Raw genomic sequence first — 288,358 nt, 5'->3', positions numbered from 1 at the left:
TGATGAACATAGATGCAAAATTCCTCAACAAAACTTTAGCAAACAAAATTCAGTGAGACACCAAAAAGCTCATACACCATGATCAATTTGGGTTTATCCCAGAGATGCAAGGATTCTTCAATAAATACAAATCAATCAATGTGATACAGCATATTAACATATTGAAAGATAAAAACCATATCATCATCTCAATAGATGCAGAAAAAACCTTTGACAAAATTCAGCACTCATTTATGATTCAGTTCAGTTCAGTTCAGTCACTCAGTCGTGTCCGACTCTGCAACCCCATGAATCACAGCATGCCAGGCCTCCCTGTCCATCACCAACTCCCGAAGTTCACTCAGACTCATGTCCATCGAATCAGTGATGCTATCCAGCCATCTCATCCTCCGTTGTCCCCTTCTCCTCCTGCCCTCAATCCGTCCCAGCATCAGAGTCTTTTCCAATGAGTCAGCTCTTCACATGAGGTGGCCAAAGTACTGGAGTTTCAGCTTCAGCATCATTCCCTCCAAAGAAATCCCAGGGCTGATCTCCTTCAGAATGGACTGGTTGGATCTCCTTGCAGTTATGATTAAAACTCTTCAAAAAATTGGCATAGAAGGCACCTACCTCAACATAGTAAAGGCCATATATGATAAGCCTAGAGCAAACATTATTCTCAAAGGTGAAAAACTGAAAGCATTCCCCCTAAGATCAGAAACAAGACATAGATGTGCACTTTTGACACCATTATTCAATATTCAATATTCTGGAAATTCCAGCTTCTGCAATCAGAGAAGAAAAAGAAATAAAAGAAATCCGGATCAGAAAAGAAGTAAAGCTCTCACTGTTTGAAGATGACATGATACTGTAAGTAGAAAACCCTAAAGATAGTATCAGAATATTACTAGAGCCAATCAGTGAATTTAGCAAATCACAGGATACAAAATTAATACACAGGAATCACTTGCATTTCTATATACTAAGAATGAAAAATCAGAAAGAAATTATGGAATCAATACCATTCACCATTGCAACCAAAATAATTAAATATCTAGGAATAAACTTACTTAAGGAGACAAAAGAACTGAAAATTGTACTGAAAAGTACATAGAAAATTTTAAGGCACTGATGAAAGAAATCAAAGACGACATAAACAGATGGAGAGATATTCCATGTTCCTGAGTTGGAAGAATCAATATTGTGAAAATGACTATACTAGCAAAAGCAATCTACAGATTCAATGCTATCCCTATCAAATTACTAATGACATTTTTCACAGAACTAGAACAAAAATTGCAGAATTCTTCAGGAAACACAAAAGACCCCCAATAGCCAAAGCAGTCTTAAGAAACAAGAATGGAGCTGGACGAATCAATCTTCCTGACTTCAGATTATACTAAAAAGCTACAGTCATCAAGACAGTGTGGTACTTGCATAAAAACAGAAATATAGACCAATGGAAAAAGATAGAAGTCCCAGAAATAACCCCATGCACCTATGGGTATCTTATTTTTGACAAAGGAGACAAGAATATACAATGGGGCAAAAATAGCCTCTTCAATAAAATGATGCTGGGAAAATTGGACAGCTACATGTAAAAGAATGAAATTAGAACACTTTCTAACACCATACACAAAGAGACCTAAACAAAGACCAAAAAGTATGAAACTCTTAGAGGAAAACATAACCAGAACACCTGTTGACATAAATCAAAGCAAGATCCTCTATGACCCATCTCCTAGTGTAGTGGAAATAAAAACAAAAGTAAACAAGTGGGACTTGATTAAACTTAAAAGCTTTTGCACAGTGCAGGAAACTATAAGCAAGGTGAAAAGACAACCCTCAGAATGGGAGACGATAAGAGCAAATGAAACAACTGACAAAGGATAAATTTCCAAAATATACAAGCAGCTCATAAATCTCAATATTAGAAAAAAAAAAAAACAACCTGATCAAAAAGTGGGGAAAAGACCTAAACAGTCATTTATTCAAAGACATACAGATGGCTAACAAGCACATGAAAAGATGCTCCAACATTGCTCATTATTAGAGAAATGCAAATCAAAGCTACAATTATATATCACCTCACACCAGTCAGAATGGCCATCATCAAAAAGTCTACAAACTATAAATGCTGAAAATGCTGTGGAGAAAAAGGAACACTTGTGCACTGTTGGTGGGAATATAAATTGATACAGCCAGTATGGAAGATGGTGTGGAGATTATTTAAAAAAAAAAAAAAACTAGGAATGAAACCACCATATGTGCCAGCAATCCCACACCTAGGCATATACCCTGAGGAAACCAAAATCGAAAAAGACACATGTATCCAATTGTTCATTGCAGCACTATTTACAATAGCTAGAACATGGAAGCAACCTAGATGCCCATCGACAGAGGAATGGATAAAGAAGTTGTGGTACTATACTCAACAGAATATTACTTACCCATAGAAAGGAACACATTTGAGTCAGTTATGATGAGGTGGATGAACCTCAGTTCAGTTCAGTCACTCAGTCGTGTCTGACTCTTTGTGACCCCCATGAACTGCAGCATACCAGGCCTCCCTGCCCACCACCAACTCCCGGGGTCTACTCAAACTCATGTCCATTGAGTCAGGATGAACCTATAAACTGTTATACTGAATGAAGTAAGTCAGGAAGAGAAAGATAAATATTGTATTCTAACAATGCATATATACATAATTTAGAAAAATGGTACTGAAGAAATTATGTACAAGGCAACAATAGAGAAACAGACATAGAGAATAGACTTATGGACATGGAGAAAGGGGAGGAGATGGTGAGATGTATGGAAAGAGTAACATGGAAACTTACATTACCATATGTGAAATAGATAGCCAACAGGAATTTGCTGTATGGCTCAGAAACTCAAACAGGGGCTCTGTATCAACCTAAAGGTGTGGAATGGGGAGGAAGATGGGAGGGAGGTTCAAAAGGGAAGGGTTATATGTATACTTATGGATGATTCATGTTGAGGTTTGACAGGAAATAACAAAATTCTGTAAAGCAATTATCCTTCATTAAAAAATAAATTAATTTTTTAAAAAGATTAAAAAATGCAAAAAAAAGTCACTGATTATCAGCTGACAACTGAAATAGAATGATAGTTTGATCTTGAGTATCTGCATTGAATTTGGAGAGTTAAAAGTGATTAAGATAATTAAGATGCTAGAAATATGATAAATGAATATATAATAGACGAATAGTTGGTTCATTTTCTACCCACTTTTTCAAATACTAGGCTCTCATTATCTAATTTTAACCTAATTTAGAATTTGAAGATAGGGCTAAGGAAAAGGAATGGGAGTAAAATGGAAAGCAGAAAGAAAAGATGTTTCTCATTTATAGAGAAAGCAAGTATAATGGAGTGAAAATGCACCAGAGTTAAACCACCTACCAATTTAGCTCTTTCCAGTTCCTGCTCATCAGAGTCTTTAAAATCAATATCCTGAGAAATATAGAAATGGTATAGTCATGTATAGAATATTTAACACAGAGAATAAATATTTATTAGGTGATATTGTGTTTGACTATAGAAAAAACACAAGTAAAATTCAGGAAGTCTAATATGAACATTTAGAAGACCTACCATTCCTAATTAACACCGTCTTAATTGAAGTAATAGTAGAAAATTGTATTTGTATAACTGAATATGAAGTAGTTTTATGTTTGTATTTTCTATAAACACTGCATCAGTGTGTCACGTTACTAATGCTCATAGGTCAATTTTCAGTTATAATTACAATGTACATGTATAGAATTTGCAGCATTGTGTTTATATTAGTTATTGCAGATCCAGGTGGTATGCTTGGTCCCAGACGGGATTAGGCTCATTACTAAACTGTGCTCATACTCAGAAAATGTCTTCTATCCCTCTTCCATTCTAAATCCAATGCTCCTTACTTCCATTTGTTCGCATTTGTATTTCTTAATAAAATTTTAATATTGTAGTTAATCATTAGATGCTATTCAATGTTGCTGCTGTTGTTGATTTTAGGATGTTACTAAACTCTTCCTCTCTTTATTGAAGGATCACTTTAAGACATTTGTCTTTGCCCACTTTGCAGGACAGGTTGGAATTCAGCTGCTTTTAGACTAATTTTTCTAAAGATTACCAAGCCTTACTATAATTTTGGTATTTCTTATAGATCTTTTTGGGCTTCCCTGATGGTCCAAACAGTAAAGAATCAGCTTTCAAAGTAGGAGATGGGGGAGATGCAAGTTTGATCCCTTTCTGACCCTCTGGAGGAGGAAATGGCAACCCACTCTGGTATTCTTGCCTGGAAAATCCCATGGACAGAGGAGCCTGGTGAACTACAGACCATAGGGTCAAAAACAGTTGGACCTGAGAGCATGTGATGAATAGATGGACAGGTCCTTTTATTGCACAAACAGAAAATATTCTAAGTATTTGTTGATAATCAATAATTTTATAAATTTTTATGTTCTAAAAAATTCACATTTTACCCTCAGATGCAACTACTGCTGATGCAAAAATCTGATGTCATTCTTAATATTTTTTTTGTATTGTACATAACCTTGCTTTTGTTTCTGAATATTTTTAGAATTTTTCAATCTCCTCAGTGTTCTGAAACTCAACTCATTTAAGGATGAGTCTTGAAAATTTGTCTTATGTTATTCAGTGGAGTCTTTCAGTATAACGACCCATATATATTTTTCCACACAGAAAATTTTTAGTATTGTTTTCCTCATTAAATCAATAATGAACCTAGTTGGTTTCTTCTCTCTCTCTCTCTCTCTCTCTCTATATATATATATATATATATATATATATATAGTATTTTTAATTCAACATTTTTCTTTCTTTTGTATTTTTAAAACTTTACAACTTGGCTTTAAGCATTCAGTTAGTCTCTTAACTTTGTCTGTAAGATTACTCAAGCCCAGTTGGAAGGCATATGGTTTTGTCACAGAACCTATTCAAAATGTGTGTACTAGCAAGATGTTCTTACTAGATGAATGGTCTTAAGCTAGTCAGCTTCTTTCTGCCTCAATTTCCTAATTTGTAAACTGGAGATACTGAGAGTATGATATAGATTTGTTGTGAGAATGAGATGAGTTAAAACTATATCAAGTTTACAGAAGAGTACCTAGTCTATTATAACCACTAAATAAACTTGGCTACATATTTTAACAAGAAGTTGATTTTTAGCCTTCAGATCAGATCAGATCAATATCTCAGTTGTGTCCGACTCTTTGTGACCCCATGAATCACAGCATGCCAGGCCTCCCTGTCCATCATCAACTCCCAGACTTCACTCAAACTCACGTCCATCGAGTCAGTGATGCCATCCAGCCATCTCATCCTCTGTCGTCCCCTTCTCCTCTTGCCCCCAATCCCTCCCAGCATCAGAGTCTTTTCGAATGAGTCAACTTTTCGCATGAGGTGGCCAAAGTATTGGAGTTTCAGCTTTAGCATCAGTCCTTCCAAAGAAATCCCAGGGCTGATCTCCTTCAGAATGGACTGGTTGGATCTCCTTGCAGTCCAAGGGACTCTCAAGAGTCTTCTCCAACACCACAGTTCAAAAGCATCAATTCTTTGGCACTCAGCCTTCTTCACAGTCCAACTCTCACATCCATACATGACCACAGGAAAAATCATAGCCTTGACTAGACGAACCTTTGTTGGCAAAGTAATGTCTCTGCTTTTGAATATGCTATCTAGGTTGGTCATAACTTTCCTTCCAAGGAGTAAGCGTCTTTTAATTTCATGGCTGCAGTCACCATCTGCAGTGATTTTGGAGCCCAGAAAAATAAAGTCTGACACTGTTTCCACTGTTTCCCCATCTATTTCCCATGAAGTGATGGGACCAGATGCCATGATCTTTGTTTTCTGAATGTTGAGCTTTAAGCCAACGTTTTCACTCTCCACTTTCACCAAGAGGCTTTTGAGTTCCTCTTCACTTTCTGCCATAAGGGTGGTGTCATCTGCATATATGAGGTTATTGATATTTCTCCAGGCAATCTTGATTCCAGCTTGTGTTTCTTCCAGTCCAGCATTTCTCATGATGTACTCATGTGTTATTCATACTGTTCATGGGGTTCTCAAGGCAAGAATACTGAAGTGGTTTGCCATTCCTTCTCCAGTGGACCACATTCTGTCAGATCTCTCCACCATGACCCGCCCATCTTGGGTTGCCCCACAGGCATGGCTTAATTTCATTGAGTTAGACAAAGCTGTGGTCCTAGTGTGATTAGATTGACTAGTTTTCTGTGAGTATGGTTTCAGTGTGTCTGCCCTCTGATGCCCTCTTGCAACTCCTACCATCTTACTTGGGTTTCTATTACCTTGGGCGTGGGGTATCTCTTCACAGCTACTCCAGCAAACCGCAGCCAGTGCTCCTTACCTTGGATGAGGGTATCTCCTCACGACAGCCCTTCCTAACCTTCAACGTGGGATAGCTCCTCTATGCCCTCCTCCACACGCACAGCCACTGCTCCTTGGATGTGGGGTTGGTCCTCCTGGCTGCCGCCCTTGGCCTCGGGCATTGGGGTAGCTCCTCCTAGCTGACGCCCCTGACCTCAGACGCGGGGTAACTCCTCTCGGCCGCTGCCTCAACCTCGGACGTGGGGTAGCTCCTCCCGGCCACCCCACCAACCTTGGACTTGGGTAGCTCTTCTCGGCCGTTCCTTATGCCGTCGCAGCCTGGCATTCTCAGCCGCTGCCCCTGACCTCGGACGTAGGGTAACTTCTCTTGGTCGCCGCCCTTTGGGCATGGGGTCCTCCCGGCTTCTGTCCCTGACTTCGGATGTGGGGTAGCTCCTCTTGGCCGCGCTTAGTGTACCGGTCACAGCCGCCACCGCACTTAGTGTGCCGGTCGCAGCCGTATGAAAAGGCAAAAGGATAGGATACTGAAAGAGAAACTCCCCAGGACAGTAGGGACCCAAGATGGTACTGGAGATCAGTGGAGAAATAACTCCAGAAAGAATGAAGGAATGGAGCCAAAGAAAAAACAATACCCAGCTGTGGATGTGACTGGTGATAGAAGCAAGGTATGATGCTGTAAAGAGCAATATTGCATAGAAACCTGGAATGTCAGGTCCATGAATCAAGGCAAATTGAAACTGGTCAAACAAGAGATGGCAAGAGTGAATGTAGACATTCTAGGAATCAGCGAACTAAAATGGACTGGAATGGGTGAATTTAAATCAGATGACCATTTTATCTACTACTGTGGGCAGGAATCCCTCAGAAGAAATGGAGTAGCCATCATGGGCAACAAAAGAGTCCAATATGCAGTACTTGGATGCAATCTCAAAACGACAGAATGATCTCTGTTCGTTTCCAAGGCAAATCATTCAATATCACAGTAATCCAAGTCTATGCCCCAACCAGTAATGCTGAAGAAGCTGAAGTTGAATGGTTCTATGAAGACCTACAAGATCTTTTAGAACTAACACCCAAAAAAAGATGTCTTTTCATTATAGGGGACTGGAATGCAAAAGTAGGAAGTCAAGAAACACTGGGGTAACAGGCAAATCTGGCCTTGGAATACGGAATGAAGCAGGGCAGACTAATAGAGTTTTGCCAAGAAAATGCACTGGTCATAGCAAACACACTCTTCCAATAACACAAGAGAAGACTCTACACATGGACATCATCAGATGGTCAACACCAAAATCAGATTGATTCTATTCTTTGCAGCCAAAGATGGAGAAGCTCTGTACAATCAACAAAAACAAGACCAGTAGCTGACTGTGGCTCAGATCATGAACTCCTTATTGCCAAATTCAGACTGAAATTGAAGAAAGTAGGGAAAAACCACTAGACCATTCAGATATGACCTAAATCAAATCCCTTATGATTATACAGTGGAAGTGAGAAATAGGTTTAAGGGACTAGATCTGATAGATAGAGTGCCTGATGAACTATGGAATGAAGTTCATGACATTGTACAGGAGACAGGGATCAAGACCATCCCTATGGAAAAGAAATGCAAAAAAAGCAAAATGGCTGTCTGAGAAGGCCTTACAAATAGCTGTGAAAAGAAGAGAAGCAAAAAGCAAAGGAGAAAAGGAAAGATATAAGCATCTGAATGCAGAGTTCCAAAGAATAGCAAGAAGAGATAAGAAAGCCTTCCTCAGCGATCAATGCAAAGAAATAGAGGAAAACAACAGAATGGGAAAGACTAGAGATCTCTTCAAGAAAATTAGAGATACCAAGGGAACATTTCATGCAAAGATGGACTCGATAAAAGACAGAAATAGTATGGACCTAACAGAAGCAGAAGATATTAAGAAGAGGTGGCAAGAATACACAGAAGAACTGTACAAAAAAAGATCTTCACGACCCAGATAATCACGATGGTGTGATCACTGACTAGAGCCAGACATCCTGGAATGTGAAGTCAAGTGGGCCTTAGAAAGCATCACTACGAACAAAGCTAATGGAAGTGATGGAATTCCAGTTGAGGTATTTCAAATCCTGAAAGATGATGCTGTGAAAGTGCTACACTCAATATGCCAGTACATTTGGAAAACTCAGCAGTGGCCACAGGACTGGAAAAGGTCAGTTTTCATTCCAATCCCAAAGAAAGGCAATGCCAAAGAATGCTCAAAATACCACACAATTGCACTCATCTCACATGCTAGTAAAGTAACGCTTAAAATTCTCCAAGCCAGGCTTCAGCAGTACGTGAACCGTAAATTCTTGATGTTCAAGCTGGTTTTAGAAAAGGCAGAGGAACCAGAGATCAAATTGCCAACATCCGCTGGATCATGGAAAAAGCAAGAGAGTTCCAGAAAAATATCTATTTCTGCTTTTGACTATGCCAAAGCCTTTGACTGTGTGGATCACAATAAACTGTGGAAACTTCTGAAAGAGGTGGGAATACCAGACCACTTGACCTGCCTCTTGAGAAATTTGTATGCAGGTCAGGAAGCAACAGTTAAAACTGGACATGGAACAATAGACTGGTTCCAAATAGGAAAAGGAGTACATCAAGGTTGTATATTATCACTCTGCTTATTTAACTTATATGCAGAGTACATCATGAGACATGCTGAGCTGGAAGAAGCACAAGCTGGAATTAAGATTGCCAGGAGAAATATCAATAACCTCAGATATGCAGATGACACCACCCTTATGGCAGAAAGTGAAGAGATACTAAAAATACTCTTGGTGAAAGTGAAAGTGGAGAGTGAAACAGTTGGCTTAAAACTCAACATTCAGAAAACGAAGATCATGGCATCCGGTCCCAGCACTTCAAGGGAAATAGATGGGAAAACAGTGGAAACAGTGTCAGACTTTATTTTTCTGGGCTCCAAAATCACTGCAGATGGTGACTGCAGCCATGAAATTAAAAGATGCTTACTCCTTGGAAGGAAAGTTATGACCAACCTAGATAGCCTATACAAAAGCAGAGACATTACTTTGCCAAAAAAGTTTCGTCTATTCAAGGCTATGGTTTTTCCTGTGGTCGTGTATGGATGTGAGAGTTGGACTATGAAGAAGGCTGAGCGCCAAAGAACTGATGCTTTTGAACTGTGGTGTTGGAGAAGACTCTTGAGAGTCCCTCGAGCTGCAAGGAGATCCAACTAGTCCATTCTGAAGATCAGCCCCGGGATTTCTTTGGAGGGAATGATGCTGAAGCTGAAACTCCAGTACTTTGGCCACCTCATGAGAAGTATTGACTCATTGGAAAAGACTCTGATGCTGGGAGGGATTGGGGGCAGGAGGAGAAGGGGGCGACAGAGGATGAGATGGCTGGATGGCATCACTGACTCGATGGATGTGAGTCTGAGTGAACTCCAAGAGTTGGTGATGGACAGGGAGGCCTGGCGTGCTGCGATTCATGGGGTCGCAAAGAGTTGGACACGACTGAGCGACTGAACTGAACTAATGTGTTATTCAGTTTACTCAATATTTTCTTTTTCAAAAATCAAGAAAGTTTTACTTGCTCCCTTTGTTCTTTACTTTGTTACAGACAGTTCTGTTTTTAAATGTGTATTTTAGACCAACCTAATCTTTAAACAGAAGAGCCTGGAGGGCTACAGTCCATAGAGTTCCAAAAGTCAGACATGACTGCACCACTAACAGCAATATTCTTTCCATAGACATGTATTAGAGAGTAGTGTATGATTGTGTTATGGTTGTTACTTTTAATGTTTTTGTCCTGAATTACCTAGTCTTTTTTCACATCCTTGTTGTTTTATATACGTAAAATTTTTTGTATGGATGTTTCAATTTTATGAAAAAGACCATGTCATTTAATATCAGGTATTGACACAGGTTTGGCTCTTTAAGTCTGTTTCCTCAAGAAGTGATTTCCTTGTAGAGAAGACTAAGACTGATGAGCTTCTTCACCTAAGAGGTTGGTTGTGGGCAGGACACTACCCTGCAGAGTGCCTGAACATAGCATGACTGCCAGAGTTCAGAAACTCTGCTCTTTGATTGGGAGAAGGCAATGGCACCCCACTCCAGTACTGTTGCCTGGAAAATCCCATGGATGGAGGAGCCTGGTGGGCTACAGTCCATGGTGTCGCTAAGAGTCAGACACGACTGAGTGACTTCACTTTCACTTTCCACTTTCATGCATTGGAGAAGGAAATGGCAACCCACTCCAGTGTTCTTGCCTGGAGAATCCCAGGGACGGGGGAGCCTGATGGGCTCCCGTCTATGGGGGTCGCACAGAGTCGGACACGACTGAAGCGACTTGGCAGCAGCACCAGCAGCAGCTCTTTGATCACAAATGAAGTCAAGGTGGTCTTACATGTTTCTAAACTTTTCCTCTCAGAAGCTATGATTTCTTTGTCTTGGGCTCCAGCACCCACACTTGAAGCTACCCATGACCTATCTGTCAAGTAATTTAAGGAGTGGGTCTTAGTTATAAATCTGGGCATGAGAGTGCTCCCTGTGCTTTGTATGTAGGGTAAGAGGATGAAAGAAAGGAAGCTCAGGCCAACTGAGATGTTTTCATTAAAGTGGGGCAAAAAATTACCTAGACAGTACTTTATTCTCATCTTCCACTCTTTGAATTTACTGATCCTGAACTTAAGGCTTGTTTGAGGTTGCTTGGGAAGAACACTTTATGTCTGTTGTTTGCAGGTGCTGGTTGCTTTCCTCTTTTATCTTCCTAAATCCAGCACAAGCTAGTTTTCTATATTCAAGGAATTTTCTGATCGAATGTTATATAATTTTTTGGCATATAATGATTGCACTATTTTATTATTTTAATATAAGAACTCATTATCTGAGGATAATCAGTTCCAGGAAAAAAAGTCACTCAAAGTAAATCCAACTAAAGCAAAGATTAAAATCTTATGTGAAGGGAAAACCTTCACATAAGGCTTAGAAGATTAACTTAAAAATAAATAAATAAATAAATCTTGTCAAGATCCCTTGTAATTTTTTAATGGTGGTTATCATTTTCTTATTACCTGTTTTGTATTATTTTGCACTTGATTCTAGTAGTTGCAGTTCTCTGACATCACTCCCATTTCTTTCATGAATTCTTGCATCTTTCTTCAGATTTCAGTTTTGATTGTTAAAAACATGCATTTTTATTATATTGTGGGATGTTTGAAATAAAGGATTTTGAAGGAGAAAATAGCTGGAGCAATTTTGATGTGATAGAGAACACATCAAAATTGTGTAAAGATAAAGAACAGCTGCTACTAAATAGGAAGAAATATCCATGGTCATACTATAAGTGGTCCTTTTGTAATGATAATTTTAGTTTCCATATGCAGCCTCATGGGGTCTCCACCACCTGAATACTCTGAGAAAGAGAACACTGCCATATATACTCTATCAATTCAACAGAATGAATAAAAAGGCTTTTGCAATTTTTGTTGTCCATTTTATTTTTTGTTTTGAATTTTTGAACTTTTACTCTTTTCTACAGAACAAACTCTGCTTTCTGGATTCTGTAAAAATCAGTATCTCAAATATTTACTAGCTAAATTGCTAATTGTATTTAAATCTTAATAAGTATTCTTTGCTTATTATCCTTTTTTATACTATTTCAAATTAAATAAATAATAAGTATTCAATATAAGAATTCGGAGGTAAATTCTTAAGATAGTAGTTTGTAAATTTAATGAGGTAATCAAACATTAATGTTCACTCTATTAATATGTAATTTCTATCTATTACTGATAAATATACATACACATTTTTTATGCTCACTGTCTTCACTGGCAGAAGGAAAAACACTAAGATGCTGTTTTTTGAAAAAGAATCCTGGGTATTTCCTCAACATGAGCTCTTTTTAATAGAGTAAGGCTTGAATGGGGACATAGTAGAAACAGTGATAGATTTCATTTTCTTGGGCTTCAAAACCACTGCAGATGGTACTGCAGCCATGAAATTAAAAGACGCTTACTCCTTGGAAGAAAAGTCATGATCAACCTAGACAGCATATTAAAAAGCAGAGCCATTACTTTGCCAACAAATGTCTAGTCAATACTATGGTTTTTCCAGTAGTCATGTATGGATGTGAGAGTTGGACTATAAAGAAAGCTGAGCGCTGAAGAATTGATACTTTTCAACTGTGGTGTTGGAGAAGACTTTTGAGAGTCCCTTGGACTCCAAGGAGACCCAACCAGTCCGTCCTAAAGGAAATCAGTACTGAATATTCATTGGAAGGACTGATGCTGAAGCTGAAACTTCAATATTTTGGCCACTTGATGTGAAGAACCGACTCATTGGAAAAGACCCTGATGCTGGGAAAGATTGAAGGCAGGAGGAGAAGGGGATGACAGAGAATGAGATGGTTGAATGGCATCACCATTCAATGGATGTGAGTGTGAGTAAACTCCGGGCGTTGGTGATGGACAGGGAGGCCTGACATGCTGCTGTCCATGGGGTCGCAAAGAGTCAGATATGCCTGAGTGACTGAACTGAACTGAAGGCTTGAATGATTGTTCCTTTCTACACAAAACACATTATAAAACTTTCTAATTTTTGTGCTGGTTGTTAGGTATTTTCAGGAGATGTGGGACAAAACTGCACTATCTCTTTTTGTTAAACTCTTTTTAGTTATTTCTTGAATAACTAAATAACTAAATAAGTTATGATTGAAATATATCTTGTTCCTATCTACAGGTGTTCTCTGCTTACATATTTGTAAGAGTGCAGTAAAGATCTTAGTTTAGCTACTATATTTTTTAAAGCTATAATACTTTTACATAGATGAAATTTTTTCATATATAATCCAGGGTCTTTCCTGGTATAAACCCATAGTCAACTGATACCAAATATTATTCTTTCATGGTGCAATACACAGTAAAATTTCTCTGATACCTACAGTATATTTAAAACTTGATAAATTACCTCTGTTATTCCTGAAACAAACTTATCCTATTAATAAAATATCTGCAAATGATTTAAACTAAAATATTTTATCATATTAACAGTTTCAGTGATTATTACCAAAGACTGACTAGAAGTAAAATATAATTTGAGTTTGAATCTTCATTAATCTACTTAATATTATTCATAAGTAATTCTCACCTATGAGCACTGTATACAGATATGGAGTATAAATGTTCAGTTCAGTTCAGTCGCTCAGTCGTCTCCAACTCTTTGCGACCCCATGAACCGCAGCATGCCAGGCCTCCCTGTCCATCACCAAGTCCCAGAGTCCACTCAAACCCATGTCCATTAAGTCAGTGATTCCATCCAACCATCTCATTCTCTGTATAAATGTTAGGTCTCCTCATTTCCTATAAAATTCCAGTTTGATTGTGTTCATCCTTGCAGTAGAGAAGAAACTGAAGTAATAGTCTTATTCATTAACTTAGATGAGAAAGTGATTGATTGATTGCTTAATATTTAAGCTGTTCTTCCATGTGCATTGAATTAACTCCTCTACTGATAGGGTAACTGTCACGCATAATGCTTAGACAGCTTAAATAACAAATTATTTCATTAAAAGAACTGCAGTATCATCATTGTTATTTGTTATTCATACAAATTATGCTAATGATTACCATGTCATATTTTAAGATGTTTAAATGGAATCCTTTAAAATTACGCAATAATTTTAGGACTATAAAGTAATGTACTAAGATATCCCACTTGCAAAATAGGGATTATGTGAGCTATGATTTTAGAAAATGACCTTTAATGATAACTGTATGTCTCACTTGTTTATGTGTCCTAGATATTTTATTATGTACATACATCAAATATTTATATAAATAAATATATGCTTGGATACTAAATATATCCACATCTATTTGATGTCATTTATTTATGATGATTCATAAATGATAAGGCTTTCATCCTTTTTTCTTTCTTAATTTATGGGCTCAATTCTTAACTGTACTAAGTGTTGTTCAGATCCGGACTAGCAGAAGTCAGTGGAGAGGCAGAAATTTATAGTTCTTGTATTTATTGTGTACTAAGATAAGTGAAAACTCATATTCTTGAATTTCCAGGTGTTCAGTTAATTTTCTGTCAAAAGGAATATAACAAATTTACAGGCACTATTAGACAAGAGCAGACTAATTCATTTCAACTTTTGTTCAAGGGATGCTTTTTGCAAAACACTGTATGAGACACTGTGGGGTACACAGGAAATGGAAACCTATCATTCTTCTCTAGGTCTTTATTATTTCCGATGGAGAGAATGATACAGTAATTAAGCAGAGAATAATTCAGAACAAAATAAAATATGTATCATAAAAGTTATATATAAATCATCATAACAGCTTTAAAAGGAGGAATCATAGTCTATTGTAAGGAATCAAGAGAATATTCACAAAGATGTGTGTTTTTAAGAGGAACTTAAAGGATATTAAATGATGACCTTATAGAATATCAATGTAAAGGACTGATTTTGACAGAAACAGTATCTCCAGAGTCCATACTCATATCACTAAGCCAAGGGGAAAAAATGGCAAAGGAAACTAGAAAGGATAGGGAATAGTAATTTATAATGTTTAAAACATACATCACCAAACTGTATTTATGAACAGAGCAAGAAACACCAACTAGTCTGTTATTATCATAGTACATTTGTGGAAATCAGTTTTGAAGTAAAAATTAATATATGTAGCAAAGTTCTGTATCAGCAAAAACACACATTAGAAAGTATCCAATAATACAACAGAAGGATCATGGAGCAAAGATTTAGAAGATGATGTTTCTCTGCTATTCCTCAGTGGCAACCTCTGTAGGTTGGAAGAAACTAGAAAAAGTCATGTAGACTAGCTACAGCTACCACAGTTTTACATACACCTTTTTAAATAACTATTCTGAGACAACCATTTAAGTAGTGGTTTTTTCTATATCATGAGTCAACATCTTCCGAACAATGTGTTTCAATGTCTGTCATCATAATGATATTCAAGAAGTTGTTCTTAAATTATGGCTTATTGTGTACACTTTCAGGTAATTAATATTCAGAACATTATGATTTAGTTCATTATTTCTGAAAACAGCACATATTAATGTATAACATAAGCTTGTATGTTCTTGAAGTCAAAGAACACTACAAAATAATGTTACTGACTTTTTAGAGTAGTTTTAACAACAATCAGATTGAAAAGAAAAAAAATCTGGGACCTCAGAGTAAAATAATGTTTTATACATTATAATGTTTATAATGTATATAAATGTTTATAATGTATATAAATGTATATAAATGTTTATAATGTATATATATACATTATATATATATAATGTTTGCTCTACTAGTATTCCTTGGTCCTACTGTTCTTAGATGTCATGACCCTTTTATTTCCTATTCACCGCATGCATTATATTTAATATGCTACATTGTGACTTTATTTGAATTCATTAAACCATACAATTAACTGCATATATTAATACTTTTGCCTGCCTTTTTTCCCAAAATGATTCTCAAGAGATTTATATGTTAAAAGCAAATGAAGTGTCCTTGAGAAAGTTTCAGTACCTGGGCCTTAGTAAATATTATAAAAACAATAATTTCTTCATAAGTATGGGGAACCTGTTCCAAAAAGCCTGAAGAATATGAATTAAATGTTCTCTGGGAAAAATGGAGAAGGTTAAAATTCATCATTTTAACTGATATCCTTTCTACAGGAAAATAAGCAATGCAAAGAATACCAAACAGTTTTAATTTTGTATATCTTTTAGGAGGAAAATCATTTAATTCTTTCAATTGCAAATAAATTTAATATAATAATTATTGACTTTATATTTAATTGCCCTTAATGAGATATATTTGAGTTTAAAAAACATTAAATGAAAATAATTTATCATCTTTCTTTTAAACGCAGTGCAACCCATGAATTGCAATTTTAACTATATCATGTCAGATGTGCTAAAACTCATATTTTGATTAGGCTTGAGCCTGTCTTTCAGGAGTACAAGGAATAGAATTTACTTCAATCACAAACTCAAAATATCAATGTTCTCTCGGGAGTATGAAGTCAGGTTTTTGTTTTTTTGTTTTGTTTTGTTTTTTTAAACTTCAATTATTCTTATCTTTTAGCTACCAGGTGGGTTACAGTCCATGGCATTGCAAAAAATCAGACAAGACTGAGCCACTGACCACACACAAAGTCAAAGAAAGATTAAGGTCATCATCATTCTGCTAGTTGCTTAGGAGAAAAAAAAAGAGAGAGAGAGAGAGAGAGAAAAATAGTAATAGTAAAGTATGACACCAAGATAAAATATTTTTCTTAGGTTCCAACCTTTGTCTGACTAATGGCATGCCAAAGATTGTTCCTGTAAGAGAGTAGCTCTGGCTTTATTCCTTTTACTTAGAAGAGAAATAGAATTGTCCTCACCCAGAGACTAAATATTGCACTGCAGACCAAGAGAAGTCCAAGAATCGGTATACTGAATGGGCATTTTTGTTGTGTTTGCTCGTCTTCTTGCTTACTTTCTCAATGTAGTCACCAAAGGGCTCTTGGGGAGGCCCATGAACTGTGACTCTAGAACAAAAGAACATACATTTTCTGAAAATAGCTATTAAAAGGGATGTGACCTTAAGGGGTATTAATGTAAAATCTTTTATTTTGTTTAAATATGGGGGGCTTGCTTTGGGAGCTTGTAAGACCTGGAAGAGGAATCTAGACAGCAGGGCTGACGTAAGGGCCCAAGGATACAGAATCCCCTTCGCATCAGTTAACCAAACTGAGTTGTAGGATTATTTAAGGGTGAAAGAAAAACTGGAGGCTTGGTTTTTCCTGAAGTATCTTTGTGTATGTGAGTGAGAGAAAGAGAGAATTGAGAGAACATCCTTATTTTGATACTTGGCCAAAATCCGAATTGGGTCCCAAGGGCTAAGGTTGGCTAGGAAGTACTGAAGCAAAGGTTGGGCTGCACGGATGCTCAGGAGAAGAATCTTCAGTTTTACTTGTGGACTTTCACTGTAAAAACATTCCCAATGCCTATTTTATCCCCATATTTCTTCATCTTTCCCAGTATTTTTCTATCTAGCCTTTCATATCTTCTGTGATACCTCAACATTTATGAGAAATGGAATCCACATATTAAAATGCCAAATGGAGCATGTAAACCTAATCTTTTTCTAATCTTAGTTTTAAACCTTAGACTTGTTTTCCAGATATGACTATGATTTAAATACTAATTAGTCCATTATGAACCGTGTCATACTGTAAAGTTTTTTAGCCTCTCTGATTTTCTCATTTGTAAAATGAGCATAATCATCTATCAAAATGTTATTGGAATGATTAAATAACACATAATAAACTACCTAAAGTCAGAAATTAGGCTTCCCAAGTGGTGCTAGTGGTAAAGAACCCACCTACTAATGCAGGAGACATGAAAGATTCAGGTTGGATCCTTGCATCCTCTGGAGGAGGACATGGCAACCCACTCCAGTGTTCCTGCCTGGAGAATCCCCATGGATAGAGGAGCCAGGTGGGTTACAATCCATATGGTTGCAAAGAGTCGGACATGACTGAAGCAACTTGGAAGCACACATGCAAGGTCAGAAATAAATAAATAATTATTATCAACAAATGTAAAGCTTCAGCCATATTCTCTTAATCTTGCACTTCTTTAATTCTGCAGCTTGCTAGGAAACCCCACTGTATATTTTCAGTTTTAGTGATATTTGGAGTGTATAACCATGGCACAGTCCATTTTTATGTTTATCTTAGAAAATTTGGCACTGTAGCTGCTGCCCTTTGCTGTGGGGGCAGATTATTTTATTCCAGTGCTGTGAAACAGAGAAGTGGGGTCAATAAAATCTTCTTACCTCTCTCAAACTACTTACCATTATGAGCAATTAATTATTACTCCTGGAAGTTTTCATATTAAGTTCCCACTGGACATGAAAATGGCATAAAATATGATGTTTTAACTAATAAGAAGTCTAAATAAATATACATCAGATCAGATCAGATCAGATCAGTCGCTCAGTCGTGTCCGACTTTTTGTGACCCCATGAATCACAGCATGCCAGGCCTCCCTGTCCATCACCAACTCCCAGAGTTCACTGAGACTCACATCCATTGAGTCAGTGATGCCATCCAGCCACCTCATCCTCTGTCGTCCCCTTCTCTTGCCCCCAATCCCTCCCAGCATCAGAGTCTTTTCCAATGAGTCAACACTTCTCATGAGGTGGCCAAGTTACTGGAGTTTCAGCTTTAGCATCATTCCTTCCAAAGAAATCCCAGGGCTGATCTCCTTCAGAATAACTGGTTGGTTCTCCTTGCTGTCCAAGGGACTCTCAAGAGTCTTCTCCAACACCACAGTTCAAAAGCATCAATTCTTTGGCTCTCAGCCTTCTTCACAGTCCAACTCTCACATCCATACATGACCACAGGAAAAACCATAGCCTTGACTAGATGAACCTTTGTTGGCAAAGTAATGTCTCTGCTTTTCAATATGCTATCTAGGTTGGTCATAACTTTCTTGCAAGGAGTAAGCGTCTTTTAATTTCATGGCTGCAGTCACCATCAGGCAACATATATTAGCTCCTCCTATAAACATATTTATAATTTTTATTTTATTAGAAATTGAAGTGGTCTCAGTTACTGATATTATTTAAGTAATTTTTGCTATTGTGAGAGATTATTATCTTAAAGATACTGAAGTACAGTTATATTATATATATTTTAGCAAATTAGCTTTTACATTTAATCTAATAAAGGGAAAATTAATCATTATATGTTTGGTACTCAGTAGTGCATATCCTAGGCCTTTCCCTGGTGGCTCAGAGGGTAAAGCGTCAGCCTGCAATGCAGGATACCTGCGTTCAATCCCTGGGTCAGGAAGATCCCCTGGAGAAGGAAATGGCAACTCACTCCAGTACTCTTGCCTGGAAAATCTCATGGACAGAGAAGCCTGGTAGACTACAGTCCATGGGATCACAAAGAGTCAGACACGACTGAGCAGACACTAGGACTGATATCCCAGTGCATATCCTTTGGTCATTATTTTTTGTTCAGTTGCTAAATCCTGTCCAATTCTTTGCAACTCCATGGAGTACAGCATGCCAGGCTTCCCTGTCCTTCACTATCTCCCAGAGTTTTCTCAAACTCATGTCCATTGAGTCAGTGATGCCATCCAACCATCTCATCCTCTGTCGTCCCCTTCTCCTCCTGCCCTCAAACTTTCCCAGCATCAGGGTCTTTTCAAATGAGTCAGCTGTTCACATCAGGTGGCCAAAGTATTGGAGCTTCAGTTTCAGCATCAGTCCTTCCAATGAATATTCAGGGTGATTTCCTGGTTTGATCTCCCTGCTGTCAAAGGGACTCTCCTTTGTTCATACAACCATTATTTTTAAAGTTCTTTTTTTGTTGTTGTTATCACTGTATCTATTTAACTCAGTTGATTAGCACATGCTGCTAATGAAGTTGAGGGCATGAGTGACATGTGCGTTCAGGCCAGTTAGTTTTACTCTATCCACAGACCATAATCCTAACCTAAGGCAAACTGTACTAAAATTGAATGTCCTTCAATACAAGGCAGTCAGCCCAGGAATATATGTGATTTTCTTATCCAAACTGGAAAAATAATTTAGTTTCCATGTCTGAACAAGTTAAATCACTGTAGTTATACATAAACATACCACATTGTTATTTTCTTAAATTATATATTCATGTATACGTTCTTTCTTCTCAGATTCTTTTGAAACAAATAGTTCACTGATATTTGCATGCTTTTTTTTAAAACTTATCCCTTGCATATGTTATACTCTGAATCACAGAGAGATGAATAGTAGTTCCCACTCTGAGTATCCTAGTTGCCATTACAATTATCATTTTACAAAAATAATTTCAACTTTCATGTTATTTTCCATGAGTCCACAAATATTATTTGACCATTCTGTTTTAGCATTAATTTTGATTGATGACTTTATCATTGCAGTTATTTTTTTTTAGCCATATTTATGAACCTGGCTAAAGGGTCTTGAGCCCTTAGAACTGCACATGTACATAGTGCCATTCAGTCAGTTCAGTTCAGTCGCTCAGTCGTGTCCGACTCCTTTTGACCCCATGAATCGCAGCATGCCAGGCCTCCCTGTCCACCACCAACTCCCGGAGTTCACTCAAACTCAAGTCCATCGAATCAGTGATGCCATCCAGCCATCTCATCCTCTGTCGTCCCCTTCTCCTCCTGCCCTCAATCCCTCCCAGCATCAGGGTCTTTTCCAGTGAGTAAACTCTTCACATGAGGTGACCAAAGTATTGGAGTTTCAGCTTCAGCATAAGTCCTTCCAAAGAAATCCCAGGGCTGATCTCCTTTAAGATGGACTGGTTGGATCTCCTTGCAGTCCAAGGGACTCTTAAGAGTCTTCTCCAATACCACAGTTTAAAAGCATCAATTCTTCGGCACTCAGCTGTCTTCACAGTCCAACTCTCACACCCATACATGACCACTGGAAAAACCATAGCCTTGACTAGACAGACCTTTGTTGGCAAAGTAATATCTCTGCTTTTCAATATACTATCTAGGTTGGTCATAACTTTCTTTCCAAGGAGTAAGCATCTTTTAATTTCATGACTGCAATCACCATCTGCAGTGAGTTTGGAGCCCCCCAAAATAAATTCTAACACTGTTTCCACTGTTTCCCAATCTATTTCCCATGAAGTGATGGGACCAGATGCCGAGGTCTTAGTTTTCTGAATGGTGAGCTTTAAGACAATTTTTACAATCTCTTCTGCCACTTTCATCAACAGGTTTTTTAGTTCCTCTCACTTTCTGCCATAAGGGTGGTGTCATCTGCATATCTGAGGTTATTGATATCTCTCCTGGCAATCTTAATTCCAGCTTGTGCTTCTTCCAGCCCAGCGTTTTTCATGATGTAGTTTGCATATAAGTTAAATAAGCAGGGTAACAATATACAGCCTTGACGTACTCCTTTTCCTATTTGGAACCAGTCTGTTCTTCCATGTCCAGTTCTAACTGTTACTTCCTGACCTGCATACAGGTTTCTCAAGAGGCAGGTCAAGCGGTGTGCTATTTCCATCTCTTGAAGGATTTTCCACAGTTTATTGTGATCCACACAGTCAAAGGCTTTGGCATAGTCAATAAAGCAGAAATAGATGTTTTTCTGGAACTCTTTTGTTTTTTCGATGATCCAGTGGATGTTGGCAATTTGGTCTCTGGTTCCTCTGCCTTTTCTAAAACCAGCTTGAACATCTGGAAGTTCACAGTTCACATATTGCTGAAGCCTGGCTTGGAGAATTTTGAGCATTACTTTACTAGCGTGTGAGATGAGTGCAATTGTGTGGTAGTTTGAGCATTCTTTGGCATTGCCTTTCTTTGGGGTTGGAATGAAAACTGACCTTTTCCAGTCCTGTGGCCATTGCTGAGTTTTCCAAATCTGCTGGCTTATTGAGTGTGGCACTTTCACAGCATCATCTTTCAGGATTTGAAATAGCTCAACTGGAATTCCATCACCTCCACTAGCTTTGTTCGTAGTGATGCTTTCTAAGGCCCACTTGATTTCACATTCCAGGATGTCTGGCTCTAGGTGAGTGATTATCTGGGTCATGAAGATCTTTTTTGTACAGTTCTCCTATGTATTCTTGCCACCTCTTCTTAATATCTTCTGCTTCTGTTAGGTCCATACCATTTCTGTCCTTTATCGAGCCATATTTGCATGAAATGTTCCCTTGGTATCTTTAATTTTCTTGAAGAGATCTCTAGTCCTTCCCATTCTGTTGTTTTCCTCTATTTCTTTGCATTGATCACTGAGGAAGGTTTTCTTATCTCTCCTTTCTATTCTTTGGACCTCTGCATTCAGATGCTTATATCTGTCCTTTTCTCCTTTGCTTTTTGCTTCTCTTCTTTTCACAGCTATTAGTAAGGCCTCCTCAGACAACCATTTTGCTCTTTTGCAGTTTTTTTTCCCCATGGGGATGGTCTTGATCCCTGACTCCTGTACAATGTCACAAACCTCTGTTCATAGTTCATCAGGCACCCTGTCTATCAGATCTAGTCCCTTAAATCTATTTCTCACTTCCACTGTATAATCATAAGGGATTTTATTTAGGTCATACCTGAATGGTCTAGTAGTTTTCCCCACTTTCTTCAATTTAAGTCTGAATTTGGCAATAAGGAGTTCATGATCTGAGCCACAGTCAGCTCCTGGTCTTGTTTTTGCTGACTGTATACAGCTTCTCCATCTTTGGCCTCAAAGAATAGAATCAATCTGATTTCAGTGTTGACCATCTGATGATGTCCATGTGTAGAGTCTTCTCTTGTGTTGTTGGAAGAGGGTGTTTGCTATAACCAGTGCATTCATAGGCTTGGATTACTGTGATATTGAATGGTTTGCCTTGGAAATGAACAGAGATCATTCTATCATTTTTGAGATTTCATCCAGTACTGCATTTTGGACTCTTTTGTTGACCATGATGGCCACTCCATTTCTTCTAAGGGATTTCTGCCCACAGTGGTAGATATAATGGTCATCTGATTTAAATTCATCCATTCCAGTCCATTTTAGTTCGCTGATTCCTAGAATGTCGACGTTCACTCTTGCCATCTCCTGTTTGACCACTTCCAATTTGCCTTGATTCATGGACCTAACATTCCAGGTTCCTATGCAATATTGTTCCTTACAGCATTGAAGCTTGCTTCTATCACCAGTCACATCCACAACTGGGTATTGTTTTTGCTTTGGCTCCATCCCTTCATTCTTTCTGGAGTTATATCTCCACTGGTCTCCACTAGCATATTGGGCACCTACCATCCCAGGGAGTTCCCCTTTCAGTATCTTATCATTCTGCCTTTTCATACTGTTCATGGGGTTCTCAAGGCAAGAATACTGAAGTGGTTTGCCATTCCCTTCTCCAGTGGACCACATTCTGTCAGACCTCTCCACCATGACCCTCCCGTCTTGGGTTGCCCCACATAGTTTGGCTTAGTTTGATTGAGTTAGACAAGGCTGTGGTCCATGTGATCAGATTGGCTAGTTTTCTGTGAGTATGGTTTCAGTGTGTCTGCCCCTTGATGTTCTCTCACAACACCTACCATCTTACTTGGTTAAATAAGTAATCCTACCATTAGTTAGTCCCTAAAAATGTAGCTGAACATTTTAAAACAGCTTATAAATCATTACAATTAACAACTTTCAAACTGCCCATCCAAAGCAACTCGCTTGATATGCCATCTGTTATTTTTCCTTTAAAACCCTCTAGTCTGTTTATCTAAGGCAGCCATTTAACATTTAAAATGATGTTCTTTTTTAAGGTATGTGATGGGCTGCTGAAGACAAGCTTTTGTTTTAATTATCAACAATTTCTGTGATACGATATAATTTTTGCAGTGCTCAGGGCCTTTTACAAATCAAAAGGAATTCAACTAAAACAGTAATTAATGTCAAATGACTAGTCACAAAAGGCCCTACTTAATTAAAAAGTTCTAATCTTTGATTAAACCTCATCACACATTCTCTTGATTGCAAACTGTTGTCTGAAAAAGGAATGTAATTGGGTACATAGTCTCTTGTCTTTCTAAAATGACACCTGCAAATTATGTGCATGGCTTGTTTAAATTTGAAAATGATTCTTGTTATATTTTTATATTGACTGTTTTTCTCCTTTTGCCACTATAACGAAGCCTCCTCTTTTGTTAAATACATTAGCTAAAAAAAAATCAAGTAAATTTATGTACGATTTTTTATAAAACAGTTAATAAGAATGTTTTGGACATTTTTCTTTTGAAGTTCAAATTAAAATAAACTTTATTATTATAAAATCAATAGAAAAGTGAGAAAATGTAATTTTGGGTCAAATAGTTATGATATATTTTGTGCTTACATTTAGAAATATTTAAAAATCTAAGTGATTTTTTTAAAAAGTTCCCGTTTTTTTTAATACTTCTCACATTCTATTTTCTGTTTTATTACATATTGAAATCACTGATTACTAATTCAGATTTATATATTGCTTTTCATTACATTTATTTATTTTGTGATCATATTGTTAGATTTAATCCAGTTCAGTTCAGTCACTTAGTCTTGTCCCACTCTTTGCGACCCCATGGACTGCAGCACACCAGGCCTCCCTGTCCATCACCAACTCCCAGAGTTTATTCAAACTCATGTCCATTGAGTCAGTGATGCCATCTAACCATCTCATCCTCTGTTGTTCCTTTATAGATTTAATTATAGTTATATAGATTTAATTATGGTTATAGAACTATAGATTTAATTATCATTCTCCTATTCTGGGTTTGATCCCTTGATTGGGAAGATTCCCTGGAGAAGAGAATGGCTCCCCACTCAAGTATTCTGGCCTGGAGAATTCCATGGACAGAGGAACCTAGCAGGCTACAGTCCATGGGGTTGCAAAAAGTCAGACAAGACTGAGCAACTTTCACTTGTTCACTTATTTGGAATAGAAAATGTACTATGTTAATTAGATCATTAAAAAATAAGGATGGGTGATTCCCTGGTGGTCCAGCAGTTAGAACTTGCTGCTTTCACTGTTGGGCCCAGGTTTTATTCCTGAGTTCAATCCCTGGCCAGGGAACTAAGAATCACAAGACATGTGGTGTGGCAAAAAAAAAAAAATCAATGATTTTGGTAAAGTTTCAGGACACAAAATTAATGCACAAAATTATCTTATATTTCTATATACTAACAGCAAAAGGTCAGAAAGAGAAATCGAGGAAACAACCCCATTACTATTTCATCAAAAGAATAAAATTCCTAGGAATAAACCTACCTAACAAGGCAAAAGACCTGTACTCAGAAAACTAAAAGATACTGATGAAAGAAATCAAAGGTGACACAGTTAGAGATATACACCATGTGGTTGCATTGGAAGAATCAATACTGTGAAAATGACTATACTACCCAAAACAATCTACAGAATCAGTGCAGTATCTATCAAATTACCAATGGCATTTATCATAGAATTATAAAATAATGGTTTAATCACAATTAATATTATTCCCTGTGATATAAAGTCAGACCTTGTTGTTTATCTATCCTATATATAATATTTTGCATATGCTAATCCTAAATCCCAGTTTGTTTCTCCCCAACCCTCCTCACCCTTGACAATCACAAATCTGTTCTCTGAATCTGTGAGTTTATTTCTGTTTCATAGATATGTTCATTTGTGTCATAGTTTCAATTCCACATACAAGTGGCATGATATGATATTTGCCTTTCTGACTTACTTCATTTAGTATGATAATATCAAGGCCTACTCATGTTTCATTACTTTATTCTTTTTAATGATGGAGTAATATTTTATTATATATATATATATATATACACACATATATGTGTGTATATACATATATATATGCACAAAAATTTCACTATATACAAATCTTCAAGTTGCAAACTCAAAGATGCAAATGTGCATTTGCATGCCCAATCCCGTAAATTAGTTCATGTGTCTGGTGTACATTGTAATGCGCATGTATCCTCTACAAGTGACCATGCTTTTGTCTGTAGTGTTGTATGGAGCAGCAATCCCCAAACTTTTTAGCTCCAGGGATCAGTTTCATGGAAGACAATTTTTCCACAGGATGGTGAGGGGATGGTTCATGTGGGAAACTTCACTGGACCATCTAACTCCTGCTGTGCACCCTGGTTCCTAACCAGCTGTGGGGTTTGGGAACAATGGTAGGGAGTGCAGTAGTACAGTATTTTTTTTTTTCCAAGTCCAGGATGTCTGGAAGCAAATATAAAAGCAACAGTGATGTAGCTAGTACTGCTAAGAAGTGCCAAGGGATAACAATGGAAACAAAGGTGAAAATGAGTGGAACAAGGTGAAAAAGTAGTAGATGTCACTTGGCCTTATAACATGAATCATTCAACCAATGTCAGGATTCCAAAGAACAAGAACAAAATCATTGTGTCAGTGATGTTGACGATAATATTGAAGAAGCATTGGAAAGTGACGTAGGAGATGGAAAAACTTCTCAATGTGTCAATGCAGGATCAGCATCGAGTCACACTTAGTTTAATGCTAAACTAAAAATCTATATGAAGACTTGAAAAAGAAACACAGGACAGAATCAGAAGGTTTATCTTTTAATGCTAGCCATGATTGATTTCACTGGTTCAAGACTACAGCCAATCTTCATAATATCAGAGTATTGATAGGTAGTGAGGAAGCAATTTAAGATATGGTAACTGCCTGGGAATTTACTGAAACACTTTGACCAATTATTGATGAAGGTGCATCTTTACCCAGGGAGGTTTTTAATGTGGATAAGACAAGACTGTACTAGAAGAGGATACCAGACCAAAGTTACATCAGTGCAGTTCAGTTCAGTTCAGTTGCTCAGTCGTGTCCGACTTTTTGGATCCCATGAATTGCAGCACGCCAGGCCTCCTTGTCCATCATCAACTCCAGGAGTTCACTCAAATTCATGTCCATCGAATTGGTGATGCCATCCAGCCATCTCATCCTCTGTCGTCCCCTTCTCCTCCTGCCCCCAATCCCTCCAAGCATAGGGTCTTTTCCAATGAGTCAACTCTTCACATGAGGTGGCCAAAATACTGGAGTTTCAGCTTTAGCATCATTCCTTCCAAAGGAATCCCAGGGCTGATCTCCTTCAGAATGGACTGATTGGATCTCCTTGTAGTCCAAGGGACTCTTAAGAGTCTTCTCCAACACCACAGTTCAAAACCATCAATTCTTTGGCGCTCAGCTGTCTTCACAGTCCAACTCTCACATCCATACATGACCACTGGAAAAACCATAGCCGTAACTAGACGGACCTTTGTTGGCAAAGTAATGTCTCTGCTTTTGAATATGCTATCTAGGTTGGTCATAACTTTCCTTCCAAGGAGTAAGCGTCTTTTAATTTCATGGCTGCAGTCACCATCTGCAGTGATTTTGGAGCCCCCCAAAATAAAGTCTGACACTGTTTCCACTGTTTGTCCATCTATTTCCCATGAAGTGATGGGAACAGATGCCATGATCTTAGTTTTCTGAATGTTGAGCTTTAAGCCAACTTTTTCACTCTCCACTTTCACTTTCATCAAGAGGCTATTTAGTTCCTCTTCACTTTCTGCCAAAAGGGTGGTTCATCTGCATATCTGAGGTTATTGATATTTCACCTGGCAATCTTGATTCCAGCTTGTGCTTCTTCCAGCCCAGCGTTTCTCATGATTTATTCTGCATATAAGTTAAATAAGCAGGGTGACAATATACAACCTTGACGTACTCCTTTTCCTATCTGGAACCAGTCTGTTGTTCCATGTCCAGTTCTAACTGTTGCTTCCTGACCTGCATATAGGTTTCTCAAGAGGCAGATCAGGTGGTCTAGTATTCCCATCTCTTGAAGGATTTTCCACAGTTTATTGTGATCCACACAATCAAAGGCATTGGCATAGTCAATAAAGCAGAAATAGATGTTTTTCTGGAACTCTCTTGCTTTTTTGATGATCCAGTGGATGTTGGCAATTTGATCTCTGGTTCCTCTGCCTTTTCTAAAACCAGCTTGAACATCTGGAAGTTCATGGTTTCTATGTTGCTGAAGCCTGGCTTGGAGAATTTTGAGCATTAATTTCAGTAAGAAGGAAAAGTTGATGCCAGGTTATAAAGTAGCAAAGGATAGACTAACTCTGTTGCTTGATGGCAATACTTCCAACAATATGAAGCAGAATCCTGTCTTAGTTTATCATTCAGAGAACCCAAGAACCCTTAAAAACATAGCTAATGGCTCTCTTCTTCTTATGTGGAAGAGCAACTCCAAAACCTGGGTTATGCAAGCTATTTTCCAGGACTGATTTTTTTACCACTTTATCCTGGAGGTAGATAAATATTGCTTGGAGAAAGAAGACCCATTCAAAATTATTTTGCTGCTCCATAATGCTTTGAATCACCCCCTATTCCTGGATGACTTTCATCTCAAGTTAAAGTAGTACATCTGCCAATGAATACCACATTGTTCATCTAACCTATGGACCAGGGAGTTATAGCGACTGTCAAGAAATATTATTAAAATCACAATTTTCATCAGATGGTAAAGGTGAGTGATGAATCAAGAACAACCTTATGACAATTTTGGAAGAACTATAGCATCTACAAGGCCATAAAGACATTGACTTTGCTTGGCATGAGGTTGTAGCTGTCTCCATGAGTGGGGTTTGGAAGAACATTTGCCCCCCATTTGTTCATGACATTTGTGGCTTTAAGACAGTGGAAGAGGAGTCCAAAGAGGTCTTCAGCAACTTGGTAACCTTCAGGACAAGCTGGAGTAAGATCTGCAACAGGTCAACTTCATTGAACTTCTTGTTGTACAACACTAGGAGCTTACTAATGAAGACCTGATGGAACTGAGGGCCCAGAGAAAGGACAAAGAGAGGCAAGAGGAAGAAGTAAACTGAAGAACCTAAGAGATTCATATCACAGGAAATGGAGAAGGAGACACTTATTTGAGATGGTGCTATTAGTTTTTGAAGCACAGGAACCTAATATAGAATTGTACACAGAGGTTGCAGCAGCCATGCAGAATGCAATCCAGTACTACAGTGCCATCTATGATGAGAAAAAAATAAAAAGAAATTTTAAAGCTTATACCCAGACATCACTGGATCATTTTTTCAAGAGGGTAGATAGAACTGAATCCAGCAAGGAATCAGAACCTGTGCCATCAACATCAGACATGAGTGAAATCGCAGCTTGCCCTCCATCTCCTTTTGCTAATGATCCTTCAGCTCTACCATCTTCCACTTCCTTTCCCTCCTCCAGTCCATAACTCTTTTTGCCAGCCCCTGTATGCCAGCTGTTCTACTGTACTATCATACTTTTCAAGGCACTGTACTGTGAGATTTAAAGTGTTTGCTTTATTTTTTGCTTGCTTTGTTATGTATTATTTATGTGAAAAATATTATAAACCTACTATACTGCAGTATTATAGAGCCAATCTGGGCTTCCCAGGTGGCACTAGTGGTAAAGAATCCACTTGCTAATGCAGGAGATTCAAGAAACAGGGGTTTGATCCTTGGGTGGGGAAGATCCCCTGGAGTAGGGAATGTCAACCCACTCCAGTATTCTTGTCCGGAAAATCCCATCCATAGAGGAGCCTAGGGGGCTACAGTCCATGGGGCTGCAAATGTCGAACATGCCTGAGTGATTGAGCATAGCACAAATAGCTGATTGTGTTAGTTGGGTACCTAGGCTAACTTTGTTGGTCATAGGAAAAATTTGGACTTATGAACACGCTCTAGGAAGGGAACTCATTCATATGTAGGAGACTTACTGTCCCACATCTTTATCTATTCATCTGTCACTGGACACTTAAGTTGTTTTTGTGTGTTGGTTATTGCAAATAGTGCTGCTATGAGCATAGAGGAAGCATGTAACTTTTAAAATTATAGTTTCATCTGGATATATGGCCGGGAATGGGGTTGTTGGATCATACGGCAACTTTATTTTCAGTTTTTTGAGGGACCTCCACACTGTTCTCCGTACCAGATGCACCAATTTACATTCCCACTAACAATATAGGTGGGTTCCCTTTTCTCCACACCCTCTCCAGCATTTGTTATTTGTAGGTTTTCTAAAGTATGGCCATTCTGTAAGGTGTGAGTGATATTTCATTGTAGTTTTGATTTGCATTTCTCTAATAACTTATGACATCTACATTTTAAATTAAAAAAACTTATTTTGTATACTTATCACATGAAATATGTATAAAAGTAGAATATATAAACATTTTTATTATATTGATTAACACTATATATTAATAAATTGTAACTGAAACTTTAACAGCAAGCTGTTGTACGTATGACAATTTGTTATCTCATAAATTATTTTTAATTCTAAGATCAAACTAATGACTAAAGAAATAGAAATGCTTTCTTGAGTCTTCATCTTAAAGTAAAATTAAGCTCTTTTGATTAATTACCATAACAGGTTTTAAACTATAGCATCAAGTCAATTATATGCATGACACATATGAGTGAAGCAGTTTGCTAAAATTTGTGGATCTGACACATCAGTAAAAAATGAAATTAACTTCATAAGGATAATTGAAACAATAAAGCAAGTTAAAAGACATATTATAAAATGATTCAAAAATTAATCCTGTCAAGTATTTAACATGGTGTTAAAATTGATAACTATCTATGGAAAATGAAAATATAAATATAAATTCTTATGAATTTTTATGACTTTCTTCTCTGAAAACTTAACAGACTACTATAATTCTTTATACATAATAATGTAATAAATTCTCTAACTCTGGAGACAGTTCCTGTGATAACAAAAAAATTCTACCAGTTAAACAGTCAATGAGGCTTCATCAAAGACCATTGCAATAAGGGAGAAAGACTGAACTCAACTTCACTGATAAAAAAAAAAAAAAAAAAAAATGCAAGAGAGTTTTTAAATGCTAGGATGTGTTGGTACAAAAGGACTAGAGAACATTAATGGGGAGGTTTGGTCACTGAGGTTATCTGTATTTGCTAATTATCACTATAGAAGTTAGCCAGAAGATTGGGGGATAATTACATTTCAAAGATATGACTCTCAGGTATTCCAGAAATACATTCCTTTGTTGTTAAAGATTTACATCTCAAAGAGGCAGAGAAGAATTTGCAATTGCAAGTTTGCTAAGTAAATACCTTATGAAAAGTCAGAAGCCTGGAGTCAGGCCAAAGCCTGTCTGTAGTTGAGTTAGGCAAAAAGTGAAGGCCTTCTTGGTAAGATGAAATTTCTTGTCACGTTTTACTTAAAGTGAGCATTTTGTGAAGAGTGGAGATGACACTAATAATAGTTTGTCAATGTTTCTATTGCTTACTTTGGACTCCAATGAGTCCTTGTTAATTAATATATCTTAAATATGAGGATTTAAAAAAAAATTAGGATTCTTCCAAATGTGATATCAATGACACCAGCACTGAAATGATGTGTTATTTCATTTGCCATTGAAATTTAATCTCATCATATCACCCTAAAGCAGACACTTCTATTATTCCCATGTTATCATTGAGGAAATGGAAGTATAGAAACGTTAAAGTAACTTACCCAAGGTCAGAAAGCTAACATTTGCTTGGGCTGAGATACAAACACAGGTAGTGTTATCTGAAAAACTGGTTCACCTCTTGATGGGAGTTAAAGTCACAAGCAAGGCAAAGAGTAGGATACTTGAAGCAAATAAGAACACCTGGGATCCTTCTGTTGCTGCCGCTGCTGCTAAGTTGCGTCAGTCGTGTCCAATTTTGTGCAACCTCATAGACGGAAGCCCACCAGGCTCCTCTGTCCCTGGGATTCTCCAGGCAAGAACACTGGAGTGGATTGCCATTTCCTTCTCCAATGCATGAAAGTGAAAAGTGAAAGTGAAATCGCTCAGTCATGTCTGACTCTTAGCAACCCCATGGACTGTAGCCTATGAGGCTCCTCTATCCATGGGATTTTCCAGGCAAGAGTACTGGAATGGGGTGCCATTGCCTTCTCCAGGGATCCTTCTGTTAGGTAGGTAGAATAGGGAAAAGGAGTCCAAAATGGCGGTGGTTAAAAGACAAGGAAGGGAAAAGCCCGCGAAAATAGAATGAAAGAAGGTCCGAGGACAGGAGTGAGGACCTCAGGTAAAACAAACAACACTCCTGGCTGGCCCAATTTACATAGGACAGGCCCAGGGAGAAATAAACATATAAATAGAGGAGCCAAATCTAGCTCTCTCTCTCTCTCCCACGCGCTGGGACATTCTTCTCCTCGTGTCTTTGGATCGACGTGTCCTCACACCTTGAAGATGGATTTTCCTGCTATCTTCTAAATAAAATAGAGCTGTAACACTGAGCTGTAACACTGATTTGTCTAAGAGCTATAACATGGTCCATTTGAGACCTGAGAGGTATAACATGGTCTATCCAAGACCTGAGAGCTGTGACACGTCAAGGGGGCTTTAATGTCCATCACTCTAAATCTTTGTTGTGACAAGACAAAGAACCGAGGAACATACACTCACATAACACTTTCCAAAGCAGTGTCTCCCTGAACAGCAAAATTAGGGAAGTTTTAAGCCAAAGGTACATACATATTTGTCAGGGGAGTGTGTAATTTCCTTGGTTCTGTCTCATCACAACAAAAATTTGAAGTGGCAGAACAGTGTTACAACCCTCAGATGGACCAGTGTTATAGCCCTTGAATAGACCGCTTTTACAGCTTCATGGTTGGCTGTAGTTTTATATATTCTTGTTGAACTGGCACTACATTTTGTAGTTTGTTGACCTGGGCAGAGACAAAATGGATTAGACAATCAATAAAACATGGAACAATCATAAGCAGCATCAATATTGTGATAACAAGGACTAGTACGGGCATTAGACAACTCCAAATTCCCATCACCAGGAATATTCCCCAAATAGAGATTTTCACCACCCCAAGAACTCTCCAGCTCATTCTTTGAGATCCTGTAGGGTCTGAATGTTTTTCTTGAGGACTGTGAGACTTTCTTTAACTTAGCTGGAGGTATTTACCCAGAAACAACATGTCTCATTCAAGATGACTCAAGTCTCTCCTTGTTCAGGGATCAGGAGATCTATCTCCTGTCTGTTTTGGAGTACAACCCCTGCCAAGCTGCGTTGGCTCTTGAGAGCTGTCCTGAGAAATCTTATCCCCAGAAACTAGATTTTGGGTGTGTTCATTAGAATGGCACTCATTTGCAGTTCTGAATACGTATCTGAGATCTCCCAGGGGCTCACAGGTGTATTGAGTGTCCTCTTCTGTTTTCTTCCATGGCTTGACTCATGGTAGTGAATCCGGGAGTCATGTCCTGGTACCTTAACTGCTCTGGGGGTAGAAAGTATTACAGGGTAGGGGCCCTTCCATGTGGGCTGGAGTTGAGACTTTGGGGACCCACCTTTCCAGACTTTAATTAGGACTTGAGTCCTTGGAGCATATAGTGAAGAGACTTTAGAATCTTTTGGGTCCTGGTTGACACACAACAAGCATATATCCTGTTGGAATTGACCGGTGGCCATGGTATAAGACCAGAGAGTCTGAGCCTCTGGATCAAGGAAGAGGTCATTGACATACACAAAAGGTCTCCCATATAGCATCTCATAAGGACTAAGACCAACCTGTGCCTTAGGGGCAATATGGGTGCAGAGCAGAGCTATTGGTAAACCCTCCTTCCATCCCAGGGAAGTCTCCTAAGTTATCTTTTTTATCACTGACTTTAAGAATTGATTGACTCTTTCTCCATTTCCTGAAGACTGAGGCCTCCAGGTGCAATGGAGATAATAAATAATGACCAATGCATTTGTAGCAAGCCATTTTAGAAGACCTGTCATGGTTTGGACACTCTTTGGCCCAATGCCCTGCCTGTCTACAGATTAGGCATTTGCTTCATGCCTTGTCTTTCAAGGACTCAGGGTTTGCCATAGGGTTTCCTTGGAGGGTGGCCAGCAACTGGGCATGCCTTGTCTCTTCCTTTTCTCTCTTTCCTGGGCCTTGGTTTCCTTCTCTTGTTCTCTGTTATAAAAGATATTGGTGGTTGCCTGGACCATCTCATCCAAAGAGGCTGCAGGGTCCTGCTGTTGTAGCTGTTGTAACTATCCTGATGTCTGATGCACACTGGGGAAGGATTTTTTCCTTTAAAACCACCTGTCCCTCGTAAGAGTCTTAGTCTAGATTGGTAAACTTTTGGAGGGCCTTTTTAAGCCTTTCCCGAAAGGCAGTGGTATTCTTGTTGGGCTTCTGAGTTATTACTGAGACCCGGGCATAGCTGATTACATTTTGCTGGGCTGCTTTCAGTCCTGCCCTTAAACAGATTAGAAAATGATCCCTTTCTCAGATGTGCTCAGGGTCATTATAATTCCAATTAGGATCTGAAGAGGGGACTGCAGTTTCCCCTACGGGGTATTTATTGTTTGACATGTGAAGCCTTATAGCATACCTTCAGGCTTGATTTAAGACCCTAGTATGCTCAGGGTCAGATAAAGTTTGACTAAATATGACCATGATATCCTTCCACGTCAAGTCAAATGGCAAGGTAATGTGTTGGAATGTATCTATATATTTGCCTAGGTCATTTGTATAGCTTCCCAGGTCTTGTTTGATCTGTCTTGGTTCTAAGAGGGAGAAGGGCTTATGGACCTGGGTTGGTCCGGATTCTTCTCTAGTTTCAACTAAGGGACATACTCGAGCTGGCTTTTGTGGAGGGGATGCTCCCAGATATGGGGGCACATTTCAATACAAGGAAGGAGCACCAGGCAACTCGGGAGCTGTGGAAGTTGAACCTTCATAGCGGGGTTCCTTCTCTTGGTTGTCTGGGCCAAACACCATTTGCCTAATAGGCTCACTTTTAGGGCATACAACAATTCCCATACTTAAGACAGAGTTCCTTCATATCTTTTAGTTGGAAGAAAATTTGGATATAGGGGATCTCTATCCATTTCCCTTGTCTTTTGCAGAAAAAAATCTAGCTGCAGGATGGTATTGTAATTTAAAATCCTATCCTTGGGCCAGTACTCCTTATCCTCCAGAGGATAGCATGGCCATGCAGTGACACAAAAGAATTTTAAGTGACTTCTTAGAGTTAGAGGATCAAACAGCTTCCAGTTATCAAGGATGCATCTAAAGGGTGTCTGTTGGGAAGTGGATTAGTTATTTCCCATCTGAAAGACAGTGATGACAGGGAGGAAAAGAGAAAAGAAAAAAAGTAATAAGCCTCCTTCAATTTCCTTGGGTGGACTTCCTTAGGGGTGAGTCTTTTTGAGACTTATCCTACCCAGCACTGTTGAAACCTGAGACCCAGGCATCCCCGGGTCAGGGTGCAGATCCCCAGGCAGGCTGAGGCATGACAGCCTCCTGGAGATGGAAAGGTCAAGGCATGTTGGCCTCCAGAGAATTGGGTCCCTGGGTGGGCCGAGGCGTGTCGACCTCCTGGGACCTCTGGACTGGTGGATCCCTGAGCAGGTTGAGGAGTGACAACCTTTTGACGGCCAGATCCCTAGGCAAGTCGAGGCAGGTCAACCTCCTGGGATCCCTGGACTAGAGTTGGGCGTCCCCAAGGTCTCCAGTGTGGCCAGTGTTGGGTAGGATTAAGGGGTTGCAATTTTAACTCATTGCCAGTTTGTTCACCACAAATGGGAATAGACAACATGATGTAAAGCAGTCCAAGCCTGTGCCCTGAGACTGGGAACCTGGTGAAAGAGATATAAGCCTTATCCTCTTACTGCTCTAAGGGAAGGTAGTCACTGATTTCCTCCCCTAGTCCTCCATAAGAGCAGCTTAGGGTATTTCCAATGGTAAACACTTCATTAGCACAATCCCTGAGTCAGGAAGATCCCCTGGAGAAGGAAATGGCAACCCACTCCAGTATTGTTGCCTGGAGAATCCCATGAATAGAGAAGCCTGGTGGGTTACAGTCCACGGGGTTGCAAAGAGTCAGACATGACTGAGTGACTTAACTTTCACTTTCTTTCACTTTAGGTAATAACAGAAGTAATGACAAAGGAGTGGGTTATTTGGCCCTGTTAGGGGCATTAAGAATATTTTAATAATAAGCAGGGTGGAGCAATGTTGCCTACAAGGGGGCAGGGTCCTGGTTGTAGGAGTTAGTAAGTGGCTTAAGAACAAATTGATAAGAGGCAAAAGACCAGATATTCCATAAAAGTGGAGTGGAGATTTGATCCTGGGGTATGTTTGTAACTTTAGGAGAAGGGTGGTAAGGCTTTGGCCCAAATGGCCTGCAGGTCTAACTCCCAAAGTGGCAAACATTATCCCTGGAAGCCCAATTGCCTTTGAAGGGATGCCAACAGATGGACTTCTAGCAGGCACTGTGTGCCTGTCTCCTGCCCTAGCAAGTTCACTGAGAGATGCTGATGTTGCACATGTTGCAGAAAACATGGAGGATGAAGGCCTGAATATCTAGAGGGATTGGATATCATACAGTATTTCCCTCCCAAGGGCCAACTATTTTCTGGTTGTCCCTCCAGAAGATTGTAGAGGCAACATTGTGGGCCCGGATGGGGCTCAGGAAAAGAACATGAAACAGGAGGGAAGGGGGCAGGGCACAACTTTTGAAAGAATGACATAGAGCAAGGGCATAACTTAAACTGATTAAAATCAAATGGGTCCAAGATAACAAGTCAAATTCAACTAAACCTTGGTCCCCAAACTGCAAGCTAATGACACATCCAGGTGGCAGGACAGTTCCAAGGCTCAAAGATGGAGTAGTGGGTGGTTCCCCAATGGTTGGAATGATCCTCCCACTCATTAGCATATGAATTCACCTAGCTGGAAAAAATTAGCCACACCATATTCTTTGGCCAAAGCACTTGCCCTCTGCAATGGAATACGCCCTGCAGAGTGTGCTTCTCTCTATATCAGAACAAATCCACCTCTTACTTATCACTGTGTCTCTAACTGAATTTCTGCAATGAGACATCAGAGCCTGAGCTTCATTAGGCCCTGAAGCCAGGCACCTTGGGTTTGGCCAGTCTCAAGTCCTGGGAGAGAGGACAGAAGGAAAAAGTAGTGGGGAACACGTGCCAAGGAATCCCCTTCATAAACTGCTGGAAAATCTGCTAAATACCTGACATGTGCTCACAGTTTTCATTGACCTGATCCCTGGCAGAAAGAAGATTAAGGACAGAAGAACCCCCACTGGCTTAGGTAATAGCTACTAGGGCCCAGCAGATAGTGGAGCCTTTGGGACAAACTGAGGAGTAGGCCCTGCCAGAGTCCTGCAATTGCACCTACGGCTGCTCGCCTGTTCGCGGGAGGTTCAAGGAAACAAGAAAAGAGAGATTGTAAAGGAATTAAGATTTTGTTAGGCATGTGTCCTTCCATCTATAGGAGCGAGGACATCCTACCTTAACTGGAGGTCTTCTAGAATCTGAGACTGAGCCGCATGAGCTTTCTGCTGAGTTTGTGTTTTGCTGTCCCGGTTTCCAGCACACGGGGCTTCTTGTCACTTCCCCTGTGCTGGGTTTTCTTCGTGTTCAGCTTCCACCGCGGAAGGTTTGCCTAGTTGGGCTCCTACTGTGCTTGGCCTTCTCCTTGCAGAGGCCACGCCGAGGTTGTTTCAGCCAGGTTAAATATGAGCGTATAATTTCCTCAGTTCTGTCTCGTTACAACAAAAATTTGAAGAGACAGATGGACCAGTGTTACAGCTCCATGTTACAGCTCAGTTTTATTTAGAAAGTAAAGGAAAATACATCCTTCAGGTCTGAGGACCTGTTGACCCAAAAGATGTGAAGAGAAGAGAGTCACCCACCCAATTCTTGCTCCTCTTTTTATATGATTTTTCTCCTCCCCCTGGTCCTGCCCTATGTAAATTGGGCTAGCCAGGAGTGCTGTTTGTTTTACCTGAGATCCTCACTCCAGTCCTTGGACCTTTATTTGTTCTATTTTTCGGGCTTTTCCCTTCCTTGTCTTTTAGCCACTGCCATTTCTGAACACCTTTTTCCTATTTTAACTACCTAACATACTCATAAAGGAACTTCAACAGAGGAGAATTCAGCATAGAATTGGGGCAAATGTCAAGAGTCCAAGCTTTAGCTAATTGAAATCATATCCATGGATTCACATCCATGGATACAACCAACTGAGAATGGAAAACATTACCCAAAAAAATGCCAAAAAAATTGCAAACTGAAAAACTTGAATTTACTGCATGCCAGGAACTATTTACATGACATTTATATTGTGTTTACAACTATCTACATAGCATTTACATTGTACTAAGTATTATAATTTTTCACTTCCACTGTATAATGATAAGGGATTTGATTTAGGTCATACCCGAATGGTCTAGTTGTTTTCTCTACTTTCCTCAATTTAAGTCTGAATTTGGCAATAAAGAGTTCATGATGTGACCCACAGTCAGCTCCCAGTCTTGTTTTTTCTGACTGTATAGAGCTTCTCCATCTTTGGCTGCAAAGAATATAATCAATCTGATTTCAGTGTTGACCATCTGGTGATGTCCATGTGTAGAGTCTTCTCTTGTGTTGTTGGAAGAGGGTATTTGCTATGACCAGTGCATTCTCCTGGTAAAACTCTATTAGCCTTTGCCCTGCTTCATTCCATATTCCAAGGCCAGATTTGCCTGTTACTCCAGGCATTTCTTGATTTCCTACTTTTGCAATCAAGTCCCCTTAATGAAAAGGACATTTTTGGGGGGTGTTAGTTCTAAAAGGTCTTGTAGGTCTTCATAGAACCATTCAAATTCAGCTTCTTCAGCATTACTGGTTGGGGCATAGGCTTGAATTATTGTGATATTGAATGGTTTGCCCTGGAAAAGAACAGAGATCATTCTGTTGTTTTTGAGATTGCATCCAGTACTGCATTTTGGACTCTTTTATTGACCATGATGGCTACTTCATTTCTTTTAAGGGATTCCTGCCCACAGTAGTAGATATAATGGTCATCTGAGTTAAATTCACCCATTCCAGTCCATTTGAGTTCGCTGATTCCTAGAATGTCGACATTCACTCTTGCCATCTCCTGTTGACCACATCCAATTTGCCTTGATTCATGGACCTAACATTTCAGGTTCCTATGCAATATTGCTCTTTACAGCATCAGACCTTGCTTCTATCACCAGTCACATCCACAACTGGGTATTGTTTCTGCTTTGGCTCCATCATTCTTTCTGGAGTTATTTCTCCACTGATCTCCAGTACCATATTGGGCACCTACTGAGATGGGGAGTTCCTCTTTCAGTATCCTATCATTTTGCTTTTTCATACTGTTCATGGGGTTCTTGAGGCAAGAATACTGAAACAGTTTGCCATTCCCTTCTCCAGTGGACCACATTCTGTCAGACCTCTCCACCATGACCCTCCCATATTGGGTGGCCCCACATAGTGTGGCTTAGTTTCATTGAGTTAGACAAGACTGTGGTCCGTGTGATTAGATTGACTAGTTTTCTGTGATTATGATTTGTGTGTCTGCCCTCTGATGCCTCTCATAACACCTGCCTTCTTACTTGAGTTTCTCTTACCTTGGACGAGGGGTATCTCCTCACGGCCGCCCCTCATGACCTTGAATGTGGAGTAGCTCCTCTTGGCCCTCCTGGGCCTGTGCAGCTGCCGCTCTTTGGACGTGGGGTAGCTCCTCTCAGCCACGCTTCTGCATGGTACATCACAGCCGGAGTGTTTCTGGAAGTGAGGAATAGATTTAAGGGACTAGATTTGATAGATAGAGTGCCTGATGAACTATGGACAGAGATTCGTGACATTGTACAAGAGAAAGGGATCAAGAAAATCCCCATGGAAAAGAAATGCAAAAAAGCAAAATGGCTGTCTAAGGAGACCTTACAAATAGCTGTGAAAAGAAGAGAAGTGAAAAGCAAAGGAGAAAAGGAAAGATAGAAGCATCTGACTGCAGAGTTCCAAAGAATAGCAAGAAGAGATAAGAAAGCCTTCCTCAGTGATCAATGCAAAGAAATAGAGGAAAACAACAGAATGGAAAAGACTAGAGATCTCTTCAAGAAAATTAGAGATATCAAGGGAAAATTTCATGCAAAGATGGGCTCAATAAAGGACAGAAATGGTATGGACCTAATAGAACAGAAGGTATTAAGAAGAGGTGGCAAGAATACATAGGAGAACTGTACAAAAAAGAGCTTCATGACCCAGAAAATCCTGATGGTGTGATCACTTACCTAGAGCCAGACATGCTGGAATGTGAAGTCAAGTGGGCCTTAGAAAGCATCACTACAAACAAAGCTAGTGGAGGTGATGAAATTCCAGTTGAGCTATTTCAAATCCTGAAAGATGATGCTGTGAAAGTGCTACACTCAATATGCCAGCAAATTTGGAAAACTCAGCAGTGGCCGCAGGACTGGAAAAGGTCAGTTTTCATTCCAATCCCAAAGAAAAACAATGCCAAAGAATGCTCAAACTACTGCACAATGGAACTCACCTCACACGCTAGTAAAGTCATGCTCAAAATTCTTCAAGCCAGGCTTCTGCAGTACATGAACCGTGAACTTCCAGATGTTTAAGCTGGTTTTAGAAAAGGCAGAGGAACCAGAGAGCAAATTGCCAACATCTGCTGGATCATCAAAAAAGCAAGAGAGTTCCAGAAAAACATCTATTTCTGCTTTATTGACTATGCCAATGCCTTTGACTGTGTGGATCACAATAAACTGTGGAAAATTCTGAACGAGATGGGAATACCAGACCACCTGACCTGCCTCTTGAGAAACCTATGTGCAGGTCAGGAAGCAACAGTTAGAACAGGACATGGAACAACAGACTGGTTCCAAATAGGAAAAGGAATATGTCAAGGCTGTATATTGTCACCCTGCTTATTTAACTTACATGCAGACTACATCATGAGAAACGCTGGGCTGGAAGAAGCAGAAGCTGGAATTAAGATTGCCAGGTGAAATGTCAATAACCGCAGATATGCAGATGATACCACCCTTATGGCAAAAAGTGAGGAGGAACTAAAAAGCCTGTTGATGAAAGTGAAAGAGAGAGTGAAAAAGTTGACTGAAATTTCAACATTCAGAAAACTAACATCATGGCATCTGGTCCCACCACTTCATGGGAAATAGATGGGGAAACAGTGGAAACAGTGTCAGACTTTATTTTCTGGGGCTCCAAAATCACTGTAGATGGTGATTGCAGCCATGAAATTAAAAGACACTTACTCCTTGGAAGGAAAGCTATGACCAACTAGATAGCATGTTAAAAAGCAGAGACATTACTTTGCCAACAAAGGTCCATCTAGTCAAGGCTATGGTTTTTCCAGTGGTCATGTATGGATGTGAGACTTGGACTGTGAAGCAAGCTGAGCACTGAAGAATTGATGGTTTTGAACTGTGGTGTTGGAGAAGACTCTTGAGAGTCCCTTGGACTGCAAGGAGATCCAACCATTCCATCCTAAAGATCAGTCCTGGGTGGTCATTGGAAGGACTGATGCTAAAGCTGAAACTCCAATACTTTGGCCACCTCACGCAAAGAGTTGACTCATTGGAAACAACCCTGATGCTGGGAGGGACTGGGGGCAGGAGGAGAAGGGGACAGCAGAGGATGAGATGGCTGGTAGGCATCACTGATTCAACGGACATGAGTTTGAGTAAACTCTGATAGTTGGTGATGGACAGGGAGGCCTGGCGTGCTGCGATTCATGGGGTCGCAGAGTTCGATACGACTGAGTAACTGAACTGAACTGAAGTATTATAATTAATCTAGAAATGATTTAAGGAATAATAAAGTATGTAAATTGGTCATATGCAAACAGTACTCCACTTTATATAAGGGACTTGATAATCCACTGATTTTGGTATTTATGGAGGTCCTGGCATCTATCCCCATTCCATACCAAGGGACAATTTTACAAGAAAATCAATACTTTTCCCAGTCTTAATTTTAAAAACATCATTCAAAAGATGAAATGAACTACTATGAAAGGAATTGGGAACTAATTCAATTTAGGTTTTGCACTGCAAAGAAAACAGTGACATAATGAAAAGACAACCTACTGACTAGGAGAAAATATTCTGAAATGATATGACTGACAAGGGCTTAACAACCAAAATATATGAACAGCTTATATAATTCAATATCATAGAAACAAAGAAGTCAATTAAAATATGGGCACAAAATCTGAATAGATGTCATCATAAAGATGATATGCAGATGGCCAACATGCACATGAATATTGCTGATCAGCAGAGAGATGCAAATCCAAACCACAATGAGCTACTTCTATGCACCTGTCAAATGGCTATCATCAAAAAGTCTACAAATAATAAATGTTGGGAGGATGTGGAGAAAAGGGAATACAAGTACCTGTTGGTGGGACTATAAATTGGAGCAGCCACTATTGAAAGCAGTATGGAGGTTCCTCAAAATACTGAAAATATAACTACTATATGATCCAACAATTCCACTGCTGGGTATATACCTGAAGAAAATGAAAAAAATCTCATCCAAAAAGATAAATGCACCCCAATGTACATAGTAGCATTGTTTACAAAAGACAAGATATGGAAGCAACGCTAGTGTCCATCAATGGGCGATGAATAAAGATGTGGTATATATACACAAAGGAATATTACCGAGCCATAAAAAGAATGAAATTCTACAATTTTCAACAACATGAATGGACTAGAGAATGCTATGCTCTGTGAAATAATGCAGATGGAGAAAGACAATTACTTTATGTTATCGTTCATATAAGGAATCTAAAAACATAACGAATGTACATAACAAAACAGTAACAGACTCATCTTTAACTCCTTTTCCAATTTTGAACACTTTGGTACAAATTGGTAAAGGAGTATGTCGAGGCTGTGTATTGTCACCCTACTTATTTAACTTACACACAGAGTACATCATGCAAAACGCCGGGCTGGATGAATCACAAACTGAAGTCAAGATTAAATCACAAGATGAAATCAAAACTCAACTTTCAAAAAACAAAGATCATGGCATTTGGTCCTATCACTTCATGGAAAATAGATAGGGAAAATGTAGAAACACAGTAAGATTTCATTTTGGGGGGCTCCAAAATCACTGCAGACAGTGACTGCAGTCACGAAATTAAAGGACATTTGCTCCTTGAATGGCTATGGCAAACCTGCTGCTGCTGCTAAGTCGCTTCAGTCGTGTCCGACTCTGTGCGACCCCATGGACTGCAGCCCACCAGGCTTCTCCGTCCATGGGATTTTCCGGGCAACAATACTGGAGTGGGGTGCCATTGCCTTCTCCAATGTATGAAAGTGGAAAGTGAAAGTGAAGTCACTCAGTCGTGTCTGACTCTTAGCAACCCCTGGACTGCAGCCTACCAGGCTCCTCCATCCATGGGATTTTCCGGGCAACAATACTGGAGTGGGGTGCCATTGCCTTCTCCCATGACAAACCTAGACAGTGTATCAAAAAGCTTTACTGACAAAGGTCTGAGTAGTCAAAGTTATGGTTTTTCCAGTAGTCCTATACAGATATGAGAGTTGGACCATAAACAAGGCTGAGTAGTGAAGAATTGAAGCTTTAGAACTGTAGTGTTGGAGAAGATTCTTGAGGGTCCCTTGGACAGCAAGGAGATCCAACCAGTCAATCCAAAGGAAATCAGTCCTGAATATTCACTGGAAGGACTGGCGCTGAAACTGAAGCTCCAATACTTTGGTCGCCTGATGCGAGGAGCGACTCATTGGAAAAGACTCTGATGCTGGGAAATATTGAGGGCAAGAGAAGGGGGAGACAGAGAATGAGGTGATTGGATGGCATCACTGACTCAGTGGACAAAGTTTGAGTTTGCACAAACTTTGGGAGACAGTGAAGGACAGGGAAGCCTGGCGTGTTGCAGTTCATGGGGTCCAAAAGAGTCAGACACGACTTAGTGACTAAACAACTGACTCATAGATATAGAGAAAAATTGGAGGTTACTAACAGGTAGTAGGTAATGGGAAGGGATGAGACAGGAGTTTGGGACTGAGACATAAACTACAATGTACAAAGAAAACAAGTGTCTATTTTACAACACAAGAAACAATAGTCATTATTTTATAACTTTAAATGAAATATAATCTATAAAATATTATATCACTATGTAGTACACCTGAAACTAATATAATACTCTAAAGCAACTATATATCAATTTAAAAAAGTCGGGCTTTTGTTTACGTGCATTTAAAAAGAGAAAATAGAAAAATCTATATAGCACTTTTTGAGTTTAAATTTTTCCTTTGTATTGATTTGACATATTACATTAGGCCACATCATGTACCTTTTCCTTATAGGATGATTATGATAATGATGATGATGATGATGATAAATACTGAACTTTATTATTACAGCTTCTGAGCTAGGCAATTTGCATTCAGTAGCTGATTTAACACTGATATATCATGAGCTGTTTTTTTTAATAGTGTTGATTTATTAGATCAATACCACTTACTTTTATTTCATATTCTAATAATAATAATAAAAACATTTATTTCTCACGTTACTTGTCAAGACTTGCATCAAGGTTTTCATATCTGATAGACCATTAGCTACTTAAGGAACACACAGGCACAGACAGCACAAAAAAGTGGCCCGCAGTAACAGAGCAAGTGAATGGTGAGTAGAGGGTTCACACAGGGGAAAACTGGCCTCATAACCTTCAGCCTGAAGCATAAGATCAGCTGCCTCATCCAGCATACCCCCTGTTACATTATTAACATAAAGTAAGGAAATATAAAGGGCTTCCTAGGTGGCTCAGCGGGAAAGAATCTGCAGCCAATGCAGAAGAGGTGAGTTCGATCCCTGGGTCAGGAAGATCCCCTGGAAAAGGAAATGGCAACTCACTCCAGTATTCTTGCCTGGGAAATTCCATGGATGGTGGGCTACAATCCATGGAGTCTCAAAGAGTCAGACATAATTTAGCGACTAAACAACAACAAAACAGCAACCACAAAAAAGGAAAAATTATAAAATAGATTCAAAAGTCATGAATCCTTTGGTTATACATCTGATAGCTCTGTGACACTGGGAAAGTTATTTGATCTCTCTGATCCTCAGTTTCCTCTTTGAAAAATGAGAATAATAATTTCTGATATATCTATTTCAGACAAGTATTGCATAATTAACATAAGTATAAAGTGTTTTATAAACTGATAGAATACAAGTTCTAGTTAATATCATATTTACCATTACCGCCCCCTCCAAATGTACACACATAAATAAAAGTAAAAATTAGTCCAATAGGCCCAGAAAGTTACAACTTAATCCCTCAATTTTCAGTGGGGGAAGAAATGCTTCATTTTGGCCTTAAAAAGTGAATAAGTGCATTTAAATATATATTTAAGGTAAAAAAAAAAAAAAAAACTATTTTTGAATTATTTAAAATTTTCCTACATTTATTTCAGGTTTTTAAGCTCAATAAATGTATTTAATTCAATACATTTATTATTGTATAAGCAGAGCATGTGATCTAAGCAGTGTTTTGCTTCTTTGGGCTTCCCTGATGACTTAGACAGTAAAGCATCTGCCTGCAATGTGGGAGATCTGAGTTTGATCTCTGGATCGGGAAGATTTAAATCCTCTTGATTAAGATTTGTGGCTTTATCAAGGTACCAGACAAAAGTTTTTACTAAAAACAGACAAGTCAAGCATATAATTTATATTTAGAAATGCATGTATTTATCATTCGTTGTTGTTCAGTTGCTCAGATGTGTCGGACTCTGTGATCCCATCTATCACAGTGCCCAGGGCTTCCCTGTTCCTCACTGTCTCCTGGAGCTTTCAAGTCCATTGAGTCAGTGATGCCATTGAACCATCTCATCTTCTGTCTTCTTCTCCTGCCTTCAGTATCTCCCAGCATTAGGGTTTTATCTAATGAATTGGCTTTTCACATCAGGTGACAAAGAATTGCAGTTTCAGCTTCAGCATCAGCCCTTCCAATAAATATTCAGGACTGATTTCCTTTAGCATTGACTGGTTTGATCTCTTTGTAGTCCAAGGGACTCTCAAAAAAGCATCAATTCTTTGGCACTCAGCCTTCTATATGGACTCTCACATCCATACACAACTACTAGAAAATTAATTCCCTTTTATGCCTTTGAAGAAAATTATTTAGGTCTTGAAGATTTACACCAGGTATGCAGTTAGACCAATACTTAACATGGATCAAAAGATTACAAGATGGAGGGTAAGTCGTGAGAGTAACTAGAAACTCAGATTTTCACAACAGAAAGGGAGATGATGGCTCAAAAAGTAGAGGGTGTTAACTCCTACTGTAGCATCAGCAAAATATTAAGGGGATTTTTAATTTACAGGGGTCATGGTCTGCCATAGTGTAGGGTCCATGTTACAGTATGTCCTATTCCTTTATAGTTCTGTGCCACATTCCACATCATTAGGACTGTTTTCTTAACCATCCCCTTCCCTCTCCAGGATAAAAGCCTACTGATATCTCAGCCTCTCATTTTGCCTTTCTGTAAATCCATCCTCATAGCTGCTAGGGGTGGTCTTTTTTAAAATGTGGACTTACAAAGCACATCCCTACACAATATGCTTCAGCATTCAACACCTTGGAATGATACAGCAAATTTTTCACAAGATTCTCCTTACTTTATTGGTCTCATCTTTTACTGTTTCCTTTCTCTCATGCATGATCTAACCATTCCAACTACCTCTGCATGAATCAGAACATTTTATCAACACAGGTCCTTCTCTTCTAGACCTAGAAAATTGCCCTCTTCTGGGTAGCTTCCCAAAATGAATATGTCTTCTCATAGATCTTGTGCCTTATTACCCTGAATGTCTCCAGGTGGGGATGGCTTCTCAGCAAAAAGTCTGAGCCCTCCTTCACTGGGCTGACAAGCAACCTTAAAGGGATAAATTGGAAAAGTCACAACTCATGGGACTGCAAAATCCCGGCTTCCCTTGTGGCTCAGCTGGTAAAGAATCACCTGCAATGCGGGATAATTGGGTTTGAGCCCTGGGTTTGGAAGATCCCTTGGAGAAGGAAAAGGCTACCCACTCCAGTGTTCTGGCCTGGAGAATTCCATGGACTGTATAGTCCATGGGGTTGCAAAGAGTCAGACACGAACTGAGCGACCTTCACTTTCACTTTCAAACCAACAAATGTATCAGCAAATTCACTGGCAGTCTTTTCTGTTGTCGAGTTTCTCCTTGATCCCATTCTGTTCTTAGTCATTCTATACTGAATTCAAATTAATAATTTATATCTTTGCAATGAACCACATTTAAAGAAACTTCTTTTTTGAAAACTGATTAATTTTCATCTTTAAAAGATATTGCATTTGCATTTAGTTAAAGTGATGAGTGCTTCATAGGTGGCTCAGTGGTAAAGAACTTGCCTGGCTTGTGATCCTGTTCCTGTTTGAAGTCAGCAACATTGGGCTAAGTCTTCTTACACATTGATGCCTCTATGATTCTTTCTCTGTTGACTCCTTTTTTTCACTTACAAGAACCTTTATGATTACCTTGTAACCACTGAAATAATCCAGGATAATCTATTTTAAGGTCATCTGATTAGCAACCTTTGTTCCATTTGTAAACTTAATTTTCCTTTGCCATATAGCCAAAAATATTGACATTCTAGGGATATGGACAGTATTCCTTTTACCACAGCCTCTCTTTTTAGGTTTTTCCAGTATTTTCTTGAGTATTTTCAGTAGGGATATCATGTATGCTGCTTCATTTTATTGTACATCAATGCACAGCACACAATATCTATTTGTTCCTTTATTGGTAGTGTTAATATTAATCATTTGCTGATAATAGATTAGCCACTGTAATGTTAATAGATTTTGCTAATGTTAGTGATTTTGTTAATAGATAAGTTAATGCTGATAATAGATTTTGCCACTGTAATGTCACTTATTAACAGTAATAACTACCCTTGTGAGATTATGTTATATCCCTTCTCCAGGGGATTTTCCTGATCCAGGGATTGAACCCAGGTCTCCTGAATTGCAGGAGGATTCTTTACTGCCTGAGCCACCAGGCAAGGCCAGTCTTTATAATCTACTACTAACATTATTTTGATACTCTAACCTATAAGTTTTTATTTCTTTTTTACTATATCACTATCATTCCTTGGTCATTTCTTTACTTTCTTACAAAACAAAATTTTTCAGACTTTTGTCTCTACCCCAGACCTAGAATCAGCCCTTTCTTCAATGATTTCTTAATTGGAGAGTAATACCTGAAGAACAAGTAGGAACTAGAAGAGTTCATTGATACTGGAGTGTCATATGCCCCAGGCTCTTTTGATGGAAAATCAGAAAATGAATATGTATCTATGCATATATGCTGATAACCATGAAATCAGTACTTACAATTTCACTGGAAAACTACAGAGATCACACTGCCTTTACACACTTCCAAATTTATGGTTTCCTTGCTGGACTGAGAAATAGAACTCCCATTATTTCAATCCTCTTGAGTGCAGCCAATCTTTCACTGATGCGGGGCTCCCACACTTCGCAAGGGTGGCTCCTATGCTGACTTAAGCCTGCCTTGCCCAGGGCTGCCTACCTCACCCAGGGCTGCCTACCTCATTTGAGTTTGCATCAGGGAACGTTGACAATGGAAGAAAGGAGGGAAGCAAGGAGAGAGGAAGATAGAATGATGTAAGTGGTAAATGCTGTTTAAAGAGAGGGAGGGGGAATAAAAGAGGAACAAGAACAATCAGTCTTGCTTTTGGGAGAGCTGTTTGTAAATGTCTATTGATTTTTATAAATGTTTACTTAGAAATAATTTCAAACTTACAGAAATATTGCAACAATAACAGTAGTACAAAGAATACTTATATATCATTTACTAGATTTACCTTTTATAAATATTTTACAATATTTGTTTTTTTATCTTCTCTATATGGCACATGAGTGCAAACAAATTCATCTATATAAGCATATATGTATTTTATATACACATTTGTATACAATCTGTGTATATACACACACTTTTTCTAAATCATTTTAAAGTTTTATATACCATAGACATTTATTTTCTGAATATTTGAATGTATATTTTCTCAAAATAAGAATATTGCCTTACATAACCCTAGTACAGTTATTGGTATGAAAAAATGTAACATTGATACTTTTTTGTCTAATTGACTATGTGTACTCCAGATTTGTCACTTTGTCCAATAATACCTTTTATAACATTTTTAAAATTCAGTACAGAATCAGAATTCTGTCTAGAATCAGAATCAGGTATTACAATTAATTGTCATGTCTCTTTAGTCTCCTTTAATCTGAACTATTTCCAAAGCCTTTCTTTGTCATTTGACATTTGTCATTTGACATTGACATTTGTGAAGAATATAGTTCTTCTAACTTTTTAGTGTGTGTGCTTAGTTGCAGTCTTATCTGACTCTTTGTGATCCCATGGACTGTAGCCTGCCAGGCTTCCCTGTTCAAGGAATTTTCCAGGCAAGAATACTGGAATGAATTGCTATTTCCTTATCTAGGGGATCTTTCTGACCAAGGATTGAACCTGTAGTTCCTGCATCTCCTGCATTTGTAGGCGAATTCTTTACCACCATGCCACCTGGAAAGCCACCTATCTTTCTAGTACATTATATTTTTTTATTAAAATATACATTCCTTTAGACATAGCTAATTGACTTCTCATAAATATATTTTGTGTGAAAATATTTCCACATGTATAGAAAAATATATTAATAATTGTGTAAATTTCAATACTTTAAAACATCAAAAGCAATCTTATATCTACTAAGAATTAGTTATACTCTAATAACACACGATGATGTGTCACACAATAAAACTCAATGTTTTGCTATGGAAAGATGTGCCTGATTTATCATTACTGAGAGAAAAATAAGTGATATAAAAGTGTGATTAGTACTATAATCACATACCTACCCTACCTATTATTTGAAAAGACCCTGATGTTCAACTTCCCTGGTGGCTCAGAGGGTAAAGCGTCTGTCTACAATGGGGGAGACCTGGGTTCGATCCCTGGGTCAGGAAGATCCCCTGGAGAATGAAGTGGCAATCCATTCCAGTACTATTGCCTGGAAAATCCCATGGACAGAGGAGCCTGGTAGGCTACAGTCCATGGGGTGGCAAAGAGTCGGACACGACTGAGCGATTTCACTTTCACTTTCATTTTCTGATGTTCATTAGAGAAAATGAAAAGACTCATTTGAAAAGACCCTGATACTGGGAAAGATTGAAGACAGAAGGAGAAGGGGATGACAGAGGACAAGATGGTTGGATGGCATCATTGACTCAATGGACATGAGTTTGAGGAAGCTCTGGGAGATGGTGAAGGACAGGGAAGCTTAGCGTGCTGCAGTCCAGGGTCGCAAACAGTCGGACATAACTGACTGACTGAACAACAACCCTATCTATGTGGTATATCTTACCAATGTGGTATGGTGTTGGCTGCTTTTATAAATACTATGACTGAACTACATTTCAAACAACTTTATATTAGTATTATTTTGTTCTAAATACTATTTCATATCAAACACACAAATGAAGAATATTTTTCAAATTACATTTTAATTCCAATCTAAATAATTAAAACTTCTCATTAAAAACTTTAGAAATGTTACTACTTAGCAGTTTTCTGACATTAGACACCTCTAAGAATTTTAGTGACATCTAAAAATATTAATATTATCGTAACCTCAAGTATTTCATTCAACATAGGATTTCTGATAGTAATTCTTCTTAAAAATTCAGAAAAAAAAATTGTATTCACAAGTGTTTTGGAATATGTAAGGTTATTATTAATTAATCTAACTGATAATTTGTGATAACATGTCCAGTATATAGTGCAAATTGCATGCTGAAGATAAATGTCTATGTGCTAAATGTTAAAACAATATATAAAAGCTATCTTTTGAATCAACTTACAGATATTCAGCAAAGAAAGCCCCATGTAGAAATGCCCTCTATGTAATCAAGAAACACGTCAATCCCCACCCCCCAGAAAGAGTCATGCAATAGGCAGCAGAATATTGTTGCTAATTGGTGTATGTTTTTCTTCTCAAAGTGAAAATTCTAACCTTTTACTTGACAGATGTTTGGGTAAAATGCCATGTAACATTTTGAGAGCTTATCTGTGCTCTTTACAGTTGTGTTTATGCTTCTACACATGCAGGAGCAAACAATGAAAAAGTAACCAAAAGTAAGACTGTGACCTACTTAGCTCTCTACAGATAATCATAAATCAAAAGCCAGTTACTTTCAAATATGTAAAATATTTAGTAGATAATCTAATAAAATATTGACCTAGAAAGCACATTTCTAAACATTTGGAGCACTTGAGAACAAATGACCAGTAAGATGATCAGAAAATTAGTAATTATAAACAAATACAATTCTAGATTATTACAAGCAACTGTATGCCAATAAAATGGAAAACTTGGAAGAAATGGACAAATTCTTAGAAAGAACTAGGAAGAAATAGGAAAAAAAAAAAAAAGCACAGATCAGTCACAAGTACTGAAACCGAGACCATGATTAGAAAATTGTCAAAACCAGAAGTCTAGGAGCAGATGGCTTCACAGGTGAATTCTATCAAATATTTAGAGAAGAACCAACACCTATCCACTTTAAACTGTTCCAAATGATTTCAGAGAAAGAAACACTCCCACAATCATTCTATGAGGCCAACATTACACTGATACTCAAACCAGACAAAGATACCATAAAAAGAAAATTACAGTCCAATAACACTGATGGACAGAGACACAAAATCCTCAATAAAATATTGGCAATCCTAATCCATCATATAACATAATTATACACCATGATAAAGTGGGATTTATCCCAGTGATGCAAGGATTTTTAATATCTGGAAATCAATCAATGTGATACATCACATAAACAAATTAAATAATAAAAATCATATGATGATCTCAACAGATGCAGAAAAAGATTTTGACAAAGTTCAATACCCATTTATGAGAAAAGCTCTCCAGATTGGGCATAGAGGGAACATGCTGCTACTGCTGCTAAGTCGCTTCAGTTGTGTCGACTCTGCGTGACTCCATAGACAGCAGCCCACCAGGCTCCCCCATCCCTGGGAGTCTCCAGGCATGAACACTGGAATGGGTTGCCATTTCCTTCTCCAATGCATGAAAGTGAAAAGTGAAAGTGAAGTTGCTCAGTCTCAACCTACTCTTAGCAACCCCATGGACTGCAGCCCACAAGGCTCCTCTGTCCATGGGATTTTCCAGGCAAGAGTACTGGAGTGGGGTGCCATTGCCTTCTCTGAGAGGGAACATATCTCAACATAATAAAGGCCATATACAACAAACACACAGCTAACATACTTAACAGTGAAAAGCCAAAAGCAATTCCTCTAAGATCAGGAACAAATCAAGGATGTCCACTATTATTACTTATTCAACATAGTTTTGAAATTCCTAGCTATGGCAATCAGAAATGAAAAATAAATAGTAGGAATCCAAATTGGAAAAGAAGAAGTTAAACTGTCACTGTTTTCAGATAACATACTATACATCAAAAATCCTAAAGGTGTTACCACAACACCACTAGGGCTCATCAATGAATTTGATAGTTTCAAGTTACAAAATTAATACACAGAAATCTATTGGATTTCTATACTCACAACAAAAGATCAAAAGATAAGTATAAGAAACAATCCCATTTACCATCACATCAAAAAAAAAAAAACAAACTAGAAATAAAGCTTTCAAAGGCATGGTGATGAAAGAAATCAAAGACAACATAAACAGATGGAAAGATATGTTCTTGGATTGGAAGAATCAATACTGTCAAAATAACTACTATAAAAGGCAATCTTAGGTACAGACTCAATGCCATCCCTATCAAATTTCCAATGGCATTTTTCACAAAACTAGAACAAAAAAAAATCTTAAAATGTGTATGAAAGCACAAAAGACTCTGAATAGTCAAAGCAATCTTGAGAAAGAAAATGGAGCTGGAGAAATCAGGCTCACAGATTTCAGACTATATTACAAAGCTATAGTAATCAAAACAGTATGGCGCTGGCACAAAAATAGAAATATAAAACAGTGAAACAGGACCAAAAGCCCAGAAATAAACCCACATACCTATGGTCAATTAATCTATGACAAAGTAATAAAGACTATAAAATGGGGGAAAGACAGTCTCTTCAACAAATAGTGCTGGGGAAACTGGACAGCTACACATAAAAATGAAGTTAGAACATTCTTTAACATCATACACACAAAAATGAGCTCAAAATGAATTAAAGACCTAACTAGGAGACCAGATACTATAAAACTTTTAGAGGAAAACAGAGGCAGAACTCTCTCTGACATAAATAACAATAATATCTTTTTCAATCAGGCTTTTAGAGTAATGGAAATAAATGGGAACTGATTCAACTCACAAGCTTTTGCACAATTAAACAAAACACCAACAAAACTAAAAAACAGCCCACCAAATGGGAGAAAGTCTTTGCAAATGTCGTGACTAACAAGGATTAGTCTCCAGAATTTACAAACAGCTCATGCAGATTTATATCACCAAAAGAAGCAATTAAAATTAAAAGATGGGCAGAAGACCTAAATAGACATTTCTTCAAAAACAATATAGATGGCTAAGAAGCACATGAAAAGATGTTCAGCATTGTTAATTATTAGAGAATTACAAACTGCAGTCAGATATTACCTTACACCAGTCAGAATGGCTATCATCAAAAAATCAACAAACAATAAATGCTAGAGAGGGTGTGGGGAGAAGAGAACCCTTTTATATGGTTGGTGGGAATGTAAATTGGTGACACCACTATGGAAAACAATATGGAGGTTCCTTAGAAACTAAAAGTAGAGCTATGTATGATCCTGCAATCTGACTTCCGGGCTTATGGTCAGAGAGAAAAGCATGGTCTAAAAGGATACATGCACTCCAGTGTTCATTGCAGCACTGCTTACAGTAGCCAAGAGGTGGAAGCAACCTAAATGTCCATTGACAGAAGAATTAATAAAGAAGATATAGTACATATTCAGGGCTTCCCAGGTGGCTCAGTGGTTAAAGAATCTGACTGCAATGCGGGAGATGCTGGAGATACAGGTGTGATTCCTGGGTTGGGAAGATCCCTTGGAGGAAGACATGGCAACCCAATCCAATACTCTTGCCTGGAGAATCCCATGGACAGAGGAGTCTGGTGGCTACAGTCTAGAGGTTGCAGAGTCTGACACGACTGAAGGCACTGAGCACAACACAAAACAGCATATATACACAATGGAATATTACACAGCCATTAAAAAGAATGAAATAACTCCATGTTCAGTGACATGGGTGGATTTAGAGATGGTTATATTGAGTTACCGCACAATTGCACTCATCTCACATGCTAGTAAAGTAATGCTCAAAATTCTCCAAGCCAGCCTTCAGTAATACGTGAACCATGAACTTCCAGATGTTCAAACTGGTTTTAGAAAAGGCAGAAGAACCAGAGATCAAATTGCCAACATCCACTGGATCATGGAAAAAGCAAAAGAGTTCCAAAAAACATCTATTTCTGCTTTATTGACTATGCCAAAGCCTTTGACTGTGTGGATCACAATAAACTGTGGAAAATTCTGAAAGAGATGGGAATACCAGACCACCTGACCTGCCTCTTGAGAAATCTGTATGCAGGTCAGGAAGCAACAGTTAGAACTTGACATGGAACAACAGACTGGTTCCAAATAGGAAAAGGAGTACATCAAGGCTGTATATTGTCACCCTGCTTATTTAACTTATATGCAGAGTACATCATGAGAAATGCTGGGCTGGAAGAAGGACAAGCTGGAATTAAGATTGCCAGGAGAAATATCAATAACCTCAGATATGCAGATGACACCACCCTTATGGCAGAAAGTGAAGAGGAACTAGAAAGCCTCTTGATGAAAGTGAAAGTGGAGAGTGAAAAATCTGGCTTAAAGCTCAGAGATAGTGAGTGAATTTGAGACTGACATTTACACATTGGTATGGCCAACAAGAGCCTACTGCATAATACATGGAGCTCTGCTCAATACTATGCAACAACTGGGAAAATAATTTGAAAAAGAATAGATACATGAAGACGTATAACTGAGGCACTTTACTGTACATCTGAAACTAATACAATATTGTTAAATCAACTCTGCTGCTGCTACTAAGTCGCTTCAGTCATGTCCGACTCTGTGCGACCCCAACTATACTGTTATACAAAATAATAATAAATTTTAAAAATACAATTCTGTATTTTTAACAGAATATCAAATATCGGGTCCCCAAAAATTTGGGAAGAAGGAACATCAGATACTTTATTAGTATTTCTGAGATGATAAAATTTAGTCTCTGAGAAGTTAACAGGTTTGCTTACTGGACCAGATGAAACTAGTCTCCCAGTAACATTTTCAATATCATTAGTGAAGCAGTCTATGCTGAACAGTCCACCCGACCCCACACCAATGCTGTTAGAAACTTTTAGGCACAGTTAAGACTGCCAATGACTCTGTGTAATTTATTATTAAATATGGTTATATTTATGAATGAGTGTTTTGCTGAATAAATTTATTGATTAAAGCTTTTGTTGAAAATGCTAAGACCACATCAAGTGATTATTGTTGTTTAATTCTTGTGTCATCAATACCTTCACCCCAACAAGATGAATAAGTGTATTCAACAGGAATGAAATGCAGATAACTGAATATTAATGATTTAATTCTCACTTTTTTAAGGAAAATAGTTTATTAATATGGCACTCATCTAATTGATTCATTAAAAGAAATCTATCAAGTCTTAGACCTTACACAAATAGCAATACTGAGTCACAGCAAGTAGGATGCCTTATTTGAAAACTTAAGCTACATAAATAACAGTGAAAAGTATTGATTTTTTTCACTTTGAAATCTTATGTTACAGTATACCAAATCAAGGGTTCTTATTTCATGTTCATATATATTAATTCTTCTCTTTAACATTGACTGGTTTCCCAACAATGCACTAAAATAAAACAGAATATTAGTCAAGGGCCTACCCCAAGGATGCTGCTTTTCTACTTAGAGAAAAAATTATTTATGATGAATGCAACAATAGAAAACAAGAGAAAGTAATTACTAGCAGTCAGTTGTTTCCTGTAGAATTCTAGTGTTTCAGGAAACTGAATAATTTATGCAAGGAAAAGACTTGCCAGGTGAGAAGAACAAAAGCAAACATGGGAATTAACATTGCTTATATGAACAAGGGTACATGCTCAGTCACTTCAGTTGTGTCTGACTCTTTGCCACCCTATGGACTATAGCCCACCAGACTTCTCCTTCCATGGGATTCTCCAGGTTAGCATGCCAGAGTGGGTTGCCATACTCTCCTCCAGGGGATCTTCCTAACCCAAGAACCAAACTCGTGTCTCCTGCATTGTAGGCAGATTCTTGACCCCTGAGTCGCTCATTGGTGATGGACAGGGAGGCCTGGCTTGCTGCAATTCATGGGGTCGCAGAGTTGGGCACGACTGAGCGACTGAACTGAACTGAACTGATGTATATACAAGTTTTGAGAAAGTGGTAATATTGTATATACTGCTTTATTAAATGCTGTTTAATGTAAATTTCTGAGCTGTTGCATTTCATTACTTTTTCTTATATTAACTTTGGAGTAGAATGCTAACATACAGCTGTTCTGTAACTTATTTATCCAACCTCTTTGTGTAAAGCCCTGTGGCAAAATGCCCCTCCCAAAGATGTCCACATTCTAATCCCTGGAATCTGCAAATATGTTGCAGCATATGGAAAGGGAGACTTCACTGGTGTAAATAAGGTTGTGCTTAGTTGCTCAGTTGTGTCTGGCTCTTTGCGACCCTTTGGACTGTAGCCCACCAGGCTCCTCTGTCCATGGAATTCTCCAGGCGAGAATACTGGAGTGAGTTGACATTCCCTTCTCCAGAGGATCTTCCAGACCCAATGATGGAACCCTGGTCTCCTGCATTGCAGACGGATTGTTTACCGTCTGAGCCATCAGGTAGGCCCATAAATAAGGTTACAGACGTCCATTTGGGGAGATTGCCTGAGTTATTTGAGTGGACTCAATCTAACAGCATGAGCCCTTAGAAGCAGAGGATTTTCTCCAGTTGGAGGCAAAGAGATGTACAGATAGGGAAGTCGGAGAGGTTCAAAGCCTGAGAAGAAATGGGCTCTGCTGCTTTGAAGATGGAGAGGACAATGTGACGAGCAATGCAGACAGTCTTAGGGGACTGAGGGAGACTCCTGGCCGAAAAGCGGAAATCTCATTCTTCTGGTCACATAGATGTGAATTTGGCCAATAATACTGAATCACAGACAGACGAATTTTCTTGTCTGCGTTGTTAACTATTATAATTCCAGGACCTAAAATGTACATCTCATTTACTAAATCGGTGAATGAATTATATTTCTGCATGTGTAGATTGTTCTTTAACGTCACTTGTACAGGTGTTTTTTTTTTTTTTTTTTTTTTCTTTTTTTTTGGTCTCATGTGATGATTCCATTTTTCTTGATTTGAAGGAGCCAGTTCTGTATTAAATGTGTAGCATTGTTAGGATGAGAAATTTAGAAGAAAAATCTATCTTGTAGGAGAAAAAAAATGCCCTAAAGTCAGTTACTAGAAATAATTTTTTTTTAAAAAATCATTTGGTAAAATCAGGAAACAAATTGTTCAGCTAACCTCAAATAAAGAGAAACAAAATAGGGAGAAGAAATGTGCATAACTGTGGACATTGCACTTTTAGTCTAATACAGGAGAAAAGAAAAGAGAAGGTAGGACTCTGAGTATATGGAGTCAAGGTTTATTTAAGACTGAAATGTCATTGGCTGGCTACAGGGAGGAATGTAGAATGAGTCTACGTAATAAAGGCAGTCATGAGAGGAGAAATGTGCATTATTTATAAAAATCTTAAATTGAGTCCAAATGCTAAGGAGCTTGTGGGATAATGTAGAGCTCTATTTTCTACTATGGTTTAGCTCTGATATTTGCCTACGGGTCAAGGAATTCAACTTCCATGTTGTCTTGCTCCTCTTCCCATCAGCTTGCTCTCTGAAAATGTCGCTTATCCTACATAGTAGAAACCCACCCCTGGGACCAGTGGGCTTGGGACTTGAACAAATGTAGCAACTGCTGCTCATTTGCTCCCTCTGCCCACAGGGTGGAGCCCACACAGAGCTGCATTGGGGGGCATCACTTGGAGATAACACAACAATAATTCTTACCATCCTTGAAATTCAAAAATTAAAGGACTATTTTTGACTTGACTTTTACAGTTCACCTGGTAGTCAATAAAGTATTTCAATTAATAAAACTGGTTATTTGTTTAGCCCCAAAACCTTTTCCCTCTTATTTTCAAGGTTATTGATCTTCCTCATTTTCCCATTCTATTCTTTGTCTCTTTTACAATTTCTGTTATTTATTATTGTGTTTTGTTAATGGATACCCTGCACCTGTCATTGTATTTGTTTTTTCTCAGTTAATTTCTCTACATTGGCTTCTTTCCTCTGAATTACAGAAAGAAAAAAAAAAAAAAAGCTGATTTTTTTCATATAGTTCTGTACTTTTTTTTTCCAGTATTCTTTCTGCTGTTGACCGAACCTACTGTAGTTTTACAAATTGCAGTCATGACTTTTCAAATGTTGTACTATTTCCTTTACATGGCTTCTTCTTCAAATATCTTGGATTCACTATAACCAAACATATTTTTGAGAATATGAACCAAAATTTTGGAAAGACTTTCTGCATTAATTCCACTTCCAAGAGAATATATGCTTCCTGAATGTGGTTCTGAAACTCCCCTCTGCACCTATCTTTAAGAATGATACATTTACCTGGTTGATCTTCACAGAGGGTAAAGACAGGTAGACAGCTCCCTATGAGACTGTGCAGATTTTGATCAGATCCAGACAAAAGCAAAGGCTCAGTCATCTGTTGCAATTCTCAGAACTACTGATAAAATATGCAACCACTCTCCCCACCACCTGCTCTTGCAGCTTTTTCTCTCCAGTGGGCATGATATTTATATTTTTCCAAATCTCTGCCTCTTACACCCAGGTAAGTGACTCTGGGAAGCTAAGATTTCAGAAGTTTCCTTCCATCTAGTTCCATCTCAACTGTATCCACAAAACATTCTTTGTTATTCAATTATGTCATTGTTGCCTTTTTCACAAGATGCACACTTTTATTTTTCCCTTATTTTTCTAATGATATTGTCAATCATAATTTACCAAGATTTGAGGCAAAGAAGGAATAGGTGACATCCACACATGTCATCAATTCACTTTGAAACTAATATTTCCAATTAAACAAAATTTTAGACTTGGATTAATCAGAAATATTTCCCCCTCTGAATGTATGCATGCATCTCAAAGTACTTTGATTTTCTTTTCTCAAATGCTTTCACTCTTGACTGAAACAACTTGGAGGGATACACTATACTATCCACAGTGCTTAAGAGTCTTCTAATCTGGAGTCCATGGAGCACAAGGAATTCTATGGGTTGCATCTTTATAAATGCTCCCTTACAAACTATGTACTATTTTCTATGTATGTTTTTATATGAAATGTGTTGGAAATTGGTTCTAAAGCATTCAGCAAATTCCTGAAAAGGTCCATAACTTAACAATCTAGTGACCACTTTTAGCATATTGCTAATTTATATTTGTTGAAATGGCTGAGTCATAAAATAAACATTTAAATCTTCACCATGAGTATGTCCTTCTCCAATTGCTTTTGTCTGTTCACAGTAACAGGGCCCTTTATCTCTAACTAGGCAGAATTATATGTCCATCTTTCAGCGGTCAGAGTGAGGAAGATTTCTATATCTCAACGGTCTTTTGGCTGCTAAACCTGAGTACTAAAATGAAGAGGCTGCTCCCTGCGTAATCTTTTACTTCCCTGCTGCTTGTGAGGATCCTTTGTAGCACAATAGTTACAATCAATTAAGCTTTCCACTGTATGTGAGGTTTCTGATCAAAGTACAGGAAGCTTTTTCTTTTAAAAAACTGATTTTTCAATTATTAAAATATATGTCATAAAGTGCAATGCATCACACAAATTCCTCTCATTCCTCTTAAAATTTTAATATTAGCAGAGCAAAGCTGCTTTTGTAACATCTTCTAAAAGAGTTATTTCAATATTTGTACACAGTTAGTATGCTAATGAAGTATATACAATTCCTTAAAGTATTTGTGAAAATATTTGTACAAACTGAATTTATAGATCACCATCAGATTTATTGGAAAGGGGTTCTGCAGCATTTAGCAGATTCTCAAAAGGATCCTTGTCACAAAAGAGTTTAATTAAAACTGTATGTTATTGATACACTTTCAGAATATTGTTCATTTATATTTGTATAAATGACTGAACAATGCAATAATTTTAAATTCTTTTTTATGCTTTCCTCTGGTTCATATGCCTCAATCAAATCATTTAGAATAAAAACAAAGATAATCCTAACTCATCTACTTAATATAGCCAATACATTTCAGGATTTAATTTGTCCATTTTCGAAGTTGAGCAGGCCAATATTTAAACAAGTATGCAAGCCTTAAAATTTCTTTTGTTTAATATTATATTTATGGTTGTCACATATCAAACTTACACTGCAGTAACTAATTTTTGTGAGAAATAAAGACACATTGCTCTTTTACCACCAAAGTTGGATTTAAGTTTTTCAGTACTTAATTAAAATACAATACTTCATTATATTTCTGTTTTAGTATTGGTAATTTATAAGTGACCATGGCCTTTTTTCTCTCATCTTTTCTAGAAACAGTTAACACTGACTTGGAAAGATGTGGACACTCTCTGAGATGCTGATGTTAGAAATTAGGTTTCAGCAGCTCTAAAAATCCATCCAGCCATAGTATTTTTAAAGATGATTCATTCCAGTGATTCCATTTATTTAACATTTAACATGATTTAAAAAACGTCATTTCATCACTTGAGAGCAGAAGTAATGTTATTAGATGTGTACTTGTTTGTGTATGTTTAGAAGGGAAAAGCTAAACAAAGTTTCTCTACCTAAAACAAAAGTCTGCTATTTCCAGTGTGACAGACAATAGCTATTTAACAGTGCTTGGTTTTGAATTGAACTGCTCCGAATTTTTAAAAGATAAGAGGAAATAATATGTTTAGCTCACTGAAAAGAGGAATTTACATAAGTAGGACATAATTATCCAAGTAAGACCTTGTCACTGAGACTTGGGAGGGTTAATGATTATGATGATAATTAAAATGCAGAGGATTTGTAGAGTACTTATTTGCTTTCTGAAGAGCTCAGTGTACTTCTTATATATTCTATTCTTTTCATTGATCTCTGTGCGATAGCTATACGAAAGGATGTTTAAATACTTCAGAATAATGGAAAAAAACATCTGACCTGTTATTAATAATAAGTGATTATAAGCTTTTGGGTTTTGCCTTACCTGAAAGGCAGGACCTCCAATGACATAGCTTTTTGAAACATCATTTCAGGTCATCATAGCAAAACTGACTCTGAGGAAAGAGTGCCACCTACTGAATCAGATTGCTCCGGTTCCCTCCAAGGGCTGGTCTCTCAGTTTTAGAATTCTCCTGACATGCTTAACTATAAGGTTTAAAATTGTCCTAACATGCTTAACTTAGCATGGGATTGTTGAACCATTTGTGAAATAATTATTTTTGTTTCCAGCTTCAGTCATTTTATTTTAACAAATCATCAGTTATATCTGTAAATTAACCATTTCATTTAAAACCTTTTTATTTGTTTTGAAAACTAGTATACAAAGAATGATTGAAGAAATCTATATTCTTTAACGCAGGGAATTTCCTAAACAAATGCCTGTCTTTTTATAGTTAACGTGGCCACAAGGGGGAGCTAGTATGCAATTTCTTATGGGGCAGGAGAGTAGCGGTTTCACAATTAACTGAACTCTTATTTCCGGCTAAGGCATAAGAAGATCTAAATAATGCCATTAGAAATTTATGAAGTTCAAGATAACTTTTCTCACACTTACATTTTACACAATGTAATCCAACTCCCCTTTTTAATGTATGTTAATTAATACATTAAACACACTGAACATATTAGGGTGATGATTCCTATTTTCTGTATGAGCTCTCTCTCAGGTATTCTACACACAAGTACATGCACACATTTTGTTAAAACCACTTCAAATAGTTTGCAACTGTAAAACTTATATATAAAAAGTTTAAATTACCTCTTAAATTTAAGTCTCAATATTTTAAAATAAACAGGCTAAAATGCATTCAAAAGTTGATCACTGGTGACTAATTTATGAATGTCCACTTCTGATTTATATGTATATAAAATAATGCATATATGTATATAAAATATGTAGCACCAGTTGGAAATTTACTTTATTATTGTGTGAATTTCAAATTACTAGAAATTCCAAGTTTTTGTAAGGTTAATCCTGTAATTTTAATTTGACTTCTCTTCGGGAACTTACTTCCTGTGTACAAGAGAAGGGTACTGTATGTGACTATATTATATTGTAACATAACATACATATCATATAGAACGGATTCAATATATATCATTTCCTGACAAATTTTTTATAGCAAGATTTAATCATTTTAATTAAAATGAGAAAAAAGTTAACATTCAATTTATCATACTGTTTATAGATATGCTTTACTGTTTTCTAATTTATTATACAGGAGAAATTTAGTAATCAAACTGTTTCAATTATAAAATTTCTCTTGAAACTTAAAAATTATACTTAATATGTATTATTTTATTAAAATCATATTTTACTTATCTTTATTAACATTCATAAAGGAGAAAGATGTTTTAGTCATTGTTATACTAGTAGGATAAATTTGTTATTTATTAAAAGGGGAAGCTTTGATTAAAAGTTAGCAATTGATCAATGGCTGTATGTAGAGGTGAACCTCAAGTATGTCTAACAGACAATGGAACTGGAGCTAGCTATAAATAAAAAATTCACTTGTAAATTTAATATGATATGGAAATTTTTGATACTTGTTAAACCTAAAACAGTTTAGCTGTTAAAGTCGTTTTTGAAAATTCTCTAATAAAAATATATGAAATCGGGTAATGAAATAATGGTAAAAATGACAGAAAAGGAAATAGTGGGAAGAGAATTTTTCAGTCATATAAACATTTGAAAATAGCAGCAGCAAAGATTTCTCTTAAGAACTGTATTTTATTGAATTCAAGAATGAAGCAAATAGGACAAGTTTTGGAAGAATTTTATAATTGCTGCCATTTTGACAACATGCATAAACTCTTGGAACTATAGCTATAACGAGTCAATATAAACATTAAAGAGTCTCTTGGAGGCAAAATTAAATATCTTTTGTAATTAAAAATCATGAATAATGATATTTAATTATTGATTTAACATAGCAGTATTAATCACCCTTTATCAGCCTATAAAAATAGACCTTAATATTTGTTTGAAGCTCTCCAACCTAATCAATTTATTTTAAAACTCACCTACAATACATTATCTTATTAATTAAATAATGCTATGTCTATGTGAGTATTTCTCAGTACTCTTTCTTAATGAGGCATCATGCATATATATTTTGTTTGAATCACACAAAAGCTTTGGATGTTCAATACATGTGATAATAAAAGAAGAGTACATGGGGCTTCCCCAGTGGCTCAGCAGTAAGGAATCGGCCTGCAATGAAGAAGATGCAGGTTCGATCCCTGGGTCAGGAAGATCCACTGGAGAAGGAAATGGCAACCCACTCCAGTAGTCTTGCCAGGAAAATTCCATGGATAGAGGAGCCTGGCGGGCTATACAGTCCACGGGGTCACAAAAGAGTCAGACATGACTTAAGGATTAAACAACAACAAAAGAATAATATGATTTTGATTTAATGTTAAGACTATCAATTGTAATTTCAAATCATGATTATCAACCAGTATTTTCTTGAGAAATATGAGATTCTAGATATCATGAGTTATGCTCAACTTTATGATCCTCTGGATTTCTTATTAAATCTCATATGTTCATAGCCTCCTATGGTATAAAAACCAATAGGATCTTTGAAATGTTAACAGTAATTACAAATCTCTTTTTGTTTAAATTGAAGTCAATATTTTAAGAATAGTTAAAAAGAAATTATTCAAAACGATATTCAAAACAGAAAAAAATAATGTTTAAGAAAAATAGAATTTGTGTTACAAATTAGGAGAGGAAATGGCAACCCAGTCCAGTATTCTTGCCTGGAGAATCCCATGGACGAAGGAGCCTGGTTGGGCTACAGTCCACCGGGTCGCAAAGAGTCGGACACGACTGAGCGACTTCACTCACTCATAGTTTTAAAAATTGTATCTGGTTAAAGGGAAGTCAAACAATGGGAAATATCATTTGATTCAATTTCCTATAAAAATGAAATAGCGATGAGACAAAGATTAGACTTAAGGGCTCCCCTAGTGGCTCAGCGGTAAAGAACTTAGCAAGTAAAACAAAAAGAAGATACCTGATACGCAGTAGTTTTGTTTTGCTCCCCTTGACTGAAACCCTGGGGTAGTCACCATAAGCATGGTAGTTCTCTTTCCGTACACTAGGGGGAGGTGTGACACAATTACTCTGGAGGGGTGATGGGCAAGTTGGTGTCTATGAGGATGTGCTGGTCTTTCTGAGACATTGTGGGTTTCCTCTCATTTGGATAATAAAACATCAAATTAAGAATAATCAATAAATCATATTACCATTTCCTAGGAAGTTTTTATTCTCTTGTGTTTGCTTTATTGTAAACCTCAAGTAAGAATATTTTATGAGTTTCCTTGAATGAGTAAGCAATGCAAAAAAAAACAAAACAGATTTTTCATATTTAAAAAAAGTAATGATTAATAAAGGAATGTGTAACCTCTACTCTTGACGTAAGTTAGTGGCTGCTTTTAAAGCCTCTACACCTCAGATTTCAAGACACACAAGTTAGGATAGAGGTACTAACCCCTGCTTGAGAAATGTTTCACAGGGCAGTGTGGTTAGGCACCCACTTCGCAAAATAACCTAGCTTTCAACAAAGCTCTAGCTCTCCTGTCTAGCAAATGAATGTGCATGACAAACTACCTATTCACAAAATGCAAAGACATTTTAGGATTTGAAGGACTGGCTGTAAAGAATTCCTTTTTATATTTTTAAACTCTTAAAGATAGTCTTTTAAAGAACTGGTGAACTTTGGATCCAATCATCTGCAAATTCATACTATAGGTTATCTCATTGAATCCTCTGAGAAATAATAGCTCCTTTACCTGAATCTTTACGCAATTATCCCAACAACAGTCATCAGAACTTTCTTGTAATTGGTCTGGATTTGATTTCTTTGAATCTTGAATGATTCATGTTACAGACTTGTGTGTTAGTCATTCACAATTTATAAATGGCAACTTTACTTTAGTATTTATGAATTGTGATCAATACTCTAGCAATCAAAACACTCACCTTTTCTATTTCAATACTTCAGTTTTCTTTTGCATTCTTAACTCTTTCCCAGAATGACTGGATCATGAACAAAGAAGTCCTCCCTTATGGATGTTTGTGATAATAGTTTGGGGAGAAAGAATCTCTGAGATTAGGACGTAAAGTTGTAGAAAAAGTAGATGAATCAGGAGTGTATTTGTGTGTGTGTGTGTTTATGTATGTGTGTGTGTGTGTGTAGTGGTGGTGGTGGTGGTGTTACTTAGAAAGTACAAATCTTACCAGATTTCCCACTGATCTGTCTTCATGTTTATGTTTCAGTTTCTACGCGTAGAGGCTTTGGCAAATACGGTCATCAACACCTACTTGGTCTTAAGGATACAGCATTCAAATTTCCACATGGAACTTCAATAGCAAGATCACGGTAAACAGAATACCTTGAAAACTATTATGCGTGAGTATATGGATGTCTGCTTTACTTTGAATCTGGGCTGAGATGCTGGCTACTGAAAAGGGTAAAGCTCTAAGTATTATTTAGCCAGATTTGGGTTTTAACAAGCTCCAAGCTTAAATTGCCCGTGAGCCTTTCTCCTTAAAGGAGAGGCGCTTTTTCCTCTGGGGAGACATGGCCTCTCTTTCATTCTGCTTTTCTTCTGAAGCACTTTCATAATCAAGTGACTTTCCTTGCCAGGGTACCGGGGGACCGCTGATATTTCTGAGGATGCAGAAAGTTACATATTGATTACTGTTGCTCGAGGTTTGTTTGCAGCGGCGCGGGCAGAAGCGGGCGCGCCAGCACCCTCGCATTTACACACACACTGAAATACACAACACACACACCCTGCCTGAGAAACAAGTACACACCCCTCTGCACCTCATTTAGATGGGTACACGCGCAGTCGAAAGATCTACGTCTCCCTTGGTATGGGTGAATGTACGGCGCGTGCGTTCGTGTGTGTGTGTGTGTGTGTGTGTGTGTGTGTGTGTGAGAGAGAGAGAGAGAGAGAGAGAGAGAGAGCAGAAGCCCAACAGGAAGACCGCAGCTATCTTATTCTGCAAGCACTCTGCGATTCCGGGTTCCGCGTACATCGGATAAAACAATAAATAAATTGCTGTCAAACTTTTTTTTTTTCAGATTCTCTTTTTTGCCAGAGGAAGACGGAGGAGGCGTTTCTCCCGGCAGTTTAAGACTCGGGGGACCCTGCGGCGAGGCCCGGGGCGCCCCCGCCGCGGCGAGCGCGGGGCTGGGCCAGCACGGCCGGGCCCCGTCTCGCGGCTCTGATCAATGGCTCTGAGGCGCCGGGGCCAGAGGCCCCGCCCCCGTCGTCTGTCCGGCGCTCCCATTGGACGCGGGCCGGGGAGGCCGGGCCTGGCGCCTCGCGCTTATTGGCTGGCGGAGAATCAGTATCAATGTTTAAGCGGCGGCGTGAGGTGAATAGAGTCAGTCAGCGAGAGGCGCTGGGGAGAGAGCGGGGACTGCGAGCCCGGCGGATGCGGCAGCGGAGGGCGGCCGGGGGGACGCCGCTCCAACTGTTGAATTTTTACCTTTCCTTTCCATCGGTGCTGTGCCTGCGGACATGGATTTATTTGCTTTGAAATCCGCACGTCTTTCCCAGGCTGTGAGCTGATCCTGTCAGGCACCAGATTGAAAGAGACCACCCGTGACAGAAAAGGAGGAAAAAAAAAAAAAAAAGCCTCCACAACGGACTGCACAATTAACTACGCACACCAGTCCTGGACTTTGTGAATAGAAAACACTGACAGGAAAATCGTGAACTGTGATGCGGAGCTAAGCTGTGAACAGTCTCTCTAATCCAGATTTTTTTTTTTCTCTTTTTTTCTCACCCAAGATTGAAAGATTTGGGGGTTCCTTTACGCCTTTATTTTTAAAATAAAAACACCTAGCAAAACAGACGCCTTGCTTTCCAGAGCCTCGGACTCCGGCAGAAAGAGGTAGAGTAAAAGTGCTGCTGGATTCAGCTTCACCTCCCTCCTCCCCTCCCTGCCTTTCTCTCGCTTTTTCTTTTTTTCCCCAAAACATGAATCTGGCTTTTCTTTCTGTAGAGTGAGTCAGAGAAAGCGTTAGGAAGAAGCCACAACTAATGTCTGTGAAGGGAGGACCATGAGGCGAGAGTGAATTCGATTCGTTCCGCTGTTTCTGACTCATCCGGCAGATCGGAACACCTGCATTTCTGGATGTGTCATTCCCGTTTGTCGAGGCGCCTCGAGAATCCGAGATAATGTGTAGACAGACCCGTGCCTAGCATCCCCTGGGCGGTAGCTCCCCGGGGCGGGTGCCCCGGCTGGACCGCCGCGGCGGCAGCTCTTAGTCCGCTGCCCTCGCGACTCGCCCAGAGAGACTGCGAGAGCGAGACTGCAGAATGCATCACGCCAAACCTTGATGTGTTCCTTTCATCCAACCCACTCCTACTATAGGAAAAAAAAAAAATTGAAGAAAAAAGAAAAAGCCCGCACTTTATTCGCTTCAAATATTCACCACTTTTATTCCTCGCCAAGGTTTTCCTTTCTAGATGAAGAGGACTGGGAGGCAGGGCCATTGGAAGGAGATGCTGAATAGAAAGAAAAGAGAGGCACTTGACAGCCCAACCCTCTGAATGCAGAGACTGTTTCCCTTCTAGCGAGAGACAGGGAGAGTGTGTGTGCGAGGACTGGGAGGGTGGCTCCCCCTTCCTTTTTATTCCGCCTCTCCCTCCCCCTTCAAATCTGCACATCCAACCATGAGTTGCCTGTTGATTTCCTTTCGCCTGGGAAGAAAAGCAAACTGGAATTAAACTGCAGGGAGAGAAGTCCTTGCTCGCGGGCAGAGAATGGGATGGTAGCGGCGGCTACTGGCTCAGCGTAAGAAATCAGAGTGCGTTCTACCAACAGAGGCGGAGATACATCTCTACATTTTCCTCCTCCCAACAGACTCCAACCGCAAACGCAGATCAGGCTGTGGCTTCCTCGACTTTGGGGAGAGCCTTTTCCGAGGAAGAGAGGGAGGAGCCTCGTGGAGGGAGGAAACTACAAATCCGGACACTAGTTCTTTGCGCTGCATTTCCTCCCCTCCCTTCGGCTGTTCGGAACGGAGAGAAGGAGGAAAAAAAATAATAATAATAAAGAAACACCCTTGGCTTGGAGATGCAGTCTGCCGCCACCGCTGCCTCAGCCGCCAATGCGAGATTAGATCTCTAAATGCAGCAAAACACTGCCTGAAAACCCCCGCGAAGCAAGCAGACATTTCACAAGGCTTCGGGGAAGCTTCAATATATCTGACTCTCTCTCTCTTCGTTGTTCCTCATTCCCATCAATTTCATCACTGAAGAAGAGAAACAAGTAAGGATTTCACTTTCTGATCTGCCTAGAGACACACCTCCCAGCTCCCTCCCCCACCCGATGTGAAGAGTATTCCGGAGGCAAAAAGCTGGAGTGGATTTGCAGCGCCCTAGCGGGAGTGAGGAAAACCTACGGATTCTTCAGCTCATTACCATCCTCCCCAGACGCGATTTCCTTCTTATCGCTGCTCTCATCGCTCAAGTTTGAGCCGCCCGAAGTCCAGGAGGGAGAGACAAAGCACCGGGCTCGCCCCCAGCCGCAGGGAGCCTCCGCCTTGCTCAGTGTCCCTGCAGCTCCGCTGCACCGCTGCTCCCAGCCCAGTGCGGGTGCTGTAGATCAACAGGTTCGGGGAACTTGAGCGGAATAAGGAGAGACCGCCGGGTGCCGCATCCCGGGAGCGGAAGGAAGAGAGGATCCAGAGACTTGTGGCTCGCGTCGGGCGCGGAAGCTGCGCCGGGAGCCCCAAGCTGGCGCGCACCCATCCGCTAGCCCCTCCAGTCCGGCTGCTTCTGCCAACACCCCGCCGGTCTGGGATGTATCTTTCCATCTGTTGCTGTTTCCTCCTATGGGCTCCTGCCCTGACGCTCAAAAACCTGAACTACTCAGTGCCGGAGGAGCAAGGGGCCGGCACGGTGATCGGCAACATCGGCAAGGATGCTCGACTGCAGCCCGGGCTTCCGCCCTCAGAGCGAGGCGGCGGTGGTGGCGGGCGAAGCAAGTCTAGCAGCTATCGGGTGCTGGAGAACTCGGCGCCGCACCTGCTGGACGTGGAAGCGGACAGCGGGCTCCTCTACACCAAGCAGCGCATTGACCGCGAGTCTTTGTGCCGCCACAACGCCAAGTGCCAGCTGTCCCTCGAGGTGTTCGCCAATGACAAGGAGATTTGTATGATCAAGGTAGAGATTCAGGACATCAACGACAACGCTCCCTCCTTCCCCTCGGACCAGATTGAGATGGACATCTCAGAGAACGCGGCCCCGGGCACCCGCTTCCCGCTCACCAGTGCACACGACCCCGACGCCGGCGAGAACGGGCTCCGCACTTACCTGCTGACGCGCGATGACCACGGCCTGTTCGCGCTGGACGTCAAGTCCCGCGGCGACGGCTCCAAGTTCCCAGAGCTGGTTATCCAGAAGGCGCTAGACCGCGAGCAGCAGAACCATCACACTCTGGTGCTGACCGCCCTGGACGGCGGCGAACCGCCGCGCTCCGCCACGGTGCAAATCAACGTGAAGGTGATTGACTCGAACGACAACAGCCCCGTCTTCGAGGCGCCCTCCTACCTGGTGGAGCTGCCCGAAAACGCCCCGCTGGGCACCGTGGTCATTGATCTGAACGCCACCGACGCCGACGAGGGTCCCAATGGCGAAGTGCTCTACTCTTTCAGCAGCTACGTGCCCGACCGCGTGCGGGAGCTCTTCTCCATCGACCCCAAGACCGGCCTGATCCGGGTCAAGGGCAACCTGGACTATGAGGAGAACGGGATGCTGGAGATCGACGTGCAGGCCCGAGACCTGGGTCCCAACCCTATCCCGGCCCACTGCAAGGTCACGGTCAAGCTCATCGACCGCAACGACAACGCGCCGTCCATCGGTTTCGTCTCCGTGCGCCAGGGGGCGCTGAGCGAGGCGGCCCCGCCCGGCACCGTCATCGCCCTGGTGCGGGTCACCGACCGAGACTCGGGCAAGAACGGGCAGCTGCAGTGCCGGGTCCTGGGAGGAGGCGGGCCGGGCGGCGGCGGCGGCCTTGGCGGCCCGGGAGGCTCCGTGCCCTTCAAGCTGGAGGAGAACTACGACAACTTCTTCACGGTGGTGACCGACCGCCCTCTGGACCGCGAGACCCAGGACGAGTACAACGTGACGATCGTGGCGCGGGACGGGGGCTCGCCCCCACTCAACTCCACCAAGTCGTTCGCCGTCAAGATTCTGGACGAGAATGACAACCCGCCTCGTTTCACGAAGGGGCTCTACGTGCTGCAGGTGCACGAAAACAACATCCCAGGAGAGTATCTGGGCTCGGTGCTGGCCCAGGACCCCGACCTGGGCCAAAACGGCACGGTGTCCTATTCCATCCTGCCCTCGCACATCGGCGACGTGTCCATCTACACCTACGTCTCCGTGAACCCCACCAACGGGGCCATCTACGCCCTGCGCTCCTTTAACTATGAGCAGACCAAGGCGTTTGAGTTCAAGGTGCTTGCTAAGGACTCCGGGGCGCCCGCGCACTTGGAGAGCAACGCCACGGTGAGGGTGACGGTGCTAGACGTGAATGACAACGCTCCGGTGATCGTGCTGCCCACGCTGCAGAACGACACGGCCGAGCTGCAGGTGCCGCGCAACGCCGGTCTGGGCTACCTGGTGAGCACCGTACGCGCCCTCGACAGCGATTTCGGCGAGAGCGGGCGCCTCACCTACGAGATCGTGGACGGGAACGACGACCACCTGTTTGAAATCGACCCATCCAGCGGCGAGATCCGCACGCTGCACCCCTTCTGGGAGGACGTGACGCCAGTGGTGGAGCTGGTCGTGAAGGTGACGGACCACGGCAAGCCCACCCTGTCCGCGGTGGCCAAGCTCATCATCCGCTCGGTGAGCGGCTCCTTGCCCGAGGGCGTTCCCCGGGTGAACGGTGAGCAGCGCCACTGGGACATGTCGCTGCCGCTCATCGTGACCCTGAGCACCATCTCCATCATCCTCCTAGCGGCCATGATCACCATCGCTGTTAAGTGCAAGCGCGAGAACAAGGAGATTCGCACTTACAACTGCCGCATCGCCGAGTACAGCCACCCGCAGCTGGGCGGGGGCAAGGGCAAGAAGAAGAAGATCAACAAAAACGATATCATGCTGGTGCAGAGCGAGGTGGAGGAGAGGAACGCCATGAACGTCATGAATGTGGTGAGCAGCCCCTCCCTGGCCACTTCCCCCATGTACTTCGACTACCAGACTCGCCTGCCGCTCAGCTCGCCCCGGTCCGAGGTGATGTATCTCAAACCGGCCTCCAACAACCTGACTGTTCCCCAGGGCCACGCGGGCTGCCACACCAGCTTTACCGGACAAGGGACTAACGCGAGCGAGACCCCAGCCACGCGGATGTCCATAATTCAGGTAGGAGACTTTTAGCATCACTGGGACTTCACTTTCTTGCTGGCTTGGGGAGCTGTCCTGAAACCTTTGAAACAGGAAGAGCCACACTGCCAGCAGCTGTGAGAGGGGCACTTACGGAAAAGGATTTCCACTTGGGCCACTGCCTGCACAGCATAGTCTACACATAACCCCTCCCATGTGAATAGTCGAAAATTTATAAGATGTAAAATGTCTTACTTTTGTTGCATTTTAAACGTTTATTTTTTTATAGGTTTTAAAATGTTACCCGGGTTCAGTGTTCACAGTTTATTTTACTTTGCTGGTCTGCATTTCTCTCCACAACAGAGGATTACTAGAGTAGAACATTTTTTTCAGTTAATTCACTTAAAATTTTTGTATTTCATTAAAAAAAATCTGATGGCAAAAGAAATGTATTCCCCAGTATTAAGTAGCTAATTACTTTTTAAAAGAAGCTAACTACTTAAGTACAGCATATCAACCAACAAGCCGTCAGAATTTTCAGAGCCTGAATCATACCAGTTTTTACCACCACCCCCAAATCAGTGTTTCTATTTAAAAAGTATTCTAAAGGGCACAAATCTTATTAATTCTTCAGCTGAAACTGCAGACAGTGCATTAGTGTAGCTTAAGCTTGGAAATGTGAATTATATTCTGAAGATCTTTGAGAAACTTGAAAAAGTATAGGCTCTAGATATGACTTATATATATCTATGAAAAGTTTATATTTATTTTGTCCTGTGGTTTTCCTGATCTGTTTCCTTAAAGTCATTGAGAGATGAACAGAGTACATTGGAGGGCTGGTCTCATTCTCTGCTGTGAAAACAGGAGGCAAAGTTGCACTAAAGGCACCTGTACCAAAAAGAATTCCAGGATGCATTTAGTTTGCATACTGCATATTTTCAGTATATCTAAGTGATATTTAATATAAATCAGATAGTAGATTCACATTATTGGTATATGAAAAAAACTAACTGACCCAGCATGGGCTCTAGACTAACAAAAGCAGTTGATTGTACTGTGTTTAGTTATTGCCTAGTTTCTTTATCTATTATTGGGTTGTGTCACAAAAACAAACTTAATTTTTGCTTATCAATGTGTGTTGCTAAAATTACTCTGGATGAGCAATACTTGCAATTTGAAATTGAGTTTACTGAAAGTGACATTTTGGGAGGAAAATTAGTTTGGGGCAAATGAAAATAATTTACTCAGAATTTTGTGCTTTGGAAAAACAAATACCTTTTAGTGACACTTGACTCAGTAATGTTTTTATTATTAAAAACATTTATTATTATAAAACAGAGTAGTAGAATTTCATAATCTTATCATTTTAAACAGAAGTGTAACAAATAGTAAAACTCAGCAAAACAGTGTCTTATAATATTTTAATGTCCTTGTAAATCAGACTCATACTGAACACTACTGAATACCAGAGTATCCATTGTAGTTTTAAATCCCATTTTTTACAATGTTTGCTATACACTAGTAATCATGATTTTTGGCGATCTCTATAAAACTGAACAAGAAATTTCTCCCATAAAAATTATAGTTTCTATGAAAGTCTGTGTGTAAAACTGGTATTTATGATAATTTCTATAAATACACTTGTTATATACTTTCTTATAGTTTTACCATTGACAGTTAAAATGATATCACAGAGGGTTAATGCTTAATCTTCCTCTTCAAGTACTATGAGTTGAATTCTTATTTAGTGTCCAATAAGAATGAAGTTTGTGCAGTGAAATCCTCAGCAAGCCTGATTCCTGATCAGTTTAGGGAGAAGCAATCTTGGGTGGAAGTACCTAGGAGGCTTTGACGGACAGGGGTCCTTGAGCAGTGTTTACACCATACCGTCTTGAATCTGGCCATTGCCCGAGGGACAGATGATGATGATTCCTCTCATTAGCAGTAACACTTGAGCCAGGGCAAATCTCACACACACACACACACACACACACACACACACACACACACGCTGGGGAGAGAGAGTTTAAACAGAAAACAAAGGAGGCAAACTTCCTTGTTTTCCTGCTATTCCCTTTCTTCCAGAATCGTACTTCATGCCATAAAGACACAGGATAAGTTTAAGTTCTTGAAATGGTTTCCAACCTGGCTCAGTTGCCCATATTGCTTCTACAACTGGGAGTTTTTGCAGTCTTATAAGGGATGCCTTTTAAGTTCCTAATATGTTAATTTCCTTGTAACTGTGTCAAGTTTTTCTCAGTGCCTATTATGGGGAACAGAGTAAATTGAGTACAGTGACCTTGCTTTTTTGCTTTCTTTTTTAAACTAGTGTGCTGCAAACACTTTGTGCAGAACTGACAAGCTCAAATTAAAGTGTTCAGGCATCCCATATTCTTGTTTCAAGTTCATTTATTAATGTGTGTTTATTTAACACAACCTGCTGAGGAAACATACTATTAAACCCATGTCTTTCTGAAGGAAGAATTTTAATCCACAGAATACAGATGAAGAAGGAGCTATTGGGTCTGGTTTATCTTTATTTTCCAGCATCTTGGGTGCTGTTTAGAATATTCGCAGAGTATAAAATGAAAAAAAAAAATCATACTGTTTTGAGATACACTGTTAAAGGGTGGTGAAATGAAATTTAGGAACTTTGGGATTATAACACTCATGTTACAACGCAAATTAAAATTTTTCAGAAGACTTTGTGTGAGTTGCAGGCTCTAAAATTTTAGGATTAATATCTATAGATTTTTTGGCATGAATTTTTATTGAGAATAGATGCCAAAAAATCATGTAAGTTGGTGTAAAAACAGTGGTTTGTGAAAAAGTAGTTTATTGAAGATTTTCTTCAAGTTTCTCAGCCCATTTAAAGACAATCTATAAAGTGTTCAAACAATTGACTAGTGATTAAAACATCCTCAGTAGTGTGAATCATAATACAATATTATTATAATGAAATATCTTATTAACTTTAAAGCCACAAAAGTAATTTGGAATAAAACAGGAACACAGATTTTGTGGTCAGTTAGACAAATAGATTATTACACAAATTTATAAAAGCACTCTTCATTGGAGCAGTTTTCATGTGAATTATTTCATAGTTTAGTATGAGAATCTAAAATCAAGTGGAGGTCATTACAAATTGTCACAAGTTACTGCTAATCGTGACTTATCAAGAATTACTAGGTAGCTGGGTAAATTTTCCACAGGTGTTTTCAATGATGGCCTGGTTGCGAAGAGGAAGGAGGCTGGGGACTTCTCACTGGTGGGAGAATTTCCAGTTTTGTTTAAACTTCTGTGTTTTCAGTTTTTTTTTTTTTTTTTATTGGTAGCACATAAAATGTAGTCATCTTAATATGCTGTCATAGAAGAAAGTATGTTGAGCCAACAGAATAAGATATACTAAAATAAATTTTTGAAAGGAATACATTCTTACACAGTGTTTTACAGTTCAATTTTAAAAGATTCACATTCTGGTTGACTTTAGACTTTTTATCCTGGAAGAGGAAATCCTTTTGATATACCTGGATGGCCTTTTCAATAAAAGTGAATTAAACATATGAAAATACCTTCAGTCAATCCAAATATATAAAAATGAGATTGAGGCATAGAGGACTCTAGTATCATAATGTAGATAATAAAGTCAGTATCTTAGAATGAAAGGGTGAAAGACAAAATACATCTTTCCTAGCAACATTAACCGTTGTCTGTCTTATTGCTACTTCTCTAATACAAGAGATTTTTGGCTTGGGGCCCAGATGAGTTCTTAAGACCACAATTTTCAAAACTTCATACTCTGGTATGGTAGGCATTTCAGTAACAATCACAAAGTATGTGAATAACTTTTTTTCCATTCATGATTTTAAAGAATCTTTTGCAGTGTTATTCCAAGATGAAACCATTTTATTAATCACATGCACTTATTTCCATAAACTTGATATACATCTCTATTTCTAGGGTTTGTGATGGGCTGAATAGGAAGGGAATATCCCTATCTTACTGCATGCCTCTAGAATTATCTTGTCCAGTTCGGTTTTTTAAGTTTTTTTTAAAAGGTAGGTTTCAGTTCTACTTCAAATTCACGTGAATACACAATCATAAAACATATCTTTCTGTTTTTGAAGTTGAAGTGTTAGTCGCTCCGTCATGTCTGACTCTGCAACCCCACAGATTATAGCTCACCAGGCTCCTCTGTCCATGGAATTCTCCAGGCAAGAATACTGGAGTGGGTTGCCATTCCCTTCTCCAGGGGATCTTCCCAAACCAGAGTTTGAACCTGAGTCTTCTGCATTATAGGCAGATTCTTTACCATCTGAGCCACCAGGGAAGCTGGCTTCCTGTTTTTACTATATTAAAAATAGTACGAATAAAGTAGGAATAAACTTTAAAAGTTACTCAGCAATTAAGGTGGATATTCAGCAGTTTGAGTTTCTTTGGAGAAGAGTTTAAAATTCAAATTATTATCATTCTTAATATGTTATTATTTTTATTCTTAGTTTTGTGTTTGCTTTTGAAAATCTCAGCTGCAGTGTAAATCTCTGTGCATTTCTCTATTTTATAATAAATAAAAAAAACAAAAGTCATAACATTTTTACTATATGAACTAGAACCCCTAGGCTCACTTTTAGTATCAGCTGCTCTAACTGCTCATGAGGTAATAGTTTCTTTAACCAATATTTTTTAGTTTTCAAGAAAATTTTCAAAATATTAGCTAGATAGTACTTTAGTATCTTTAAGGTCTTATTCTTACATCTTTATCAGTCTTTTAAAATATAAGAGTAAGATGATTTTTAATTTTATTTAAGTTCTTTGAGTGACTCTATAATTTTTATTGAATTCTATGAGTGAATTTTGTAATATCAATAATACTATTATATAGAAGTCTGGAAGGAGGATTTTATTCTTGGCATCATCTTGCTATTTAAGGCTGTGTGCAATCAGGCCATAGAAAAGCATGCTCTTAAATTCCTATTTCAACTGCTTGAACATATTTTTATTCAAGAAAATAAATTTACATGTTCTAAAGCATTACCTGTTGCCTGTCACTATATTGATCAAGTCAAACAAAAAATAAAATAAGAACACCAAAAAACTTTTATTTATAAAGTTGCTCTTATAGTACATTTTATTCACTTTTTTATGCTGCATAGATATACATTTATATGAGGTTAAAATAAATGTTATTTTTAAAATAATCCCAAACATTATCTCTTAAAAGACTAAGAAATATACATATTTAAATCTGTAGATAAATATTTAATATTGTTGAAAACAGTAATATTTATACTTTATCATGTTTCACTACTATTTTCCAGTTTCAAATTTTTCACTGTTAGTGCTGCTTATGTAATAAATGCAGTAGAAATACATCTATATAAGTAAGAGATGTAAATTAAGAAAATATTTTTAAAAATTTAAGGTTAATAAAGGTTTACATGCCTTAATTCAGTGAAGGCTGGCTCTGCCCATATTTATGAAAATGTGAACAATCAAACTTCCTGGAGAAATTAATGTATTCATGTACATGTGTATATGTCTTTACGTTTTCAGTATAATGTACATAAAGGTCAAGCACAAATATTAGCCCATTTTTATACTTTTTTATTTCAAAGGTAGTTTTCTTTTCTAGGATGAACTCAAACCTTGCTTTTTCCTTGAAAATATTTTTAAACTTGATAATCTCACTGTTTCAAGCTTCAAACATTTTGAAGTTCCTTAAAATAGAGGCGGTTATTCCAGAGTAGTTCAGGAACAGCTGTCTTTCAGTGGACAGTAGGTTGGAGTTTATGTAGATTGGGGCTTCCCTGGTGGCTCAGATGGTAAAGAATCTGCCTGCAATGCAGGAAACCCAAGTTTTCTGATTCTCTAGGTAGTGTGGTGGGGTGTCTAGAGGCACTGTGAGAGTATATGCTGGGAGCCTGCTGATGAAACCAGAGGGGGAAGGTGAAGCCACTGGAACTGGTCTCATGCTAGTTAGGAAGTGAAACTTAACTCCCCTATGCTGAGAAGTTTTGCAATACACTCAATAGTGGGTAAATTCTTACAAATGCACCTGTTAATTGTGATTTTAGTCATTGCTTCAGAATGTATTCCCCTCAGTGATGCTTCTGTTTAATAAATCCCATTGGGCATTATCTTAAAGCCATCTTTTAGTAAAGTCATTAGGGAGAGGGTGTTTTTTTTTTTTTTTCCTATTGAATTCCTTCAACCAATGACTGTCTATTTGTTAGAGACTAACATAATGGTCATCTTGCCTATCAATTTGAAGATAGTGTTGACTTCTGACACCCATCTACAAAACGCTTTTAAATCTTCATTGGACCTACACTAACCTATTGTCAACCTGTTTTAGCAAAGGAGACATTGACAAGAATTCCCTTCAAAGGCACACAGTATTTTACAGTTAGTCATAGCTTTCACCACTAGCTTTGACAGTGATGTATTGCTATCCTTTGGTCTCCTGAAATAAATTATCTTATAATAAAGAAGTTCTTAATGGCATCAACATTCTGTCCTGTGACTAAGCAGAAGCCTGTTATTGCGTCCTTGCTACTGCAGAAGTATAAATTCAATATTTTTAAAGTAAAGCAAAAAAAAAAAAGATGTAGCAAAATACAGATGCAAAGTTGTGGAGTGTGGGTGGTACTTTTCAGTCTTGTGCACTGTGTTCTTCCAGTGATAGACTGTAAAATTGGTTTCAGACAGTGTTTGAGAGAATCTATTGATATACATGCGACACACTTCTATTTGTCTGTTCTGATCCTAGTGACATTCTGATTACTGGTATTTGTAGGCTCTGCCCTGGATCTATTCCAAGGAGTTTTATTGTAGTGAAATGACTCTTACAGTTCATTGAGCATCTAGCATAACTGTGCTAAATATGATTGGCACGTTTGCATATATTTATTCAAAAAATAAGGCAGTTAAACAGCATAATTATGGGAAAATGAATCATAACAATAAAAGACCATTTAAGTTAACAAGCTTTGTGATCAAAGGATAAATACAGGTTGGATAAATTAGACTTTAGATGTAACTAATCTACATAAATAGACTTACTTCTGATTAGGGGAATGGAATATATTAAAATAATTTAATGGTATAAGAAATGCATTTTATTTCATACATTATGAAATATTTAAATATTTGAGTTATTTTCTATATATTTCTATTCTCTGAAATGGTCGTGAACCATATTTGTGTTGAATGAAAAACAAGCAAGGTAAAGATGGTTATCATCTTGAAACTTATTTGGTAGAATACACGCTGTAAGAAAAATATTTATTTTTTAGGCTTGTAATATTTTTGATTGATTTTTAATTAATGAAACATATTAAAGGGACCATTTAAAGGAAAATTTCTTGTTTACTTCTTTCATCAACTAGAAGCAGCCTTTGTAGAATATGAAAGTGTGAACATTAAAGCTCTATTTCATGTTTTCAAAGCTATATATTCATAATCGTTTTGTAGATATATGCTGTTTTCAAGAAACACCAGATACATGTTTGTAAATTATATTAATATGGATATATATATAATATGGATAATGACTATATTCTCAACTTTTCTAGTGCTATTTTGATGGCATATTTATTTTTAAGTGATAGGTTTAACTTGCATGACTCAACTAATTTCTTTCCAGCAACTGTGGTGCTTAGGTATGTTTTCTTAAGCTCCACTTGGTGGTAACTTTAAAAATGTAATTTAAGCATAAGTCATCAACTGGTATACTTTTACAATATTTCTACCTGAATCAGTAATCATTATTAAGCAATGATTGAATTATACTTATACCTAGAATTTTCGTGTCCTCCAATTCAGTAAAAACTTTTGCTAAAAGCTCTTCATTTTATTTTGCACACAGTATATTTTAACAGAGTATACTGAAATTATTTTAGGACTGAATGTTTGATAGATTTTTGCTCTTTTTCCATAATACCAGAGCAACTGCATATGCAGAACTGATATATATATATATATATATATATATATATATATATATATATGCACTTATAATTGCCACGAGAAGGATTATCCATCCACAGTATGAGGTTACCAAAATGCACTTTTACTGATGTCCCTATTTCAGTAGATGAGGTAACAGTAAGAAGTTAGAATGTTTGAGAAATAATATGTTTAAAATCTTAGAAAAACTTGCTAGAAAAAATGTTATCCCTTAGTATTTTTGAGAAAAAAAAAGACTTAGCTTCAAAAAGGAAATATTTTCCATTTCAAATTTGGCAATTGCTTAGTTATACATCTTTATATAAAGATTAGTTATAAAAATTTCTGGACAACTTGAAAAATAATTAGTTTTGATTTCAATAGTTCTATCAGCAAAAACCCAGGAAATTGCTTGATAATGGTGACTTCTATTACTGTGTCTTCTTAAGACACAACATTTCTATTTTGCTTTGGCAGATTTGCATCTGTTTTAAAATAGTTTATCCCAAATCAACTTAATGCACTGAGAATATGAATAAGAGGAGATGTAAACCATGCAAAATGAAAGATAAATCAACCATCTATCATTACAAGCATTCCCATTAAGACAGAATTAAAGATTCTGTGCAATTTTACCTTCACATAGTTTTAAGGCAAGAGACTTGATTGCTTTATGTTTATTATTTTAGCTTTGGATGACCTTGTGTAACATTAATGAATTGTGTTTTTTCTTTTTGTTTTAAACCAACCCTTATTCTCTTACTTTAATCTTGATTGATTAAATAGGAAATTTCTGATTAATGAGAAATGTTTGGCGATATAGGTGACTCTTTCTTGGCATGGCATAGGCACAAAGTGCATTTGTAATTTTAGGAGCAATGAAAATATATTGGTGCTAATGCATGAATTTAAATGTAGGATAAAGACAATTTATTGAGAGAAGATATTATATGAAAAATAGGAAATATTTTGATACAATACATAGGTTGAAAAAAAAGTTTATAACCTTATACTTTAAGTGTTGGCAGATGCACGGATAATAATTATTAGATGAATTTCCAGATCCTGACCTTCTAGGAAGGCTAGTATTTATTCTTAGATGATAATAAGGCTGAAAATAAGGGAACTATCTTAGTAAACAAATCCCACTTCCAGTCAAGATAAGGTTACTGACAAGAGTAACCTTGCAGTGTGGCCCTCACATCAGCTGTGCCAATACCAACAAATGAAGCAAAATGACTAAGCTTGGAGAAACAAGACAGGGAATACATTTAAGGAGACTTTTTTTTTTTTTTTCTGATTTTGAGCAATTTGAGGTTTTCCATGATTTTTTTTTTTTATATATAATTGAGACAATTACATAGTAATTTGGGTTAGAATGCATGCCCAGTTCCCCGTTTCAAAACCCAATTTGTTACCACCTGTGGCTATTTCTATTAAAAAAAAAAGAAACATAATTACTATGAGTCTCAGCAGTCTTAGAGTAAATTTTGCAATTACAATGCTTCCCTTGGGCAGATGTGTGAAAATGGCAGATTAATTCCTGCCAGGATCTTTCTGTTCCTTGTGCATTTTTAGTTTTGGTGTTGCCTGCTTATTAGAGTGGCTCTGTTTGCTCTGGTTAAAGGTTATGTCAGTGTTTCCATAATAAATCTCTAGAAATGAAGATTCACAAGTCAGCCATTAAATTTTGCCTTAGGTGAAAAGTTGACATGTAACGTCTCAGCAAAGGAGCAGTTATTATTTTCCATCACACTCTGTTGTTGGGTTAAGTTTGAAGTAAATGGTAGCAGGACCACTTGGCAATGTTGAAAAAGTAGGACTTAGACTAGCAGGCAAAAAGAAAAGTGCAGTCTTTTGAACTATGAAATAATATCTAATCAACAGAAGCTGATAGAAGTATTTTAATTCTGTGCTTCATCTCTAGCTACTTAATGCATAAGATTTTTAAACAGTCACAATAAAAATATTGAGGCTGGATAGCTAACAAGAGATTTAATACTCCATCAGTTTCCGTTCATTCCTTCCTTTCATTATGATGTGTAAAGTGAAAGTGTTAGGCACTCAGTCATGTCCAGCTCTGCAACCCCATGGACTATAGTAGCCCACCAGTCTCTGTCCGTGGAATTCTCCAGGCAAGAAGACGGGGATGGGTTGCTATTCCCTTCTCCAAGGGATCTTCCCTACCCAGGGATCAAATCCTGGACTCCTGCATTGCAAGCAGATTCTATACTATCTGATTCACCAGGGAAGCCCTGAGATGTGTACACGATATTCTTAATAAAGACCTAATTGATTTACACTCAAAATAACTAATGTTTTTAAGTTTGAATAGTTTTGAATCTCTGGCTCAGTGTTATAACTCTATTCATAAAGTTAATTTATCACAAAGTGGTCTAGATAGAAAAATGGTTGAAGACAGTGATCACATCCATCTTGTCTTTGTAGTTGACAGAACTTAACATAGTTTAATACATAGTAGGCACTTAAAATATGACTTATTTGTGATGTCGTATGATTACTGATCAGATGTAAGCCAGGGCTCGGATTCAAACCTAGAAGCTATTCAGGTTAAAGCTAAGGTTGTTTATAGAAACATGTTGAAATATTGATCTGTTGGTAAATAATGTATTTGAAGGTGGCCTATTTGATCATTTTTATTCATAGTTATTACATTCTTAATAACTGCAATGAAAATTTCTATGTTATACTGATAATATTGCCAGTCCATGGGAAAAAAACAGGTGGTCAGTGTTCACAATTTCCACAATATGTTTATATTTATGTGTGTAGATATATCAATATGGACTTCCCAGGTGGCACTAGTGGTAAAGAACCCACTTGCCAATGAAGGAGATAAGAGATGAAAGTTCAGTTCCTGAGTCGGGAAGATCTCCTGGAGGAAGGCATGGCAACCCACTCCAGTGTTCTTGCCTGGAGAATCCCATGGACAGAGGAGCCTGGTGGGCTACAGTCCATAGAGTGGCAAAGAGTCAGACATGACTGGAGTGACTTAGTATGCAGGCATATATAAAAAAAAAATATATATATATATATATATATATATATATATATATATGTTATCTCTAATTTACATCACATCAACAGAAACAATGTTGGTCAGAGTATCTTCCTTTTGTTCTATTACTTGGTATGGTTTATAAAATATTGAAACTATGCAATTCAGAGGTTATATGTTAAGATGTTATATGTTATATATTTTAAGGCTTTGAAAACCCCACAGCTGTAGTAAACTAAAAAAGTAGAGATTTTCCTGGCAGTACAGTGGTGAAGAATCCACGCTATAATGTAGGGGACACAGGTTCTATCCCTAGTTGAGAAACTAAGGTCCCGCATACTATTGAGCAGCTAAGCCTGTGTACCACACCAGATAAATAAACTCAATAAAGATTAAAAAAAGAAACTAATGTGATCCTTTTTTCTATGTTTTAATTTTAAGATAATTATATGTATAGAGACTCCATAAAATGTACTTATTTTCTAAATTAATTTTTAATAAAATGAAATGATAGATAAATGGTAACTAGTAAATTTTGATTAAATTTATTTGTATTTATTGACATCTAATTTTATGAGTTAATAATTTTCATAACAGCCATTTGCAATTTATAAATGGGAGAAGAAAATCACTATGGGCAGTTATCAAATTCATGTAGTAATAACCCAATTTACAAAAACTTTTCTTAAAATTTCAGAATCTATCTTATGTAGGTGATATGATATTTCAGTTCACATATTTGGGGAACATAAACTACACATTCATGTAAACAATATTTTCCCATTTCAGTAGTGTTGTTTAAAATGCATCCACACTCTTCAGAGTTGTTCAAGCCATATTCATTAATTCAAGAGTAAGTTATGAAATATTTTAAAGAGCTCTTAATTGAAATACTTTACTGCCAAAATGCAGGAGATATAAGAGATGCAGGTTTAATCCCTGTGTTGGGAAAATCCCTTGGAGTAGGAAATGGCAACCCATTCCACTATTTTTGCCTGGAAAATCCATGGACAGAAGAGCCTGGCAGGTTACAGTCTGTAGGGCTGCAAAGAGTCAGACAGACTAAATGCACACATGCATATACACATTGCTTTTAAACTACTACAGGACTTAATTACTATTTATCTGAATTTTAAATTTTGATGGAAAATTCAGGTCAAACAATAAGGAGGCTTGGTGGAACAAAGGCTTCAAGCAGAATGAGCTTTCACACCATATTACAAATTTAATTATCCTCATTTCACAGAAGAATCGAGATTCAAAGTGATGGAAAAAAATAATGGAAAGCAACATAGAAATAAACATTTAGGAAGTTCAGAATTCATTGTCAACTTCCTATTTATGAAAAACCAGAAGACTTTAATAAAGAGTAAATTAATAGTGTCAAATATTACATCGATTAGCCTATGAATAATAAGTTCTCAATGGGGATATTTATATTCACAATTATATAAATATTATAGTTCAAGTCCATCTGTAAATTCACCCTGGATTATTTGCTATTTGGGAGGAAGAGGGCCCATCAACAGTCAGTGCTGTTCTGTCCAGATGAGCGGTCAAGCTGGATCTTGATTCATGGAACTATTAGATACCAAAGACCCGTGTATCCAGGGCAGACATTCCTCTACACAGTGGATCCAAGCTGGACCTGAAATATTAATATTTCATAATCTGTCTGAATTTTACTTCTTTCCAAAATGTGCTTGTTCTTGAACTATCATACATGCTTTTTTTTTTTTTTTTTTAAGAATACAGCTGAGAAATCTTCTGGAAAGGTGACTTCCAAATAATGTTGGTAGAATGTGAATGGTTTGCAAATATACTATTTTTCATGAGTTTAATTTCTTTTCACATAAAACCAAATAATCTAAACACATGTGTCATCTGTTTATAAATTTCTCAAAAAGTTGTTTAAATAACTGAAATGTATCATCAAAACACATAGTTTGAGTGAAGCAAATGGAAAGAAATTATTGTTTATATTTTATACTGATCTGTTCTAATTTTTTTCTTCCTATCTTTGCCCTCTGGTATCTTTTCTGTTATATCCATTCAGAAAACATATTTTTACGTAGATAGCTTCTACATTTATGTATAACTTAAACATTTTAAAATATGTATATATATTTAAAAGGATATATATATATATATATATATATGCTATGCTAAGTCACTTCAGTCGTGTCCAACTCTGTGTGACCCCCATAGATGGGAGCCCATCAGGCTCCCCTGTCCCTGGGATTCTCCAGGCAAGAATACTGGAGTGGGTTGCCATTTCCTTCTCCAATGCATGAAAGTGAAAAGTGAAAGTGAAGTCGTTCAGTCGTGTCCGGCTCCTAGCGACCCTATGGACTGCAGCGTACCAGGCTCCGCCATCCATGGGACTTTCCAGGCAAGAGGACTGGAGTGGGGTGCCACTGTCTTCTCTGATATATATATATATATATATATATATGTATGTATATATATATGTATATGTGTGTATATAGATTGATGAGACCTTGGTGGTATTTCTCACCAAATTACTACTTAACTGTACAGTTGCCCATCAGTATCTGTGGGGGATATATTCTAGGACACCCTGAATTCCAAAATCTAAAGATGCTCAAGTCCCGTATATAAAATGGTGTAGTAATTACACGTAGCCTACACATATCCTTCCATGTACTTTAAATTATCTCTAGATTACACACAATACCAAAGGCAATGTAAATGCTATGAAAATAGTTGTAAATATAATGTAAGTGCTAGGTTAATAGTTGCAACTTACAGCAAATTCAGGTTTTGCTTTTTGGAACTTACTGGAATTTTTTTCCCCCAAATGCTTTTTGTTTGAGATTGGTTGAATCTGGGGATGTGTGACCTGAGGATATGGAGAGCTGACCATATGTACATTTGGACTTAAGATCATGTAGTTGATTTCACATAGTGGAGCTGTACAGGGGTACGTTGAATTTCAGATGGGTTGGATTCAAAGTACTATGTTTGGCATTATTAAAATGCACCTAATAGACAAGATACATTTATTTAGTTAAAACTAAAAAGCTTATTTCCTTTAATCTAAACTTGAGTGTATATTTTAAGAAGTAAAGTGTTGATATTCTTTTTATATAAAAATGATAAAATGAACCTCTCCACATGACTCCCTCATTTCGTTCTTCAGGCAAGAGTGTGCTCTATTGAGATATAGTAGAGAAAGGATTTTCCATCTGCCACTCCTGAAAATAGAATGCTTAGCTTTTTACCTCTTGATAAATCTTCTTTATTTATTTATGACTATGCAAGTCAGAGAAATATACTAACATATCAGTTCCTAACATAAGGAAAGGAAATTTATAGTTAAACTTGGTCAACAAATTCTTTAAAGTTATTTTCATTTGAAATTTCCTGTTAAGCTTCAGTGAACTGCTTTATTTAAATAGTCATCATTTAACTAGAGAAATTTAATCTCCAAGGACACATCTGTTATTTAATGATATTATAGGTTGGGTTTTGTTTGGTGGAAGTGTAGGATGCAAAGGTGCTAGGGGTTGGAAAAGGAAAGGGGCTGTAATTCAGTATACCCAGGTAATATGATATAAATAATTGGAAAATGGAGATATCATTTCAGTTGGTTAATTGTAATAAACCTATTATCTTGTTAGAGGATTAAGGTAGAATCAACATGTTGGGAAATAGATAAAAGGTGCATGAAAGCATTTAAAATTCAATCATTAGGTTTTATTGCACCCATCTGCTCCCAGGAAATATAATTGGAAATTTGATTCATTGACCTTTAGCTGCCATTTTGGATCATAGTTCCAAAGTCTATGTTTTCAAGTTGGATATTTGAAGTTAATTTGATCAGAACCATACTCAGTACATTTTTAACTCAATTACCTTTTTGAACAGAATTTCAAAAAATAAAATCAGGCTTAATGGGCTGGTGTGTATTTGACAATAGCATCAGCATAGTTATTTAATTCTGGATCTGGTTAAAGCAACTAATGTTCAACTTCATTAAGGTTTCTATTAACTGAAAAGACCGGCAAACTTTTTATGTTGCTTTATTCACAAACTCCTACTTCTCATTAATTATTCTCTGGATCTATATTACATTAATTTATAGTTACAACATCCAATTACAGGAAAATTACCTACCATGACATATGAAAAAAACAGTATTTAGTATTACAGGTGATTATCCTTAATTTAAAAAAAAAAAATTGGCACTCCTCAAGCCCCTTATGCCAACATAAATATGATGCTACAGAGCCCTCCTAAAATATTTCTTACACTTCACTCAGAAGAGTGAAATGTAATAAAATTACATGCCTAACAGAAGAAATAATTATGTAAATTGATCATGATTTCTTGTCAGTGTTTGTCAGAGCTCTGTTCACTGAAGTTCATGTAACTTGGAAAAGAATCACGATTAAACAGATGTTTCTTCAGCCTTTGAGATCAAATTTCTGAAATATTTATATAGTGATGAGCCAGATGTACAAAGCTTAACCTTATAATCCCATTTCGCAGCTTTTCCAAATACTTGGAAACTTGTTAAGTATGAAGCTGATTATTTTGGCAGCATAGTTCCATTAATAGGATTCAGATCTCCCTTATTTACAAGCGAGCACTGTTAATGTAATCTAGTATATTAAATCGACATGGAAACTGAAAAAGAATCCATTTAAGGGTTCACTGACAGGGAAGGGTTTCTCTAAAGCTCTTTTTATTGTTTTTTTTTTTTTTTAATTGACTTCTTTTAGAAAACACATGGTGCAGGTGAATGATGTAAGTGTTTTAGGTACTACACTACTACCACTTTGGTGTGAAGCAACTATAACTGATTTCTCATACGTTTATCATAATCTTGATATATACCATATATGACAATGCATCTGCCCTTTACAAATATCCCCTTCAGCATCATCTCAGTTGCAAGGCCTTGCATGTCATTTGACATGTGAAATTATTTTAAATGCACTTATTCTTTTTTTAATGAATAGAGGCAATACAGAGTAATATAATAATGTGTCATGATTTTCATTTTGCTTATTTATTGGTTCTGCAATAATAGATGGAGAACTTATTGTTATGCTTTCAGTTTGAGCTGTTTATTAACCATGCTACTAGGTGTACCATTTCATATTTGTGACGTTCTGTCCTCTCAAGAAAAAAGAGTATCAAGATTCTTAAATAAAATTAGACTAGGAAGAGTTTTATACTTGGTCTTTTTTTTATATTAAGTGCATAGCTATTATCAGCTTTTACCTGACTCTGCTTGAATAATAAACCCATGCTCCTTCAGAGAGAGGAAAAACCTGTTTTTTCAAACTATATGTGACCACTCAATTCTCTATTTCATAAAGTAGGAAAAAGGAAATAGACTATCAGTGACTAGAACAATTCTACTTTTTATCTCTCTTGGGATATTTATCTACTTTGCATCTTATATTTATAAAAAATGTGCCTAATGGACCAAAATTAAAGAGACATAATATTCTTAACATTGCTAATCATCAAGGAAAGGCAAATCAAAACCCCTCACTTCACAGCTGTCAGAATGGCTGCCATCAAAAAGAACACAAATAACACGTTTGCAAGAACATGGAGAAAAGGGAACCCTATACGCTGTGGATGTGAAATGTAAACTGGTGCAGCCATTTACATTTTACTCCATACTATGAAAGGCAGTATGGAGGGTTCACAAAAACTAAGACTAGAACTACCATATGGCCTAGCAATTCCACTCCTGGATATACATCTGCAAAAAAATTTTTTAAAAACCCACTAATTTGAAGATATATATACACCCCAGTGTTCCTAGATCATAGCAGCATTATTTAAAATTGCTAAGATATGAAAGCAACCTAAGTGTCTATCAACATATGAATGAATAAAGATGTGTAACATGTATCGTATATATACACAATGGAATACTACTTAGCCATACAAATGAATGAAATTTTGCAATTTGCAGCAACATGGGTGAACTTGGAAGGCATTATACTAAATGAAATAAGTCAGAGAAATATAAACTTTGTATGATAGCACTTATATGTGGAATCTTACAAATACAGCAAACTAGTGAAAATAACAACAACAACAAAAAGAAGCAGATTTGTAGATACAGAGGGCAAATTAGTAGTTACCAGTGGGAAGAGGGTCAAGATAGGGGTGGGAGTACAATCTTCTGGGTGTAAGAGATGTTCAAAGTTGTATTACACAAGATGGGAAATAGTGCATTTATTGTAAATGGAAAGTGACCTTTAAAAGTTTTCTTAAAAAATTCTTACAGCTCTAAAAATAATCAAAATTGCTTGGAAAAAAGGAAAATATCTATTTTTACAAGGAGAGGCATCTAGCTATCCTTCATGGTCAAAGATATTAAAAGCTAATTTCCATATTAATTGGCATAGGTCTGAAAACAGATTTTTTTTGAAAAGCTAAGTATTTGCAGATAAACTAGAGAATATTTGTCCAGAAGACCTGGCATGCGCAGAAAATATTCAGATAATGACTTTAAATAAAGTTTCAAGAATAATTACACATTTTAATAAAATAACTGTGCAAATACTGACCAAAAATCCCATATAGAATTAGGTAACCTATAAAGAAGAATTCTTCAAGGACAATGGATATGTAAATACATGTTGAATAATAAAATCTTTGGACCATTATTTTTTGTGTGTGACATATTAAAAAATAAGTTTCTCTGTTCAGACTGTGCCTCTGTATCTGTGTGGTCAAGACCCAGGCACTGCTGGTCAAGTGCCTTTTAGATTTCAACTGCTCTAGAATTGATGCTTTTGAACTGTGGTGTTGGAGAAGACTCTTGAGAGTCCCATGGACTGCAAGGAGATCCAACCAGTCCATCCTAAATGAAATGAGTCCTGAATATTCATTAGAAGGACTGATGTTGAAGCTGAAACTCCAATACTTTGGCCACCTGATGTGCAGAACTGATTCATTTGAAAAGACCCTGATGCTAGGAAAGATTGAAGGCAGGAGGAGAAGGGGACAACAGAGGATGAGATGGTTGGATGGCATTACTCAATGGACATGAGTTTGAGTAAACTCCAGGAGTTGGTGATGGACAGGGAGGCCTGGTGTGCTGCGGTCCATAGGGTCACAAAGAGTTGGACAAGACTGAGCGACTGAACTGAACTGAACTGATCATCAAACTGGGAATTTGTAGTCATCCTCCAGGGACTACGTTTGACCACAGGAAAAGTTACTCCCTTCCTGTTTGATTTTTAGCAAGTCACTAGTCTCCATAAGAAGACAGTTTACTCTTGGGACAACAACTATTACAAAACCCTGATATTCAAAAATTCAAAGAAATATTAATATGTTTAATTTTGAGTTGTTGTACCAGTCCCTGCTAGGATGGGCAATACGTGACATACATACACACACACACATATGTGCACACACACACACACACAACTAGATTTTTACTGTATAATATTGTAAGCAGCTGTATTTCAATTTTAAAATCTGATATATTCAAAACAATATATTAAAGCTGCTTTTACTCAAATTTATATAATATAGCATAGATATCTTTCTATGTCCATAATGTATTTTCATATAAATGATGGAATTCTTGGCCAATTATGAACATTTTTACAATTCATTTAATCTTACTCTCATTGACAGACTCTTTTTTTATCTAAATTAGTTTTTATTTATTTATTTATTGACATATAATTGCTTTACAATGTTGTGTTAGTTCCTGCTGTACAACAAAGTGAGTCAGCTATATGTATACATATGTCTCCCCCTCTTGGGCCTCCCCATGTCACTCTTTTGTCTCACTCTAGGTCACCCCTGTCCCCCCAGCTCACTCATGGAGGTCACTGCAGAGCTGAGCTCCTTGGGCTATATAGTCGCTTCCCACTAGATATCGATTTTACACATGGTGTTGTATATGCGTCAGTGCTATTCTCTCAGTTCATTCCACTCTCCCCATATCCACATGATTGGCAGATTCCTTAGAGTGAGATTCTATTTTCAAGGCCTTGGCTTTTAAAAGCAAATAAAACTTGCTTTTCAGTCCAGAGCAAGTTGCATAACTTCTTTTTCCCTGTTTTCTTACCAGGTGTAATAATAATATTTGTTACTCATAATGCTGTCATAAGTGTTAAGAATGAAATATGATTGTGCTGAAAAATAATATTAATGATACTAAATTCCAAATAAATATTAACCATATTAGTATTTTTGTTAACAGCAAAAGACAGAAAACGTTCTGGAGAAGTTAAACTTTGGGCTTCTAATATGTAGACATATTTCCTGAAAAAACAAAATTTCAGTAGGCCTCAATCCTAGATTATTTATGATTGAGTGAAGTCGCTCAGTCGTGTCTGACTCTTTGCGACCCTGTGGACTGTAGCCCCCCAGGCTCCTCCTTCCATGGTATTCTCCAGGCAAGAATACTGGAGTGGGTTGCCATTTCCTTCTCCAAATTTATATTATAAAAATGTAATTTTACTGGAATGCAAATTTGTTTTACTGTAAATTTCTATTTTGACCTCTTAAACTAAGAGTGATCACTTTTATTTTAATGTTAGACATTTTAAAATGTGATTGATTTTTGATAGAATTTGTCTTGTGAAAATTTGTTTCTAGATGTCTAAAACTTCTTAAACCACCAAAGTAAACTCTGAAGGGGAGAGATGTTATTAAGTCTTCCTTAGAATTGTGCTTTTTATTCAGGGAGACCTTGTGAGAAATAAAGCTCACACGGGGTAGAAACTGAAGAGAAGTTTCCATGAAAGAATTGTAGGCAATGAACATTAGAAAGTTAGAGACATATGACAGCATCTGATTTCATTTGCACTTCTTTTCATGTGAGAAAATCAAAGCACAGAAATGTTACCACAGCTTGCCAGGAATAGAGAACTAATGTCATCTGACTCAGAGTTTAGGGTGTTTACTCCTACACCAGTTGGGATATCATATTTGACATGCATTTCTATTGAGGTATCTGTAGAGTATGAGAACATCTTATAGCATGAAAATTGCTGCTATGAAGTAGTACAACTTACTTCCTAAACTGCAGGTCAATCTAAAAGATAATTATTTAAGGCTTCCACATAGTTAAAGCATCTGCTTGGAATGTGGGAGACCCGGGTTCAATCCCTGGGTCGAGAAGATCCCCTGGAGAAGGAAATGGCACCCCACTCCAGTACTCTTGCCTGGAGAATCCCATGGAGGGAGGAGCCTGGTAGGCTACAGTCCATGGGTTCGCAAAGAGTCAGACACGACTGAGAGACTTCACTTTCACTTTCTTTCACTTTCCACATAGTAAACGTCAAACACTTCACTGGAGCCCATGTACAGCATGTTGTCACAGGGTCTCTCAATGGGCAACCAGCAGTAGTGTCAAGAGGCTCTCTACTTGTTCCTAAATACTGAAAAAACTTTCAAATTTTGGAGACTCTAGAAGCAGCCCTGGAATCTCATATTTAATCATAGAACTGGCTTTGATTCTTTTATTCTCATCAAAAATTGTCTAGTAGACATCATTATTTTTATTTGTGTTTGATTTCAGGGCTGACTAATTATAGGAATAAAGCCATTCAAGTGGGTGTGACCTGGTATTAGAAGTCTGTAGAGTGTTGGTTAACAAGCATGCTTAGAATAAAAATAATCTGTGAGATGCATCAGACAATGATAAGTAGAATAGAATAGAAAGAAAGGATAATACACATAAAAGCAAGATGAATCATATAGCACTTGCAGGTTTTTTATTTGAAAGAGTGCAACATTTTGAATCAAAAGAACTTCTTCATACTACTTACTCATTTTGGGACCTCTGGCTAGTCTTTCATGAAGTCCACAGGCATCAGTTTCTCCATCCATAAAACAGAAATAATTATAATAGCACCAGTCAGTCAGGCTGAAAGGAAATAATAGACTTGAAAGAGTTGAAATACTGTGATGACATCAACCTCTAAAATGTAAAGAAAGAAGCACAGGAGACAAAGTTCAGCAAACTGAAGAATTCTTTTCTTTGGGAAGGAATGGGTTACTGTTATCCTTAAGAACACTCTAGAAGAACTTACAATACAGTTCAGGAAACTTCATGTGTCTAAGTGAATTTTGCTTTCAAGTGTTCCCATGATGGTACTGTTTCTGCAGTTTTAAATTGTTTGGAATTGAATACAAACATGCTATAAATTACCTAAGGCCTAAATCCACTTTAAAATATGATTCATTTTTCAATCAGATACCTTCTAAATGCATACTCTGTGAGAAAGTCTATGTCTCACAGAGGATGAAAATGATGAGGTTTTTTCTAAATCATGACCTGATGGCTCAGCAGATAAAGAATCCACGTGCAATGTAGGAGACAAAGGAGACACAATTTGATCCATGGGTCAGGAATCCCCTGGAGAAGGGGATGGCTACCTACTCCAGTATTCATGCCTGAAAAATCCCCTGGACAGAAGAGCCAGGTGGACCACAGTCCAAAGGGTTGCAAAGAGTCAGACATGACTAAGCAACTAATCACATATGTGAAAATGCCTCATTACTATTGATATTTTATATACAGAAGTGAGTAGAGTAAAAAATATTAATTATATGTTAAGAACTGAGACTTAGTCTTTCTAAGTCAGGAGCCTGCAACTTTTTTTTATGAAGGGACAGATAGTATCTACTCTAAAGTTCAGGGGCAGTATGGTCTCTGTCACAACTACTCAACTTTGCCATTGAAGGGTGGAAGCAGCCAAAGACAACATATAAGTGAAAGAGCATGGTTGAGTTTCAATAAACTTTATTTTCAAAAACAGAGATTGAGTCCCATAACCACTCAGAGTTCACCAACCAATTTTGTAAGTCATTCCTGTTAATAATATTTCTTATTTTTTTCTATTTGAGTGTCTGTTAAAAAAAAACTGCACTATTTAGACTTTAAATTATTGTTATTGTAGTCACCAAGTCATGTCTAACTCCTTTGCCACACCATGGACTGTAGCCTACTAGACTCTTCTGTCCATGGAATTCCCAGGCAAGAATACTGGATTCCGTTGCCATTTCCTTCTCCAGGGGATCTTCCTAACCCAGTGATAGAACCTGAGTTTACTCCTTTGACAGGCAGGTTCTTTACTACTGAGCTACCAGGGAAGCCCAGACTTTAAGTGGTTTCTAACAAAATAAAAATGACTGTTACTTCAAAACTAGATATTTGATATATTGGAAGAATGCTTTCTTATTGTCTCATGAAGTGATTCTCTAGGAAAGGGTACTAGAGAAGAAAAATTCTAAGAATTAAAGTCTTCAAGCAAAAAAAGAATGGGGGGGTGCTTGAATTAGGAATTAAGTGACAACCTGATAAAGAGTAGAGATATTTCATTTCATTTTGTGCTAATGTTTAATTAAAAATATGTTAACGTTAGTAAAGACACTTAACTTTATTTTAATTTCAGGTAAGAACACTAACCTAAAATAGACTATTTCCTTTGACTCATGCATTTTAAATGTGATACTTATTCTTATACTTCAGAGGGAAATGAAAAATATTCTAGTAATCTAATACTCATAAATTTGATTAATAATTAATTTTTCCTCAAATATAGGAATGCCTTTTTCTTTGTAATGTTCATTTCTGAGGACAAATCTTCCAGATTCCTGTATGTTATCTTCTAATTTCCATAATTGTGCTTTCAAATTACTCTTTTGTTTTTAAACCAGAAATTCAAATCCAATGGGTATTTTTTAATTTACATTTTTATATAATTTTTGTTCTTTGGAAGGAATTAGTAAGTTATCTTTAAATCCTTGCAAAATGTTGAGGACTCAGAATTCCTCAAAAGTATATACTAATTACTGTAAAATACATTGTCTGTTCAGCTGGTTGGCTGAATCATTACTTAATAAAGAATTAAAAATTCTCTATGCCTATCGAGTGTTAGAGGAAGGAAATGTGAGAAAGGTGCTACACCATTTAATTTAATCTTGAATTCCTCCTACTTTTTTCTTCTCTTAAGAATTGGAATGTACCTATACAGCCGATGACTTGAAAGGCTGATGCAAAATCATATCAGAAACTGATCTTGTTGATAAATTTTTCTTGCATTTGTGAATATAATCATCATTTTAAAAATAATTGACTGTCAATATTTTGAGGTGCAAGACTGGTGAATTGTGCTTACCAAATCATTGGATGCATAAAGTTTTAAATTTTAGTGTATTGTGAAACAATAAACTAATGAAACAGGTAACAGCCATACAGATTGGTTTACTTTTTAGGTTAGTTATTTGCTTTTTAGAAATTTTACCTAGTGATTGACTAAATGTAATACCTTAAATTTGCACTTTAAAAGGTAAGTGTTCAGAAGTGCCTATTTTGACAATTGATAATATATGACTATAATGATGGTAATTATACAGTTAAGCTTACTGTATGCATTATATATTTGATAATAGATGCCATTATTACCTTTTTAGGGCTTCCCTGGTGGCTCAGATGGTAAAGAATCTGCCTGCAATGCAGGATACCTGGGCTTGATCCCTGGATCGGAAATATCCCCTGGAGAAGGGAATGGCAACCCACTCCAGTATTCTTGTCTGGAGAATTCCGTAGACAGAGGAGCCTGTCAGGCTACACAGTCCATGGGGTCACAAAGAGTCAGATATGACTGAGTGACTGGAAAAATCTAGTCATTAGAATTAAATATAATATTAAGCATATTAAAATAATTTAATATAAAAGTATAAAAAGAAAGGTACAAATGCCCAAAGAGCCATCTTGTTATCAGGGGTAATAGTAGTATTATTTTGTTTAGTATGTAACAATAATTTTTAAGATCATTTCAAGGCAATTCACATTAATGTCTCATTAAGTTATTTCTGAAAGTATTGGAGGATGAAGAATTATTTTTCTCTATTTCTCAGAGAGGCAGTGCATCAACTGACGGTTCCTGGCAGTCTTTGGCAAGTGTTACTGTTGTACAATGAATTAGGGACATGACAAGTGACCCTATGAAAGTCAGCTGTAGTTTCTCTGTTTAAAAAAAAAAAAAAAATGTGTACAGTGACTGTATTGTGTCTCCTAGGGCAACTGAAGAGAATGAATAGTAAATATCAATAATACTGTTTTGTAGATCCTAATGTAGGGCAGCATACTGCAAATCTCCAAGTATAGAATAGTGATAATGGTGCTGTGATACCATTTACATGCATTTAGATGCAGTGAGGTAGAGTTTCAAAGCATTTCCATATTAGCTAAGTTAATTGGACTAAAAGCTGGTTTGAATCAAATAATCCAATTTTTTAAAATTTCTATTTGTTTATGAGCAAGTTTCTCAAAATTAATAAAATTAGATTTTAAAGAAATGTATTTTGTAGAAAGACAGCATTCATAGTGATAAGAAGTCAAATAATGTGTCACTAATTTTTCTCCCTCCCTTTTTGTTATTTCTCTTCTTATGTGGAGCATTCTAGAAGTTCAGGCTTATAATGAATTTCTGTTGGTGATGTATATTTGTGTCGTTAGTTTTTTGGAGGCCCAATTGCAGAGAATTTAGTTTCAGATATTCCCTCCGGGGGAAAGATTCTTCTATATTCTTCATAGAGATAGAAAAAGAGTACAATAGAAGGAAAGCAGAGGAGAGTTTCTTAAGACTAAATGTCTGATAAAGAGTTAAAAAGTAAACAAAAGAACATCAAACTTCCTCTGCTACTTGGAAGAAAAAGGGAACTGCATATTACATAGGGCTGAGCTGGAGATGCTTAGCATCCGGAAGAGAATAGATTAATTAGGGATGTTGAAGTTAGCAATCTTTCAGTAAACTGGTTTGGATGCCTTTCCTAAGACATCGACTCCTGGCCTAATGTGGTGCGCTTGCCAGTGGAATAGCACAGTTAGCATTTCGTGGATCCCAGTGGCCTCTGGGCTCCAACTTTCAGCAAATATATAAAGAAAATGTGCATTTTTCTCTATTTTGTGTGCTTTTCCAGGTAACAAATAGCTCTCATTTTACCTTTTGAGTATTTCAATTTTCTTCTTTCTTGTCAAAGATGACTTTAAGATCACAAATTGCATAATTAAATTCTGGCATACCAGCTATTATTAAAGTTATCAGTGCCGTTTATAAAAGGGTTAACATTTTCAAGAGTTTTTCAGATATAGCCACATCGCTTCAAAAATTCATCTAAGTCATCCGAGTTGAATAGTGGACTTAGAGTTCTCACAGGATATAGCTTGTCCCCCCATTTTTTAATTTAAAGTAATGTTAGTTTTTGCTCAATGTGGTAAGAATTTCTCTTTTTTTTTCCCTTGTGCTTTTAGTACTGTAACACAAGTGTGAACCACACTGTATTTGTATAAAATGTATTATTTTGGAAATCATTGATAAATACAGTTATTGCCATACCTCATGCACTTTAGAAATTTCAAAGCCGTAGGTGCTGTCAGATAACTTTATAAGTGGTGGCTTAAAATGTTGTTGCCTACTTCAGCAATGTGTAGAGAACCACACCATATATTCTGTTGAAGGCAGAGCTATCAGAAGCAATGTCAGTATGAAAAGGCTTAAAGTGAATTATTCACCTCTTAACACTCCCTTGTGTTCAGACTGCTGCAAAGAGAATGCTTGTTATCAATGTGAAAAGCAGTGCCTTTGAATTAAGGGAAAAGTTCAACTTGTTTCATTTTGTTTGCAACCCAGTGGTATCAATACATACTATCAATCTTCTGTCCTTAATTCAAAGGTACTTTTAAAATTTCACTCCCCTGTTCCTCTGAATTAGGAAAACACTGATCATCTAAGTATAACTGAAACTATAACTACACATCCAATTGAACATTCATTTGTGAGAAGTTTTCTCTTAATGATGACTTCAAAGAGTCAAGTACACACTTTCGTTTTTCTTCAATAATTCCAATTCTAGATCAATAACACTAGAATGAAAGCTTTCTTCATATTTATATTGCAGCCTTTGAAAGAACCTTTTTGTATTTGACATACCTGTCTGCTCTCATATGTTACAAAATTATAAACAGGCTGCTGGCACAGATATATAAAGTTTATTCAGATAAACATAAAACATTTATATTATATACACACATATATGTATATGTGTATAAATATAGTTGGTGAGGTAGATGCTTCTAGAACTTGGTGCAAAATGCTACATCTTTTGTCCCTCATTGTCTAATCTGTTGTCAGTATTATTTATTGTATCTTTATTTTCAAATATTATAGTTTTGAATTTTAGTTTTAATTTTTCAATTTTAGAACTTTCATTTTCACTCTATTTCTTGTCTTTAGGCCCAAGACGAGGATACTGCAAGAGAGGTTCTTAGGGCTCAAAACTTGAGGCACTTACTCTCAGGGTCATGCTTTTACATTCCTGGTCATTCTTCCAATATTCTAAGAAACTTTAAGGTCCTTGTTGGTTAATTCTGTCATCTTTTTCATGCCAGGGTCTCTTTTTATTGATTGATCTTTCTCCTAGGTATGGTTTATATTTTTCTGGTTTATTGCATGCCTTGTAATTCTTGATTGAATCTCAGATATTGCAAATTTTACATTGTTTTACATACATTGAATGCTAGATTTTTATATTGTGCATAATTTGAGCTAAACGAATGCTTGTGGAATGAGTTTACCTACTGAACCTCTGTCCCAAAGGCCTCCTCTTTCGTAAGAAACAGACATAGAAACACAAAATAATATCAAAAAAATGCCAGCAGTTTTTAAACCACTGTCTTCTGTGTTTCCACAACAACGATTCTGGAAATGCCAGAGCTGTTCGGTTTGTCAAAATTGATCTCTCCATAGGAAGTTTCCTGACTGCCTCATGACTCTATAACGGGGAATGTAAGATATTGCTAGTAAATTAGCAGCAAGGTATTGTGTATATATTTATCATATAGTTATTGCACTAATCATAGATTGAGTTCTAGCATCATTTACTTAAATAGTATCTATGATGGTGAAAATAACTCTAGATAAGAGTCTGCTTTCCTAATGCTCACAATGTTTTTCTCTCTTCCTTTTGTAGGGATACAATTGGAGACTAGTATTCTGATTTTTTCTTAAAATTCTTTTGAAATGAGACTCAAAATGATGAGGATTTTATTTTTCTCATTCCACCGTTTTCTCATTTTCTAGAAATTCGGTGGTGTTTTACAGTTTACTGGACTTTCATCCAGTTATCATCATTTCGAGATTATTACAGTGCTGCTTATAGGATTAAAAAAAATTTAAAAGTGGGAATTCCCTACTGGTCCAGTGGTTAGGATTCTGCACTTCCACTGCAGGGAGCCTGGGTTCAGTTCCTGGTTGGGTAACTAAGATCCTGTAAGCTGTGAAGTACAGTCAAAAAATAAAAAGTTAAAAAGTTATAACAGGAAAGCTACTATACAACTAAGAAATTTATATTATCTCATAAAAATATAAGGTAACTAAGGTAACTAAGATCCTGTAAGCTGTGAAGTACAGTCAAAAAATAAAAAGTTAAAAAGTTATAACAGGAAAGCTACTATACAACTAAGAAATATATATTATCTCATATAAAATATAAAACCACACATTTTAGATCGTCTTATCCTTTGATACTGTCAAAGTTGTAAAATTATTTTGATAATTTTTCATACACTTTGGGGCATCTTAGATGCTAATAATTTCATATTCAGTGTCTTTAGGCTTTACAAAGATTCACTTATTTACAAATATAGAGTGACTTTCATGAGATATTTTCTAAATTAAAAGACTAACCATTTCTAAGGCTGGTTCCTATTTCTTCATGATATAGCTACATTTTTTCATGCATTGAAAGGAAAAGCTTCTTTGCCATAAATGCAGTCTGAAATCTTTATTTACTTAAAGTATGTATTTTATGGCTGGGTAAACAAGAACTACACACAATAAAATGATCTTTGAAAAAAAATGAAAATTAAGCTAAATAATTCATATTTAAGATGACTGTTGTATAGAGTGTTGCTTGGGTTTGTTAGTGTGGGTATATAGAGTTTTAGATCTCAAATCTCTTTGTAGCCTGTCCAAATAAACATGGGATCTCTACATAGGGTTTTGAAAGTTAACTGTATACATTTTAAAGACAAAGTTCAGAAATACTCTTTATTGAGACTATTTAATGAAAACAATTTTAGTTTTATAATTCTCTGTGAGACAGAAGTATCTTCAATGTGTATGAGATGCAGATGATTACCATATACATTTATATTTAGAATTACCTGTTATTAGCATCCAGTAAAATGAACCTTTTTTGAATGTGTGTGTGTGTTTTCATGTATAACTTCATGAAACTAACACCACAGTCAGCATACTAAGGAGTTCTATCACCCTAAAAAGCTTCCTTATGTTCTGTCTCTATAGTCAATCTTAACCCTGGCATCCACGGATTTATTCTTTGTCATAACAGTTTTTGCTTTTTCCAAAGTCTTATAAATAGAATCATACAATGTACAATTCTTTTGAGATTGGTTTCCTTCACTCAACATGATGCTTTTGCAATTCATCCAAGTTGTTGGATCAGTTGTTCATTTTTGTTGTTGTTTATGGTTTTCATTCTATATATATACCACAATCTGTCCACCTGTTGAAAGTTATCTGAGCTGATTCCAGTTTTGGCAAAGAGAGCTCTTGAAAATTGTACAGATATCTGTGTGATCATAGTTTTCATTTATTTAAGGTAAATATCAAGTTATTGGGTTAATTTTGGTCTTTTCTTTCCCCTATGGATCATATTTTTGTTATTATGTCAAAGAATTCTACCTAACACCAGGTCACATAGATTTTCTGCAGTGTTTTCTTCTTAAGTTTTATATTTTCATTTAGATCTGTGATCAATTTCAAGTTTTTAAAGTTTTTTTGTTTTGTTTTAATAAGTTTTTTATTTCTATTGAATTGCCTTTTGCAACCTGGTAGAAAATCAGTTGAATATCTCTGTTGGTTACTTCTGAATAGTCTCCTCTGTCACATTGATCTATGTGTCTTTTCCATTGACAATACTACACTGTCTTCATTAGTGTAGCTTCATAGTATCTCTTAAAATAGGGTAATGTGATTCCTTCAAATTTAATCTTTTTTTTTTTCAAAAATATTTTGAATATTATAGTTCTTTTTGTTTTAAATTCTAGAATCCTCTTGTCTGTAGCTACAGAAAGTCATGCAAAGAATATGAATGGAATTATATTACATGTATAGATTATTTGAGGAACATTGATATTTTGACTATGTTGAATTTTTAATCCATAAACATGATATCTTTCCATTTATTTAGGCCTTCTTTGACTTATTCCATCACTTTTTGTAATGTGCAATGTACAGATTCTGTACTTGTTTTTATTTTTGTAAATTATCTGTTTAAGTATTTGATTCGCAGGAAAATATTATAAATCTATTGCTTCAGATATTTAAGTTTCCAAATAGTTCATTGCTATAATATAGAAATATGATTAATTTTTGTGTGGTGACCTTGAATATGGCAACATTGCTTAATTTATTTGTTGGTTTTGAGAAGTTTTGTTTATTTTCATCTGTCTTGATTCTTATTTTCTGCTTGAGCAATACTATTACCTGAGTATACAACAACACTGTAAGAAAAATTTTTCTTCCTTTTCCAATTTGTGTGTCCTTCTTTCTTGCTTTATTGACCATACTATGGCTTTCGTGCATTGGAGAAGGAAATGGCAACCCACTCCAGTGTTCTTGCCTGGAGAATCCCAGGGACAGGGGAGCCTGGTGGGCTGCCATCTATGGGGTGGCACAGAGTCGGACACGACTGAAGCGACTTAGCAGCAGCAGCAGCAGCATGGCTTTCGTGCAGTGGTGAATAGAAGTGGTGAATGATTTCAGTCTTTCAAGTGTGATGTTTGTATGTTCAAGTTGCTAAGTCATGTTCAATTCATCGCAGCCCTGTGAGGTGCAGCATGCCAGGCTTCCCTATCCTCCACTATCTAAAATTCATGTCTATTGTGTCTGTGGTGGTATCTAACCATCTCATCTTCTGCTGCCCCCTTCTCCTGTTGTCTGCAATCTTTCCTGTCATCAGGGTCTTTCCCAATGAGTCAGTTCTTCATATCAGGTGGCCAAAGTATTGGAGCTTCAGCTTCAGCATCAGTCCTTCAATGAATATTCAGGGTTGATTTCTTTTAGGATTGACTGGTTTGATTTCCTTGCAGTCCAAGGGACTCTCAGGAGTGTTCTGTAGCACCTCAATTCAAAAGCATCAATTCTTCAGTGCTCAACCTTTGTGGTCCGACTCTCACATCCATACATGACTACTGGAAAAACCATAGCTTTAACTAGACGGACCTTTGTCAGCAAAGTGATGTTTTTGCTCTTTAATATGCTGTCTAGGTTTCTCACAGTCGTGTTAGTTATACTCTTTTTTGATAGATGCTGTTTATACAACTGAAGAAGTTTGTTTCTATTCCTGTTTGCTGAGAATTTTTATCATTAATAGATGTTAAGTTGTGTCAAATGTTGGACATATTTTTAAAATTTCTATTTGTATGCTTCTAATAGTTAAAAAAAATCTATTTTGACTCCTTTTGCTATTTTCAGCTCAACTTTTTTATGTGCATCTAAGTGGTCATATCAAATTAATCTACTTCCACAAATAAAAAGTTTTCCCAGTTTCAGGCAACATGGTTCAGCTTTAGTAGGTGCTTTCTTTTCTTTATTCAGAGATACTAATTTTTAAAATTGGTATTTTATAGATTTATTTTTAGAGTTCTAGATGAGCAAGTAGTAGAAAATAGTATATCTTAGGAATAGTTAATTACCACCTACTGCTAATAAAAATTATGATTTCAAGTATCATTTATAATTTACTACAATTTGCTGAGCACTAGAAGAGAATGCATAAAGGAAAATATCAAAGAAACCATTTGTATCATACAGACTTTATCTACTTTGTTTACTTGATTTTTTATTTGTTTATGTTTTCTATAAAAAAGAATGTAAAGAATATCTAAACTTTTATCTTCATCAAAAATCAATACAACAAACCAAAAAAATGAAATTAGGAGGGTCAAGCAGTTTCATAAATTAGTTTAGATTTGTTTTAAGTAATCATTCTGAGCAAATGATCATTGAAAAAAAAGTACCAAATATTTGCCATTTTATTTCTGAGTGAAATAGTTTAAAATGATAATCATATCCTACAGTTTAATTCAAAATGTTTACTTTAGAACTTTTCTGTTACTACTCATCAATTCTATGGATCCATTTTTTAACAATAAACGAATTATAAGCTTTAAAAATAAATGGTAAAACTTGCTGTGTTCAAGTTGCATTTGAAGGGAAAACATTCTAGTGATTCACTTTTATGGAAAAGAATGAAGTTTTCAAGAGTTAAATATATTCATAATTTAATTACTCTGCTGAGACCTAAAAGTCTATGTCTTTGACTTCAAATTTTACTTTCTTTCTAGACTTAAAATTTAAGAATTTTAAATGTACAATGTGGAACTCAATTTTTAGAATACACTGTTGGAAAATAGCTAAAAGCCCTTCTATTTCTACATTTAGCACTTGATATATATGGCTTTTTGTCTGTTTTTTGTTTTACTCTGTAAATACTGTTATTTTATATTCGGATTATTTTTAATGAGTTTTCAGATACCCTTGGAAACAGGATAATGAAAATGTTATTTTCTATATTAAAATCAGTGTGGTTTTTATAGTGCATTAGTCATAAGTTTGTTAAAGGCTAAATGGCTATTTCATTATAGTAATTATAAACACACACTATCTCTCACATTCCTACCTATTTTAATGGAAAAATGCAGACAGACATTATTAGTCAACTTCTGATACTCTGCTACTATTAAGTTTCAGACTTCTAAAATTGTACTTTGTGAAATTCCATAATAATAAGCCAACATTTTTTTGCTTTTTTTTTAAACTACTCTCATTTCTTCTCCTGTATGTATCTTTCTATTTTACTCTTCCTCCTCTCTCTATTTTCCTCTTGCCTTTCTCCCTGCCTTTATTTTTTTCTCTTTCTTTCCTTTCCAAAATTCTTTCTTTTCTGACTGTCTGTTGTTTGTTTTTATTTTCATCAAAACAATATTTGGTAGCATTACCATTGCCCAGTGGTCACAAACACTCTGAGACATACATAGAAACATACAAAGACATGTTTGCACACACACTAGCACATAATTTAAAATAACCCTTCACTTACTTAGAAAATGTATTTTATTTCTTAGTTTAAGTCTCTTATTAGAATTGCTTAGAACGTTGGTTGATATTATGCAAACGTTTTTATTTACTGTCTCTATTACATCAGGGGAGGAAAAGTTTTCCTAGTCTATCTCCCTGTGTCTAACTGAATAGGGATCCATATTGTATGAATTTCCACATAACCATAGCCATTAACATTACAAGATTAGCTGTAATAGCCCTGATATAGCAAATATCAGGGTTTTCCACTTTCCACTTTACATTTTACTCTTTCCGTAATGGGCTTCCCTGGTGGCTGAGTGGTAAAGAATCTGCCTATAATATAGGAGACACAGGAAACCCAGGAGATGTGGGTTTGATCGCTGGATCAGGAAGATCCCCTGAAGAAGGAAATGGCAACCCACTCCAATATTCTTGCCTGGAATCCCATGGACAAAACAGCCTGACTGGCTATGGTCCATAAGGTCACACAGAGTCAGACAGAACTGGGCACACACTCTCCCAAATACCCTGGATTCTGTTTCTGATCTAAATACTCAGGCTTAGCTTTTAGCTGACAGCAATAATGGGTTGATTCATGTTTTCAGCCAATTAAAAAAAAAAATGAACTAGATGATTTTAAGTTTATATGTGGAGTTTCTAAGAAATTTTAGTTTTTAAAATTGCAAAATTCTTTTGCAAACAGTTTTGCTCTCGGTGTTGGTTTCCATTACTACTTTAATGGAAGATATTTATCTTTTAAAGATGGATAGGTAGTTATGGAAACAATTAAGGTGCTTCACAGAATCTGGAAATTTGTAAAACATATTAATAAAATATATCTGCTACCAACTACTAGTTAAATAGATTAGGAGTGAGAAATTAATCTACCTTGTTTACCGTTGTCTTTGCATTTATCTTGACAAAGGTCATTAGAACCACAATAAGAAGCAGATTAAGAAATTTGTGGAAGTTTTTCCTGTCCCCCAACTTCTAGCAGACAGTGAACCTTAGAGAATACTTTAAGCTATTACTCTCAACATTTTTTTCCATTAATAGTTTAAAAAGCCAAATAAATTATTAACATGGGACAAGAAAAGAGTCTTATTAGTTTAAATTAGCCTTATTTATAAGGAAAACACATATTGCTCTACATTAAGCCTTACCTTGGGTCCTCTGCTTCATGAATTATGTGCTTCTGTGTCACGGATACTTGCACGCTTGATGATCTTGTAGGAACCCATAGCTGCTTCAGAGCACAATGGTGTGATATGAAGTGAGGCAGAAAACAGGAGAACCTTTGTCGCTGAGTCAGCTGCAAGAAGAAGTAATGTGTATGAATGTACAGTATAGGGAGATCTATGAAAGATCTACTCTCTTTCTCCCAAAAGACTCTGTTCCATGGTACAAGGAGAATTCAGTTCTATTTGGCAGACCTCCATGTCAGTTTGGAAGCAGTAAAAACAACCACAAAAACAAGTCTCATTTCTCAGTGTCTTTAATTCTCCATGTTTTAAGTAACATTTTAATTCTCATTTTTATTTCACTTTGTTCTAATAATCAAGAGCTAACACCCCTCTCCCTTGTATTGAGTACAATTTCCAGTGTAAGGATGCAGCTAAGAATGAATTACAGAGATGAGTCCAGTCATAGGTGCTATGCTTGTGTTTGTCACCGGTACAATTTGAAGGAAAGGCTCTATATCTCTTAATTGAGGCGGGGATGACTTTAATACATCAAGGAGGGCAAAGAACCCCAGCAGATGATGCAAATTTGTTTCAAAATGAGTATTATTAAATAATTCATGTTTTTAATATGGAGAAATTAGGTCATTTTTCCACTCCTCCCACAAATGTTCAATCTTAATATCTAAGTAATGAAACAACACAGAGAATGTTATCTATCCTGGTACTAACAGAGAATGCCAGTTATGACAGGCTCATTGTTTACTTTAACAGGTAATTTGTGGACTGGAATCATTTAATTGTTCTGAGTACATAATTACATGTCAGCAATTTCCAATTTAATTAAAATGTACAAATCTGAAGATTAAGGGAATTTTTGAATTATTAATCATTTTTCCACTAGGAAATCTTGTTGCTCTGCAGGAGATTTGTCCAGTGTACAACTATACGTATTTTTTTCCTTCTTTTTCGCAGACAGACAATTTTCCCGCAGAGCCCAATTACATGGGCAGCAGGCAGCAGTTTGTTCAAAGGTAAGGCCTATTAAATAACTTTCTCGGCTTCCCCATTTGCATTCGTGTCAAAATTGCTTTGCAAGAGTCTACACTTCAGGTTCAAACTTGTAGAGACAATACTTTCTCTTCTTTTTCTTTATATGTATTTCAGTAGCTCCACGTTTAAGGACCCAGAAAGAGCCAGCCTGAGAGACAGTGGGCACGGGGACAGTGATCAGGCTGACAGTGACCAAGACACTAACAAAGGCTCCTGCTGTGACATGTCTGTTAGGGAGGCGCTCAAGATGAAAACGACTTCAACTAAAAGCCAACCACTTGAACAAGGTGAGTGAAGCCTTCCAATGCTTACCAAGTATAAAGCTTAAGCAATATTAAACCTCAGAATACTAGTTGTAGTTTATCACCTTGGAATGGAGCTTTTATAATATAGCAAAATAAACATCAATACTTCAGTAACCACAGAAAAATGAAGTTCATGGATTCTGAAGTTCATGGAAGCCTGAAATCTTCCTAAAATGAGAACTTTTCCAAAGTCACTAGATTATACTTATTTTTATGAACATTTACTAACCTTTGCTGTTTTGCATTTTAGTAAAGGAAAATATGATATATGTTAACTAGATATGCACATTTTAATATATTAATTTAAAGATTAAATGAATAAATTTAACATATTTAGGTGAAATGAAAACTTGATTGAAATTGTATAGCTCTTAGCAGGGTTGGTATTATTTTTAGTGTGGGTTTTAGCTCCAAAGTCATTTTTCAAGAGTCAAATAACAGCTAAGCCAGAGTTCTGGCTCCTTCTTTTGATTTACATCTAAGTCTTCCTGGATATCAAATAAACATGAACTTGTTTACTCTGATAGAGGTAAAAAAGAAATGCTTCTTCATGTATACATATGTCTTTTCTAAAAGTCTAACTTCAATTTATTAGCTTGATATGTCTTTTTATTAATTGTGATATTTTTATTGTTTTAAACACAGTACAATGTTAATTAATGATTCACCCAAAGAGAATTAAGCTACTCTTTTGTATAAGACTTAGATGTTGTGAAAAAGCTTTTTTATATCTAATTATAAAAAGTAAAAAGAACTGTTGCATAAGTTGAATTTCAGAGTTACAAATGCATATTATATTAGTTAATATTAGTTTTCAAAATATTGATGATATGCAAGTATGTTTGATATTTAAGTTTTGAGGAGCTATATTTAAACTATTTGAACTTATTTATTCTTCTAAGTCATTTAATGATAGATGATTCATAGAATGCAAATTTTTGCCTCTAGTGTAATCTCTCCTATCACATATACATCAGCAGATAGAATGCTTTTTATTTATCTAATCATGTTGAAATTTCAATTCAAATATGCACATACACACATATATATACATTCAATACAGAAATTAATTAATATATATATATTTAAGTTTCTGCAATCAATATAATTATGCTGGCCTTATTTTAAGAATGACCCTCTCCAAAGCCTTGTTTTCTAAGTAATAAATGCCAGATATATTGTAGCAAGTTTTTGCATAACAAGGCAATATTGTTTTAAAAATTACTTTAAACAAAAGTTATTTGAATACTTACCTAATATTTGCAGTTCTTGCAAATTTGAATGATTATTTGATGTGACATATGTGGTCTTTATGGGTTTGACTATACAAAATCATATAAATATTTTAGGCACATTTTAGGTAATGAATTTTTGGATTTTGGTATGTGAATACACAGCCTAACAGACTCGTCTACGTCTGTGATAAAGTGGTTTGCATGTAATTCATTGGCTACTATTTGTAAAGCTTCATAGAGTAAGTAAAGCATTTACATTTACTGTCATATCTTCATGAGAAAATTTGTTAATTAAAACCAGGCTGCTGCTCACTGCAACTACTGCTAAGTCACTTCAGTTGTGTCCGACTCTGTGTGACCCCATAGACGGCAGCCCACCAGGCTCCCCCGTCCCTGGGATTCTTCAGGCAAGAACACTGGAGTGGGTTGCCATTTCCTTCTCTAATGCATGAAAGTGAAAAGTGAAAGGGAAGTCGCTCAGTCGTGTCCGACCCTCAGCGATCCCATGGACTGCAGCCTACCAGGCTCCTCTGTCCACGGGATTTTCCAGGCAAGAGTACTAGAGTGCGGTGCCATTGCCTTCTCCCCTGATGCTCACTATGAACTTCTTAATTCCTTTCCATACACTGAATGAGCAATGTAATTGATAAGAATGAAAAAAAAAAACCCTATAAGTAAAGGACATTTATGTCTGAAAATGTAGTTTATATTGAAAATCTGTTATTTTTTCCTATTTTGGTATCAAAAAGTAATATCTTAGAAGGGTAGCTATTAAAAGAACATATAGTTGATGTATATTTTAATTAATATTACACATAAAATAGCTTCTAGTCTACGAGTAAGAATGCCAATAGAGATGTCTCCTGTAAAAAAAGTAGTTTTCATGTATTAACAAACATGAGAAAATTATGAATCCGAAGGCCACACTGAGAAGATAATCTCTGAATTACATAGGAGACTGACTTGTACTTTAAAACATGATTTTTGAAGGATTAACTAAGAGTATTTGATTGATTGATGGATTTGGCTCATTAATTCATTTATTTAATAAATATCTATTAGATGCTTTCAATAGTAAGGAAAATTAGATACTTTTGGGACATCAGAAATAAATTTGATTTGGATCCTGCCTTCAAGAAACTGTTGGAGAAGGAAATGGCAACCCACTCCAGTATTCTTGCCTGGAAAATCCCACGGACAGGGGAGCCTGGCAGGTTATAGTCCATGGGGTCGCAAAAGAGTCGAACACAACTGACCGACTTCACACTTCAAGAAACTGTATGTAACTGTGGTAGAGATGGGAGACTCTCTCTGTGTCTCTCTCTCCTATCTCCTCTCTCATTTACCTGTATCTCTTATCTCCCTACCTAACTCTCTATCTACCTCCAATCTGTCTTTTTCTGTCCATCACCTAGACCATCTTTTTGGCTCCCTGGCTCCCTTCCCTTATGTTTTGTCTTTTTCCTATCTATGTATCTTATGTATACATCTATCTACCTACCTATCTAGATGCAGAGGAGGCTAGTATCTATTGTTTTTACTACTTACCATAAACTATGCTAACTTCATTTTAACATTAGCTTATTTAACCTGAAAACTCTAAAATAGCTAGCATTTGTATCTTACATATAAAAAAACTGAGCTTATGCGGAACTTGTTAACTTGCAGAGCAGGTTGGAATTTTATCTTAGATCTAGATATGACCAAAATTTATATCTTTTCTATAGAACTTTATCTCCAAATAGTCAAATTTACTCAAATATACATTCTGATTCATTGCTATGACTAGATATCAAGTAAACATTGAAGGTTAAGTTAAAACTTGAGTTCATGTATATGAACCTTGGGGGAAAATATCAAAATGACTTATATGCATTGAATTATTAGTGGCTAAAACATAATATTCTTTTTGGTATTCATTGCATTTATAAATAGATGAATATAGTTCCTCTCACATTTATAGATGTTAAGAAACTTTGTCAGTGTTCCATGCTGTAAATAGTGAAGTCAGCATCAGAAATAAAATAGCATGCCTCCAGGGTTTGTCCTCTTAACCAATGCTTTATACTATTCATATAATGAATGGTTTACTCAGAAAAGTAAATAAATAAATAGCAACCAGCCATTGTCTTGGTCATTGTAACTCTGTTAATTTATTTGAAAAGCACCGTAAGCGCCAATGCTAAATTAATTTAATGTACACCTATAAAGAGTAATTTCTTTTACAGATGAAAGAAGATGACAGCAGTATTCAAATAATTATCTCATGTCCAAGTTTCATATGTTAAACACTAATTTTTAATATCTTAAAAAAATCTCATAAAAATAGAAATAAATTTCCTTTAAAACAAAAAGGAAACAAAAAGAAACCTATTTATCACTTTTGCTCATTCTAAAATATTTATAGTAGTGTCTTAATAGTTTTTAAAAAGTTGTAGCATGTTATATTTCATATTTTTATATTAATTTAGTTGGCTTCTTCCCTTGTTTAAATTATCTCTATTAAGAAAAATAATGTTCTATTTCTAAATTAAAATACTATTTTAACTTAGAAATTAAAATCAATTTAAAAAATAATCTTCATATTTTCAATGGATATTTTCTATGCTAATAATAATTTCCCTTTGCAAAAGGTTAGTACATTTGAAATTTTATTTCATTAACTCAACTGTTGCTATTTTATTTTCTCTTTTGTACCATTAGATTTTTTCCATTTGTTTTATTCCTGTTATTTGTGTACTTTTGCTACCATCAGTTTAAGCATCCCAAATATACAGCACTAGTATGTGTTGCCCATTATTTTAGAAAAAAAAATTTGAAAGGATTCAGTAGCTAACTGATGGTATGCACTATAGCTGAAGATAGCTTTAAGGATTTTATGTTAATAAACCCTCTAATAGAAATAAGTTATTTTAGTTTCTCTTAGTGTGATTTAAAAAAAAAACACCTCTCAAAGAATGTACTTAGTTTCTTACTATTTGAGTTCAGTTTTCTGTCTGCCCTCTCTGTCAATAGATTTTTCCGCATATATTCTCCATCAAATATTAAATGTAAATAGGTAGGTTAATTGGTAGATAGAAAGAGGAGGGAGATAATAGTAAAACAATCTGAATGTTTTGGAATTCATATGGTGCCCATAGTAGCACATTCATACACACACACACACACACACATACATATTATTTAATAAGTCGTTGTTTATCAGAATGACACAGAAAATTGACTAAAATACATTTGATCTTATTCTGCTGATTTTATATTTTGGAATGAGAAAAGCTAATTTATATCAAGAACTAATAAAAATGCATAATGTTACTTCTGTAAACGAGTCACAATTTTACAAAGAAGAAAAACTCTCAAAAATTTGTGAAGGTAATTTACAACTTATACCTCAGAATACCATTTATACTTACAAGGAAGTACGGTACCCTTGAATTTCTATGCATCAGAAGCCCTGTAAAGTATTTTGATTTTTAGCAATAATTGCTTTTTTTTAAAAAAAAAAAGATGTAATAAGCTTTCCCTAAAATTCAGTAGTCACTATTGATTCCCAAATAATAAATGTGCAGTTATCATAAATGCTGACCAGCAATTTCTCTGAGCTTCTTATTGATAGCTCAGTGACTGTTCTCAATTTTTCAAGGATTATCGGTCTTCTGATATCTTTATGGGTCACTGAAACCAACTCCTTGAGTTGAAGTCTCACGCTAGTGGAGTAGCATTGTTCATCCTGAGTGCTGATGGCCTGGCTTGTGCTAGAGACTGCAATGGAACACCACTCACATGGAAAGCAATACCCTGTGGGGGCCAGATTGTTGGTGCCCTCCCTGGTGACTGAACTCCAGGACATTTCTGAGCCTCAGGAGTTGTTCCTTTCACATTCTTTTTTGTTTCTCATTTTATTTAATTGCCTTATGATTTCTTTTATTCTATTCAAGTCTCTGTCTCCCCTATTCTCTCTACTGCCAGAAAAATCTGACTTCTTAAATTATGTTCTGAATTCAAAACATTTCACAATGGAAACCCTGATTATAATCTAATAAAAATATAGTCAGTAGAAAGTTGAGAATAAATGAAATACCAAATAAAGTAGGTTTGCTCCACTGAATTCAGTTTTAAAACTAATTGCATTCTTAAGGGTTGCCTTTCCTCTTTCCAGAGGACATTCTAGAAAACTACAAAACTAAAGTTAAGAGATTTTTTTTTTGTAGCTGTTCCTTTTTTTCTTTAAGTTAGTATTTAAATGTTGCTTCTGGACCCCATATTTCATAGCAGGTTTATACTAGTTTCAATGACTGCAGTATTTGTTATATGATTTCGGAGTTTGGTGAGACTCTGAGGTCCACTCCTTTTAATCTCCCTCCCTAATTCACTGCATAATGATTGCAATGGCACCATATTTTTAATTATGTCTGGAAAGGAAACAGTTTCCACAACCTCTGCTTTACCACGAAGGAGCTATTTCAGAAAGCAGTAGTAGGGAAACAGGAGAGTAGAGGTTGAGATCCTTGTTCATGCGAGTGAATGGGGAGCCATGCATTCAGGATCTGGGGGGAGCTTATTGAGACAGAGGGTTGGGAGGCCAGACACAAATGTGACCTACATTACAATTTCCCCTAGAACTGACCCTGATTAGAAAAGTGCTAGCTTAGTACTTCAATATTCTCAAGCTTCTGTTCTGTTTTCTCTTCTGCATTATGGTTACCTTCAAATCAAGCAGTGTATTTTCCCAGGCCTACCCAGAACAGGCAACAGCAAATCTACTTCTACAGAAGTAAGAACATGAAGATGGTGACTGTGTCCATCTTCTCAGCAGCCATCTGGCAGTCTCTGAAAATAATTTTTAAAAGAAATGTTGCTATAAACAATAGGAAATTTGTCTTAGGAAGGGAATGGAAAATTACAGCCATATATAGGGGACGGGAAGGAACTATTAAATATTTAATGCCAGAGAGAAATAATTTACGAAATTTTAGAGGAACTTCTGCTTTATGATTTGCATACATGGTGTTTAAGAAATTGTATTATTTGCCAAGAATTCATATTATTTTCAAGCCCTGTGAGTTTTTATTAGCCTGCATCTATCCAAGAGCACTGTAATATCATTTTTGCCACCTCCCTGTGCTGTCTTTTAGGACCTTCCAAATTCATCTGGCTTTACATTTTACTAGATAAAATATTTTTCAAACTGTGAGCAGCTTCACTTTATTTTTGCTTACCAGGCTTTGCAACTGTCCCATGGATCACCTAACTTTAAAAGTTTCAATGACATCTCTTTTTCTCATGTGCAAACATCTGCTTCTAGAATTCAGCATCTGGTATCATGAAAATAGAGAGATTTTATCACTCTCACATTTGTTGCTCATCGTAAAGCCTTTCTAACAAGTGTTGCATGATTTACTATAGACTCAATGTGATTTTGAGATTCTCTTGCTTTTAATAAGCACAGCAATGACTTTTGCTGAAACATCCCAATTAGGAAATGTTGGGAGAGTATTTCCCAAACTTTTGAAACTAGTTTTGCTGTATACTTGGGGCAACGGAATCCTCCCCAGCCTTAGAATTACACACTCTCAAATATTCCCAATCAACTAGAGGATTTTAAATTTTTAAATAATATTTATAAATAATCACAATGTATTTTTTAATTTTTATAAGTAAAATTCTATACTAGTCATATGCATTTTTATGAAAGCAGGAGTGTGCCCATAAATGCTAAAAATATAAAATGGTTATCAGCTCCTTTGTTAATTAAGAACTGCAAGAAAATCATGTCATTTGGTCTAAAACCTCCCAGTAATTTCCTGTTATTTCACTTTAATAACATGTTCTAATATTGCAGGTTCTATATTCTTTTGAAAGCCATATTACAGAACTTCATGGTAAGAATCCTTGAAGTATAACTCCTCTATTGTGTGTATAAGAAAACAGATTGACTTCCATGGGGCCTTCAGGCTAGCCGAAGAGGTAGTACTCATTCCAGGTTTATAATTTTCTGTCTAGAGCCCTTTCCATCCTTCTGTGTCATTCCTGTGTCACATTAATAGACACCTCAAAATCTCTGAAGAGGCACTTCAGATTCATCATCATACTTCTTTTCCTTATTAATCTGAAGAAGTCAACTGCCATACTCCAGAGCTTGATTCTTTCGTACATATTGAATACATTCTTCACATAGTCATATATCTTATATATATTGAATAAAGATATTGAAATAAAGTTCCAAAAGGTCAATTAAATGTATCATTCCTTAAGCTATACACTGATGCTTCTGGATTATTTGTCACCAGGCATTCTGAAATAAATATTCTTTTCAATCTGGATACATTACCTATACCTCTCCTAACTGTGGGTCCTTGATACCTTCTTAGCATGCTAAGGAATGGTGGTGCCAAAAGAGATTTTCATTCATTCATTCAATATTTTAATAAATGATTGTGTCAAGGATACAAAGATATATGAAAACACAGGCTGGGTCCTCAAGAAGTTCACACCGTATTAAGGGAATTTGACACACAATCATGAGGTTGGTACACTGAGAGGTTTGCCCTGAGTATCAGTGGAGTCAGGAGAATGGAAACCCTGCCCGGATTTGGAGGATCAAAGAACATTTCTGGAGAAGAAGACATCAGAGCTGATTCTTCAGCATATGTTTAGCTCATTTGGCAGAGTGAAGTTGGGGTGGGTGGGAACATGACAGGCACTCTCAGAAACACAGGAAAGGAAGCAGAGTTTGGCAAGCTGCTTAAAGGCATGTGAGCAGAGATGTGTGAGAATAGGAATGTAGAATAGAGCCTGGGGAGGTGAGTAGAAGCCCAATGATGGGACCACTGAAACACAGCCCTGGGAGGTAACAGTTCAGACTTCTTCTTAAAGGTATGATAGTTATGGCAGTGTCTTGGGAAATAGGAATACAATTAGAAAGCTGGGCAAGTAACACAAGGCAAGACAGTATGAGCCCTAGAGTGGTAAAGAAAGGAATGGAACAAAGTGGAAGATTCAAAAGTTTTAGAATTTCTTAGTATTCACTTGAAATTGATTTTGATATAAGGATTTCTAAAGGAAAAAATGACTCTGTTCATTTCCAAGGCAAATCATTCAAAATCACAGTAATCCTAGTCTATGCCCCAATCAGTAACGCTGAAGAAGCTGAACGGTTCTATGAAGACCTAAAAGACCTTTTACAACTAACACCCAGAAAAGATGTCCTTTTTATAGGGGACTGGAATGCAAAAGTAGGAAGTCAAGAAACACCTGGAGTAACAGGCAAATTTGGCCTTGGAATACGGAATGAAGCAGGTCAAAGGCTAAAAGAGTTTTGCCAAGCGAACGCACTGGTCATAGCAAACACCCTCTTCCAACAACATAAGAGAAGACTATACACATGGACATCACCAGATGGTCAACACTGAAATCAGATTGATTTTATTTGCAGCCAAAGATGGAGAAGCTCTATACAGTCAGCAAAAACAAGACCGGGAGCTGACTGTGGCTCAGATCATGAACTCTTTATTGCCAAATTCAGACTTAAGTTGAAGAAAGTAGGGAAAACCACTAGACCATTCAGATATGACCTAAATCAAATCCCTTATGATTATACAGTGGAAGTGAGAAATAGGTTTAAGGGACTAGATCTGATTGACAGAGTGCCTGATGAACTATGGACTGAGGTTCGTGACATTGTACAGGAGACAGGGATCAAGACCATCCCCATGGAAAAGAAATGCAAGAAAGCAAAATGGCTCTCTGGGGAGGCCTTACAAATAGCTGTGAAAAGAAGAGAAGAGAAAAGCAAAGGAGAAAAGGACAGATATAAGCATCTGAATGCAGAGTTCCAAAGAATAGCAAGGAGAGATAAGAAAGCCTTCCTCAGCAATCAATGCAAAGAAATAGAGGAAAACAACAGAATGGGAAAGACTAGAGATCTCTTCAAGAAAATTAGAGATACCAAGGGAAAATTTCATGCAAAGATGGGCTCGATAAAGGACAGAAATGGTATGGACCTAACAGAAGCAGAAGATATTAAGAAAAGGTGGCAAGAATACACAGAAGAACTATACAAAAAAGATCTTCATGACCCAGATAATCACGATGGTGTGATCACTGACCTAGAGCCAGACATCCTGGAATGTGAAATCAAGTGGGCCTTAGAAAGCATCATTACGAACAAAGCTAGTGGAGGTGATGGAATTCCAGTGTAGCTATTTCAAATCCTGAAAGATGATGCTGTGAAAATGCTGCAGTCAATATGCCAGCACATTTGGAAAACTCAGCAGTGGCCACAGGACTGGAAAAGGTCAGTTTTCATTCCAATCCCAAAGAAAGGCAATGCCAAAGAATTCTCAAAATACCGCACAATTGCACTCATCTCACACACTAGTAAAGTACTGCTCAAAATTCTCCAAGCCAGGCTTCTGCAGTACATGAACTGCGAACTTCCAGATGTTCAAGCTGGTTTTAGAAAAGGCAGAGGAACCAGAGATCAAATTGCCAACATCTGCTGGATCATCGAAGAAGCAAGAGAGTTCCAGAAAAACATCTATACCTGCTTATTGACTATGCCAAATCTTTGACTGTGTGGATCACAATAAACTGTGGACAATTCTCAAAGGGATGGAAATACCAGACCACCTGACCTGCCTCTTGAGAAACCTATATGCAGGTCAGGAAGCAACAGTTAGAACTGGACATGGAACAACAGACTGGTTCCAAATAGGAAAAGGAGTACGTCAAGGCTGTATATTGTCACCCTGCTTATTTAACTTATATGCAGAGTACATCATGAGAAATGCTGGACTGGAAGAAGCACAAGCTGGAATCAAGATTGCTGGGAAAAATATCAATAACCTCAGATATGCAGATGACACCACCCTTATGGCAGAGAGTGAGGAAGAAGTAAAGAGCCTCTTGATGAAAGTGAAAGAGGAAAGTGGAGAAGTTGGCTTAAGTCTAGTCAAGGCTATGGTTTTTCCAGTGGTCATGTATGGATGTGAGAGTTGGACTCACACATCCATACATGTGTGAAGAAAGCTGAGCACCGAAGAATTGATGCTTTTGAACTGTGGTGTTGGAGAAGACTCCTGAGAGTCCCTTGGACTGCAAGGAGATCCAACCAGTCCATTCTAAAGGAGATCAGCCCTGGGTGTTCTTTTGAAGAAATTATGCTAAAGCTGAAACTCCAGTACTTTGGCCACCTCATGTGACTCATTGGAAAAGACTCTGATGCTGGGAGGGATTGGGGGCAGGAGGCAAAGGGGACGACAGAGGATGAGATGGCTGGATGGCATCACCGACTCAATGAACTTGAGTTTGAGTGAACTCCGAGAGTTGGTGATGGACAGGGAGGCCTGGCGTGCTGTGATTCATGAGATCGCAAAGAGTCAGACACGACTGAATGACTGAACTGAACTGAACTGAAAGGAAAAGAATAATTTGATGCTCAAGTAAATGGAATATCACTTGAATTATTTAGTGCATTTTAATGCATTTAAGTAAGTCTTATGTAGTATATACCACATATAGTAAATTAACACATAAATATTTGAGATGTTAGCTTTTTCTCTAAAAGATCAATGTTTATTTGTACATAGGAATCAATTTAATAAACAAATTTACCATTCAAGAATGGTAGAGAGAAAAACAAAAAAGGAGAAACTTCACTTTGATAGATCTTTGAGAAAAGTTTCAGAAAGCAGTGAGGTAGTATACAACTTGGTGTGCTAATGATTCAGGATTGTGACTTGGGTAACTGAGTTTTAGTAAAGTGGTAGACACAGGGTGAGAGTATCATGGGGACAGCATTTGGAAAGTCAAAACCATTTAGAAGATTAACAGAGAGACAACTTAAAATTACCATTTGGTAATGAGAGGAAAAGACCGTGATGCTGGGAAAGATTAGGGGCGGGAGGAGCAGCGGACGGCAGAGGATGAGATGGCTGGATGGCATCACTGACTCTATGGACATGAGTTTGAGTAATCTCCGGGAGCTGCTGATGGACAGGGAAGCCTGGCATGCTGCGGTCCATGGGGTCTCAAAGAGTCGGACATGACTGAGCGACTGAACTGAGCTGAATGAGAGGAGAGGTTGGTGATATAAGCTAGAAACCATTGACATAGTATCATTCTTAAAGTAAACTGATGACAGGGATTATTGAGAGAAAAGGCAATAGGATCCATGCCAGAATCTGGCTAAAAACAACAGTAAGAAGTTGGGAAAAAGTAAAGTTCAACAACTGTTCAATCAGCAAAGAGACAAGGCATAATCAGTATGTTGCATGACAAAGCAAAATCTGGAGGACAGCTACATGAGTTATTTGACTGAAGCCAAGAGTGTTTAAATTTCATTTCCAACAATCATAATCGAGAGCCAAATTAAATCAATTCATTAAGCCAATCTAGACAAGTCTGTTTTTATTTTATTTTATTTTTAAAGAATCAGGTTTGGTTTTATTTTTTCTGTTCTTTAATATAGTAAAATATGCATAACATGATATTTATCATTTTAACCACTTGTGAGTGTACAATTCAGTTTATTTCTGGGCTTTCTATACTATTCTCTTGGTTTATGTGTGCCTTTAGGTCAGTAACACACTTAAAACTTTTTAAATACTGTTTAAATACGTATAACATAAACTGTTTTGCCATCTAACCATTTTTTTAACATACAGTTCAATAGTGTTACATACACGTCACATCTGTGCAACCAATCTCTAGAAATATGTTTGTTTTGTAAAAATGAAACTCCAACTTCTATTTCCCACTTCCCCCTGGCAGCCATTCTTCTACTTTAGGTCTCTATGAATTTATTAGCCTTTTTTGTTAACTGGCTTATTTTACTTAGCAGTGGTCCTCAAAGTTCATTCACATTGGAGCATATGTCAAAATTTCCATCTTTTCTAAAGCTGAATAATATTATATTATATATATATATAAACTTCCCTGGTGGCTCAGACAGATGTAAAGTGTCTGTCTACGACACGGGAGACCCGGGTTCGATCCCTGGGTTGGGAAGATCTGTTGGAGAAGGAAATGGCAATCCACTCCAGTACTATTGCCTGGAAAATCCCATGGACAGAGAAGCCTGGTAGGCTACAGTCCATGGTGTCGCAAAGAGTAGAACACGACTGAGCAATTTCACTTCACTTTACTTCATATATATATATATATAACATATCATATGGATATTGTGTTTATTCATTCATCTGTCTTTGAATACTTGGATTGCTTCTAACTTTTGACTTTTGTGATTAATGCTGCCTTAAGTGTACAAATAAGATCCTGTCTTCAGTTCATTAGGGTATATATATCCAGAATTGAACTTGCTGGGTCATATGGCAATTCTATTTTTTAATTTTTTAGAACTTCTGTTCTCTTTTCCATATTTATTACACTATTTTACATTCCCCCAACAGTAGAAGAAGGAAATGGCAACCCACTCCAGTGTTCTTGCCTGGAGAATCCCAGGGACAGGGGAGCCTGGTGGGTTGCCGTCTATGGGATCGCACAGAGTCGGACATGACTGAAGCGACTTAGCAGCAGTACCAGCAACAGTACACGAGTTTTGAGTCAGTTCAGTTCAGTCGCTCAGTCATGTCTGACTCTTTGTGACCCCATGAATCCCAGCATGCCAGGCCTTCCTGTCCATCACCACCTCCCAGAGTTCACTCAAACTCACGTCCATCGAGTCAGTGATGCCATCCAACCATCTCATCCTCTGTTGTCCCCTTTGCCTCCTGCCCCAAATCCCTCCCAGCATCAGAGTCTTTTCCAATGAGTCAAATCTTCCCATGAGGTGGCCAAAGTACTGGAGTTTCAGCTTTAGCATCATTCCTTCCAAAGAACACCCAGGAGATGAGGACATCTCCTTTAGAATGGACTGGTTTGATCTCCTTGCAGTCCAAGGGACTCTCAGGAGTCTTCTCCAACACCACAGTTCAAAAGCATCAATTCTTCGGCGCTTCACAATTCTTTCTTCACAGTCCAGCTCTCACATCCATACACGACCACTGGAAAAACCATAGCCTTGACTAGACGGACCTTTGTTGGCAAAGTAATGTCTCTGCTTTTCAATATGCTATCTAGGTTGGTCATAACTTTCTTCCAAGGAGTAAGCGTCTTTTAATTTCATGGCTGCAGTCATCATCTGCAGTGATTTTGGAGCCCCCAAAAATAAAGTCTGACACTGTTTCCACTGTTTCCCCATCTATTTCCCATGAAGTGATGGGACCAGATGCCATGATCTTCACTGAATGTTGAGTTTTAAGCCAACTTTTACACGAGTTTTAGTATCTCCAAATCCTCATCATCACTAGGCTTTTGGTTTTGCTTTTTTGATAGCAGCCATCCTAATGGGTATAAGGTGGTATCTCACTGTGGTTTTGGTTTGCATTTCCTTAGTAATTAGTGATATTGAGCATGTTTTCATCTGCTTATTAGCTATTTGCATATCTTCTTTGGGCAAATGTCTATTCAAATCCTTTGCTCATTTTTTAAATTTAAATTTATTTATTTTAATTGGAGGCGAATTACTTTATAATATTGCATTGGTTTTGCCATATATCAACATGAATCCGCCACGGGTGTACACATGTTCCCCGTCCCAAACCCCCCTCCTACCTCCCTCCCTGTACCATCCCTCTGGGTCATCCCAGTGCACCAGCCCCAAGCATCCTGTATCCTGCATCGAACTTGGACTGGCAATTCATTTCTTATATGATATTATACATGTTTCAATGTCATTCTCCCAAATCATCCCACCTTCTCCCTCTCCCACAGAGTCCAAAAGACTGTTCTATACATCTGTATTTCTTTTGCTGGCTCGCATACAGAGTTATCGTTATCATCTTTCTAAATTCCATGTATATGTGTTAGTATACTGTATTGGTGATAAAAAAAAAAAGTATGTGTTTATTCAAAACAAAATCTGAGGACAGTTTGAATACATGATCTCACATCACTGGCATAAATGTATGATTCCAGAACTCACCACTTAAAAAAAAGGAACATTTACCTGAAATCATATATTTTGAATTTTTACTGTAACTCAGTAATTTTTTGTGTAGTATTTATTGTGTGTATTTATTATGCATTTCTTATTTATTATGTGTATTTGTAAAGTATATGGGGAGATCCCCTGGAGAAGGGCATGGCCACCCACTCCAATATTCTTACTTGGAGAATCCCATGGACAGAAGAGCCTGGTGGATTATAGTCCATGGGGTTGCAGAGTTGGACATGACTGCAGTGACTTAGTATATATAGTATATGACACTGTCTTAGATGCTCTGCTGAGTATTTATTTAACAAATATTTGTTAGGTTTTTGGTATGTGTCAGGTACTTCTCCAAGTGCTGAGGATGGAGTAATAAGCAGAATAAACATTCCTGTTCACATGAACCTTACATTTGAATGAGAATGTGATTCTCAAATGAACCCTCTTCAGAGCCATGAACCCCATTCTCACAGAACTTATATTCAGAAAATATAAAAGATAGAAAGTAACATGCTATTGATTAGGTATAAATAAAAGTGTGAGAGTTTCAAAAGGAGAGATAGAATATTGATCATTATTCCAGGAAGACTTCATACATAAGATGAAATTTGAGCTAGGGCTTAAGGAATGAACAAAGCTTTTACTCTGAAATAGAAGAAATAGAACAGATCCATAAAACAACCATAGGATATAGAAGTAATATTTAGGGGATAATGAATAGTTCCGTGTGTCTAGAGGAAAACCTATAGAAGGAAGAAAATATGCAAATGGAAACAGGAAAAAGTGGTCAGTAAAGAAGGGGAAATAGGCAGTGATAGTGTCACAGTGGTCAAAGAGAGACAAGAAGCGTGTTGACTCTGCTGCTGCTGCTGCTGCTTCTAAGTCGCTTCAGTCGTGTCCGACTCTGTGTGACCCCATAGACAGAAGCCCACCCGGCTCCCCCATCCCTGGGATTCTCCAGGCAAGAACACTGGAGTGGGTTGCCATTTCCTTCTCCAATGCATGAAAGTGAAAAGTGAAAGTGAAGTCGCTCAGTCGTGTCCGACCCTCAGCGACCCATGGACCGCAGCCTTCCAGGTTCCTCCGTCCATGGGATTTTCCAGGCAAGAGTACTGGGGTGGGGTGCCATTGCCTTCTCCGGTTTGACTCTAGAGGAATTTAAAAAAATACACAAAAAACGGAGGCTCACAGACACCTATTCAATCTGATTACTACAGGTCTATCTTGGTTTCCATGAGAGAAGTTATGATGGGGTAATGAAAAAGGGAAACAGATTTTTAAAGGTTATACGACTGAAGCATCATCAGGAAATGGAAATAGACATTTTTCTTATTCCAAGATAATAATGGAATAAGAGAAAGAAAGAGGGGAAAATAGCTAAAGAAGATGGTATTATAGATGGAAATTGCTTTAATTATTCAAGGTAACTGAGTATCAATATACTGAATAATATACTAAATAATCCACCTAGAAGGAATTATTGAAGAATTGAATTAAATAGATACTATTTGAGCATAAAAGTGGAGGCTAGCTTTAAAGTGAAGATAAACTCTTTTTCTGTAAGGGAAAGAAAACAGAAGATTTGAAAAGATAAACAAGGATGTAGAGGCATAAGTAAAGTAATTGTTGGTTCCAGTCTTCTCTGTAAAGTGGAAAGCAGATTTCATTAAGCTCATTATTTCACAGAAACACTTGTATAATATAAATGACACTCAGATTTGTGAAAAGCTAAAGGAGTTCAGACAATTACCAAGATAATCTATTGCAAAATGAACATCTGTCAAAAACAGATACTGCTATTATTTCATATTTATAAATTTGAAAAAATAAGAACATATTATACCAACCCGAAAATATAATCATATTTAAATTAGCTCCTCATGTACTTTTCAATTTTATAGCTTGCTTGGAGTTTTCCAAAAAGATGTTTTGATGTGTAAGCCTACAGTCTAGATTTTTCTAGAATTATATTGTTTAAAATTCTATTTAGAAAGATGATATCTGGCATATACCATATATTATATTTTAGCCCCACTGGGATCTGTGCCAGTACTTGCAATTAAACACATTATCAGTTTTGCAGTGAAAAGTCTTAAATATTCACACTAAATGGAATAAATGAATAATATAGATAGCCTATGTCAATTCAAGTTAGTTTCCTCCACCAAATGAGTAGCAAAATAACATCCAGACCTGAAATGTTTTTTTTATTTCAAAATGGGCAAGAAATTGTAGACTTGTACTCAATTTGCATATTGGAGCTTTCATTCCTTAAACTCTTGATAACTAATAGTATTGCTGATGATCCCAGTAGTAACATGATAAATATATATATATATATATACACACACACACACACACACAATATATATATATATATATACACACACACACATACATATTAACAAGAGAAACTATTTAATCGAGTTTCCTATTAAGTCATAATAGAAATCTGCAATGGGGGGAGTCTTAAGATCAAATGGGGATGAAAATATTCTATAATCATTTTAATATGATAAATACTTACTTTGGGAAGGACACTTAAATGTTTAATCATATCATAAGAAGATTTTGAGTAGTACTTTTAGGATTTGCAGACAGATAACAAATGTCCTCCTACCTCTGATACAGGATATATTTTTGAAACAAAATACATATTTCATAGAGATTGATTACTCTGCCCTGGATTTTTTTTTTTTTTTGAGGTTTTGAAAATTCATACTGAGATGAAACTCTGTTTTGTTTTTGCCCTGAGTCATTTCCTTCCTAATTTTAATTACTGTGTTTATTACATAATATCCTTTTATAGCCATCTAAGCTTTTACCTCTAAAAGCTGACATTTTAAAGATATTTAAAAGAAGGATGGCAAGAAAACTTCAGAAAATTTTAATACATGCAGAATGCCTTCATGACGTGTGTTCCTCTACACGGTTGGAAAACAATAGACAACATATTGAATCTTAAGTAAATATACCTGATAATTTTATTTTTCACTCTTTGAGTTGTGACTCCTGCATTAATATATGAATGAATTAATTCCATACATTTTATTTCAGTACCCATGGATATGACTCTACCTTCAAGGTGTTTAGTTTTTGAAGTTGTCATTTCTCTGTCCATCTAGGTATAGTTCCATTTGTTAAATACTGTAATATATATAATAAGTAAAAATAAAATTAATTCTGCTGGAGAAATGAATGGAGAATTACTTCATGAATTAGATGAGCCTCTAATAGTGTCTTGTAAATAGAGTAGGATTGCAGGATACAGGTGAATTGAATGAAGATGGGATAATAGCAAGATCCAAGATCATGCTAAAAATGTCACAAGTCATAGCATGATCCAGGCTTCCCTGGTGGCTCAGACGGTAAAGCTTCTGTCTGCAATGCAGGAGACCTGGGTTCGATCCCTGGACTGGGAAGATTCCCTGAAGAAGGAAATGGCAGTGCACTCCAGTATTCTTGGGTGGAGAATCCCATGGACGGAGAAACCTGGTGGGCTACTGTCCAAGGGGTTGCAAAGAGTCGGACATGACTGAGTGACTTCCCTTTCAATTTCTTTCATAGCACAATCCAGGAGTGCAGATAAATTAGGGATATTTTTATTGGAGTTTGATGTATAGTTGTAATGGAGAGTAGTTGGACCAAATAAATGGACTAGGGTCAGATTATGAACACCTTAAATACTGTACTAAGAATTTTGAATCTAATTATATAGGCCATTAAAACTTTGAGTAGAGTTGATCAGAATTTTGTTGTAGATGATTCAATTAATATTATACCAGAGAAGGGTTGGAAATCAAAGGAGATCAAAGGCCAAGACTAATCATCCATCAAATTTCCAAAGGGAGAGTAGCATGTTTAATATTTTCTAATTTTTGTGTATCATAATGTAATTTAATTGCTGAGCCCAAGAGTTTTCATTGAAATCATTCTGAGCAATAAATGTAACTCAAAATACAAATTATTCACTTCAAAGGACCATCTATTTGTGTCTGTCAATTATGAACAAAGTTGATTTTTCTCTTTCATTTTTATTTATAGCAGAGCTGAACACTCTACCTTAAATATCAATCTTAATGAAACCCTTGCTGCTGCTGCTAAGTTGCTTCAGTCGTGTTTGATTCTGTGCGACCCCATAGACAGCAGCCCACCAGGCTCCCCGTCCCTGGGATTCTCCAGGCAAGAACACTGGAGTGGGTTGCCATGTCCTTCTCCAATGCATGAAAGTGAAAAGTGAAAGTGAAGTCGCTCAGTCGTGCCCAACTCTTAGCGACCCCATGGACTGCAGCCCACCAGGTTCCTCCGTCCATGGGATTTTCCAGGCAAGAGTACTGGAGTGGGGTGGCATTGAGAGATTATAAATGTATAACAAACTGTATGGACTTATCCAATCAGATAACAAAAGAACAGCTAATAGTTACAGGTCACTAAAAAGAAAATGAACAGCTGCTATATGTCAAGGACTGCACCAAGCACCTTCAAGCAGTTTGTCCTCATGGCAAGCTGGTGAAATGGCTGTTCTCTCTAATAGGTGAAAAACCTGAACATAAAGGACTGAAGGAGCTTGCCCGTGGTTGATGCCCCCAGCAGTGTAGCACTTCTCGCCCTGATGTCATGTGTGAGCTCTCTTCATTCTGGTTCTTTTTGCTTATTTATAGTCTTCAATAACAATGTGAAAAGGAGAGTTCACAGGGAAGTTATACTAGTATTTCTAAATTGAAAATAGGGTATCTTACTTTTGAAAGTAGAGTTGAATCTGATGTATGTCTAAGTATACAGAGATATGAGCGGCTCTTCAGTACCACATATAATCATCTCATTGCCATCATTTTATTATTATCATCATTATGACTTCCTCTGCAGTGGTATCTGATAGTGAGATGATTGTTCTTTCATCCTTATATAGACTGTTTGTCTTTACCCCAAATAACATTTATGTCAGCGCTACAGATCCTGCAGTTAACCTAGTCATTAGACAGAAGACACAATACTTGCTATCAAAATACTTAGCAACAAAATGCTAACATTTTGATACTATTTGGAAAATACTTTGCATATACTTCGAAAAATCCTCTTCATATGTGAGGGCTATTTTTTATCTATGTGTAATTGCTGTTAAACAAAGAATATAATAAGATAGTTCCAGATATGTGTTCTACCTCCCCATTCATTTCCATTGTTTGATAAAAAAGATACTTTTACTATTTTTGAGTAATAAACAAAATACATTTTGTTTTTAAAGTGCTATCTGTATCAAGCTCTAGCATTAGTTTACTTTTAAGCCTATGACAGACTACTTCAAGTTATCTATTATAGACACAAATTTAATTTCCACTTTATTCACAATCCATAATTTGTAAAACACTGAAGTCCATATATATTCTTAAGAAATGTCACAGTTCTCTAGATATTTGATCAAAGTTTTTGTTCAATTAAAATGGAGCAAAAATGGAACAAATTCTATTTATTTCATTTTTCTACCTCCAACACATTTTTTTCTACCTTCCCAGACTCCCCCAACTAGCTCCCTTCTAATCCCAGTTACTGGTACCACCATCTGTCTAGTCACTCCAATCAGAAACACAGGGACTCCTTATTTCCCATCTCTTCCTCATCTCAGCTGTGTCATTAAGTCCTATTGTTACCATGAGCCAGTTCTACTTCTTCATTTCACTTACCTTTGATGCATTTTATCCATCAGAGGCTACCTCTTTTTCTCACCACCATACCTTCCCAGGGTAGGTGGTCACCTGCTTCCCTGGCTGTCTTGTTTGAGATATAAGTTCAAACTTATATTTTGTTTGAGATATAACTTCAGCTTTCACTCCAATTAAGACTCTTTAATGGCTTCCACAGAGTACTTGAAAAATGTTAGGTTCTGACACTGACCCTGTGAATCCTCCCATCTTGTGACTCTCCTGCTAGCTCACTGTACAACAACTCTGGAGCGCTTCCTGCAGTTCCTTCTTTTCTCACTCAAGAGAGAGGCTTCATGTGCAGAAACCTTTCTTAGCATGAACTTGTCTCTCTCAGGGATCTGCATATTCTCTGCGCAAAGTAGATACATTTGTTCTCCAATGTAGTCCGAACGTTTAGTTTCTTAAATATGGGTTATTGTAGATAAAACTGCAGATTAAGATTTTAGGGAACTCGAAGTCCTTGAATAAACATTAAAGGGTCTTGATGGAGTAAATAGCATGATATTGAATTAAGCTTTAGAGAAGCCAGTTATATAGTTAACAAATCCAACAAACATTTAATTACTTCCAGTAACTTAATTGAATTATCTCATTTACTCTATAGGGTTTTAATAGCTTTATAAGGTAAGCAAAATAGTTTTATAGGTAGTTTTTTAAGGGCTTCCCTGATAGCTCAGTTAGTAAAGAATCTGCCTGCAATATGGGAGACCTGCGTTCAATCCCTGGGTTGGGAAGATCTCCTGGAGAAAGGAAAGGCTACCCACTCCATTATTCTGGCCTGGAGAATTCCAGTGGACTGTATAGTCCATGGAGTTGCAAAGAGTCGGACATGACTGAGCAACTTTCACTTTCAAGATAGGCACTGCCATTTCCATTTCAAATAGAGGAAATGACCAATCTAAGATCATCAAACTTTTATGTGACTAAGTCAGAATTTTAGCCTAGGGATCTGATTCTAATTTCATGAGTCTTTTAATTATTTCAGAATAGCAGTGGCCACATGAGAAATAACAAAGTTCTAACCAGTCTAAATGATAGTGGAAATAAGGGAGTCATTGGAATGACAATATTTGGAGAATAAAGACCTTAACATATGGGTAGGGAGTAAGAGACAGTCATCAAATTCTGCAATATTAAAAACTTCCACCAAGTCAAAACTATATGGTTGTATTACTTAATAGTATTGACTGGCTAAAGCACCATACAAAGAAAAATACATAGTATAATAGGATTGGGTGAGAAGAGAAGTGGATGATGTGAAGAGTACAATCTGTTTGAAATATATGGTTTCTGTATTTGAAATATGTTAATGAAGGCATTCAAAATATACTGCACTATTGAGGAAAAAGTGGATAAATTTGGGTTAGCTTTTGAGTGTCTCATTAATATTGGACTATATGATATGTACAAAAATTAGAGCAAGTAGATAAGCTGACATGTTAAGGAAAATAGTAAATCAGGTTTCTTCTATGAAATACTGGAGGCAAATTAGCAAAATGAAAGCTTATCTTATGAGTGGGTGCAGCAACCAGACCAAGGTTGGGCAGGTAAAGATTCCATAGGGCTTAGAAGTGCTCCTTCATATCACTGGGACCAGAGCTACATTTGCAGTAAAATAATTAGATTTTAATCCCAACAGATAGTGTTCATTTATTTGTGAAATACTGATGTGTGCATGCATGCATACATGCTTAGTCGTATCCCTCTCTTTGTAACCCCATGGATTATATCCTGCCTGATGTTGTTGGTGAAATACATGTACTGATTTTTAAGAGTGTCAGTTTATATAAATCCACCTAAAGTAATAGAGATGTGGTAAAAATAATAGTGGAAATGAAGGCTTTGCCAAAAGTGATAATAGATGATACTGAGAAAAGGCATAAAAGTACTCATACATTGAATAGTTACTAAAAAGAAGAGCAAGTGTAGTTCTTCAGGGCATGATGTGAGATCCCCTTGAATTCATACAAGAACATATATTTAAAATAATAAAGATTAAAGAAACAACACTCTAAAAGCCAAAGTTTTCTAGATTTCTTCCTTACATTTTACTGAGAACACCGGTAGAATGTTTTTGCTCTCTCTTTGCTTCTATAAAATATTGAGATTTTCGAAAACTAGGCTACATAAAACTCCAGAGGTTAGGAAATACACTTCCTACTAGATTTTTTTATGGGATATAACTGTGACTTTCTATCTTTTGATTACTAAATTCATTTTCTGTTTTATACCCACATGTATTTGTATGAAAACATAGGTGAGTTTGAGTTCACCTATATTTATCTTCAATATTTGAATGACAAAAGCTTATTTTTTTTTAAATTACACTTAGCCTATATCCATGAGAATATTATTAACTTCTCCAATGTATTGTAATTGTGCTTGGAAATTATATCAGGTTACTAGAGACTTGTCCTTGAAATTACAAAATGTGTGAACAATATATAATGTGTCTTCAAATAGATTTATTAGCACAAGAGTATTCAAAACCCATTAACAACCTAATTATTTCTGTGTCCACATGACAATATTTTATTAACCATCATTTACAAAATTTTGAATGTGGAAAAGAATAAAAAGAGAAGCTTTTTAAAAAGCCATAGGGCAATTTATTGATTTTTAGGTTATGAATGTGCATTAGTTGCTCAGTCGTGTCTGACTCTTTGTGACCCCATGGACTATAGCCTGCCAGGCTCCTCTGTCCATGGGAGTTTTTCAGGCAAGAATACTAGAGTGAGTTGCCATTTTCCTCCTCCAATGTATATTCCCAATCCAGGGATCAAACCCACATCTCCTGTGTCTCCTATTTTGCAGACAGATTCTTTACCTTCTGAGACATCAGGGAGGCCCTTTTACATTTTGAGTAATATGTTTTTATGAATAGAGGTTGCATGCTTTTCTTAATTTGCTTTTGGAATTGTGTTTTGAATATAAATATGTACATTCATGTCAGTATATTTATTACATCAGTTAATTTGAACACTCTGGATACTTTTATTAATACCATTTAATCAGCATTTGAGTGATTTGCTGTCATCAAATCACTCAATTTCCTTCAGATATAACCAGTTTTTCTCTGGTATTAATTCAGTAATGTTAAACTACTCAATTTCACTTTAATAATAACACAGTACAGTCAGTAATTCTATATGGGGGGGGGAACCTATCTGTATCATGAATTATTTTAAAAGAAGATAGATTTCTATCTTGTTTTAATTCAAAGATGTACTGAAATTCAAATGAGTCAATAGTATGTTGCTATATAAATCCTTATTAACATCTTCAAAGATAAGTAGATGTGATAGATAGTAATTAGTGTGTTATCTATAATTTGCCTCCAATTTATTTAAGGGAGACTAAAAGTAGTTTGTTCCTTTAGAACTATAAGTACCCTTTTATAGTTCTGCTTCTCTTTTTAATGTTCAATATCCATTAAAATATTCAAAAAGGTAAATAAACCTATTTAGTAATAATTATATTGATGTATACTTGGTAATAATTATACTTATGTATAAATTAAACTGACACCTCAAAGTGATGCATATTTTTTCTATCTTCTCAAATATAGTTTATATTAAAGGATTAAACATGTATTTGTTCCAGAAACCGTACATGGCACTAGGGAAAGACATTATACACAAAACAAACCTAAGTCCTGATCTTTTGTTGCTCACCTCAGTAGATGTTTGTGTTATTAAAAGTTCTTAGAACATCTAATTTGACTTTTTGTTACTGAGACACACCAGTCTGAATACACAACTTAGCCTACCATGTGAAAAATCAGCAGCTATGTGGAAATAAGCTTTAAAACTTAGGTGAGATAAAAGTATATCTTACCTATACCTGTGAAAGTTGTAGGATGGAATTTATATTCCCTTCATACTGATAAAAATATTGAGGAATGATATCCTGCATGGAATCCTTGAAGAGAAAAATGGCATGAGGTAAAATCTGAATAAAGTATGGACATTATTTTATCAATACTGGTTCACTCATTGTAACAAATGTACTATATGAATGTAGGATGTTAAGATAGGCCCATTTTGTGAGAGATCCATGCAACTCTCTAGTATCCTCTCCATTGTTCTGTAAATCTAAAACTATTCTAAAATTTTGAAATTATTTTAAAAATTATTAACTTTGGAGGAGAAAAAAATGAGGATACCAAATTGTGCAGAACTTTAGATATTAACTGAAGTATTTTAGCATTTTTAATGACAAGTAAGGGGACATTGAAAGGTGTGGGCAGGAGACTAGTGTAATTAATGCAATCACTTAGGACACCATTTCCTACTACTGCACAGACAAATTGTAGGAAAGGAGTGGTGATTTCTAAAAGATCAATCTGATTCAGTAATTCTGATACAAAGTGATAAAGGCAGAATTAATGTGGTAGTCAGTATGACTGGAAAGATAAAGATTTGACACAGTACAATCAAGTAATTAACAGTATTTGTCAATTTATTAGATATGAAACCTATCAGAGAAATAAAGTGTGGGTGATTTAGAGGAGAGATGTATGACATAATAAACGGCATATAGAATAAAAATAAAATGTAATTTTAGATTTAGAAATTACAATTGCTGATAGTGTTATATTAGTTAGGGTAAAGGAAGATAAATTTGAGTTCCCAAGGTTAAATGAAAATTTAATCATTTCCTTCAGGAATATCCTTTGGTTAAATAATTTGAAATCTCTTGAGCAATGAACAAAGAATGTTTGGAATTTTTGAGCCTAGAGTGTCACTGTGGTCTGTTTTACAACATTTTTTGTTATGATAATGATTGCTCTTTTATTTTAAATACTCATAGTTTCTCATAAGTGCATCACGAACCATACCTCTTAATGCATAAACTAAGAATGAGGAGTAAAATAGGAAAATTTCCAGTTGCCAGACATCTCTTAATCAGTAATCTCTAATACATATTCAGAATATTAATTAACGGTTATAATAGAAGTCTAAGAATGGCACACTGCTCCAATTCCAAATTCATTTGATGAAATGAAATTTTAGGTAGTTAACTTTTATTTTATTCTCATTTACATTTCTACCTTTGATTATTAAAAGTAATTTTATGTTCTGTATTTCACAAGTGGAAAATAAATTACTTATGAAACTTTTAAAGAAAGGAAAATGATTTGGAATTACCGAATTTGAAATTGACCCACAAAACATCAGTAATGACTTGAGAGAGGGCACTGAAACTTATATTCCTATTGTTTGAAATGGTCCCTTTGATGTCTACCAAGTTTCCCAGAATGTTTTTGTAGACCATTTAAAATCTTCAAGTTAGAAGTAAATTTCGATTAAATATAGTCTCAACTGGGTTTAAATTTGCATTTTATAGACTTGACTGGCTCTTTAGGGTCATTCTTATGAAAGAAACCAACTCTTCATTAACAAAAATTCTAAAGTTGCATCACCAAAAGAATAGCTATAAAATGATTCTCTGAATAATAAAGCAAATGGAGCAAATTGTTAAAACTGGGAAATACAGTGAAGGACATGTGGGAGTTCTTTGTGCTATTTTTAAAATCATTCTGTAATTTTGAAAGAATTTAATAATAATTTTTAAACAACCACCACATAACAATGGGAGCTTTTTTGTTTGTTTCATTTTGGTTTTTGCCTGTGACATAGATTCCAAATGCTAGCTAATATTAAGAATTGTGTGAAAAGCCTAAATGTAAGTTCTCAGGCCTGGCTCCAATCTACTGAACTAGAATCTTCAGAGAAAGGTCTGGGAATCTCAGGTGTTATGATGTTTGGAAAACATTACATGATGACTTTGACAATAATTTTTTTTTTAAAGAATAAATGCAATAAGACAAAATGAGGAAAAATAAAATAAAATTTAAAAACAAAACAAAAAAAGGAAAAAAATGATATTCTGGGTGGGAGAAAGGGCCTCACATTCATTGTTGATCTGTATCATTTCAGTTCAGTTCAGTTCAGTCACTCAGTCATGTCCGACTCTTTGTGACCCCATGAACCACAGCACTCCAGGCCTCCCTGTCCATCACCAAACTGCTGGAGTCTACACAAACTCATGTCCATTGAGTCAGTGATGCCATCCAACCATGTCATCCTCTGTCATCCCCTTCTCCTCTTGCCCTCAATCTTTCCCAGCATCAGGGTCTTTACAAATGAGTCAGCTCTTTGCATCAGGTGGCCAAAGTATTGGAGTTTCAGCTTCAACACCAGTTCTTCCAATGAACACGCAGGACTGATCTCCTTTAGGATGGACTATTTAGATCTCCTTGCAGTCCAAGGGACTCTCAAGAGTCTTCCCCAACACCACAGTTCAAAAGCATCAATTCTTCACCACTCAACTTTCTTTATAGTCCAACTCTCATATTCATACATGACTCCGGGAAAAACCATAGCCTTGACTAGATGGACCTTTGTCAGCAACGTAATGTCTCTCCTTTTTAATATGCTGTCTAGGTTGGTATTAACTTTCCTTCTAAGGAGTAAGCATGTTTTAATTTCATGGCTACAAGCACCATCTGCAGTGATTTTGAAGCCCCCCAAAAATAAAGTCAGCCACTGTTTCCACTGTTTCCCCATCTATTTGCCATGAAGTGATAGGACCGGATGCCATGATCTTCGTTTTATGAATGTTAAGATTTCAGCCAACTTTTTCATTCTCCTCTTTCACTTTCATCAAGAGGCTCTTTACTTCTTCTTTATTTTCTGCCTTAAGGGTGGTGTCATCTGCATATTTGAAGTTATTAATATTTCTCCCTGCAATCTTGATTCCAGCTTGTGCTTCCTCCAGCCCAATGTTTCTCATGATGTACTCTGCATATAAGTTAAATAAGCAGGGTGACAATATACAGCTTTGACGTACTCCTTTTCCTATTTGGAACCAGTCTATTGTTCCATGTGCAGTTCTAACTGTTGCTTCCTGACCTGCATATAGGTTTCTCAAGAGGCAGGTCAGGTGGTCTGGTATTCCCATCTCTTTCAGAATTTTCCACAGTTTATTGTGATCCACGCAGTCAAAGGCTTTGGCATAGTCAATAAAGCAGGAATAGATGTTTTTCTGGAACTCTCTTGCTTTTTCGATGATCCAGCGGATGTTGGCAATTTGATCTCTGGTTCCTCAGCCTTTTCTAAAACCAGCTTGAACATCTGGAAGTTCATGGTTCATGTATTGCTGAAGCCTGGCTTGGAGAATTTTAAGCATTACTTTGCTAGCGTGTGAGATGAGTGCAGTTGTGCGGTATTTTGAGCATTCTTTGGCATTGCCTTTCTTTGTGACTGGAATGAAAACTGACCTTTTCCAGTCCTGTGGCCACTGCTGAGTTTTCCAAATGTGCTGGCATATTGAGTGCAGCATTTTCACAGCATCATCTTTCAGAATTTGAAATAGCTCCACTGGAATTCCATCACCTCCACTAGCTTTGTTCGTAGTGATGCTTTCTAAGGCCCACTTGACTTCCCATTCCAGGATGTCTGGCTCTAGGTAAGTGATCCCATCATCATGATTATCTGGGTCATGAAGTTCTTTTTCGTACAATTTTTATGTATTCTTACCACCTCTTCTTAATATTTTATGCTTCTGTCAGGTCCATACCATTTCTGTCCTTGATTGAGCCCATCTTTGCATGAAATGTTCCCTTGGTATCTCTCATTTTCTTGAAGATATCTCTAGTCTTTCCCATTCTATTATTTTCCTCTATTTCTTTGCACTGGTCACTGAGGAAGTCTTTCTTATCTCTCCCTGCTAATCTTTGGAACTCTGCATTCAAATGGGTATATCTTTCCTTTTCTGCTTGCCTTTAGCATCTCCTCTTTTCACAGCTATTTGTAAGGCCTCCGCAGACAGCCATTTTCTTTTATGCATTTCTTTTTCCTGGGATGGTCTTGATCCCTGCCTCCTATACAATGTCACGAGCCTCTGTCCATTGTTCATCAGGCACTCTGTCTATCAGATCTAGTCCCTTAAATCTATTTCTCACTTCCACTGTATAATCATAAGGGATTTGATTTAGGTCTTACCCGAATGGTCTAGTGGTTCTCCCTACTTTCTTCAATGTAAGTCTGAATTTGGCAATAAGGAGTTCATGATCTGAGCCACAGTCAGCTCCCGGTCTTGTTTTTGCTGACTGTATAGAGCTCCTCCATCATTGGCTGCAAAGAATATAATCAATCTGATTTTGTTGTTGGCCATCTGGTGATGTTGATCTGTATAGTGCTTTATATTTAAATTCAGAAAAATGTGGCATAATTTTATGATTGAAATGGATAAAAGATGTATACTTTTGGACACGAATTTCACCATGAATACATGAAAAGAATAATGGAACTTTTGTTCACACAAGAAGATGATTTACAGATAACAAAGCTGTGGAGGGCACTCTCTTGTTCAGGAGGTGATCCTGAAGTATTCTAGATTATTTTCCCTAATCAGATGCCATCCCCAACCAGAATGGTTGGAATCTTGTGAGAGCACTTGTTCAGGATAAGCTGTGTAGAGAAAGATTGTTCATTTAAATCACTTAGAAAGAAGTGGGCTCCAAACAGCTTGGAAATGTTTCCTTTGCTGAAAAAGCTTAGTTCATTCACCACCACTCCTTCCATTTACTCTGAAATCATTAGAGGTCGTGGACTTATCTTTCTTCACAGTTAGGTAGTTAGCACATTTAAAAATTCTATGGGGAAAATTGTATTTTATATGGCAAGTATAATAAAATTTCCATTTTTGTACTAGGCAACACACACTAACTCTTCGTATTTATCTTTTTTGTTGTTGTTGAGTAAAAGCAAGGTTATTGACTATTATATCTGAGACTGATCTTTCTGTTTAACTCAAAATTCATTTTTGTAGTTTGCAAATATATACTGACATTTAGTTATCATCTACAGTTGCCTAAGTATTTGCAGAAATGCCATATACTAAATAATGTTGTTTTATTTTATCATCAAATACACAGAAGATGACTTGAAACTTTTAAAAACATTGTAATGAATGTTAGATCAGGAATCAGTAGACTTCAGTTCTAGTACTGGTTCAGTAGTAATACTAGTTGCATATCTGTGTCTTGATCTATGACCTTAACTTGAGAGTGGAAATGAATGTCACTCAGTCATGTCTGACTCTTTGCTATCCCATGGACAGTCCACGGAATTCTCTAAGCCAGAATACTGGAGTGGGTAGACTTTCCTTTCTCCAGTGGATCTTCCCAACCCAGGGATCAAACCGAGGGTCTCCCACATTGCAGGTGGATTCTTTACCAGCTGAGCCACAAGGGAAGCCCAAGATTTCTGAAGTGGGTAGCCTATCCCTTCTTACCACCTTACAATGCTGTATTATATACTGACATAGAAAACTGAAAAGCAATGACAGCTCCACTTGAAATCTGCTGATTATTTTCTCAATGCAGAAATATGATTAATTCTACACAAGTAATAGCAATAAGCATCCATTAGAGAGGGAATTCATTTGTACCATCCAAATTTTAAAAAACCTATTGCTGCTAACGATAAGGATGATAATATATTAATAAATATTTCTAGGCAGTAAGGTTCATTTTCTTAGGCTCCAAAATCACTGCAGATGGTGACTGTAGCCGTGAAATTAAAGGATGCTTGCTTCTTGGAAGAAAAGCTATGATCAACCTAGACAGCATATTCAAAAGCAGAGACATTACTTTGCCAACAAAGTTCTGTCTAGTCAAAGCTATGGTTTTTCCAGTGGTCATGTATGGATGTGAGAGTTGGACTGTAAAAAATACTTAGTGCTGAAGAATTGATGCTTTCAAACTGTGGTGTTGGAGAAGACTCTTCAGAGTCCCTTGGACAGCAAGGAGATCCAACCAGTCCATCCTAAAGGAAATCAGTCCTGAATATTCATTGGAAGAACTGATGCTAAAGCTGAATACTTTGGCCACCTATTGCAAAGAATTGACTGATTGGAAAAGATCCTGATGGTGGGAAAGATTGAAGGCAGGAGAAAAAGGGGACAACAGAGGATGAGATGATTGGATGGCATCACCGACTCAATGGACGTGAGTTTGAGCAAGCTCCAGGAGTTGATGAAGGACAGGGAGGCCTGTCCATGGGGTGGCAAAGAGTTGGATATGACTGAGCAACTGAACTGAACTGAAAGTTCATGCATGTAGCATGTTTTTACTGTGTGTCTGCAATAAACCAGGTACATTTTAGAAAGAGCAGACATAAGTCCTCAAGGAAAATATGGCTTTCTAGCCACCATAGGGAAGGAATAGGGCAATAGAGCCATGAAGGAAGTGATACGGCCAGGTGGCTCTCTAGAGAAGAGTTCCAAGCAGAGAGTGACCTGTGCAGTTCCTGTTAGCCTGGTGTATGGAATAAAAAGCACCAAGTCTAACGTTGCCGGGGCAGAGGAGGTGACTTTGAGGCAAAGGTGGTGTCAGATGAGGAGGAGAGAAGTGTTAAATAGTAATATTAGGGCTGTAGGGAAAAGACACAATTCATGCTTATTTATCTTACTGATAATGCTTATGACCTGTTTATTGAAAGAATCATTGAAATAGTGTCCTCTTATATTAAACTATAAGATTTTTGTGAAGATTATAGGGTAAATCAAACCTGCCTGGACCTATTTGCATAGTTTCTCGATAGGTGTCTTTGAATGTATCTATCTATATCTCTGTGTCTAATCTATAATTGTATACATCACAATTGGATTCATCCACTATATAATTTGTACATTCCCTTTAACACTTAGCAATATGTCTTGAACAAATCCCTGATCCCTTAATTTCTTCCAAAGTAGTAGTCTAATTCATCTCCGTATTTAAAGTCAAAATTCAAACCTTTGATTGAGCAATTCTTTACTGAAGCACAATTCTATTTGGTAAATTGTATATAATACATATACTATATAATTATTTTTATATTTAATGCACTATTCTAATTACTCTTGCAGGCATTGTACTGTTGAAGATGTGTGTTACAATAATATATTTCATTATTTTCCTAAGAAGTGGTCCTAGGAGCAAATTACTGTTCAAAGAACAAAACTTTTCTTAAAGTTTCTTGATTAAAAACTAAAACTTCATAGAATTTAAAATAAAATAAATAAGCTATAGATTTCTCAAATTTTTCACATTCAAAACCATCCCATTGTCCATTATGTCCACAGAGGAAATATTCTGGAGGAAATATAATTAGTTTGTCATATTTCATTTTTAACTAGACTTCAAAAATCATGTATTAAAAATAATTATTTGAATTTTTAAACCAGCACCTTAACTGTATTCATGCTGAGTTTTTATTATATTGTTGGTTATATTTGGGCAAAAATGTTTTCACAAATTAGTTTTAATTATTACTGTATGTCAGCTTAATGTAATAGAGTTTAGTGGATTGTGTTCAAAGGCTTTTTATACTATTAGAATGAAAAGATATCATTTAATGAAAAAAGGACTTTTGTTTTTAGATACTGCAGTTTAGAAAACTTAAACATACTGCCATAATATTCATGAAGGAATATACCTTATTTTATCAAATTATTTAGCTGAAGTCAAATGAAAAAGGTGAAGATTACTAAAATCATGAATTTTTAGTAAGTGAAAAATACATTTAGTATATATCATTTATCAGAGAATTTGACTTCTGAATAAAACTGAAAATCTTCATGGGTGAGCAAAAAATGACTCAATACATGAGTCATAGTACAAATCTTTATAGTACATGTCCAGATAGCATCATTTATGTGAGATGATGTGTAATTTATAAAATGTAAAGTCGTTACCTCTTGCCAGGTACAAATTTCAAAATAATCTAACCAGAGCATGTTCACTAATTGAATTACTATTATATTTTCTTCATCACACAGTATAGCTATATAACCTTTGAAAATCGTGTCTCCTGTGATTCTTAAATGCAGAATCATTTCATAGACATTTAAGTTCAATTCATTTGAGTTAAAAACTATAGTTTCTGAAAAATGTCTACAATATACTTTTAATTTCTGTCTTTCCTTTATTTGAATTATAATAAATTAATCATTTTTGGTGGCTATTTGCCAAGTCATTCATCAAAAATGTTTCCTAAATTGAATACTAACAATTATGGGCAAATATTTAAATTCTATTAAATGAAAAAATGGAAAGAAAATGAAACAAACATTTTTTTTCATTTGAAATTAACTTCATTCATTCATTGATTCATGGCAGAATTTAATGGGATGACTATACTATATATTATCCAAAATGGTTCATTTTTTTAGGATGCAAGGGGCTTTTTATTACTTCAATTGAAGTAGATTTTTTAAGATAAATCTGAATTTATAGCAGTGATATACACGAATTTTTGTTTAAATAATGGGATAAAAAGTGATTGCACAGGAAAATCAAAATATAAGTGGGATGGAGAGATTAAAAAATGAGAAGTAAAGACTGATAGTTTTCTATTTGGCTCCTCTATGATGATTTTTTTAAGTGTTAAAGTTTTCAACATTTGAATTTTAATTGTTAAAAAGAATGCTAGGTTTTTTTGTTACTCTTAGATGTAGAATGTGTACACATCAATTAAAAGTTTAATAGCTTTACCCATTTCCCTGTGTGTTTAGAAGTGAAAATAGGTGATTTGAAAGGGAATCCATGAGAAAAAAAAATTTTTTTAATTTAATTTGTAGATAAAACAGCATGTCTAGAATAAATTTATTTGCTACCAAAGTGAAAGTGTATTGTCCTTACATATGTTGCCTTTGCCTGAATCAATAAATATATTAATATTATGGCAACTAATAAAGGTAATTTATTTTTGAATTAAAGGCAAATCCTAATATGAATGCATATTAGACTGTGTCTTTCTTTGAATATATACTAGAGTTTATTAATTTTTAATACAGAAAAACCTATTTAAGGTGACTTATGGTTTAATAAATGCCACTGAGAACAGGAAGTTTAAAGGCATATAAAATTCAGGAAGATAATTTCAACTTGATAATGTTTCACAGGGAAGACTGGTACAACTTTCTGTTATCATTCATTCACTCTTTCCTGGTGTACAGACATTGATACTTAGCATTTTCATGCTTTGAGAAACAGTTCTATACTTGTTAAGTTGTCTGCAATTTTGTGAATAAATAAATGAGAGTTCCTCCATTTCCTAGCCATATCCAGGAAGCATGCTGGCAGTTTTCACTTCCATACATCAACTGAATGCTGCTTTAACTAGCTTCTCTCTTGGTTTATCAGCAATTAAATTTATCTGTGTCAGTTTACTTTTGCTTTTTACATTTTTAATATTGTAATATCTTTTGAGGTTAGCTAGGCTGATATGTGGTAATCTTATAAGTCTTTTATTAAAATGAGTTAAAATAAACCATAAACTGATTTAGCTACCTCTGTAGTAGCTAACATATTTTACTTCATATAGAAAATTTACTTCTGGGCATTCTAAAATGATGTATGTATTTCACATATCTTTGGGACATTTCTAAAAGTAGCAGTATTAAATGAACTAATCTACAATGGTGGGGAAAAACACAGAATAATGTGTATTTTAAAATTCATTAATTCTAGATTATTAGTTTTCTTTCTGTTGTTTTTTTTCCTATTTTAGATTCCTATTCAAAGAAGAGGAAAAATCTGTTTAATTTTTCTAATTTTGATTATAAAAGTAAATTTCACTTTCAAAATGAGTTTCAAATTAAAAATATGTATACACACATATTTATATAAATGTATATATTTGGCAGTAATATAATCTGTGTGATGCAGTCTGGATTATATGAGTTTATTTTACAATCAAATTATTTTATGTTAATTTCTCACATGCATATACTTTTAGGAACTTTAAGGATTTCTTCAATTGAAGAAATAGTGACATTTGGATTCATAGCTTTCTCATAGATAAAAAGAAATCCATGACGCAGCTTGGATTGGAGGCTACAGCTTCCAATGCTTCATCTTAAGGAATGTATCTATTGTTAGCACTTCCACTTTAAGATACTTTCACAATTTTCAGATACCAAGAAAGCTAGTGTTCTTAAAGTAGTAAGGGTCAACAATGGAATACAGATCAACATTTTTTCTATTTCAATAATTCATTGAGAATTGAAATATTCAAAGTAAATTTTTAAAAAGGAAACATGCATTCACTTTCATATTTTCTCAAATAATGCTCAAATTTCAAGATTTAGATCTACTAAAATTTTTGTTTTGCTTTTTCATGGTTCATTTTTTAAAGCTTCAGCATATTATTAGAAGAACTACAGGTAGATCAGAGTGGAAGTAGATTATGTGTATTTTATTTGTAATAGTGAATGAAATAAAATTGCATAAAATCACTTGTATTTATTACTTTAAATATTATAATAATTCAGCATTGGTAAGTGCCTTAGTTTTAAGTTTTCAGCTACAAAGAAATATATTTTAAGAAGGGTTAAACTATTACATAGCACTTTACTCCAAATAGCACTTTTTTTAATTATGTAAAGTTTTTTATGTTGCTTTTTTCACATTTTATGATCTCTTTATTGTTTTTGGAGAGTGTACATGTTGTCAGAGACAAACTAATACAGTTTTATAAATCCTTGATTTAATAAGCAAATAAAAAACAGTGTATTGAGTTTTTGCAGTTTTATATCCTATATCCTTTTATAACAAACAATTCAAATCATGTCTTCAAATCCAGTTAAAGTAAAAATAGTTTGTAAGAATGCTTCCAATGTATAAACTGTAGATGAATAAATTATAGAGGTCATATTACAGCATTCGGTGGTTTTCTTAAGGCAATCTACATAAAGAATGGCATATCAAGGAGGCCCAGATAATTGATGGCAGTAGACTGTGGATATTTCATACACAAGTTTTATGAGTCTTTTCCAGATCAAGGTAGATGCAAAATGAAATCAAGCCTACCTTGATGTGGCAAAAGTTGGCTCAATTATTGAGATAGGAATGCTATAAGCAGGTAAACCAGCCTATGTATATAAGTTGTATGCTGTGTTTTTTCAGCAAAAGGTGTTCGTTGTTAAAAATGCCTGATGGAGAGGGGTTGTCTCTGCAGTAGATTTTAGGGCACATTCTAATTGCTACATTATAAGAGCTACCTTCTTAATCTGTGGAATTATGTCAGCAACGCCTTGCATTCTCACCATAGAGAGCAATTGTTAGTTTCCAGTAAGTAATGAATATGAAAAAGATTCAATGAGAATGAGGGACTTTTTTTCCTGTTCAGTCTTGCTCTTATATGCTGGGCTTTATCCTGTGAAAAGGAGCAAGTTTAGCATTAGGAAAAGTGTTATGAAGCATTAGCTAACTCAGAAGTGAGAAACAAATGTTTAATCTTCCAAAATAACATCTGTGTGAATTCATTTGTTGTTGAATAAACACACTTAATACTAGTTTCACTACCTAAAATCAATATCATGAAAATTTTTATGTTTATTTTTACACATCCTGAATTGAAATCTCTCCTCTTGAAATCAGCATTTGATTATTAAATAAAATAGCCTTTTGTTTAGAAAAATTTATCACAAATTGTAAAACAGTGGCAATATATGGTAGTATAATTGTTCCATTTTAATAGTGTCTATTTTTTCCCCCAGTCCTCAGAGAAATCCTATGTAGGCCATTGCCAGATGCATCATTCTAGAATATATTAATCAAGGATCTGAATCGGATGGCAACTCCTGTGTGTCCAAAGAGCTGGGTCAGGATGTTTCTATAACTCCCTGATGAGGAGTAGAAAGATATTGGCCTTTTGTGCTATATAGACTTCAGTGTTTTCTATTTTATTAACCGCTTGATTACTGCTCGGTGTACCTGCTAAGTAGGACACACTTTTGTTCCAGTAAGTGAAGGTCTCATTGTATGGTTGAATGTACTGGCTGCAAGAAATGATATAAACTATGTTTTCCCTTTCCAAATAAATTAAAATCAAGGGTATGGAAGAGAAGGGAAATTTGAGTGGGTTTTTCTCTATCATAGAATATCTGGATATCTGGTATAAAACAATGGCTCCAAGTATATTGATAATTTGCATCTTAAAAAACAAATTCATAAAAAACAGGGACATGATCACATTTAGTTTGTTTATAAATCAGCCTCTCATTTAGGAATTCCAGCCTAATTCCGTGGCTATGACGTGCTGCCAGAAACAGGGTTTTTATGTAAAAACATACAAGATAGGTTGAGATTACAAATGGAAACAAAGAAAAGAAAGAAAAAGAAAGGAAGGGAGGAAGGAAATAGAAAGGGGAAAGGACGGGTGAAGATTGGTTTCTAAAAGTAAATTATGTCTTCAGGTGAAATTACATACACTGAAATGATTTTGATGAAAATAACCCATTTTTAAGTTATAATATGTTATTTCTCCCATCAAAATAATCTTGTCTGCAGCATGGTAAATTTTGGTTAGAAAAGTGAGGTTGGATTAAAAATTATGGACCAGTGCAGTGGGGCACATATCTGCCATTTACCACTTCCTCTACTTTGTATCCAACCCTTTATATACGTCAGCACTGTCCTCACAGAAAAAAGCTCTGTAATTTAAGTTGGTCGCAGGTTACCAAAGAAGAGAGTATGAATCAGCAAATATTCTTGTAGTTAAGACTGCTCAAATTATCTTCATTGTTTCCTGAAGAAATGGACATGAAGCAGAAAGCCCAGGTGCTGGTTTATTTCTGCCCCTTGTCCCTTTAACTCTGGATTGTCTTTTGACATTCTCCTTTAAAGATGAAGTTAAGTGTACTGATATATGTAAGCATGGTTTAAACTCTCTCTATATACAATGTTATTGTAACAGCTGTTCTTAGTAGGAAATAGGAATAGGTTGGTCTTCATATTTTATTTGTAATTATTATTTTGGTTTTCCAGACCAGTCAGCATTTTATGAAAATACTATCTTGATCCTAGAATGCAAAAAGGAGATCAGATTGTATAAAAGTATTTAAATCTTCAGTTTTAGTCAAATTGTCCTTATTTTACATCTTAAAAAAGTAATTCATAAAAAAGAGGGACATGTCGCATTAATTTGTTTGTAAATCGTAGCCTCTCCTTTAGCAACTCTAGCCTAATTCCCTGGCTATGACATGCTGCCAGAAACAGGGCTTTTATGTAAAAACATACAAGATAAGTCACTTTAAAAAAAGTGGACTTGCAATTTTATATAAACTATTTGTATTTAGTCCTAAAATTTTAAGAAATAAACCAAACAAATGATAAACATATTAAAATAGAATATCAATAAAAATGTCAGTGTTACTTTAAATAGATTATTTTAACAAAGGAAAACATACATAATACTTTTTGCAAGGAACATGAAAATAATTATTTATAGTTTTAAACTGTGTCCAGCAAAATATACTATATATTTCAAAGCATTAATAGTGACATATAAATTTATTTTTATCATTTATACTGGAAAATGGAAGTTAGTAGTTCTCTATTACAAACAAAATATGATTTTACACATTTTGAGCATTAACAATAAAAATTAGGTAGGTTTTTTCATGATGAGAAAAAAATATTTTCCTTCTGAGTAGTAATGAAACTGCTAAAGTTTTTGAATGTGTTAATATGAGAAAGGAATCATATATGAATGTTGGCAATATTTTTATCTACTTAAATTCCTCCCACATTCACAGTTGATTGACGCTCTCAACAAACTGATAATAGCCCACTCGATTTGTTTAAATAATTCTTAATTTTTTTGAATTTTCAAGTAGACTTGAAGAAATCATTAGGAAATACTTGCATCAAGGGTAATCATTTGTCTATGATCTTATTTATTTATTTATTAGCATTTTACTTTTTTAGAGCAATGATTTGCTGTTTTATTCTAAAGTGGGGAAATCCATCTTCTAAGGAGACATCCTTATAGTTTTTTAGGCACCTGCTTATACTTTCAGATGATTCTCTCTCCATTGAGCTCTATGTACTTATTTTTATTAAGTGAAAACCCTATGAATACAGAATGGTTTTCCACTCTTTCTAGAACCTTATGCTATACAGAATAGTTCTTATTTATTCATGAAATAAAATGTTTTTTATGCATATTAGCCATGTTGGAGAACTGCAATTTAGCAAATTTTTGCATGAGTGTTTTGTGCTAGAAATCTAAAATACTTTATCCTTGACAAGATGGTAGATTTTTTAACCCAGCATTACATTTGTGTTGGTTAATGTATTTAACATCCACTGTGTACAACTCACACAGAAACAAAATGCAAAATGATTGTCTTTATATCCTCTTATATAGTATTAAAAGTCAAATATTCTAGAAAGTTGTTTTTTTTTAAAAATCACAAATGAGCTTCCCAGGTGGCTCAGTGGTAAAGAATCTGCCTACCAATGCAGGAGATGCAAAAGATGTGGTTCAATCCCTGGGTTGGGAAGATCCTCTGGAGAAGGAAATGGCTACCCACTCCAGTATTCTTGCCTGGAGAATTCCACTGACAGAGAAGACTGATGGGTTGCATTCCAAGCGATTGCAGTCAGACAAAACTAAGCAACTGAGCACTGAGAATACTAATAACGTAATGAAACCCTGAACCCTGAAGTTTATATGCTTATTAGCATCCTTATCCTGTAATGCATAATGAAAGTAAATTTTGTTGTTGTTAATCTACAAAGAAAGTTGGAAAAGGGGCCAGAATCAAAACGAACAAGACTTCAATTCTGGAGTACTTCACATTAAATGAATTTAAAATATGTTTGTTATATAAAATCATATAGATCTTAATTCTATTTTGGGTTTTCATCATTCTTTTAAAAGTGTTAAAATATAGTATGCGTGTGGGTGCAGACTCAGTTGTGTCCGACTCTTTGTGACCCCATGGACTGCAGCCTGCCAGGTTCCTCTGTCCATGTAATTTTTCAGTCAGGAATACTGGAGTGGGTTGACACTTCCTTCTCTAGGGGGTCATCCCAATCCAGGAATTGAACCTGTGGCTCTTGTGTCTCCTGCATTGACAGGAGGAATCTTTACCACTAGTGCCACCTGGGAAGTTCAAAAAGTATAGCATAGTATCCCAGATAGTCTTGGTTCCTTACATGTATAAACAAGTCATAGCAACGGGGCATCTAAATTTAATGACACTAAACATCTGTAATCTTGGTAAAGGAGTAAAATGTAGATTTGGGGGTAAAAGTGTACACATAGATTTCATCAAGTGGATTTTTACCTTGACCTGATGTTTTTTGTGACATCATAGACCAATAAATGTTCTGGATTGAATTATTGCTTTTCAGTATATAAATATGGCGAGAATGTATAGAGGAATACATATAAAAAGAGGAGAGGATGCTTTGTTTATTTTTTAATAACAGAAGATTCTTTGTTCATGCACTTATTTTCAGTGCCTTTACTGGAAGATAGATTCTTATGGGAACAAACTTGTCTTACTGACCTGATAGAGAAATTGAAGCTACACAGCATATGTATAGAGTCACAGTTTTGACACAGTTTTGAAATAAAATCAAAGTTGAAATGTTGGTCTTTATGGCAAAACCAATACAATATTGTAAAGTTAAAAAATAAAATTAAAATATAAAATTAGCATAAAAAAAAGAAACGTTGGTCTTTAGTAGTTCATATATATCCTACTTCTTTCTCTTTACTTTTATTGATAAACAGATGCTGATTACAGGGTTCTGGTAATTATTCCTCCTCATGAAATTGGAAATACTCACAGAGTGTTATGTTTTGCATAGTTTCGATTAGTAATTTTGAGCACTGTGTAGTGAATTGAATTTATCTAGTGTACAGAAATCTTTTAAGTAATACGACGCTCTTGAAAAATATTACATAATGTCTTTCATTCTGAAGCTGATTCTTTCAGGCCATAGAGATAAAATTATCAGAGATGTTGCCTTGTAGAAATGCCTTGAACACCACCAAACCCAACTTTCAGAGCTAGAGAACTCAAATGAGGGTTCACCCTCACGTTACAGAGAATATATTTCTGAGGAAAAACAATGACCTTTGGCACCTTGTAGAAAATCAATATGAGATATACCAGCTAACCATTTTTTTGCCAACAATTGAAAGGAAAAAAATTAATTTAAAAAGGCTTGACATCTTTGTCCCCCACTCTGATTCATTTATATGTAAACAGAGCCCCATTTTGACAACTGTTTAGCTCAAGGCACAGATTTGAAGCATTAGAGATAATGGTAGATTTATTAGATTAACTTTTGCCGGCATCTCTTAGTGTCCTAGATAATTACTGGCCATGGTACATCTGAATGGTTTCAGCTTGTATGATTGTAATGCGTGCATTCCCTTGCAGGCATTGAAGTTGTGTCAAAAGAGATATTAGAGTTCTATATTTAGTTATGTTTCATTGATTTGTGTTTTGAAAATGTGTGTGTGTGAAATAATTCATATCTCTGGCTTGTTTCATCCCCAAATTAATAAACAATGCCAAAATTTTCTTTTTGTTAATTTTCTGAATTTTTAAGAAACTATTCTCATAGCTATCTTTCTAATTTCATTATTGATCTGTCATTCTTTTATTACTCAAGTGAGCACCATCAGAATTCCTTCATCAAATTTGTACATTACATATCTTTCTTTGTATGATTAGTTGATGCCTTCTCTTTACATACTTACATTTTTCTTCTGTATCTAATGCCTTTTTATCCTTTTATGTTTATATGCTGTACTTTACTTGCTACTTTCTCTATTAGATTTTTTACAGGACATTTTTATTACTACTTTTTATAGCTTTTAATTATTTGAAGTTTTTTGATTAGGTTAATATTTTATATAATTTTATCAACCATTCCCCTATGTTTGTTCATGGTGGTGCCTATTGTTTCTCAAAAAAGCAGTAAATATTTCCCTACTGCATTTTTCTGTGTATATGGATGAAACATATTTTAATGCAGTCAATAAACATAAAATTTTTTTCCAATTTTAAAAGATAAAGATTTATATTATTTTCTAGATAAAATGTGGATCCCAAATGAAATTTTTGTTTTATTTTTAAATGATCTTGGAGCAAATCAAAGATTTCTAAACTTGTTCTTTATTTAAACTCTGGGTAGGTCATGGTTTCCTCAAAAAAAATCTCGGTCTATACCTATTGTCCAGGCATAATTATTAATAGTGGCCTCTATCACTTTCAAAAACATTCTTGTTTGGATAACAGATTATGTGGTGGCCCTAGTATAGGTGACTACAGTAAAACAAGAAGAAAAATACTTAGATATAGAAATATGGGGAAATAACTCTCCTTGGGATCAGGAGAATAATATTTGTTTTGCCACTGTCTACTCTGAAACTGTTTTCCTGCCTATAAAATAAAGACATTTTTTTTCTTGAATGAGCTCTAGCATCCCTCTTATTCCTAAAATATAAATTATCACACTTAATTACACCTCTTTTGAGATTTAAACTGCACAAGGATGGAGTATACATATAAAAATAGGTACAAGGAATGAAACTTAGATGAATATGTTTAAGAGATGGCCTGATTGTGGGAGTGAATATTTGCTTTCTTTTGCTTAGACCTTTGTTGATATTGCCCAAATACCTTTGGAAAATATAAAACAAATTTATTTAATAATGTAACCATCATTCTGTATGTGAGCAGTCATACCAAGGAAATCTGAACTAGACCCAAGAAAAAGTTCAGGCCAAGCAATTCTATAAAGACAGTTATTTCTACAATGTTCAATAAGAGTTAAATAGGATGTACTTTTCCTGTGTCATCATTTCTTTGAATGGCAATAAACCAGAGATCCAACCAGTCCATTCTAAAGGAGATCAGCCCTGGGTGTTCTTTGGAAGGAATGATGCTAAAGCTGAAACTCCAGTACTTTGGCCACCTCATGCGAAGAGTTGACTCATTGGAAAAGACTCTGATGCTGGGAGGGATTGGGGGCAGGAGGAGAAGGGGACCACAGAGAATGAGATGGCTGGATGGCATCACCAACTGGATGGACGTGAGTCTGAGTGAACTCCAGGAGATGGTGATGGACAGGGAGGCCTGCCGTGCTGAGATTCGTGGAGTCTCAAAGAGTCGGACACGACTGAGTGACTGAACTGAACTGAACTGAAACCATAAGTAAATAATGAATAGAAGGCCCAACTAAAAATAAACCTTCCTCATTATTTTCTTCTAATAGTAAAGATATAATGGAAAATAATTATTAAAATGAAATTTAGTTTACTAAAAATATCAAAGAAAGCAAAAATTAGCATCACTTTTTCTGTAGTTTATCAAATTACCATATCCCAGTATTGCTTTATCTCTTTTGACTCTCTGATTTTTGTCACATAAATTGTAAAACTGGAGGGTGGGGAAATGTAGATGTGAGACATTCCATCTGACCTCCAGAAGGTCTGCTTCTAATTTGCATGTGGCCTATGTCAAATTCTTCACCTTTCTGGTATTTCTCAGATGTTTCCACTAAAAGATAGTAAATGTATGATTATGAGTCATCAAATGACTATTAGAGGTGTTTGATTCTCATGTTCTAATTTTAAAATACCCATAATTTTGCTGTTTTATGACAATATTTTTTTTACAGAGCAGTCATGATTTAAATTATTTTCCATCTATTAATATTTTTCTTTGGGAACATGTATCTTGCCTATTTCTGCTTTTGTGTATTTGAACACACTTTTCTGTTAGAGAAGCATAGAGATACAGCTCTGGGATTCTGATTCCATCACTTAAAAAATCATTAGGAGCAAAAGAGTACTGTGCATTTATGATCTTTTCACGTCAACTGTAAACAACTATCACCCTCAGAAGACTAGGGGCTTCCCTGATAGCTCAATTGGTAAAGAATCTTCCTGCAGTGCAGGAGACCCTGGTTCAATTCGTGGATTGGGAAGATCCACTGGAGAAGGGATAGGTTACCCACTCTAGTATTCTTGGGCTTCTCTTGTGGTTCAGCTGGTAAAGGATCTGCCTGCAGCATGGGAACCTCTGAGTTTGATCCCTGGGTTGGGAAGATCCCCTGGAGAAGGGAAAGGCTACTCCGGTATTCTGGCCTAGAGAATTCCATGGACTGTATAGTCCATGGGCTCATAAAGAGTTGGACATGACTGATCGATTTTCACTTTCACTTCTCAGAAGATTATGTGTTCTGTTTATTCAATGCTTAAATTGAGATGGTAAGTAATATTATAGTGAACATATTAAAAGCACCAATTATATGTTTTGCTTTGTGATTCTAAAAGAGTCGAAAAATGAGTAGCTCTTACTTGAAAGAGGTTCTGCCTTCAAACTTAGGTGTCCAAATTGTGCCATACTTTCCTTGACTTGCTGATCCTGCCATAGTGTTATAACCTAATCCTAGTGTTCATTCAGTGGTTCTGTGAACTAAGTGCTTTGCCTGCATCTGCTCATTTAACCCCACAATAATCCTATGAGGATATCCCCATTTTATAGATGAGAAAGTGAAAGAGTAGAGAATTTAAGGGATTTGACCCAGAATACATGTAGTAAATTTTCAGATCCAGCTACGGGGTTTGCCAAATTCAAGTTCTGTCCTTCCTTAATAGTCCAGTCACTAAACACAATTGACACTTGTAAGAATCCAGCTCTAGAGACTGAAATTTTCATGGCCCTCAGGGATGGTGTGAGTATTCCCTCATGGCCTCAGTTATGCTCTCCGAGTACTGAATGGGCTCAGTAGTGCATATGCAGTTGTGTGTAGCAAGACAGACCTTCTCTGACCTATAAATTTCCCCATAGAAGCACACTTTCCTTTCCTCACTGTCTTTGCCACATTCTGAACCCCTGCTGCTGACTGCATTCAGAGAGCCATAAAAGGAAATAGGCGTGGCTGTGGATGCCAGCAGGCTCTCATGTGACATTGCTTTCCTGTGTCTCTGCAAAACTGCATGTGCATGTGTGTGCAAGTGCACATGTGAATTTGTGTAGTCTGTCTTTATTTTGTTTTTATATCATCAATTTACTTTTATGAATATTTCACAATTGAGACATTTAGCACAGTTTTATAAGTGTTCCCATTTTTGTAAAGATGTGATCTCTTTGGCCAGGAAGCTACTAAAGAGTTTGGTAAAAAAAAACCCTCTTTTTTCCCCCTAAATTTTGAGAGAATTAGCAGTTAAGTCAAATGAATTTGGATATATTTAATCAGATTGCTTTTAGGTATAACATATGCCAGATATCAACTGCTTGGCATGAAAGAAAGTTCTCTTGAGAAAGGAAAAATCTATAGGTAATGTCAGGGAGCAGTGAACTTATGGGGAGAGTAAATTGGCCAAGGTGATACTCTCAATTGGGAAAATGAAGGAAGTCAAATAAATTTAGGGATAAGAGAAAGTGTGTTAAATGGAGAAAAGATAAGGAAAGGTGAATAAATGCAGCTCGCTTCATTTATCTTCACAGAATCACTTCTGTGTCTTCAAAGGAGGGAATTAGGTGTTCTTTCTCCACTTCTTGTTATATTCTATTGCTCCCTATTGCTAGAACTTCAAATTAAAGCCAAGGTTAGTAGTCATGGTATTATTGTCCAACCACACTGTAACTTTAGCAGTTTTAGTTTTTGTAAGCTAAACCAAAAACCTATTTTATTATAAATTTTGAATATAGTAAAGTATATTTTGAATTCCCAAGTAAGGATAATGAATAAATTTTCAGAATATAGCTCATTAGCAATTGTGGAATATATATGTGCGTGTGTGTGTGTCTGTGTATACACTCAGTATTTTCAATTGCATGGATGTTCACTAGTGATGCTTGCCTTCTGTCATAAGAATGCTGACTCATCTTGTTCTTTTTACTGTTATTATTATTGTTTTAATGTTATCATAATGTCTCCACTGGAGAAGGGAATGGCAAACCACTTCAGTATTCTTGCCTTGAGAACCCCATGAACAGTATGAAAAGGCAAAAAAGATAGGACACTGAAAGATGAACTCCCCAGGTCAGTAGATGCCCAATATGTGGAGAAATAACTCCAGAAAGAATGAAGAGGTGGAGCCAAAGCAAAACAACACCCAGTTGTGGATGTGACTGGTGAAGCAAGCAAGGTCCAATGCTGTAAAGAGCAATATTGCATAGGGACCAGGAATGTTAGGTCCACGAATCAAGGCAAATTGGAAGTGGTCAAACAGGAGATGGCAGGAGTGAACCTCGACATTTTAGGAATCAGCGAACTAAAATGGACTGGAAAGGGTGAATTTAACTCAGTTGATCATTATATCTGTACCTGATATAGAACTGTACAAAAAAGATTTCACGACCCAGATAATCACGATGGTGTGATCACTGACCTAGAGCTAGACATCCTGGAATGTGAAGTCAAGTGGGCCTTAGAAAGCATCACTATGAACAAAGCTAGTGAGGGTGATGGAATGCCAGTGGAGTTATATCAAATCCTGAAAGATGATGCTGTGAAAATGCAACACTCAATATGCCAGCAAATTTGGAAAACTCAGCAGTGGCCACAGGACTGGAAAAGGTCAGTTTTCATTCCAATCCCAAAGAAAGGCAATGCCAAAGAATGCTCAAACTACCACACAATTGCACTCATCTCACATGCTGGTAAAGTAACGTTCAAAATTCTCCAAGCCAGGCTTCAGAAATATGTGAACCGTGAACTTCCTGATGTTCAAGCTGGTTTTAGAAAAGGCAGAGGAACCAGAGATCAAATTGCCAACATCCACTGGATGATTGAAAAAGCAAGAGAGATCCAGAAAAACATCTACTTCTGCTTTAATGACTATGCCAAAGCCTTTGACTGTGTGGATCACAGTAAACTGTGGACAATTCTGAAAGAGATGGGAATACCAGACCACCTGACCTGCCTCTTGAGAAACCTGTATGCAGGTCAGGAAGCAACAGTTAGAACTGGACATGGAACAACAGACTGGTTCCAAATAGGAAAAGCAGTACATCAAGGCTGTATATTATCACCCTGCTTATTTAACTTATATGCAGAGTACATCATGAGAAACGCTGGACTGGAAGAAACACAAACTGGAATCAAGATTGCCAGGAGAAATATCAATAACCTCAGATATGCAGATGACACCACCCTTATGGCAGAAAGTGAAGAGGAACTAAAAAAGCCTCTTGATGAAAGTGAAAGAAGAGAGTGAAAAAGTTGTCTTAAAGCTCAACATTCAGAAAACAAAGATCATGGCATCCGGTCCCATCACTTCATGGGAAATATATGGAGAAACAGTGGAAACAGTGTCAGACTTTATTTTCTTCGGCTCCAAAATCACTGCAGATGGTGACTGCAGCCATGAAATTAAAAAACGCTTACTCCTTGGAAGGAAAGTTATGACCAACCTAGATAGCATATTGAAAAGCAGAGACATTACTTTGCCAACAAAGGTTCATCTAGTCAAGGCTGTGGTTTTTTCTGTGGTCATGTATGGATGTGAGAGTTGGACTGTGAAGAAGGCTGAGTGCCAAAGAATTGATGCTTTTGAACTGTGGTGTTGGAGAGGATCCTTGAGAGTCCCTTGGACTGCAAGGAGATCCAACCAGTCCATTCTGAAGGAGATCAGCCCTGGGATTTCTTTGGAAGGAATGAAGCTAAAGCTGAAACTCCCATACTTTGGCCACCTCATGCGAAGAGTTGACTCATTGAAAAGACTCTGATGCTGGGAGGGACTGGGGACAGGAGGAGAAGGGGACGACAGAGGATGAGATGGCTGGATGGCATCACTGACTCGACGGACATGAGTTGAGTGAACTCTGGGAGATGGTGATGGACAGGGAGGCCTGGAGTGCTGCGATTCATGGGGTCGCAAAGAGTCGGACGTGACTGAGCGACTGAACTGAACTGAACTGTGGGCAGGAATCCCTTAGAAGAAATGGAGTAGCCATCATAGTCAACAAAAGAGTCTGAAAGGTAGTACTTGGATGCAATCTCAAAAATGACAGAATGATCTCTGTTCATTTCCAAGGCAAACCATTCAGTATCACAGTAATCCAAGTTTATGCCCCAACCTGTAACACTGAAGAAGCTGAAGTTGAATGATTCTATGGAGACCTACAAGACCTTTTAGAACTAACACCCCCAAAAGATGTCCTTTTCACTATAGGGGACTGGAATGCAAAAATAGAAAGTCAAGAAATACCTGGAGTAACAAGCAAATTTGGCCTTGGAGTACAGAATGAAGCAGGGCAAAGGCTAATGTAATTTTGCCACAAGAACGCACTGGTCATAGAAAACACCCTCTTCTAACAACACAAGAGAAGACTCTACACATGGACATCACCAGATGGTCAATACCAAAATCAAATTGATTATATTCTTTGCAGCCAAAGATGGAGAAGCTCTATACAGTCAGCAAAAACAAGACCAGGACTTGACTGTGGCTCAGATTATGAACTTTTTATGGCCAAATTCAGATTTAAATTGAAGAATGTAAGGAAAACCAAATAGACCATTCAGGTATGACCTAAATCAAATCTCTTACAACTATACAGTAGAAGTGAGAAATAGATTCAAGGGTTTAGATCTGATACACAGAGTGCCTGATGAACTATGGATGGAGGTTCGTGACATTGCACAGGAGGCACATATAAGAAAAAGAAATCCAAAAAGGTAAAATGGTTGTCTGAGGAGGTCTTACAAATACTGTGAAAAGAAGAGAAGCTAAAGACAAAGCAGAAAGGGAAAGATACACCCATTTGAATGCAGAGTTCCAAAGAATAGCAAGGAGAGATAAGAAAGCCTTCTTCAGTGATCAGTGCAAAGAAATAGAGGAAAATAATAGGGTGGCAAAGACTAGAGATCTCTTTAAGAAATTTAGAGAAACCAAAGGAACACTTCATGAAAAGATGGGCAAGAGGGGACAGAAATGGTATGGACCTAACAGAGCAGAAGATATAAACAAGATGTGGCAAGAATACACAGAAGAACTGTACACAAAAGATCTTCATGACCCAGATAATCATGATGGTATGATCACTCACCTAGAGCCAGACATCCTGAAATACAAAGTCAAGTGGGCCTTAGGAAGCATCACTATGAACAAAGCTAGTGGAGGTGATGGAATTCCAGTTGAGCTCTTTCAAATCCTGAAAGATGATGCTGTGAAAGTGCTGCACTCAATATGCCAGTATATTTGGGAAACTCAGCAGTGGCCATAAGACTTGAAAGGGTCAGTTTTCATTCCAATCCCAAAGAAAGGCAATGCCAAAGAATGTTCAAACTACCGCACAATTGCACTCATCTCACACGCTAGCAAAGTAACGCTCAAAATTCTCCAAGCCTGGCTTCAACAGTATATGAACTGTGAACTTCCAGTTCTTCAAGCTGGAATTAGGACTGGCAGAGGAACCAGAGATAAAATTGCATTAGATCATCGAAAAAGCAAGAAAGTTCCAGAAAAACATCTACTTCTGCTTTATTGACTATGCCAAAGCCTTTGACTGTGTGGATCACAATGAACTGTGGAAAATTCTTTAAGAGGTAGGAATACCAAGCCACCTGACGTGACTCTTAAGAAATCTGTATGCAGATCAGGAAGTAACAGTTAGAACTGGTCATGGAACAACAGAGTATTTCCAAATAGGAAAAGGAGTACGTTAAGGCTGTATATTGTCACCCTGCTTATTTAACGTATATGCAGTGTACATCATGAGAAACCCTGGGCTGGATGAAGCACAAGCTGAAATCAAGATTGCTGGGAGAAATATCAATAACCTCAGATATGCAGATGACACCACGCTTATGGCAGAAAGTGCCACTTGATGAAAGTGAAAGACGAGAGTGAAAAAAGTGGCTTAAAAATCAATGCTTAGAAAGTTAAGATCATGGCATCTTGTCCCATTACTTCATGGCAAATAGATGGGGAAACAGTGGAAACAGTGACAGACTTTATTTTGGGGGGCTCTAAAATCACTGCAGATGGTGACTGCAGCCATGAAATTAAAAGATGCTTGCTCCTTGGTAAAAAAGTTATGACCAAACTAGACAGCATATTGAAAAGCAGAGACATTATTTTGACAACAAAGGTCCATCTAGTCAAGGCTATGGTTTTTCCAGTGGTCATGTATGGATGTTAGATTTAGACTATAAAGAAGCCTGAGCACCGAAGAATTGATGCTTTTGAACTGTGCTGTTGGAGCACTCTTGAGAGTCCCTTGGACTACAAGGATATCAAACCAGTCCATCCTAAAGGAAATCAATCCTAAGTATTCATTGGAAGGACTGACGCTGAAGCTGAAACCCCAGTACCATGGCCACCTGATGTGAAGAACTGACTCACAGGAAAGACTCTGATGCTCAGAAAGATTGATGGTGGGAGGAGAAGGGGACGACAGAGGATGAGATGGTTGGATAGTATCACCTACTCAATGGACCTAAGTTTGAGTAAACTCCGGGAGTTGGTGACGGACAGGAAGGCCTGCTGTGCTGCAGTCCATGGGGTCGCAGAGTCAGACACAACTGAGAGACTGAACTGAACTGATTGTTTTTGAGTGGAGGAAATTCACAGAGAAACTTTCAGATAAAATCTATTCTGTTTTAGTTGGATGTTTGAATGGTTTTAGATACCTGTCTTCTAATTTCAATACTAAAAGAATGAGAATTCAGTCATGCAGGTTTGTGGTCTCTGTGATTTAATCACAACTCAGCCTGTAACTGTCCTTGTGCCATTTTGTTTTATCATCAAAGCAATATGAATTCAATGCACTCCCTCTTTCCTGTAGCATTTGTCAAGGGTAATTATGATAGTATGGCTATTATGCCCTCCTGACATTTTTGTAGGCATTACAGATTACAAAATTTACTCACTGGAGCTGTCCAGGAGTCAGTAGAAATTCTGTAGAAAACCCAAAGTGTATTGAGAGTTTTTCTCCTTTGATTACTATTCTGATAATATAAATCTACTTTTAAAAACTATTTTTATATCATATTTCCATATCTGTATAATAATTGAAAACCAAATATCAGGATAAAATTTAATTGAATAGCTGTTTCCTATTGTAAAGCCTGGCTCAGTGACTAAAGTTTCTACCAAGAACCCACTGAAACCTAAATGTGGGCATGGTACTTAAAAGACATTATTTGAAACAAAGTGACAGGGGGTAATTTGCTATGCTACAAAAAAACATGCATTGATTTTCATTTAAAGAAACTGAAATAACACAGCAGAAGGATTCTACTGTGAAAAATATCAGAAAACAGTAAGATATATTTTCTTGCATTGTGTGTAAGATACCAATGTCACTTTTTAACACATGCTTAGCAGCAGTAGCAGCAGATTCAGTCACTTTTAGAGAACTTATATAACTTGGATGGATTGATACTTCGGCTTTGAAATTGCAAAGTGAAATGAAGTCACTCAGTCATGTCCAACTCTTTGCGACCCCATGGACTGTAGCCCACCAGACTCCTCTCTCCATGGGGATTCTCCAGGCAAGAGTACTGGAGTAGGTTGCCATTTCCTTCTCCAGGAGATCTTCCCGACCCAGGGATCGAACCCGGGTTTGAAATTGCAAAGGGCACCATAAATCCCAGTAATTAACATATGTATGTATTTGTGTATATGTACATATGTGTGTAAAGGCTTCTGTGGTGGCTCAGATGGTTAAGAATCTGCCTGCCATGCAGGAGACCTGGGTTTGATCCCAGGGTTGGGAAGATGCCCTGGAGGAGGGCATGGAAACACACTCCAGTGTTCTTGCCTGAAGTATCCCATGGACAGAGGAGCCTGGTGGTTTACTGTTCATGGGGCTGTGAAGATTCAGACATGACTGAGCTACTAACACAACATACAAAAATGTATCAAGTTTTTATTATTATTATTTATTAGTTCCACAACAGATCAATTGAAAAATATATTCAATTTCTTTTTAGATCTATGACTTTCAGTCTTCTCTCCTCCCACAATATTGATTTTATTTCATGAAGTAGAATGCTGCTATGTACTGAAGGCTTTGTTTGTATCCTACCACCGAATTCTTTCTTTGAAACCTAATCCCCAAGCTAATGGTATTTCGAGGTGAGGCCTTTGGGAGGTGTTAGGTCATAAGGGTGGAGCCCTCATGAATGGGATTAATGCTCTTGTTATGGAGGCCTCCTTCCTCCATGTGAGGACACAGAGGAAAAAAACAGCCTTCCCTGAACCAAAAGCTGGATCCTTTCCAGACTCTGAATCTGCAGGTGCCTTGATCTTAGGCGTTTTCTAAGCTTCCACCTCATGCAAAGAGTTGACTCATTGGAAAAGACTCTGATGCTGGTAGGGATTGGGGGCAGGAGGAAAAGGGGACGACAGAGGAAGAGATGGCTGGATGGCATCACTGACTCGATGGACGTGAGTCTGAGTGAACTCCAGGAGTTGGTGATGGACAGGGAGGTCTGGAGTGCTGCGATTCATGGGGTCGCAAAGAATCGGACATGACTGAGTGACAGAACTGAACTGAAGCTTCCAGAACTGTGATAAATAAGTTTCTATTGCTTATTAGCTTCCAGTCTGTAGCAGTTTGTTATAGCAGCCCAAACAGACTAGGACAAGTGCCTTATACAAATGATTTATTTATTTATTTATTTTTAAGTCTTTTTTGGGGGGTATGCCGGGCTGCTTGCGGAATCTTAGTTCACTGAACAGGGATTGCAGCTTAGTTCCCTATGGCAGTGAAAGTGCTAAGTCCTAACCACTGGATCACCAGGGAATTTCCCAAAAAAAATGAGTTAATTTTAATATATTAAGACATAAAGCCCTAAAGAAACACAATGTGCGTGTGTATACTGAAGTTACTTTAAAAATGCCTTTGCTAACAACGCATATACCTATTGCTAATGTACAGTATATTTTATTGAAATTCAGTATCATATTTCTTAAAGGAAATATATGTCTGCCTTATTTTTTCTATTTGGGTGAAAAATGTAGTCAACTGCCTTTTGATCCATGTATAAAAACTGGATATTTTAATGTTAATACATTCATTTTCCAAAGGTGTAGGAAATTTATTAATACATGGTTTGAGATAATGCTGAATATCTGTGGATTTGAATCATCTATTCCAGCTATCTATAGTAAAAATATTCTCACTAAAAATATGCATGTGTTTGAAGCTACATTTACACATATGGAGATATACTTTCTTGTAAGAAATTATTTCTTTTCTCATTGTTAATCCAAATACTCATGTACATAAGTGCACATTTTTTAATAGTCCCCTAGTATACATGGGAATTTCAAGCAAATTTGCCATGCAGATGACATTAAAATATGATTATTATACATAAAAAGTTGAAAGTAATATAAGTTGAGAAGCTAGCAATCTGAGGAAATAAGGACAAAGAGTTACTATTTAGCAAGCATTACAAAAAATTCTATTTCACAGTTTTGGGTAACATTTAGAACAATCTTGGAGAAGGCAATGGCACCCCACTCCAGTACTCTTGCCTGGAAAATCCCATGGATGGAAGAGCCTGGTAGGCTGCAGTACATGAGGTCGCTAAGAGTCGGACATGACTGAGTGACTTCACTTTCAATTTTCACTTTCATGCATTGGAGAAGGAAATGGCAACCCACTCCAGTGTTCTTGCCTGGAGAATCCCAGGGATGGGGGAGCCTGGTGGGAGGCCGTCTATGGGGTCTCACAGAGTCGGACACGACTGAAGCGACTTAGCAGCAGCATCAGCAGAACAATCTTACACACATATTTTTCCTGGGTAATTTCAGTGTAGACTTCTACTCCTGGTATCAGTTTTAGTGATTTATGTACTAATCTCTGATACTAAGTTTAGCTTATTTATAAGCCATAGTATTGAAGACAACATTTTAATTTATTCATATCAATCTTGTTTCACTTTTCTAGCATCTACATTTTATTTTCCCTATTGTCACTCTGGACAGGTATCTGAGTATTCTATATTTTTTAAGTTTATAGGCTTTTTTTTTTTTTTTTCTTGACATTATGTATTAGTTTCCTAGGGTAAATGTAACAAAGTGCTACTGATTGGGTGGCTTCAAACACAGATTATTTCTCCTACAGTTCTGGTGACGTCCACACTCGAGGCAGCAGGGCCATGCTTTCAGAGTCCTAGGGCAGGACCACGCCTTGCCTCTTCCTGGCTTCTGGTGCCTGCTAGCAAACCCAGACGCATCAGTCCTGTGTCTGCCTCCATGGTCATATTGTGTTCCCTTTGTATGACTGTCTCTGTTTCTCTCTCTCTCTCTCCCTCTTTTTTTTTTTTTTTCCTATAAGGACACCAGTCATTAGATTACGGCCATTCCTAATATTAATGGACATCATCTTAAGTAATAATGTCTGCAAAGATTCTGTTTCTAAATTAGGTCACATTCTGAGTTTTTAGGTGGACATGAATTTGGGAAGATGCTAATTTAGCCCAGTCTACCCTCTGGCCCCCAATTCATGTCTATCCAGTTTGAAAATCCATTACCCCCTTTCAACTTCACCCCACTGTCATAACCCTATCCAGCATGAACTCTAAGTCCTTAATCTCTTCTAGATATCAACTTGAGAAGTCCAAATATCAGCATCTAAATCAGGTGTGGCATGGTCCATCCTGAGGCAATATTTACTTCTTGCCACATACCTATCAAACTAGAAAACAAGTTGTCTGCTTCTAAAATAGTGGTGGAAGAAGCGTAGGCTAGACATTCTCATTCTGAAAGAGAAATTGGAAAGAATAAGGCATTACTAATCTAAAGGATCTGTGTGGATCACAACAAACTGTGGAAAATTCTTCAAGAGATGGGGATCCCAGAACACCTTACCTGCATCCTGAGAAATCTGTATGCAGGTCAAGAAGCAACAGTTAGAACTGGGCATGGAACAACAGACTGGTTCCAAATAGGGAAAGGAGTATGTAAAGGCTGTTTATTGTCACCCTGCTTATTTAACTCATATGCAGTGTATATCATACACTTTCCAGGGAGCCCTGTCGAACAATGTGGCCTCACCGTGGTCGTATTATGGGACTTGGCCGGTCTTAGGATCTTGTGCCTGAAAATAGCCTGAGGTGGCTCAGGTAGCAGAGCTAGGGTGCCAGTTCGTTCTCTGGCAGGGACCAGGGCCCTAGGGCCCAGGATTGGAAGGAGACCAAGGGGGCAGCAGCCCTGGAGAGACACCAGTGCTTCCTCTTTGACCCAGCTCTTCCCCTGTGCTGTTCCGTGTTTTCCTACCAGTCTCTGTTGCCAAAGTTGCTGCCCCAGCTATGAATATCTGCTTCTTCCAGAGAAATAAAGTTAGTTTCTATTTTATGTTAAAAAAAAAAAAATGCCAGGCTGGATGAAGCACAAGCTGGAATCAAGATTGCCAGGAGAAATATCAATAACCTTAGATATGCAGATGACACCACCCTTTATGGCAGAAAGTGAAGAAGAACTGAAGAGCCTCTTGATGAAAGTGAAAGAGGAGAGTGAAAAAGTTGGCTTAAAACTCAACATTCAGAAAACTAAGATCATGGCATCTGGTCCCATCACTTCAAGGCAAATATTTGGGGAAACAATGGAAACAGTGACAGACTTTATTTTCTTGGTCTCCAAAATCACTGCAGATTTTTACTGCAGCCATGAAATTAAAAGACATTTGCTTCTTGGAAGAAAAGCTATGACCAACCTAGATAGCATATTAAAAAGCAGAGACATTACTTTACTGACAAATATCCATCTGGTCAAAGCTATGGTTTCTCCAGTAGTCATGTGTAGATGTGAGAGGTGGATGATAAAGAAAGCTGAGCACTGAAGAATTGATGCTTTTGAACTGTGGTGTTGGAGAAGACTCTTGAGAGTCCCTTGGACTTCAAGGAGATCCAACCAGTCCATCCTAAATGAAATCAGTCCTGAATATTCATTGGAAGGACTGATGCTGAAGCTGAAACTCCAATACTTTCGCCATCTGATGTGAAGAATTGACTCATTGATAAAGACCCTGATGCTGGGCAAGATTGAAGGCAGGAGGAGAAGGGGACAACAGAGGATTAGATGGTTGGATGGCATCACTGACTCGATGGACATGAGTTTGAGCAAGTTCTGGGAGTTGGTGATGGACAGGGAGGCCTGGTGTGCTGCAGTCCATGGGGTTACAAAGAGTCAGACAGACTGAATGACTGAACTGAATCTAAAGGAAGCTGACAACACAGCAGGGGAATTTCCATTAGCTTTCAAGGCCTGAAAGTAATCATCTGTGTTTTTAGTGTGTCTTAATGCTTTGTCCTGACCCTCTGCACTTAGCTCACCCTTCCTGGTCCCCGCATCGGTATCCTCGGAAACCCTGTCCCTGCATTTTGTCCCATATCTGTCTCCTTCAGTTCAAATTGCAGTGTTTCTAGTGGAATGTAATTGTCAAAAATATTTGTCTTCTGTGGATGTTGAAGGGATCCATGCCATTAGATACACATCCATAGATTATCCCTTGATAATCCCGTTCCTAATTCTGACTTCTCTTGAGATGATTGAGTGGATCCATCACTTATATGCCAAATATCTGTAGCAAATGACTGTCCACCATTGTCCTTATTTTCAGAGCATGCTATCTGGATGAACAGAGACTTTTCCAAATCAAGTGGTGGTTTCTTTTTGCTTGAAAGTCCATTCCTGTTAATCTCTTTCACATTGTGCTATAACCAGCAAGGAGAAACCAGACCACACCTAATGCACTTTGCTAGGAAATCTCCTCATCTAAATATCCAAGTTCATTGATTATACATTCTACTTTGCCCAGAATAATTTGGCCAGGTTTTCTGCCACTTATAACAACAATTGCCTTCCAGAGTCCGGTAACATTCCTGTATGAGGTCTCACAAGAAGCAACTGTACTGTTTGTACTTCTATCTACATTCACATAGGTTTCCTCTAAGATGACAGATGCTTTCTGTACAGCTCTCCTTGGCTTCTTCCTGAGCTCTCGGCAAAATCACCTTTAATGTCCATATTTCTTCCAGTAGCTTCCTTAAGGCAATTTAAGCTTTTTAAAAAACATAAATTTCAAAACCTTGCATCTTCTATCCGTCACCCAATTCCAAAGTCACTTTTACATTTTTAGGTTATGTGTTAAGAGTAACACCTCACTTCTGGTACCAAAATCATTATTAGTTACCTAAAGCTGTCATAACAAAATACCATGAACTATGTGGCTTAAAATAATAGAAATTTATTCTCTCCCATTTCTGGAGATTAGTGGTTCCAGATCAAGGTATCTGAAGAAGAAAGTGGTAACCCACTCCAGTGTTCTTGCCTGGAAAATCCCATGGACAGTGGAGCCTGGCTCTCTACAGTCTGTGGGGTCGCAAAGAGTGAGATGTGACTGAGCGACTAATCCACCTAAACCAACCAACCAATTATGGTATCATCAGGGCTCTGCTCCCTGATGGCTCTGGAGGCGGACTCTGTCTCTAGCTAGCTTCTGGTGATTGCCAGCAATCTTAGACACAGTACTCCAAACTTAACTTCCATTTTCACCTGGTGTGCCCCCTGTGTGACTGTCCCCCCTGTGTGACTGTCTCTGTGTCTTTTTTTCTTTTTTTCCTAAAAGGACAGCAGAGTTTGGAGGAGGGCCAACTATCATCCAGTATGACCTCATCTTTAATTACATCTTCAAGTACCCTGTTTCCAAAGGTCATAGATTCTGGGTGGTAATGAATATTTGGAGTACAATATCCAACCCAGTGCATAACCTTTAGCTTCTTTATCTCTAATTTGGATGTGGTGCATTTTTCTGAATAAAAAGTCTATACTTTATGTGACTTTGGTTATACTATTTTAAAAATATAAGATATGTTTTGACTATATCTGAAAATTGTTAGATGTTGATTTCTTTTTTTTTTTTTTGATCAAATATTATAGTGCCTTTTATACAGTAAAATGGTCAGTGGATAGAAAAAAGTTAAGTTTGTGGTAGGACTGAAAATTTAAGAGAATCATGTCAAATTTATAAAAGACAAATGAACCTGGTAACAAAGTAAGAATAAATGAAGGTTGTAGACAGTAATTTTTTCTCATCTATCTTCAGCAAGAACTAAATTGTCTTTTCAGAATTTTCAATTGAGTACATAACAAGATGACTTACAGATTAATTCTTCTTCTTCCCCTAAACAAATACTCTATGTGTTCTGTATTCTCTTCACTGTGCTAAAAATCACAATAGGCATTATTTAAACACGTGCATGAGGCAGACTTATTTTCAGGTGTTTCCATCTGTTGTGGGAATATACTTTAAGAAGAAGAGAGAAACATACACAAATTAAACAGGAAGACAGAAGGGAAAAAAAATGAAACATCTGTAGGGCAACAGGGCAGAAAAAATGTTTGAGCTGCCCATTATTAACTACTCAGTCTGTTTTACATTGGATCCTGAATAATTACCTTGCAGGGGAGGGGCAAACAACAGATGTTGAATAAAGGTTGAAATAAGAAAATGAGATTATTTAGAAAATAAAGCTACTTTGGTCACCGGCAGGCATTTTTTTTTTTTTTGTCAGAACTTTTAGGCAGCAATCAGTTTCATATATTAACTGCACATTTCAATAACATTAATGCAAATGAAATGTTCTTTTTTTAGTCTAAGTTGATCAATATATACCTAAGTTAGGTAGAAATTCAGAAAAAGCAAACAAAAACCCCAAAAGCCACATTGCCTTAATTTTATATTTAATAACTTATTTTATGGTGTGTGGAAAAAGAGTAGAAAATGTTATGGAAATGCATATGTTCATCATTAGTACTGTCAGTACATTCTAAAAATCAAAAGTTTCTAGGCAACTGAGTAAAGTGTTAAATATATTACACATAGTCTGTTGTTTCAAGTACCAAATAACATATATTGTGTAACTAACATTAAGGGAAAAAAATGCAATTAAAACTATTAAAGCCTTACTGTCTAGGTATATTGGACAGTTTGCAAGTTTAATTTTGATCCTGCTTTTTACATCTTCTTTATTGAAGAAAAGTTTTTATTTTATTTAGGAAAAATGACTCTATCAGCATCACAAGGTTATTTTCCCTATTGTCCTAGGCATTCGTATAGGTTAATTTGCATGTTTCTATCTCATCTAAACTGAAATACTCCAAACAAGTAATTTCCTTCCAATAAGACTGTCTTTTGTATTTGGGGAAATGCCAATAACCATGTCCATAAAGACTGATCCATCTAGAGAATTGTAATATAAAATTTGAAGTCAGTAGAGAAGGATTCATGATTCTATCGGCCCTATTTTCCAGCTTGGCTTTTCTATTTGTTAACTAAAAATATTTTATTTTTCAAGCATTCCCGACTTTGCTTTCCTTTGCTATCCTCACCCTACACACCATCACAAGTAGACTTCAGTCTGTTGATCTGCCTCCTCCAGGTGAGCAATTTCTTCATCTGCTAGCTTTCTTTCTGTAATCCGAATTTTACTTGTTAAATGATGGCAGTCAGAGGACTAGACACACATACATTATATATACATATATATACACATATATGCTTACACATATATGTATATATATCCAGGCAGAAGTTGTAGACTATTTTTAAAGGAAAATAGCATAGTAAATAAGTAATTTATCCAGTGATATCTGCATTGGTACTGTTAGTATACCAGGAGAATCTATCTGATATTAAGGATTGAAAAGAGAATATAAATATTTGTTTATATTGTTGTTCATATTTACTATTCTTATGTGAGTTTAAGTGGCTCAATTCTTAATTATTTAATATAAAAAAAATCTACTTGCACTAATTTCACTCAGGAAAGCCTGTAGGTAGGAAGAGCAAAGTAAGAAATTGATGGAATGAAAAGTAGATTGGGACAAGAAAAGGGAACTGATTATTTTCTTTGGATGTTATATGTGGGTATAGACCAAACTTTCACTGTTTGGCACTGAAGAATTATGCTTTACCTGAGAAACTGGATCCCCAAATTCTTGTTTCCTTTTGGAAAGACAATTTCATTTTGTATTAGATAAGTGTTATTTTGTAGAAATGCTTTAAAGGCTCCTTTACATCTTACCTTGTAAAATGTTTACACATCACACTAATACAGATTTTTATACATATATATATATATATTTCTGTGCTTGAAAAATATACATGTATGTGATAACAGTATAACTACCACTGTTGTGTTTATTTGTGTAGCTTTACTGATGCCAGAAAAAGATTGCATTATTTTTGCATGGAAATGAATGGAGTTTGGAGAGAAAATTAAAAAAAGGCCTTATCCACAGAACTATAGAGTCAAAAAGTTATATTTGTTCCTGATTTTGGAGGGTGAACTGGAAAGTTTGACAATGTGGATGTACAGACATACTCTCTCTCTCTCACACACACACATACACACATCTATAAAAAGTTTTTTTTATTACCCTTAAATAGTTGTGATTTCACATTCATTAAATTGCTATCCACTTGGGTAAAAGAGTTTTATTTTCCAGTTCTGTGAAAATTGAATCAAAGATAATATTTATATCCATAGAGCAGTTCAGTTTGTAAAATGTACGTTTCTGTTTGTCATTTTGTGTATTCTTAAAATTCTTTCTCTCTCAGTCTGAGACCCACTTTCTGTTCATGTACGTGGGTGTGCTCCCCGTGCCTGTGTGTGTGGGTGCACACCTGTGCTTTCCATGGCCAGCTTCCAGCTTGAAACATGGAGCCATCTGGGCACTGTGACTGAGCACCAGGAAAACCAGTAGGTGATGTTACGTGGATTAGACCGTTTTTGTTTAATATTCACTAAATGGTTCTTGAAGATTTGTGCCCTTAAGCAAGACTCCTTCCATTCATTTCCATCTGGTACAGAAATGCGTTCCTTTATCGTGTGTACAAAGGGTGCGTGCATAATGGTATGCACAGTTGCTTTTCAGTTGTATTTATTTGTTGATTATTATCGGACATATTGGGGTTATCTTACTATCTCTAACTTATATAGTTCTTTTAGGGTATCAAAATAGTGAAGCTAGTATAAAATTCTTCAATTTAGAACTCAACTGTTGGAGCTCACTGAATGCAATCTTTTCAACTTTTATATACAATATATATATTTCCTTTATTATTCTACTACAATTATTATATGTAATACAATCATCATATATATGTAAGTTATTCAGTAATCAGAATAACTCTCTTTTTGTTTAAATCACTACCTCCAAAATGTGTGGTTTCTCTTTTTTAAAAATATTTACTTATTTGGCTGTGTCAGATCTCAGTTGTGTCATGAGGGACCTTTTGTTGCGACTCACGGACTCTCTGGTTACAGTGCACGGACTTATTTGCTCTTTGGCCATGTGGGACCCTAGTTCCCCAACCAGGAATCGAACCTGCATCCCTTGCATAGCAAAGCAGATTTTTAACCACTGAACCACTGGGAAAGCCCTGAAAGTGTGTGGTTTCTATAGCTACAGCTCTTATGTTTATGCATAATAAGTAGTTCAGTGACCTAACATTAGACTGCATACTTTTAAAAGAAATGCTTAATCTCAAAACACATCATTTATATTTGAAATTTTATGCAAAATTATTTACAGATATATGTTATTAATAGTAAAATGACTACCTAATAGATAGGAAAGTTCTATTTTTCTGCTTACTCCTAATTTAGAAGTTTCCCAGTGTATAACAGTACTTAATACTATAATCATATTTATAATAATTACCTAGATAATTTTCTTCTGTGATCATGTATATTTTTATTGATTCAATTAATAAACATTAAAACATTTTATTAGAAATTTGCCAAGTTAAATAGTAAAATTTAATTTTAATTTAGCATGGACTTTGTATTTTAATACTAGGTAATATTAGGTTGAGAAACATACTCATCTGAACCTCAAAAATAAAAATAAGTCACCTAAAAATTTAAGTCACCTTATAGCAGAAAGTGAAGAAGAACTAAAGAGTCTCTTGATGAAAGTGTAAGAGGACAGTGAAAAAGTTGGCTTAAAACTCCACATTCAGAAAACTAAGATCATGGCATCTGGGCCCATCACTTCATGGCAAATAGATGGGGAAACAGTGGAAACAGTGTCAGACTTTATTTTATGGAGCTCCAAAATCACGGCAGATGGTGACTGCAGCCATGAAATTAAGACACTTGCTCCTTGGAAGGAAAGTTATGACCAACCTAGACAGCTTATTAAAAAACAGAGACATTACTTTGCCAACAAAGGTCTGTCTAGTCAAAGCCATGGTTTTTCCAGTAGTCATGTATGGATGTGAGAGTTGGACCATAAAGAAAGCTGAGCTCTGAAGAATTGATGCTTTTGAACTGTGGTGTTGGAGAAGACTCTTGAGTCCCTTGGACAGCAAGGAGATCTAACCAGTCTGTCCTAAAGGAAATCAGTCCTGAGTGTTCATTGGAAGGACTGATGCTGAAGTGGAAGCTCCAATACTTAGGCCACCTGATGTGAAGAACTGACTCATTGGAAAAGACTCTGATGCTGGGAAAGATGCTGGGAGGAGAAGGGGACGACAGAGGATGAGATGGTTGGATGACATCACCGACTCAAAGGACATGAGTTTGAATAAACTCCGTGAGTTGGTGATGGACAGGAAAGCCTGGTGTGCTGCAGTCCCATGGGGTTGCAAAGAGTAGAAATCGACTGAGCGACTTAACTGAACTGAAAAATTTAAGATTAGAGTCATACTTTCTCAATTCAAGTTTCCTCTCCTTTGAGCAGACAGTTTATATTCCTGACTATGTGTCATGACAGATTGTATTAATACATTCTCCAACTGACTTAAATACTATAATGCTCTAAAGGAATGTTAGAGTTCCGTTACAAAATCACTGCCATTTCCTAAAGATTACAGAGATTTGCTGAAAAAGAATGTGTACAGATTAGACTTGTTAGAATTTGTTTGTTGTTGGTGGTGGTATTGTTGCTTGTTGTTCTTCTTTTGTTTTTCTTTTTTTTTATGATAGAATTGTCTAGTAAGTGTATTTAGGCCAGATTAAGGAGGGCTTTGAACAACAAACTGAGTAGTTCAGATTATGACTATTTTTTTTTCATTATGACCATGGAATTGTTAAGCAGCTACTCAAAAATGACTTTGACAGCACAAAGGATCACTTCTTTCTGAGACTGAGCATACGTATTTTTAAAGGGAAAAGCTCAAATACAGTATACTCAATTTAAAAAAGACTGTCTCTATGAATTTCTCCTGTGGTTTCAATATGGATTTCCTTTTAGATTAGTTTAGATTGCGAGTCTGAAAATAAAATAAGTTCTCATATACTTACAGTTATTTCCCTGTTATTATTACTCAGGCACTTTATGTTTATCATCTCTTCTATGCTTTGGGTTTAGTTGATTATTAATTAAACATCAGAAAATGCTCTCCAAGATAAGAAAGTACTTAAAACACCACTGTAGGCACCTTTTGATGTTTATACTGCATTATGTGTGCATATGTTTCATATCCTTTTAAAACACGTTTTAATCTTTGCTCTGATTCAAGAATAGCTTTTTCCAATAGTGTTTTGATGCTCGGTTTGATTACACATCAGGGTGACCCAGAAGGCCCTGTATCCTCTCTTTCTGTATGTGAGTTTCATACTTTTTTCCCCAATATCTTTGCTTCAGTCTGTTTTAATGATTACAAAATGTTAAAGCTATTACCAGAAAAATGGCCTGTTATTGTCAGTAAAACCCATGATAACATGCATTTATGTATATTTACTCTAGAACATGGATATTGAGTATATTGACTTTGCCTATATATTCATTCTTGGGGTTACCTACTCTTACAGAGTAAAAAACACCAGCTTTGTAAACTTGCAGTTATAGTAAATGTAATAAGAACTAACTTAATGATTTTAGAGCTGTAATTCCAAGAACAGGCTTTATTTAAAATGTCAATTAAAATGTCACTGTCTCTTTTCCTAGTGTTTATATATTTTGAACTATAATAATAGTAGCCATGATAGAGGTAGTATTAGCAACTTCGTGGTAGGAGTTGTTTTAGTATGATGAGGGCCCAGTTGTTTTGGTTCAAAAGACCTGTTTGTTTTTCTGAATCTACCTTGACTATTTATCAAGTTTAATAGTTCTCTTAGAAAGATTTCTCTAACAGGACGCATTTTTGGTGAAAATACATATTTATTGTCATTGTGCATGTGGATACATTCATATTGAGCATATTTAGATTCAATTTATTTTAAATGATTGTAATAAGTAATTTTATAGGAATTATATATATTGATAATCATAGTTTCATCTATTTTCACCAGTTTTAAATCTTAAAAGAAAACATGTTTTGTATTAGTTATTTATTTTTAAAAATTACATTTAAACAAATACTGACCCAAGACACTCATCAGTTCTTTTGGAACTATGTCCACCTAATTGAAGGTAACCAAAGCTGAAACTTTAGTTCTATCTCTAGAGTAGAGTTCTATGAATTTAATGAATACCTTTTGGAGATCAGAATGTCATTAAAATATAACAGTATTAAAATCTTTTTTAAAAAATCCACCTTCTGGGGCTCCCAAATCCTACTGTCAGGCATTGATTACTAAATAATAAGTAGGAGAGATTAGTTGCATCTGAGTTAACTGTTTTCTGAGAATGCTAAAAATGATACCAATTCTGTTTATTTGTCTCTAGCAATTAAAAACAAACCAGTGATAGAAACAAATGAACAGTGAGACTTACACTGGTAAATAGATGTTCATCTGAACAGAAATCAGATAGCAGACAGGACAGAAAAACACTAAAAAGACGATCTTGCTTGCTTCTTACAAAGCGTTTGGCTTAACATGCGTGTTTTCATTGACCTTCTTTGCAGAATTACCACTTTGCTAGGAGAACGACTTGAATTTTAGATGTATTCATCCATGTCATCAACAGTGGTGTCATTATCAGAGATACGGTTAGTTACACAGGTGATAAAACAGAAGGAAAATGTCTCTTCCATAGTAGTATATTTGAATAGTCTTGGGTCTGAAATTCACAGTATTATTTAAGTTGCTAGAAATTTAAATTTGTCCTTGTAAACCAAACAGCTTTTACTAACTACTGCACACCAGAGTGTAGGTTTCTCACTGCATATAAATCAGGAATTTTGGAAGTTGCATTAACCCTTTTAAGAATCTAATATTACAAAGACTTATTAGTTAATTCATATTGATGGAAGCTAGCAGATACACCATAAAACACTGAGGCAGCTACCTTAAATCAAAAGAGAGAAACTGGTACATTTGACCCAACCATGCAGTAGGAAAAAAATAAAAAAAGACAGAAGGAGAACCTAGGAGAGAAGAAAAAACTTATAGATGCTGACATGTAGGTTTTTGTAGAATACTGTTTTTGTAATTTAAAATTATAAAGAGATAATTATTTAAATATAGATTTTAATGTCAATAACAGTATCATTAGTTTAAAAAATTATCTTAAGTGGAAAATATTCTGACTTCCATGTTTCAGTGCATATATGTCAGGTAGGATTTGTTTGTATTATTGAAAATGGTGCCAATAATAAGATAATTCTCAATAATAAATAGATAACTTTGGAATTTTATATAAATATAGTATTTAACAGATCTGATGTTACTTTAAGGACTGTGTATCTCATAGCAAAAGAGAGCTATTATACATAATTTTGTTAGGTCCTGGGATCGTTCTGAAAACGGACATTACATTCTCATAAATGAGCTGAGTAATTTGTAAGGAGTGGTCATCTATATTATAGATAGCCAATAGTATTTGATACTTTTTCAGTGTAATCTTCCTTTATATCCATGGTAGCATTCTGTTCAAATTCAGAAGTGAGACTGTTGAGTGTGTTCTCAAAGAATAGAGCATGAAAGAATATACCAGGACCTCAGAGTCTTGATCCTCAATGAGGCAGATAGATTAAAATATAAGAGGCATGGAGTAATGCTTAAAAACTAATACAATAGGAAAATTGAGGCATTATCTTTGTCCAAAATAGAAATGTATTTTGGAAAATTTTTTCAGGAATTTTCATTTATTTTTCTAAGTAGCCAGAATAAATTTTGAAATGTTTCTGAGATTTAATATCTTCTTCATTTGTAACATTTTCCTTGCCTTGTTGGAGTATCATTACTTCTCTCCTAGATACCTATCAGAGAAGGCAATGGCACCCTACTCCAGTACTCTTGCCTGGAAAATCCCATGGATGGAGGAGCCTGGTGGGCTGCAGTCCATGGGGTCGTTAAGAGTCGGACACGACTGAGCAACTTCACTTTCACTTTTCGCTTTTATGCATTGGAGAAGGAAATGGCAACCCACTCCAGTGTTCTTACTTAGAGAATTCCAGGGACGGGGTAGCCTGGTGGGCTGCTGTCTATGAGGTCGCACAGAGTCGGACAGGACTGAAGCAACTTAGCAGCAGCAGATACCTATAATGATCTTATTTCTTCTAGCCCTTCCGTCTTCTGACCTTCCAGAATACTTAATCTTCCTGATATGGGATCATATGCAATCTTATGGTTGGTTAATAAATAGCAGTTAGAACTGAACATGGAACAGACTGGTTCCAAATTGGGAAAGGAGTACATCAAGGCTGTATATTGTCACCTTGCTTATTTAACTTATATGCAGAGTACATCATGTAAAATGCCAGGCTGGGTGAAGCACAAGCTGGAATCAAGATTGCCAGGAGAAATATCAATAAACTCAGATATGCAGATGACACCACCCTTATGGCAGAAAGTGAAGAACTAAAGAGTGTCTTGATGAAAGTGAAAGAAGAGAGTGAAAAGTTGGCTTAAAGCTCAACATTCAGAAAACTAAGATCATGGCATCTGGTTCCATCACTTCATGGGAAATAAATGAAGAAACAGTGGAACAGTGGCAGACTTTATTTTTGGGGGCTCCAACATCACTGCAGATGGTGACTGCAGCAATGAAATAAAAAGACAGTTCCTCCTTGGAAGAAAATTTATGACCAACCTAGACAGCATATTAAAAAGCAGAAACATTACTTTGCCAACAAATGTCTGTCTAGTCAAGGCTATGGTTTTTTCAGTAGTCACGTATGGATGTGAGAGTTGGACTATAAAGAAAGCTGAGCACCCAAGAATTGATGCTTTTGAACTGTGGTTTGGAGAAGATTCTTGAGAGTGCCTTGGACTGCAAGGAGATCACCAGTCAATCCTAAAGGAAATCAGTCCTAAATATTCATTGGAAGGACTGATGCTGAAGCTGAAACTCCAATTCTTTGGCCACCTGGTGAGAAAAACCGACTCATTGGAAAAAATTATGATGCTGGGAAAGATCGAAGGCGGGAGGAGAAGGTGACGACAGAGGATGAGATGGTTGGATGACATCACCGACTCAATGGGCATGAATTTGAGTAAACTCCAGGAGCTGGTGATGGATAGGGAGGCCTGGCGTGCTGCGGTCTAGGGGATCGCAGAGTCAGACATGACTGAGCGAATGAACTGAACTAAATAATAACAGCAAATTTGAGAAAGCAGGAAGAGAGATAAAGTAGATGTAGGAAGAAAAAGATATTTTCTAATTCAGAATTATGAAATGCAGGATTTATATTGTTAATATAAATATCTGTTGACTCATCACACATTAAGGCTTTCTTTAGTTTAGAAGTGGGATGTAAGCAGATTGGGGTAGCCCTGGAGTTGGAATGATGGTGCCAGAGTCATGCCAGGTCCTTGGTGCTCTGTTGGAAACATATCCTGGTTGCAGCCAAAATGCTGTATGTTTCCAGAAGTAGTGTTGATTTGAATACTACTTGCCCTGTGGCCATCCCAATTTTTTATATTCATAACTGTTGCTGAGGAGTGTTCCAATAGAGCTCCTAGAAATCTGATCCATGCAGTAAACTGCTCAGATACTTACATTAGGCTCCATGGCCTGCTGCATTAAATTTGGTCCTTTATTCACAGCTTTGCCACTTTCTTTTAAATTCTAGCCAATTTTTCCTTTGTAATTTTATTTTTGGTATTACAGTCTATGTCCTTCCACCTATGCAGCTGGTCTCTCATTATCCCGTGAAGCGCACATTTCTCTGTGATGACTGTTGCACGTTCTGCTATCTTTACCTAGATCACCCTCTCCCTACTCTCCACCGTCTGTTGAAACCATGATCATCTTTTGAGTTGCACATCAAGCACTATCTCTTGTACAAAGCCTTTCACAATATTACAATCTATGCTTTTCTCTGCATTTCTGTCATTTGTTTTCCTATCAGTTCAGTCAGTTCAGTCGCTCAGTCATGTCCGACTCTGAGACCCCATGAACTGCAGCACGCTAGGCCTCCCTGTCCATCACCAATTCCTGGAGTTTACCCAGATTCATGTGCATTGAGTTGGTGATGCCTTCCAACCATCTCATCCTCTGTTGTCCCTTTCTCCTCCTGCCCCCAATCCCTCCCAGCATCAGGGTCTTTTCCAGTGAGTCAGCTCTTCTCATCAGGTGGTCAAAGTATTGGAGTTTCAGCTTCAGCGTCAGTCCTTCCAATGAACACCCAGGACTGATCTCCTTTAGGATGGACTGGTTGGATCTCCCTGCAGTCCAAGGGACTCTCAAGAGTCTTGTCTTCCCATAACATATATGTCTTCCTATAACATAGTTTAAATTATAATTGCTCATGAATTATTTTCCCTATCCTAATTTCAAATCAAGTTTCTAGCTTCCAGTCAAAGTGTAAACTCCTTGGTGAAATGATACAGCCTTCCAGACAGGTGAATTTTAGAGGTGGATAAATATGCATTCATTTAGCACACCGCTTTACTTGACATAACACCTATTCCACAAAATTCTATCGAAGATGCCTTTGCTTAAAAACTTCCAATGCACAAAGCTGGTGTTTAGTTCATTCTTACCTTATGAATGATTGAATATACTTTTTTTTTTTTTTTGACTGCTGAATCACACACATCTACTACTCTCACTAAATTTGAGCTGTCTTTAATCTGGTGGAGCATTTGAGTTATATTGTTTCCCTTGAGAGGTCATGTCAGAGTCCTTTATTCAAAAAACAAAAGTAAAAACAAACAAACAAACACACAAACAAACAAAAAGCCTTGTTCCAGTTACTATAGAATTGAGCTTCAGAGTCAGTTCTCCTCAGGGTACCTGTTAAGAAAGAGATGGCCCCATTTATCTGTAACTTTACTTCCAGGGTTCTGCTTCTGCCCCAGGTGATGACTGCATCTCCGGGATGGGATCAGGGGAGGGGAGCAGCTATGTTTTGAAAGTTAATTCAGAACAGTGTGCCACAAGACACAGTTACATTTGTGCCACAGGTTCCCAATGCATGGTCTAGACCCTCATTTTTTGATTTTTAATTTCTGGTGCTTCCATATCAGATTTCCTATAAGGAAATAAAATCCTTTTGCTTTTATCCCTTAATATATGTTCCCCTTTAATTTCTTTTTTCTTCATCTCAGAGCATTATCTGTGATTGTCAACATTTATACCAGAAAATTCATTGTGGGAGACCTATTATTATGTCCAAAGGGTCACAAACACTCAAAACCATCCCTGAAGCTGTCCAGGTGCATTGAATAGTAATATGAATACTCCAGGCACTCCAGATACCCAGTTGCAATTGCATTCAGTTGAATGTGATATAGATCAGTGGTTTCTGGTGTCTGAATGCAGCCGGGACAATACATTCTGAAACATTGTATGATGCAAGTGCTCACCAGAGGACTGGTACTTCAAAGCTGTAGCGGTTTTGACTATTTGATAGCATTATACCAACTTCCTCTTCAAAATGTGCTCTCTGCCTATCAAAAGCAAATAAATGACATTTAACAACTGAGGTCAAATCTGGAAGCCAAATTGGCAGTACACCCACCTAAAATATATACGTTTATCTCATAGTATTTTTATTTTATGAACTATGTTCCTAAATCCAGGAAACAATTTAATTCCTGGAGTCTATACACAATGTTATATCATGATATATCACTGGCAAAATGTAACAGGCATCCTCAGGAAATGAGCAAATGAGCATGTTGTAATGATACATGATCTTACATTAAAAAGCAAAAGAAGCAAAAACACATCCCACATCTATGCATTTGTATATCAGTTATTTGATGAGTAGAACAACCTAGATCACTGTGCACAAGTGAGAAACACGGGAAATACAAGGCAATAGATGAAAGATCACTTAGCTAAAGAAAAGTGACTGTTCTCTGATGCCACAGTTTCCCCCTTTTCTTCCCTGAATAACGGATACACCAAGCGTATTAAAAATTGTGCTAAAATTAATCCTGGCAGTCATGTGAACACTAGCAGAAAAAAAAGTGTGATAAAATTATTAGGATACTCCTTTTTTTCCCCTGACACAGAGAAAGATGTTTTGAGACAACTTTCTAACACTGCCTTGGGAAATAATATTGAAACTGGAATTTTTAGCCACTTCATAGTTAGATAGAGGGAAATCAGAAGGTTTATTTTTAACTAATGTGCTAGTAAATGGAACATAGAAATCATAAATGAAAATAATTGAATGAATAGATTGTTAAAGTGCTATTTATATGGAATGACTCACCCTATCATCGTAACAAGTGTAAGGAGTTTACAGGATGGTAAAGGGAAATAAAGATTGCAGGAAGAAATATCAATAACCACATATGTGCAGATGACACCACCCTTATGGCAGAAAGTGAAGAGGAACTAAAAAGCCTCTTGATGAAAGTGAAAGTGGAGAGTGAAAAAGTTGGCTTAAAGCTCAACATTCAGAAAACAAAGATCATGGCATCCGGTCCCATCATTTCATGGGAAATAGATGGGGAAACAGTGGAAACAGTGTTAGGCTTTACTTTTCTGGGCTCCAAAATCACTGCAGATGGTGACTGCAGCCATGAAATTAAAAGACGCTTACTCCTTGGAAGGAAAGTTATGACCAACCTAGATAACATATTCAAAAGCAGAAACATTACTTTGCCAACAAAGGTTCGTCTAGTCAAGGCTATGGTTTTTCCTGTGGTCATGTATGGATGTGAGAGTTGGACTGTGAAGAAGGCCAAGTGCCAAAGAATTGATGCTTTTGAATTGTGGTGTTGGAGAAGACTCTTGAGAGTCCCTTGGACTGCAAGGAGATCCAACCAGTCCATTCTGAAGGAGATCAGCCCTGGGATTTCTTTGGAAGGAATGATGCTAAAGCTGAAACTCCAGTACTTTGGCCACCTCATGCGAAGAGTTGATTCATTGGAAAGACTCTGATGCTGGGAGGGACTGGGGGCAGGAGGAGAAGGGGATGACAGAGGATGAGATGGCTGGATGGCATCACTGACTCGATGGACGTGAGTCTGGGTGAACTCCGGGTGTTGGTGATGGACAGGGAGGCCTGGCGTGCTGCGATTCATGGGGTGGCAAAGACTCGGACACCACTGAGCGATTGAACTGAACTGAACTGAAAGGGAAATAAGTGAATAATCATCAACATTGTCAAAAAAGCAGAGAATGGTTTATGGTAGAAAGCTGTCGGTTCATAGGATGTTATGAATTGTGTCAATTTACTGAAAGATACATTTTATTTGAGGTTATTGAACTGTATTCTGACTAGAATTTTAGTTAGTATTGGTGTTTTGTATTGGTATTTAGTACTTGTATTTTAGTGTTGGTGTTTTTTCTGTTGGAATGTATTTGGATTAATTGTAATTTGTTGTGTTCATAGAGAAGTGTGCATCCTTGTGTGAAATTGTCTGTATGTGTGTGTGTGTGTGTGTTTGTGCTGAAGAAAGAAAAAAACAGCAAAGCAAGATGTGGTTACATCATTAAAAACTTTCAGTAGAAAACTGGTATATATGAACTGTCTGTGTAAGGTTCTGGTTTGTCATTGTTTACTGACAGATAATCTGTGAGAGGGGTCAATTTAGATTCTGCAGAGTTCATCTCCAGAACACTTGGGCCAGCCATGAATATAGATGGGTGCCAGCTCCCTGCTTTCCCAGACAGCTAATTAGGTGTTATGAAAGCTTACATTGGTGAAAGAAGGTCAAGTGAGAAGTGAAGTCGCTCAGTCCTGTCCAGTTCTTTGTGACCCCTTGGACTGTAGCCCACCAGGCTCCTCCGTCCATGGGATTTTCCAGGCAAGAATACTGGAGTGGGTTGCCATTTCCTTCTCCAGGGGATCTTCCTGACCCAGGGGTCGAACCTAGGTCACCCGCATTGCAGGCAGACTTGCAGGCAGATGCTTTACCATCTGAGTCACCAGGGAAGCTCGAAAGAAGGTAAACTAGAAATAAAAAAGAAAACTGAGAACAAATGAAAAATGAACTTCCATTTATAGAGTTGTCTACTTGGAAACAATTCTAATTTTAAGATGCTGTTAGAAACAGGAGCAACCACGACACTAACAGAAGAGCACTTTTCCTATTTAAAGCTATTTACAAAACAGAAATAAAACTATTCTGTTGACAGTTATGAAGCACAGAAAACTCTCTCAAATGGCCTTCCCCCACAACCACAGCCCTTCAGAGCTTCCTTAATGTTCTGATTTATGGATTTTGCTTTTCAGATTTCTGTGACAGAGACTTCATTTCATCATTATAAAAAATAAATCAGATGCGTATGTGAGACTCCTATACCAGAAATAATATGCATGTTTTCAGATATACAAATATGTGGGCTCCAGAGGCAGCAGGCAAAGCTGAAACTAAGGGGAGGAAACCCTTTTATGTTTTCTAATATTTCCCTAAGTGTTAACAAATTAGTTGCTAATATCTCTCTTTGGGCGGTGTGGTATAATGCTTTGAAGACAGGGAAAATAAGCTTATCTTATAATTTATTTCTTGAGTGATACAGATTAAAATAAAGAGATAGATTTACTCTGAAGTAAGAAATTTTATGGACTGGTTCCTCAATATGTTTCCTTTGCGGTGAACACTACAGAATCACAACACACAAGGATTTTTTTTCCTCTGACTTTTCCCAAAACAACTATATTCAACATATGCCCTTTAATCTTTAATAATCCTTGCTGGCTTAAATAGTGTTTTGACTTCAAATTTTAGTCTTATACATAGTGGTTGTTGGCACCTCTTACCCATCTTGAAATGGCTGTGCACTCTTAATGATGTAGTGACATCACAGTGTTAAGATCACGTTATGAACATTAAGTTCTGGTAACCTTTGTGGAAGATTGCTAAAATCCAATACTTTGGGGACAGATAATTTCATATATTACCTAAATCTTTTTTCCTCACACATATGTAACTTTCACAGTGACTGTTCCTTTGAAGGTATATTTTGGCAGAAAATGATTGCTTGCCTAATATCTTTAAGATTAAGTTGTTAAACAGCTTAGTCTAGGTTTAAAAAAAGATCGAAAGAGCTTTCAGATTTGTCAGCCAATATGAATATGCAAATTTCAAACATCTTTATTTCTAAATCAATTTGAATTATATAAAATTTTAAAATCAGTTGTCAAGTTGTTTATTCAGTCAGAGATTTCACACTTAGTTGAAGGGAAAAGGAAAGATTAAAATGTTGTTTATTGGTGATTTTAAATAAAAATATTTATGCATGTAAATTATATATAATGTTTTATAAATTATAAAAATGTTCATATATATATGCTTATAGACATATGTCTTTTATATTACTAATACATAACTTTTATATTACTAATATGTAACTTTTATATTACTAATATACAACTTTTCTGTGCATTTCATTCATTCATCTGTATTTTTCTTATGGTAGTTACTGATTTTTAATTTTCAGGGATACATTGGAAATGCATTTGGGTTTTAAAACTTTGTTTGGACTATCTGCTGGAGTAAGCTCAATTTTATTACACACATACAAATAGAGATTTGTACATGTGTGTGTGTAGTTTATGGTGGCAGCTGAATTGCAAGTACTTCTAGTAATTTGAGTGACTATATCTTTTGAAAAAAAAATCATATAAATTAAAATTGACCTAATTAAGATGACTATGTTTAGCTCCCTCCCCTTGGGATCTTAAATAATAGCAGATGTGACTATAGTCGTAAAGAAAGTGCTACTTGCTCAGCCATTTCCAACTCTTTGTGACCCCATGGACTGTAGCCCACTAGACTCCTCTGTGCATGGAATTCTCCAGGCAAGAATACTAAAGTGGGTAGCCTTTCCCTTCTCCAGGAGATCTTCGCAACCCAGGGATTGAACCCAGTTCTCTTGCACTGCAGATAGATTCTTTACCATCTGAGCCACTAGAGAAGTCCATAGTAGTATAGGAAGTGATTCTTAATAGTAAACAAGAATTTAAATGTATGCAGATGTCACATGGTCCTTCAGATAACTATTCATTTAAAAGATTAGGCACTGTAAACTTTCTCTATAGACAGAACTGCCCATATTTCCAGCTGTTGGACTTCAGAGTGGTTTTCACTTTGCAATATAAACATGCTTACCTCTCGGTTACTCTCATCTGTATACTTTTTCGATTATCCGATCTTTCTTGGCAAAGGGTGATTTTGTGAAAGAGTTATCATGTTATATTGAGGAAAGGACAAAAAATAGGGTAAATTATTTCTTTGTAATACCAGATTGGCCCAGAAAAAAAAGTGAATCTTGGATCAAAGTTCTCTAAGTTTGTTTTCTGTCCAGGATCCCTACATTTTTTTTTTTTTTTTGATGCAAATATCTAAACTCTGTAGATAGTGGCTGCCTATATAACTTGCTTCTTTTTTCGTTTTTATAGTTCATAATTCAACATATCTATTCTGGAATTCATTTCCCCAAGGTACAGAAAGAAGTTTTATCATCTGCCTCTAAGGCTCTAGAGCTGGAGAAAATCCTCCACGTTATTATCCTTTATTATACACACTTAGTTTATTGAGGGGATTTTAAAAATTATAATAGAAGGTGTGCATAGCAAAAATACTCCCAATATGACTCCTCTTCCCTTAAGCCTCTAATTCCTCCCTCCATCCCTCTCTCCTCTCACTTAGCATTCCTTCTTCCCTCTCTATTTCTTTTTGTCTTGCTGGTCAGTTTTTTTTTTTTTTTTTTTCTTTTTTTGGTCTAGCTGGTCATTCTTTATTTACTACCAATGTCTCTTTTATGTACCAACCTAATCATCTATTTATTTATGTTACTTCAGAAATAATTTTACTTTCTCATAAATTATTTGACCCTTGTCAATTATAATTCACTTTCTGCTCATAGTTTCTGCTGTTTATACAAAAGTGTCCATTTAATTTTCTTCACCATCTGTGAACTGCTGCTATCAAGTCTATTGCTCAGTCGTGTCCGACTCTTTGCGACCCCATGGACTATACAGCCCATGGAATTCTCCAGGCCAGAACACTGGAGTAGGTAGCGGTTCCCTTCTCCAGGGAATCTTCCCAACCCAGGGATTGAACCCAGGTCTCCCGCACAGAACACAGATTCTTTACCAGCTGAGCCACCAAGGAAGCCCAAAAGTGAAGCTGATTCCTCCCACTTTCCAACCGGAGACCTTGCACATGTTAGGGGAACATGATAACCGCTAAACTGGGGAAACCACAGAGTTGTGGTTTCCTTAGTGTAGTGGCTGCTATCAAAATTACAGTCTAATCCCAAGGTGAACAGCATATAATGTATCATTATCAGTACTCGAAATTTTCTCGCTCGGTTGTGACATGAAGTTGAGTAGTAAAACTGCAGAGTTTATGTTGATAGTTTCAGATTCAAGGTCGATTTATACTTTTATACATCTGCATTATTCTATCTTTTTCACTCTCTTCTTAAATTCATATTGAATTCATTCAGAGCTGGGCTATCCAAATTGCTGAAACTGAGACCATTCAATATTGAAAAATAAAACTATGTTAGTGTATTTCAAAGAGAGCGTATGGGTTGTAAATGGTTTTTAAAAATCACAACTCTAAAAGATATAGAAATATTACCAAGTGAAATGGATGGTTAAGTTTTTCACTGGATCTTTGAAGAATAAAATTAGTTGAGTTTAATGATACATATGTTTTTTTCTAAAACTTACTGACACAGGTATAATATTGATGGTTTACTTTCAGAATACATAAACAGATACCTGATATTAAACATTTTTGATATCCTGTTGTTTAAACCTTACTCTACTTTAAATCTGCACAGGGAGGCTTTCCAGAAAATTTCCTAGCTTCTTCTGCTTCTGTTTGTGTCCATCTGTCTGACAACCTTTCAAATCATAGAAAGTATTTGAGTTTGTGAATAGATAGTAGATAGTTTAGTTTGAGACTACATTTTAGCATTCTTGACTGCGTTACCTAATAAGCTTAACATATTCTTTTCACTGCTTAGGTAAATGTATTTTAAGAAGAAAGACAATTAAAATAGAGAAAAGCTACCTAGATACTTCTTTTTAACATTTCATGTGTGCATGATACATGCTACGAAATATCATAGAATTTTTGTTCTGTCAAAACACAATTTTGATTCCTTTCTAAGAGTTTAGTTTCATAGAAAATTATTTTATCCTAAAATCTTTTGAGTAAATTAAGTTGTAGTTTATATTTTTTTCTTTTTGGATAAGGAATTATTTATGTGTTTTAAATACAAACAGATTTTGTATATGACTTTTAAATGTAACTGTATAAATTTATCAGTGCTGTTAAATTTGCTGATTTTTCCCTTGCACATAGGACACTATATATTATAGAGATCCTCTTGCATCAATTAAATGGTAATCCCAAGAGTTCCCAAATGTGTAGGGAATTCTATTCCCATCACATGGAGTTAAATTGTAAATATCCTCTCCTGAAAAAAAACCCGTGTTTTAAAAAGGATCATTAAACATAAGGTGGACAATCATTTGCTGATGAAAGGGAAAACTGGGAAGATATAGTTCAAAGTTATAGCTTAAAATGTTGAATTCATGGACTGTTGTCATAGTGAAGGAATTTTCTTTCATATTTTCTTGTTCAGCATCTTTGAAACAGTGGTAATTAAAAGAATGGTTTATTTAGATTATCTACATGTTATTGTGAAAGAGAAGCGAAATTCTCCCAGAGCATTACTGTTTACAAAATCAAGATTTTTCATTCATTCTGAACTATATCTGTTGACTAAATCCATTTTCACTTACTTACACCAAAAACAAAACAAACAAAAAAAATTGAAGTGAGGAAACCTGATTATGTGATTCATCTGCAAATCTACTACAATAGGACTATGTACATTTTTGACAAGGTTGTTTATAACATATTTGGATAGAAAATTCTATTTGCTACTCTCAGTAGGAAAAGTAGGCTTTTAAAGGAAAAGTTTTATTTCATGACTGTTACCAAAATAACAATTACAAGCAAAATAGGGATAAAACATGGGAAAAAAAAAACAGGTTAGGACTTGGTATGGAAGTTTGCGATTCAGTTTCTGTACTGTTATTTGATTTGAAAAATTAATCCTGGCAATCCTTCTTGAAGTTCCCTGTTTCCAGGATGTGTTATACAGAACAAAGACTAACTGATATCCCCAGGAGATTAGTTTACAGTGATGTTCTATTCTACTGAGAATGAGTCTCCAATGGCCACTTTTTACTTCTTTCCAGGCTATGGGAATTCGTTAATATCTAGAGAATAGACTTAAATAAAACCATTGTCTCAACCAGCAGGTTTATGCAACCATCCTGAAATGTTTTAATTATTGTTTTCTTTTCTTTTTAATTAAGAGACCAGAGGTCAAGCAAACCCAGGGAGAGCGGATCACAGTCTCGGTAGCAATATAAAGGCAACCCTAGTGATTGGCTTTGCTGTCTTTCTTTTGTTTTGCAGAACCGGAAGAGTGTGTTAATTGCACAGATGAATGCCGAGTGCTTGGTCATTCTGACAGGTGCTGGATGCCACAGTTCCCTGCAACCAATCAGGCTGAAAATGCAGATTACCGCACAAATCTCTTTGTACCCACAGTTGAAGCTAATGTTGAGACTGAGACTTACGAAACTGTGAATCCCACTGGGAAAAAGACTTTTTGTACATTTGGAAAAGACAAGCGAGAGCACACGATTCTCATTGCCAATGTGAAACCTTATTTAAAAGCCAAACGTGCCCTGAGCCCTCTCCTCCAAGAGGTCCCTTCAGCATCAAGCAGCCCGACCAAGGCATGCATTGAGCCTTGCACTTCCACAAAAGGCTCCTTGGATGGTTGCGAAGCAAAGCCAGGAGCCCTGGCCGAGGCAAGCGGCCAGTATTTGCCCACTGACAGTCAGTATCTGTCCCCCAGCAAGCAACCAAGAGACCCTCCCTTCCTGGCTTCTGAGCAGATGGCAAGGGTCTTCGCAGACGTGCATTCAAGAGCCAGCCGGGATTCCAATGAGATGGGCACCGTCTTGGAGCAACTTGACCACCCCGGCCAAGATCTGGGCAGAGAGTCGGTGGATGCAGAGGAAGTCGTGAGGGAAATCGACAAGCTTCTGCAGGACTGCCGGGGAAATGACCCTGTGGCTGTGAGAAAGTGAAAAAAGAACAAAAGGCATTGGCATCTTCCTGTTTCTTCTTTTGATTGAAAAATGATCCCTCCTGGTGACAACCCCATTGTACAGGGATGAAGAAAGACCGATGCTGCTTTCAGGCTCTTAGTGAACATCTGAAGTGCCCACGAGTACATTCTTTTCACTGCTGTTTCTTTTTCAGAGATAATGATGGATTTTTCTGACCAGACTTATATTAGGACAGAATTAAGGATGCTCAAAGAGGAAAGACAAACAGAAAAGAAAAAGGAGAGGAGATAAAAGAGGATGATGAAGCAAGTTACCTTTTGACAATCTGTTAGGAAGGTATGCAGTGTGAGAATGGAAGAATTTTTCTGATTGCTCTAAGACTGTCCTCCATGGTTTATGCTGACTTAACTGTTTACCTATAAACCCCATACAAAGCAGGGTCATAATTTTTGATCTGTGGTAGAATTTCTAGCAGTCACCACAGGCTTCTACTGAACGTCCCGAGAAGACCTTGCAGTAGTCCAAGCTACACCAAACATTAACACATATTTGTGGTAAACATTTCTGTATAAAGTTACCTGCCACACATATAAACACAGAGAACATTCCATATCATTAGTCGAAAAAAAAATTAAAAACTGGGTCATTTGTAAAACACCTCATGTCGTATAAAAGTTAAATGTAAAAAGATATATTCCATTTTGTCCTGCACACACATAGACTAATTCACTTCATGAAAGGAGAAGAAAATTTAAAGGTTTAAAATGCCTCTTTAGCATTTTAGTGTCCAACAAACATACACATAACAATGGATATGTTTTAAATTTGCTCTAGAAAAGATCTGAAATATAGTTATCATTGAGCGCTGATATTCAGAGACAATTAACATGATTGATATGTTTTATTCATTTGTGGACACTAAAATAGCTCAGGAACGTGGAAATGTTTTAGACATACACAAATCACATGACCATTTAAATGTGCAAATGTAAGAAAATTAAATGTGTTTACATCAAATGACATATTTTTATTGATTTATTGCAGATTCAGTGCATATGAGCCAAATTGTTGAGTGTATAAGAGCTATATTGTGTATTTTATTAAATTAATATATAGTTGTGTTGCAAAAATATTTGGGCTTATATTGTAAATGGCAAGTGTTGCCTCGGTAGCTGTCGAACTCTATGAGTTTTGTTTTTTCCTGCTTCCTTTTCCCCATGGAGTGTTGGAAGCAGTGCCTCAGAGCAAAGTCTCTTGTTTAATGTATAGTCTACCAAGTACTACAGTACATAATCTGTTCAAAATGTGTTTGAGTGAGCTGATGGAGCTAACTGAAAGGTCAGAAAATACATCTGTCAGTCACGGTTATGTGCAAGTCCTTTGTGGAAGCTTTTATTAAAGTCATGCTAAATCACAAGAATTACATTTGTACCAATACCTGAAACTTCTTCATGTTTTTCAATAACTTCCAGCTTCTGCCTATGTAGATATCATACTGTTGATTGGTTCTCAAAAGTATCCTAAGTGGTTCAAGATGTGTGTTCCCATTATACTTCAAAACCATGCAAAATGCTTTAATGCATGTGTGGTACCAGCACTGGTTACTTGCATTGTGTAGTGTTTTACAAGAGGTCTTGGTCTTAACAAAAGGTTTGCCTTTTTTTTTTCAGTGCTCTTTTGCCTCTTTTTATCGCTGTCCTTTGAGAACAATACACCTTCTATTCCTTCATTTTGTTGCACCTTTCCTTGTGACATTTAGCAAGTTTCAAACTTACTTCCATATGAGGCTAGGAAACCTCAAATTTCAGGAATTGGGAAAAAGTAAAATTAGCACTTGCAGAAGTAGCAGCAGATGGGAAAATGCCTTGATTGACATTTTCCTTCAGCGTTTAAAAATTTTGGCATTTTACAGCTTCATGACAAACAGTTTCCAGCCCATACCTTAGAATATGTGGTGCTGAGTTAAATAAAGGCTGTTTGTGCACTGGAGCAGAAAAATGCATTATTTGCAAACTGGTGGAGAATTCTGTGCCTTCTTTCCTGGCCACCAAGCCAGTGTAGTAACAGCGTAAATGTCATAAAATACTTATATCAAAAACAAAAGCAAAAACAAACACAGAGGTGAATTCAGTTTTGTAATTTTAAACCTCGAAAAATCCAACTGAAAAGATTTCCATCCAATGCTGTCAAGATTTGAGACTGTACCTCGTTTGCAGAACTGCTTTGAAAGGGAAGAGTGGACAACTCCCATCAGCCTTATTCTCTTGAGAACTGTATTTGGTTCCTAGTAACAGCCTTTCCAAAGCTCTACTCTTGGTTTTTATTATTCATAAATGTTTAAATTAGAAAAGAAAGGATCTTGTACGTGTGAAACTTAATTGACTCTCTATATTTTGGACAATTTATGTATCTGAAATGTGTCGTCTCTGTTATATGATGTTATTTTTTGCCAGGAGACTACAGGTTGATTTAGCTTGATAGCTGCGATTTGATGGAAAACTGATTTCCATTTAGTCTTACCAAGTGTTGCCTCTCTCTTACTAGACAATAGCCAAGTAGTAAAATCTAAGGCAGTATGTAAATGAAATCAACAAAGAGAGTAGGGTTTATTTTTAAAATGTTCTTAATGGTGAGTAACCAGTTGTTCAATTTATTAAAAGTGTCTGAAGACATTAAAACACTATCAGATTTTAAGAATTGGTTGTGCCAATGTGTGAGGGATTACCTTTAGGCTCTCTGTCACCAGTGATTTACTAGCATTAGCTGTTTAACACATTATCTGTATTTAGTAGTGATTATTTATTTACCAGTTGGTGGTAATTCAGCAGTCAGGACTCTAAGCTTTTATAGTTAGGTTGAAGGGAATCTTGCTTTTATTCATTTGGCTGGCAAATGCCTTTATCACAGACCTCTGGTGCTTGGCTTCCATGGAAGTCTCTGAGATGCCAAAATTACCCCTTTGGGGAGCAACTTGCTCCAAGGGGTGATGCAGTGATATTTCAAGGGGTTTTTGTCACAATTCAGAATGTGAAAAATTATCTTAATTCACATGCTCCAATTACCAGCCCCTCAAAAAAATCCCCCACATTCAAAATAAATGAAAATACTTTGTCTTTTAGGTCCTTGAATAACTGTATCAAGCACAGAAAAAGTATCTATAGAATTTTTCATAAGAAAGTCAAAGTTCTAAAAATTGTTTACTGATGAACTAAAAAAAGTACCAGTAACAAAACAATGTTTCCATTAAATGTTAATGTGTTAATGATAAAAGATCTTTTCATCAAAATTAAAAGTAGTGAGAATCAGTGTTAGTTGTATCTATACCAAAGTAAACATAAAAAAGACGTATCACACAATTTCAAAGAATGCTTTCATTTTATTTCTTAACCTGGCATACTTAATCCTTACTGCAGGCAATATGCAAATATTGGCTCACTACTCCATAAATTAATTGAATTCCCGGTTGGGTAATTGACTTGTTTTGTTTTTCTAAATTAGCTGAGATCTTGTAAAACATGACTTCCCTTTAAAGGATCTAGGTACTGCTCAATTTAAAAAATGATACCATAAAAAAGAAAAAAAGTAATGTCGTGATGGAGCAGTATGCTTTATTAGAACCAGGTTAAAAGCTGTTTGTTGCCTAATGGAGTAGAAGTTGCTGAGGTCAACAAGTAGACTGAGATTTGGCATAATATATGCCCACTCATTATTGTCTAATTATATTCTTTTGACAACACACAACACTTACCGGAGCATTAATTCAAATGAGGGTTTTGGCTATCAAGATGTGTTGATTCGAAATGTAATTGAATGAGACCTGAATACAGTCTGACTTTCCTGGCTCCAGTGTTTCGTAGGTTGGCTATCCCCATTTATCAGCCCCATCACTCCATAAGGTTCTTAGCTGCACCAAGTGATTGGTGAACAAGGCCAACAACAAAGCAGCATACATTGTATGGATCTATCTCAACGCTATTGTTTAATGGCTGTGTTTAATGTGACCTATCTGGAAAATGAGGACTCTGAATAAAAAGCTATTACTAATACTGGTGTTGCCTTCCCTTGCATTCTCTAATACACTGTGTACCGCAGGGACCCTGATCATAATTATTTTGGAAAGCAATTGTGACATCACAAATGTTTGTGCTATTCCTTTATTTGCCAGTAAAATAAGCTTTTGGAAAACTTATTTAGCAATAATGACACTCAGTGGGAATTCATTACCAGGCTTTCAGAAAGCCTGATAAGCTGGATAGTCAAATACTTACCATGGAGTCATAGCCTTATGATACTAGTGGCTTTTCATATTTACGATTGGTTTGAAGATACTTTTGGTACAAGATCCTAAAGGACTTCAGAAAAGTCATTTTTATAAGACCTCTCATAAGCTTACATGACTGATAAAACCACCTATTTATAAATGGTATTTTAAAGTTAGTACATGTTTATTGTGGCATCTTAAAATAATAAGCCTGTCTTTCTACTTACTAAACAAATGTTTACTGAATTCCTACTCTGTGTTTTCCTTGGACAATTATGCCCCAGGAGTAAACAGTAAAATCTGAATGGTGCCCGAGTCACAGTAGTCTGGTGGGAGAAACACAGAGGTAAGTTCAACTCTTTATGAACTAGATTTGCTTGTTTGCATTTTCCCTCAGCTAGACCACACATACCATATCTCTGCCAGTTCACACCCAGTGAGTAGCATCTTCTAAATTACAAACCAACATAATGTTCTGCCCCTGTTGATTTTTTTTCTTTTAATTTTACTTTTCTTCTGACAGTATAAATTACATCAAGTGTGCACTGCTTTTCCATATTTAAGATCTTTGTGGTTTAGACTTAATAGAATAGACTAAATGTCCTACCCATTATTTTGTTCATTTATTGGTTAACATGTCTGTTTCTTTTTCAATGAGCACCACTTAGGTGTCAGGTTCCATACAATGGTCCTACGGTACAAAAAACTAAAATAATTACATTTTACCATCAGAGTACTTATTCCTTGTACCTAGGTGGTATATGCAAACATAGAAATTGATCTTATATTGCCTTGAATTATATTGCCTCATAGAAACTGACCTTATATTACCTTTTATAATAGAAAATATTTCTGTGTTAAGTAGAGCAAAACCATATGGTTATCACGTCATTTATTGCTTTCAAGTGTGTTAATTAACTCACCTGAACCAGTTGACCAAGGCTGAAGGATTTGGAAGTCATTCAGATGAACAACTCTACCTGGCCAGGTTGCAATGAGGAGGAAGTCATGTGTGCAACATGTATCATAAGCTTCCGTCATGTCAATGAGCTATTAAAGCTCCTCAGATTAGAGTGGTTTTTAAGTAGATATGCCCCAGAGATACAATTATTTGACAATCAGAGAGCAATCATTTGTAGGATATGAAGAGAACAAATTCTTAAACATTACTATAGCATCAATACAGCACAGAGAAATAGATCATCAAGTTAATGGACCATCTTCAAACTCTTTATTACATGCTTTTGTAGATGGTTGCACATGGTTCACCAAGGAAATATATCATTTTCTGTTCATATTAGAAATTAATAATGCTGGATAATCCACTGTCCATTAGGATTTATAAAAGGGTACAATTTCTTTCCCTGTTCTCCCTTTTTAATAATTCAGAAAAAAGTTGCCAAACAATAACTTAGTTTTTGAAGCTACTGTAAATGTTAATGAGTATCTTACATACAAATATCGATTAGAGAGGGAATATTTTTGTGTGTTTTTTTTTTTTTTTTACAAATTTTGTATCACACAGACTGACTTCACCCATTAGCTGTGTTCTATTTTTTGTCTTACAAATGAAGCATTTCACTTTGAGAGGAAGAATTTATAAATGATCTATAGCATTCTAATGAACTAAATTTTGATTATTATTTATATTTCAAAATCTATTTTCCTGAAGGTACAATATTCAATCAAATTATTTCCTAATATTTTTCAAAGATTGTTGTAAAACAGAAACAATATTGGAAGCTTTCTTTGTTATTGTTCAACTTACACAGTATATCATGATATTTTGTATAAAATATTGGTCAGCACCATTTATATGAAAATTGTGCTTATTTCCCTAAGGGTTTGTAGCATCAGGCAGGTCAAATAATAGTTACGCAAGCCTTGTTAATATTGAAAATTCTATTTGTAGAGAATTTTCCAATTCCCAGAGAATTTTCACAAATTTAGAAGGCATTACAAAATTAGAAATTCTGAAGCTCAAGGAAGTAAATAAACTTAACCAAAGACATTGAGCTTAGAAGTCTTAAGACCACACTTGAACTTACTGAGCAGTTCCTCTGTTTGCAGCAGATTTTGTGGATTCCAAAATCTTGCCCTATTTAACATCTAACCTTTCTAGTCTCTTATTTATCATACTAAAACATTAAATTATGCCAGTGATATGCTTTTCACTTTAAGTTGACAATCATGTCATCAAAAAAAAAAAAAAAGTCATATAACCCAGATAGTCTCTATGTTAATAGTTCATAACAACATTAAATAATTTAAAAATAGAGAATAGGGATTATACTCTACAAGAAAAAGAAAAGACATCATAAGAATTGAGCCTCTCTTAAGATTGCCTTCAATTCTTTACTGTCATTTATAAAATTGTTTTATAGCATTGATGGTATGATCTCCAAAATATTCTGAAACATTATGGAAGATTTGCTTTTTCATGAACTTAACATATTCTCATGGAAGATATTCATAGATTTTAATTCCTTTACATCATAAGGTTATGCATATGCTGAATTAATAAGATTACTAATTGACTTCTTAGAAATAATCACATAAACCAAAAATATTGAAAAGACATTTAAATATTGCATTCATATATATGGATCCATATGCACATATGGAGGCATGAGAGTCAAGTTATTTCAAACGTCAGTATCACAAAATAAAGAAGAGAATTTAAGTAGTAGCAATATGGATAAAGGCTGAACACAATTTTTTATTTATGACTTTCCTCATCCACATTTGATAAAATATTATATCATTGCTGTTTTCAATAATCTGATGAAAAAGAGAGATTACTATAGCTATCCAAGTCATTTTCAGTCTGGTTAATCAAAAGTGAAGTGTTCTGATTTTTTCTGAGTTTTGCTTATTCATTCATTTTTAAATATCTCTCTTTGCAATTTACAGAAAACCAACCTTATTCTCAAGAGGTCCAGAAATAAAATTTAATGTAATTTTAACACTGTTTTATATTTTAAAAATTTAAATTCACATAGATGGGATATGGTATTCATTCCTTCACTTTATTGATCAGCTGAATATCTCAACACTATCTCTTTGCCATCATATTTTGACATTATTCCTCCTTATTTTTGCAGTTGAAATATGTTTTCACTATGATAATTTGCTTTGATGTAATATTTTTGAATTTTTATTCTATTCTTTCTATTAAAAATCAGGTTTATTTATATAGATATCTTTATAGCATTAATTTTTATAGCATTATCTACTGTCTTGCATATAACCAGTCTCTTATTTTCATCTTAATTTCATAATTTTCTATCAATATCAAGTATTATATAGTCTTTCTCATCTATTTATTTTTCCATTAGGTATATTCATATAAATATATTTCTATATGTCTTCTTATTCATGGATCAATTATAGAGGTAGTGATGTACAATCCAATAGTTACAGCAAGTGGAAAATGTTCAAATTGCTTTTATTAAACTATAGGAAACAACCAGTTTTTAGATGTAGCCTACATAGAGTGTTAAAATTGACAAAATGCTTAATAAAATATAACAGAGGTATAAAAGGTGGTAAATAAATACACAGGGTTTGTAGTTAAAATCTTTATGCAAGAGTGCCTCACTACTTCATTGAAAATTTGAAAATGTGATAGAAAATAAATCATCTTACTCTGTTATTATTAGTGCCTCAGTTCAGTTCAGTTCATTCGTTCAGTCGTGTCTGACTCTTTGCAACCCCATGAACTGCAGTACGCCAGGCCTCCCTGTCCATCACCAACTCCCGGAGTCCATTCAAACTCATGTCCATTATGTCGGTGATGCCATCCAGCCATCTCATCTTCTGTCGTCCCCTTCTCCTCCTGCCCCCAATCCCTCCCAGCATCAGGGTCTTTTCCAATGAGTCAACTCTTTGCATGAGGTGGCCAAAGTACTGGAGTTTCAGCTTTAGCATCATTCCTTCCAAAGAAATCCCAGGACTGATCTCCTTTAGAATGGACTGATTGGATCTCCTTGTAGTCCAAGGGACTCTTAAGAGTCTTCTCCAACACCACAGTTCAAAACCATCAATTCTTTGGCGCTCAGCTTTCTTCACAGTCCAACTCTCACATCTATACATGACCACTGGAAAAACCATAGCCTTGACTAAAAGGACCTTTGTTGGCAAAGTAGTGTCTCTGCTTTTCAATATGCTATCTAGGTTGGTCATAACTTTCCTTCCAAGGAGTAAGCGTCTTTTAATTTCATGGCTGCAATCACCATCTGCAGTGATTTTGGAGCCCCCAAAATTAAAGTCTGTCACTGTTTCCACTGTTTCCCCATCTATTTCCCATGAAGTGATGGGACCAGATGCCATGATCTTAGTTTTCTGAATGTTGAGTTTTAAGCCAACTTTTTCACTCACCTCTTCACTTTCATCAAGAGGCTCTTTAGTTCCTCTTCACTTTCTGCCATAAAGGTGGTGTCATCTGCATATTAGTGCCTACATGTTAAGAAATTCTCATTTTGAAAACTCATAATGTGAAATGTTTGGCTTTTACTGAAGATAAGACCCTTCCTTCTGAGATATGATTATGATTTCTCAGTTTGCCTTTTCCCCTCAAACACCTCTAAAATTCAACTATTATACTTATTTCATCATTTCTCTCATTTTGGATAACTACTAAAATTTAATCTATGTTCATAATCCAAAGAAGAAAAGGAAATAAATGAATGGGTCAAAAGTGACTTCTCTGGTGATTTTCCTTCCCGAGAATGTGACATTTCACTTCAATTCAATATTAATTTATGGAGCATGTAGTGTGTTTTTGAATACAATAGAGCATACAGATATTAACAAAATGCAGGTTCTGTCTCCATAGAATTTAAAATACACTGGGAAAGGAAGTTATTTACACAAATGCAGTTTGCAGTTGGTACTATGAAAGAAGTACAAGTTGCAGTGGGTGAAAAAAGAGACAGAGTACTTTCAGCTAAGGAGAAGAGAGGTGGGGAGCGAAGGCAGCATTTGAATTGAGCCTTTAAGGTGGGACAGGGTTTTGGCAGCAGAGACACACAGAAAATGCATTTTGGAAGCAGAGAGAGGCAGTGTGTGCAAAACATTTAAATAAAGTCAGAATATTCTCTAAATAGAAATATACAAAGGTTTGGGAAGGTAGGTTAGGTCAAGATGGGGATTGTACTGATGCTGACATATCACATGAATTTCTCTTCCAGGGAAAAGAAACTCGAGGATACCTGAATTAGGCTCTCTAACTGGGAGAGCTCTGTGAAAGTCTTGCCAAGCTGAATGTGAATTCAGGAAAATAACACTAGGACAGCTTGCTGCTGCCTGGTGATCCATTCTTTATAAGATGCTGCCTAATAGCACCTTGTTCTTGGGTCAGGTCCAACTACCTAAAGGCAATGCCAACTTTGCTGAATCTTGCAATTCTCAGCTTCAAGCTCTCAGCAGAGTATTTATGTGTATGTTTCCAGCTTCCCAGAAATGTCTTTCTTTGAAATTATAATCATGTTTGAAGCTTTAGGAGGCAGAGAGAAGAGAAAGGTAAAGACCAAGAGCATAGATGATTTTCATCTCATGGAAAATTGACTTTTTAACATTCCCAGATTTTCCAATCTGGTACCTGGGTGAGTACTGTTTGGCAGAATATTTCCATGTATATATTTTTTTGATTTATGTCCATTGACCCAGGGCCTTCCAGGCTGATATAGGTATATTATCTTAATTCTTCTATAATATTCCATGCATATCAGAGAGGAGCTTTTAATTATTGATTATTTTGACATTAACATAAGAAATAATGGGTTTCCCTCATAACTCAGTTGGTAAAGAATCTGCCTGCAATGCAGACCAGGGTTTGATTCCTAAGTTGGGAAGATCCCCTGGAGAAGGAAATGGCAACCCACTCCAGTATTCTCGCCTGAAGAATACCATGAAAAGAGGAAAGTGGCAGGCTACAGTCCATGGAGTCACAAAAGTCGGACATGACTTAGCAACTAAACCACCACCACAGAAATAATGCCTTAGCTTACTGGTTCCCAACTGGGGTCAGTTGTGCCCTCCCAGTAGTATTTCACAGCAACCAGAGGCCAAGTGCCACAGAATTGATGCCTTTGAACTGTGGTGCTGGAGAAGGCTCTTGAGAGTCCCTTGGACAGCAAGGAGATCAAACCAATAAACTCTAAAGGAAATCAACCCCAAATATTCATTGGAAGAACTGATGCTGAAGCTGAAGCTCCAATATTTTGGCCACCTTATGTGAAGGGCCAACTCATTTGAAAAGACCCTGATGCTGGGAAAGATTGAAGGCAGGAGGAGAAGGGGGTGACAGAGGATGAGATGAGATGGTTGAATGGTATGAGTGACTTGGACACGAGTTTGAGCAAGCTCTGGGAGACAGTGAAGGACAGAGAAATCTGGCATGCTGCAGCCTATGGGGTCACAGAGCTGGTCACGACTGAGCAACCGAACAACAACAATTCCCCCTAAACTCCCCTTGCATCCCAAATGCCACATAACATTGAGCAGAGTTCCATGTGCTATACAGTAGGTCCTTGTTGGTTATCCATCTTAAATACAGTAATGTATACATGTCCACCCCAAACTGAGAGACTGAATAACATATACAGGAAACTTGGATTGTTAAGAAGTGGAGGAATTGGGTTGCTATTGGCATCTAGTAGCTGCTAAACATCCTGCAGGGATTTCCCTAGTGGCCCAGTGGTTAAGAATCTACCTGCCAATGCAGGAGACATGGGTTTGATCCCTGGTCTGGAAAATAAAATTCCACATACCACCTGTCAACTTAGCCCATACACCACAACTACTGAGCCCACGTGTAGCAGCTACTGAAGCCCGAGTTCCCTAGAGCCTGTGCTGCACAACAAAGAAGCCGTCACAATGGTAAGTCTGCTAACCACAGCTGAAGAGTATCCCCCACTCGACACAACTAGAGATCGCCCTCCAGCAGCAAGGAAGACCCAGAGCAACCAAAAAATACAGACATTTATAAAGAAGAAAACATCCTGCAGCACACAATAGAGTGTTGCCCCCCACCTAACAAAAAAATGTCACTAATGTCTGGTTGAGATATCCTGCCTTAGAAAGGACGTATTTAGGAAAAGAGGGGTGAAATATATTAGGTTTTGGGAAACAATCATTGACTATTAAATAAATTGATATGTTTTCTTCCTCAGTTTTGAGAAGAGTTCTGGAAATTCTCCTAATTACTTGACATAAGGACTTATTTAAAATTTCTTACAGATATATTCTGCTCTGGAGATTGGCAGCCCAGTGTGTCTTGCAATCGTGAGTATAATCTCAGGTTCTGATCAGTACCGAGTCACTCCAAGATGGTGGAGTAGAAAGACATGGGCGTATCCCCTCCTGTGAGAATACCAAAATTGCAACTAGCTGCTGAGCAACCACCTACAGGAGAATGTTGGAACCCACCAAGAAAAGATACTCCACGGCGAAGGGCAAAGGAGAAGCCAGCACAGGATGGTAGGAAGGGTGCCATCAGGTTTAAAATCAGTTGGATGGCATCACTGACTCAATGGAAGTGAGACTGAGCAAGCTCTGGGAAATAGTGAAGGATAGCAAAGGCTGATGTGCTGCAATCAATGGGGTCACAAAGATTCAGACAGGCTGAACAACAGCAAATCAGTATCAACAGCTCACTGGAAGAATCTCCATGGAAAGATGCTGCTTGGAATGGCTCCTCCTGAAGCAGTCAAAAGCTGATTTTGATATTTGGCAAAACTAATACAATATTGTAAAGTTTAAAAATAAAATAAAATTAAAAAAGCTGATCCCCTAAGAAGGGCAGGTAAAATGAAATTCCTCAGATGTAAAAGGAAGAGTTTGCCTCTGAGACTATCTCAAACGTCTGGTCTACTGCTGCCTTAGAGGTCAAATGACATGATTAATTTATGCTCCAAACTCAAGTCACTTGTCCTTAACGTGTATGTGGAAACTGTCACTCCCATGACACTGGGAGTCTGTGGGGCCAGGTATTAGAAAAAGTGATGGTGGTGGAAGGTGTCAGATCAAGAAAATGGCAATGCTTAAACAGAAGCTAGGGGATCGTAAATATGTCCAGATGCTATAGGATGAATGCTTCTATTGATTTCTTGGGCATCTTCCGACCTGACTTTAATTCTTTCAAAGTAATATGTGGAATGCCAAAAATGTCAGATTGACTTTCTAAATGAGGTGAGGGGAAGGTGAGTGCAAATGGTTTCTTAAAAGTTTTATTTCTTTTGACACATATTCTGTTTTACCCATCTGTAAAGCAGGGTGGGTGGTTCCAATGCACATTTTATGAATTTGAACTTGAAATGACTCTGGTTTAAAAATAATAATGGTAATGTGTTAAAAGGGTGACAGGAACTCCAGTGGCAAAGATGAAAGTCTGCACATTGACAGGCTAATTAATACAAATAGTAGTTACCATAGCCAATCCACATTCGAGATTTTATTTGGAACAACTCAGCTAAATATGCACTAAGTGAGTTAAAAGTAAAGTTAACATACACTGTAGTGAAGGCTGGTGTTACCAACAGACCAGGAACACATTGTGAAAGGGAAAACCATAGTCTGAACCTATAAGGTGTTCTTTCCAGAGAGACTCAGTCACCCTCCAGCACATGCACAAACTTGCTGGGTTTTATTTATGCTGGAATATTTCTATATTGAAAAGCAATATAATTGCTGAAATACCACTACTGTTCAAGGTAATTTAATTCCTAATGGTTTATTTACATAGTGAAATTTGCATTTTATTTCACAGAAAATGTTGTGACTCCACCTGCCCTCAGTTCAGTTCAGTTCAGTTCAGTCGCTCAGTCGTGTCCGACTCTTTGCAACCCCATGAACCACAGCACTCCTGGCCTCCCTGTCCATCACCAACTCCCAGAATTTATTCAAACTCATGTCCATTGAGTCGGTGATGCCATCCAACCATCTCATCCTCTGTCATCCCCTTTTCCTCGTGCCTTCAATCTTTCCCAGCTTCAGGGTCTTTTCAAATGAGTCAGTTCTTCAGGTCAGGTGGCCAAAGTATTGGAGTTTCAGCTTTAGCATTTGTCCTTCCAAAGAACACCCAAGACTGATCTCCTTTAGAATGGACTGGTGGGATCTCCTTGCTGTCCAAGGGACTCTCAAGAGTCTTCTCCAACACCACAGTTCAAAAGCATCAATTCTTCGGTGCTCAGCTTTCTTATAGTCCAACTCTCACATCCATAAAGACGAACTCTCACATGCCACCTGCCCTATCTTAGATAAAACACCAAAGCAAAGAGAAAAATGGGAACAGTTAAAGAAGAGAATGAATATAAGAACCTTCTTACCCATTGATTCCTGCTTGGCAATACTGAAACTGGAGTCTGGAGAGAGCATGAATAACCCTGGTGCTTTCTACCTTCATGAATAGTGCACTGACTTTATGTTTCAATCTTCTCTTGCTTCATCTTTAGAGTGCTTGCAGTTCAATAAAGGTAATTTCCTCAGGTGATGTTGAGTCCTACAAAGTTCACTGTGAGGGTATGTTCATTTTAGGAAATGTAAAAGACAAGTGAGACACAGAATGTCTTGCCAAGTTTCAACATCACTCCTGCTTGTCTATTATTGGCCTCAGACAGATGGGGGTGCTAATTGTAGATCACAGCCTAATGTAACAAAGCACTGCTTTCTGACCTCCTGTGATCAAGAGCACGGAAATTGGTGCAATATACTTTCCCTTCTCACTGAAGCACATGCATCATTATATATGAGCATTTTCCTTGGGGTCTTCAAGGTTCAAATCCTAGGTGACAACTGCCATTTTAAAGGTGACTCATTACAGTCATTTAGAGAGTCCCCTAACAGATGGATAGGACTTATTTCTCAGGGAACTCTGGCAGGTTACAATTCTCAACAGTTTTTAATCATTTCAACAAACTTACACACATCTGTCAATTACCCTATTTGGTAAAGTTAATAATGCAACAATCTGACGGTAACAAAGTGTTGTTTTTTTAAAAAACTATTCCATAACATTTTTTGCATATAGAAATAAAAATATAGGTCAAATAAATTCAAAAGTTTATTTTTTATTCATAAAAGAAGACTCCTTTCATTTTCATGATAAATTTTATATTTAAGTTATTATTCAGAAGAATTCTTAGATGCTTCATATAAAAAGCATCAGGGACCAAACTAAAAATATAAAGAAAAAAATTTAAGCATAATTAAGCAAAGTTGTTTTCTCTTTGAAAGCTTTGATCATTATATGAAGTTTTCCCAAATAAATGAAAATGGAAGTACTTCATTTACAAAGTTACAGCAAGGAAGTACAGTAGTTAAAAGTCATAGACTCTTACCTCAGAGACATAACTCTTATCTACCACTCTCTATATCATGAGTGGGCAAACTATAGCTGTTGGGTCAAATCCAACCCCCAGCTTATTTTTGTGAATAAATATTTATTGGAAACCAGCCACACTTATTTATAGATTGTCTATCTTGTTCTCTAGTACATCTGGCCTTTTACAGAGGAAATTTACTTTGTAAATTTACATGAACTACTACACATGCGTGCATGCTAAGTTGCTACAGTCATGTCCAACTCTGTGTGACCCTATGGTCACACAGAGCTGTGTGTGACCAGCTCTGTGCCAGGCTCCTCTGTCATGGGATTGTCCAGGCAAGAACACTGGAGTGGGTTGCCATGCCAGCCTCTAGGCGATCTTTCCAACCCAGAGACTGAACTCGCATCGCTTAGCCTCCTTTACTGGCAGATGAGTTCTTTACCACTTGCACCATCTGGGAAACCTGAAAGGAGGCGCTATGGCTGCATGGACTGGAAATCCAACCCAGGCCTTCTGTCACTTCTGGCCGGCATGAATCCTACCGCCGAACCACCCACACACCGTAACTACTAGATACTTCAGTGTTTCCATCTGTAAAATGTAAGAGTAACTAACTTCTAAAGTAATTGTAAGGAATAAATGAGGTAAAACATAAAAAGCTTAGAAGCATTTTGAACACAAAGAAAACTCTCAATGAACACTATCAGTTATCTCAAATAGACTCATCTTGGTAATTCAAATATAGCCGCACATGATCACAATATATCATTGCAAAATCTTGTTGAAGGTCTTAGATTATTCTAAACAAAGCAAAAAAAAAAAAAAAAAAGAACAATAATAATGAAATAGGCTGAAGTTCACTCTGTTTGTTATAATTTCCCAGTCATCCCCAAACATTATTCCTTGCACGGTAGTAGCTACTAAGTCATTTAAGCACTTGCCACTGTTTCACCAGAATCTGGGATACCTTTACCGTGTTTGCCACCAGCTGCGGAAGTGTGCGGTCCATGGTCAAATGCTTCTCAGTAAAGTTAAGCAAGTGGCAGCTGGCACCACGCAGCTCTGTCATAATGAAAACATGAGGTGGCTGCCATTACACAGTCCTGCACTAATGAGAACAGTGGGAGGCTAGCATTACAATGGTCTAATGAAAACAGGAAATGGCTGGCATTACATTGGTATAATAAAAACAGGAGGTGGCTAGCGTTATGCTGGTGGAACAAATGAATTAAGATATGTCAAGCCGTCCCAATTTCATCTTTCTTATATATGACCGCCATACCCAAAATTTAGACGAGATCCATTCAAAGTCAACCAGTGTTGGATGAAAACAAGTTTTTTTCCCACTGCGCTTCAAAAGTTTGTCCTATTTCAACTTGTGTTTCCCTTAGGCCAAAGAAAGCAGGCTGTAAAATAACAATATAATTTACACTAAACTCCTTTTCCCTTTAATTTCAAAAACAAACAAGCAAACAAAAAACCACAAGGCAACATTATTTCTGACTCCAGAAGATTGGCTGGAATAAGAATTAACAATTTCAAAAACAGTTTCTACTTTGGTCGTTGCCTTTTCCTCTCCTTTCTCTGTTAAGTACTCAATGGTGACTAAATACTCAGAGTGGCATAAAACAAAACAGAAAAGAAATAAAATGCTACAGAGAAAAAAATTAAGCACAAAATCAATCAATTAACTAAAAGACTTTTTTCTCTGAACAAAAGGGAAAGATTTCTCATATATTGTTTCTTTTTTCAAACTTATTAGTATAGGTAGAAGACTTGTGTATACCTCTCAAGACAATATATTTACAATATTATGTTTTATTGTAAATCACAGAGCCAGCTGTATATGATTAACCCTGATCTTTTTAATCTGGAGGAAAACAGAGAAAGTTGGCACAGTTCAAAGTCATACATTAAGACAGTACATTAATCCTATCACTCAATAGGTCCAATCCCCATTAAAAAAATGCAATAGGAACTATTTTTTTACCTTAAAATTCTTATTTATTTATTTGTTCATTCATTTATTTACAAATGAGGTCAAAAAAGAACAATGCCAAAATCACTCCCATGGAAAGGGTCATGTTTCTAAAGGCTCACATACACTGATGGTTTTAGTTTTGCAATGTGGGGAACAGACAGGAACATTCTGGTGAGGTCATTAGGTGACAAAACAGCAGCATGATTCCAACAAAGTGAAAATACTGATAATCAAATAAAACCATTTTTAATTCAGTTTTAGACATTGATATTTAATTTCTTTCACTCCAAAATTTTTATTAGTCTTCTCTAAGACTACTCCTGAATTAGCTAATGAACAAATGCACATTCACGAATACATTTCTATCCAATATACACTAAAGAAGCATATAAGTGGAAGGGGAAAATTATCTTATGCTATTACTACCATATTTTTACATTTGTGTAAGACTAAATCTTTCTTCTTGGATGTGCTTTTCTAAGAAATGATCAAAATTGATTAAATTTTAAATAAGGAATCATGGACAAAAATTCAATTAAAATTCCTTATTGATTTTTTCAAAGAGGTGGAGTTTATTAATCTAAAAGAAGTGATTTCTTTTACATGTTTAAAGCCAGTATTAAATCTATGATGTGCTGAACGCTAATGCATGTGTTGCATAAAATCTGTTGCTGGGCTTGCATGGGATTCACAGACATGGCTTAATCGAGACACAAAGTGATGTGTGCCATGCATTCAAAATTAGCATCTGGCCAAGGGCCACTCAATTTGGCATCCTAAGAACTGATTTTATCCTCTGCCAAGTTTCTGCAGGGACTAGACTCACTGAATTCTGAATCACAGCCTCTAATTTCCCCTTCAACAGACTCTCTTTGAATTGAGGGACCAGAGGAACTTGCAAGTGAACATAAAAATTAAATGTGAAATATAGAACTCTCCAAAGAAGAATATTCTTGATACAAGATGCATATAAAACATGAAATATTTCCAATTAATCACTTGTAATGTGGACTGCTTACTAGCCAGCTCACCCTCCATTCAATTTATTTGTTTCTTACACAAACAGAGAGCACACTATAGGCTGCCCATTCTGCCAAACTCCAAAGAAACACTTGAGAGCTTATGAATTTTGCATATTATCAATTCACTTGACAGGTCTCATCATATTGTAGGCAATATTTTTTAATAGCCAACTTTGTGGAAGAAATGGCATTTTGCCCTAATATCACACTAACCAATTCTGTCATGGTTGGCATCTTTACTACATTATTAAATACATCAGTCAACACCAGCTGGTGTAATTGAGTCCTGTTTTGTAAAACAGATAGCTGTTAAAACTATGATCTTTTATCAAAGTCAAGTCAACAGGCAGAAAAGATTATTGTTTAACGGAATTTTAGAAAAAATGTATACATATCATTATTGCAAGTATTTCTGATTCAAAATAATGAATCGACCTTTCCTCAGTTTATGTTCAGAATCATTCATAATTGTGTTTCACTGAAAGTTCTGCATTAAGCATTTGATTATAGTAATCTTAGCTTTGTGTAGCATAGGGAAGGCATGAAACCGAACACCTGGCAATTACAAGGTGATCACAAATGCCTGAGGAGGCAACTGTGAGAAGAACTTGAAAAGACATGCTTAGAACTAAAAAGATAATTTATTAGAAGAAAAAAGTTGTCCTTTATTTTGAATTCTTAAAAAAAAAAGCTCCAAAGAAAAGGCTTAATAAGTTTTCTTGGAGATCAATAAAATTATTTTTAAATAAGTAGAAAAGATGCCAAAGCAGAGAAAATTCAAAGAAAAAAATCTGTTAAGTGCTTAGCTTTCTTTTCTTGCAAAGCTCATCAAAACAGCCTTTAATGCCTATATAAAATAATGACATAGAATTAAGTTAAATTTATATAAGCAAAGCCAGCATTATAAAAAAAAAAAAATCAGTATCTAATCTGGATAAAGCAACTTAATTTCTGATTCCCCCCAAATCCTAAAACCTAACACCTGTTCCACTGTGTTTTTTTCATAAGAAAGTAAAATATTCTTATAATCTTATCCAGAAAGAACAAAATTCCCATGAGAAATTTCTTGTATTTTTAGCATATCTGAACTTTTAGGATTCCACAGGAAGACATTGTGATAATAATCAACATAGGAACAATTTTTATGTGACTCATTTTAAATAAAAATGAAAAGTTAAATGAAAGATTATTTAAGTAAAATTGAAAATGTAATCTAACAACGTGCTTTCAATAGTATTTTACAAAAGTAGATCAAGTAGATCAAAAAATAACTTTCTGAAAATTTGAAATGTAATTTGTGCTTAAGATATATGCATGTTTTTAGTAATACTTCTATTCAATAAAAGTATTCCTTTTAATTTATCTAAAGACTGAACTGTCCTTAAAAAATAAATGTTTCAGTGTAGATGTGCCTTCAAGGCCATCTCAAGATTAAAAAAAAAAAAAAATGACCACCTAAGAAAACTAATAGTCCCAGAAATATTCCTCTTTAATTCTTACAATGCTTTCATCTCTGCCAACTGGAAAATATTTAGGCATTACTGAACACTGGAGAAAGGAAGAAGGGCAGGGGTCTCAAAATCAAATCAGATCTCCCACTTTACATGACACAAAGGGGCTCTGCATGTTATTGTACTTTTAAATATCCACAATAAACTGAAGCAAATAGTTTTCACAATCTATGAGTCGTGTACTACAAAATCCACATACTATCTATTATTAAAAATACATTCTTATGTGTTTTCCTCTATTTCATTCCAGTATCTTGGCTTAGATTTTTCTCAAGAAACTATGCCTATTCAAGTGTCATTACTGTTTCATTTCAGAGATCTCAATAAGTAATAGCTAAATTTGATGTTCAGTTCAACTTAATATTAAATATTTGAGAACTTAAAGAATCTAAGTATGGAAGATTAGTTGAGGGTATAGATAGTACCTGGATCTCCCCATGAGTAATCTGTGCCCATGTTCAGAACATCAGCAAAGTCGTGGTATAAAATTAGAAGTAAGCTTTAAAGTGATTGCCATATTTGATATTTTTAAAGAATTAAATTGATAATGGGTAGAATTAAATAAATACTGGATCTCACAAATGTTTTATTTTCATAAAATTTTTATTTTGAATACTATATGGATTGCAATATTTGATTCTATATGTGGGGCTACTATATGGATTGCAATATTTGATTCTATATGTGGGGCTTCCCAGGTAGCTCAGTGATAAAGAATCAGCCTGCCAATGTCACAGACACAGGATTGATCCCTGGGTGGGGAAGATCCCCTGGAATTGGAAAAGGCAATCCTTGCCAGTATTCTTGCCTGGAAAACCCCATAGATGAAACAGCCTAGCAGGCCACCATCCACGGTGTCCCAAAGAGTCAGGCATAACAATTCCATGCAATGCCTATTTCTATTCATCTGTCTCTCTATGTCCTGTTAGTTCTGTTTCTCTAGAGAATCCCAATTAATACAAGTGATGTATCATGATATTGTCAGGACTTTGAGTCAATTTGCTTAGTGGTAAGTTTGGTTAGGATAGTCAAAGGCCATGTTGAGAAATATAACCTGAATTAGTTTCGTATCCAAGTCATGTATAAGTTGATTCTCCCAAACATCTTCATCAAAATTATTGCTGCATGAAGGAACTACGTTGCTGTTCTGAAGGTTAAGTGTATACAGTGAATGAAGGGATGGAGAAATTGATGAAAAGAATGGACTTCTAAGAAATGAAAGCAATGCATACAAAACCTGGATGCCCAAAACATTTTGACTTGTTTAGGAAAATATATTAATAGAAAATTTTATACTAGAATGATTATTGTTGTCAAAGTAACAGCCCGTAGAATGATTTCTTGGTAAGGTTGGTATAGACCAAGATTTCTCAATATCTCCTTGGAGCACTGCTACTTTCTTAAAAGGAAACATATCTAAAAGTTCTCAGTTTATTAACAGATTGTTTGTATTATTATGTAAGATGACTGGGCACAAAATAAGCTAAATATGAATTCCATACATTGATATTTTTTAACTGAAAAAAGAAAGTACAAATACATACAAACAAGAATACAAATTTAAGAAAACTCAAATAAACCACAATTGATGTAAGATAGTAGGATATTATTATATCTGTGAAATTAAACTGCCACTAGAAACATAGGCATGATCAGGGCACAGCACTGTTTAGGGATGGCTGCGGTTGGTTGCAAGTTTGGCATTGTTAAACTCCTGTGACTCTTGTAATGACAGAAATCTCCTACCACATATTTCTTTTCGACCTATTGTAAAACATTCATTAGTATACATATCTTGATATCTTCTGAATGAATGCGTTATTTACATATTATGTCTCTATTCTTTTCTCTTTAGCCTACTGCAATAAATAAGTGTTGATAGGTCTTAGTAACTAAAAGTTTCTATGATTTTTAAAATGAACATTTATACTTTGAAAACTGAGATAGAAAATAATTGTGACACTCAAGGATATGTCTGTTTATTCCAGAGAACATATTGGCTCCGTTTGAGAGAAACTATTACAGAAAGATATTTTATGGTGATCATGTATTAACCTGGGTTTATTTTATTTTTTTCCAAAATATTTTTGCTCTCCTTGTCCTATTCTCCATGTTTTTTTCTCCAGAATGCAAGCATTAAATTGTGAGATGCATCAGAATGTACCATAGAAATATAGAGACATATGGTTCGGCTTTAGCAATTGCATTTGATTTTATGGCTCTAAATAAGACTGTCTGCCTTCATCTACAACTGAGTTGAAAAAAGCAAATCAGTAGCAAACCTTCACAACATGGGATCATGGTTAGGTGGAGTTATAATCTTCCAGACGAAGAAAGGTCAATGAGATAAGACACTGCTCAACACGTCTTTAAATTTCTCCACTTTGGCAAGGTTCCTAACAAAGAAGCAAGAAGTGGCATTGAAGTGTCTCATTCTCACCTTGGTGAACCCTTAAAATGCAATTTACTATTGCTCTCAATTACTGTACATTCCACAAGTGTTGACTATTTTTGACTTACAGCGGCCTCACAGTCAAATGATGATGACTGAACATAATGAAGTATTCCCTTTTAACAGAAATTTAGTGCTAAAGCAAAAAAAAAGACATTTTAGACTAATCTGAATGACTCTTACTTGAAGCTTTAATAAACTGACAAAACAATGTGTTAAAAGCTAGAGTGAAAGAGTTTTTCCACAAAGACAGATATTTTTTCCTAGGAAATAAGTAATTTCCTTCAAAAGGAAGTGATAATTTGGCATGTTTTCCCAGCGTGTTATTTGTATTAATTATCTAGATTCTAGAAGGTCTTACTTCATATTGCTAAGATACTTGGTAACTAGCAATGAATTAAAATATGTCAGTTTAGCAAGAATTGCTCGATTACACTTTAACGGAAAGTACTTTTTCTTGTTATGTCTTATGCAACGTTCATTTCTCATAATAAACGTGTATGTGTATATATTGGCAGTTTAAGGTCTACATGGTGGCTGAAAGCAAAACAACAAAACAAAGCAAAAACTGAGAAACACTGGCAGGGAAGATGATACATATGGATGTGGGTGGCAGTGTTTGAACAACAGATCTGGTTGTCCCTAAGGCAACATTTTAGGGGGAAAAAGTATATCCAAGTGGTGCATTGTGTTACATTTAGTGAAGCTTTCTACCAAATATTTGTATGTTATCAAAATTATAACCTTTGCTTGGCTTGGTGTTCTTGAATCTCATTTGTGAGAGAATTTTGGATAATGCCATGTTCTCTCTTTACCCTACGTATTTAAAATTTTGTCTTTCTTGTATAGATTAGTTTTAAAAGATTGAGTTGCATTACTTATGTACATTGCACAACATGAATATCTAAATATATTTATTTCACCATGTGCAAAACTTGGGCTAGAAGCAAACAAGGAGAACAAACTTATTTGAATTTCATTAAGTGAGAAGTTCTACAAAGCTCACTTCTCTTTCTTTATTCTCATTCAAAAGTTTCTCTACTTCAAATTCGAGATATCCTTAATTAGATATCACTTATTGACCACAGGCTTTGAAATCAGAAATAAATATATGCAAATCAACTTCAAACTCATGTAATCTGGGTGAATTTGGGTAATTTATAAATTATCTGAATTGCATTTTCTCATTTGTAGGATTACACCTAATTCATTAGGTTATTGTGAAGATAAGAGTGATAGTGTTTATGATACGAGGTAAAAATTCTAGTTCCTGTGTACAATAAAAGATTACTAATGCAAGAGAGTCTTAGATGCATGAGTGAATGTGGGAGTATTAAGGAAGGTGGCAAGAGATACCTACTCTTCCAATTAATTTGATATATTTTATCTATTTAATTTTAAAAATAAATGCTTTGTTACATATTTTTATTACTATCTCTCTTTTAATGCATAAGAAAACTGAAGTCTGACACAACCCATGCAGGATTTTAACCAAGTTTTGAAAGGTGTGCCTTTTCAACAACATATTTCATCTGGGTAAATTGCACCCAAGGGGCTGGAGAATACCTATCTTTTGAAGGCATACTTCATTTTACTGTGTTTTGCCTCATTGTACTTAGAAAATATTGTGGAGTGTTTCCACTTTTTGTTTCATTTTCATTAATTTTTATTGGGGAATAGTAGTTTTACTGGAGAAGGCAATGGCAACCCACTCCAGTATTCTTGCCTGGAGAATTCCATGGACAGAGGAGCCTGGAGGGCTACAGTCCATGGGGTTACAAAGAGTCGGACATGACTGAGCAACTAAACCACCACCACCAGAGTTGCTTTACAAAGTTGTGTTAGTTTCTACTGTACAGCAAAACGAATCAGATATATATATATATATATATATATATATATATATCTTTCCCTTCCTCCGGGACTTCCTTCCCACTAGGTCACCATAGTGCATTATGTATAGTTCCACATAGATAACTAATGACGACATGCTATTGTGGCTTTTTTTTTTTTTTAAACAAATTTAAGGTTTGTTTTAACCTTGCATCAGGCAAGTCTATATAAGTGCCATTTTTCTAACAGTATATTTGCACTTTCTGTCTCAGTGTCACATCTGATAATTCTCACAAATCTTTCAAACTCTCCACTAACAAAAGTACTGAATTGCTAAAGGCTCAGTATATAATTAGTATATTTTACCAATAAAGTATTTTTTAATTAAAGCCTGGATATTTTTTAAAACATAATGCTATTGCGCTTTTAATAGACTGTAACACAGTATAAATACACCTTTTTCATGAACTGGGTAACTAAAAAGTTTGTTTGACTTGCTTATTGGGATATTCACTTTATTGAGGTGTTCTGAAACTGTTCATGCAAAATACCAGGCTGGATGAAGCACAAGCTGGAATCAAAATTGCCAGGAGAAATTTCAATAACCTCAGAAATGCAGATGACACCACCTTTACGGCAGAAAGTGAAGAAGAACTAAACAGCCTCTTGATGAAAGTGAAAGGGGAGAGTGAAAAGCTGGTTTAAAACAACATTCAAAAAATGAATATCATGACAGCGGGTCCCATCACTTCATGGCAAATACATCGGGAAACACTGACAGACTTTATTTTCTTGGGCTCCAAAATCACTGCAGATGGTGACTGCAGCCATGAAATTAAAAGACACTTGCTCCTCGGAAGAAAAGCTATGACAAACCTAGACAGCATATTAAAAAGCAGAGACATGACTTTATGGACAAAGCTCCATCTAATCAAAGCTACAGTTTTTCCAGTAGTCACGTGTGGATATGAGAGTTGGACTATAAGGAAAGCTAAGTGCCAAAGAACTGATGCTTTTGAACTGTGGTGTTGGAGAATACTTTTGAGAGTTCCTTGGACTGCAAAAAGATCAAACCAGTCAATCCTAAAGGAAATCAGTCCTGAATATTCATTGGAAGGACTGATGATGAAGCTGAAACTCCAATACTTTGGCCACTGGTGTGAAGAACTGACTCCTTGGAAAAGACCCTGATGCTGGGAAAGATTGAAGGTAAGAAGGGGAGGGGATGACCGAGGATGAGATGGTTGGATGGCATCACCGACTCAATGGACTTGGTGATGGACAGGGAAGCCTGATGGGCTGAAGTCCATGGGTTTGCAAAGAGTTGGACATGACTGAGCGAATGAACTGAACTGAACTGCAACTGAATCTCAATATCTCCAAGGAATGCCTGTACCACTCAAGCTAGACCTTCATGAAGTAGGAAGGCTGAAAAGAATTTTGGGATAAGGGAACATCAAGAGCAAAGGTACATATGGTTGATATTTCATCCATCCTTTGGATATTGGGAAACACATCCATGTGATTGGAGTATAGAATGGGAAAGAATGAACGAGAATGTGACTTTCAAAATGTTCTAGATTTAGAGGTCCTTGATTGCTACGAGTTTGTACTTCTTACCAAAGATGATAATGAGAGGTTTTTGAAACTGCTCATCAGAAAAATAATGTATGGTAGAGTTAAAAAAAAAAAAAAAAGCTAAAATGAATTGATGAGGCAATTTCCTGTTAGAAAATTATAATGACCTGAACAGTTCTTTACATATATCAACATACATTTTCAAACCTCACAATGTTTCTTCCAACTTCATGAGAAAACTGAAACAATCAAAAGAAAAAATAGCATATGCATCCACATCCTCTGCCTCCTCTAGAGACATCATGGATGAGAGCTCTGTTCTCCCAAGCAAATCTGTTTCTCCGTTTCTGTACCGATTTCCATCTTCTCAGAGACTACTCAGGCATTTTCTTGCCACTTCTGAATTATAAATTAGTTGGTTTCTTTTGAGCATTGCAATTAATAAAAAATGTGTTGTTATTTATAAACACACATACACATGCATTTCTCTTGACCCACTTGTCTCACCTGCTATTACATACATTGTTGTTTTCCCATTTACAATGAAAGTCCTTGAATAAATTTTATATGCTTTGTCTTCAACTCTTCTTCCATTCTCTCTGAAGTCCAGTCCAATTAGGCTTTTGTTCTCTTCTCTTATTCTCACGACTCTGCTCTTACCAAAATTACTGAAACCAAGGCTGACTTCCAGGTTATTGAATGCAATAGTCAATTGCATGAGCCTCTTTTCAAGGAGTTGATCACTTCTCATTAATATAGGCTCCCTGGTGGCTCAGGCTGGTAAGACCTAGGTTTGATCCCATACTCCAGTATTCTTGCTTGAAGATTTCCATGGACAGAGGAGCCTGGTGGACTACAGTCTATGGGGTCACAAAGAGTCAGACATGACTGAGTGACTGACACTTTTCACACTTTTCATATTAATATATATTTTTTTTACTTGGATTACAGGACTGTCTTGGTTTTCTTTCTGAGATGGATTGATTTTTCAGTATCCTAACTCTCTCTTTTCTTCATTAACTCTTAAATTGGAACACCTCAGAATTCAGTCTTTACATCACCTACATCTCTACTTATATGCATCCCTTTTGTAGTCTTTACTGGTCTCATGGCTTTAATCATTGTGCCAACAATTCTTAAATTTATAGTTCTCATCTAGACCTCTTTTTCTAAAGGGATCACCAATTCCATGCATCCAATTCCTTCCTTGATATTTCCATTTGCTACATCTAATTTAACATCTCAAAAAACTGACCTTTGATCTTCACAATTAAAAAGACAAGAAACAGAAAAAGAAGCCACTCATAATCTTCTGAATCTTTGTTGATGTCATCTAAGCTTTCAGTGGCTTGGGTCCTAACTACAGAGGCCTCCTTTAACATTTTTTTCCCCCAAATGCATTTAGATTGTCAGACAACTTGTTACTTCTTTCAAGATATGCATAAACCTTCCACTGTCCATGGCTTCCACTAAACTACCACCGACCAACACCATTGTTTCTAGCCCAAGTTCCTTTATAATATCCTAGCATGTCTTTCTGCTTCAGCTTCACATTTTTAACTGGTTATTCTCAAACTAAATGCATAGTGACCCTTTGAAATCATAATCAGCAAATAGTTCTCCATGTCCTTTAGAGAGGAAAAAATAGAAACAAGCAAAGACCTCATCAGGGCTCATGAGTGGAGTGTGCTCTTCACCAGCTCTGTTTTATGCACTGCCGCACCATCTCTTCACTTTGTGTCAGGAGCATTGGCCTCTTTCTTCTGGACGTCACTTTGGTTACAGCCTGCACACAAAGTCTTGACTGAATTCTCACTTGGTCACTGGTACTTACTCAGATCACTCTACTTAATATTGCATCATACTCACCCCCACCTACATCCTCTGGCAACCCAGGTCCCCTGTTCAGTTCAGTTCAGTTCAGTCGCTCAGTCATGTCTGACTCTTTGCAACCCCATGAACCACAGCACGCCAGGACTCCCTGTCCATCACCAACTCCTGGAGTTCACCTAAACCCATGTCCATCAAGTTGGTGAAGCCATCCAGCCATCTCATTCTCTGTCATCCCCTTCTCCTCCTGCCCTCAGTCTTTCCCAGCATCAGGGTCTTTTCCAATGAGTCAGCTCTTCTAATCAGGTGGCCAAAGTATTGGTGTTTCAGCTTCAACATCAGTCCTTCCAATGAACACCCAGGACTTATCTCCTTTAGGATGAACTGGTTGGATCTCCTTGGAGTCCCAGGGTCTCCCAAGAGTCTTCTCCAAGACCACAGTTCAAAAGCATCAATTCATCGGTGCTCAGCTTTCTTCACAGTCCAACTCTCACATCCATACATGACCACAGGAAAAACCATAGCCTTGACTAGACGGACCTTTGTTGACAAAGTGATGTCTCTACTTTTTAATATGCTATCTAGGTTGGTTATAACTTTCCTTCCAAGGAGTAAGTGTCTTTTAATTTCATGGCTGCAATCACCATCTGCAGTGAGTTTGGAGCCCAGAAAAATAAAGTCTGACACTGTTTCCACTGTTTCCCCATCTATGTGCCATGAAGTGATGGGACTGGATCTTAGTTTCCTGAATGTTAAGCTTTAAGCCAACTTTTTCACTCTCCTCTTTCACTTTCATCAGGAGACTCTTTAGTTCCTCTTCACTTTCTGTCATAAGGGTGGTGTCATCTGCATATCTGAGGTTATTGATATTTCTACTGGCAATCTTGATTCCAGCTTGTGCTTCTTCCAGCCCAGCATTTCTCACGATGTACTCTGCATATAAATTAAATAAGCAGTGTGACAATATACAACCTTGACCTACTTCTTTTCCTATTTGGAACCAGTCTGTTGTTCCATGTCCAGTTCTAACTGTTGCTTCCTAACCTGGATACAGGTTTCTCAAGAGGCATGTCCCTTGTACATAAACTTTCTTCTTTTCTTAACAATTGTAACTTTCTAAAAAAATAGTTTTCTCATGCTTATTGACTAATCTCATTACTAGAATATATGCTTTCTAAGGCAGAGGATCTATGTTCGTCTTTTATATTATTTTCTTTGCTATTATGTTCCAAATAGCATGCTTTGAATATAATGGGCCTTCAGTAAATAGCAGTTGAACTAACTTGAATTTCAAAGCAACTGAATTTATTAAACAACCGGGAAAATTATGATTATAACTTTATGAAATAAATAGTGTAGATGGCGAAGTTGATTAGACTGCATCTACTCTGCTGTTTCATAAACCCACAAAAGGCAAGAAAATAGCAAAGTAACAAGTGAATTTTGACAAAAAGTGTAACATGGGTATCTTTGTGATCATCAAAACTAGAATCAGGGAGTTTAACAGATAGACAAGGATGACACATTTTGCCTACTTGAGAATTGTAAGACTGAGAATTTCTCTCATCCTGAATTCCAATACACAGAAGGCTTAAGAAAATAAATAACTATCATTTTCTTAATTAAACATATTCATAGAGATAAATATGATATAATCCATAAATAGTCACAGTACTTACCACTTAGAATTAAAATATTACATGGGTAGACATTTTTAGAGAATACCGTGTGCTAGGTTCCTCTTTTCAGATTCCACTTTGGCACTTTTTCCTTTCAGTTTTTTAGCTTCTCATCCATTTTTGTTTGTGTCTTCACTCGGAAAGTCATACATTTATCTACTCATTGCTCACTTAGGCCTACTAATTGTCAGACAGTGTTACACATCTTTGGGATAAAATTCTGAACACAGACATAGCCCTCTTGTCATGGAGCTGACATTTTAATATGTCCAGAGGATAATTAAGTAAACAGATAAGATAATTTCGGATGCTGATATATGTCATGAAGGTAATAAAATGGGTGTTGTAATGGAGAATAATCGGCAGATGAGTTACCATATTAAGACAGTTGACCAAGTAAAGATGTCAGAGAAGATAGTGTATGAGTTATAATTAGAAGAAAGAAAAAGAATCCAAGATAATTCAAAACAAGAATATTGAAGACAAGATTGGCCAAGTCAGAAAAAATTAAATCAGTGGGCTAAATTTAATATTGAGTGTGAAACTCAAAAGTAACATACTGAAAATTTTTACTACTTGTGGCTAATCCTGTCCCCCTCCTTGTTTTCCCCACCACAGAAAATACCACAGCTTACTCACTTATTCAACTAAAAACCTGAAAGTTATGCTTAAATTGTTTGTCTTCTTTCATGTTTTTGTTTGCTTTCATTCAATCCAACAATCTATTCTATAAATAAAATAGATCCCAAACCTGTCCACATGTCTAAGCTGTGTTGACTTATCTCACACGCTAACAAAGTAATACTAAAAATTCTCCAAGCTAGGCTTCAACAGCATGTGAACTGAGAACTTTCGGATGTTCAAGCTGGATTCAGAAAAAGTAGATGAATCAGAGATCAAATTGTTAACATCTGTTGGATCATAGAAAAAGCAAGAGAATTTCAGAAAAACATCCACTCCTTCATTGACTACACTAAAGCCTTTGACTGTGTGGATCACAACAAATAGTGGAAAATTCTTAAAGAGATGGAAATACAGACCACCTTACCTGCATCCTGAGAAATCTGTACAGAGGTCAAGAAGAAACAGTTAGAACTGAACATGGAGCAATGGACTGACTCCAAATTGGGAAAGGAGTTCATCAAAGCTGTATATTGTCACCCTGCTTATTTAACTTATATGCAGAGTACGTCATGAGAAATGCCAGACTGGATGAAGCACAAGCCAGAATCAAGATTGCTGGGAGAAATACCAGTAACCTCAGATATGCAGATGACACCACCCTTATGACAGAAAGCAAAGAGGAACTAAAGAGCCTCTTGATGAAAGTAAAAGAGGAGAGGGTGAAAAAGCCAGCTTAAAACTGCATTCAAAAAACGAAGATCATGGCATCCAGTCCCATCATTTCATGCAAATAGATGGGGAAACAATGGAAACAGGGAGAGACTTTATTTTCTTGGGCTCCAAAATCACTATAGGTGGTGATTGCAGCCATGAAATTAAAAGACACCTGCTCCTTGGAAGAAAAGTTATGACCAAACTAGACAGCATATTAAAAAGCAGAGACATTATTTTGCTGTCAAAAGTCCATCTAGTCAAAGCTATGGTTTTTTCAGTAGTCATTTATGGATTGAGAGTTGGACCATAAAGAAAACTGAGCACTGAAGAATTGATGCTTTTGAACTATGGTGTTGGAGAAAACTCTTGAGGGCCTCTTGGACTGCAAGGAGATCCAACCAGTCCATCTTAAAGGAAATCAGTCCTGAATAATCATATAACATAAAGTAGCAAATACTGTGTAAAGGCTTATAGGTGTTTATTAGGTACAGTTATAAGTGTTTTATTGTTTTCACTTATTTATTCCTCACAATATTCCTGTGTAGTTATGTGTTATTGTTACTGTTACTCTAATTGTATCAATGAGTAATACTAAAATTCAGAGTTTCCTACCTTGAACAAAGATACCCACATGGTAAGGGTGAGACTACAGTTCAAATCCACCCAGTGAAACTGTGGTGGTCAAGTTTAATTGTTCCATATCACTACCTCTATGGAAAGAGAGGCAATATAAGATTAGCTTCATGATAACCAGTTTAGACGACTAGGCAAGTGAGACAAGAAATAATAAATAACATGGCCTATTATGGCATTTTTAACAGATTCTGATTAGACTCCCTGCTTGAAAGGACAAAGCTGGAGAAGGGGATAAAAGCTTGAGAATTAAATGAAGTAACTCCAGGATGGCATAACAGCCTCTGGACTCAAGGTGGAGAGCTGCAATGCCTGAATCACCTTTTAAATTTTGAGTGTGAATGGCCATCGTGTCATGTACACAAAAAAGTGTATTTTAATCAGGTCATTGCACATCAAAGACTAAGATTGTCTGACCTTGGAGGCCTGAGGACCTTGAATTCAGCATCTAAATTATTGGGGGAGGCAGTAGCAGCTTAAGTAGCAGCAGCAGGAGTTGAGATTACACAATTCAGGGGAATTATTTTGCATATGAAACAGATTTAGAGTTATATGATTTTACGATTAGTTGTAAAGTAGGGTTGGAAATACTCTTCATTTTATCTTTTGCTGAGATGGATATCACACATAATAAGGTTTCCTAAGGGTCAGTTAACAATTTTATGTCTTTTAATATTATGTCCTGGATGCAGAAAGCCAATCTGAATAGTTCAGAATTATTGGGCTAACTTTCTTCAATAACAGAATATGTGTTTGCTACTTATGATTGTGCAGTAATTATTGCATCTCCACTTTGTCTGTGTAGACACAGCCAGCATTAACTTTTATGGGGTGTGAAATCAAGCAAACTGGAACTAATTGAAGTGTTAAGTCAACACTGTACTGAAATTGAATAAAGTATGATTCATATGGCTCAGATAATAATTGAAATACACATCTCATTCCAGATAATCTTATTTTCAAAGTAATCAATGTGTGTTATGTCATAAGAATGAGCAAGTATCTTTATGTGTGTGTATCTATCTATTTATCTCTCCATAGATATGGCTATACATGGGTGTAAACCTATTATCTAAGAGTCAGAATATACCAGAAACTTGCAACATTATAAAGAAATAGGATAGCCTAATGTTAAATATGAGTCAGACAGATTTTGGTACAAATCTAACTGCAAGACTTTTGGTAATTCATTGTTTGCAAAATACAGATAACAACACCTATTTCGGAGTTTAAATAATTACTATAAATACAATGCCAGGACAGACTATGAACTAACCAAATGGTGCCACATTAAGAAAACAGAGCTGTGACTCAGGCCAATAAAACATGTAAGCCTATATCGATGACAGTATATTCAATTAGTCTTCTTGTCGCAGCTCGTTTCCTCATTTCCTTGCCTAGGTGTCATCAGGTCAGTCTACTTGCTCTTACTAGGGGACAATTTTGCCTTCCAAGTGACTTCTGGGAATGTCATTTTGGCTTACTGTGCCTTGAGGGAGAGTGGTTGCTACTTGGAACCAGTGGGCAGAGGCTGGAGATGATGCTAAATGTGCTGCAATGAACAGGAGGCCCGCACCCAGCAAGTAGTCATCTGCTCCAGAATGTCAGTGCTTCAGACACTGGGAAACCCTGGACTAATCTTGCTGTATTTGAAGTTTATAATGACCATATTTAATCAAGAATTCCATAATTATTGTGCCTACTAGTATGTCAGACTGAATATTATCAATACAATGCTTAGAAAGTAGGGGCCTTTTCTTCATGGTGATTCCGGTGCCTGTCTGCTATCTTTTTCCTGTCCCTCTTCCATCCTCAAATAGCCTTTCACTCAGGGCATAGCCACCTTTTCAGAATTTCTAGGAAACCATTTGTGACCTCTCCAACCTTTACTTATCTTCTCTTTTCCAAATGTCTGCCCTAGTAGTCTGTATCACACAATTATGGCACCCCACTCCAGTACTTTGCCTGGAAAATCCCATGGATGGAGGAGCCTGGTAGGTTGCAGTCCATGGGGTCGCTAAGAGTCGGACACGACTGAGAGACTTCACTTTCACTTTTCACTTTCATGCATTGGAGAAGGAAATGGCAACCCACTCCAGTATTCTTGTCTGGAGAACCCCAGGGACGGGGGAGCCTGGTGGCTGCCGTCTATGGGATCGCAGAGTCGGACACGACTAAAGTGACTTAGCAGTAGCAGTATGTACCATCATGGATAGTTCACTAATTATTTTATGTACAGTAATACTATTGCCACAAAAGAACCTTAATTAGAAATCACAGCTATATTCCCAAATTCTTATTTATCCATTAATTTATAAAGCAAGGATGAACTCTCCATTCATGCTTTTAGATGTGCAAAAATCTAACATTTGAAAAATATAACTGAAGTAAATTTTTATAGTGAGTCATTTTATCTGGCAGTGAAAAAACTTAATGTTATCAATTCAGTATAAATTCAATTGCTTGAGAGTTTCCCAGTTGTTTCAGGATAAATTGATCAAAGGCAGCTCTGTATCTTCCAACTTCTCCCTAGTAAGTCATATGGCTTCTGTGATATTTATGTGACCTGGGGTGGGGGGCTGGACTGGGGTGGGTGTAGATATGTGAACAGCTCACGCTTTCCTCATCTCAGCTAAAATAATATAGCCTGCTAGTTCAGGGCACATTCAGGTCTGAGGAAAGAAAGGTCTCTTCTCATCCTCATCAAGGAGCAGAGAGATTCCACAAGGCTGACATATACCTCCTTTCTCTTATCTCTACCCTTTAGGCCAGGGCTGCCCCTTCCCTATAGATGGTGGACATGTGATCTCTTCACCAGCACACCCAGGATCGACCTACAGTGTTTTACTTTTCTCTTTAATTCTCTCTTTAATTGAAATGATTTTCATAGGGCCGGGGGTGTCCTATGTGTGTGTGTTTATGGAGGAGGGGGATAGAGAAAAGGAGATTTGCAGCAAATATTTGTTCTGCCTATTTTTTAGCCTTTCCCTGCATCCAGAATGTCACTTCTGAAACCCATGTCTTTTCCAACACTTAAAATACAAGTTTTGAAGTCTAACGTCCAAGCATAGTCACTTTAGGGTCTGCTTTGACTCCTGAGTCTAAGCAACGGAGAGAGCCCAGAGTGATCAGAAGTACAGGAAAAATCAGATCTACAAGCTTTCCACAAAGCGTTTTGCAGCATATGGTCACAATGGACCAACTTTTCTATACCTCCTTCTATTGCTGGATGTTCACTGGAAGGACTGATGCTGAAGGTGAAACTCCAATCCTTTGGCCACCTGATGTGAAGAGCTGACTCATTAGAAAAGACCCTGATGCTGGGAAAGATTGAAGGCAGGAGGAGAAGGGGAAGACAGAAGACAAGATAGTTGGATGGCATCACCGACTCAATGGACCTGAGTTTGGGCAAACTCCGGGAGATGGTGAAGGACAGGAAAGCCTGACATGCTGCAGTCCATAGGGTCTCAAAGAGTCAAACACGACTGAGCGACTGAACAACAACAACTTATTGCCATTGCTCCTTGATGATTACTTGTGCAATTTGTTTCTGGGTTTCACCTTTGGAGGTTTCCATATGTCTGAAAGTGTCAGTTTGTCTTCTCTGTAGACACACTCTTCCTTCAGACTTGCTTTAATGCACATTCCTATATGCAGGGAATTGTACATAAATTATTCCATTTCTAATGAAACAATTGATAACTTTGTGAAAGCCTTATTTAGTTTTTTATTTTATTTTCTCAATTTTATTTCTAAAATCAGGGCTTTTTGTCTAACTGAACAGTGGCAGTTAGCACCCTGTGGGAATATAATAATCAATTGCATTTATGGTTATATGTGTAATGCATACAAGCATTTGTACTTCTAATATTGTCTGTTAAGTGAAATAAAAAAAGCACTTGAATTAATTTAATACAAAAATTTAATACTGCTTGAGCAATGCTGTAGTTTCTTTGTAAATATCCAGTACAAAAAGAAAGCTGAATACAGAAGATTTATGATAACAACAGTTTTCTTACTTGAATATGTACGTTATGGGCTTTCCATATTCTGCATCCTCAATACATCCATTTAATGGTGTCATAAATATTTGAGTACTAATGTGAATCTGTTCATCCCTTTGTACAAGCAATTTCATTTTCTTTTGCTTCCTGGAATAGTACCAATTGCCCATCTCTGCACACCTCTAAACAAAAGCAATTCAATCTCCCACAATTTTTCACCTGATGCTAGTCATAAGCAGCCAGAAAAATGGAATCTTCTTGTTAATGTCATCATTTGCATAGTTATTAGTATTCCAGTGCATCATTGCTTCAGAGAATGAGAGAAAAGTGACATTATATTTTATTCAATCAAGAAACAATCAGTGTCAAAAGCCTGATGTCCAGACCTAACCTTTTAATTATAGTTTCCTTCCATATGGGACTGTACTGTGAGGTGTAAAACCTTATCCTTCAATAAAAACAAGGAAAGCTTACATTTTACAGGAGAAATCCACAACAGGACTCCTTTTGAACACAGGAATAGAAATTACGTGCGTGTTTCTCCAGGGACACTGCTGGTCCCGCACACTCCTGAAATCAAATATTTCTATGAGTATTCACTGATGATGTGATTGCCTGTTTTACCGCTTGATTAGGTCAATGCTGCTATTGCAATCTGGTATCACTTTACCAGCAAGGCAATTTTACACAATTAATTTCCTTCTTTAAAGGAAGCAATAAAGGACAGGCAATTGGAAACCTCACAACTTACAGCTAGCATCCTTTACTAACTAGTGCACACATCTGCAAATAGAAATATCTCCCTGCCTGTACACTAACACACGTGCATTCAATTTTTAAATGATGATGGGGTTTTCACAGATCCATCATTAACCTCCTTGTAAGAAACAAACAACAAACAAAAGACAAGAGCTGTGAAAAGTAAAGAGCTCAGATTGACTCAAATCTCAAACTCCTCTTAAGGTACTTTTGGATTCTTTGGGGATTTAAGAGTGTGGCTTTAATATGCAAAGGTGAAAAAAGAGGAGTAAAATACCGGAAAGTAACATAGTGTGAAGACAGAATCTCATATCTAATTCATGCCTTGGCAAATATTGTATGCATTGATTTCATAATTATTTTGTCTTTTTTTTTTAAGTTAAAAGGCCACTTATAGTGCTATAAAGAATAACATAAGCTCTTTTTTCTCTTATGTGGACATACTTTGCTTTTTGGACATCCTTTTACCGTCAATACTTACATCTGTTGTTTAAAAAGCTATTCGTGGTGCAATTGCTTTTTAAATGCAAACCCATATGTGTGATCTCTAGAGGAACTGGTAAATTTCACCAAATGGGCATTCCTAAATTACATGCCATCTGTAGCTAGTGAAGAGAGGACTAAACCTGCTCAGCTGTGATTTTGCACCAATGTTTCCATCATTTTGATTGGCTCTAGGGAAATCATCCGTTTCTGGCATGAACTTTTCTAACCCGAACAGGTTATTATGGTCTGCTTGAGTTGCATTGGCTCAAATAATGTTAAATTTTGGCATTTGTTAGAACTCATTCTGGAGAAGGCAGTGGCAACCCACTCCAGTACTCTTGCCTGGAAAATCCCATGGACGGAGGAGCCTTGTGGGCTGCAGTCCATGGGGTCGCTGAGAGTCGGACACGACTGAGCGACTTCACTTTCACTTTTCACTTTCATGCACTGGAGAGGGAAATGGCAACCCACTCCAGTGTTCTTGCCTGGAGAATCCCAGGGATGGGGGAGCCTGGTGGGCTGCCATCTATGGGGTCGCACAGAGTCGGACATGACTGAAGTGACTTAGCAGCAGCAGTAGCAGATCTCATTCGGCTTTTGATGTTGGTTTCTTTACCACACCTTGCCATTGTAACATAAAAATCCTGTTTTATTTGATTTTTTAGGTTTCAAACCAGTGAAGAGATAGTAAAGGTAATTCCATTTCCGACACAGGGTAGCTTAAACTGTTGAAAAAAGAAAAAAAAACAAACAAACAAATAAGCCCCCAGACTGCACATTCTAACAGCTGAATTACCTTAGTAAAAATTGCCACATAATACAACTGAAAGATCATGGCTAAGAGATCATGTTGGAAAAACAATGCAAGAGGGTAAATTTCTAATATACATTTTTCACCGATGCTCCCTTGGAAATACAGAAGGAAGAATACTTCACTTTTTTCATTTTAGAAATGTACTTTTTCACACTGTTTTTTTTTTTTTTTTTTGCCAAAGGCCATTTTAGGCTCATATATTTTAAACTGCAGATAAATTCTCAAAACATCAATGTACATTTAAACTCTGAACTGAAATTCTAGGTATTATTTCAATGACTATTGTTGAATTTTTACATACAAAATAATTTGCAGTTGAAGAAAGAAGTCATTCTAATTAAATCACTTCCTCCCTCTTGCTTTTAATTCATCCTAACATTTTTTTGTAGAGATTTTGAAACATGAGCAAAGTCAGTATATTAGCAAGACAACTATTTTGACTTTGTAATATAACCATAAGTAGGGTGCTAATATATTTTTTTCCCACTGCTTTCTATAATAACTCCGAAGTATCCTCCTTTGGCCTGAATCAGAGCAGATGGCTGGCTTGTGTATATATGAGAGCGAAGCGTTCTGTGGCCAGAGATACAGGAAGTAGGAAAGTCGGCATGGATCACAATGAGAAATGTCAACACCAAGAGTGTAGAAAAGAAATGGATTGATTGAAACTTACACTTATTACCATCATGGCAGATAGCAGTAAAGAGGGAAGTAGAGAAGATAGAAAAAAAAAGTATACCAAAAGTCAAGAGAATAGTGCTTTGAAGGGCCAGGGGAAATGCAGGCATGCTATCCAACACTGATTAGAAGCATATCATTTCCCTGAAGTCTTTTTGAAATTCTAGTTTCTAACCCTCCATTTTTTCAAAAGATATCTATCAGGGCCAGTGCAGAGAGCTGGCTCACTAGGACTACAACAGATCAATACATTATGAAGGGAAAAAGTCTAGAATTAGACATTATAAAGTCTTTTAAAAAATAGCACAATTAATTGTGTCAGAAACATGTATCAAAATACACCCTGGATCTTTACATTTTTACTCTCATCTCTATGAAATAACACTGAGGACATCTCTCATATGATTTAATTTACGGTATAAATTACCTAGAAATGTTTTGATGGAATTTTGTTTGAAAACTGGCAAGAAAAGCAAGTTAACATTTTCAGAATGTGTGGAAGATAAGGATTTGATCCATGATCTTTTTCTTAGGTACAAGCAATGATCAATGACATGTGGTCATTCTCTACTCAGTAAATCCTGGATTCACAACCTGTCAGAATTTGTGTTGGAAATTTAAGATCTTTTAGCAATAATTAACAAATCTTGCAATTTGGGATTCACACATGTATTTAATTTAGCTAATGGAAAACTCACTTAATACTTTCTACTCATTACATAGAAAGCCTCATGTAGAAAAAAAACAAATGAATTTTCCAATTATTATCCTCAATTATCTCTCACATAACCTTATGAAGGGGACATTTGTCAGCCATTTCTCCTTATACACACACCCACACATAAGGGAAAGATTATGGTATCCTATCTGACAAATAGTGTTGAAGCTAGAATACATAGAAACCAGATATCCATGGCTAAATAGAAAACAATAGAGAAATACATACAGCAAAGGTGTAACTGTAGAGGAAAGAACTCCAAGGGGAAAATTCTGCAAAGATAGAAGTAGGACCTTAACCCTCATCATATATCATGTATCTGACCTCTTAGGAGCAGAGGAAAGGGATGAGGAAGAGGAAAAGAGGATGATAATATTTTCTGATCTTTTGAAATATGATATTTGTATTCTGTAACATGAATTATCAATATTTTGTGTAGATCTGCTTTATAATCTCTGCTAAATCCATCATTCACACATAGCTTAATGTATCTAAGTAAGCAACAAGTGACAAAATTACCAGCTACAACAGAGGAGAAATGATCAATTTGCTTACTTTTTTGCTTAAAGGAAATCACAAGTACAGTTGTGGTCATTTAAAATGTGTTTGGCCTTCTTTGGGAAGGATCTTGAAATATTCATATTTGAGAAAGTATTACTGAGAAAGCAGAGGGATTTCTATTCTTGTTTTTTTTGTATTTTGCTGAACCTAGCTTCAACTATGTCTTTGGTTTGATTATACAGCCACTGTTATTACTGTAAAGTCCCAGCTGTGAGAGAAAAGAGTGTGGTGTGCAATTTGTCTTAGGAAAAAAATGTGAATGTATACTTCTATTTGTGGAGGGTAGTGGTGGTGGTGTGGTGTGTGTGTGTGTGTGTGTGTGTGTGTGTGTGTGTGTGTGTATTTGCATGTTGAAGACTTAAAATACACTTAGACGATTAGCAGAAGACTATAAACAGATTGCTAGAAATTGTGTATAATAAATAAAAGTTCTTTTCTAGTCTCCAGTGGCAGTACCACACCTGGAAAATTATTTTCAGTTCTAGAAACAAACCAGTGAAATCATGATCACACCTTCGTGATTATCGGGTTGTGAAGATGTTTTTTGTACAGTTCTTCTGTGTATTCTTGCCACCTCTTCTTAATATCTTCTGCTTCTGTTAGATCCTTACCATTTCTGTCCTTTATTGTGCCCATCTTTTCAAGAAATGTTCCCTTGGTATCTCTAATTTTCTTGAAGAGATCTCTAGTCTTTCTCATTCTATTGTTTTCCTCTATTTCTTTGCATTGATCACTGAGGAAGGCTTTCTTATCTCTCCTTGCTATTCTTTGGAACTCTGCATTCAGATGCTTATATCTTTCCTTTTCTCCTTTCCTTTTCCCTTCCCTTCTTTTCATAGCTATTTGTAAGGCTTCCTCAGACAGCCATTTTGCTTTTTTTTTTTTTTTTCTTGGGTATGGTCTTGATTCCTGTCTCCTGCACAATGTCATGAACCTCCATCCATAGTTCATCATGCATTCTGTCTAGCACATCTAGTTCCTTTAATCTATTTGTCACTTCAACTGTATAGTCATAAGGGATTTTATTTAGGTCATAACTGAATGGTCTAGTGGTTTTCCCTACTTTCTTCAATTTAAGTCTGAATTCAGCAATAAGGAGTTCATGATCCAAGCCACAGTCAGCTCCCGGTCTTGTTTTTCTGACTGTGTAGAGCTTCTCCATCTTTGGCTGCAAAGAATAGAATCAATCTGATTTTGGTGTTGACCATCTGGTGATGTCCCTGTGTAGAGTCTTCTCTTGTGTTGTTGGAAGAGGGTGTTTGCTATGACCAGTGTGTTCTCTTAGCAGAACTCTATTAGCCTTTGTCCTGCTTCATTCTGTACTCCAAGTCCAAATTTGCCTGTTACTCCAGGTGTTTCTTGACTTCCTACTTTTGCATTCCAGTCCCCTAAAATGAAAAGGACACTTGTAGTGTTTTCCAAGGATGAGGTAGGAGCTCATCCTTATCCTTCTTTAGCCTTGTTACTGCACTTACCCACGTCCAAAGTAAGAGAAACCCAAGTAGGACTGCAAGCACTGAGAGAGGAGATCAGAAGACAGACAGACTGAAAGTACAATAACAGACAAATAGCCAATCTGATCACATGGACCACAGCCTTGTCTAACTCAATGAAACAAAGCCATGCCATGTCGGGCCACCCAAGACGGGTGGGTCACGGTGGAGAAGTCTGACAGAATGTAGTCCACTGGAAAAGGGAAAGGCAAACCACTTCAGCATTCTTGCCTTGAGAATCCCATGAGAACTATGAAAAGGCAAAAATATAGGACACTGAAAGATAAACTTCCCAGGTCGGTAGGTGCCCAATATGCTACTGCAGATCAGTTTAGTTCAGTTCAGTAGCTCAGTCGTGTCCGACTCTTTGTGACCCCATGAACTGCAGCACACCAGGCCTCCCTGTCCATCACCAACTCCTGGATTTCACCCAAACTCATGTTCATAGAGTAGGTGATGCCATCCAGCCATCCAATCCTCTGTCGTCCCCTTCTCCTCCTGCCCCCAATCCCTCCCAGCATCAGAGTCTTTTCCAATGAGTCAGCTCTTCTCATGAGGTGGCCAAAGTACTGGAGTTTCAGCTTTAGCATCAGTCCTTTCAAAGAACACCCAGGATTGATCTCCTTTAGAATGGGCTGGTTGGATCTCCTTGCAGTCCAAGGGACTCTCAAGAGTCTTTTCCAACACCACACTTCAAAAGCATCAATTCATTGGCACTCAGCTTTCTTCACAGCCCAACTCTCACATCCATACATGACCACTGGAAAAACAATAGCCTTGACTAAACGGACCCTTGTTGGCAAAGCAATGTCTCTGCTTTTGAATATGCTATCTAGGTTGATCATAACTTTCCTTCCAAGGAGTAAGCGTCTTTTAATTTCAAGGCTGCAATCACCATCTGCAGTGATTTTGGAGCCCCAGAAAATAAAGTCTGACACTGTTTTCACTGTTTCCCCATCTATTTCCCATGAAGTGATGGGACTAGATGCCATGATTTCGTTTTCTGAATGTTAAGTTTTAAGCCAACTTTTTCACTCTCCTCTTTCACTTTCATCAAGAGGCTTTTTAGTTCCTCTTCACTTTCTGCCTTAAGGGTGGTGTCATCTGCATATCTGAGGTTATTAAGATTTCTCCCTGCAATCTTGATTCCAGATTGTGTTTCTTCCAGCCCAGGTTTTCTCATGATGTATTCTGCATAAAAGTTAAATAAGCAGGGTGACAATATACAGCCTTGATGTACTCCTTTTCCTATTTGGAACCAATCTGTTTTTCCATGTCCAGTTCTAACTGTTGGTTCTTGACCTGCATATAGGTTTCTCAAGAGGCAAGTCAAGTGGTCTGGTATTTCCACCTCTTTCAGAATTTTCCACAGTTTATTGTGATCCACACAGTCAAAGGCTTTGGCATAGTCAATAAAGCAGAAATAGATGTTTTTCTGGAACTCTCTTGCTTTTTTGATGATCCAGCAGATGTTGGCAATTTGATCTCTGGTTCCTCTGCCTTTCCTAAAACTAGCTTGAACATCTGGAAGTTCACAGTTCACATATTGCTGAAGCCTGGCTTGGAGAATTTTGAGCATTACTTTACTAGTGTGTGAGATGAGTGCAATTGTGTGGTAGTTTGAGCCTTTTTTGACATTGCTTTTCTTTGGGATTGGAATGAAAACTGACCTTTTCCAGTCCTGTGGCCACTGCTGAGTTTTCTAAATGTGCTGGCATATTGAGTGCAGCACTTTCACAGCATCATCTTTCAGGATTTGAAATAGCTCAACTGGAATGCCATCACCTCCACTAGCTTTGTTCATAGTGATGCTTTCCAAGGCCTACTTGACTTCACATTCCAGGATGTCTGGCTCTAGGTCAGTGATCACACCATCATGATTATCTTGGTCATGAAGATCTTTTTTGTACAGTTCTTCTGTGTATTCTTGCCACCTCTTCTTAATATTATTTGCTTCTGTTAGGTCCATACCATTTCTGTCCTTTATCGAGTCCATCTTTGCACGAAATGTTCCCTTGGTATCTCTAATTTTCTTGAAGAGATCTCTAGAGTTTTCTGTTCTGTTGTTTTCCTCTATTTCTTTGCATTGATCATTGAGGAAGGCTTTCTTATCTCTCCTTGCTATTCTTTGGAACTCTGCATTCAGATGCTTATAACTTTCCTTTTCCCCTTTTCTTTTCTCTTCTCTTCTTTTCACAGCTATTTGTAAGGCCTCCCCAGACAGCCATTTTGCTTTTTTGTATTTCTTTTCCATGGGGATTGTCTTGATCCCTGTCTCCTGTACAATGTCATGAACCTCTGTCCATGGTTCATCAGATACTCTATCTATCAGATCTATTCAATCCCTTAAATCTATTTCTCACTTCCACTGTATAATCATAAGGAATTTTATTTAAGTCATACCTAAATGATCTAGTGGTTTTCCCTACTTTCTTCAATTTAAGTCTGAGTTTCATAATAAGGAGTTCATGATCTGAGCCACAGTCAGCTCCCAGTCTTGTTTTTTCTGACTGTATAGAGCTTTTCCACCTTTGCCTACAAAGAATGTAATCAATCTGATTTTGGTATTGACCATCTGGTGATGTCCATGTGTAGAGTCTTCTCTTGTGTTGTTGGAAGAGGGTGTTTGCTATGACCAGTGCATTCTCTTGGCAAAACTCTATTAGCCTTTGCCCTGCTTCATTCCGTATTCCAAGGCCAAATTTGCCTATTACTCCAGGTGTTTCTTGAATTCCTACTTTTGCATTCCAGTCCCCTATAATGAAAAGGACATCTTTTTTGGGGTGTTAGTTCTAAAAGCTCTTGTAGGTCTTCATAGAACCGTTCAACTTCAGCTTCTTAAGCGTTACTGGTTGGGGCATAGACGTGGATTATTGTGGTATTGAATGGTTTGCCTTGGAAATGAACAGAGATCATTCTGTCGTTTTTGAGATTGCATCCAAGTACTGCATTCCGGACTCTTTTGTTGACCATGATTGCTACTCCATTTCTTCTAAGGGATTTCTGCCCACAGTAGTAGATATAATGGTCATCTAAGTTAAATTTACCCATTCCAGTCCATTTTAGCTCACTGATTCCTAGAATGTTGACATTCACTCTTGCCATCTCCTGTTTGACCACTTCCAATTTGCCTTGATTCATGGACCTAACATTTCAGGTTTCTATGCAATATTGCTCTTTACAGCATCAGACCTTGCTTTTATCACCATTCACATCCACAACTGGGTATTGTTTTTGCTTTGGCTCCATCCCTTCATTCTTTCTGGAGTTATTTCTCCACTGATCTCCAGTAGCATATTGGGCACCTACCGACCTGGGGAGTTCCTCTTTCAGTATCCTATCATTTTGCCTTTTCATACTGTTCATAGGGTTCTCAAGGCAAGAATACTGAAGTGGTTTGCCATTCCCTTCTCCAGTGGACCACATTCTGTCATACCTGTCCACCATGACCCTCTCATCTTGGGTGGCCCCACATAGCGTGGCTTAGTTTCATTGAGTTAGACAAGGTTGTGGTCTGTGTGATTTGATTGACTAGTTTTCTGTGATTATGGTTTGTGTGTCTGCCCTCTGATGCCGCTTGCAACACCTGCCGTGTTACTTGGGTCTCTCTTACCTTTGACATTTGGTATCTCTGCACAGCTGCTCCAGCAAAGTGCAGCTGCTGCTCCTTACATTGGATGAGGGGTATCTCCTCACAGCTGCCCCTCCTGACCTTGAATGTGAAGTAGCTCCTCTTGGCCCTCCTGCTCCCGGGCAGCCACCCTCCACTGGAGATCAATGGAGAAATAACTCCAGAAAGAATGAAGGGATGGAGCCAAAGCAAAAAGAACACCCAGTTGTGAATAGGACTGGTGATGGAAGCAGGGTTCTGTGCTGTAAAGAACAATATTGCATAGGAACCTGCACTGTTAGGTCCATGAATCGAGGCAAATTGGAAGTGGTCAAACAGGAGATGACCAGTGTGAACATCGACATTCTAGGAATCAGTGAGCTAAAATGGACTTGAATGGGCGAATTTAACTCAGACGACCATTATATCTACTACAGTGGGCAGGAATCTCTTTAAAAAAATGGAGTAGCCATCATGGTCAACAAAAGAGTCTGAAATATAGTACTTGGATGCACTCTCAAAAATGACAGAATGATCTCTGTTCATTTCCAAGGCAAACCCTTCAATATCACGGTAATCCAAGTCTATGCCCTGACCAGTAACACTGAAGAAGCTGAAGTCGAACAGTTCTTTGAAGACCTACAAGACCTTCTAGAACTAACACCCCAAAAAGATGTCCTTTTCATTATCGGGGACTTGAATGCAAATTTTATCTAGGTCATTCTTAAATGTGTTGAGGAAAATTTCCTGGAATATCCCTACCTATCTGTTTCCATCATCATAGGCATTATGATTCTTACAGACTCTTCTTCCATTATTATTTTTATTAATTTTTTGAAGTATAGTTGCTTTTGGAGAAAGGCATGGCAAACCACTCCAGTATTCTTGCCTGCAAAATTCTGTGGAGAGAAAGCCTGGCAGGCTACAGTCCATAGGGGTCACAAAGAATCAGACATAACTGAGCATACATGTACACACACACAGTTGATTTACAATATTTTATTAGTTTCTGCTGTACAACAAAGTGAAATAGATATATGAATGCATATATATATACCCTCTTTTGTATTTTTAGATTTCTTTCCCATTTAGGTGTGTCCTATTATTTTTCCTTGTAATAGGAATAGTTATCCTTGATATCCAAGATACAGGATTTTTATTATCTGCAGTTGTAAGTTCCTAGTGATTGACATTTTAAAGGTATTATATAATACTAGCACTTAAAATATACTAAATTGTACTTCAAAATTAAAAATATATTGGCTTTGAAATAGAAACTTTCAAAGTACTTATTGTAAAGTATATAAAAACAGATAATATTATCTTGTAGAAAGTTCACATTTGCTTGAATCAGCTAGTGACCAGAACTGATTTTCTACATTTCCTCTCAACTGCATGTCCGGCGACATACATTTTGTAGCTTAAAATCAGTCATTGTGGGAGTAGCTACACCATGGAAATTGGCAAATGTTATAAATAAGGGTTTTTTCCCCACTGAAAGCGAGTTACTAAACACTTACTGATGCACTGCTATGCTGATGCTTCAGTCATGTCTGGCTCTTTGTGACCCTATGGATTGTAACCTCCCAGAAGCCTCTTCCAAGGGATTCTCCAGGCAAGAGTCCTGTAGTGGATTGCCATTCCTTCCTCCAGGGGATCTTCTTAACTAGGGATTAAACCCAGGTCTCTTACGTCTCCTGCATCAGCAGATGGGTTCTTTACCTCTAGACATACTGCTGATAAAATTATACTGTGAAAGATGTTTATATGTATGAAGTTTAAATCCCAAACAGGAATATTGTCATATTTTAATTATATGTCTACTTGTTATTTACATATTATCTATATGTATATAAAGCTGTTATGTGACATTAGAATTTGTTAAGGAAACTTGCTTAGTCATTTTTTTTTTATTTGCAAGGATTATATTCATAATGCTTATAAATTAAATATAATGCTACCAGAGAAAATAAATTAAATATAAGTTAGATAAACTAAATTAAAAATAAGTGCAGGTGAAAAATAAGATGACAAAGTCAGTCAGTTCTGGTTACACTCACTAGATAGATTGCATTTCCCAGTGGAAAGAGTATATATGTGAATAGGGATAAATTGCCATATATTTATTTGAAAGCATACTCATCATCTTTATTTAAGAAATCAAACACCTCAGATATATATAGTATCGAATCCCAGCTGTGTCCACCAAAGCAAATCCACAGTGCTTACTCATGTCTTGAAGATTTATGGAATAAGCCAACCAGAAGTAATTTTGCATTTCTCTTACTTAGAAGAAAAGTCTTCCTAAGAGAATGAGGTAAGGGAGAAAGGTGAGCAGAATAACAGAAATATTGTAATCAAAAAGGAGTGATTCTAAATTCTACATGACATATCTAGCATTCAAAATTGTCTCTGAGTCCACAGGTGGATCCATCAGTAAGATTGGAGAAAGCAACTGTCATTTGAATTCTAAAATAGTGGAGAAGAAACCAGGATAGCTTTAATGATCCTCTAACCAAAGACAGAATAATAAAGAAAATGATTCAGCTTCTTCACCACAATAACTAAGCAAGTCTGGAATCATAAGGATACACTCGTGTGAAGCAGAGAGAGCAAGGTGTGAATAGGAAAGAAGTAAATTTAATTTCTTATGAGCACATTTAAACCTTTGTTCAATACCAGAAATCATATGCATGATTTAAGACAAGGTTAGGGTCCTGCAGGAATAAGTGGAGAACAATCACCAATAAAATAAGGGCTACACTGGCATAGCAATACATATTACTAGCTCAATGAAAATCAGGCAAAAATATTTGTTGGCATTTTTTTTTTGCCAATTTCCTAATTTATTGGCTAAGATCCTAGCTATATAACCACCAACTTTCATTTTTATTTGGTTAAATCACTGAGTCAAAAAACTGGTAAATGAGATAAAAACAAAAGGTAAAAAAGAAATCAGAGGCAAAACATTGAATTTGCTCAATTTTTCAACTTTAACAACCAGGATGCTATAGCAAGCCAACAAATTAGGCAAATTCTAACGGTTCCCTTCTTATTAATCTATTACAGGCAAGAAGGCAGAAGCACAAAGAATGTCAACTGCTGTACTTAATGTTGGAGCTTCAAATAAGCCAGTAGTTGTTTCTCTGTGATCTTGTGTGTGCTTGCAGGAATATCAGTGTCATAGATCCTTATGTGATTGATCTTCCATGTATGATTAATTACAGCAAACTCATAATCTTTGAAAATACGTATCATGTATAAAGAAGAATTTAAAAGCCTTATTTTGTTATCTGGAAAACTGAAAAGATACCAGGCTGTAAGTGAAAGCAAAGAATATCAAGAACAACATAATATGAAAGATTTAATGATTTGCTATCCCTCGGTTCCTTTCCCTCTTATTTTTGTTTTACCAGTTCGTGTGTTGGGAGGGGGGTTGTTTGCTTGCTCCTGGGGTACACTGGGTAGAAATAGATCTTTACAACATCAAATGTACAAATACAAAGATACATATATTGAATATAAGCATTTCCTTCCTGCTTGTCATATGCTGAATAATAAAGGCTAGTCCTTGGAGGCTTTTTCTTATTTAGTTTCCTTATGTTAGTTGCTCAGTTGTGTCTGACTCTTTGCAACCCCATGGACTGTAGGGTGCCAGGCTTCTCTGTTTATGGGATTTCCCAGGCAAGGATATTGGAGTGGATTGCCATTTCCTTCTCTAGGAGATCTTCCCCAGGTCTCCTGCACTGCAGGGGGATTCTTTACTATTAATTTCCTTAGCCTTGGTGTCAAAAGCTATAATTTTTAAACTTGATGCTGAATTTGAAATCTCTGACTCTACTGAATCTTGCTTTGTTCTCTTTGATGTTCAGGACCCGTGCAATGCTTCCAAGGAGATCTATGGCTTAAACCTTACCATGTGTCATACTCATTAAAGTATTACATATGTGGTTAAAATATACTTTGTTTCATTTTTATTTCTTTCTTCTCCCTTTTTTCAGCTCTAGGATATCAAATCATCTTTAATAAGTGACCCACATTTTATTCATCCTCAAATCAAAATAAGAAAGAAACCACATTTAAGAATATTTCATCACAGCACTGTTTATAATAGCCAGGACATGGAAGCAACCTAGATGTCCATCAGCAGATGAATGGATAAGAAAGCTGTGGTACATATAAACAATGGAGTATTACTCAGCCATTTAAAAGAATACATTTGAATCAGTTCTAATGAGGTGGATGAAACTGGAGCCTATTATACACATTGAAGTAAGCTAGAAAGTAAAACACCAATACAGTATACTAACGCATATATATGGAAGTTAGAAAGATGGTAACAATAACCCTGTATGCAAGATAGCAAAAGAGACACAGATGTATAGAACAGTCTTTTGGACTCTGTGGGAGAGGGAGGGGGGATGATTTGGGAGAATGGCATTGAAACATGTATAATCACAAACAATCGCCAGTCCAGGTTTGATGCAGGATACAGGAAGCTTGGGGCTGGTGCACTGGGATGACCCAGAGGGATGGTATGGGGAGGGAAGAGGGAGGGGGCTTCAAGGTTGGGAACACGTGTACACCTGTGGCGGATTCATGTTGATGTATGGCAAAACCCATACAATATTGTAAAGTAAAAAAATAAAAAATAATAAAGGCATATGGAATTGGAGGAAAAAAAAGAATATTTCAAGACGAGATGTTATTGAACATTTTGTTTTTACTTACAGGCATACCTCATTTCATGGCACTCTGCTTTATTGTACTACACAGACGTGGTTTTTACAAATTGAAGGTTGTGGCAACCCTGTAATGATCAAATCTATCAGCACCATTTTTCTAACTGCATTGGCTTACTTTATGTCTGTGTGTCACATTTTGGTAATTCTCACAATATTTCAAACATTTCATTATTATTATATTTATTGTGGTGATTTTTGATCTGTGATTTTTAATGTTATAATTGCAAAAATGTTATGACTTGCTTGAGGCACCCATAATATATTTTTTAATTAAGATGTGCATTTTTTAGATATAATACTGCTGCCCAGTGAATAGGTGACAGTGTAGTGTCTACACAACTTTCACAGGCACTGGAAACCAAAACATCTGTGCGGATTGCTTTACTGTGATACTTGCTTTATTTGGATGATCTGAAACTGAACCCATAATATACGTGAGGAATACTTATATTAGCATGAAAAAGTTTTAAAGACATTTAAAGAAAACGTGTAGTCAACACAAAGGGTTTTTTTAATTGAAAAAAAAATGTCAGATAGTTTTAGTTTCACAGCAAAATTGAGGACAATGCAGAGCTTTCTGTATATTCCCTACGTGCTCAGCTTCCCTGCAAGCAACACCCCACCCAACTCCCCCAGCTTGCACATTTGTTACTGTTGGGGACATTGTTGGTTGATGGTTAAACTGACACATTGCAATCACCCAGTCTGTGCTTTGAATTCCAGTTGAGGACGCCTCTTGTGGTGGAGTGAATAAGAATCCACCTGCCAATGCAGGGGACACAGGTTCAAGCCCTGGTCCAGAAAGATTCCTCATGCTGAGGGGCAACTAAAGCCCGTGCACCACAGCTCCTGAATGTGGGCCACAATTGATGAAGCTCACGTGCCCTAGGGCCTGTGCTTCACAACGAGAGAAGTCACCGCGATGAGCAGCCCCTACACCTTAACGAAGAGTAACCCCCTGTCACTGCAACTGGAGAGAGCCCATGTGCCGCAGCAGAGACCCAGCACAACAACAAAATTAATTAATTAATTAAAACCATAAATAAATAGATTCCAGTTCACTGTTGGTATTGTACATTCTATGGGTTTTGTAAAATGTATAGTGATATGCATCTGTAATTATGGTGCCATATGGACTATTTTTACCCTAAAATCATTTGTTCATCTGTACTTTTATTCATCTTTCCCTTCCCCAACCACTGGCAGCCTCTGATCTTTTTACTGTATCCATAAAGCTTCTTCTAGAATATCATATAGTTGAAATCATACAGTATGTAGCCTTTGCAGCTTGCCTTCTTTGACTTGGTATTATGAATTTAAGTTTCTTCCATGTCTTTTTATGACTTGATTGCTCTTTACTTATATATAATGTTATATTGTCTGGATGCATCTGAATTTGTCTATTCACCCGCTGAAGGACATCTTAGCTGTTTCCAAGCTTTGGCAGTTATGAATATGGTTGCCATAAACATCCATCTGCAGAATTGTGTGGAATACAGTTAAATTCTACATATCAAATAATCAGCTGGATAGCTTCTTTTCATTATAGCAAAGAACCAATTTGGATGACTTAAAATATCTTAAAATACTTGTATATGTAAACCTTTATATAATTTTTATTAGTGTCTGTTCAAAGACACTAATAATTGGCAAGCAATCCTGGTGATTTACTTATAGTGACTGTGTAAACTTGCCAGATTTAATAAATAATTGCATACTCTTTACTTATTTTACTAACAAAAGAGCTTAGCTGAAATTGCATTGTTTGATTCTGTTTTTTTTTTTTTTAAGATCATGTGGATTCAGGATTAGCATTTCCATGGTTTGTTTCTTCTTTACCAAGTTTCTCCACCCAGTGTTTATTAGAAGTCTCCATGTTTAATAAAAAATAGCAAACCATGACAAATAGTCTACCACATTTGAAATTTTGAATAATCAGTAGCATTATTCCAGTTAGTAGCTCATAACTCAGAGAGTGTTGGAGGCCGTGGGTACATATTTTCCCTTATGACTATTTGTTTCTTAATATATGTCAAATATAATAAGAAATTATTTTTCATCTAATAGTTGTTTTGTCAGAAAGCCCATGAGAGGATCAATAATACATTTGTTGGAATCTTTATTATTCCTGCTTATAAAAGAATACATGTGCATTTTGGAAAATTTACAAACTATGAACATTTACAAAAGGATTATTTTACTTATAAAAAATCTAACAGGTAAAATGTTATGTTTCATATTCACCTTCTTTTTATTCCCATTGTCACACCAATTTTTGTTGATGTATAGCAACTAAGCTGAGTCCCACTCTTTTGTGACTCCATGGACTGTAGCCAGCCAGCCTCCTCTGTCCATGGGATTTCCCAGGCAAAAACACTGGAGTGGGTTATCATTTTCTTCTCCAGGGACTCTTCCCAATCCAGGGATTGAACCCAGGTCTCCTGCATTGACAGGCTGATTGTTTACCACTGAGCCACTGAAGACTCCTGAATAAGGCATATTTTGGTCTATGTAAAGTATGAAATTTACTTTTATTCAAGTTGAGTTTTTTTTTTAGGTTAATCTCACTTTTTAATTTTCATTTTGACCAATTGTATCAAAACATTATCTAAGGATAAGCTACTCCTTCCTTAAACTTAAGTAAAGAAATTTATTCGACCCCATGGGCTAGAACACAGGGAAGATTCACTTACCATGTTCTACAGCACCTTCTACAGAAGGTGATTTTTTTTCTTAGGGTTCTTATGATAAGGATAAGCTTCTGAAAACATCACATGGTATACAAGGTCTTAATCTAGTTTAACACTGACATTTACAAATGTATGTTTTGCAGTTTCTAATAAGTATTTTGAGGTTCAGTTTTTTTTTTTAATCTACAGAATGATGATTTTTCCAACGCTGTACCATACACCATTATTTCCCACCATTTTCTTCAGTGAATTCAAGATGAATGGTGTCATAGATTATCCAGACTTGCACAAAAGAGAAACAAAGGAAAAGGATAACCTGTCATAGAGAATTCATATCATAAACATCTATGAAATGAATGAAAGTAGCGAAATGCTCTTAGAAGTGTTCTTTGATTTTTCAAAGTGAGATTAATTTCAGATGTCTTTCCTCAATATTTCTCCCTGCAAATGTCTATTACAGAATTTATTATATTTTATCCTAACCACTGAAGTTCCTTTTCTATCTCAAAAGATATTCTGAGTTCTTTGGGTCCAGGATTACAATGGATGCCGAAGCCATGAGATAGTGAGATAGTAACAGGGAAACTTCAGTACTTTGGCCACCTCATGCGAAGAGTTGACTCATTGGAAAAGACTCTGATGCTGGGAGGGATTGAGGGCAGGAGGAGAAGGGGATGACAGAGGATGAGATGACTGGACAGCATCACTGACTCAATGGATGTGAAGTTTGAGTGAACTCTGGGAGTTGGTGAGGGACAGAGAGGCCTGGCATGCTGCAATTCATGGGGTCGCAGAGTCAGACAAGACTGAGTGACTGAACTGAAATGAACTGAACAGTGAGGGCAGAGAAAACAGTAAGCGTTCTAGATGTACTTAGTCATTTTCAGTTACGAGACTTGGTGAGTAGTTAGAGAAAAAAATTCAGGAAAACTCTGGTTTTTGACCTTCAATAACTATCAATGAAAGGGTAATCTTGGGAAGACAACGATATTCACAGGGATAAAAACAATCAGTTCAATCTGAAGCAATAATGCATTTGAAATGTCTATTAAGTATTGAATATTTGAGTTTAAAATTCAGTAAAGAAATCTACACTGAAATTTAATATTCATCCAAGGTACAGTTGATAGCTGAAGTCATAAAATTAGAAAAGGTCACTCAGGGAGCAGGTAGTATGAAATTAGAGTGACAGATGAACTCTGAATATTTCCCCATTTAAAAAAAAAAAGATAAAAAGATGACTGAGGGAAAGAGGCTTTATCAGAGAAGACATTATTATATGTAAGCATTAAAAAAAAATCCTGAAACAAGGTATACATTGATAGAAGTTGATTCATCTCAGTAAAAAGTTATTCTTAACCAGTTGAAATTCCAGTCTTGCTGTGTGGTAGGGTATCTGTGAGGAATGTTAACAACTAAGAGAATTATTTTTTCTGTTTACCAATATTCAGTTCACTTTCATTTCCAAACAGAAATCCTTGTCACCTCTGTCCAAGAAAGATCATCCAAAAGTCTCAGCTAACCATTGCATCAAGCTCAATATTCAGGATCTTAATAGCCCTTTATCAGAGATGATGGATGGTGACCACTGGATAGTTCCTTTTTGTGGATCCTCTTGAGAATTATAGGCAAAAAGACAAGTTTTCTGTTTCACACTCAATTTACAATGGACAGATATGATCAGAATCATACCAGTAACCACATACACACAAAAGGAGAAGAATGGGAGACACATAATAGTAATGTCAATTACTCAGCCATTAAAAAGAATGAGATAATGCCATTTGCAACAACATAGTTGGATCTGGAGATTATCTTACTAAGTGAAGTGAGTCAGACAGAGGAAGACAAATATTGCATGATATTGCTTATATGCAGCATCTAAAACATTCACGCAAATGAACTTTTTTATAGAACAGAAACAGGCTCACAGACTTAGAAAATGAACTTAATGTAACCTATGAGGGGAGGATGATAAGGAGGAATATGTTGGGAGTTTGGGATTGACATGTGCACACTGATATATTTTAAATAGTCAACAAACAAAGACCTACTGTAAAGAAAAAAAGAATCTGACACTGGGGAGGGCTTCCTACTCTGGGAAAGAGGAGCTTTTAATGACTGGATTCAATTCTGCTCTGTTAGAGGGCTGGTTCTCAAGTTCATTGTTCTAGAAGTGTTTTCCTTTCTTACCATCCTCCATGTCCATAACTGAATTGAATATTATGGACCATATTCTCCTTGAGAGTTAACTTTTTTGAAAGAGTGACTCTAAAACATATAGTTTGCTTCTTATCTACTTGTTTCCAGTCAACATCATGTATCTTAAATCTGTTTTTTTATGGACATGCTTACTAAATTTTCTGTTATTTTCTTGGATTCTCTTCTTCACATTTATGTGAGCTCTCATATACATTCAAAGCAATTGCAATTACTTTGTTCTATTAAGGTTTCATGGGGGAGGCCTGGCTTTTCTTTCTTTTGTCCAAATAAAAAGATTTACTATGCACTACCTTAGCTATTCAAGGTATTTTAATAATGAGTAAAAAGGCAAACATTGTTTGGACCCTGCCTCTAAACAGACTTTTATAAATGTTTTAATTTTAATAGTCTACTGTTCAGCATCATGAGAAACGCTGGGCTGGAAGAAGCACAAGCTGGAATCAAGATTGCCGGGAGAAATATCAATAACTTCAGATATGCAGATGACACCACCCTTATGGCAGAAAGTGAAGAAGAACTAAAGAACCTCTTGATGAAAGTGAAAGAGGAGAGTGAAAAAGTTGGCTTAAAGCTCAACACTCAGAAAACTAAGATCATGGCATCCGTGCCCATCACTTCATGGCAAATGGATGGGAAAACAGTGGAAACAGTGGCTGACTTTATTTTTCTGAGCTCCAAAATCACTGTAGATGGTGATTGAAGCCATGAAATTAAAAGACGCTTGCTTTTTGGAAGGAAAGTTATGACCAACCTAGACAGCATTAAAAAGCAGAGACATTACTTTGCCTACAAAGGTCTGTCTAAGAGACACTGATGTATAGAACAGTCTTATGGACTCTGTGGGAGAGGGAGAGGGTGGGAAGATTTGGGAGAATGACATTGAAACATGTAAAATATCATGTAAGAAACGAGTTGCCAGTCCAGGTTCGATGCACGATACTGGATGCTTGGGGCTAGTGCACTGGGACGACCCAGAGGGATGGTATGGGGAGGGAGGAGGGAGGAGGGTTCAGGATGGGGAACACATGTATACCTGTGTCATCATTTTGATATTTGGCAAAACTAATACAATTATGTAAAGTTTAAAAATAAAATTAAAAAAAAAAAAAACAAAGGAATGGTTTTTCCATTAATCATATATGGATGTGAGAGTTGGACTATAAAGAAAGCTGAGTGCTGAAGAATTGATCATTTTGAACTGTGGTGTTGGAGAAGACTCTTGAGAGTCCCTTGGACTGCAAGGATATCTAACCAGTCCATTCTAAAGGAGATCAGTCCTAGGTGTTCATTGGAAGGACTGATGCTGAAGCTGAAACTCCAATACTTTGACCACCTGATGTGAAGAGCTGACTCATTTGAAAAGACCCTGATGCTGGGTAAGATTGAAGGCAGGCAGAGAAGGGGACAACAGAGGATGAGATGGTTGGATGGCATCACTGACTCCATGGACATGAGTTTGGGTGGACTCTGGGAGTTGGTGATGGACAGGGAGGCCTGGTGTGATGCAGTTCATGGGGTCATAAAGGGTTGGACAAGACTGAGTGACTAAACTGAATTGAACTGAACTGTTCAGCTTTGAGTTATATTTGTGTTTTCTAAATCTTCAAGCTTCTGAATTTTTATTTTTCTTCTCTTCTTGGAAATATTCAGTTCTTTTTAAATCATCTCTTCCTTAAGATCTGATAAAAATCCATCTAATGATGCTTAGTACACATTACTAGTGTTCTGTTTTCCAACCTTTTCTCCTAAACAACATTATTTGCCTTCCAAATTATGGTGGGAGACATTAACAATAATTTCACCATTGCAAAACTGGATTACTTTCCTTCTAGATTTAATATCAGTTAGTTCGTTCATCACTCACAGCAGGGCTGCTAAAGCAATGACATAAAAATTTTGTGTTTTCAATAAGCCATATCTGGGTTACAGTTTCTATATCAGCCATACAGTCCTGATTATTTTAAGCAATTTTTTAAAAACAAGGTTTATTTTGACCAACTCTTTGAAAAAGAGAAAACATCATTGCCTCAAATAACATTTTCTTTAAAATTGCAAAATAAAGTTACAAATTGATATTAAAAAAATTCTCAAAAAATTTCAAGCATTTAAAAAAATAATAACTCAAATTAAGGGTAACAAATCTTTGTGTAAGTCAAGTGGTTTCTTACTTTTCTTTCTAAATAAAACTGAAGTAGGAACAAATTAATTTGCCAGTGATAAATCATTATAAATGATGTTTAATAATAGATCACTTTATACATTAAAAAACACTTTATAAAGTGAAGATCTGAGTCAAATCTTCCTTTCAGATGAGTACATGACTTCAAATATTCTTGTTATTCATTCGCTAATTTGTGTCTACTCTTTGTGACCCCATGGACTGCAGCATGGCACGCTCCCTTGTCCTTCACCATCTCCTGGAGTTTGCTTGAATTCATGTCCATTGAGTTGGTGATACTATCTAACCATCTCAACCTATGCTGTCCCTTCTCCTTTTGCCTTCAGGCTTTCCCAGAATCAGGGCCTTTCCCAATGAGTCTGTTAGTCACATCAGGTGGCCAAAGTGTTGCAGCTTCAACTTCAGCATCAGTCCTTCCAATGAATATTCAGGATTGATTTTCTTTAGGATTGATTCCTTTGATCTTGCAGTTCAAGGAACTTTCAAGAGTCTTCTCCAGCATCATGGTTCAAAAGTATCAATTCTCTAGCACTCAGCCTTCTTTATGGTCCAACTCTCACATCCATACATACATGACTATTGGAAAAACCATAGCTTTGACTAGACAAACCTTTGTCAGCAAAATGATGTTGTTGCTTTTTAATACTCTGTCTAGGTTTGTCAAAGCTTTCCTTCCAAGGAGCAAGTATCTTTTAATTTCATGACCCAGTCACCATCTGCACGGATTTAGGAGCCCAAGAAAATAAAATCTGTCACTATTTCCACTGTTCCCTCTTCTATATGCCATGAAGTGATGGGACCAGATGCCATGAGCTGTTTTATTAATGTTGAGTTTCAAGCCAACTTTTTCACTCTCCTCCTTCATCCTTATCAAGAAACTCTTTAGCTTCTCTTCATTTTCTGCCATTAGAGTGGTATCATTCACATATCTGAGATTGTTGATATTTCTTCTGGCAATCCTGATTCCAGCTTGTGATTCATGCAGCCTGGCATTTCATATGATGTACTTTGTACAAGTTAAATAAACAAGGTGACAATATAGAACCTTGTCATACTCCTTCCCCAATTTTGAACCAGTCTGTTGTTCCATGTCTAGTTATAACTGTTGCATTTTGACCTGCATACAGATTTCTTAGGAGGCAGGTAAGGTGGTCTGGTGTTCCCAACTCTTTGAGAATTTTCCACAGTCTGTTGTGATCCACACAGTCAAAGGGTTTAATATAGTCAATGAAGCAGAAGTAGATGGTTTTCTGGAATTTGCTTGCATTCTCTATGATCCACCAAATGTTTGCAATTTGATCTCTGGTTCCTCTGACTTTTCTAAACCCAGCTGGTACATCTGGAATTCTCAGTGCATGTATTGCTGAAATCCAGCTTGAAGGATTTTGAGCATAATATTACTAGAATGTGAAATGAGTGCAATTGTATGGTGAAAGTAAAGTAAAAGTGTTAGCTGCTCAATCGTGTCTGACTTTTTGTGAATCCTGGACTGTAGTCCACCAGGCTCCTCTGTCCAAGGGATTCTCTGGGCAAGATGGTAGTTTGAACATTTTTTGGCATTGCCCTAGTTTGGGAATGGAATGAAAACTGATCTCTTCCAGTCTTGTGGTCACTGCTGAGTTTTCCAAATTAGCTGTATCTTGAGTGCAACATTTTAACAGCATTATCTTTCAGGATTTTAATTAGCTCAGCTAGAATTCCATCATCTTTATTAGCTTTGTTCATAGTAATGCTTGCTAAGGCCCACTTGACCTCACACTCCAGTATTTCTGACTGGAGTGATCACATTACCATGGTTATCCAGGTCATTAAGACGTTTTTTGTATCATTCTTCTGTATATTGCTGCCACTTCTTAATCTCTTCTCCTTCTATTAAGTCCTTGCCTATTCTGTCCTTTAAAGTGCCTATCTTCACATGTAGTGTTCCCTTGATATCTCCAATTTTCTTGAAGGGATCTCTAGCTGTCCCCATTTCATTGTTTTTCTGTATTTCTTTACACTATTTAATTTCAGAAAGCCTTCTTATCTCTCTTTGTTTTTTTCTGGAACTCTGCATTTAATTGGGTATATCTTTACTTTTCTCTTTTGCTTTCACTTCTTTTCTCAGCTATTTGTAAACCCTCCTCATGCAATCACTTTGGATCTTCGCATTTCCTTTTCTTTGACGTGGTTTTGGTCCCTTCCTCCTGTACATTATGAATCTGTCCGTAGGTCTTCAGACACTCTGTCAGGTCCTTTGAATCTAGTCATCACCTGCACTGTATAATTATAAGGGTTTTGATTCAGGTCATACCTAAATGGCCTAGTAGATTTCCCTACTTTCTTTAAGCTTGAAGTTTACAATAAGGAGCTCATAATCTGAGCCACAGTCAGCTCCAGATCTTAGTTTTGCTGACTCTATAGGGTTGCTCCGTCTTCAGCTGTGAAGAATATAATTAGTCTGAATTCATTTTGATATTGATCATCTGATAATATCCATATATAGAATCATCTCTTGTGTTGTTGGAAAAGTGTTCTTGCTATGACCAGTGTTCTTGACAAAACTCTTTTAGCTTTTCCCTTGCTTCATTTTGTACGCAAAGGACAAACTTGCTTGTTAACCTAGATGTCTCTTGACTTCCTACTTTTGCATTCCAATACCCTATGATGAAAAGCACATTTTTTTTTTTTTTTTTGGTGTTAGTTCTAGAAGATCTTGTAGGTCATCCTAGAGCCATTCAACTTCAGCTTCTTCAGAATTAGTGGCTGTGGCATGGATCTGAATTACTGTGATGTTGTATGGTTTACCTTGGAACCAAACTGAGATCATTCTGTAATTTTTGAGGTTTCACCCAAGTACTGCATTTCAGACTCTTTTGTTGACTATGAGGATTACTTCATGTTTTCAATAATGACTTCAGAGGGAAAAACAAACCGAATCTAGGGCCACAGTAAACTGTAAAATGTTGCACATAAATGATGCAATTGCTTTGAAATCCCTCTGAAATGTATCTGCCCATGCTCCCAGTTGTGTGCCAATTATAAATGCCTTGAAACATTATCAATCAATACTTTTATTTTTCTTGAAAGGCCCATAAGTTGAAATTTGAATAAATGGGTAATTTGCTTCATTCACATATGGCCTTTATTGTTTGCCTTTTACATTCTAAAATAGAATCTATGGTTAATATTTTAAGGTTTTTTAAACGTTCTGTGGTTTGTAGATAAAGTTAGTACTTTTACATACCTCCCCAGTCTTGCAATTTCATTTGCACTTCTATACCGAGCTTAAATAAAGACTTGTGATACCTGACAGTCAATAGTGTCTTTACAAGTGGCATTGTGGGTTTACCTCTTTAAGGAGCTAATCTGGTAGCAAAAAAGAATGCCTTGTGAAAAATCACCAGAAATTAGCATTGTACAATAGCTAGATTGGTTATCATTTGTATGTAATGTATGTCTAATGCTCACATATTCAAATACCATTTATGAGATGTGTTTGCAAATCAACTAACGAAGGCACCTTACCTTGTCATAGGGCTTCCCCGGTGGCTCAGTCAGGAGAGGGTCTGCCTGCAATGCAGGAAACCTGGGTTTGATCCCTGAGTCAGGAAGAGTCCCTGGAAAAGGAAAGAGAAACTGACTCCAGTATTCTCACCTGGAGAATTCCATGGACAGAGGATCCTAGTGGGCTATAGTCCATGGAGTGGCAGAGTTGGAATGCCTGAGTGACTAGCACTACCTTTTCATAGTCGTTTAACTTTTTAATGCTGCTTGTTATCAGTAGCTTTCTTTACACTCATAATCAAGATTGCAGGGGAAATATCAATAACCTCAGATATGCAGATGACACCACACTTATGGCAGAAAACAAAGAGAAACTAAAAGCCTCTTGATGAAAGTGAAAGAGGAGAGTGAAAAAGCTGGCTTAAAACTCAGCATTCATAAAATAAAGATCATGGCCTGTGGTCCCATCATTTCATGGCAAATAGATGGGGAAATAATGAAAACAGTGGCAGATTTTGTTTTCTTGGGATCCAAAATCTCAGTAGACTGTGTCTGCATCCATGAAATTAAAAGACACTTGCTCCCTGGAAGAAAAGCTATGGCCAACATAGACAGCATATTAAAAAACACAGATATTACTTTACTGACAAAGGTCCATCTAGTCAAAGGTATGGCCTTCCCAGTAGTCATGTATGGACGTGAGATTTGGACCATAAAGAAAGCTGAGAACTGAAGAGTTGATGCTTTTGAACTGTGGTGTTGGAGAAGTCACTTGATAGTCCCTTGGACAGCAAGGAGGTCAAACCAATCCATCCTAAAGGAAATCAGTCCTGAATATTCATTGGAGGGACTGATCCTGAATCTGAAGCTCCAATACTTTGGCCACCTGATGTGAAGAACTGAGTCACTGGAAAAGGCCCTGATGCTGGGAAAGATTGAAGGTAGGAGAAAAAGGGGACAACAAGGAATCAGGTGGTTGGATGGCATCACTGACTCGATGGACAGGAGTTTGAACAAGCTCTTGGAGATGGTGATGGACAGGGAAGCCTGGTGTGCTGCAGTCCATGGAGTCGCAAAGACTCAAACACAACTGAGTAAACACGACTGAACTGACTGACATAATAATAGTTTGAGATGTGAGGGACAATTCGCTACATTACTTGATATGTGTGGTGGCAAAGGTGAAATACAATTAAGTTCCATAGGTGGTTCAAGGCCATATAACTACTCAGAAGAAAATGATGTCCTCTTATTCGTTCTTCATAAATGATTAATTATTTCTTTAAATATACAATTGCTCATAAATTAAAATATAGTAGTAAAAATGAAACATGTATAAAACATATACACACACACACACACATGAATGTGTACTTAGTCGCTCAGTCGTGTTCAACTCTTTGTGACCCCATGGACTGTAGCCAGCGGACTCCTCTGTCTATGGGAATTTTCAGGCAAGAATAGTGGAGTGGGTTGCTGTTTCCTCCTCAAGGGGATCTTCCCAACCCAGGGATCAAACCTGACTCTCCTGTGTCTCCTGCATTGCAGGTGGATTCTTTATCCACTAAACCATTGGTGGAAGCCCTATATATATATATATATATACATACATATATATACATATATATATATACACACACACACACACACACAGACACACACACACATATATATGTCATGGAAAAGTCTTAATGTTTAATTACTGTCTTTTATTTTAATTTGGAATCTCCATGAAGGCAAATATCTTTGGGGAAATTTTCTTCCACAATTAAATTAGAGTAACTGAGAATGTTCTAAGATAATATTGAAAGTGAAAGTATTATTTGGTCAGTTATGTCCAACCCTTTGCAATCCCATACACTGTAGCCCCCCCAGGTTCCTCTGTCCATGGAATTTTCCAGGCAAGAATACCAGAGTGGGTTGCCATTTCCTTCTCCAGGGTATTTTCCCAACCCAGGAACTGAACCCAGGTCTCCTGCACTGTAGTTGAATTCTTTACCATCTGAGCCACCAGGGAAACCTTCTAAGATAATTTTAAATGATTAATATAGTCTTCTGTAATATTAAAGTTTTTCAGTTTTATAAACTCATAATAGCCCACAATGATCATCACCTCCCTGGATTCATGCCCTTGTGTGGTCTTCTCTCACACCAGATAACAAATACAATACTGTAATCTGTGTAACTAATACAATATTGAGGGAATAGTGCAGTCAGAGTTCCAAGTCTAGGTCATAGGAAACACTGCAGTTTGTTTTGCTCTTAGATTGTTTGCTTTGGGAGAAGCCAATAGCCAGGTACTGAGGGCGCTCATGTTATCACTGTGGAAGAGTCCGCACTGCAAGGACCTGAAGCCTTCTGTTCATAGGTAGAACTGAGTCCTCCTTTCAAAGGACATTGAGTGGGTCATTCTGGAAGAGAATCCTCTTGCTCAACTGTTGCCGTCAGAAAACTTCAGCCCAAACCCACCCTTCAGTGGTGACCTCCTGGGAGAACCTGAACCTGAAGCACTAGGTAAGCTGCTCCTGAATTCCTGACCCACAGGAATGATAAGATAACAAGTTTGTTGTTTCTATTTGCTATGTTTCAGGGTAATTAGTTATGTAACTATAGATAAACACAGATAATTCGAATAGGCCTAAACCCCCCAGATTTCACTAGGTAGGCAATACCATGTTTACTGTCATTACAGGAAGGATGCTCTTTAAGTGCAGAAGAGGAGGCCCTCAGAAAAAATGGGAATTGACTGAGAAAGAGAGAATTATGGAAGCTGATTTTAAAGAATGAAGGCAGATAGAAATGGAGTAACAAAAGAGGAATTCCAAGCAAAACTAGCAGAATACATGTATCCACAAAACTCTAGTCCCTACAGGATGCTTGAAGAAATTCCTTGCATTTGACAAAGTTTTGTTGCTGGTGTGATTCATTCACAGTTGATGAACCTGAAGAGGTAAGTGAGTGAAAAGGGCCTCCTTTGTTTGAAAGGCAAGCTAAGACTTAGTCTTGTAACTTAAAGAATCTGAGTAGACACTTAAGTCTTCTAAGTGGGAAAATGAGTAAATTTAAAAATAAAAGCCAAATAGAAAATGATTGCAATACTTCCAGCAATAAAACAGCAAAGGTAGATTTAAACATGCAGAAGTGGCTGTGGAGAAAAAGAAACTAATGGCAAAAATACCAAGAAAATACTTCTAATGAGACATAGCAGAATTTTCATTTGTGATGGAAGGAAAGCTGAGGCTGTATCAGATCTTTGCCATCACATACTTACAACCTTTCAGTGTCTTTCCATTAAATACTTTATAAAGGGAGACAAGGACATTTTCACTTATGCGTATTAGATTTTACATTCTCTTTTCTTGCTCCCCACCACTCATTATCCTTCATGACATCCTGAAATCACCCTAACAGATGAGTTATACCTTTCTACACACTCATCAGGCAGAACATATCTCAAAGGGACAAACCCATAGCATTATATATATATATTTTTTTTGAAGTTCCAGAACTACATAAATAATTGAGATAATCAAAATGTTTGCTTAACTGGGAAGGAAGACCAAAAAAGAAGCAGAAGTTTAGCTTCACCTATCATTTATAATTCCAAATGTAGGCATTAAATATTATATTGTAGAATATTCAAATTAAATGTGAATGCACTAAATATTTTAAATTAAAATATGACCATTGAATTGCTATCACTAATATATACATCTTCCTTGACTTATGATGGAATTGGGGTTACATTCTACTAATCAAATCATAAATTGAAAATATCTTAAGTTCAAAACGCATTTGATACACAGAAGCTATTAAGAATGATGATAACTTCTGTGGTGACTTAATTGGTAAAGAATCTGCCTGCAATGCAGGAGATCTGGGTTCAGACCCTTGGTCAAGAAAATCCCATGGAAAAGGGACTGGCTTCCCACTCCAGTATTGTTGCCTAGAGAATTTCACTGTCAGAGGAGCCTGGCAGGCTAAGGTCCATAGAGTCACAAAGAATTGGACATGACTGAGTGACTAATGCTTTCACTTTCACTGAACATGATAGCTAAGCTCAGCATACCTTATGTTAGCTTACAGGAATGCAAAAAGGAAAAATGGTTGTCTGAGGAGGCCATCCAAATAGCTGTGAAAAGAAGATAAGTGAAGGGCAAAGGAGAAAAGGAAAGATATACCCATTTGAATGCAGAATTCCAAAGAATAGCAGGAGAGATAAGAAAACCTTCCTCAGCGATCAATACATAGAAATAGAGGAAAACAATAGAGTGGGGAAGACTAGAGATCTCTGCAAGAAAATTAGAGCTAACAAGGATACATTTCATGCAAAGATGGGCCCAATAAATGACAGAAATGGTTTGGACCTAACAGAAGCACTTCCCTGGTGGCTTAGAGGTTAAAGCGTCTGCCTGGAATGCAGAAGACCCGGGTTCGATCCCTGGGTCAGGAAGATCCCCTGGAGAAGGAAATGGCAACCCACTCCAGTACTCTTGCCTGGAGAATCCCATGGAGGGAGGAGCCTGGTAGGGATCTCAGAGTCGGACTTGACTGAGCGACTTCATTTCACTTCAACATAAGCAGAAGATATTAAGAAGAGATGGCAAGAATACACAGAACTGTACAAGAAAGATCTTCATGACCAAGATAATCACAATGGTGTGATCACCCACCTAGAGCCAGACATCCTGGAATGCAAAGTCAAGTGGGCCTTCAGGAAGCATCACTATGAACAAAGCTAGTGGAGGTGATGAAATTCCAGTTGAGCTATTTCAAATCCTGGAAGATGATGCTGTGAAAGTGCTGCACTCAATATATCAGTAAGTTTGGAAAACTTAGCAGTGGCCACAGGACTAGAAAAGGTCAGTTTTCATTCCAATCCCAAAGAAACATAATGCCAAAGAATGTTCAAACTATCACACAGTTTTACTCATCTCACATGCTAGTAAAGTAATGCTCAAAATTCTCCAAGCCAGGCTTCAGCAATACGTGAACCGTGAACTTCCAGATGTTCAAGCTGGTTTTACCAAAGGCAGAGGAACCAGAGATCAAATTGCCAACATCCGTTGGATCATTGAAAAAGCAAGGGTTCCGAAAAACATCTACTTATGCTTTACTGACTATTTCAAAGCCTTAGATTGTGTGGATCACAACAAACTGTGGAAAATTCTGAAAGAGTTAGGCCACCAGACCACCTTACTTGCCTCCTGAGAAATCTGTATGCAGATCAAGAAGCAACAGTTAGAATGGGACCTGGAAAAACAGACTGGTTCCGAATTGGGAAAGGAGTACATCAAGGTTGTATATTGTCACCCTGCTTATTTAGCTTATATGCAAAATACATCATGAGAAATGATGGGCTGGAAGAAGCACAAGCTGGAATCAAGATTGCCAGGAGAAATATCAATAACCTCAGATATGCAGATGACACTACCCTCATGGCAGAAAGTGAAGAGGAACTAAAAAGCCTCTTGATGAAAGTGAAAGAGGAGACTGAAAAAGTTGGCTTAAAACTCAACATTCAGAAAAATGAGGTCATGGTCTCCAGTCCCATCACTTCATGGGAAATAGATGGGGAAACAGCAGAAACAGTGAGAGATTTTATTTTTTGGGGCTCCAAAATCACTGCAAATGGTGATTGCAGTCATGAAATTAAAAGATGCTTGCTCCTTGGAAGAAAAGTTATGACCAACCTAGACAGCATAGTAAAAAGCAGAGACATTACTTTGCCAACAAAGGTCTGTCTAGTCAAAGCTATGGTTTTCCCAGTAGTCATGTATGGATGTGCGAGTTGGACTGTAAAGAAAGCTGTGCACTGCAGAATTGATGCTTTTGAGCTGTGGTGTTGGAGAAGACTCTTGAGAGTCCCTTGGACTGCGAGGAGATCCAACCAGTCCATTCTAAAGATTAGTCCTAGGTGTTCATTGGAAGGACTGATGCTGAAGCTGAATCTCCAATACTTTGGCCACCTTATGTGAAGAGCTGACTCATTTGAAAAGACCCTGATGCTGGGCAAGATTAAAGGCAGGCGGAGAAGGGGATGACAGAGGATTAGATGATTGGATGGCATCACCAACTCAATGGACATGAGTTTGGGTGGACTCCGGGAGTTGGTGATGGACAGGGAGGCTTGGCATGCTGCAGTCCATGGATGGGGTCACAAAGATTTGGACCCGACTAAGCAACTGAACTTACTGACTGACTGGGCAAAGTCATCTAATCCGAAGCCTACTTTATAGCAAACTTTTGAATATATTAATTTAATTTTTTGAATACTGTGCTGAAAATGAAAACCAGAATGGCTGTTTGGGTCCAGTATGGTTCTCAGTCTATTGGTTGTTTATCTTAGTTACTGTGGGGCTGACTGAGAGCTGCAGCTGCTGCCCTGCGCAGCATCTTGAGTGAATTTCCTAAGGCCTATGGCTAACCTGGAAAGATACCAAAATTCAAAATGTGAAGTATGGTTTCAAGTACATGTGCATAACTTTGGCACCATCACAGCATCAAAAAAGTGTAATTCAAACTATTATAAGTAGGGGATTTTGTGTGTTAGTTATCTGCGTACTCAGTTGCTCTGTTGTGTCTGACTCTCTGTGACCCCCATGGACTGTAGCCTGCCAGGCTTCTCTGTCCATAGGATTCTCCAGACAAGAATACTGGGACGGGTTGCCATCCCCTTCTCTAGGGGATCTTCCAGACCCAGGGATCAAACCCACTTCTCCTGAGTCTCCTGCATTGGCATGTGAATTCTTTACCACTGAGTCAACTGGGAAGCCCTCTTAATCTGCAGTCCATGGGGTCTCGAAGAGTCAGACATGACTGAGAGAATTTACTTTCACTTTTCACTTTCATGCATTGAAGAAGGAAATGGCAACCCACTCCAGCGTTCTTGCCTGGAGAATCCCAGGGACGGGGAGCCTGGCAGGCTGCGGTCTATGGGGTCACACAGAGTCGGACATGACTGAAGCTACTTAGCAGCAGCAGCAGCAGCATAAAAAATTCACCACAGTACTTTGCATTTTAAAACAATGAGCGCTTATTATTTCGCATTTCCTAGAAGTCAGAAATCTGATTTTGGCTAAGCTTTGCTCTTCTGTCTCTAAGTCTCTCATAAGGTTGCAGTCAAGCTGTGGGTCTAGGCTAATGTCTTATCCAAACACACCATCAGAAAATGAGGCAATCCACTTCCAGAGGTATTCAGGTGGCCATCAACAGAGTGCATTCTGATAACCCTGAGGTTGGCTTCTCACACGGTCCATCATCTAGAGAGTGGGAGTGAGAACCTAGATGGGATACATATTTGGGGACCGTTGTGGAGTCTGCTGATCAAAGATAGTATTACAATTTTTCATAAATAAAATAATACTATGAAAAGAAATACATATATTTATATATAAATATTAATATATACATATGGTGTGTATGTGTGTCTAAAGAAAGTGATGATGCGCATATATAAATATATTCCTAAGCTTCTCTAAACAAAAATGGTCTTGGGAGTAGCATTATACCAGTAACCCAGTGCATTGATAAGCATCGATGATGGTTTTGGAGCAAGTTCTGCACTAGAAAGAACTACAACTTCTAGACCCAAGTAAAAAAAATATATATATAAGATGGGCCTGAAAAACTTTATTGTGCCACAAATTAAGTATTCCATGAATGTTGTTGTTGTTCAGTTGCTAAGTCATGTCTGACTCTTTGAGACCCTGTGGACTGTAGCACTCCAGGCTTCCCTGTCCTTCACTCTCTCCTGGACTTTGCTCATATTCATGTCTGTTGAGTCTGAATGGAATGAGGATGTATTAAAAAAAACCCAGGAAACCAGCTTGAAGAGGCTATGACTGATGAAATCTGAAATATGAGATTTAATGTAAGGATTAAAATAAATAATAAATAATAACATAAAATAAATAAACATAAACATTTATTTATATTAAATAATAACATATTTTAGTCATATGTGAGTCTTTGATATATTAGTTTGCTAGGGCTTCCACGGCAAAGTACCACAAACTTGATGGCTTCAAGAGCGTGCATTTATTCTTTCACAGTCTGGGCACTTGAAGTCCAGGACCAAGATGTGGGCATGGTTGGTTCCTTTTGAGAACCATAGAGGCTCCAGGCCCATTTCTTCTGTTTGTAGATGGCTGTCTTTTCCCCATGCTCTCACATGCCTTTCCTTCTTTGTTCAATTGTTTCTACATTTCCTCTTCTTATAAGAATACCAGTCATACTGAATTAGGGCCAAATGAAATGACTTGATTTTAACCTCTGTATAGATCCTGTCTCCAAATACAGTCATATTCTAAGATACAAAGGTTAGGAAAGCAGCCCATGAATTTTGAGGAGGCTACAGTAACACTTAAGTGATATTAATAAATAAGTAAATGAATAGATGTATGAACAAAATAATGGTGCAGAATACTAAGCTCTCCAACTCAATAGAATGCCAACTAATAAATAATCACTTAGTATTAGAGAAATCTGGCAAACATACACCTTTATATCAAGTGATTATAAACTGACATTTACTGAGTGTGCTTCTTAAAGTGGTACACTGAGAAGAACACAGCAGCCCTTCGGTGGTGTTCCTACCTTGGTTACATTACTTGACTAAATATGAGAAAAGAGCAGAGCTACTCAAATTTAGATACATTCTTTCTAAAGATCACTGGTTTATTAAAAAATCTTTTTCAAAAAATGTCAAGGTTTTAAAAAACCAGAAAGCTCTAAGAAATTCTTCTTGATTGCAGGAGACCAGAGAGTGTTGACAAGTACATGCCACTCATGATCTTATGTTAGATTCTAATCTATAAAGGCCATTGGAAACACCAGCAAAATTTGAATAGGATCTATAAGTCATATTGTAGTATTAAACAAATGTTACTTTTTTGGTATTGATGGTTGTATTGTGGTTTATGAGAGAGTGTTCTCCACAGGAAATACATACAAAAATACAAAAGTTTGATGAGTGACTGATGAATGATTGATAAGGTCAAATATGGTAAAAATACTGGGGACTCTGGGTAATGGAGGAATGCAGATACAAGAGTTATTTGTACTATTCTTAAAACTGTTCTGTAAGACAAATGATTTTTAAAGAATTCCTCAAATAATAAATAGCATTCAAATATTTTATTAAAAAACTTTGCCCTGACTGTAGCCACCAGGTTCCTCTGTCTGTGGGGTTCTCCATTATTTCTCAGGGCAATGTACATAAAGACCGTGATGAGATATCAAAATAATTAAAAGTAAAAAAATGGCTGTAGTGAATGTGGAGCAGTTTGAATTCTCATACAGTTCTTGTAGGAGTATAAAATAATTCAACCCCTTTGTAAAACAGTTTCTCACTCTTGAATAAAGCTAAGCATACACCTAAAAAAAAAAAAAACAACAACAAAAACTCTGCCCAAACTTTGTAGAAGGAGATTCACTCCTCGGCCCTGATATCAAGCTAAGCAGATTCTCCTGCTTTCCTTTTCTATGTTTTATTTTGTCATCTGTGCATGTTGTGACCTGTGATATATTTGAAGTGTATGTTACAAAAATCATACAGTGTTGCTTTTAAGAATATTGATTTAATTTTAGCTGCCTTGGGCCTTTGCTGTGTGCAGGCTTTCTGTAGTAGCGAGTGGGGGCTGCTCTTGGTTGTGGTGTGTGGGCTTCTCAGAGCTTTCTTGTGCAGAGAACGTGCGGGGGCTCAGTAGGTGGGGTGTGTAGACTTACTTGGGTTGTAGCATGTAGGATCTTCCTGGACCAGGGATTGAACTCATGGTCCTTACATTGGCAAGCAGATTCTTAACCACTGGACCAAGAGGGCAGCCCCCTACAGTGTTGTTTTAAATGTATGGATTTTAATTGCATTTTTCTATAAATTCCTTTTAGTGTTCGATTCTTGTAAAACTCAGTTCTGATTTTGAGCCCAATCCATTTCATATACCCATCTAGTTCATGGCATTTAACTTTTACTATGTATTTAAAAAAAAATTAACTAGAAGATAATTTCTTTGCAATGTTGTGTTGCTTTCTGCCATACAACAACCTGAATCAGCCATAAGTATACATATCTCCCCGCTCTCTTGAACCTCCCTCCCACCCCCACCCCAGTCCAGCCCTCTAGGTTGTTACAGAGGGCCAGGCTGAGCTCCCTGTGTTATATAGCAACTTCCTACTAGCCATCTGTTTTACACATCACCGCGTAGTTTACCATAAGCAACAACAATACTTTTTCTATCTCTTCGCTTAGTGATAGACAACTAAGTTGTCTCCAATTTCTAACTGGCATAGACACACCGACAATGAACCTGTTTGTGTATGTGGATTTAGTAATCAGTAATTCTCCTGGTCATAAATAGGTTTGAGATTGCTGAACTGTCAGAGGCATGTTAGGTTATTTCTCTAAAAGATCTCTTGCTGGTTTTTAATATTACAATTATCTTTATACTTGTCAACTTTGTCATCACCTACTACATGAAATCAGTATCTTTATTTTTTCTATGTTCATATCTATTAACATTAAAATAGGTTTTCTTTAGGTAAATTTTTGTTTCATAGTTATAAAATATTATTCTATATTTGATTTCTTATATTTTTATCATGCACATTAATAGCTTAAATCACTCAGAGTGCCCTTTTTCATGTAATGAAAGTCAAGGACCCTTATGTAATGAGTCATTTTTTAAAAATCACTGTCCCTTAAAAATTCAATATATCTAAAGGAAAAATCCACATGAATTAGCAACAGAAACCAAAAATAAATATATTTTAGCTAGCATTACTAACTTAAAAACTAAGGAAAATAAGACTAGATGGAAACTAAGGAGACATAAGAAAATCTTAACCAAAACAAAAAGCAAGACAGCATCACTAAAGAAATAACAAAAATGCTGCTTATCAGTTCAGAATAGAAGATAGAAGTAGTCAGTATGGTAACTGTTGAAAGTAGACTATTCAAGGATAGACTATGCATAAGATGTGAAAAACCAATTGATAAATTCAATATTGAATAATAAGAAAAATAATGTTTTTGCTCAGAGTTGATATGGTTGTATGCATATAATATTCAATAACTCATTTAAAAATCTGTTGGAATGAATACAAAATATTTAGTAAGATGACTGAATATAAAGTAAATGTACAAAACAATCAAATTTTATCTATACTACCAATAACAAAAAATGGAACTGGAGCAATATCCTTGTCAAAATAGAGAGGGGAGAAAAAAAAAAAACTAGAAGCAAAATTAAAAAATAAAACAATGACACAAGACCTACATTAAAAATGCTATTCTTTTTTTAAAGTATACTTATTTATTTATTATTCACTTATATTAAGGAAGCTTTATTTTGCAATATTGTGCTAGCTTCAAGTATACAACAAAGTGATCTAGTTATGGATATATATTTTCATCAAAGAATGCTATTCTTTTTTAAATTACTGTTTTGAGTTCCATGTGATCATTTTGGCCAGATTTCTGTGATTGTGGTTTTCATTCTGTCTGTCCTCTGATGGATAAGGATAAGAGGTTTGTTCAAGATTCTTGATGGGAGGGACTAAGTTCAGTAGCTCGATGGTGTCTGACTCTATACGACCCCATGGACTGCAGCATGCCAGGCTTCCCTTTCCATCAGCAACTCCCAGAGCTTGCTCAAACTCCAATCTTAAAGGAAATCAACCCTGAATATTCATTGGAAGGATTTATGCTGAAGTTGAAGCTCCAATGCTTTGGTCACCTGATGTGATTAATCAACTCCTTGGGAAAGACCCTGATGCTGGGAAAGATTGAAAGCCAGAGGAGAAGGGGATGACAGAGGATGAGATGGTTGGATATATCACTGATTCAATGGACATGAATTTCAGCAAACTCTGGGAGATGGTGAAGGACAGGGAAGTCTGGTGTGCTGCAGCCCATGGGGTTGCAAAGTGTTAGACATGACTGAACAATTGAACAACAACAACAAATTTTGAGTTATTTTTGTGTTTAATATTGCCTTATTTTTAAAACCTTTGCATATTTTGATATGTCTTGTTCATATTTTGTTCTCAGCACCCTAATCTTCATACTGCATTTCACTGGAATTTGAATATAGCAATCATATGATAAACGTTAAAAATGGAATCAATCCCAATTGCCAATTTTCATACAGAAACATCTGTTATGAGTCAGTTGTAAGGTGTAAGCGGCTTTCTAGTGGTGCTAGTGGTAAATCCTCTGCCTGCCAATGCAGGAGACTCAAGAGACTCGGGTTCAATCCCTGGGTCAGGAAGATCCTCTGGAGGATGGCATGGCAGCCTACTCCAGACTTCTTGCCTTGAGAATCATGGACAGAGGAACCTTGCAGGCTATAGTCACAAAGAGTCAGAGACAACTAAAGCCATGTAGCCCACACATGTAAGGTGTAAGCATCGACCATTCTATTCCTCTTCATATATCCCATTGGTTAACCCATTCAGATTGCTTCTGTAGGCCATGGATTGAAAGGTCACTTCATAAATGTTTTAATATTCCTGCTACTTGCCTGAAACATGCTAGGCAAAAAATGCTGCAAGATGTGTAGTAGTGTTTTTATCTATTATCTTCTCCATTTTAAAAGAGTAGCACGTTTTATGACAGTGCTAGGGAACAGCTGTTACTTCATTTCAGTAGCTGATTATTTCTGGGAATTGCCAGAAGAATTATTGTCACTCAGGTTATTTGTTCAGATATCATCACATTTGTTTATAATTTATATACATTGAGGAACTGAAAAAAAGTTTTTGGGATATACACATTAATTCACAGCTGTGAAGTATGGAATATACTTGAAAAATGTTAAGATTAATACCATTTAGTATCTTAATGTTAGCAGCACATTTTAACTGGAACTTTGAAAAACTGAAAGTGCTGACCTAGAAAGAAGCCCCTAAAAAATCATTCACTATGGATTTCTAACAGAACTAAATACGCCTCTCTTCTGCACTTGCCATCAATTTCTTGTCAGATCCAATTCAAAAATCTGATCTTGATCCTTTACAACTTAAATGAGGCAGATAAGAGGTTCTGCCCTTTACTGAATTCTGCTTTTAACAAAGTGGGTTCTATAAAAACACACATACAGGAGTAGATATTTTCAAGTGATGAAAGTGGACTCTGCTACTAATTAGAATCCAGTTTGATGACTTTGCAGAAGCCTCTACAATTGTGACTTCCTATAATGTCTAATTTGCAAGTTTGCTGTTTTGCCACCTGAAACTGCATAAATCTTTTTTATGTTGTGGCTAATTAAGTAACTGAAGTACTTTTAGCATAACACTGTGTGGATTACAAGGCGCTTTCAACATACATCACTCCATGTAATAAATTATAAATTCTTTCTCAAAAATTGCCATTAATCTTCAGGATTTTAAATCATTTTGATCAAAATGCAGACTGTGCTTTTTTGAAATCAGATTGGATCCATAAGGCACCCTATATGTATCATATGCTTCCTTACCCTAGAGAGATTATGTAAAAAGAGCAGCTATAAGTTTCATTAACAGCCATGGAGTATAGAAGAATGAAAATCGATAAACTAGTACTATGACTAGTCAAAATAATTAAATTGCATTGATAAAGTCAAATGATTATTGTTGTTGTTGTGATATGCATAATTTTATTTACTGTTTTTTAAAACATATTTTTTTTAATGGGAGGATAATTGCTTTACAATATTGTGTTGGTTTCTGCCATATATCACCATGAATCAGCCGTGGATGTACCTATGTCCCCTCCCACCTCAACCTCCCTCCATCCCACTCCTTAGGTGGTCACAGAGCAGGGGTTTTGAGCTTCCTGAGTCAGCAGCAAATCCCCACTGGCTACCTACTTCACACATGGCAGTGCAAGTGTGCCAATGCTACGGTCTCAAGTTGGCTTACCCTCTCCTTCCCTCACGGGCTCCGCATGTCAGTTCTCCAAGTCTGTATCTCCACTGCTGCTCTGCAAACAGATTTATCAGTGCCATCTTTCTGGATTCCATAGATATGCTTCCATATATATTTGTTTTTCTCCTTCTGACTTACTTTACTCTGTATAATAGGGGCTCTCTTTTCTTAACCAATACCAGCTTTATAACTGGGGAGACCAAATGCAAAGTGAAAATTTGAAGCCTTTTGTTAAAAAATTATTAAGAATTTCAAGTTGGTAAGAGCAAAGCATGAATTCAAGCATGGGAGTTTTCTGATTGTGGTTTTCTGTGTGCCTGCCATGAAATTGGCCTTGATTGTGACATTGCACGTGCCATAGGCTAATATGAATTTTTAAAAAAATTGTGGAAACCACTGTGTGTCAGACACAGTGTTAGGCTGCTATATTCCGTATAAATTATAACTCCCATAAAACAAAACCTATGAGGACTGCTGTCATCCCACTCTGGAGAAGAAGAAACTGAGGCTGGGGTTTTGCAAATTCACCTCATGTCTTCAGAAACTGACAATATTTCTATCCTTCGTTTTTCTCCAGAGATGGACTTCTACTTAATTAATGATTACAAATTATAAGGGGACGACAGAGGATGAGATGGCTGGATGGCATCACTGACTCGATGGACGTGAGTCTGAGTGAACTCCGGGAGTTGGTGATGGACAGGGAGGCCTGGCGTGCTGCGATTCATGTGGTCGCAAAGAGTCGGACACGACTGAGCGACTGAATCTGATCTGATCTGAAATTATAAGGAGTGGGGACTTAAAGGAGGTGTAGTCAAATTAAGAAATTTGAAATTTCTGAGCTGAGTTTGGCTGAGAGGAAAACGTCTAGTGAACCTCCCTGCTGCTGGTGCCAGGCCTGTGTCTGTGGCATTCCTACATGTTTCTTCCCCAGCTTTGCACATTTCTCCAAGGTGGAACATCTTTCCTTTCTTTTAAATTTGTTTCAGTTCCTTTGATTAGCATATGGTAATGGATCAACTATGCAAAGGATTTTAGTTCCTGTTTTATCCATGAACGCAAGACTTAGATGAGGTCTCATTTTCACTTCTATATTTCCTAGTGAAACTTCCAAATTTTAGGGACAAAATGAAAATGGTATGAACCAGAAAGATGCTACAGTGTTGAGAAAACTTTGCCTTATACAGTTGTCCAAATTAAGCCATTGTATCTGGGATGGAGAAAACTCAATGTCCACGTTTACATTGCTGGTGGGTTTTGTGTAAGAAATCAAGTCTTCTACCTATCTACACCTTCTTTTGACCATAATATGCTGTGGAAAAATCATCTTAGCCCATGCTATCATATGCTAACAATTACATGGTCAACACCTTAAAATTAATTCCAATCTTTCCTTTGTTTCAATAATATTTTAATGAACATGTTTTTGAATGTAGATTTAATCTTCCTCGAAAATATTTCACTAGGGTCTAATATCAAAGGAGAAATTGCTGTCTCAAAGGTGATGTATTTTACTTAAATCAGCTTCAATTGCTTTTCTAGTTATAAAGAAAATCATGTTTATTTTAACCAGAAACTATAAAATATAAAGAAATGTCAATAAAGAAATTACAATAAGCAATATTGGTCACTATTAAAATTTTAGCATAGTTTCAGTCATACTTCAGTCATATTTTTACTCAGTCGTATTTAGTCTTCATTTCTCTCATAGTTCTTTCTCTGTGTATATACATACCTGTATATGTTACTGCTGTTCTGTTGCCAAGTCACGTGTGACTCTTCACAACCCCATGCTGCTGCTAAGTCACGGACCCCAGCATTTCAGGTTTCCCTGTCCAAAGTACTGGAGCTTCAGATTCAGCATCAGTCCTTCTGAAGAATACTCAGGATTGACTTCCTTTAGGATTAACTGCCTTGATCTCCTTGCTGTCCAAGGGAACCTCAACCGTCTTCTCCAGCACCACAATTTGAATTCATCAATTTTTTGGCTATCAGCCTTCTTTATGGTACAGTTCTCACCATTTGACTATACTGATCTTTGTCATAAAAGTGATGTATCTGCTTTTTAATACACTGTCTAGGTTTATTTGAGAGTTTGACCATAAAAAAAAAAAAAAAAAAACTGAATGCTGAAGAATTGATGCTTTTGAACTGTGGTGTTGGAGAAGATGCTTAGAGTCCGTTGGACTGCAAGGAGATCCAACCAGTCCATCCTAAAGGAGATCAGTCCTGAATATTCATTGGCAGGACTAATGCTGAAGCTGAAACTCCAATACTTTGGCCACCTGATGCAAAGAACTGACTCATTAGAAAAGACCCTGATGCTGAGAAAGATGGAAGGCAGGAGGAGAGGGGGGCAGCAGAAGATAAGATGCTTGGATGGCATCACTGACTTGATGGACATGAGCCTGAGCAAGCTTCTGGAGTTGGTGATGGACAGGGAAGCCTGGCACACTGCAGTCCACGGGGTTGCAAAGAATTGGACATGCCTGAATGACTGAACTGACTAAAGTTTGTCATAGCTTTCCTTCCAAGGAGCAAGTGTCTTTTAATTTCATGGCTGCAGTCACCATCCACAGTGATTTGGAGCCCAAGAAAACAAAATCTGCCACTGTTTCCACTTTTTCTGCATTTATTTGCCATGAAACCATGGGACCAGATGCCATGATCTTAGTTTTATGGATGTTGAGTTTTAAGTCATCTTTTTGACTCTCCTCTTTTACCCTCATCAGGAGGCTCTTTAGTTCCTCTTCAATTTCTGCCATTAGAGTGGTATCATCTGTGTATCTGAGATTTTGATATTTCTCCATGCAATCTTGATTCCAGCTTTTGATTCATCCGGCCTAGCATTTTGCATGATATACTCTGCATATAAGTTAAATAAGCATAGTGACAATATACAGTCTTTACAGTATAATCTTTTACTTTGCAAATATGCTACAGACATTTTGCTGTGGTTTATTTTCCTGTTTATTATAGGCAATTATATATATATATTGGAGAAGGCAATGGCACTCCACTCTAGTACTCTTGCCTGAAAAATCCCATGGGTGGAGTAGCCTGGGAGGCTGCAGTCCATGGGGTTGTGAAGGGTTGGACACGACTGAGCAACTTTGCTTTCACTTTTCACTTCCATGCATTGGAGAAGGAAATGGAAACCCACTCCAGTGTTCTTGTCTGGAGAATCCCAGGGACGGGATAGCCTGGTGGGCTGCCGTCTATGGGGTAGCACAGAGTCGGACACTACTGAAGCAACTTAGCAGCAGCATATATATAAAACATGTAAAATATTTATCTAAATAAATTGAAAAGAGGTTCAGGAAAAATAGAAAATATCTGTAGACATAGCTCAGCCCCAGAATATTATAATTGTCAGATTGACTCAATAGGGTCATTAACTAGAGACCATGGTAGTGAGACTTCACACCAAGTGGACCTTCACCCTAAGCTAAAGTGCCTCTTTCTTTGTCTCTGTTATTTCTGTTACTGGCTTTTTCCCAAAATATTAACATCTAATTTACTATTAAAATTTAAAATTATTTTCTACTCATTATTGCAATTTTAAATGGAAATGGATTTTGAAATTTATCAGATGCATTTTTGACATTTCTTAGGACCTACAGTTTCTCCACCTTTAACCCTTTAATTTAGCATGGTGAATTATAGTAATGTCTTTTCTGGAATAAAATTAAACACAGAATAAATTATATGTGATCATGGTATGTGTCTTTGGGTAATTTTGGTCGTAGTTCATTTAGACTACCTGTAAGCTGACTGAGATTTGCCTGTATTCTTTTGCACTGTTTTTACTTATAGAAGCCTTATACAATTTATTGAAAACTTTATGGCCTTTGCTTTCTTTGTGTGAGGTAAAGAAAATAAAAATTAATACAGTCAAGAAAATGTTTCTTCATTTAAAACTCCATGGATTCTGCTTCTTTTTAAAAATTTTCTAGCATATTGATACTTTTCATGGGTATAATCAGTTTTCAGTTTTATAGCTTTTTTTTGTAAATGTCTAAATTCATTTTTAATATAATCTATTTTAATTTGACTTTTAAATGTGTTAGCCTAAATTTACCAAGTAATATATACACATTTTTAATATATGCTTTCTTATTCTTTATTTGTATATACATTTTTCCCCTTATCTAATTATAATTCTGACCATATTTTTAATGTAAAAGTTCCTCCTCTGGGATGTGCTTCAGGTATATTTTAAGTTCAAAATTTATTAATCTCTACACTAATCATTATTATTGTTTTGTTTCTATTCTTAAACTTGGTTTGCTATTTTTTCTTACTTTGGAGTTAAATGATAACTTTATTTATACCTGGTTTATTTGAACACTGAAATACTGCTAAGGCAGTTATTCTAATAAACACAACTTAGACTATAACATACATTTTGAAATGCAAAATATTAAATATAATTGTTTCCTGAATACTTTAAAATTTTATGTTTATCATTAACTTTATTTAAAACTAAAATTTTGTTTGCTTTATTGTAAGCAGAAAGCACGGAAAATATCGTGTCATGTATCAGTTCAATTCAGTTGCTCAGTTGTGTCCAACTCTTTGCAACCCCATGAATCACAGCAAGCCAGGCCTCCCTGTCCATCACCAACTCCCAGAGTTCAGTCAAACTCACGTCCATCGAGTCGGTGATGCCATCCAGCCATCTCATCCTCTGTCGTCCCCTTCTCCTCCTGCCCCCAATCCCTCCCAGCATCAGAGTCTTTTCCAATGAGTCAATTCTTCGCGTGAGGTGGCCAAAGTATTGAAGTTCCAGCTTTAGCATCATTCCTTCCAAAGAACACCCAGGACTGATCTCCTTCAGAACAGACTGGTTGGATCTCCTTGCAGTCCATTGGACTCTCAAGAGTCTTCTCCAACACCACAGTTCAAAAGCATCAATTCTTTGGCGCTCAGATTTCTTCACAGTCCAACTATCACATCCATACATGACCATAGGAAAAACCATAGCCTTGATTAGACAGACCTTTGTTAGCAAAGTAATGTCTCTGCTTTTGAATATGCTATCTAGGTTGGTCATAACTTTCCTTCCAAGGAGTAAGCGTCTTTTAATTTCATGGCTGCAGTCACCATCTGCAGTGATTTGGGAGCCCAAAAAAATAAAGTCTGACACTATTTCCACTGTTTCCCCATCTATTTCCCATGAAGTGATGGGACCAGATGCCATGATCTTCGTTTTCTGAATGTTGAGCTTTAAGCCAACTTTTTCCCTCTCCTCTTTCACTTTCATCAAGAGGCTTTTTAGTTCCTCTTCACTTTCTGCCATAAGGGTGGTGTCATCTGCATATCTGAGGTTATTGATATTTCTCCCGGCAATCTTGCTTCCAGCTTGTGCTTCTTCCAGTCCAGCGTTTCTCATGATGTACTCTGCAAACAAGTTGAATAAGCAGGGTGACAATATACAGCCTTGACGTACTCCTTTTCCTATTTGGAACCAGTCTGTTGTTCCATGTCCAGTTCTAACTGTTGCTTCCTGACCTGCATATAGATTTCTCATGTATGACTATCACTAATTTGATTTTCTTCAGTATTTTACTGTTTATTTACTGCTTTTGTTAGGATAATACTAGCTACTTGTAATAAATAAAAGTTAAAATAACATGACATGTATCAAAAATTTTTTCTCCCTCGCATTATAGTCCATTGTGGATTTTGTGGTTAATGGTTTGCTTTTCTCCACTTCATGACTGAAGGAAATGTGTTATGCCTGTTCCTTTCTTTTTTTGACTTTTCTTTCTTTTTTTTAAGTCTAAGACTTAATAATTATTCTCTTTCATCTTTAATTCTAATATCACATTTACATGCTGCTTGTATATTTTCTATTCTTTAGCATTTTTTTCTTGTTTTATTTCATTAAAAAAAATTAACCTATTTTAGTAATCCAGTTTCTTCAGGTAGCATTTCCTATATTGTAAAGAAATATTATTAAAAAACCAATTGCAGAATTTTCTCCATTTTTTTATTCAGCCAGTTTAGACCTCAGTTAAAAATCTACTAACTTAAAGCCCCCCTTAAATAAATCATGATACACTTTGATATTTCAGAATCTTTGTTCTAGAAGAACCCCAAGGTTCTATTTCAGCTGTTTTCCAATCTTTTGGAGAAATACCTGATTTTGGATCATTTAAAAAAAAAAAAAAAGGCAATGCCAAAGAATGCTCAAACTACCACACAATTGCACTCATCTCACACGCTGGTAAAGTAACGCTCAAAATTCTCCAAGCCAGGCTTCAGCAATATGTGAACCGTGAACTTCCTGATGTTCAAGCTGGTTTTAGAAAAGGCAGAGGAACCAGAGATCAAATTGCCAACATCCGCTGGATCATGGAAAAAGCAAGAGAGCCCCAGAAAAACATCTATTTCTGCTTTATTGACTATACCAAAGCCTTTGACTGTGTGGGTCACAATAAACTGTGGAAAATTCTGAAAGAGATGGGAATACCAGGCCACCTGATCTGCCTCTTGAGAAATCTGTATGCAGGTCAGGAAGCAACAGTTAGAACTGGACATGGAACAACAGACTGGTTCCAAATAGGAAAAAGAGTACGTCAAGGCTGTATATTGTCACCCTGCTTATTCAACTTGTTTGCAGAGTACATCATGAGAAACGCTGGACTGGAAGAAGCACAAGCTGGAAGCAAGATTGCCGGGAGAAATATCAATAACCTCAGATATGCAGATGACACCACCCTTATTGCAGAAAGTGAAGAGGAACTAAAAAGCCTCTTGATGAAAGTGAAAGAGGAGAGGGAAAAAGTTGGCTTAAAGCTCAACATTCAGAAAACGAAGATCATGGCATCTGGTCCCATCACTTCATGGGAAATAGATGGGGAAACAGTGGAAATAGTGTCAGACTTTATTTTTTTGGGCTCCCAAATCACTGCAGATGGTGACTGCAGCCATGAAAATTAAAAGACGCTCCTTGGAAGGAAAGTTATGACCAACCTAGATAGCATATTCAAAAGCAGAGACATTACTTTGCCAACAAAGGTCTGTCTAATCAAGGCTATGGTTTTTCCTATGGTCATGTATGGATGTGATAGTTGGACTGTGAAGAAATCTGAGCGCCAAAGAATTGACGCTTTTGAACTGTGGTGTTGGAGAAGACTCTTGAGAGTCCAATGGACTGCAAGGAGATCCAACCAGTCCGTTCTGAAGGAGATCAGTCCTGGGTGTTCTTTGGAAGGAATGATGCTAAAGCTGGAACTCCAGTACTTTGGCCACCTCACGTGAAGAATTGACTCATTGGAAAAGACTCTGATGCTGGGAGGGATTGGGGGCAGGAGGAGAAGGGGACGACAGAGGATAAGATGGCTGGATGGCATCACTGACTCGATGGATCTGAGTTTGAGTGAACTCTGGGAGTTGGTAGTGGACAGGGAGGCCTGGCGTGCTGTGATTCATGGGGTGGCAGAGTCGGACACAACTGAGCGATTGAATTGAACTGAACTGAAGACTAAATTGTTGAGCTACATTAATCAGTTTGGGTTGTAGCTTACTGTCAAAAGAACAGGGAGCTAATTGTTACTTGGTCGCGTTGTGGATGCTTCATTTTTTTCACTTTGTGTGATCCTTTTTGTTCCTCACTTGGAATCCTCATCTCTCTTTGAAATTGATTCTGGTTTCTCTCTAGGATACACTTTCTTTTAAAACCTTACTTGACTAAGGTTTTAAGAGGTTTCAAGTTGCCTGAACTTTTGGAAAGAATCTCATTCCTAAACCAAGAGGTAACTGGAATGGATTTCAAAGTAAAGGAGTTAATGGAGTAAGTCACTTAAGTCCCATCATCATCACTCACATTTGGACCTCAACTGTGCACAGCACCAGGTTATTTAAAGGGATTTAAAATTCATACGAATATACAGTGCTTGTTTAATCTTGTCATTTATTTTAATATATTAGGAGAGTTCTCCAGCGAAATAGAGTCAATAGGATATCTATCTGCCTACCTATCTATCATCATTCACACATTATCTTCTATCATCTCTCGATCTACTATTTATGTATATGTTTATGTACTCTGTATATATTGAGAGATTCATGTGAAGGAAATGGCTCATATTGTTGTGGAGGCTTGTTGAGTTCAAAACAGATGCACTAGGCTTGCAGACTGGAGACTCAGGAGAAGTTGTAGTTCAAGTCCACAGTCAATCTGCTGAGAGAATTCTTTCTTGCTTAGGAAAGGTCAGTCTTTTTTCCACTAAGGCTTTCAACTGATTGGATAAGGCTCACTCACATGATGGAAAGTAATCTGCTTCACTCAAGTTCACTAATTTAAATGTTAATATCATCCAAAACCTTTTGCACAAACATCCAGGCCCAGACACGCTGACACATAAAATTAACCAACCTGTCATCCCAACATATATGTGTGTGTGTATATATATATATATGTATGTATAATATATATATATATATATATATATATATATATATATATATATATATATGACCCAAAGTTACAGACTGGAAGGAAAATATTTTGGTTCTCTTCATAGCTATGCTGCTGCTGCTGCTAAGTTGCTTCAGTTGTGTCTGACTCTGTATGACCCCATAGATGGTAGCCCACCAGGTTCCCCTGTCCCTGGGATTCTCCAGGTAAGAATACTGGAGTGGGTTGCCATTGCCTTCTTCCTTCATAGCTATATCCATCACAAAAAAGCATAAATCAGATGGCATAGCATTTAACAGTATCTAAAATATTTTTCTTGCCATATACCTTCTTCAAATGTGTGTCTTTCTCCTACACTTAAAACAGTCCTTCTTTTGATTATGTTCTTACAAGGCTGACCTCCACCAGTCTCTACTTTATGCTAATTGGTTGTAAAGGAGTACAAATGAAATTCATTTTTGCTCATTAACTCTATACCTGGGTGTGCTAGAAAGCCACCTCTCACTATTTAACTCAAGGGCTATTTGTACATTTAAATTATCAGCTTAGTGATTTGAGAGATTGAGCCGTAGGAACCAGGGTCTTAACCTAACAAGATGAATTTTTTTCTAGCTTTATTTCTATTAATGAAAGTGTTGTGATGCTTTACAGGTATTTTAAGTTGAATTTTCTATTTAGTTTAGCCATTTCTAAACTGAGACAGACTTTTTTTTACAGGTGCTACTTTTGCTGTATAACAGAAATGATGGTAAACCCAACCCTAATTCCCTGATGACCTTCTCTTCACTGCAGTTGATACAGATTTAAGGACCCCTAAAACCTACTACCAATCTTTCCAGATGTTGTTTTTCTTACTGGGAAGTTATTTCAAATTGTAGATCCTGTTTGTCAATATTGTCCTAATTTTAGTCACCTCACAAATTTGGAAAAGAGGCTAGTGGGATTCTGCTATACTTTTGCTTCCAAAACTCTTTATAGATTTAAAATTAAAAAATATAAAATAACATGCTTGTTAAGGATATAAGCAATTTTCAGTTCTTGTAAAAAATAACTGATTTTATTTTTAAGCACTTGTTTCAGTGCAGTCTTCCTTTGGTATGTTTTTTCCTTATTCCCCTGAGATTTATGTCTATTTCTGATTCTGTTCCTCAAGCCCTCTCTGAGAATAGGAAGGCAATGAACTCATTTGATTTTTGTTTTAGCAATGCCTGTCTTTTCAGTCAGTAAATTGCTCTGGCCATCTGTAAGAAACTCCACTCTCTCTGTTACTGACCTTTTGTTCTTTCCATGCTTGAAAAATGTCTTATTATTTGTCTTAATGTCTTCTGCAATCTTCTTTTCATTTGACACCTTTCCTTTTCTTATCCTATTTTCTTTTACACTTCAAGCTTCAAAATCATGTATATATTCATAGATTTTGCATGAACTTTTCCTTCTCTGATACTATTTTATTTTGCCTTTAGCATTGGTAGTATGAGCACTGATCCCATGTCTTTATGTTCTGCTGCAGTACGTTTATGTTAAAAACAAACGAAAAACTTTACATTATTTCTTTCTTATTTCTATCTGACTTTCAAATTGAACTAGTAAAAACATTATCCACTTAATCAGTCATTAATCAAAATTATACTAAATACCTGCTGTGCTTTATAGTTTTTGATTTGTTATGATTAAGTTCAAGTTAAGAAAAAGTGTATACTTTCCCAGTTTTTAATATAATGTGTTTGCATTTTCTTTTCTTTCATTTTTTTTGCCTTCACTTTCAGTCTTCCAGGACACATATAAATTTAGGAATATTGCAAAATCTGATAGAAACATTTTCACTGTAGTCTCAGAAGGCAAATATCTCTACTTATTTTAATACACACTTGTAAAAAAGGATGTGATATCATAGTTTGTTAAAACAACCAAAGTTGTTTCAATACAATTTGTTTATGCAAGTGATGTTTCTTCAATGAGAAAGTTTCTGCAGTAATTATCAATTAATACATGGCCATGCATGAGTCCCTTTGCAGTGTTCATAAAAGCCACCCCAGTTGGGGCAGGCCTAGAAGGCTTAGTTTCTCTGTTGCCTTCAGAAATTCATAAAGTTTAAAAATGTTTATGTATGTTGACATTATATTTCATAGGAGGCGGCAATTTTCACAAAACTTCTCATCTATGTGGCCTATAAAGATGAGGTGTATTCTTTCATAACATTCTTCAAGAAAATAAAGCAAAATGGTGAGTAAAATAATAATGCAGCCTTAACCTCAATCTTTTATATTCATTATATTCATTGCTTTTAGATTTTTAGATATTAGTTCCTCCATGATATTGCTTCTGAAGACTGCAAGGTAGTTTGCTTTCTTGTTACATATGAGTAAACCTGCCAGACCTAACCACTGAGCTGTTTACTAAAGTGATCTGGCTTGCTCCTGTTAACCATGAACAAGACAGCCCCGGCTAATTGGGCAATTAAAATCAAGGAAAATGCACCACGAAGAAATTCCCTGCATTCAGCTCAACTCAGCATAAAATATTGTTAATTCAACATTAAAATGAAATTCTCTCTTAAATAAAGACTAGGCTTTGTATTGATCCTTTCTTGATCTAAGGCTATTTTTTAAAAATACGTATCTTGCTTGCTAAAATAGAGTTTAGATTAGATGGAACATTAAATATTAAGATTTTTTTTTTCCCTAGCACTAAGGTGACTACTTTTCTGGCACATCTTGAGCCGTTTTTGTAACAAGGATACAGAAAATGTCAAAATCCAAAACATCACAGCCAGCGATGGGAATGGGTGTCTCATACATAGTATAGAGTGTGACTAGTTCTCCCGTAGTGTAATGTCGTTCTTCTATGCTTGAAATGGACTTTTTTTAGGTGCACATAAGAAAATATTTTTATATCATTCTGGCTTTCCTGATAGCTCAGTTGGTAAAGAATCAGCTTGTAATGCGGGAGACCCTGGTCCAATTCCTGGGTCAGGAAGATCCTCTGGAATAAGGGAAAGGCTCCCCACTCCAGTATCCTGGCCTGGAGAATTCCATGGACTGTATATTCCAAGACTTTCCATGAAAGTCATAGTCAGACAGGACTGAGTGACTTTCACTTCACTTTTGTATCATTCCATATAATTAAAATGGTACACATATAAATGTCTAGCCACAAAATGGCTGTATGTATAATTTTTTTACATTGCCACTTTAGAAAAACAGAACTTTCATTTTTTTATTTTGGCTAAACTTATTGAAAAGCAGAGACATTACTTTGTCAACAAAGGTCCATCTAGTCAAGGCTATGGTTTTTCCAGTGGTCATGTATGGATGTGAGAGTTGGACTGTGAAGAAGGCTGAGCGCCAAAGAATTGATGCTTTTGAACTGTGGTGCTGGAGAAGACTCTTGAGAGTCCCTTGGACTGCAAGGAGATCCAACCAGTCCATTCTAAAGGAGATCAGTCCTGGGATTTCTTTGGAAGGAATGATGCTAAAGCTGAAACTCCAGTACTTTGGCCACCTCATGCGAAGAGTTGACTCATTGGAAAAGACTGATGCTGGGAAGGATTGAGGGCGGGAGGAGAAGGGGATGACAGAGGATGAGATGGCTGGATGGCATCACTGACTCGACGGATGTAAGTTTGAGTGAACTCCGGGAGTTGGTGATAGACAGGGAGGCCTGGCATGCTGCGATTCATGGGGTCACAAAGAGTCAGACGTGACTGAACTGAACTGAACCTTAAAAAGCATTCTCTAATTTGTTGTTTTTTTTTTTTTTTCCAATTTGTAATTTATTGTCTTGATTCAGGTTATGTTACTTTCTTTTATTATGCTATTTACAATCATCAGTAACTTCTCTCCATCACTTCTGCCTATGAAAACAGTGTTTGGAAGTTTCCCTTCTGTATTTACTGTGTCTTTCCCCACACCTCCACAGTCCTTCTAGCTGAAACATTCACCTTTAGTGCCTTAGGTCTGTTATTAGAGGACAGAGACCTGTTCACTCGTAGCAAGCAGTTAGAGAGAAACTGCCTTTCTCTTTTACTGGCAATGTGTGCATGAAGTCTTCACAAGAAATTACTTGGATGTTTTGTAGACAGTGCCTTTGGTTTCCCCGGGTCATTTAATTTAAAGTGATCATAGCCAGGATCATAGTTGGCATTGTGTGTTCCCGCATTTTGTTACAACTGTACTCTTCTATTCCATGTTAAAAAGATCTTCGCATACTGAACAAGGATGAGGTTTTGCTTAGGGCTCCAAATGCAGTGCAAAAGATAAATTGAGGACAGGGAAGTAAGAAGAGTTATTTGCATGGATGTTTGCCTTTGCTATTTTTATCCTTTCCTAAATATTAAGATGATGGTTGAATTGTTGAAGGACTAGCAATTACAATCAGTATGTGAGTTCATATAATTTGCTTTCTGTACTACTCCATAATCCATATTTTTTCTGAGTGTATATATAACACTTCTTGGCTTTCTTTAGTATCAGCAATTATTTTGATGCAGTATCTGTTGATCCGGTTAGCAGAGATGATATACTATCTGATCATTAGCAAATATTATTGCAGGAGTCAGGCAGTGTCCAATAATTTGTATGTAACTATGGAAAGGACTGGAGTAGAAAATGGCAACCTACTCCAATATTCTTGCCTGGAAACTTCCAAGGACAGAGGAGTCTGATGGGCTACAGTCCATGGAGTTGCAAAAAGTCGGATGCAACTGAGCATGCACTCATGCATGGAAAGGATACGAAGTACACTAAACCATTACCACAACAGTTTGTACATATAAATTCTGTATAGTTGCAACCCTTAATGCAAGTGATTATGACTTTTCAGAGTCCCAAATGTAAGACAGGTAATAGGCCTGAGGAATGCAAGTACTAACCTGAACCAAAAAGTTAGCAGATTCAATCTTAAAAATATTTTGTAAATATAAATCTGAAGTTTAACGGTAACATTGGTATAATATTATGCAATGATAATCAAAGTTTAGAACAAAATATTGTTTGACACATATTTTGAGAAGGCAATAGAAAGTGTCAACAAAATCCAAGCTAATAGTCTGTGTTGTGAAGGCTTCATGCTTAACTGTATTAATGTCACTTTCTGTTACAGGTTCATTCTAGTTAAGGTGTTCTCTAGCTTCAAGGAAAAATAGCAATGAAGCACGCAGAGGAAGAATTAGAAAATGGCAAAAGTGTGTTGATGACCAGTTTCTCCTTTATAGATGTTACCTATGTTGTTTCTAATCCTCTGGCATCCCCTTCTCCTCCTGCCCCCAATCCCTCCCAGCATCAGAGTCTTTTCCAAAGAGTCAACTCTTTGCATGAGGTGACCAAAGTATTGGAGTTCCAGCTTTAGTATCAGTCCTTCCAAAGAACACCTAGGACTGATCACCTTTAGGATGGACTGGTTGGATCTCCTCGCAGTCCAAGGGACTCTCAAGAGTCTTTTCCAACACCACAGTTCAAAAGCATCAATTCTTCAGCGCTCAGCTTTCTTCGCAGTCCAACTTTTACATCCATACATGACCACTGGAAAAACCATAGCCTTGACTAGACGGACCTTTGTTGGCAAAGTAATGTCTCTGCTTTTGAATATGCTGTCTAGGTTGGTCATAACTTTCCTTCCAAGGAGTAAGTGTCTTTTAATTTCATGGCTGCAATCACATCTGCAGTGATTTTGGAGCCCAGAAAAATAAAGTCTGAGAGGTTTGGGTGAACTCTGGGAGTTGGTGATGGACAGGGAGGCCTGGTGTGCTGCAATTCATGGGGTCACAAAGAGTCAGACACAACTGAGTGACTGAAATGAACTGAACTGATGTTGTTTCTGACATATATATCAGCACGTTGTCTTAGAGTGAGGTAATGTGCAATTTTGTGTACTTAAGTAAACAGTTTCAAAGAAAAGGTCAATAGCCACTGAATTCCAAATGCAGTGTGGTGATATATCAACCTCAGTGCCGCTCAGAAATGGTGACTCTGAGGCCTCATTTTAGAACAGTATGTCATAATTTGCATTTCGCAAAATCTCCTTGCAATTTGCATGCATAGTCAAGTCTGAGGAGCACTAGTCTAAAATAATCTTTAGTTTTCTACCAGTTAAATACTATCATGACCCAACAAGTCCTTTTCTATATGTTCTAAGAAAATAGTAAAAGCAAAAATACAAATTTATTATAAAAGGTGCTGAATGGTAGAGGAGTAGATGTGAAGTGTCTTATGACCTCACAATTCACTTAAAAATCCTGTGATATTAGCATTCATTTATTGGGGAAGTATAGCAGCTGACATGTTTCAGCCATAGTAACTGGTTAATTATAGGAATGTAGTAATACCTTTTTTTTTTCTTTTTTGCTTGTCATACAACAAATTTATTATCATCCTATTCCATAATATTTTTCATGATTAATGCTAGTGCAGAATTCTTTATTTACAAGGAGTCTAAGCGTGAAATTTTGCTTTTATTTCCAAAGAACTTTAAAAAATTACCTTAACAATTTTTGTTCCAAATAATTGGAGTCATTCAACTGTGGATACATTTTCCATGCTGGTAGAAGAAGAAGAAGGCAAGACAATGGCAACCCACTCCAGTACTCTTGCCTGGCAAATCCCATGGACAGAGGAGCCTGGTAGGCTGCAGTCGCTAGGAGTCCGACACGACTAAGCGACTTCACTTTCACTTTTCACTTTCATTCATTGGAGAAGGAAATGGCAACCCACTCCAATATTCTTGCCTGGAGGATGCTGGGGATGGTGGAGCCTGGTGGGCTGCTGTCTATGGGGTTGCACAGAGTCGGACATGACTGAAGCGACTTAGCATAGCATTTTCATGCTGGTGATATTTTTTTTGTATGAACTTTCTTTTCTGCTATTTTTAAGAATATAGACTTATTTTAAATTTTCTTTCAAGTGTTATTTAATTTCTAACTATTTTTACTAAATTGTTCTAGTTGGCATAGTCCTTAGAATTCTCTTTAGATATCCACAACATTCATTTCTCTTTTTGAGAGCCAATGTATATGTATTCTCTGCTGAAGTACTATGTCACATAATCCTCACAAGTTAAATTCAGATTTTTCCAGGTCTCAGTGAGGCCTTAAGTAGAGTACCAAAACACCCCAAACAGTTATTTATTCCCTTTGGAGTTTGAGTAGGAATGTAATATTCACACTGCAACACGATTTACAGTTCTTGGAAACAAATCCTATTACAAACATGAAATATGATAATGGAATTTCTCAAACTTATACTTTTGAGTTTCTGGCATTTTGTTGGGAAAAGCAGGAGAGACAAAGTGTCTGCATTTGTTTCCAAGCTGCTTTGAGTTGTGCTGTTTCGTGTCGTATTTCATAATGAGTCTGGATGCTTTCTGGCAAAGACATCTGTGAGCTACTGCAAGATAATTCTTCAGGACATCAAAGAAATTAATGACAGAAAGAGTTTATTTCTAAAAGAAATAGCTGCCTTATAGAGCTTGAGAGGAGCTGAGGCTACTGGGGTAATCTGAGTCAATTACACTGAATTCACATGGGTTAGTCTGCAGTTCTCAGCTCCTCCCTCTAACAGCTGTCCTTAATCAGTCCTGATTCCTCATTTCATCCAGTGCTCCCTACAATGCTGACTCTGTCCAGCTCAAGCCAGACTCCTTAATAATTGTTCAGTCATTTAGATTAAGCTCCCCCATCACTGGACTTTCCATGTTTTGCTTCCTCCCAGGTATTTTCTGACTTCTTTTATCAAATATTTATGACATCTTGTTGTACTACTTTGCCATAAGATGGGAAATTTACACAAAATGTAAAATTTGCAATGACTGCTGGGTTTTGTAAATATCAAAGTAGAGGCCAGAGAAGTGTAAGAGCTTCACTTTTACTCACTTGCCATGGCTAAGTGCTAGACCTAAAAAACAAAATGAAACTTTAAGAAATGGACATCTATACTCCCATTTAAAAATTATTTCTTGAACTTTATCTGTAATCTATAGTATTGTTGCCTTTCTTTTGCATACTGTTTAGGACTAAGAATGACATATATGCTAAACGAAAAGAAATAACTTATTTGTATCCATCTCAGGTTGACCTTCTCTATCATCTGTTTTTAGAAAGTCATAAAAAGATAGAACTGATCCTACATCTTCTAAGATCATATTTCTATATTTGTATAAAACAATAACTATTGTAAGCCAGACAGTGATTAATGATTTTATGGAAGAAGCTTCCTTTACCAAACATTATTAACAAATACTGTGGAGTATCCATGTTACTTTATGCTTAAAAATATAAACTGTATGTAATCTTGTGTTTCCAGTGGGAACAATGAAATGTATCCCTATGAACCACCAGTGAATAGCTAGATTCTCAAAGTACTTCAATTCCTGGTCCTACTTACAGTAGTTAAGGTGTGCTATATATGAAACTAGTTGTTCAAAAATACTATGTAATTCAGATTTTCGATACATTTTCAATATAGCAATCTACAAGGTAAGTCTGATTTCCAGTTTACTGATGAAGTAAATTCAATTTATTTGAATCCTCCTGTTTTCACTGAGGGTTCTACCCTGAAAACTAAACAAGTACTTCTCCTTCAGCTCCGCACCTTGCTCTCTTACTCTCTTAGCTGCTTTAGAATCTCAGAGGCAAAATGATCAGACACAGCACAGCGGCCAATGCCTCCCCCGCCCCTGCTCCCAGCTTCCCATCTGTTTGACCCAGATACTGGGTTACTTGAAAGATAACTTTTCCAACTTATCCCTTTCTTCTCCCCATCTCCCAAATTCCATTTTTTTGGTGTGTTTTTTTAAAATGAATTTATCATGGAAGCAAAATAAGCAATTAACGATTTTATGCTAGTGCATTAATAATTCATTTAACTTGATATGTTTCTCAGCCCAAGAGCATCTGCAATTTGAGAGAGATAAAAAAATCTATGTGTATTCTAAGAGATTTCCAATATGGAATTTCTAATACTTTCATCACAGATGTCCACAAGGAATGGTGTGTTGGAGTTGGTTTGTGTGAACTTGAGAGAATCAATTATTAACAAAAATGAATGTTGTTCCTATAGATATTACATTCTAGTGTGTGGTAGCAGAAACAGCAATAACATCCCCTGCAAAAAAAAAAAAGCAAAAAGAAGACATAAGTAAAACATATAAATATATTTTAGGTAATGTGGGACAGTGAAATCCTCAGTGGACAGGAATCTCTCACTGAGAAGGTAAAATTTAATTGTGACTTGAAGGAAGCAACAGAGTGAGACTTGATATCTGAGGTAATGTATCCCCAGTAGAAACGATGGGGTGTGCAAAGATCCTGGGGCATGAATGTGCATGCAGTGTTTGAGGAAAAGTGAGGACTGTGTGAGTAGGCCTGAGTGAATCTGGGATGAGAAGCTGGCAATTAGGGCAGAGAAGTAACATAAGGCCAAGAGGGCCACATGTTTATAGTAAGAGCTGTGGCTTTTGTTCTAGATAATAGGAAAGAGTTTTCAAGCATTTTGAGCAAAGAAATGACACAGAAACTCATTTTTATCTTGCTGCTGTAAGGAGAATAGATTGGAAGGGACAATAGTAGACACAAAGATACCTATTAGGATTGGATTCATTCAACACTTATAGTGAACTGTAATACTTGCAGAAGAGATGGTAAAATTTGAGTGAGATTCTTTGAGAAGATCTGGATTGAAGGAGAAAGGATTTCTGCTGGTTCTAAAATTTTTACTTCAGCAACTAGATGTGGGGAATTCTCAGTAAGTAATGGCTTGTAAGAGAATCATAGAACTTATTTTTGGGCATATTAGACTTCTAAATCAAGATGTTGAGTAAGCAGTTGGATATACACTAGCCTGAAGTCCAAGGAAAAAGTTCAGGCTAAAGGGATAACTTGGAGTGTTACCAGCAAATAGGTGGTATTTAAAATCACAAGGCAGGATGTGATCACCTGGCAAGTAAATATAGATAGAAAAGCAAGTCTATTGAACAGGAAATATGTGATCATTCAGATTACTGCAGTAAAATCAGTGCCTACATAACAATCTGTCTTCTCCCCCAACCTCTGCACATACATATGTTAATAGAAATAAAACATGTATTCCATTTCACATTCTTTATAAAACTCTGATTAACTTCTACTAGTGCTTTAAGATTCAGCTTCAACATCATGTTCTCCTTATGTCTAGAGAATGGCTGAGTTGTCACTTTAATGTAAATCATAGGAATCACACATCAATCTGTTTTTATTTAACTTATATTTCTGTATTGTTATTATCTCAATCATCCATGCATTTGTTCATGAACTTGGCGAGGATCATATATTTCCAATGTCTAGTATTTAACTTGAAAATGTGAAGGCACTTGGTATATTAATGAATAAAATAAAAGACATAATAATGGAAAGTAAACAGAGAAGAAGGATAAAGAGAGTTTTCAGGGTAGGCTGTGGAGGAGGGTGTTAGAGAGGAAGACCGAGGTATATTTTACCCAGTGTGTAATCCTGGTTCTGAAAATCTGCTTGCAATTTTTGCAAACATGGAATACATACTGTATAACTTAGCAGAACATGATTCAATTTCCTCTTCTGTGAAATGAGAGTGTTAAACTGAGCCCCTTCCAGCTTTAAAATGCAAAGATTTTATGACTCTCAGACTCCCAAGTGAAATACGGTCTGAGAGTCATGGACATCTTTTCTTCCCTGTGTTTGGTCATGCTAGTTATATCAATCCCCCGTGCTGGCTGTAGGTGCCCTCACCTCATTTGCTTAGTCTCACTTCCTCTCACCCCTGATGTGGTAGACATTATTACCCTGATTGTTTTACAAGTTATCATTACCCTCAAAAAAGTCATGTCTGCTATATTCTCATTATTTGTATTTGCTGTGTGTTGCCTTGACTTTCCTTTTCATTCTGTAAAGCAAAGAAAGCAAAACAAAACAAAGAAAATCAAAACTTTCTTTTTTTCCCCTTTTGAAAAAAATTTGACATTAGGCAAGGAAATTATCACTAAATACAACCATTTAAAATTTGCTGAAAAAGACATTGGGTGGAAAAATGTGATAAGATTCTGCAGTGATAATAACTCATTCACTTACAGTGCTTCAGAGGAGTTTGCCATTGATTCACACAGCTCCATAGTTTTCCATATATTGCTAAAAGTTAGTTAAGAAAGAATATTCTTATCCTCTTTCCATTCTTTCTGCTTCACTCAAAAGTTGATGTTGAAATATAAACTAATGAAACATGCATGATATAGATTTCATTATAAACTGATTCCATTTAATTCATCCTCCATGGTGACTAAGTAGTTTCTGAAATTAGGCACTTTTTATACCAACACTAAAAGCTCAAAACTTTTATTCTTCTTCCTAGATTATAGAAAATCCCAGGGAGAGAAGTATTAGATTTAAAATTAGTGTGTTTATAGTGAAATTAAAGTCCCAGATTCTAAAATTCATTAAGCTAAAACATATTAAGTCAATTTAAAATCCCTTACTTACTTATTGCTTAAAAATATAGCACAAGCTCATTAGTTTTCCTGTTCTTGCCAAGTAACAACCTGGAGTTGATTTTTCACTAGAGAGGAGATTAAATTTAAAAACCAGAATAATGGAAAGTTTAAGTGATACTAAGTGAGCCATAGTATGTTTGTAATCTAAATTCCTCCTTTGCAATTGTTTAATAATTAAATAAATCATATTTAAGTACACTGCTTTAGCATCAATATGATTATTTCATCGAACACTGGACCTGATTACTTATCATTCATGTATGTATTAATTGTGAGCTATTTCAACTAATCAAGTGGAAGGTATTACTGAGTTTCTGTAGTGTGATCAGTGCTATGATTCATTCTACAGAACAGGAGCTTTCAAACTTTTTAAACTAAGATCCACAGTTAAGCGGAGAAGGCAATGGCACCCCACTCCAGTACTCTTGCCTGGAAAATCCCATGGGTGGAGGAGTCTGGTAGGCTGTAATCCATGGGGTCGCTAAGAGTTGGACACGACTGAGCAACTTCCCTTTCACTTTTCACTTTCATGCATTGGAGAAGGAAATGGCAACCCACTCCAGTGTTCTTGCCTGGAGAATCCCAGGGATGGGGGAGCCTGGTGGGTGCCGTCTATGGGGTCGCACAGAGTCGGACACGACTGAAGCGACTTAGCAGCACAGCAGCAGCCACAGTTAAGCAATGCTTCTTATATTGTGAACCAGTATAACACACATTTCAACAGAAGGAAAGTTTCTGGAAACAAAACACAGGTTTCCATCTGTGAAATACTCTGATGCTGTCTTTGATTTCTACTCTACTGGGGTATTCTGTATCATCCAAAATGCTCATTGAGATCTGGGACAAACATTAAAAAGCACCACTGTAGAGTACATAAGGAGCCTTCTTTAAAAAGGTTGAAACTGGGTCAGGAGAGAAGGATAATATGAAACAAAATGCAGTTTAATATCACAGGCAGTGACATTATCTTCAAAAAGCTGAGACCTGAGCCAGACTTTGATAAGCAAGAAGAATGTGGCCAAGTGAGGTACAAATGGGAAAGGCCAAATTGTAGGGAGGAAGTGTGTGTGTTCCCAGAACAGTGACAAGACAATCCTGGTGGGGGCACGTGGTTTGCTTTGGGCACTGGAGAATCATAAAGACCGAGAAATTGTTTGTAGTTATAAGTCTAATAACTGACAGTAAGAGAGAAATTTACACCTAATAGAGGAGGGACTAGATTTTGACCATTACAGATCTGAAATGATGTTTAAGGACGATTAAAGTATGATAAAACATACAGAATGAATTATAGAGGATTGGTTATACTCCTCTATACTCCACAGTGGGAGGACGACCCACTGTGGCAGTAATTTTGATATTATGTGAGTAGAATCTGAAATATATAATTAATATTCCCTCATGAAACAAATATTTAGTAAGCATCTGCTATTAAGCACTTAATAAATGTTGGGAATAAGTGGTGAACTGATTGAAGTCCTTACTTTTATAAAACAATTTCTAGTGACAGGAAAAAGATAATATCTGAAAAGAGCAAATAAAATAATTTTAGATAGTAAAAGTGTTAGGAATAAAATGAAACTGGGTAGAAATTATGTTATTAAAGGCTTGGGGACTAGAATAGTTTAACTGCAGGCAACAATGCAGAAATGAGGATGAGAAAGCAGAGCCCACACAAGGAGTTTCAAGTCTTTATGTCACCTTTGCATGTCACATGGGAAATTAACAGAAACTACATATACAAACATAGGACCTGGATCCTGAGAGCACAAAAGCCTTGGAGATATGATGATATCATGAAAATAGAGCCTAATCCATTCCATAGGCTGTGGAATTCAGAAGGGTTTTCCTTCTGACTCCAGTAGGTCATGTAATTAGATTCTAAAGCAATTTTTCTTAAATCTTGTGGTCTAGGTGCCATATGGGTTACCATAGGATTGTTGAGTTTCAACCAAAGCCATAACAGAACAAAGCAAAAACAGCATTTGCTTAATAGATGTTTCAAGGTGAGGTCAGCCAAAAGTATGGTCCACACATCACATGAATCAGAATTTCTAGAAATTACTGTTCAAATGTAAATTATTTGATTGGACCCTCACTCCAAGTCTGCTTGATCAAGTTCTTTAGAAAAGACTAGAAAATCTACACTTATAGAAAATATTCTAAGGGTATTCTAAGACTACTCAAGTTTAAGAACCATTTTTATTTTATAGTTCAGTGAACTGAAGCTAGGGGGATTAAATGAAGCTTATGATCATACTGTCTGTGATAGAGCTAAGACTAGGTTCTGAGTTTTCTGCTGTAAAATAAATAGCCAATGGGAATTTGCACTATGTCTCAGGGAACTCAAACATGGGCTCTGTATCAACCTAGAGGGGAGGGGTGGAGAGGGAGATGGGAGGGAGGTTCAGAAGGGAGGGGACATATGTATACCTATGGCTGATTCATGTTTAGGTTTGACAGAAAACCACAAAATTCTGCAAAGCAATTATTCTTCTATTGAAAAATAACTTTAAAAAAGCAAGAAGAGGTTTTGTATTCAGACATACCCAACTAAAGAATTTGACTCTGCTTTTTTTTACTAGTTATGTGACTCATGTCAAACAGATGTCCCTGAGCCACCATGTCCTTTTCTGAAAATTGGGAAATAATAATTATTTAAAAGTGTAGCTTAGTTTGTTTTTTTGCAGGAATCAAGATATGTCTTTTAAACCACAAGCACTTGGCATAAAGAGTACATGTGGATTATGGCTGCTGTTACTGTATCTGCTGTACTAGGGTTAGTAGAGCAAGTAATCAAGTGCTTGAACTCTGAAGCCAAACGCTGTATGATCAGATCACAGCTTTGCCATTTACTAATTCAGTGACCTAGGGGGATGTCTGGTAACCTCATTGTGCCACAATCAGTAGAGTGGTGACAGCAATGTAACCACCTCAAAGATTTGTTGCAAAGATTAAATGAATTAATACAAGTAAAGCACCTAAAACAAGGCATGATATGTTCTCATATGTAAGATCTCAGGATGCTACTATCATTATGGTCTCACACAGAAAGAAAAAATAAATAGCCTCTTGAAGGTTATTCCTCCTGGAGATGCTGCTGAATAGTCAGGCAGTTTCAGTGAGAGAAGAGTAAGTGTGAACGTGGAGCATTTAAAAGAGGTCAGTGCAACCTTAAGAGTCAGGAATGCTTGGATCCCTGTTTCTCCTATACAGAGAGTTGTCTACTTGGATATTTCACATTCAGGTAGGACTGAAAATTGGATAGACTGCATGTTCCCTCTGGGTGTCTTTGTTCTGCTGTTTTTTTATTCTCACCTGTCTTTCTCCTTCTTATAACTTTTCTCATTCTTTTACTCTGGGCAGCTTTGGGTTTTCTCTGGATTGCCAGAAAACCAGTAAGACAGAAAGGTGGTTGTTATATTTTAAAATATTCTGTAGCTTCTTGCCTCTAAAATATTGCAGTTATTGAAGCCACAAAATAAGTTTTTATTCCCAAAGAGGAGAATTATTTTGAAAACTTCTTTTCCATGAAACAATTTAGATCAGCAACTAAATAGACTCTTCGTGTAATACAGTAAACACCATGATCAGCTAGTTTTATCTTAAAACATGTTCATTATGATTACTATTACGTTGAAAGAGTGAGTCATATTTATATGTGCATATAAAAACAGATAATCATTAAGTCTTAATGTTCCTACTTTCAAAAATATTCTCAGACTGGTTATTGGTGTGTCTCAGGCCTCTGATTCTGCTGGCCAGCTCCATATTACAAGCAGCCCATCTCTAAAGACTATCATAATAGCCTTCTATCTGGAATCCTAAAGCATAATACACAAGTATTATGATTGTTTAAAACTACAAATCTCTCCATGTTACTCCTCTGCTTCAAGCAATTCAATGACTTTCCGTTGCTCTTAGGATAAAGTAAAAAATTCCTTAAAAGACTTACGGAGTCTGGTTTTTACCTCCCTCTTGTTCATATCTTACTTCTCTCTTTGGACTTTCTATAGTTTCATGAACCCAACCTTCTTTGAACCTTCCTACTGAATTTCACCACTAGAAAACTCTTTCTTGCTCCTTATCCATCAGCAACACATGCAGATGCTGATATATTTTCACCTAGCTACTTTTATTCCTAAACTTAGATGCCATTTTATTTTAAATCTCATTTCTCTAAAACATCCTCTCTGATTTCAGAGTATATGTTAGTCTTTGCTGGTTTTACCAGCCTAGCATCTGATAGTATGGATTTACTTTATAGTCTTTATGATAGTTGAGTCCAAATAATAAATTATTTAAGGCTTGTGGTCTGCACTGTGCTTAAATTCCATTGTGTCAGAGTCCAGGCAAGAATTACTCAATATTACAACTCAAGTGACAAGCACAGGGTAGGAACTCAACAAATATTTGTTAAATGAAGAATATACGAATGAATAGCATACAAGGTTGAAATTTAAAAATTTGGAACATATTTCTGCTAATAATAAGAACTACTTACATTGACTAAGATAACTTTAATAAATTAAAAACTATGTTAGAGTTGGTAACAGAATGAATCTCTATTGGTTCCTATCTTATCTGATCATAGTTGCTTTTCCCTTATTGTGATAACTAGGCCTTAGTGTGACAAATATACTAATTGATGTTAATTTGAGTTAATGAAGATTTATGGATTGACTTTCAAATATTGTCTATTAGTTCCAAATGAAGTGGATACATTGTCTTCTGTTAGGTTTTGGTCTGAAAAAACATCTTTTAAGAGCAAGCCTTCCCATCTGCTGGACTACTGATCAAATAGCACCAATGACTCTAGCCTAGATGTGGGTGTGAGATCATTGTTACTCAATCAAAACTTTCCCACAAATACATGGTTTATTATGGTGTATGTACGTTTTGATCTAAATAGAGGCAATAAAATTTAATTACAGTTAGTTCTGCACATTCAGAGTTAAAGTCTTCCTTTTTCTGAGATTGTAGCTACTTAATTTTGAGCTTCTGGTGGTCATCTTTCTTATGAAGTAGAGATAGTCTGCTTAAAAATAAAACAAGGACAAAGGTAATGAGAAATGAGAGAGGAACAAAATCACCCAGTTTTTGTTGTCCTTTTTTGAAATAAAATCCACTCAATAAGATACATAACTTAAAAAAATTAATTTAATTTTGCATTCTAGACAGACTTTATGGAGGAAAAATTTTTCTTAAAAGCACACTTTTAGTGGGATTTGAGTGTACACAAGTGATAGAATATTTGTCAAAAATAGATTTGTGGCCCATTTTTTGATTGGGTCATTTATTTTTCTGGAATTGAGCTGTAGGAGTTGCTTGTATATTTTTGAGATTAGTTGTTTGTCTGTTGCTTCATTTGCTATTATTTTCTCCCATTCTGAAGGCTGTCTTTTCACCTTGCTTATAGTTTCCTTTGTTGTGCAGAAGCTTTTAAGTTTAATTAGGTCCCATCTGTTTATTTTTGCTTTTATTTCCAATATTCTGGGAGGTGGGTCATAGAGGATCTAAATAGATATTTCTCCAAAGAAGACATACAGTTGACTAACAAACACATGAAAAGATGCTCAACATCACTCATTATCAGAGAAATGCAAATCAAAACCACTATGAGGTACCATTTCACGCCAGTCAGAATGGCTGCAATCCAAAAGTCTACAAATAATAAATGCTGGAGAGGGTGTGGAGAAAAGGGAACCCTCTTACACTGTTGGTGGGAATGCAAACTAGTACAGCCACTATGGAGAACAGTGTGGAGATTCCTTAAAAAACTGGAAATAGAACTGCCTTATGATCCAGCAATCCCACTGCTGGGCATACACACTGAGGAAACCAGAAGGGAAAGAGACACGTGTACCCCAATGTTCATCGCAGCACTGTTTATAATAGCCAGGACATGGAAGCAACCTAGATGTCCGTCAGCAGATGAATGGATAAGAAAGCAGTGGTACATATACACAATGGAGTATTACTCAGCCATTAAAAAGAATACATTTGAATCAGTTCTAATGAGGTGGATGAAACTGGAGCCTATTATACAGAGTGAAGTAAGCCAGAAAGAAAAACACCAATACAGTATACTAATGCATATATATGGAATTTAGAAAGATGGTAACAATAACCCTGTATATGAGACAGCAAAAAAGACACTGATGTATAGAACAGTCTCTTGGACTCTGTGGGAGAGGGAGAGGGTGGAAAGATTTGGGAGAATGACATTGAAACATGTATAATATCATATATGAAACGAGTCGCCAGTCCAGGTTCGATGCACGATACTGGATGCTTGGGGCTGGTGCACTGGGACGACCCAGAGTGATGGTATGGGGAGGGAGGAAGGAGGAGGGTTCAGGATGGGGAACACATGTATACCTGTGGCAGATTAATTTTGATATATGGCAAAACCAATACAATATTGTAAAGTTAAATAAAATAAAATTAAAAAAATAGATTTGTGGATATATCTCCTTTGAATAGACAAATTAAAGCTGAAGGAAATCTAGAATATTGTAAAATTCTTGTTGTGAATTTTTACAGACATGAACATGTGGAGAGTATCATGTACAGTGATATGTCCACATTAAGGAATATATTACAAAACTGATGTGTGCCAAGGAGACCAAACAGAGTAAACGAGGGCTTTAGAAACCACGTTGTAACAGCATAGGGTGTTTAGCTTAGGGGAAGAAAGACAAAGAGGAGAGATAATATTTGTTTCCAATACTTGTAAAGCTGTCATACACGGGAAGAAATAGAAATGGTCCTTTTTATTTTAAAGAAAAACATATAGGAAACTGGGGTACAGTATTGAATGCCAAACTCTCAGGTCAATATTAAGAATCCACTTTGCTCTGGAAAAAAAAAAGCAATACCTGAGCATTTACATTTTTCAAAAAAATCTCAAGATAATTCTGATATGCATTTGGATTTTAAAAAGCGATTACAGGTTTTTCTATTAGATCCTACTTTTGGTGATAGAGAGTTCTATTATTTTTCAGTTGACCAATCATGATACAATGGAAAAAAAAAAAAGAATCACTTTAAAAAATATATAGCAATGGAAAGTTATTCTTTTTTTGTTTGTTTTTTGTTTTTTAAGTTTTATTTTATTTTTAAACTTTACATAATTGTATTAGTTTTGCCAAATATCAAAATGAATCCACCACAGGTATACATGTGTTCCCCATCCTGAACCCTCCTCCCTCCCCATACCATCACTCTGGGTCGTCCCAGTGCTCTAGCCCCAAGCATCCAGTATCGTGCATCGAACCTGGACTGGCGACTCGTTTCATACATGATATTTTACATGTTTAAATGCCATTCTCCCAAATCTTTCCACCCTCTCCCTCTCCCACAGAGTCCATAAGACTGTTCTATACATCTGTGTCTCTTTTGCTGTCTCGTACACAGGGTTATTGTTACCATCTTTCTAAATTCCATATATATGCATTAGTATACTGTATTGGTGTTTTTCCTTCTGGCTTACTTCACTCTGTATAATAGGCTCCAGTTTCATCCACCTCATTAGAACTGATTCAAATGTATTCTTTTTAATGGCTGAGTAATACTCCATTGTGTATATGTACCACTGCTTTCTTATCCATTCATCTGCTGACGGACATCTAGGTTGCTTCCATGTCCTGGCTATTATAAACAGTGCTGCGATGAACATTGGGGTACACGTGTCTCTTTCCCTTCTGGTTTCCTCAGTGTGTATGCCCAGCAGTGGGATTGCTGGATCATAAGGCAGTTCTATTTCCAGTTTTTTAAGGAATCTCCACACTGTTCTCCATAGTGGCTGTACTAGTTTGCATTCCCACCAACAGTGTAAGAGGGTTCCCTTTTCTCCACACCCTCTCCAGCATTTATTATTTGTAGACTTTTGGATCGCAGCCATTCTGAGTGGTGTGAAATGGTACCTCATAGTGGTTTTGATTTGCATTTCTCTGATAATGAGTGATGTTGAGCATCTTTTCATGTGTTTGTTAGCCATCTGTATGTCTTCTTTGGAGAAATGTCTATTTAGCTCTTTGGCCCCTGATCCTCTACATAGAAAACCCTAAAGACTCCACCAGAAAATTACTAGAGCTAATCAATGACTATAGTAAAGTTGCAGGATATAAAATCAACACACAGAAATCCCTTGCATTCCTATACATTAATAATGAGAAAACAGAAAGAGAAATTAAGGAAACAATTCCATTCACCATTGCAACGAAAAGAATAAAATACTTAGGAATATATCTACCTAAAGAAACTAAAGACCTATATATAGAAAACTATAGAACACTGGTGAAAGAAATCAAAGAGGACACTAATAGATGGAGAAATATACCATCTTCATGGATTGGAAGAATCAATATAGTGAAAATGAGTATACTACCCAAAGCAATTTATAGATTCAATGCAATCCCTATCAAGCTACCAACAGTATTCTTCACAGAGCTAGAACAAATAATTTCACAATTTGTATGGAAATACAAAAAACCTTGAGTAGCCAAAGCGATCTTGAGAAAGAAGAATGGAACTGGAGGAATCAACCTACCTGACTTCAGGCTCTACTACAAAGCCACAGTTATCAAGACAGTATGGTACTGGCACAAAGACAGAAATATAGATCAATGGAACAAAATAGAAAGCCCAGAGATAAATCCACGCACATATGGACACCTTATCTTTGACAAAGGAGGCAAGAATATACAATGGATTAAAGACAATCTCTTTAACAAGTGGTGCTGGGAAATCTGGTCAACCACTTGTAAAAGAATGAAACTAGAACACTTTCTAACACCATACACAAAAATAAACTCAAAATGGATTAAAGATCTCAATGTAAGACCAGAAACTATAAAACTCCTAGAGGAGAACATAGGCAAAACACTCTCTGACATACATCACAGCAGGATCCTCTATGATCCACCTCCCAGAATATTGGAAATAAAAGCAAAAATAAACAAATGGGACCTAATTAACCTTAAAAGCTTCTGCACATCAAAGGAAACTATTAGCAAAGTGAAAAGACAGCCTTCAGAATGGGAGAAAATAATAGCAAATGAAGCAACTGACAAACAACTAATCTCAAAAATATACAAGCAACTCCTACAGCTCAATTCCAGAAAAATAAATGACCCAATCGAAAGTTATTCTTGTAAGTAGTTCCCAGATACTGGAATTTTGACCCAGTTTAGTTAGTTCAAATCAGAAAAGTTGTAAAAAGATCTTGAAGTTGGGAGAGTGGAGTGCATGGCTTCTCATTCTGTAAACCACTGCTTGCAATAGTTGGTGACCCAGCAGCCCAGTAGCGGCCCTGCTGGAAAAGAATACGCCTGCCAATGCAGGAGCCATAAGAAATGCAGGGTCAGCCCCTGGGTCGGGAAGGTTCCCTGGAAGAGGTCATAACAACCCACTCCAGTATTCTCGCCTGGAAAATCCCATGGTCAGCAGAGCCTGGCAGACTACAGTCCATATGTTCATAAAGAGTAAGATACAACTGTAGCAACTTAATGCACACACACACATATAGGATATACATATAGATTAATATATAAGAAAAATATATGAGCTTCCCTCATAGTTCAGTCGGTAAAGAATCTGCATGCAATGCAGGAGACCTGGGTTCAATTCCTGGGTTGGGAAAGATCCTCTGGAGAAGGAAATGGCAATCCACTCCAGTATTCTTGCCTAGAAAATCCCATGGACAGAGGAGCCTGGTGGGCTACAATCAATGGGGTCGCAAGAGTCAGACATGACTTAGTGACTAAACCACCACATGAGAAAAAAATATATATGTTCTTTAGAAACAAGTGATCCCAATTTTATCTTATCTGTCTTACTTCTTATTATTTAAAAAAATATTTTTCAAATTTATAATGTCTGAAGTCAAAGAAATGTTTTTTCTCTTTCTGCTCAATGTGATAGCTAATGTGCTGAGAATTACTTGTGAGAAAATCTCAAAGTCCTTTGAGATATGTTCATTTACAGATATGTTCACTTTGAATCACCTTACTGATTCATGAACACTCAACTGATAGAAAACACCTATAAGTGGTTTGGCAGACTTTAAAGGTACTAAACTTCAAATGATGATGATGTGGGGCACATAAATTCACTGTAAAAGAAAAGAAAATAACCTCATAGGTAAAGATGACTAAGCTTAGATACTCATTTTAAAAAGTATAAGGGAAAAATGAAAATATGGATTCACCAAAAAATCATCTCTTTCATTCTAGAAAAACTGCTCTGTTGTTTGTCTTTATAGCAACAGAATGCCCAAAATTAAGAATGAAGTTGATAGCAACAAATATTTGTTTTCTAGTTGCTAATGAGTAAGACTGCTCAATAACATCTGGCTTTTGCAAAAACTCCCATTTTAAAAAATCATTGAATTTTAATGCTGGAAGGGACCTTAGATGGAAAAATCTGTCTGAATTTCAAGTTTTATAGATAATGTGAAAAACAAGACTGACAAAAATACTAACAGCTTTGAGGATTCATTGTAACTCTGCTCCCTCCCTCAGGAGGGAAAAATGTCAAAACCCCCACAATTCTATTTACTTTAAAAAAACTGTAAATGCCAAAATATTTTCACACAATGGAAAAATTTTAAAGACAGAAAAGAAGAGAAACAAATCCAAATCACATCCCCCTAATGCAGTACAATTTTGATTTCAGTTTGCCATTGCTACTGTGAGATCTCTGCTCATGAATCAATCCTGTTTGAATATGAAAGCTGGTGAATGGGGAAGAGACCCTATATGAAGTGAGTACCGTATTTTTTGACACATTCCCTCTGATGATGCCCATCTGACAAACATTAGAGGAGAATCCAGGTTAATAGAGATAACATTAGCTTTCTTATCACAATATCTAAGGCGTAGTATGACCCAATGATCCATAATTCCCTTTATATTCTGAGTCTCCTTATTATAACTTTGAGTCTCTCAATTAGGAATTCATTTAGTAAATGGGAAGGAACAAAACATGACAACTATTACTAAAAATAAGCTGATTAAAATATCTAAAAGCAAGAAGTAGGTTTTATTTATATAGGGGTGTTATAATTTGATATAAAACTAAGCTTTTAACATCGGCCAGCAAATTCCAATAAAGCGTCTAATAGTAAATACCTTAGGCTTTCCAGGCAATATGTTCTCTGGCCAAGGCAGCAGGAAAGCAGTCACAGACCATACATATATGCATGACTGTACTGCAGCAAAACCTTATTTATAAAAACAGCTGATGGGCAGGACTTGACAAAACAAAAAAGGTCTGTAGTTGCTAATCACAGCTTTATATCATACTCTTCAATACTATCCTCAGTGATACAGTCAGAAATTTTCTTTTCAAAATTGAAGAATGGGATGGAGAGAATTCATTCCTGAATATTGGTTTCATATTGATCTTATAGAAGTCTACTGTAGAATAGTTCATCTTTAAATCATAGTCTTCAGTTTCAGAAAGTGGGAATGTATTAGAGAGAGTATTTTGCAATTCTAAGTCAGCTTTAAGTATTGAAAACCAACAGCTGAGACTAAAAGTATAGAGTTTATTCCCTAAGACAAGTAATAGAGAAACATGTATCATGACATGTGTCATTTTTTTTTCTGCCGTGAAGTATGTGAGAGTTTAATCAGAGAGTAAAACAAGAGGGGAAAATCAGGAGATGGGCTGTAGATATGTGGTTGGTGTTTAGGTGTTGAATGTCTCCTGAAAACGTGTAGCTCTTCAGTCTCCTTTGTTGGGCCAACCTCCTCGTCACACGGGAAACAAGAAGTCTCTCAGAGCAATGGAAGAATGCCTCGCCTCCCAAAGTACAGCCTGGATCATACAGATCTTTAGAAAAGTAACTCCTTCAACATAGCTCCCGAAGCATGGCTCCTGACATCATTTATGTTCAGAGGTGAGGACAGGCAAATGCCTGATGGAGAACTACCTAGAGTTCCTTCCAGTTCACCTTGGTGAGGAGAGCAGAGCCAGAGTTCCCTGAGTGCCCCCCACAGCCATAGGAAATAATGGCAAAGTGCCTCAGAGGCATGGCAGATCAGATGAGGATTGGCTGTTGAGAAGGTGAAGAAACGATACGTGCAAACTAGACACGTGGAGGCCATCGTGGGACCAAGGATACCTATTGGGAAATAATACTGGATAAAGAGAAAGAACCTCCAAGTGTTAAAATTATTTCCCAAATTTGCAATTCCACAATGATGCTTCGATTGCCACCCTGATGCAATTTAGTTACAATTTAGAGAAAAGATAAAAAGAAAGAAGGGTGGAAATCCAGAA

General features: G+C 36.8%; 1 protein-coding gene, 1 long non-coding RNA gene and 1 other non-coding gene across 4 annotated transcripts; 2 read left to right on the top strand and 1 right to left on the bottom strand.

Moving 5' to 3' along the window:
- The first annotated feature begins 66,620 nt into the window (after positions 1-66,620).
- On the top strand, positions 66,621-187,401 carry PCDH17 (protocadherin 17). Of its 2 annotated transcripts, none has more exons than XM_010810653.3 (4): positions 66,621-71,617; positions 105,841-105,899; positions 106,036-106,205; positions 182,691-187,401. In XM_010810653.3, the coding sequence occupies exons 1-4, from the start codon at positions 69,047-69,049 to the stop codon at positions 183,371-183,373; spliced, it is 3,483 nt and encodes a 1,160-aa protein (XP_010808955.1). In that variant the 5' UTR covers positions 66,621-69,046; the 3' UTR covers positions 183,374-187,401. The 2 variants fall into 2 exon arrangements, with proteins under 2 accessions (XP_010808955.1, NP_001192609.1); NM_001205680.3 differs by having other exon boundaries at positions 69,047-71,617; positions 106,033-106,205; positions 182,691-183,986.
- On the bottom strand, positions 83,086-105,284 carry LOC132346736 (uncharacterized). The gene is made up of 3 exons (XR_009496652.1): positions 104,848-105,284; positions 92,336-92,433; positions 83,086-84,192 (listed from the first exon to the last, which is right to left on the bottom strand). It is a non-coding gene; the product is annotated as an uncharacterized lncRNA (long non-coding RNA).
- A 59,227-nt stretch (positions 187,402-246,628) lies between the features above and the next one.
- TRNAS-GGA (transfer RNA serine (anticodon GGA)) lies at positions 246,629-246,701 on the top strand. Its single transcript has one exon. It is a non-coding gene; the product is annotated as a tRNA-Ser (tRNA).
- The last annotated feature ends 41,657 nt before the right edge of the window (positions 246,702-288,358 follow it).

This window comes from Bos taurus, chromosome 12 (genome assembly GCF_002263795.3).
Source record: "Bos taurus isolate L1 Dominette 01449 registration number 42190680 breed Hereford chromosome 12, ARS-UCD2.0, whole genome shotgun sequence".
Classification (NCBI taxonomy): Eukaryota; Metazoa; Chordata; class Mammalia; order Artiodactyla; family Bovidae; genus Bos; species Bos taurus.
This window is presented reverse-complemented; position numbering and strand designations above follow the sequence as displayed.

Coding starts and splice junctions, on each gene's coding strand:
- PCDH17 (NM_001205680.3), top strand. CDS start 69,047: ATGTATCTTTCCATCTGTTGCTGTTTCCTCCTATGGGCTCCTGCCCTG. Junction 71,618..105,840: donor CGCGGATGTCCATAATTCAG/GTAGGAGACTTT, acceptor TCTTTTTCGCAG/ACAGACAATTTTCCCGCAGA. Junction 105,900..106,032: donor AGGCAGCAGTTTGTTCAAAG/GTAAGGCCTATT, acceptor TATGTATTTCAG/TAGCTCCACGTTTAAGGACC.